The sequence below is a fragment of the Drosophila subpulchrella genome, chromosome X (assembly GCF_014743375.2).
Source record: "Drosophila subpulchrella strain 33 F10 #4 breed RU33 chromosome X, RU_Dsub_v1.1 Primary Assembly, whole genome shotgun sequence".
In the NCBI taxonomy this organism is placed as follows: domain Eukaryota; kingdom Metazoa; phylum Arthropoda; class Insecta; order Diptera; family Drosophilidae; genus Drosophila; species Drosophila subpulchrella.
Window position 1 is genome coordinate 15,223,695 of NC_050613.1, and position 237,218 is coordinate 15,460,912.

Below are 237,218 nucleotides of genomic sequence, written 5' to 3' on the forward strand. Positions count from 1 at the left end.
GGAAGCATCGATCAAGTTTGGCCCAGTACCTTTGTGATGGTCCAATGGTACATACATTTATGTATGCCAAATACGACCTCTTCCCATTCACCCAGCAGTTTTCCCCCTAAATACATCTAACGCCTTTTCGTTTTGAGCAATACATTTTTTCATTCTTTGCCTGCATTTTCCATATTTTTCAATTGTTTGACGTGAGTTTGTGCGGGGGGAGTTCTGTGTGAGTGTGTGTGTGTGTTGTGTGGGTGAGTGTGTTCCTTTTTTCTATTTGTTTAAGTTTTTTTTTTATTTGTTGATATTGTGTGCCAAAGACTTTTTTGTGCTGTCGCTTGTGCATACAGCCCAAAGTAATGTGGAAACTCTAGACCTATTCTTTGTTACCTTTTGTATTCGGTTATTTTAACGTGCCTTCCCCGGTTCGCATAAAAACCTTACTTGGTTTTAACCACCTCGATTAAATTCGGTTACCAACAAAAATAAACAACTAAAATGTACTTATACTTTCTTACAGCGAAAATGAATTTGCATAATAATATTACAAAAAACACTTCTTAGAACTTATTAATTAAACAAAAATCGTACAAAAAATTATAATTACACTACTCATTTCAAAATGATTAAATTTGTATATGAATTCATATAGCTATAATATATTCTTAAGAAAAACCCGCTATGTGCTCAATCCTGGCCTTTTTCTTGATAATACCTCTGCTAGAGAACCTTTTTTATATGTTGCCAGTGTGATTTGTATAAGTTAATGATATGTTGGTGGCTTCTGGGAAATTTCCTCGAGCCGAGCACCCTTCTGCAATCATATTTTCATGGCCTGTTCCATTTCGAAACAGTATTGCAGGCTTTGGTTAAGCACATTAAGGGTTTTGCTCGGCTACTTTGGATCCCATCGACCGGTTGAATTGAAAAGGGGGCGGGGGAACTTAGAGGGCCTGGATGTTTTTTTTCCTTAAACTATTTTAACAGTGATTTAATTTGATAAATATAGTTAATCTTTTTCTCCGATATCGCGTTACATTGATAAGTTGATAATATTGATTAATATGTGTGTAATATGCAACCAACCGCAGGCCAGTCCCTGATCGGGCGCCATCTGTGGCAATACAATTTTTTTAAGTTTCTGGATTCCCTTACAAATTTTTTAATCTTAACCACTTCCCAATGCGTCAAGTTCTGACCATTTTATTTTTAATAAATATTTTTAGCAGGGACCGTAATCATTCTGAGTTTTATTTTAAAACTCAAAACATAATGATTATTTTTGATCAAAAAAAATTAAGCTCATTAATAATATTTATTCATTTTTATTTAATTTTTTATTAACTAATTTGTATATTCGTGTAAAATATAAAAAAACTACAGTATCTTTTGGTTTGTAAAGAATTTTGCAAGTCAAAAAGTGGCATTTTATGGGAATAATTTGGATGTTATTGACTTGAAAAAATAAAACTCTGAAGTAATCATTGTCATTGAGTTTTATAATGAAAATCAAAAACAATAATTATTCCTGAGCAAAAAATTAAAAATCTCATTTTTATATTTTTGATCAAAATAAAACTCATTTTGAAACCATGGACTTCCTGTGCCGATTTTTTGGAATTTGTTTAATTAAACCACAAAAGAGACGCAAAGGAGTGCCCTGGAAAACAAAATGGTTATATTGGCCTTATGCATCCTTGCAGATGATATTTTGCTTTGCGCATTTTTGATTTTAATTTTTTTTTACTCAGGAATAATGATAATTTCTTATTTTTATTATAAACCCAAAAGTAATGATTATTTTTGAGGAATATTATAAAAATCGCAATTTTTAAAACCATGATGAAAATGGATCACTATGGCATTTTCCTTTTCCGCGTGTGTCAATCCTAATCAATAATCATTATTTACGGTCCCTGATTTTTGGGGAAAACATTATAGTTTTCAGCGCTTTCGTATTTTTATTTTCAGGATATAAGTTTTATATTATTTGGGAATCCAGACAATAACCTTCTCGGGCTGACCTGACACATTTTTTTATTATCATTCCTTCTCGGCTTGTTTTAGTGTTCGTGCTGGTGTATTTTCGATATCCTTTTTCACACGACATTTAGAACTGCTAAGTACTTACAAGACAATTTTTTTTTAAATTTTGCACAAAAAAAAAACAATTTTTGTTTTGTCTTCTATATATCGTAGTTCGGCAATAGCCAGTCGAGCAGCGGGTCTCACAAATAGCTTCCAAATTACGTGTAAAGTAAACATATCGAAATATATTTCGACCTGCATTCGTAATGGAAGGTCATGTAAAGAACCAACTGTAAGACGATCACCAAGAAATGTAAATATAAGAAAAAATGTAAAATATTTATGTATAGTAAAAGGTTTTTTTATGTTTGAGCAATAAAGCTGGACTGTTGGCACAATGAAATCGAATTTCATCAAAAAGCGTGCCCACCATTGAATAGGTTTCAAAGTTTTCAATGGTGTGGACAATTTTGCACTGCTCATTTTATTTGAATTGTTTTTATTTTTTTTTTTATATTTTCTTTGTCGGTTACTTGTGACGTTTCCATATTTGCACGTTTATTCTTTTGCTAGCTTTTCATGTTGAGCCATCGCTTATGCAGTATGCTTTAAAGTCCATTCCTTTTATGTCTGAAACTCACCGGAAACCGCACGCTTAATTACAACATCAAACCTCAAAACAAAACACCGAAATAACAAAGTGAATAAAATATTTTTTGTCATTGTATCTCAGAGTATGTGCCACACTTAAATACCAGAGATTTTTTCCATTAGATTTTTTAGGTGATAAAATTCGGTTTTCATTTGGATAAAACGTTTGCCTCTCTTCTTTTTTAGATTTTTAATTTTGTAAAATTTGCTGATCAATATATCAAGAAAATTATTGTCCGCATTTTTTGCGTTTTTTGTTTCGTTTTTTTTTTTTTTTTTGTATAAGTTGGCTCCACAGAAATTCCTAGAGGTTCGAAACCACCTTTATATGCTACCAAAAGTATACTATAAATTTGTAAAATGATTTATTATAATTTATCCGGCAGTCGCAAGTACAACCACCGAAAGACAAAGTTTTATTCTTTTACGGCATACTTTTAGACAACTTTTAGAGTGATTTTAAATTTCCAGAGATTTCATCGGCCTTAGTTTTAGTTGTTCAATTAAATTCGGTATGCTTTTGCGTGACTAATTGCAGATGCACTCTAAACAATGAAGAATATGGGGGTCTAAATCTGCAATTGTACGCGGACAATCGGAAACGAATGATGTGATGTCCCTGTATTTGTTTTTTTTTCTTGTGAAATTCGAAAATGGAAAACTTCCTCATAAGCTGGACTGCTGCACTGCACTCTACCCGCACTTCCGTGTTCGACTCCACCTCGTTTTTACACTGCCTGCTCTTTGGGTCTCGAAAATCTCAACATTTTTAAATCTCTGTGTCTGTGTATCTGCTACTCCTGTTTTTTCCCGGTGCTACTCCCTCTTAATTCCTTCTATATACATTCAGTCTATACTTCCTATACTTCCTATACTAACTCCTGGAACTGCTTAGATCACGAAGAGATCACTGCAGCTGGAGGAGTTGCGTCGCTTGAGGCTGATGGACTTCTTGAAGCGCAACACCGACGAGATGAATACCTTGGTGCGGGCGGTCAGTTTCTTGACCACCTTGCGGTTGCAGGTATTCCGTCGTCCACCATCGACACCTCCTAATCCTCCTGCTCCTGCTTCTGCTCCTCCTGCTTCACCTGCTGCTCCGTCGCCATCCTCGGCACCCTCCACCTCTAGCTCCTCATCCTCCTCATCATCATCGCTGTCGGCCAGACCGATCCGCCTGCTCCCAAACCTATCCTCCGCCGCCAATCGTTCCTCCAGCTGCAAATCATCCATCGCCCGGAGCTGGTGGCGTCGCTGCATCTCGGCGGCGGCGTCCGCTGCCGCGGATGTGGAGGCGCCGCCGTCGAACGAGCGACGCTTGCGAAACGGACGCCGATGACGAATGGTGGCCGCGAGCATGTTGAGCCTGCTCATTTGGGACGACCTGCCCAGATCCACCTCCATCTCCTCGTCCACCTCGCTCTCCCCCATTTTCAATATGCTCTCCAGGTTCAGGGGCTTGCGGTTGGGGTTCTCGATTCGCGATCGGCCCCCCTTCGAGGAGCAGCTAGGCACCCTGTGCGATCCGTCGTCGTCGCCGTCGACGTTCTGCGATGACTCCGGCAATCCGCCACTGAAGATCTCGTCGTCGCCATGGCTCATGCTCATCTGCCGCACCATTCGGCGGGTCTGCAGGTGCATTCCGCGGTGCTTCTGGATGGTGCTCTGCAGGTTCAGCCGCTGCAGCTCCTGCTCCGTCAGCAATCGCAGCCGCTGCGGGTTGAGTTTCACCTGCGCCACTATCCCGACTAGCAACTCGTCCACATTGTGATCCAAGCCAGATGAGGTTTCGATAAATTTGCATGCTATATCCTTCGCCACCTTGCGGCCCACTGAAATAAAATGGGGGTAAGAAAATTTTGGGGGTTTATGAGTCCATCAAGAAAAATAAAAAATACTTTAACTCTGCTGACCAAGTGCATTAATTGAAGATTTCTATAAATTTTAATCAATCATACCTTTTTCCATAAAATTTATTTATAAATTATATGTGATATTTTAAAATCAATTCAATAAAATCAATTCCCTTTTATCCTTTCACGGCCAGTTTGTAATCAGTTATTTGTACAAAAATCAAATCGAAATAAATATTTGCTAGTGCGATTTAATCCTCCGGATACAGACATTAGAGAGGTCCAAAAAATAAAATCCTATTTATATTTATTTCTTTGTATATACAAATATTCAACAAAAATTCTAAAAAAAAAAAACACTGTTAGTTAGGGTTTTTAATAAAAAATCTATTTTCCCTTCCCAACTTTGTCAACTTTCTGATTTCGATTAATACCAGTCAGAAAATATTTAAAATGTTGGTTAGAAAAATGAAAAATATGCCTCAACGCGCACCATTTGCGAGGGGCAAAGTAGGATATTTAAAAAAATGTGGAATAGGGAACAGGATAGAATACTTACTTTGACGGGTAACCACGCGGTGCCTCTGCAAATCTGTTTTGTTGGCCACCAAAATAGCCCCACGGGACAAGAGCATCTCGTTCTCCTTGAGGTACTGCAAAACCCGCTCGGCCGCTGCGAAAGTATTGCGGTCTATAACTGAATAGACCACTACGAAGAGGTCTATGTTGTATGTGGCACAGAAGGCCTCCGTCTAAAGGGCGAAAGAAAATTTGTTTGGGGAAACACACACAAAAAAAAAAAGAAAATCCAAAACAGATATTAACCATATGGTGCGGAAAAGTGGGATGCGAAAACAAAAATCGTTCTAATGAAATTTCAAAGCGGGGAGTTGGGGAGTAGGAATGTGGGAAGTGGGTGCCGAGGGGTGGGAAAATTGCCACCACCCACTCGAGGATGAGCCGTGCCCCCCAGTTTATGTGAGACGCTTTTCACAGCTGAGACAGTTGACCTTGGCCAGATTAGGGCCGTTAAGCTCCTCAAGACGACATTGAACCCAGAACACTTTTGAACCATTAAACAATTCGAAAAATTTACCCATGTTGATTTTATGTTATTTTCTTTTTATAATATTTGGAATATTTTCAACATTTTCCAATAATAACCTTTTTAAAGAATTTATTTATTAGTCAAGAAGATGTATGTTCAAACCCAATAATACCATTTAAAATAAAAATTCATCAAAGTCGTTGAGAGAACATTTGCTTCCCTTTCAGTTAGAACTTTGTTTTATCAAAACACTAGAACCCAAAACCATTATGAACCTAGAATAGTTAAAAAATGTATCCAAATTGACTCTTTGGTGTTTTCTTTGTAAAATGTTCCAATATAACCCTTTTAAAGATTTAAGTTTTTAGTCAAGAAGTTGTGTATTCAAGCAAATCAACACCATTTAAAATAAAAATTCAAAGAAGTCGTCGAGAGAACATTTGCTTCCCGTTCAACTAGAACTCTGTTTTATCAAAACTTTAAGATACATTTAAAATTCCTATCCCATCACTTTGTTTCTCCTTTAAAATGACAGCAAAAGCACACAAGTGTTAATGAAATTTGGCAAATGTGTCAGAGGCAGATGGCTCTTAACCCACAGCTTGCCCCACTAGGGTAATCGGAAAGTTCCCTATCTAAATGCGGACGGTCTGAACTCAAAACAAGGGTATTTTTTTGGCAACTATTTTCTGGGAGGTGCTACCACTAATTTCCGTGCTTACTCACCGACATCTCGCATGCGGGATGATCAATAATTTCCAAATCCGTTTCAATGTTATCGACTAGCACCGATACCGTCTTCTGTCCATAATCATCATCTAAAAAAATAACCAAACCAGGCATTCGAAATCTCTTGACTCGGAATCTAGTAATCTAGTACTAGTAAGGATTCTATAAAATATTTTTGAGTATATATATATATATACAAACTACCCAAGCAGGGGTGCATTATTCAGGCGTGCTTTCCAAGATGTGCGTTTACAACTACAAAAAAAAAGAGAAAACTCTAGATTTCAAGAAAGCCACCCTAAGTAAGTCGTGAGGACTCTCGAGAAAATCAAAATAACAAGTTCTTAAATGCAGTTCGTAGGATCGGAAATCGATGAAATTGCACTAGAGGCGGCGACAACCTTTGGGGGGCGTGTCGCCAATAAAACCGTAATCAGAGTGATTTTATTTGCCCAGCAAGTTAATGCCGCAATTGACGCCCCCACCCCACCCTTTTCTCTGTCTACATTGACTCGTTTTTTAACCGAGTCATAAAACGTGGAAAAGGAGGCAGACAGAGGGGTGCGGGGAACCGGGTCTACGGACTGGGTTTCCGAACTAAGGACTTCGGACTCGTAAAGCCCTCTTCTCCAGCGGTGCTTATGGAATATGCTATGTCACCACAACACTGCCTCAAAAGAACTGCGAATCTATATCTGAAACTGAAATAAAAATATATACAAATAACTCTAGCCCACATGTGTGTCCGTATTTAAAAGGCTTTAAGTCAATAAAAATTGTTTGGGTAAATTTTTGGGAGAATAAAAAATATTATTTTGATAAATATTCGTTTTTCCATTTGAAATATATTTTTAAGGTTGATTATTTTACATATTGTAGCTAATATGTTTATATGACAACGCAGCAATAAAATGGTAAATGTTATTGTAATATTAATAATATTATATATTTTGGTTAGGCTTAATGAAAAATGGGTAAGCATTCAGCTAAGCATAATATATATTAAATGGATGGCTTTATTTAAGTGCAATAATTAGATATAGGGTTGGTTATATGTTATTCTGTACTTTATGGCTGAGAAATGAAGGGTGTTTTTATTTTGAGGCCAACATTTTTATTCATTTTATTTCTCCCAACTAAGTTCTGACTGTACGATTTCTGTCAGTGCATAAGCACCGCCTTATATACGCTTTGTCAGCAATTTGACGCGAGCCATCAGAATGGCAGGAGTGGCAGCACGAAAAATTGACGAAAGGTCCTGAAATGGAGTCGCTGAGGCGGACATGACTGCAGTTTGCATCTGACTCTGTTTGCATTCAGCTGCGACAAATATTTAGACGCCAGTCGACCCGCATCCACAACGCCCCATTCCCATGACCATCCCAAAGGCGAAATGACAAAACAATGAAAAGGAAAACCCCCAACTCCGGCGCTTAATTTGCATGTTGCAAGCAGTGGCGGATCCGGAAATTGGATTGGGGGGGTTCAAAAAAAAAATTTTGTTTAGTAGAAATAAAAAAAATTTGGAATAAAATACATTTTGCATATACTTTTTTAGTGAGAGAATCTATCCTCCCATATAAACCCCCCCCCCTTAGCTTGTTGAATAGCAAAAGCTTTGGATAAGTAGCTGGTTGAAAGTGAAATTAAAATATTGTTACTTGCATAGGTTGTATAAAAAAGATTCAATTTTCTCAATTGGTTTTTAAAAAGTAAAGTGGTATTCTCTTTGTGAAATAATATTGAGGTTGCTATAAAAGTACAGTTGTGCTCAAAGATGGCTGCAGTTGTGCCAAGCAGTATTTTTAGTTAATATATTTCCATATCTCTTAGTCTAGTTAAATTTTCTCAATTAGTTTTTTAAAAGTAAAGTTGTATTCTTTTTGCGAAATAATATTGAGGTTGCTATAAAAGTACAGTTGTGCTCAAAGATGGCTGCAGTTGTGCCAAGCAGTATTTTTAGTTAACCTATTTCCATATCTCTTAGTCTAGTTAAAGCTTTAAAAACAAAAGTCAGCTAAAGTCATAGTAAAAATAGGTCTATTTATGCACTGATTTCTAAAAACAGAACCACTTAGAGTTACTATAAACGGAAATGGCATGTAATAAATCTGATTTGGGGGGGCGTGACCAAAGCAGTTCCGCCGCCCTTAGGTTTTTGTGGTCATGCAACGCTAAAGGGCATTAGCTAAAAATGGACAAGACGAAGCCCACACGCAAGTCCGCTCAGAAATTTGCGTGTCCCGCAGGAAAGCATTGCTGCAAAAATATATAAATCACACACGCAGGCTTCAAGCAGTGCAAGCAGTGGTCATCCTGCACCGCGGAAACTATGAAACAATTGCAGGAAAAAAAATCTAAGGCAATGCCAGAAATAGTTAACAAACAACAGATAACAATCCCACAAAAGCAAATGTCATAAAGTTCGCCTTGCGTTGCAGCTAATTAAAACTAGTACTTTTTTTTATCTCAACCACACAGAGCAACAAATTCCTGAGTGAAGAACAAAGGCATTTTTCCGGCACGCCATACCCATTACATAGTAAGAAAACTTACTACGACATGATGATCCATTTGAAGACTTTTTGCCAGCTCTTTAATCATGAAAAATTGATAATAAAGGCAGTTTTAGCCTATTGTTTATACTGTATTATAAGGAATTAAGTTAAAGCTTTTGTCCACTTTTTGTTTAAAATAAAAACTCACGTATTTTTTCTGGTAAATGTGTTATGGCACAATTGAAATTTAATTATTTAATTATGATGTCACTTCGTCTATGCCCCCCCGTTTCCAACTGTTGAAGTGGCAACACACGTGTTGCACAATTTGCAGCTGCAATTATCTGCTACAAATTCAATATTGGGCTTTGGCAACTTTAGCCAACATCAGATTACTCCACCAAGACTCAAGCTGTTGTGATAGAATATCCCACACATAATTTACTCAGGGCCAGCTGAGTGTGGTCCATTAAAGTTCGCTGCTCAAAAGGTAATTCAATAGTGTTGCAATTCAATTAATTCGGCTATGTCGAGGACTACGCAAGACGCTGGAAGGTGTGCATCTCTTGGTCTCCTTGCATACATACATTAGTATATTCTCGACAATCGACCATGGCAGGTATGGAAGGTGTCCGGCCCAAGAGAAGCTTATCCATTCACAAACATGCCCTTTATGCAACTTGAACCAGTGGAACCAAACATATATTAACAGGCAAATACGTAAGCTATTGCATTATACTCAGAGTTTCCAAGTGCTGGCTTTTCATCAGGAATAGATTCACTACAGTTTATTTGCGCCTAATGTGATTTTCTGACCGAGAAACGGAAAATCCACCATGAAAATTCATTTAAAAGCTCCAAAGTGGGTTTGGTGGCCACCAGCATGCCTATATTCCCTAGCCTTCGCCCACGCTCTAGATCCCAGATCCTGTGATATGGTCGCGAAAGTTAATGAAATTAGCGCTGGTGCTTTTCATATTTTATGACTTTGTCCTATAATTAAAATGCAAATGTGTTTGATTTTAAGCCCCATAGTGTGGGGCAGGGGAGGATTTCATTTTCAATTACTTGGCCTGACGTGTGCCTAAGCCAAAATAAATTTAGAGATTTCCCCAAAACTAAAAGATGGCTACTAGCATATATTGAGTCTTTTAAAGGGTTTACTTTAAATTTCGAGCCCTACACAAAGTTACAGAGTTCAGAATGCTTTTCGCGGCCTTAAATGTCTCAAAATGCTTTTTAAAATTAAATATCAAAGATTAATATGTTAATAAAATTTAAAAAAAAATGTATACTATTGCTTAAAACATGATTAAATATTTGTATTCATTAAATCTCGAAAAGTACTAAAACTTTGATTAAATCTGTATACTTTATAATAAAAAGCTACAAATTAACTTTATGCAATACTTTATGTGCAGTTGATATATATTTGAATATTTTAGGTATTTACAAAACCAAACAAACTTTCTACATTTGCTAAGGGGGACTTAAGAGTTCAAAACAAAAGGTCCAATAGTCTGTTATGTGGACTGTACATTAGTGCAGACTTAAATCCAACCGAAAGTGATATCTTGTGATATAGAAATTGGTCTTTCGATTGGCGGCGACTTCGGTGGCAGGCCTGATAAATATAGTTTTACATTTGCCAAATTAAAAATTGCCAATTAGAAAATGGTTATGATATGTAATGAAAACTGATGATGACTTACCGAGGCTCAGGTCATACGCGCATATGTAATCAGAAGTGGTAAATTGGTAAGTCAGGGTGGTTTTGCCCACCCCGGAGCCGCCGAGCATGGCAATTTTGTAGGCCGGAACATTCGGGTCCCCGTCGATGACTTCGCCCGATGCCCCCGATGCGTTGCTACGAAGATACAGCCAATAACAATCATAAGCAAAGAAACCGAGGCACAATGGGGCAATTTCGCACATAAAGCTCAAAAACAAGGGATTAGCTTACCTTAAAGTCTAAGAAAAATCTTTTATAAAAATATCTGTTTCCTTACATATTCTAAAAAGCCTCTAAAACTCATTAATATATTTTTTATAGTATTTAGTTTATGAAAATGTTTAGAATAGTTATCAAAAGATTAAATCCATTATTCATATATATTAAAAAAAAAAAATTACCTAAAACCCGCTAAGAATAAAGACAAGATTAAGAAAACGAAATATTTTGAATCACTAGTGCTTCAAGCAACCTACATCCGTTTGTTTTCACTTTCAGTGAAATTCGAACCAAAGAGTTTGCAATAAATTGCTAAAATGTTTCACTGTGCAAGGACGACGGCGTATCCTTTGACAATGAGATGGAAAACGCCTTGGCATTGTTACGACTCATCTTCATCTTCGGGTCTCCAAACTCCAAATGCCGTTGTTAATGGCAGCGGAAATTGTTTGGCGTGGAAATTGTATGAAATTAGCCCGACTATATAGACGTTAAAATGCCGTACGCATCGCATTGTTGTCGCCATGTGAACTGTCATTTCATAAACAATTTATTGCCAGCCAGCCACTTTTGTTCGCTGAACATTAAACCAATGAACGTTGAACAACTGAACTTACCTATTGTGTCGATCCACGCCGCTGTTTGAAGTGCCTGTGGAAGTCACGGAGTTGATCGAACGTGACCTGCGACTTCTGATTCCGAAAAAGGTTTATACAAAATAAGCACACAATGGCAGAGGCTGGGGATTGAAAATGTCAGGGCCTTAAGAACTTACCTTAGGGAGTCGCCCAAGTTGCAGATGCCATGGGAAGTGATGCTGAAGCTGCGCAAACGATAGTAGGTCATGTCCAGATCACCGGCATGGATGGCCGAGCGTCGCATCTCCGCCAGGCGGGGCTGCAGGGCAAAAATAAAAGATACGGAGAATTAATAAGTACAAAATATATATTACATATTAATACCACGTAAAAATAATTAAAAGATATTTTAATTGGTAAAATAAATCACTTCAGCAGTATTACCCCATGGCGTATACGTAGTATCGTATATTAAAAATAACTCATACGCACCATGGACTTCTTAATAAAAGCGTTTGGTCATTTTTTAAGTCAATAAATCCGGTCATCGTTTCATATATTACCAGTTTTAAATTGCTTACAGAATAAATAAAAAGTTATTTGGGAACTGAACAAATAAATGTCCTGGCACAAAAAAACGCAATCAGGCCGACAGCCAAGGCTTGATTTCATTTAAGCAGTCCAATAAGGTGTGACTAAAGCCTTTACGGATGAGCTTTAAGGCACCTCCCGCAGTGTTGGGCCCAAAACCAAGAGCCAAGCACCCAAGTACAAAGTATTTTCCCAGCTCCTGTTCCTGCCAATTGCAGGGCGATGCCCCCGATGGGCTTACAGCACACACAGCCACATATTTCACATATTTGCGGTTGCCCTTTTGGGGCATGGTGGCACAAAAGTTTCTGCACTTTTTCGGCTGCCTTGGGGGCAGCCCCCAGCTTCTCCTGTCCCTCTTACATTTTTTTTTTTTTTTGTTTGCTGAAGATGAGGTGAAGTGTGAATGGATCTGGGACTGCAGTCGACAAGTTTGCTCCTTTTCGGTGTCGAGTGCACCGCACACTTGACACTATTCCGCATTTAAGGCCCGACCCCGAGCTCAGACATGGCCAAATCCAAATCCTATCGCAATCCCTTTGGCGGGGAGCCATCCGCATCTACGTGCCTGCCATTGATTCCCTTTTGAAGGTTCTCGCTCAGTTTAATTGCAACTAGCGCATACTTGCAGTGGAATCCATTTCGAGACGGCAGACGGAAGACGAAAGACGGGGGTATCTATAAAAAGTTTTGTGCCGGTTGGTATGATGAAAACTTGGGGTCAATGCCCCACAACTGCTCCAGTTTCTTCTTTGCCATTCTGAGTCCCCAGAGACTGTGGCAGGTGCAGGAATTCCACGTGCCACGTCCACGTAGTTCGCGCAGCACGCGTTGCACAATTTTCACTCGAGCAATTTCACAAACTAATTACATTAGCTGCAGCGACTAGACAACTGCAAGTCAGCCGAAGAAGCGTGGGGATTATGGCCTCCACGGTCCCAATCGCAGCCATAAATCCACATTAATGACACACAGCCGTAAGCCGTAAATGGATGACACGACCTCAAAATACTTATTGAATATTTCTTAAAGTCGGTGCTAAAAATTGCTTTAGATATAAACCTATTTAAATGAGAATTATTATTTATTTTTTTTTGAATTGAGATAAAGATTTAAAGGTAAATACTTTCACAGACTCGATGCAAAATGTGAGAATTATTTAGTTTTATTGAAGTCGTTGCAGAAATCAGCTCAAAAACCATATTTTTTAATACCCTAAAACGCGAATTCTTCAGACTCAAGTTGCGCAATTTTAATTCATTTTTAGTTGAGGCCCAAAGTTTGGAATAAATTCTAGCAGATTTAAAGCAGAAAGTAAGAATTGATAGTTTTGAATTAAAACTTTTAATAGGTTAGTTATAGAACTGTATTTTTAAATTACTTCCTTCTAGAAGACAAAATACCTTCAAATTCTGCGAGTGCCTTCACAAAAAAAAATGTAGGATAGTCAAGTGGGAGTGCTTTTGACTTGCCCGTTGATTATGGCGATTTTTCAAATGTGCCAAAAACGATACAGGAAAACGCCAGGCACAAGTGGGTCTGGTCGCTGGGGGATGGGTGGAAGTCGGGTTCATGATAAGCTTGGCAGCCAGCCCCACTGCTGCCACACCTCCCGGGAAAAAGGAGGCGCAGGCAGCCAATGACCCGGGAGTAGAGGGCCAAAAGAAAAACCGTGTATCAAAAGCTTACTCATGCTGAATGCTGCAAACTTGGCCCAAGAACACAGCCACACCCCCAAAAGTACATCCCCCAGATTACATGTGTAATCTTCGGTTTCTCTCCCTCGTATACACATCCAGCTTTTCCTTTTTGTTTTTTTTGTCTTTCCTAGGGGCTAGTGCCACTACTAAGAATATTTCACTGCTGAGTGGAGTGCTAATGGCTGTCCTTAAATGGCATTTGTTCCCCGGACCGAGTTTCAATTACTTGTTGTCCCATGTCGGTGCGATAATCCCCATGAGCCTGCTCCCTGAACTGGCTTAACTGGTTCCCGCATCGCATGACCATGCTGTTGCCAAATTTAGGCAAGAATAAATAGTTTCAATGACAGCACCGTTTTGTTAAAGGTTGGGGTAAATGTGACTCGAATATTTAATATCTTTTGACAGTTATTTTCTCCTCGATTAGGTTTAAATACATCTTGCTTATAAATCATTTGTCAAGGTTATATTTCAAGTGGTACGAAAGCGAGCTGCTTATGCTTCTTTGTTTTATAAATGTAAAATAATAATAGCATTATATTTATTTTGATATTAAGAGGGCATATCATAAATTTAAGACAATTTGTGCATTAAGGTCCACGGGCCTTATGACACTTTTGAAAGTGTCATAACGCCCGCATTAAAGTAATAATTGATCTACTCACCCTGCGACTTTCGGCCGGCATGCTGGAGGTCCTCAAGCGCTGTCGCTCTGTCATTGGTTTACCGGGTTGGGAGGCCAGGACCACGGAGGCGGCCAGTTCGGTGATAGCGGTGCCCGATGTACTGGCTCCCGAGGATTCGCCCACGCCCCGTTCCCGCAGCATGGGCAAGTGGGTGGGCAACTGCAGCTGCTCCTGCTGCATCTGAAGGAGTTGCTGTTGCTGCTGCTTCTGCTGCTCCTTGCTCTGGTCCGTGGCGACCGGAGAGGGGGAGTCCGTGGAGTCGCCATTGCCATCCGGTCCACTAGTTACCTCGGCGACAGCAGCTAAGGTGGTGTTTGATCCACCGAGAAACCCCAAGCCCACGTTCAAATTGATATTGTTAGCCGATCCGCCAGGTAGACCACCCACTCCCATGTCATTGGCTCCAACCATTCCCGGTTTCTTCTCACCGGTACCTTGCGGATTTAGGGAACCCACAGTGCCATATTGTGGTGACACCGCTCCGGACATGGCCTGCTGAAAGGTCAGGACTCCAGCCATAGACATGCGTTCCCTAAACACGTTTGAAAAAGTAAAAAGAATTCTTAATAAATATTAATTTTTTTATATTTGAGGTAACACTGATAGGAAAAACGATGAAACGAGATGAAAGTCCAAAGATTCCACACTTAATACAAAAAATTTTCGCTATCAATTGTTGCTTTAACTATTTAAAAATGTTAATCTTTGATTTGAAGTAAGTATGACTCCATTCGTATATTGATTTAAATATTTCTAAATTAGTTAATGGATCTTAATATGATTTGTATTGAATATTATTTTTTCTAATATTTATTGCAAAATTTTAAATTCAATTTGCAGATATTTTTACTACTATCATTAATATATCAGTGTACTTTTATTTCCCTACACTTAGCTAACTATATTTTCAAGATTTTTTCTGCTCTAGGTTTTAGTATTATTTTTTGCGATATTAATTTGACAATGGTCCTTTAAATCATATTGAAAGTTAACTCATAGTTTGGACATTTAACGGAGCATTATGAAAACGGATTTAAAATTGCCCCATAATCGTTGGCTTTTAGTACAATTAACCCTAATGTTAGAGGGTTTGCTTGGATAAATGTTTTGCATAATTATCTTTAGGATTTTTTATGATTTGTTTGCACTTTAATTGTATGCCCTTATATAATCCTTTAAGCTTATTGTTGGGTTGGAGCAAAAAAGGACCTCTCTTGTAATTTTTTTTTGAAACTCCTGTCTTTCTAGACGGGAATTAATAAATGTGGCAAACTTTTACCTAATTAAAAAATGCCTTCCCTTCGAAATGAACTGTAGAAAAAGTGCACAGTTCTTTTTTTTGTGCTAAGTGCAACTGGGTCTGAAGCTCTCACAAGCTATTTGCAAGTGAATTATGAATGGAATAAAGCGCAAAACATTTGAAAAGCCATTTGCATTAAATCTGCAGCTTCCATCTGAAAAAACCAACCCATTGGGCCAAGGTCGCAGTGGGGCGCCGAAAACAATGCCAAGTTTTTGGCCCACAAGGAGGCGGCAAGAGGTCACATGTTGGGGGCACTAGACGGTCGGGGTCACCTAATTAGAGTGGCCCATCGTCTTCTGCCCTCTCCTCGTCTCCTCTGCCCACCTGCCGCCCATTGTTGCAAAGTTTTTAATTATCATTTTTTCTTGTTTATGACTGGACGCCTTCTGCGAGGACTTCTGCCCCAAGCAGCAGCCACTGCTGCCACTTTATCATCATCTTAATCTTCTTAAGAAATGGAAAAAAATGTTGAATATATATTTAAAGAAGAGGAAACGTGGCGTAAGCTATTTAAAATGGTTTTGTCTTCTTCTTTATTAATTATACTATACGGCAACAGAGAGTTTTAAATTGTCATAAGGCATTACAACAGGTTTTTTAAACTTGGGTAATGGAGTTTTCTCTTTAAGCGATATTTGGTCTTAAAAGATATTTTTACCTGGTGCTGCTGCTGTGCGAAATCTGCTGAAAATCGTTGGGGTCAATCGGAGCCCCGCCAATACTATTCCTGGCATACGTATAATCCGAGTGCAATAAGTTTCCAGCTATCGATGAAGCGCGACGCCTATTCAAAATCGGGGACCTCTGGGCCCAAAGACTCTGCTATGAATTATTATCAAAATTAAAGAGACAAATTGAAAAGGGGTTAGCGGTGTGGCTGAAAACGAACTTTGCGTCACAGGAGTGCAATTATTTAATGCAATATAATTAATAAATGGTTTAACTAATTGGTGTGAAGGTGTTTGTTTGAGATTTGCTGTAAATATGAAACCGCAAACCAATTACAATTGCCAATTAAAATGACTAACAGCAACCACATTTCTATTTAAAATACTTAATTTGAGGAAAGAAAATTAAATAATGTCATGTTTTTCCATTGGTGTTCATTGATTTTATCACAATAAAACAAATGCAATCCCTTAATCCCTTTGTGTGAGTGTTTAATAGGGCATACATATGTGTAAAAGTAAATAAATGAAATACTTACACGACTGCCAGTTGGATTCTGGGCCGCGTTGACAAAATCACTAAATGTGGTGAGTGGTGGATCCATCTGAGAGGATTCCTCGTCGAACTCCCACTCTGTATCGTAATCCAACTCGGTATCATCGGCGTACTGCTGATGTTGCTCGAACTGCAACTGCTGCTGCATCGGCTGATGTTGCTGCATCGGCTGAAGCTGCTGCATCGGCTGAAGCTGCTGCATCGGCTGAAGCTGTTGCATCTGCTGATGCTGCTGCATCGTCTGATGCTGAAGCGGATGCTGTTGCTCCATGGATAGGTTATAGCCGTAGGCCGATGCCGAAGTGCTGGGCCCTTGATTATAGTAGCCGCTCTGCTGCTGGACCCTCTGAAGGGCCGCCTCTCGGGTGTGGAACGCCCCCATGCCACTGTGTGTGGGCGGTGTTGGCAGCAGGCGGTGCACCACATGGCCGCCAGATGGCGGTGGCGGACCAAGTTGAGCCTGCATCATTGGTTGCTGGTGACCCACCTGTGGGTGTGGGTGTGGGTGTGGTTGTGGGTTGTGCTGATAGGTTACCATTTGGTGTTGCTGCTGATGGATTATCTGCTGATGCGGATGTTGCTGCTGCTGGTGGGTCAGCTGTGCATGCTGCTGGTGGGTAACCACTTGATGTTGCAGCTGAGGAACCCCTACGCCTCCTTGATGCTGCAGCTGAGCAACCCCTACGCCTCCTTGATGCTGCAGCTGAGCAACCCCTACGCCACCTTGATGCTGCAGCTGAGGAACCCCTACGCCACCTTGCAGCTGCTGGTGCGCAATCCCCGGATGTTGCTGATGAATTACCTGTTGATATTCCAATGGATTTACCTGTTGCAACATCACCATCTGCTGCTGCTGCTGTTGGGGCTGCTGTGGCTGCTTGAGGATCGGCTTGAGGACATTATAAGCCAACTGATGGGGAGCCGGCGAGGGCACCGGATTCTGGGTGCTGCTGCTCAGGCTGTCACTCTCGTCGCAGCTGGCGTCTGGGCACCCGGACCGGAGCCACGGGCAACAATCAGGATAACATAAAAGTAGAGGGGAAATCACTTTACAATAAAAGCGGAATCCTTTCTTAATTGCAGAGAGATATAATAAGGCTACCTGTAAGAACATAACCCAATGATATATTCAACTTATTCGGATAAAGGGAATATCCCTTTACAATACAATTATTACAGAGACATATAGTAAAGCTACCTGTGAAAACTTATTATAGGACTTTTCTGATAAAGGCGGCATAACTTTGCAATCAAAACGGAAACGTTAAATCACTTTACAAGAAAAACGAATTCCTTTTTCAAATTACAAAACCATTTTCTAATTTTACCTGTAAGGACGTAACCCAAAATAGAACACGACCTTTTCTGATTGCAGCAAAATCAACTACACAGAAAAAAATAAGAATCAATTCGATATTTACATTGTAAATATATTAAGTATTATATTTCTCTCTTTGACAGTTCTTTCAAAGCGAAAAGAGAGGAAGAAGCGGGATAGAGCCTAAATTGCTCTGGTTAAGAGCGAGACAGCAATATTCGAAACTCTCCAAAATCGAAAAAGAGAGAAAATGACAAGTTGGCAAATCTAAATGTGATATGCCCCGTATATACATAGATAAAATTGAAATTGTATTTCCTCAGAATGATCATCATTTCCTATCAGGTTTACTCTCTGTGTACAAATGAAGTACTTTTGCCAAGTAAATGTCAGAATGCCACTGTTTGATTAAAAAGGTGGTCAGAATGTTGGATAATTGGGTTTTGCCCTGGCCAGTTGACAGAAAGAAACCGCAACCATGTGGGCCGAACTATGAAGTACTGATTGTTCGATATTCTCGACTCCCCACAGAAAATGGGGGTACACCTGTGTCCGGATGTCTATATATAGCTCATGCCTCTATCTTCCTCTAAGTATGTGTCTTGCCCAAGAATTATGTTTCCAAAGTTGAAGTCAAATATGAAAATGTTTTGCCAGAGCCCGAAAAGCAAACTTTTTCCAAGACATTTTCCACCGACTTTGTATATATACATATATATTTATGTGTGCGTTTGCGTTTGCTTTTCTGTTCACATGTTTACAGCCAAGCTTAAGTTTTCTTTGCTGATTCCTTTTGTTGCCGAGCAAAAAAAAAAAAAGAAAAAATTAATAAACTTTGGCTCTTTGTGCGTCGGTGGGCGCCATAAAAACTGTTGGTTAGACCCGAAGCATCGCTTAAAATATGGCCACACATGACAGGTGAACAGACTCGACCACACGGTTACCCAGTTAAATATTCATTTGCTTTGGGCCGAGATCCTGTCACTCAATAGTTACGATTTCAAGTGGGCTAAAACTTGACTTTTTGCGAAAACGACTTGACAACATGGCAAATCCCTGGGGATTAATGCAAAAAAGCGCCTAAGCAATACAGAGAAAGTAATTAAGTTTGAATGAAATCATAGAAAATCAGCAATAAAACTACAAAAGTCTACATTTTAAACTGCAAAACGTTTGTATTATTCATTCGAAACTTTATAAAATGCACAATTTCCTTAACCATCTACAATCTCATTAATTTAAAATTTTCTCTAAGGAATATACCCCCAAAATTTCAGCCCATGTCCAATGGGTGGCCACAAAAATTGTTTTCAACATATTTATGATTAAATTTCATGGCACCGTGTTTGTCTAGGAAACTTTCTGGGTGCTTTCTCTTAATTAGCATGTGGCACATTCTTTGTCGACTGAGCCTAAGAATTTTATTATGCTGGCGCCATTTAAATTTGTCCCACCGAAGCGGGGAGAAGTCTATTAAAAGGGGATTTTTATAATAGTATCTATATATATTGTCTGCACTTGTGCAGTTCAATCATTCGATTAATGAGCATGACGTTCGGGGACATTTGTCACTTGTTTTTGTTCATTCGAGGGTATGATTTTAACCAGTAATTTAGTTGATCCCGCCGATTAATCATAAGGTTCGTGGCTCTTTTCGTTTCAAACATTTTTCAGCCGCATTCAGTCGAATTAATCACCATGAAGGACCCATCCATTATAGCAATGAGTCGCCCGGCTCCCTTTATCGATCGGCTCGATTCAACAGTTTGCCAAATGCAATTAGTGAACAAAGGCAGAAAGAATCTTTAAGTTAAACATCCTTTCACCTGACGGTTGGTCGTGTAAGTGACCGATGTCGCATCCGTAAAAAAGGACGATTATCCATGTAAATCGCCAATGTCACCAGTCTTCTCTTTCCCATCAACTCAACCAAAAAATGAGGAAAATGGAAAAGGATTCAGGACGAGCAACGGGTAAATGTCAGACCTTTTTTTCGCTTTATACACTTCATTTGCCACTTTTTAAGTTGATGTTTAATTTTCGTTTTGGGCTTGCTTCCGGCTCGTGTTTGTCGGCTCTGTGTTGTGGTCTTGACTTATCCTTTTTTATTATTAAAAGCGTGTTTTTTGCCCAATAGCGGTAGTTCTTTAATTCTCGTGTCATTGTGGCAGTTTTTTAAATAACATTTTCGGCCTAAATTAAATCTCCTTTTAACGTGATTTACCGAAAGCTAATGCTCTAAGCTGATTCCCAATCGAATTAGGTGAAAAAGCTATCTTAAAGGAAGACCAACATTTGTTTAACATTATACCCTGTCATCACCTGGGGCTAACAACATTGAAATGGTTTAGTTTAATAACACATGCGTACTCAAAATATTCTTTGGATATCAAATTCTTATAAACAATTGTATGTAATTCCAAGGAACTGGAGTTCTCCTTCCTCTTATGAAATTCAAGGCAATTTTAAAAATGACTAACTATTAATTAAAGGGCAACGTTTGACAACTAGTGAAATGGTTGTCCGGTGCTAAGGGCTTCGCATGGACTTTAAGGACTTGGCTCCACAGGACTTGTCCCTCAACTTGTTGTCAGGTGCCACAAAACAGCCGCAATTGCATCAATGTGGCAGCCACAATGGGGGCAGAGCTAAGGGATCTGTTATACGGCCTCGTTAGCCAAAGTCCAGAGTCCGAAGTCCGGAGTCTGGAGTCTGGAGTCTGGATCCCTGGGGTACGGGTACGGAGTATACTCCATTTCATTGTCGCCGTAAAGTGTCACTTTGTGCCCAGAAACAAGTCCAGGCGATGGTCTTAATTAAGCTGCCAGGCGATGGCCGTGCAGCATGCAAACGGGCATCAGCTCGTTCCGCAATTGGGGCCACCGCCCATGGCACGCACTTCCGGTTTCCGCACTTCGTGGCAGGTCGGGTGCGGGTCCTCCTCCATGAAGAAATGGCATGGAGAAAGCCCTACTTGGTAATCCCCATTCGCTGGCCCCTTAACTGGTGACTAATTTCCTAATCAAGCGCCAGCCCCTGCAGCGACTGCATTTCCGTTGCAGCAAGCCAGATGGCCGAGATTTCCTTTTTTCCCGCTGTGAAAATAAGTCCCCATTGCGTGCGCTTTTTATTGCGCTTTACAACACTGTCAAGAGATAAGGTGCACCGCAGTGCGAAGTACTTAATCAGGAAAAAAAACAACGGCAATCTCAAGCACTTTTGTTGGGGGTTTTTTTTTATCCTGACTGGCCTTAATCAAGCTTACTAATTCTTAAACGTTTTTCAGCTTTCGCTTAAAATTAGCTTCCTAAACCATTTTGTAACACTAAGTAACACTTAAAAAATATGAAATTTGTAGCAAAGAGTTTGGGTTACTTGGCGAAAAATCAGTTCTTAGCACAAACCTACACGACAGTAAGAATAAGCGGTAAAAACTTAAATGCTTTAGCTTTTATAAGTTGGGATCTGCTTTGATTCTTCAAATTTTTTTAAAGCTGAAAATAATCAACTCAAACTGTACCTCCTATTAGGTGCCTAAAACTGTGGATTAAGACATTTTTCCGTAATGTTTAAACTAAATAATATTACGCTTACTAAAAAACATAGTTCCCAGCCAATCTGTTCATTAAGTTACGTGTCAATATGCCTTGTAGAAGCTCACCGAAATCGAAGGCCCTTTCGAGGATGACCGATCCGCGTTTTTCCTGGCGCTCCTGACGCTCCTGCAGATCCTTGTTCTTCGAGGCCGCCAACTCGGCGGAAGTCAAGGTGCTCGACCTATCGAGGTTCTTTGCCTTGGGTTTGGCCGGTAGTGCGTAGCCTGCTACATATCCCTTTAGATAGTTTGCCCCACCGGTGTCCTCACCATCGGGCCCGGGACGGGAAGCTTTGTCTTTGCCGCAGACGCACTCGCAACAGGACATAGCTGCTGGATTCGGTCTAGAAGACAATTTCTGACCCTTCAGCTGCTGCGGAAGATGCTGGAGGCCATCTGCAGAGGGATCATGGTGGAAGAAACCAAGCTTCATATTACAGCAGAGGGATTTACCATCGACTCCGAGAAAGAGGGCGCATCCGCGCTGCCCAGTCGAACTGGATGGCTTGAAAGAGGACTTGTGATTCGACTTGGAGGGCGAGGCGTAGATATTTGAGCTACTCCCCCCTGATCCTCTTCCACCACCATCACCAATAGCCAGGCCTGGTGGCAAGGTCAAGTCGACGACACTGCCGCTGCTGCTGGAACTGACATTTGGTGCCAGGGTCACGGGTCCCAGGCCCAAAGCATTTAGCCCATTGCTGCTCAGGTTCAACGATCCTCGAGAGCGATTTCGTCGCAAAGAGCTGGCCCGGTTGGTGCTGCTGTTGGTAAAACTTACATTTCGGTTGGCAAAGAGCTCAACGCTGCTGCCACTGCCACTGCGACCCCGTGGCTGAAAGGCTCGCTGCTGCAAAAGTAAATACAAAACAAGGATATACAAAATATTTATAGTTTATTTCAAGTCTAAATGGTAAAATAAACACTTTCAAAATCCTGTAAGATCCTTTTAAAATTTAAAAACAAGTTCAAATTCCGTAAGTCGGTCAGGTTATCTTTGGAAAATCTATAACATAGTGTGTTTTATATATTACACTGTATATAAAGATACATTTATTATAGCCTTTATACATATTTATACCCGTTACTCGTAGAGTAAAAGGGTATACTAGATTCGTCGGAAAGTATGTAACAGGCAGAAGGAAGCGTTTCCGACCCCATAAAGTATATATATTCTTGATCAGGATCACTAGCCGAGTCGATCTAGCCATGTCCGTCTGTCCGTCTGTCCGTCTGTCCGGATGAACGCTGAGATCTTGGAAACTATGAGAGCTAGGCTATTGAGATTTGGCGAGCAGATTCCTGAGCTTCTTACGCAGCGCAAGTTTGTTTCAGTAGAGTGCCACGCCCACTCTAACGCCCACAAACCGCCCAAAACTGTGGCTTCTACAGTTTTGATGCTAGAGTAAAAATTTAAACTGAAATGAATTGTTCTCATCAATACCTATCGATTGACCCAAAAAAAAGTTTGCCACGCCCACTTTAACGCCCACAAACCGCCTACAAACTTCAAAAAATCGTAAATATGAACGCGGATATCTCGGAAACTATCAAAGATAGAGTATTGGGATTTCAGATTTAGATTCCGTAGCCTTGTACGCAGCGCAAGTTTGTTATGCGAATATGCCACGCCCACTCTAACGCCCACAAACCGCCCAAGCCTGTGGCGCCCACAATTTTTATGCTAGATTAAAAATTTTAGCTGAAATGTATTGGTCTCGTCAATGCCTATCGATTGATCCAAAAAAAAATTTGCCACGCCTACCCTAACGCCCACAATGCTTAAATCTGTCTTCCGCCGGTAGGTGGCGCATTTAAATCTCGCTTTGCTGCTTGCATATCTCCATTTCCCTTTGGTCCCTTTAGCTGAGTAACGGGTATCTGATAGTCGAGGTACTCGACTATAGCGTTCTTCCTTGTTTTATATTTTATAGTATAGATAGTAGTATCAAAAACAAGTTCCTATGTTTAATATTTTGCCCTGCAAATGTTTCAGATACTGTTCACTGTTCCAAAAGATATATGATGATATGATATAACAATACCCCCACCTGTTGAGCATTCTGCTGCTGTTGTTGCTGCTGGTTCTGGATTTGCTGCTGGTGCTGCTGATGCTGCTGGTGCTGCTGATACTGCCATTCGGCGCGACCCCTTCGGTCGCCGCCACTGTGACTCCGCATGCTGCCGCCGAACCGCTGTCGCTGGGGTTGTGTGGGTCTGTTTTGACGCGGAATTACCTGGAAAAATACACGAAAAAATTACCAAAAAAAAAATGGGGGTATCAAACGTTTAGCGTTTGTAGGATTGGTCACGTTGTGTTTTTAGGAACATGCGCGCAGGACGAAGGTCATCCAAGCGGGGAGGGGCGGGGGGGCGGTCTCAGGGGCTACCTTATCCTCCAGCAGATTGGCAAACAGCCCCACATGATCCTCGTCTTCGTTCATCATTGCGAAGAAGTTCTTAAACGTGTCTGGAAACGAGGCCGGAAACTGGCCACGAGCCTCCAACTTGGTATCCATGGCTCCTCTACCAATCTTCTCCTTCTCAATTCTTAAATATTCTTTTCACTCTCACTTTCTTTCACTTTCTTTTTTTTTTTTTTTTAATGAAAAAACATTTATTTTTTTTGTCCGTCGTCGTCGCAATTACCAAGTAACATGCAAGAAGAGAACAGGCATCAAGGTTAGAGTGGGACAGCGAAAGCGATAGAAAAATAAGCGGGGGCGAAAATAATAAAACTATACAGCATAAATTGAATTGAAATCAAATATCATAGTTAGTCATCTCATCCTGTGCGCATCCTCTGCAGATCTGTGAAATAGGCATTACCAATAATCATTTCTGAATTGAATTTGCATCGCCTGGTATTTCAGCACATTGTGAAAATACCTCAAGAGTAAAATTTGAATCCATATAAAACCCTCTTGACAATCAACAGTATTACAAATTTTTCTTATTTAAATGAAAATATATATTGCGAAAAATTGTAATCTTCAAAGCCAGCCGACCCACCATATAACCCAGAAATAAATAAAAGAAGTTTCAGTTGACAGAAATCCGTTGCCTTTTGTAAAAACATTCATTCAGCAATCGCATCCATACCTTTTGCGAGTATGGGGTCGCTGTGATTAAGAGTAAGGCCAATACCCAAGTTTTCTCAGTTGTTGAACTTTAATTGAAAGCGAACTTCTTTCAAGCGCAACTCAAGGGTAAGTGAGTGGGTCGAAAATGCGGTGGGCTGGGGGGTTCCGTCAAAATACTTAGCATACTTTTCGGCACCCCTTCGCTCCGTCCCCGTTTTCCAACTCTCATTCAAGTTCCCCCTTAATCTTGGGCTTTTCTTCCTCGAACCTCTTCACACACTTTTCCAGGCGGCTAAATCTGAAAAGTTATCAGACCGCCGCGCCTCGCAAAACGGATGTTGAAGTTGTTGACGTTTGAGGTGTCACTCCAATATATGTATTATATGTAGTATACTCCATGGCAGAAATATATATACCCCCATCTCGGGATGTAAACGAAAAAATACATGGGGCAAAAAGTTATTTTAATGGCGGTTTTTTTTTTTTCAAACTGGACACCAAACAACTTATTCAACTTTTATGCACTGCAAATGGACTAAACCCACCGCTACTTTTGTATAGCAAAAAAAAAAATCCCCCCTTGGGCATGTAAATGAGGTGCAGATGTGCGTCCCAATAAAAAAAAAAGCAAACCAAAAAACATTTTCTCTTCACAACTTTAGCGAAATTCGTTCGGCATACTTCAATGCGTGTCCGATTTAAGGATTTCGTAACTGAAATTTAATATGGTTGCTAGTTTTGGGTAAGCTACCATTAAACTGAAAACAAATATTTATTAAAACTAATAAATAGAAAATAAATTCCAAATAATAAAGATACAAATGGAAGCTGAAATCACAGCCAAAAGTTGAATAGTATGGAAAACAAAGCTTAAATTACAAAATGTCAAAAATGTTATAAGCCAAAAATAATATTATTAAATGTCAAAGGCAGCAATTTAAGCCCCAATAGTGTTGATAATATGGCAAACGGATATACAAAACAACAGGCTTAAATTAAGCACATAAAGTGCACTGCCACAGCGGTTGAATCAACAAGTTGCCTCAGTTTTCTGGGCGTGACCATTATCCTTTGTTGGAATTGTGGGCGTGCCAAGTGCAGTCTAGACTCTTGACTATAATGCCAAGCCTAAGATTCCTTTCCGCGAAGAGGTCATCGGTCGCAAACCGCAATTAATTGCATCGCAATAAATTGTAAGTCACTCAAAAGGAATTACACTTAACGAAATTGCATTGTCGAAAAGAGGAATATTCACAAAATATTCGTATTCGTAAGATTTTTTTTAAAACAAAAATTATCATTTCATTTAAAGTAATATTTTTTGTTAAATATTTATTGAACAGAGGGATTCTCTTTTGAATTTAATTTAGTTATATATAAACAAGCATTTTTTTTGTTTAAGTGTATTTTATGCTAATCTTATTAAAGTATTTCGAGTGTTCGAGGAAAAAGCATCAGCTTTCGTAATGAGGGGATTTCCTAACCTAATCCGCTTTAGAAAATCATTTGATCTAACCGCTGCAGGGGCATTATAACGAATAACCATAATGCCCTCTAATTTGCCACTGCAGCCCGAATTCGCTGCCAATTTGCAGTGGTAAAAGTTGAAGCCCGAGGTGGGTGAGATAGCCCTTTCGGCAATTTACGGGGCGTTGATGGCAGCCAAGAAACACCCACTTTTTTCTTTTTTTTTTTAATATTTTTTGTTCGCCCCCTTGAACATTGTGGGCTGTGCAACAACGGGAAACAAGTTAGCCTCTTTCGTCGAGTTCCCAGCTCAACCATGTCAAGTGGGAACCCGCCCCGGACACTCGCGTCGGGCTTATTAAAAAGTTGCGGACACAGTGAATCGCTCTTGGGGGAGTCTAGATGGGTGCAGAGAAAACAAATCTAATCTTTTGTGATATAAAACATTGCATATTGATGTGTCATGTAAAATGTCTCTTTGTCTTAAAGACTTGTATGCATATATGTTAAATAGTCCCTCAAGAACTAGGAATCAACGGTCTAGACCACATAGTAAAACTGTATAAAAGGGCTTAGAACTATTAAAAATAGTGACTTGTATTCTATCGTTGTTTTAGTTACTATTTAATACCATAACTACCATAAAATGGTAAATAGTGTGTAATTTTTTTGTTGGGAGAGTAACTATTTCGTTGGTCAAATTGACAACTCTTTTGGCTGGGACCATTTATTGTTCGATTTTACCTAAAAGTTTTTTGTGTGTGTACACAGAGAAAACTAGCTTAAGTTTTAGGTGCAAAGACAGTACTGAAACGTTTTCAAGACATAATGTTTCATAGACATTTTTGAACTCACCCTTTTTTTCTTTTAAATTATTTTTCTTTTTTAAAAGTAACACTCAGAGAAAAAATCAAGTATTTCGTGCTTGAATCAAGTGTCAAAATCAATCAGTGTCAAAACTTCGCCAAGCATTGAAAATCCAAATCTTAAAAACAAAGTACAGCTTTAAAGTGCGAATTTTTAAGGCAGAAAATACACGATTTCAGTTCGTTTTTAGAACATTTTGGTCTGCAATCAAGAATGAATAATTCTTAATAATAAGCTGCTGAGAGTTTTTGGAGTTGACAGATATTGAAATCCCCAATGTGCCTTTCAGAACGAACGTTCTTAAAATGGTAAGCATGAAATCGTTCTTAAATCAAGACTGTTTGTACTTGATTTTAGCATGGTTTTTTCACGGTTTTGCACAGAAAACGTCGAATTTTAAAGCATCATATCCATTACTCCTTTTTTTGTCTCTGTATTAAGTACAGCGATAAGGTGACAGTCGGGGCGGTTTTGCAAATGCGTTAGTGTCCTTTAATAATCGTATGGAAACGAGGACAGCGTTTCAAAAAGTACATATGAGCCTACCTTAAATGCATGCCGTACCGCCTCCATGTCCTCGAATTCTAGGGCCCCACATATCCCTGCAGCCTTTTTAATTAGCAAGCCAAATGTAAATTCGCCACAAACGACGGAGATGATTTAAGAGCAGGCTTGGCAGCAACATATTATGCTCTGTCTTATGGTTTATTCAGTCATTCATATGTTAAATGAACATGAAGTTGAACGCACATGAAGACCCCATATATGGCCACAAGAGTTTATTGAGCCAAAATGGCAACTTGGCCCCAATTTCAGTCGCAAATTGCAGTGTTCTCTTTAACCCACCTAACTTTCTGTTTGTGCATACAGTAGCGGTTAAAATATTAGTGGCACATGGCACAAAAATAAAGTTTGTGAAATATGGCAGAAAGCTTTAGATTTAATTAGCAAAGCCAAAGCCAGAACCGCAACAAAAGCTAATAGGGATTGTAATGAAATACATGTGCTTCCAATTTGCAAAGTTATTAATTGAATAGGTACGGAATATATATTTATCATCTTGACATATATACATATGTTTATTTAAACAATTATTTAAACAATTTACCATTGAAAAGAAATAATAACAAATACAGATACTATGAGGTATTAATAAGAGCTACTGCTTTACAAATAAACAGATTATTTCGCGAAGGAGAACTGAGTTAATAGAGTTTTATATTAAATATGAAATTTGGCATTGTATTAAATTGTTTAGAGGTACCACTAAATCTTGTGTGGTAATGTATTAACCTCAGTTGTATCCATATGTGTATGATTTTATTGTTTGCCCAAATAGGTATGCTACAAAACACCAAATGAGCCACAGCCTGCGGCCAGAGAAAGGGGGGGATATGGGGCTTAAAAGACGCCAAAAAGGGGCTCAAAAGGAGGTCGAAAGGGGGCTGAAGAAAAGGGGACGAAATCAGGGTGAGATGTGAACGAATTGAGGGCTCCTAGAGCAAGGGCAGTCATAGGAATCGTTAAAGGTACGGATAGATATTGCATATGCCAGTTTTTGGAGGTTAAGGAGCAGTCGCATTCAGGGGCAAAACGAGATGATTGTGGAATTTTCTGGTTATTGAATACCTTCGTAGTATAAAAATCCAAATGCAGCGTTTTATCAATTCAAGAATTAATTATGTAAAAATAAACTCAAAGCCTTAATCAAAATATAATTGAAAGGCTTAATTGCCCACCAGCAGGAATTTTGCCCTGATTTTAAACCTCGTAAACAATTCAATGAATTTTTAAAGGAAAAAATCGTTGGACAGTGTCCATCATGCAAGTTTATAAAAAATTCCACCCTTTTACAATACAATTTTTTCACTGATTCCAATGAATGCCAATAGTAAAAGTGGAAGGGCAAAAGCCAACAGTTCATTGACATACTCAACTGCAGTTCCTTAAACATACATTTCCCTAAATAATTTCACGGTTTGTCAATCAATTTCAGTGGCAAATAAACAACCTGTCCCCATTTTTCCTTCTGATTTTCAACCATTTCGCAGCACTTTAATATGGCAAGTGTGTGTACACAACGCGAGAGGTCTGTCAATTTTTTTTTTTAAAAACTTACACTGTTAAAAACGAACATAAAAAAACCGGCGGAGTTTAGATGCACTTATAAAGTGGTATAATATTAATATGAGCTAGTTCCTCAGACATAGTAGGTTTATCATTCGTATGTAGACTTGAAGTTTCTGCCTAACATTTTTATAAGAATTGTTGCAGTGTTGTAAAACTAACAATTTTTCTGAATCTGTTCCGCATGGACCACTTGACTTTCGGCCGTTCCCCAACCATTATTTATTTCTCAATTTCGGAATCGAAACTTTTTAGCTGATTGTTTGTATAGGTCGCGCCGGTATGCGAATTCCTTGAAGGAACGATATTATCTTGGCCAGATAATTTATACCAAATACTGACCCAAAATCGAGAGGTCGCCAAGGAATGTCTTCAAGTGGATGAAGCAAAAAAAAAAAAAAAATGGGAATAAAAAAAAACCATGAAAAAGGGCAGCTGAATGTGGAGTGGCACTTGGACTTTGGACGTTGCGCTGGGCAACAAACTTACACAAAGCATAAAACTGGCCAAAAGGAACCAGAAATAAATAAAAAGGCGCATGAAATTGGATTTGCACAACTACAACACATGACGAGAAAGTGGACAAAGTGGGTGAAAGTGCGGGGAAAGTGTGGGGCGAAAGTGTGAGGAAAATGAATGGGCTCCTTCGAAATGAATGAATGGGACACAAGGAGCGGACAGCAGGGGGCCGAACCTTATAAATGTTTAAGCAAAGCCCCATCCCTTGCCTTTTCGCATCCCCCGTCTAAGAAGAAAAACGGGGGAAAAAAAAATTATGGAAAAGAAAAGAATAACAGAGAAAAGAACAACCAGCTATATGCGCACTTTTTCCCAGTAAAATGTAATACACAAGGAAAAACTAATAAAAATAATATGAATTTCTCTAGTTTACAAAAGACATTTATTTTTCCAGTTCAGAACAAGCTGGTGTCATTGAAAACATGGTTTGTTTATGCTCTTGTATTATAGAGCTTATATCTCAATACACAATAGTTATTGTAAAAATAAGTCTAGCTTTAAGCTTTGGTATTACACCAATGTTATAAATTAATTGAGAGTTGCAACAGGTATGTTTAGGCTAAAGTATTTAATTACAAATCATTACATTGAATTTTTGGCCGGAAAATAAAATGCTATTTTGCTGCCGGCAACATTTTTTTGAACATGTTACATTGTTAAAATGTGCATGTTTTGACATGCCTGCGGGCAATTAATTTTCCAATTTTGATGAAAAACCAAAATAATACTTCAGCCTTTTGACTGCATCCTATTGTTATCTGGTTTTGTATGTAAAATCAAAATACCCACAGAACAAAGGATAAATCTAAAATGCGAATATCATTATTTCAATAGTGGCCTCATAAAAGTTAACTCCACACACTTCAGCCTTACATTGGGGCCACTCTTGCATTATTTTTCGAGGTTTTAAGTTTTGTATTATGAAACACTTGAAATGTATAGACAATAGGCAATTTCTTAGAGTGCTGCCCCCGCATGCTTGAGCTTTTCTATGAATTTGTTTCTTTTTTTTAACATTTGCTCGTCATACGGCTGGGAAAAAAAAGAGCTCGGGAACTAAGCAGTGGGATGTGGATATTTATCCAGGGAGAAGGCCACTTGCGGCATGTTGATCTAGCTGTTAAGGCGTTTGTAATGACAGGGATAAAGTTTTATGACAACAGCCACCGGGCTGGGAAACTTTGACTTTCACCTTCTACCGATTTCTCGGTGCTCGGTTCTCATGTTCAGGACTCAGGACTCCCAGTATCCTTAACCCACCCACATAATCGAGATCCAGATGTTTAGTGCGTAGAAGCTGGCCTGCAGCCAACTGGGCAATCAACGAATCTTTTATACAAAGAACATTCGAGATGCGAGTCAAAGCCAATGCAGAAGTTAACTTTTGGTATCCAGAAATCGAGATGAGTGAATAAATAGTCTGTGAATGCTTTCAATGCCAAGTGGGCGACCATAAAAAGTCATTTAAAGAAAATACACAGAAAACCAGGATATATAAGGTTGACCCTGTCCAATGGTATCAATATTGTGAACATCAAAAAAAAATGTGTACCTACATCAAAGGAGTTTATGTACCCGTTACTCATGGGGTCAAGGGGTATATTGTATTTGGGGAAAAGTATGTAACAGGTAGATGGACATGCTTGTACATCTTTATTCACCTTTTGCCGAGTGACAAGTATCTGACAGTCGAGTCACTCGACTAAGCCGTTGTTCCTAGTTACTAACTACGAATGTTTAGTCTTTTTTTTCGAAAATAAATGTATTTTCCATAGGCAAAGTATAAACATATTTCGTTTTATTTCTTTGCATTTTAGAATTACAAATATGAATATTAAGCGAATGCAGTCAACAGTCTTTAATGATTCATCTGATTTCCAAGGTATTTAATAATATTTCGAACTTTAGACATCAATTTACAGGGCTTTTGTCAAGGAAAAATTGTATTCAAATTCGAATTATTTATTGGTACCCACAAAATTTGTTGCACTCGTTTGGGCCAAGCACCAATTATATTTTCCATTGTGAAAAATGGCCAACAATGCTTTTGCTGTTTAACAAAGAATCAGAAACAAGGGACCGCATCGAATTTGCCAGTATAGAATGCAATAAATCAAGTAAAGACCATTATAATGAGAGTTGCTAGTGTATCAGAAGGGTACTGCCGAAAGCCCGAGACGAAATAAGTACATTGTTGAGGGGCTAAAACATGCAAACGATGCCAATTGGGCTGCAAATAAATTGGCAAATAAAATCATAATGCAATCGATGGCCCAGGAAGTAGCCACTTGCAAGTGTATTCATTTATTTATGCCTCCGTTCGATGGCTGCATAATTGACTTGCCTGGCGACAGCGCTGCATTGTGCCGACGGCATCCAAATCTGGGTTTAAAATAAATATTTCCAACAAAACTTTCCAATATCATGGACCAAATATGCATTCTAACAACGGCTCAGTTAAATTCGGAATAATTATTTGTGTTCCAAGGGCCCTGTTGTGAGAAATTTAGTTTTGGATTTCCTATGTAAAATCGGAGGAGTGAGATCTAGAGGACGATATTGATATATCGCAAATATTAGTTACAATTCAGGATGCCTCCCGATAGCATAGATTTACTTATGCACTTTAACAACGTCTCAGTTCAATTTGGTTAGTCTTTTTGTCTTTAAAGGGAGGAATATTTGGTACAATTTTGGATTGCAAACAGAGCCTAATTCGCTTAGACAAAGTGAATTTAAAACAAGGAAGAACGCTATTGTATTGTCTCAGCTAAAAAGAGCAAAAGGTGGATAGAGATGTACAGGCAGCAAAGCCAGATTGTAATGCGCCACCTATCCGCGATCTCAATATATGGTTATGTGGGCGGCAGACAGATTATGGCGTTTGTGGGCATTAGAGTAGGCATGGCATACTTTTTTTAGGTCAATCGATAGGTATTGACGAGACAAATTCATTTCATTTAAACATTTTTTTCTAGCTTGTAAATTGTGGGCGTCAGAGTTTTTAGCGGTTTGTGAGTGTAAGAGTGGGCGTGGCATGTTCGCATAACCAACTAGCGCTGCGTACAAAGCTAAGGAATCTAAATCTGAAATCCCTATTCTCTATCTTTAATAGTTTTAGAGATATCAGCGATAAAATTTTTGATTTTTTGAAGTTTGTGGGCGGTTTGTGGGCGTTACAGTAGGCGTGGCAACATTTCAATCGATAGGAATTGGGGAAGAATTTGAGAACTATACGTTTCAGTTAAAATTTTTTTTCTGAAGCTGACTAGATCGACTCGACTAGTGATGCTGATCAAGAATATATATACTTTATGGGATCGAAGACGCTTCCTTCTACCTCTTATCTACTTTTCCCCGATTACAATATATTTACCCTTTTACTCTACGAGTTTTTATTTGTTCTATCAACTACACTCAACCATCAACGTTGAATTACTTCTATAACTTTGTTTTAAGTTTGGAATGTTCGACTGCCGAGGCGTGCATTCTCTCACGAGTGAACCATCTTTGAATCACTTTCCACTCAGCCATAGAATTCCAATTAATCAGCCATTAATTGGTGCCCATTGCCACTATTAATTGATTCCACTACAGACACTTCGCTTTGGATGGGACGCATTAAGATGCCTCTGGATGTAATTGAACACATGGACGGCGTACAAAGAGTCAGTGGGGGATGGTAGTTTGCAATGCAGCTTCAATGGCTTCGCAGGGGATAATTGGTTGACAGAAGAACCCTTTAATTCGCGGGCACAGTTCCTTACATTCACACTCCTTATATGTATATCCCATCGAATATAATTTTTGAAAAGTAAAGAAGTTGGAAATCTTGAATTGCCTCCAACAAAGTGTTGAGTAGCGAAAAAAAGGAACAATAAAGTGTTGAGTAACTAGAAATAGTGCAATGCTTAAAATCACTTAAAATCCCCATTACTTTGATTAAATCGTTCCTTACATTCACACTCCTTATATGTATATTCCATCGAATATAATTTTTGAAAAGTAAAGAAGTTGGAAAACTTGAATTGCCTTCAACAAAGTGTTGAGTAGCGAAAAAAAGGAACAATAAAGTGTTGAGTAACTAGAAATAATGCAATGCTTAAAAACACTTTAAGTCCCCATTACCTTGATTAAATCGACATTCAATGTACAAAGGTACAAATTAATTTTCCGAAAATAGCATCTTTCAATTACTTTTGATTTCTTTGACGTTTCAGCCACCTGTTGCGCGATTGTTTGTGCAAAAATCGCATCGCTTGGTGCAATTGCATTCAAGACAATACAATCGATATGAATGTCGAGGGTGAAGTGAAGTTAAACGGATAAAAAGAACAATAGAAAAACTGGAGTGAGAACGGAGCAAAAGTGGGGATGGGAAACCACAGAGCAAAAAATCACTGCGAACTGTCCGATTGGATCAGACTGCAATGAATACCATTTCCCCGCGGGGATTCCACTCTTGTTTTTGCCTTACCATCTTAATGCATTCGAGACACGGTTGATTGACTACCCAGCACATTGAATAATCCAAAAGAGCGACGGCGAACACAAAAGACAACCAAAGTGTTGATTGCAAAATTTATTTCGTGTTCCATTCACTCGGGGGAGGGGTTATCGGGCACAGGGCCGGGTATTTGGGGTACACCCCCTACGGGGAAGTAAGGTGACAAGTGGGGTGTGTAATCAGTTGTCAGGCATCTGTCAGCCCATTGGCGCCCCAGCCAAAAGCCAAATGTTGTCAGCAGAGGGCTTCATCACTGTCAACCTGCTGGGCGAATCATTATCGCGACGTTCCCGTCGGCAAATTCTATGCAAATTCTATTCTATTCAAAACCTTCAAAGTAATACTAAACAGTATCCCAAAATTTTCGACGAGCCAGTAAAGACAAAGGAATAAAATGCATACCTCCTAAATATCGGTTTATATGCGAAAACAAATCCTAAAATTTTGAATCTTAGATAAAGATATATTTTCTTCTTTACATTCTAAATTAGTTTTATGCATAAGCATTTACTTTTTAAGTTATATAACCAGATTATGCTTAGATTAAAATTTTATGATTACTGTTTTGCCTACAAGAGTGTAAATTGCGTGTCCCTTGAACAATTATCTTAAGAATTTAGCTAGACAGCGGATTATATGCGCAAACTAAACCTAAAAGTTTGAATATAAGGATCATAAATATTTTAAATTATTAAGACAAAAAATGGAAATTGTTGCCTTGTAAAATTTATTGGTAGGTTATCAGTGATCAGTGATTTTTCGAAAAAAGTTCTGGCTGGAAGACATGTCGTATGAGTAATTTTAAAGCAAACTTTGAGGACGATTCGCAAGGTCTAAGTCTCAACAAAAATTTATTTTTATTTTTGATTACATTTTTTACAGACCTTAATCTACCATGTAAAATGGTGAGAACAAGTTTTCATTTCTCAAAAATCTCTATTCAGTCCATTATAAGTGGTTTTTAGTTTTCTTAAAGACGGAAAGCTCTGTACATACAATGCACCCACGGAAACAACCTGCAAGGGTATACAAACTTCAACATGCAGAAGTAAGCTTCCTTTCTCGTTTTAATTAAAATTAATTTCAAATAATAAAGTGCACCGGCGGTATTTTCATCTGTGGGGGATTTTTGGGTAGCGGAGTTCTGCGGATGGAAGGTGAAACATTTCAAGCGACTGTCATGCTGGCGTGCCACTTCATTTGTGCTATTTGCCGCCCACATTCCCCGCCAACTTCCTATGCCTACCGCACAGCACCACCCTAAACCACCCCAACGGCATTTAAATACCAGCGACATCGGCCACGTTGCATTTTAGCTCCGACTCTCAGGTTACTTTTACTGCACGCAACAATTCCACAACTGCACACTTTCCCCAGAGAGCACTAAAAAATGCATTTTTTTCCTTGAAAAAAAAATGTACTTATATTATTGGAAAGAAAAAAAATGGTAAATAAAAAATCTCACTTATTTTGTTTTACATTAAATATCCCGGAACACAGACTACAAAAAAATAAATAGGGAATTATAAAGTTATGTTTTACTGTCTATAAAGATTTTTTTGATATTGATTTTTGAAGATATGCTAAAAGGTTTAAATTATTATTTCAATGACACTTTATTAAAGCCGATTACTTTCCACTGAGAACTCATTTCGCCCTGGTGTAACCGATGAATGAGGAATGATGCCAACAGCATGCCTGGACACTTTTTTTCGAGCGGGGAAAACTGAGGGTTGGGAAACGAGAGCGGGGAAAGTCTAGCTCCTTGGAATCAACTTAGCCGCAATGCGCCTCCAGGTGCTCAGCATTGTGTCCTGGCATTGCGAGGATGCGGCAGATGGCTGCCTTCCTGGTGCCGCTTTGATCCGCCAAGTGCGTTGAGCCCGGGACACTGACACTGGGAGAAGCCAGCAGGACCAACGACATCAGCCGGAAATGGTTCATGCAAATGATCCACCCCGCCGGCCAACTGCGGCGCACCCAGGAATAAATAACTGCAGGAGACTGCAGTAGAAGTAGCAAAATAGTAGCGTCTATGTGCAATGCATTTTCAAATCAATGTCACAGCTTTCACAGCGATGTGTTTAACGGAATCTTAAATACAAAGTCATTAGGAATGCTTTATAAATAATCACTGATATGATTGATGCAAAAATATACATCATCAATCATGAAAAATGCTTTACAAATGTAATTTTTCTCTAATTAAAAAAAATTGTATAATATCATAAAATATATAACAATTTATTATCTATTCCAACATTTTCAGTTTAACTGGAAAATCTCTTTACATGTACATGAATACTAGGAAGTGTCATTCTTGAAATTCACAAAATATACATTTTTAGTCAACTTTATCCTTGTTAAACACCAAAAATAATTAGATAATTAAACCATCCATTAGTCCCCGTTTTAATTAGTTACTTTCGTGGCACAAACTGATTTTGTGTTATTGCTTTGCCTGACAGACATTAACATTATTACACTTTCATTTTAGCTTGTTTTTCACTCGCTGTCGCTGTCCATGTCCAAAATTTGTATCATTTGTCACCAGTAAACTAGATCAATGCGACTCCTATCACGGTTTTTCCTTTTTTATTGTTTGTTTATCGAGTACTAGTACAGTGGCTTTAAATCGCAGCCCAGAGATAGTTCTATCGCCCATCATTCTGAAGTCACATCTTAGTTTATTTTTATTTTGACTGAGCAAAAAACCATTTTTGTTTCTGGTTATTTTAGAAATGGCTATTAGTAAATAACTCATTTCAAATTCAAAATTGTTTAGCAGCATTTCCTACATGACGAAGGCGAAAAAAGTCTTTGTATGAAAAATAAATGCAAAATATAGCAAAATAAGTTTAAAAAAATATTTTTTATTACAGATTTTCCAATGGGATAATGCTCTTCTTGGCATCTTCTACAAGCGTCTGTAAAGTCAAATTTTTTCTGGATATCATCTTCTAAAATTCACTAAATAGTGCCTTTCGCTATAGAAAATGCTTGCAGGGAGAAGCCAAATATTGAAGGACTAAGTGGGTGCTACAAATGATGATTTAATGCGCATTGGTCATCGTTTCGGTCAACTGACAATCACCCACACTCCTTTAGTTAGCTTATATTGCAAAAACACATTTCAGCACTTTACCGAAATGCAATGACATTTGGAATGTAATAGGCTGATTATTAGCATGAACTTTAAGTCAAAACCTTTGACCAAAAAATGGTTAGTTTACAATATCATATTGCAGAGCTGGAAATGTAACTGACAATTCTGGCCTAGAATATGTGGGCTTGTAATTAGTCAATTTCAACATGAAAGCATGAAATAGTGAAAGCCAGCAAGGAGAAACTTAACTTCCTGTGAAGAATCCCGAATTCGAGACAATAATTGAAAAGCCAATTAGCTTAAATTAATGCAAGCCTCTCAGTTAAAGGAAAATATTTGATTTTCATACAGCACAACTGTACTTAATCAATGCAAACACCTGCATGTTTCTTAGCACAACTGTACGTTCTCAAAATCACTAAGTGTAGGACCACTGAAAAATACAATTTCTCAGCGCTATTGTACATTTGGAAATTTATAAAATAAATTAGCTTTGGTTATACAAAAATATTAAAAGAAAGTTGTCTAAAAATGTAAAACCATATATGTACATTCCTAGCAGTACTGTACTTTTTCTTCCAAAGAACTTATCAATGCGATATCGCTATTGGTTCGAGTACAGGCTTAATAGAATTCCTCAGCTCAACTGTACGTTGTAGAAATTTTTAAAATACAGATAACTGTGGTTTTGCAAAAGTATTAAAAAAATGTTGCCTCGAAATGTTAAATCACATACATTTCTAGAAGTACAGCACTTTTTTGTCCGAAAACTAAAATATTGTTGACTGAAAATGTCAAAATCTTATACATTCCTGGCAGCTTTGCTCTTTTCCTTCCTAAAATTGTCATCACGAAACTGTACAAACCTGAGGTATTTTATTATTCTTGGGGACTTGCGAAATCGAGACAATTATTGACAATTTTTTTTCATACAGCACAACTGTACTTAGTTAATGCAAACACCTGCATGTTTCTCAGCACAACTGTACATTCTCAAAATCACTAAGTGTAGGACCACTTAAAAATACAATTTCCCAGCGCTATTGTACATTTGGAAATTTATAAAATAAATTAGCTTTGGTTATACAAAAATATTAAAAAGAAAGTTGTCTAAAAATGTAAAAACATATATGTACATTCCTAGCAGTACTGTACTTTTTCTTCCAGAGAGCTTATCAATGCGATATCGCTATCGGTTCGAGTACAGGGTTAATAGAATTCCCCAGCACAACTGTACGTTGTAGAAATTTGTAAAATACAGATAACTGTGGTTTTCCAAACTATTCAAAAAAATGTTGGCTGGATATGTCAAATCACATACATTTCTAGAAGTACAGCACTTTTTCGTCCGAAAACTAAAATATTGTTGACTGAAAATGTCAAAGTCTTATACATTCCTAGCAGCTTTGTTTTTTTCCTTCCTAAAATTGTCATCACGAAACTGTACAAGCCTGAGGTATTTTATTATTCTTGGGGACTTGCGAAATCGAGACAATTATTGACAATTTTTTTTCATACAGCACAACTGTACCTCATTAATGCAAACACCTGCATGTTTCTCAGCACAACTGTACATTCTCAAAATCACTAAGTGTAGGACCACTTAAAAATACAATTTCTCAGCGCTATTGTTCATTTGGAAATTTATAAAATAAATTAGCTTTGGTTATACAAAAATATTAAAAAGAAAGTTGTCTAAAAATTTAAAAACATATATGTACATTCCTAGCAGTACTTTACTTTTCTTCCAAAGAGCTTATCAATGCGATATCGCTATCGGTTCGAGTACAGGGTTAATAGAATTCACCAGCACAACTGTACGTTGTAGAAATTTTTAAAATACAGATAACTGTGGTTTTTCAAAAGTATTAAAAAAATGTTGGCACTTTTTCGTCCGAAAACTAAAATATTGTTGACTGAAAATGTCAAAATCTTATACATTCCTGGCAGCTTTGCTCTTTTCCTTCCTAAAATTGTCATCGCGAAACTGTACAAGCCTGAGGTATTTTATTATTCTTGGGGACTTGCGAATTATAGACAATTATTGAATTTACAATTTTATTCATACAGCACAACTGTACTTAATCAATGCAAACACCTGCATGTTTCTCAGCACAACTGAACCTTCTTAAAATAAGTAAAAAAAAAAGGGACCACTTATAATTCAATGTTTCAGCACTGTTGTACGTTTTGCATTTGATTTATAAAAGCGGGATAACTGTACGATTTCAGATATGGACTAAAAATGTCAAAAACATTTTTCTTCCGAGCTGTCATCACGAAATACAAACTTATCGAACCTATCGATATCGCTAGCGGTTCAAGAATGGGTCACTCACTCTACAAACCTCCGATTTTTTCATTTATTTTTGGTTCGGCTTTAAGCAATACCAGACGGCTGAGAGAAAGTAACTTTAATTATTGATTTTTATTCGGGTGCCAGGGCCGCAGGACGCGGGCGTCGAAAGACGTGGACAAGACGGTTAAGTATGTTGGCTGATGTATCTGGGTGCGTGCTGCCAGGCGACACATTTTTATTATAGTGCTGCTTTACCTTAATTACATTAAATCGATATTGCCCGTGTGTGTGAAGATGACAGCGGGTTGGTGGAGTGAAGCTGCAAATGGAGTCCCCAGTGAAGAGCTAAGCCGCCAGAGAAGACAATTTAAAAGTAGGATAAATACAAGGTAAGACCTGTCCTGTTCCTTTTTTTTGTATTTTTATTTTTTAGTGCGCAATTCGTGCTCCCACTCATAAATAATTCAGATGGCAGGCGACCAACCAAAATGCTCTTGTTGATTAGTTTAAACGCTTTTGCAAAACCCACAACCAAAATCCACACATCAAAAACATCCACTTCGGTTGGCAAAAGTGTAAATACCGAATACTTGGTCAGCAAAGTTTGAATGGGCCTCAATTATAATTTGGTGAGTCCTGCCAATTTAAAATGTGATGCCTGCCAATTGAAACTGAGAGGCGGATATCGCGTAATCAGAACAAAACAAAAGTCCGCTAATAAACATATGTACGTTTTTACAATGAATATAATCGATACGGTTTACAAACGAATGGGTTTTCCACTGCTATTATATTTCATAATGCTGTGAAATGTGCGCAACTGACACAATGACATTTCATAATTACTTTTTCTTCCAAGAACTGGCGAACTATGTAGGCAAACTACATGTTTTTCCAACCACCTACGATTTAGCGCTTCATTATAATATGTGATTTATTTTTTTGTACAAACTTATTTTCCGCATCACTGCAGCCTACTGTCAGAGAAAATGCATTCTCTTACTGGCACTATTACCCACTCATTTCATTTCATTTCTGTCACATTCACATATCAATTTGCAGCGAGGACCCGCCAAAATGTCGCACTAATCTGAGTAACAGGTGTAAATTGTGGAAAAAATGGTGAAAGTGATGCGGAAAGATTTAATTACTGGTAAACCAATCGCACTGACGGATGATTCTGTGGGTGGATTTAAGGTCCTAATACGCAGTTTAATAGCTGTGAGCTGCAATCTTATTTTAACTATAAGATAATTGACCAAATATTGGTAGAATATATTCAAAATGACTAGACTATCTTTAAACACGATTTTCACTTGCATTTGATTGGTTAAAAAATGGTTCATTAAAATCGAAATTCGATTGAACAAAATTTGTCATCGTTTAGGGATTGCGGATTATCGGAATTAGGAAAATCAATGTGATTAAAAATCAACCAAAATCATACAGGCGTTAATATGACCCAAACCTCTCTTGATTCCATGAGTCATTCAGATATTTACGGAACTTTTCTCTGTATGATTTTTGGTTACCTTTTTTTATACAGGAGTCACGAGCGCGTAATTAGTCGAACTCTGTATTCATATTTGCCTGGAGCAAATATTGGCCTTACAACCACTTTATCCCCCAGCTGGAAGCCACTTTACTCGAGGGTTAACCGAACACCCCTTCCGCATTCTCAGTACTACATTTTCCTCTCGAGTGGCGCGAGTTTTGTTTTGTTTCCGGCAACTAAAACCGGGAGTTCCAGTCGGAGAAGAGGTTACATGTGTCACCCACATCCCCATGGCCCCAAAACCCTTCCATAACCCTTCCCCCTCCATTGAGCACTCGGTTTCTGGTTTAGATAAAATGCCAGCCTGGTTGCCAAAAGATAAGATATACACACTATACACAAACACTCGCTGTTCGAAACGCCACACTGCCTAAAATTCGTTATAATGTTAATAAATTAAATTCACGTAACTTAGGTGAAGAGCTTTTTAGACTAATCTCTAATCTTTTTTCTAATACCTAGTTATACCCGATACTCGTGAAGTAAAAGGGTATACTAGATGTATCGGAAAGTATGTAACAGATAGAAGAAAGCGTTTCCGACCCCATAAAGTATTTATATCTGAGATCTCAGAAACTATAAGAGCTAGGGGCGCTTTAGACTAGGTGAGGCTATAGGCTAGGTGGCGCTATAGGGTAGGTGTATTGGTAAAAAAAGCAGCGTTGCTTTTAGCATATCTCAATCCCTATCGCACTTCCGTTAGCTGAGTAACGAGTATCTAATAGTCGAGGCCATCGACTATAGCGATTTCTCTTGTTTTCTTTTAAGTTAGAGTACTTAACAATTTATTTTAAATATTTTGAGCAATTGATTCCGAAGATATGTTTAAGACCCTTCCACTTATAAGAGCAAATTTGTGAAACTGTAATGCAAGATGTTCACAGCTAAGAAATGTTTAAGAAAGCTTACTAAAAATCTATGTATTTCTGAAGATATTTTATCTCTGATCATAAATTTATGATTTTCAATTACCAAAGATGTTTGAAGATATTGTAATCCCTTTATCTTATAGTGGTGATTTTTGGATAGAAGACATTTTGTAGTGCATTTCTAATAATAACCATTTCTAGCAATTTAAAGATAACACAGATTTTCGAAAAGATTTTTATATCCCTTTATCTTGTAGTGATAATTATGGGATGATGGAAAATACTGTATGCTCTTTGTATAATATTTCAAGTCATTAAAAATCACTGCGGATTCTAAAGATATTTTAAATCTGACCGACTTAAAATTCCAATAGATTTTGTGAAGAGATTTCCATATCGCTTTGTCTTACAGTGGAAATATTTGAAAAGCAGACATTTTGTTGTGCATTGCAATGATATTTAAAGTTATTGATAAATACTCAGAGCCTTTCTAGCGATTTAAAGATACCAAACATTTTCTTGAGGACTCCGGAAACGGACTAACACCAAAATGACACAGTTCCACAATTAAGACGGAGTTTGTCCCGCAGTGAAGAGGTGTCTGTGGAAGCCATGCTCTCAAGGGCTTTCTCATCGCGGGGGTTCAAAGATTAGGATCCAAAGCAACTTGGAGGCTGTGGACCGGAACTTTCATAATTAGTTTGACAATACGGGGGTGTTGTATTTAAGTGGGCTCAATTTAAGCATCGGCATTTTCAATTGTATCAGCGGGCGGTTAAATCGAAATGCGTGTTGATTGAGCCTTTTGAACAAACGCTCCGGACCGTTGGCTCCCGATTAATTATGGACAACATGGGCAGTGAAATGGCCAACTGGCACAGCGGGATAAGCGGAATAAGCGGGAAAGTAACTTCAACAGTCCGGGGTCTTAATTTGATGATTGATTAATCCATAAATATTAGATCAATAACAAGGAGCAGCGGGTAAAAAGCAATAATAGCTGGAAATCTTTCAATTTAATAGCGTTGTTTTGTGCCCGTACCGTGTTGTAAGTCCATTTAAATGTCAATAAATATCCTGGTACTTCGCTTTTCCTGTCCCGGGAAAACCATCCTGGCCACTTGGCCTCTGAAGAAAAAGCTGGCACCATCATTCGAGTGCATTGACTTTGACGCCTTAATGGCTTTTTGAGTCGACTGGAGTCGGGTTGAGTTGCATTTTTTTCCGCTTCTCTTTTTTTCTGCTTTGCTGCAGAAGGCGCTAGGTGGAAAATAGCCGTGGAAAATGGGGGAAAGCGGTGGAAAGCGGTGGAAAACGGTGGCAAACGCTCAGCAACAGCACACATGAACGCGCTTGTTCGACAGACAGGTGAATAACAACAAACCAAATACACACATCAAAAAATTCTGTGCCAAAAAAAACGGGGCGCCAAAACGCCACAAAAAAATAGGAAACGCAAAGCCAGAGTGTGGAAAAAACAAGAGAAAACGCTCGACGGCTTCGACTATCAGATACCCGTTACTCAGCTAATAAAGCGCCACCTATCGTTCATTCCTATCGGTTTTTTACAAGATTTCACTAACAAGCCACATAACGTTATATTTTATATTATATATCTATGCTAATACTAATTACTTATTAATGTTTGGTTATAACTTTGTAATGAATAGTCCGATTTGAATAATTTGGCATGTATATGAGTATTGATAATAAGAACAAAATCACAAATGTTTAAAAAATGTTTACCTGTTACATACTTTCCGACGAATCTAGTATACCCTTTTACTCTAGGAGTAACGGCTAATATTACTTGACTTTTATGATTATCTTAATAATAGATTATGGAAGACAAAGAGATTTTAAAACTAAGAATTTTGAGATTTAAAATCTTAGTAATAATAATATATATTGAAATCTTTACTAATTTTGCCTTTATTTTTTGATTTTTAGGCTATCTTGTAAATACATTTTTAAAAAAATACACAGATCCCCGTGAGATTGAATAAAAATTCCATAAAATGAGTGAAATTAAAGTCGAGATGTAACTTCTAAGGACTTAAAATCGGTAGGTATATCATGAATTAATTTCAGCCCCAACCACTAACATTTTTTTCCCCTGCAAACATAGAAACATATAACCCATGGAAGGGGAAAATCCCCTTCGATCATTTCACAAAAATCAATTATTACACGAAAATACCAATTCGAAGATTCCAAGGCGAAAACAAAATAAATAAATCTCGCTCAAAAATTCGCTTTACACGCTGTGATTGACAAACCGAAGCCGCCCATTTCGACGCTTGACTTGACTGCATATGGATTGGCCTATTAAGCGGCCAAAATGGGAGAAACAGACGGCAGGTGTGGCACAGGTGTGGGTTTGCTGGGTTTTCTGGGTTCCCTGGGCTTTTGTGGGTGGTTCTGGCATTTGGTATTTGGTTATTTGTTATTGTGGCCAGGACACGCACGCCAAGTCAAATTGGCTCATTTATCTTATTTCACTTTGCTCAGTTATTCGAGGGCAATGTTTTTAAGCAGGCGGTTTGGGGTGCTGTATGTGCTGGTCGTTGGTTCTAATGACCTTGGTTCAGACAGGGGATAACACTTAAATATTTCTTAAGGAACAAAATTAGAAGAAAAAGAAACCATATTATGACAATTTTTTTTAATATTCTTTAAAAAACAATATTAAACTTACAGAATCGCGCAAAGAAAATAATTTGCAAATGTGATTTTAATCGACATAAATATATTACTATACTAATTCAGAAAGTGTACTAACATTTTCAGAGTGGGGATCTGATTAAAATATATGTCTAGACGAATTATAAGAATATCTTTAACCCCACTGAAAAGCTTGATGAAAATAATTTGTAAATGTGATTTTAATCGATATACAAATATTGAAACAAAAATATTTTATTTGCCCAAGGGTGTCCGTATACCAAGTACAAATTTAACTTGGCAACCGTAAAATTGGATTTAAATGTTATTAAAATTTTTATTTGTTTTATCTACATTCATGGATTGAAATTCACACGCCAAGATTTATTTGATGTTTTTTGTTTTATTTGTTTGCCCGTTTGAGTTGAAAGTTTGTATTTGACTTGAGAATCGCACACTTGCTTATAAAGAAATACAGTGCGAGACATAAATATTTATGTGCACAGACGCACAGATTCAACTGTCATTCGCACATTTTGCCAAGGGAGAGCGACTGTTTGGAAAAAGTTCGCAAATTACATACGTGTGTGGTGTAAATGATATAGACACGATTTGAATGATTTTAAACGCATTAGCATATAAAATACATATGTTCCTCCGCATGGCACCCGTTTTTATTCACAGGCCCAACAACTTTTCGTCTTTTCACAGGGCCAAGAAGGAGCGCCAGGCGGAATGAATTTTCCGACGGCCATTCTCAACACAAACATTCTGGCAGACAGATAAAGTCTGAGATGTGGGCACACGTACCTACATATGTAGGCTGAAACAATATATATTATAATTTATAAGCACACGGCGAAAAAAGGGAATTTATTATTTATTTGAAACCCCTTAACAAAGAAGGCTTTGAGATTAATATTATATTATTATGATATACATATTAGTTAGTTTATATCGCCTTTGCGCACAGCAGTGTTATTTTTAATTAATTATTTATTTTATGAAAACCGTATGTATCCTGAATCAATATATATTTTTATGTAATCACACAGGGAAAATAGAATTTTATAATTTAATTGAAACCCCTTAACTTTGTATATCTCAATATATTTATATATTATTAATATTAACCATTTTAAATCGCCTCAGTGCAACAATTGAGTACGTTTTTGATTAAATATTTATTTTTTATTAACTTTATGAATAATCGAGAACGGAAGCTAACTTCGATAAGCCGAAGTTTAAATACCCCTGCGAACTTTGCCGAAATTACGGAAATTAAGCGAGAGAAAATGCCTTAAGTGGAAATATCTTCACATACAGCTTAATTTCGAAATATTTTCTCAATAATTAATGGGAGCCAAAGGATATAGACGTCCGATCTGGACGCGTTTTGCGTTTTAAGATTTGAAAAGATTCGTGTCAATAGCTTTTACACTGCGTGAAATATCTTCAATTTTTTGCAAGTTATATGCGATTGTTCCTATGGGAGCTATATGATATAGACTTCCGATCGGGGCGGTTTTCAAACTTGATCTGCGTACACATATTTTAGGATAACTGTAAGAGTTTCAGACGGATAACCGGACAGACGGACATGGCTATATCGACTCCCCTAGTGATCCTGATCAAGAATGTACATTATAGGTTCGGAAAAGTCTTCTTCACAGCGTTACAAACTTCTAACCAAGAAAATAAAAAGAAGGCAAACCAATTTCATATTCCCCGTGTGGGAATTGTGCATGTCTTTTGTACTTTTCATATGCGAATGTGAGTAACTTTTCATTTTGCCAGTGGGCAAAGCTTTTAATGGAATAGCAAAAAAAGGTATATCTTAGCTTTCTTTGATACTACTTCTTGAAAATTGCAGATGCCTTAGGGTTATCGATTCATTTGCCGCCTATTTCAGAGGAAAAGTAAAAACTCTTCTCTATCCGTTTGCTATTTTAACATGTGATGAAACCACAGTTGAACCCTCAATAACCAAAGATAAACGTATTATCGAATGATTTCCGATCCCAGCCAATATTCGAGTGAGTCACTCCTTAATATAAAAATATTTCCATAACCAGTTCAACCATTCAATTAGAATCCTTATCGCTGTCGGTAGACTCTTAATAAACTTCAATCAACTTGATCGTTTTATCTGCACAACGCACTCCCCAAAAAAGCAGACAAACAAAGAGGCCTTCATGCGTTATAACCATGTATGCATGTATGAACACCAGGAATCCCCATTTTCCACCCATTTCTTTCACAATTTTGGCCAATGCCTTTTTGTTTTTATTTTTTGGGGTCATAAAGTTAAGCCCCCTTTTATGGGTCACTCTGCGGAAGAAGATTCCATGGAAAATGGGTGGGAATTTATTCACGAAAGAATGGAAATTCCGGTGGAGATTATTGAACAACTTAATTTCGCGGATTGGTATATGGGTCAAACGTCTTTTTACCTGGATTTCATTTATAAAACATGGAGAAAATAATCAGCCCATAATAATTTATGCATATTCATGTCAGGCTGGTTTTGATTGCTGAAAACTGCAAAGGGTTATAAAGCTATAACAAAGGAGAATAAAATCCTCTCAACATAAGGGAATTAAAAAATTTCAATTAAATCACATAGCCATAGGTTCTAAACAAAAAAGAAAGGAGGGGGACAAGGCATTCTATGGGGCTACCGGGGCGGAAAGTGAAAGCGTTAACGTATCTGGACACCAAAAAAGCCAAACAAAAGATGACTCAAACTGGCCAACAACAATGGAAACTCCAGAGGAAAATAAATCAAAAATGTGGGGATACATTATAGGTACACACATATTGATAGATTTATAAAAACAATAGAACAGGGCGACGACGAGGACAACAACAAAAAGGTCGCGCCGTCGGCATCAACAACAGCTTTTAAATTTCAGTTATAAATAATGAAAAACCAACAAACAAACATCAAACAAGCAAAATGGTTGCCGAATTTTAACCGCCAAACAGGTCAAAAAACAGGAAACATATAAAATGAACTACGTGCACTCAAGTGAATGTCAAAATTGAATTGAAAAATGATAAACGGAAAAAAATATTGAAATAACTCCAACAAGAGTAACAATAACCAGATTAAACGTTATCCCATTGGGCAAACGCCTCAATGTCAAATAAAAAATACCAAAGAAATAAACAATGAAAGTTGAAAACATTTTCTGTGTTAGCAAAGGTGAACCAACGTTTTTTTATGGGAATTGCGATTCATATATACATATGAAGTGAGGGAATGAAATTGAGAATTTTTTTATAGCTCTCTTAATTTTTTTTTATATTCTGCGAGATATATTTGTTAGATATTTTGAATGTAGAACAATCTCAGAGATATAGGATATTCTTAAAAACATCTTTGAAAACTCTAGGAACCTTAAATTGGAACAGCATAAATTAGTTAGCTCAGACATGTCAACGTTGCATTTTATTAACAGGACCACAATTAACTCCCTTTTTTTATTTTTAGTCTTATATTCGCCATGTCCATTTTACAATGTCCAGGACAACAAACAACGAAATCGTTCGTGAAAGCGGACTGGAAAAAATGAAATTAACAGGACCACTTTCGTGTCTTCCATCCAGGATTTCGTTTTTGCACCCTCCTCCCATCTGACATCAAAATATTTGTATATATTAGGGGAAGCAACAAAGAAAATATGTGGAGCAAAACGCCAAAGGACATGGCCGGCATTTTTGATTTGTTTACATTTGGCATTTTTCATATTTTTTCCTTTCCTTTTCGCCTCCAAATTTTCCTGGGGCAAGAGGCAAAGAACGAGCAAAGCAAAGTGTAGCATACATTAGGGAGTCCGAAGTGCCGGGATCTCCAACGAAAAAAACCCAACAGTAGGTGGATGTTTTATACCAAAAATCTAAACACCTCAAAGGCAGTGTACGTATCTAATGTATTTGGAAATTTGCGAATTTAAATTGTATTTACATGTACAATTGGAAGTTAAGTGCACGACTCAAAGATATAACACACACCTATCTTTAAATTCTATTCATTTTCCAGACTAACTTTTCACTTAGGCGCATCTTTGTCAATAAAGATCAAATAAAAAAAAAGAAACTTCAAGCTGAGAAAACCCGAACATAAGACCGAATTTCGGGTAAACTTGAATGTTACAAACCAATTCCCAGGCGAAAAGCAACAATCAAATTCATATGATTCCACCAAGAAGAAACCAAGACGAAAACAACGATTTCGAGACCATGAAAAATACACTCGTGACAAACGAGAAGAAAGCGAAAAGGGCGCCAAGGAAAATGGGCAAGAGGATGGGCATAAAGGGGGCCACCAGGCAGATGTTACCCTCTTAGCAAATGCAAGGACACCGATGTCCTCGGGCCCCACCAAACTGTGTGTGTGTCTCGGCACCGAAAGAAACTACAGAACCGCAGTTTGGAGTCTAATTATTGTCTGGGGAATGCTTTCAAATCGAATTATCGACTATCGTATCGATATTAAAGGCTATATCGATATTTAAATAGATCATTTACATTTTCACATTTTTGACAATAATTTGTTGATATTATTATCACATAAGTACTGAAATAATTTTCTATATGCCATAAAATAACATAATGAAGTTGATCTGATATATAAAGGATTATAACGATCTTGCATCGTCGAGATCGATTTATGGGGATTTTATGCTTATTTTGTATGTGTCTCAGCACCGAAAGAAACTACAGAACCGCAGTTTGGAGTCTAATTATTGTCTGGGGAATGCTTTGAAATCGAATTATCGACTATCGTATCGATATTAAAGGCTATATCGATATTAAAATCGATCATTTACATTTTCACATTTTTGACAATAACTTGTTGATATGTATTATCACATAAGTAGTGAAATAATTTTCTTTAAGCCATAAAATAAAATAGTGCAATTGGTCTGATATAGAAAGGATTATAACGATCTTGCATCGTCGAGATCGATATCGATATCGGGACCGAAAGAAACTTCAGAACCGTAGTTCGGAATTAAATTATTGTCTCGAGAATGAATTAAAATCGAATTTTCGATAATCGTATCAATACTATAGGATCTTTTTGATATTAAAATCGATCATTTACATTTTCTTATTTTAGATAATAACTTGTTGATATGTATTATAACACAAGTACTGAAAAAATAATATTTTTGCTATAAAGCGTAAATAAAATATTACAATTGATCCGATAAATAATCGGTTATATCGAATTTTCATCGAAAATTACGATATTTGGCGATTTTATGCCAATTAAATATGCTAATATGACCAAATCAAGGCTACTGACCCTTTTCTCCAACTTCAAGATCCCGAGAATCCACTGAAATGAATTCAGATGGTTTATTTGGCCAGTGTAAGCAAGCAGGATGGATGGGGCGAGTGAATGTGGGGATAAGGGCCAAATTGTAGGCAAAGACGTGAGATGTCTAAGCGTCTGTCTAGCACAATCAAAACAAGAAGCCGTCAACCGGCCCAACGCAATTCTAATTAACTGCCAGATACACAAGGACACTCGCACATATAAAACAACCAAGTGGGTATGGTGCGAGGTCTGCATTTTTAATCCACAAATTAAATCGAAACCTCGAAAACCGAGAAAACATAAAGCCCAACTACCACCGACGCTAAGTATTTGCGAAGGGTTCCGAATCTCATTTGGCCAACTTTTCAAGTAAAAGGCATTAAGTGACATGTCTACTCTAAGTCTCCTGCTTTTTGCTTCTGTTTCACGCTCAAATGGCTGTCTATACCTTCGTATCTTTATATACCTCGCTCATGCACACTCATGTACTCAACATTAATTGTAATCGCAATAGCATTTGTAATTGCAAATGACATAAGTAGGAGCTACAGAGCGATGATAATGATAATGATAACAACGATAACAACGGAAACAACGAAAGCAACAACACAGCAATGGCAGTGCCAACAACTTAATGACAACGAAATTGAATTTAAGCCACACACTAGACCCAAAGCGTCTCACCTGTTAGTTGCGATGTCCTTAGATCACACGTCCTGCACCCTTCTGGGCACTCATGAGAATTGTATTTGGCCTCAAAGTTCAAAGTTCAATTTCAACACACGATCGCGATTTTAAAACTCGATTTATGGATGATTTTCAAATGTGGTAACGCGGTTTAGTGTTTTGGTGGAGAGTTCTTAACTCGATTTAATTTTCAGTTCTGTATTATATAGATCTGAGATCTATTTTGAAGATCCTCTTAGCAGGTATTTTAATAATGTCAATTGGGGTTTGTTATGTTAGTGCAATTCTTCAATTTGATATTTTTAGGTTCAATATTTCTGTAGACCTTTGAGATCTCGATTTGCGTGTGTTTATGATAGAATAAATTTGTATGCCTTAATCCGATTCTTCAGAATTTTGCTTGCTTATCTTTCTCAATCGAATAAGCTCCATCAAATATCGGGTTATGAACTTGATTCGAAATTTTTCGTTATAGTAGCGATCAAGTATGGGATGCATTTTAAGCTCTTCTTTGATTTTTTATGTAACTTAATAATTACATTTAAATAGTTTTCTGCTTCTTAAATATTATGTTTTTTTTTACATAATAATCAGCTTACTTCAATAGCTTTTTCAATAGGTTTTGTTAAGAATAATTGGTTATATTTGTGTGTTTAGAAACAGATTGAGTTGAATATATATTGTCTTGATCAATAAGACTTGTCCAAAATTTTGATTTGAATAGACAGCGATCGGGATAGGTACAATTAATCTTTTAATGAAGTTGATTTTATTCTACAAAGTTTAAATATATATTTCTTGGTTTTTTTTGGTTAGATTATTTTAAACAATTATATATTGAATGTTTTTTTTTTGTTTTTAATATGTTTGCATAAAGTTTGAATAATGTTTGTATATAACGATCCCGATCATAAAGAGCGGCTAAACTTACACTATATAGTTTTGCGATTAAATATGAATGTCACACCAAGAATTTGATAAGTTATAGTGATTAACTGTAATACTTGAATACTTGCTAGTTGATTTAAAGTTCAATGCTGATGATGGTAAGCTCAAATTTAGGTTTTTGATTTGATTTCCATTGACTTTGATTTGCCAATTCTTCGATCCTCTGATTTCCTTTTCCGAAGTTTAGCAATTTCGACGTCGATGTCCAAATATTTTTTAGAATTTTGATGATTTTCACTTGATATTTTCGTAAGTACATATGTCTCAACAGATATGTTACCTATGTCACAGGAAAAAAAAGACAAAAATGGCAAACACACTTGAAAAAAAACTCGGATTTGGCGCTGAAAACGCTTCCTTGGCACTTCAAAAACGTTAAAAAACAAAGAATATAGAATATACCCATCAGAAACCACAGCAGTCACAATTTGCGCGCCATTTTGCATTTTGAATTTCAATTTTGGGGCAACTGCCGAAGGAGTTCTGATGTTTTGGCGCCCAACCGATTGGGTGGTAGACTGCTGTGGCTCTTTGTGGTCCTGTGGATCCTGTGGGTCCTGTGCCAACGAACCGTTTCCAAACACTTTCGTCCGATGACTGAGTGCCGACGCCGATGGGCGCCTGAATTTAAACCTTTTGCCCTCGGCTCGAAAGGCTCCCACTCGGAAAAACCGACTGTTCGGAAAAGCTTTGGCACACGGAGAAAAATCGAAACAATACGCTTTTCATATTGTCTCCTTAGTTTTCACAAATCACTTTTTCCATACCAAAATACTCATAATGCAAATGAGTTAAATTTTAATATCAATAGATAACGAAATCGTATAAACTAAAAATGTTGATATCAATCCGTAACAAATTGATATAAATACTTGACAAATTGGTTTGATTTTCATATCAAATACAATTTCAAGAAGTCTCCAAAAGAATAGTTGGCTGTAAGCATCTTAGTTTTTTGGGTGAACTTCAGACAATACATCCGAATTTATATGGATTTAAAGATTTATTTTTATACAATAAGCGAAAAATTAAGAGATTACTGTATGTGAAGTTATAATTGACTATCCTAAAACAACAACTTGCAGTTCAAACATCAGAAATTGGAATATTTTTCGATGTAATTTTAATCATTTTGCCTTATTATTACCCCTACGGTTGACCAAAATCCTTCATAACTTTGAAAAAGTGAGTGAGATATACGAGATATATATAATTTTCTTTCTCTGTACAACTCCCACTTTAAAAAGCGGGAGCTTCTGAAAATCCGAATGTTGGGGGCGGAAAAGCGATGCAAAAGCCACTTGTTGAAGCCAACCGAGAGCTTTTTAGTTGCCAACCGAAGGCCAAAGTTGATCGCAAAACTAGCTTTTACCAAACTAAGCGCTGTTTGAACTTAAAAGCGTCTCAAGCCCAGAAAATGTAAGGAGATGTGAAGTTTAAAAGCTAATTTTAAATATTTAAAATTTGGTTAAGTTATACATTTCGAAATTTATAAACTAAACCATTTTTGCGTATATCAGAAATCTTTTTTCATGGAAATATGTATACAATAACTTTTCAAAAATTAAATTTAAAAAAAAATTAACTCAATCTTCTAAAAATATTTTGGTTTACAAACAATTTACATTAATATACGTATAAAGTTACTATGATATAAACATATTTTAGAAACATTATAGTATATCCATGACACCATTTTTTAGACATTAATGGAAAAGTGTGTCGTGCTGCGGTTCGCTTGCCACAAGACTTAAAACCAAAAACATTTTCCAATTAAAAGAGACAAATTTCTGTTTGTGAAGCGAATTAAGTTCTTCATTAACATAGAATGTGTCTACTTATGCATGCAAATACGTACCTTTGTAGACATTTGAATCGCAGCTGCCCCGCATCCTTATCCATATCCACATCCTTATCCACATCCCCAACACAACTCTTTTTACTTGCGCGAGTTGAATGAATGCTTTCCGTATATAAAAAGTATGCACTGCCACCTGCGTTTTACACTGAAGAAAATAATAAAAGTAAGTACAAATGAAATGAATGAAAATAAAAAAATATCATGAGTTCCAAAGTTTCCCCATTTATAGTTTTATAATAATTATAAATGAGTTTAATTTGCAAAAATGAACACTGAAGAAAGTAACAAAAGTAAGTAACAATGAAATGAATAAAAATAAAAAAACATCATGAGTTCCAAAGTTCATTTAAACACTTTCCCCATTTTAAATGGGTTTAATTTGCAAAAATTAACTTTGTATCTTTAGTAAGAAAACCATTAAGCAATATAATATTACAACTTGTTTGCAGTTTTCGAATACAGTAGGTATTCATATATTTTAAATATTAAACATAATTGGATTTATTCTTTCTTTAAGTAAATACTATAATCGGAATCTAAGCGGACTTTGGGTAAATACAATTACAACACAATAAAGAAAAACATAATTTGCTTAAATTGAATAAGAATATTTAAAATTCGTTTTTGCATATAATCCGATGACGAGTAACTAGGCAACTCATGAAAAACTATTCTCTTTGGATTTATTAAGATCAAATTATTGACTATTTTATGGAAAAGCCAGGCTTTTTCCCAGTGCAGCTTAGACTTAGTTTGCAGCGTGTCAATTAGCGCAATCCCTGCCTCGTGCGACTCCGACATTTCAGCATTCCAACATTCCGACATCCTTGTGCCCGCGTTAAAGGATGCCCAGTTCAGTGGCCGCCAGCCGGTCCACAATGGGTTTTTTTTGCAAAAAATGTGATATATTTTCCGGTCGATGGCTTCCGTCCGCTGGCTTACAATGTGTCAAATAAGTGTATATCCATTGCTTTATTCACTTGCTTTATACATACATTTGGTTTGCCGCTGCTTGTGTTTTTTTAGTGAGTGAGTGTGTGTATGGCCGGGTGAGTTTTTAAGTAATTTGTGCAAATTAATTAAAACTATGTTAACCCTAGGTTGTATACACATAAGTAAAATATGTATATATACATATATATCTTGTGTTTCTACATTTTTAGTTTAGTGTGTGCCCACAGTGCGTTTCAGAACCATAAGAACATTACATAGTTAAGTTAAAGCCATTATTTCTGATATTTGTCTCAAGCTTCTGTGGGATAGAAACAAATATCGATTTAAGGCAGTATTTGCATGATCCCGTTGACAAGGTTTGTTCTTAAACAAAAGTACAGAATATTTGGGAGCTTTAAACCTACAAATTAAATTGAATTAAGGTACTTAAGTTTCGAGTTGGGTCAACAATAATGTGAAACGTTAATTACAATTAATTTGCTTTCCAAATAAATATTAGAATAAAAAAAATATTGCATACAATTAAATCGTGTAAATCAATTTATCTAATGGAATTTAATCTATTAACAGAAAACGCAAATTGCGGATATATTTAAGTAAAGTTTAAGTTTCCGTTTCGAGACTTGGCTACAATATTCTTCTTATAGCTATGACACGCACTATATAAACTAGGGTGGTTCGATTTTGTTAAGATATATATGAATAAATAGGATTGGAGTGAAAAATAATCTGAATTCGACTGTAATCGAATATAGTGTATTTTAGAACTTGAACTAACCATTAACAAATTTAATTATTGTCTTGTCTGAATTTTAACAAAAATGCATGAAATACAGGACCTATGGTCCTCAGAATTAATGTGTATCTTTTAGAAAGAATTAAGATATGGCAAAGGGATTTTAGCATTTAAAGCTTGCATATTAAACCGATCCACCCTGGAGTTAAACACTTGTGTTTGCTCTTATTGCTTATTGACGAAGGGGCTGCTCTATCTATCGAATACTTTGGGGTCACTAACTGGGCGGCAATTGGATTGCGGATCGCTCAGGATCAGAACATGCCGTCCGACCGGGCGACGGGTATGAGCACGATGAGAAAGATGACGAAGTTGCGCATGACCAGACGCCAGTCGTTGGGCACCGCATACGGCAGCAGGATTTGGGTGAGCCGGTGCACCTCATGCGAGGCGCACACAAAAATGAACGACGTGATGATCATGTTGAGCGTGGGGAAGCCAGGCAGCAGGACCAGAACGCCATGTCGATCGGCGGCCAGCCAGATGTGATACTGGCAGACGAACAGCTCCAGTGAGATGCGTCCAAACCAGGCGAAGAACGCCGAGTAACGAGTCCGCAGAATGCCCGAGATATTCCTTAGCACCACATAGCCAACAATCGGGATGAATAGAATGTACGAATGGATCTCCTCGCAGTTCTGAACGTTGCGGCAGAGGAACGAGAACGAGGTGTACACCCCGACGCCCAGCAGGGCCAGCAATGTGACCGATATGGAGGTCCGTCGCGAGAACAGATTCCCATGGTTGTTGTCATCGAACACATTGTACTTCTGGGCAATATGAAAGCAGGCCGCGTAGATCATGCCAAAGGCCACCGTATACCGGTCCAGCTTCCACTGGTGCCACCACTCGTGCAGGTCATCGTCTGTGGTCACAAACAGCGCCTTCCACGGTCGCGTCACGAAGATCCGCTCGAAGAACACCTCCGACATGAAGAGCACCGTGATGCCGCCCAGACAACCAATGCACTTGCACACCAAATACAGATAGTGCAGCGGATTGGCGTCCACCGAGGCGGATGAAATCCGTGGCGGCAAGGCGAGCACAAAGTAGACAACGCACAGCCAGAAGGAGAGCAGCGGCACAAAGTAGTAGAACTGATACGGCCGGTTCATGCAGAAGCACAACAGCACGCTCAGAAAATTGGCACGGAACATGGCCTGAAAGAAGCGCACGAACAGGGAGCCGCTGCCGCCGGTCTGCCACATGTGCGTGAAGTGTGTGTAGCCGGTGAGGAAAAAGTAGCCGGAGATCAGCAGCTTAATATGCATGTGAATGGGCAGCACTCGCTGTGCTCCGGTCATATAGTATATCAGCACCACCAGCAGTATCCAACCACGCAGCTCGTCCGTTTGATCGCGATTCAGCACCTTGGTGAATCGTGAATCCTCCGTGAAGAACAGCCCCAGGGCGAAGACATAGCCCACGGGTATCCAGAAGCTGAACTCCGAGTAGTATTTGTTCTCCTTCATAAAGAAGTTGGTGCGATCGCAGAGGTAGAAATAGGCCAAAATGAGGCCCAGCAGTGATAGCGCCACCATGGGTGTGCCATAGTCGGTTATCAGAGCGGATAAGGCATTACTAGGTGCTCGTCCGCCGTCATGAGACTGCTGCTGCTGCTGCAATGGCACGTACAAAGTCTGGCCCCGCAGGTGGAGCAGCCATCTGCGCAGGCACATCCCACACACGAGGGTCATGCAGACGCCAAACAGGGCATAGGCCACAATTTGAAGCGTGGTGTGCGGTTCGGAGCTGCTGCAGCAGGTGCCATCGTTGTAGTTCATATAGTCATTACAGTACATGTTCCACAGCAGCTGAACCTCCAATCGCTGGCCATGGGCGCATAGTTGATGACCATCGATGGCGTTGTCCAGCAGACCATTGGCTATGTGCCAGGCGGACTCCCAGACGCTGGCTTCCGTGTACCGGAAAACACCTCTGGCCACATAATTCAAGCGATCGATGTGCTCGTTCTGCAGCAGCTTCCAACTCTGAGGCAGCTTCTCCTCGTCCACCCGATCGGCTAGCTTCCAGAGCACCCGTGATGTTTGCGCCACCAGGCGATGAAATGGGGCCACCAGCAGGGTGAGATTGGCGGCATATTGCCGCAGCACATCGTCTGTAGTGTTGCCGGCCAGCAGGCCGGAATAGGTGAAGCCCACCACGTAGACGGAGGACAGCTGCTTCTCGGCCTCCAGGCGGTACAGCTGCTCCACCAGCGCCGGACTTACCTCCTCCGCCCGAATGTACTGGGCCAGCATGTGCAGCTTCTTGTCCTCGAAACGCGCCGAGCCATCCGTCACCGAGCCGTTGTTGTCCTCCTCGTCGGCCACCTCATCGGCGGCCAGTGGGAGACGCAGTTGCTCCACAAATCGCTCGTACAGCAGACGCACACTCTCATCGCCAATGAACACAAAGTTGTTCTTGTTGTCGAAGAAGGCGAGGTAACGCAAACAGCGCCTTGTGTCACTGTAAATACACCAAGCACCAAACACATAATGACAATTTCGGCTGGAGTGAGTCATTAATGGGACGGGACGGGTGGATGGGTTATCTCGGCGGGAATGTGGATTGATAACTCACGTGAGGGAGTACTTGTGCACCATGCACCCGTACGGCTGCCACTCGTTGTCGCCCTTAAATCGGCCCTTGGACAGCAGCCACTGGCAGGAGTCGCTCCCTGCGGAAAAACAGGACAAATCAATATCAATGGGAGAGTGACAGTGGCTAAACACGACCCTTTAATACACCTACACGGGCTATTAGCTCCCATAAGAAAGCTTTGTAAAATGGTATGGTAATGGTAAATGGTAAATGGTAAATGGTATGGTGTGGTAAATCAATGCTATTTGATATGACTATGTGTACAGACAACCAAGATCAATATAAGATTCAGAAACTATATTTTTATGGATTTAAGATCTAGATATTGCATTTTATGACTGTCTTTTGGTGATTTTCTATTGTAGAGACAGACATAAGATATAATAAGTGAAACCTCATATTAGTCATACCTTTAAGTTAGTTATATTATGTACAAAAAAATCAGAAACAGTATATAACTGACTCATTCTTTTATGATAACAATAAAACATACAATCTTAGATGAACAAGCCATCAAAGGAAAGTTATTATTTAGCAACATAACTTGGCAAAAATTGAAAATCCTATAAATTAGATGGTCTGATTTCTGAAATGTTTTAGTTTTAATGATGAGTTTTAAACTTTAAAGGATATAAATAGGAGTCATAGAGGATGACTCTGATAAACCCTTATATAGAGTGGGTGTTTTTTAACCTTGAACCCACCGTAGTTCCAGTTGAGCAGGCCGTGGTAGACGATGAACCCGAGGACCAGGAGCAGAGCCACCTTCTTGGCATTGGTGGCGTTCAGTTGCTCCATGAATATGTCCGCTTTGGTGGGCATTCGCTGTCCTCCGGCGGCGCCTCCAATGCAAATGCCACCCAGTTCGGGACTCGGGGCTCCATTGCCGCTTCCATTTCCCGCTGCTCCAGATGTTCCAGGTGCACCTGCTCCTCCTCCTCCGCCTCCTCCACCACCGCTTCCTCCATTTCCACCGCGCAATTCGCGTAGCTCCATAATTTATAAGCCCGTCTGGCGACGCTCCTCCTTCCCCTCTCCACCCTCGACGGTGACAATGGTTCGCCTACAGATTATAGATTATCGGGGCTACAGAATGTGGGCATGGTTTTAACCCAGTTTCGCTTGCTCCGACTCCACTTTATGCCCGCTGTTTCGCTTTTATTTTACTTTACTTTTGGCTTTTGCTTCGCCGGCCGATAGGCAACCGCGTCTATCGCCCGCCGCCCCCGCCGCACGTCTATCGTTATCGAACAGCTGGTGTCGGCGCTTGCAAGCGAATGTCTTAAGCAGCTATTTTACAAAACTAAGTTACTTTTTAAAGTTGAATTATAGTTTTGCATAATGTAAAATATATAATGTACATATTTTCTACTGGCCTTCCGAAGATATATTTATATCAGCGACAACATTGAAATTTTTACTATTTGTATTTCAACATAAAACCGCGTTTTTTTAATCCTTCATTAATTTTGGAAAGAGGACTTTCAGCGAAACTAACGGAAAATGCCTAAAAACCATCAAATTCTGGATCGGTAATACAAAATTCTAGAAATACGTATGTATGTATATTTAAGAACCTTCAAAAGAATGAAGCTATTGTGTATGGCTTAAGACTAATGTTAATCAAATAAAATGTAGAATAAATAACACTACATGATTTTCGATATTCATGTTAATTTAGCTTGATAAATTTGAATTTCAATTGTCGTTACTGCCAAAACAAAATCCAATTGGCAATTAGAGAAGGGCAAAACATAGGTGTGTGTCCGCGCTAAGATAGCGATGTCACACACCTGCAACTTTGGAAAGAACAATTTTTTAGTATATTTAAGCAAATATGGTATTTTGCCAGGGCGAGTGGTATATTTATCGGTAACTCCGCGGCCGCCCTGGTTATATTGCTCTAAATATTTTAAGCACTGTATTGAGTGTAATGTTTCTAATCTAAAAACGGTTAAATATCCAGCTAAAAGTGAGCTGTACGATTGAGAACATTGCATTTCCAGCAAATACGAGATGGTTTCTCTTCCCACGAAATCGTTTTTCAGTATTTTTGTGTTTGAACGAGAGCAAACTTAAGCAACCGTAACTGTCAGTAAAAAAGCCAAATAGAAGATTTCTGGAATAGAGATGGAAAACATCGATGTTACCAAGGCTTTAAAAACATCGATGGCATCGATGTTACAATCGATGTTTCTCCACCGCCTGGTCACATTGCTCTAGTGACGCATGCGTTTCAAGCGGTTTTTTTCTGGCAGAATATCTGGCTTTTTTGCATGTTGCATTTGCAACTGAAGTTTTTGCATAAATTGAAGTGTGAAAAACCACGTACACCTAACGAATCGAGAGCAAAATCAACTAAAAGTCGGTGAAGAAAGTGTACGTTGATCGTAGTTACTTTTTCCACAAATTTTTCTGCAAAAAAGCCTGTGCGTGTGAGTGTGACTGTGTCTCTCTCTCTCGCTCTTCCTTATTTTTTTTGTCCATGCGTGTGTGTGTGGTCGCATAAATTTACCGATATTTCGCCTGTGAGAGCGAAACGGGTGAAAAAAAAGAAAAAGAAAACGAGGCGAACAAAACGAAGAAGAAGCGAAAAACAGCAGCACTTTCGTTGAAATATTGGGCAAAAAACGCAAACGTAAGCGAAAAAAAGTCAAAATCCCTGTTTTTATATAGTACATGTGTGCGTTGTGTAGGTGGGTGTGTGTCTGTGTGTGTCCCATCTCCGTGTGTTTGTGTGCATTTTAATACAATTTCGTGTGCATTTCCTTGACAGCAAACGGGAACAACAAAATAACTGGGCGAAAACAGGACGCACAAAAAAAAAATCTAAAATCAAAAGAAGAGCGGCGCAAAGCAGAGAGCGAAATCCCCAACAGCAGCTATAGCAACAAAAACAACAACAACAGCAGCCGCCACAATGAGCAAACCACTCTTTGATCTTCCGTTGACCATTGACCCAGAGCATGAGTTGCGTTTCGTGGGTAAGTTTATTCGTTTCACTTAACTCAATTTACTTAATGTATTTTATAAGTGTGTGGTGGGGGCGGGGAGGGGAAGGTCGCCGCATATCGACCAAAAAAGCCAATTCACCTCCAATTTGTTGCAAAGAACAAACTGCAAAATTCGCCCTATCCCTCTTGCTCTTACACACACACATCGGCATGCTCCCGCTCTCGGCGAAATATGCCCATCTCGCTCTCTTTCTCTCTCGCTTATCAATAATTTCCGATGTTTTTGTTGTTATTTCACGTACGATTTTTGGACACATTTTAATTGTTGTTGTGTTTTTTTTTTTTGGGTGTACGTATGTCGTCTGCTCTTCCTCTTTCCTCTTATTTTTGCTCTTATTAATTTCTTTTTATTTTATTTTCGATGCCGGCAGCTGGCGTCGCTCTCTTTCTCACTTGCACTCGCCATTTCTCCTCCTCTCTCTCTCTCTCGCTCGCTCGTCCTGCGTTTTTGGCTAGCATTTTATTTTTACACGCAAAAACTTGTCATGGGCCATTTTCATTTTTTCTTGTCTTTTACCCTGAATTTTGGCCAAAAAGCAACAGCAGCAGCGGCAACAACAATGCAATATGACATCAAAGAGCTCGCACAGTGGGTGCGATAGGCTAAAACGATGGCCAAGGGCTTCAATGGCAAAATTAAAACCTAAACTTGTATTTATTTTTAATAGATATTTATTGTTATTACAACATGGTTAAAATGTATTTTGCTGAAAACCGGAAGTAATTAATTACACCTACATTTTCTGTAAAATTCTTATAAGACTTTAAAAACCGAATACAGTTAATTTTATTTAATCTAAATTGTTATATAAAAAGTTTGTTCTTATGGGCTCAGATCCGTTCTTTAAATATAATAAGCAAAGATGTTCGAAATCTAGCATTATTCCTTTGCCGTTTATGTTAATTAAATAAGAAGAATGAAATAAACAAATAACATGTGTTCCATCCCACTGTGCGCAAATATTTTAATATTTGTGTGTGTGCGCGTGTGTGTGTGAGCCTTAGCCCCATTCTTTAGCTCCACCCTCTCCCCGCGTTTCCCGTTAGATCGCCAAGGGTTTGGTCGGTGGAGGGTGGGGGGTGGAAAACACATGCATGACGCGACTTTGTCTAATGAAATTTCCTTGAAGCAACACACACTCACACGCGCACTGAAAAAGCACACGCACACGCCATGTTAAAATAACAAAAAAAAAAATCCGTGTTACTATTCCATTTGTTGTTTTTGCCTTTCTATTTTTTTTGGTTTTACTTTTTACCGCTGTCCGAATTGATAAGGAAAAAAATTTTACCGGCCCTACGATTGATTTTTAATTGTTACCCTGTAGATTAAAAAATGTTTTGCTTATTTCATACAAATGTTTGGGTTTATTTGCATTCTTTTTTATTTTATGATAGTTAATTTATTATTCAGCATTCCAGCATTAAATCCATTAATGAGTTCATAGTTCAGAATTATTATAAGTACGAAAATTACTTAATTTTATAGGGTACTCAAAATACGACTCCGGTACTTTAGTTTTTGTTTTGGCTTTTGTGCCACTTTTCGATTTTGTTTTGCTTTTAATTCAATTAATTTGAACTTGCTTTGGGCACTGCACACTGTGCCATTCAATGCGAATTTTGGTCAAGAATTTTACTTTTATTTTGCCAACCATTCAAAGATTTTTAAACATTAAAGCTTAAAAAAATAGTTTTTATAAATAATTTGTAAAAAAGTAATTAATTTAGGCAGTAAATAATCTAAAAAAGCTTGTTTGGCTCTTTTTTTTTACTAATAATCTACACACAATTTACCTTTTCCGGTATTTTTTGAGGAAAATAAAGTAAGGACAATTCCTACTTTTATTATTTCTGATTGGATCTATCTTTTAAGAAAAAGATTTTAAAATATTCTGCACAACTTAAAGTAAATATGCGCAGTGTAAAAATTAGTTTCATTTAAATAAAATTAAAATTCATATGTTACGTCCAGCAAATAATTAGTTACTGGACCAGTGTGCAATGACGCAATGAGCGTGACGTGGCACAAAAATCAGGGAGAGTGGGTAAAAGCGGGAATGTATGAAAATCAGGGAAAGTGGGAAAGTGGGGTGGCCGGTTGGGTGGGGCTATCATCAATAGAGTGTGACTAATCGGGGCATCCAATAAAAAGCGCGATAACGCCTGCATTTCTTTCTAAAAGTGCAATAAATGCCAGTTTTATTTGTATCCACAAGATCATGACAAGAAAAAAAAAAGGAAGAAATTTAATTAATGTAATAATGTAATACATATCCCCACAAAAATAATATGTAAAATCATTCAATTCTATTGATATCTTAGTCCACATAATCATAAATATTTCAATTTATTGTATTTGTTTGCTTCAACTATTTTTCCATCCACTATTGCAGGTCCTTTCAACCGACCCGTCGTCACAATCATGACTCTGCGCAACAATTCTTCTCTGCCCCTGGTCTTCAAGATCAAGACAACCGCCCCGAAGCGCTACTGCGTACGTCCAAACATCGGCAAGATCTTGCCCTTTCGAACGACTCAGGTGGAGAGTGAGTATTACTGGACTCGCAGGCCCCATTTTCAGGGTTATTAATCACGTTCCCCGCATTCTTATAGTCTGCCTGCAGCCATTCATCTATGATCAGCAGGAGAAGAACAAGCACAAGTTCATGGTGCAGAGCGTCCTGGCACCCGTGGATGCTGATCTGAACGATTTGAATAAGTTGGTAGGCAGAAAGAATATTGAAATACCTAAACCCAAATGACAGAATACAATTCTGTTAGAAAACTTGCAACATAACTATTTTATTCCGATTATAATGATATATTGGACTTTCTTTTGGACTGCATATTAATCTAAAAGTTGGTTCCAAATATGTAAAACCTATTGAAACTTAAGTTTATCATGCAAATGTTTGATCGTAGGTAAACTAAAGTTCCACTGTTCCCAAGAAATGAGTAGTTTTTTCTACTCTACCTGTGATTATATCATCCAATTACCAAATATAATTGTCATGGTCGTCAAATATATAACTTTTTTTTGTCATTTAATAAGTACATAGGCATTTTCTAAATTTCGAATCTTATTCTTCTTCCGCAGTGGCAAATTGTTAAGCATTTTATTCGTTTTGAATATCATCACAATTACCGAATCGAATTATAACAGCATTCAAAAGTATATAATGTTCTTTTGTGACCTAAATCTTAAGTTGATTACATTACATTGGCATTTTCTAAAGCGCAAATCTTCCCCTTCTCCCGCAGTGGAAGGAACTGGAGCCGGAGCAGCTGATGGACGCCAAACTGAAGTGCGTGTTTGAGATGCCCAGCTCCGAGGCGAATGCGGAGAATACCAGCGGTGGCGGGGCCATCGGCGCCGGAAGCGGAAGTGCCGGCGGCGGAAGCGCGGGCGCCAACACTAGTTCAGCCAGTGCTGAGGCGCTCGAGAGCAAGCCGAAGCTCTCCAGCGAGGATAAGGTGAGTTGAACTACAAGGAACTGGGAAACCCACTAATATATATCATTATTATTTAATGTATAATCGTTAAATGTAGCCCTCGAGTTTGCCCGATGCGTCAGATAATGTGGAGTCGCTGGTCGGAGAGATCGAGGCGCTGCGTGAGACAATCAGCGAACTGCGAAAAGAAAATCTACACTTGAAGGTATGCTATAGGTTATTGATTGTTGTATTGAGTCGATAGAAATGTCTTAATGATTTCAAGTAAAAACCTTAATCTGCATAATATTAAACAGCATTTACATATGTGAATCATAAATAACCAGAACACCGTTGACATTTAAAGGGATAATTGTATTTAACTCATTCGAAATTATCACTTTTACATAAGATCAGCATAATCAAATCACAATAAGGATGTATTACCAATGCAGGGCAGTTGTTAGACGCCCATCATTGAGTAGCTTTTACAAAAGACCCATATTAACCCATTTCTATTTATCTGTTTGCAGGATCAAATCACACGTTACCGCAGCTCGCCGGCCATCAAGCAGATGAATGAGCCCTATGCCCCAGTTCTGGCTGAGAAGCAGATTCCGGTCTTTTACATTGCAATTGCCATTGCTGCGGCCATCTTAAGCCTCCTGCTGGGCAAATTCTTTCTCTGAATGCCATAAACGAAAGCCAGCAAACATGCTATATGCAACGTGCAGCAGCAGCAGCAACAACAACAGCGGCAACAACACCATCAAACAGCAACAGCAAAAGCAGCAACTAACAACAGCAACCACAACGAAAGAACAACTACAACAACAACAAGAACAACAGAAGCAGCAGCAGAAGCATTAAAATCCATCATCGGCAAATGAAGCAACCCATAGGAAAGAAAGTATAAAGCTGACAAAATCCATAAAAAAAATAGAAAAGAAAAAAAACCGCAGAGAAAGGGAAAAAGAGTATAGGAAAGACATAAAAATCGTATGTTCGCAAAAAGGGAAAATCTCTCAAGATAAATATTTAAAGTTCACTTCTACTTAGATCCCATACGTATATTGCTCAGATTTTCGATTGCATTTCGTTTCGCTATTATTAATTTTTAAGAATTTTAGTTTTAAAAGTTTCGGAACCCTTTATTTTATTCGTTTTTTATGCATTTTAAGTGGCAACAGTGAAGATTAAACCAAAATTATCATTAAATAGAACTTATTATACCTTTTCGACGAGAATACAAAATATATAGAAAAACACAAACTTGTTACTTAAGTGTGAGAATAAAATTCAGTTGTAATATTTTTTTGTTTGAGTTATTTTTTTTTTTTTTTGCTTTCAACCATGAAGACCTAGATGTAAAATTTAAATTTAAAAAAGAAAAACATGAGCAAAATGCAAAACCAACAAAAATGAAAAAAGATGAACAACTTGTATGGAAAACCAATTAATGAAAAAGCTTCAAAAAAAAACAAAATAAAATGCTCTGCAGGCCGACGCTCTCTAAAAGAAAAGTTGCTTCACCCCTCGTCCTATCTCTCTTTCTCACTGTCTGTCTGTCTCTCTCTAACTCCTGAAACGAGATCGAACGCGCGGGAACTATATATGTATATTTATATAGAATCATTATTGTTTTTGGTTGGCATTTGCATTTACTAAGTTTCGTTTTAGTCATTTCAGTGGTAGCATTACTACAACCACACACACACACACACACCCACACACACCACTCAATGAACGCTATATATAAATATTATACGAATATAATGAATTTCTATAAGCAAACCTTTATGTAATTTGTGTTGTTTGCCAAGGCCGAATTGAGAAAATTTTCCAAACCTAATTAGCAGTGAAGTTGAGAAAAAACCATAAATTATATCTGATACGATATATATATGATCTAATAAGTGCAGAAAAATCAATCAATTTAAAAAAATCACACACACACACTTGACACAAACAAAACACAGACGTATTGTTGAGGTTTTACACTACCCATGGATCCGTAGATATAGATCCACCATAGCCACTTGGTTCCTTTCGTAACGCCCCCAATTTACTCGCGCTAGACTTGTAAAAACCGGGTAACTAACTGGCGATGCAACTTGTTTTGCACCATTTTCATTTCCCCCCCCCCCCCCCCCCCCCACATATTAAACTGAAATTGTTTGTGGTTACTTTTTTTTAATATAGTTTGCAAAGCATTGAAAAAGGGTATATAGATTTATACAAGAATATATATTCGCCGACATGCATGATCGCTGTATCTGTATTTTCATAGGCATGTGGAAACTCGTATTTAAATGTTTAACTAGAAATACAGAAAACAAAAAAAAACCTAAAAGTAAATAAAAAGAGATGTGAAAATAAAAACAAATGATAAAGACAAGCAAATCATAAGCAAAATGTACTTGATGTCAGCTGTAGCAAAAAGAAAAAAAAACACAATATATACGAACATAATAATAACAATAATAATAAAATGTGGAAACGGAACTTAACATTCAACAATTGTTTCGATACGTTTAACATTCAATTGCATTATTTAATTGAAATCAACCAATTATACACTCTAAACACACACACAACGCCCATAAGTCTCCTCGCAAATTAGCCGCAAAATCAAAGAAATGCATAGACGTCGCCGGTAAAGACGATGGGGAGATGGCAGGGATGATGATCACAACACAAACACGTGAAAAACAATTATTATAATAATTACAGCATGAATCTTAAAAACTAAGTGTTTTTTTCTCAAAGGAAAAATAAAATGAGACATTGTTAATTAAACATCAAATATCATTTGAAATAAATTTAAATAAAACGAAAAAGAAACGCGATGGTTGGTTGGCTGTTGGTTTGATGATGATGATGATGGTTCTATATCCATGCTAGGAATCCACTTTAAGCACAGCAGGATATACATATATGTAAATTTACCCACTAAAACATTAGTATTTGCGAATAAAACATTTAAAGCATATTTGTTATATATATTTTGGTTTAATTCCTAAATTCTCTTCAGTTAGATTTTCTGGTTTTTTATCTTCTGCTTCTGCTTCGTTTCATTTCGTTTTTTTTTTATACAATTTTTTTTACATATCTACAACATAAAACGGCTTAGGGGGTGGCAGGAGGGCTTTTCAGCCAGCCAAGGTACATAATATCGTATAAAGAACTCTAACGCTATCGCCACATCGACATTGTCCGCGCAAGGAAGGCCAGAATTAAAGTTAAGTAATGATTCGTAATTAAAGTGCTAGTCGTAGGGGGGATACAGGCATCTGGGGTTCGTAGTTGTCCTCGCCGGGAATTGGGAGGGGGTTAGCCGGAGGCCTGGTGACCCGTCGTCGCCGCCGCCGCCGCCTCCTCCTCCTTGTTGTTGTTGCTGCCCATTATCCAGTCCATGAGCATCATCGATGGCGAACGCAATCCGGACTGAGCTGCAGATAGGAATTTTGGGTTAGGGCTTGATTGAATATTGATATATTGCTGGTTTCAACGCACAGAGATCCACGCCAATTGGTGTTGGTGCCGGTGCAGTTGTAGTTGCTGTTGTTCCTACTGATCCTGAAACCGATTGTGAACCGGATCCCTGCTTGGCCATGTCCTTCTGCAGCTGGATCATCTGCTGGAGGCGCTGCTCACGCTCGTCCACGATGGCCTTGTCCTTGGAATGCTTCACCGTCTGTAACTCTGCAAGCCTAAAAAGTGGGTTAGCAATTTCGAGTACTTAATCCTTGTCAGGATGGGTCACCACTCACTTCTGCTTGAGGTCACTGCCCGCTGCACTGGTCGTGGAGCCCAGGAGTTCGCTGCTGCTGCCGGCACTGCTCGTTTTGCTGGGACTGCTGCCCGAAGCGGCCGATGAGGAGGCCGTGGCACAGGCTGCTATATAATCACAAATCAGAATAAGTTAGGATCAGGCTTATACATATATATATATATATATATACTACTCACGTTCATCGCTTACGCGACTCCGCTCTGTCTCCAATTGGCGCAGCGTGTCCGATAGCTTCAGCTGCAGGTGGTCACGTTCCTCGAGCAGCTGCACTAGTTCCAGGATCATCTCCTCGACGCGCATGTCCCGCTGGTGGAGCATCATCAGGGCGTAGTCCAGATCCGCTTTGAGCACATACTCGGGCAGTGGTTCGTTGGCATTTAAGGGCGGTGGTCCGCCAGCTGAGACGGCCGCCGGATTGCCACCGGATCCTCCACGATTCTGCAGCCGGAAGGGATCGTATTGGGCAGCTAGGCGAGCATACTCCGCCGATCGAATGGCCAGCTGCTCCTTGAGCGTCACAATCTCCATTTCCTGCGTTTCCAGTGCCTTTTGCATTTTCAGCATCATGTCGCTGGTGGATTCACCCTGCGTGTATTGATCCTGAACCTGGTTTTGGGGCTGTTCCTTCTGCTGCTGCTGCTCCTGCTGCTGTTGGGTAATCTCCTCCAGCTGAGCCTTAAAGGCGGCCTCCCTCTGAGCCAGATGATCCTGCCAAATGCTGGCCACCTCGCCGCACTTTTGCTCCACCAGCTGTTCCCACTGTTGATTGATTGCCGCCAGATCGAGAATTTGCTGTGAATCGGGGTTCTGGACAAGATTTTGAGTTTGCAGCACCTCCAGGGAGCGTCGCAGTTCGGTGATCTCAATGTTTTTAGTGTCCAGCTGGAGCAGCGTCTGCTTCATCCTGTCCTCCAGCTCCAGGCTGCTGAGAACATGATTGTTCAGCACGCGCAGCTCCTCCTCCATGTCGGATTTTTCCTGTTGAAGCTGTTGGCACTGGACTCGCAGCTGTTCCACAGATTCCCCATCGCCCGATAAAGGAGCCGCGGCCACCTGGTGATCCTCCCTCTCCTCCTCCAGTTGCTTAACCTGCATGCGTAGCATTTGCAGTTCCTGGTTTTTGGTCAGGATCTCAAAGACCAGTTTCTCTGTTTGGTCTTCGCGCATTAGCTCTTCGATGCGTTGCTTCAGATGCACAATCTCGGCTTCCTTTTCCTGCAGCTGGGCCATCTGCTCATCGCTCCTGGAGTCGACGTCCAGCGGTGCCTCCTGACTTTGGCTACTCTGACGCAGTGCCTCCAATTCGGCTTGGTCGCGTGCGCGCAGTGCTTCCAGTTGGGCAAGTTGGTGGCGTAGTTGCTGAAGCTCCTGTTGTTGGTTGTCCTGCTGCAGTTTGAGGGCTCTAAGGTGCTCCACTTCTGGCTGAAGGTTCCTTAACTGATCCACCTCCGTTTGCAGGTTCCTCAGCTGCTCCACCTCGCCCTGGAGGTTCCTCAGGTGTTCCTGTTCTATTTTTTGGAACTCCAAATGATCCTCCTGAATTTTCTGACTGCCCAATTGGTCCTGCTGCAATTTGAAGGCCCGAAGGTGGTCCAGTTCGGGTTGAAGGCCACGCAAGTGCTCAAGTTCGGGTTGAAGGCCACGCAAGTGCTCAAGTTCGGGTTGAAGGCCACGCAAGTGCTCAAGTTCGGGTTGAAGGCCACGCAAGTGCTCAAGTTCGGCTTGGAGGCTCCGCAAGTGCTCGACTTCGGACTGGAGGCTTCTCAACTGAGTCACCTCCCCCTGAAGCTGTCGGAGGGAATCTACCTCCACTTTTAGAGCCTGTAACTCCTCCACATTGCTCTGAGCCTGCCTAAGCTCCTCCACCTCCTGCAAACGTTCCGTTAATTGCTCCTGTAGGGTCTCCTTTTGGGACTGAACCTGTGCCGCGATTTCCTGGGCCATTTGGGCTAAACGTCTCTCCTCCTTCAGTTTCTCTTGCAGTTCCTGGCACTCGGCATTCAGATCCTGGTTTTCAGCTTGCAGGTTCTCAATCCTTGCCGCTTCATCGCCGCTTAAGGATGAAGTGGCGGCAGGAGCAACGGGAGCAGCTGCAGCAGTGGGCACATCCCACTGGTCCAGATGGTTGAGCTTCTCCTGGAGCTCCCGGATGCGCGCCTGATACATCTGCACATCCATGTCTTGGCGCTCCTTCAGCTCCGCCATACGATCATTGCCTGCGGTCAGTACATCAATCCGCTTGGTTAGCTTCTCCTTTTCCAGGGCGTGCTGCTGCATTAGCTCCTCCGCTTTGGCTTGACGGGATTCGTGCAACTGGAGCTGGTGCTTAAGCTCCTCAATAATGGCCGAATCCAGATCATTATCCACTGTGACTGTGGGCGTGGCTGTCACTGTCGTCGTTGCCTTCGTTTTGTATTCCTTTAGTCGTTTCATTAGCTTGGCGGCCTTGGTCTGGAGCTCGGTTTTCTGTTGCTCGGAACTGGCCAACTGCAGCTCCAATTGGGCGATTCTTGCGTGCAGGGGTTCCACATCGGTTTGCGGCGCCTCGGTGGCGGCACTCGCCCAGGGATCCTCGTCCACACCCCAATCAATGGATTGAGTAGTCGGCTCTTGATGCTCCTGCTTCGGCTGGCAAAGATACGCCTTTTTGGGCTGAATGAGAGGTTCCTCCACTGGCTCTGTTTGCGGCAGGCCCAAGTCTAAATGGTGACTCACTGCATCGGGCACCGTTTCCCCGGCCTGTCCGCCAAAGAACATGTCCAATGTGGGCGCTGCCGCCGGCTGGATGAGCTTCTCCAGCGCCGCCAAGCGCTCACGTTCCTCGTTGGCCGCCTTAATCTCGGCCAGCTGCTGATCCCGTTCCCTAAGCAGGAGCTCCAATTCCCTTAGATGCTGCTCCAACTGCAGACGTCGCTCTTCCTGTTCCGCTAAACTCTGATTTCGCGCTAGCAGCTTCGTTTCCAGATCCTGGGCATGCTTCTCCAGATCGGAGACATTCCGCTGCAGATCCTCAATAGTGGGTGGCGGAGGAATAGGCGGCGGAGCACTTGCCACCAGCGAGGAAACCCTTATCGGCTGGGCTATTTCATCGAAGGGTGAGGGAGCGGCCAAAGCATCGCCGCCGAAGAAGAGGGAAGCCGGTGGAGGATGCTGCTGAGATTGGGCAACAGGATGATGAATCTGCTGCTGGTGCTGCTGCTGCCTGGCCAGCTGAGCCTGCAATTCGCTTAGCTGCTCCGCCAACCGCTTGTTCTCCGTTTCGATGTAGACCTGATCGTCCGTTTGATTCTGACCCAGAGTGTCCAGCTCGGCGATCTGCTGCTGCAAGGCCTGCAGCTCCTGGCTGTGATTGGCGCAGAGGGCATCTATCTGCGTGCGCAGATTGTCCATTTCGGTCTTGTCCTGCATGACCTGCATGCGGAGTTCCTGGAGCTCCAGCACGTCCTGCTCGGCGCTGTCCTGCTGCAAACGCAGCAGGGTCACTTCTCGACTTAAAGTGGACCTCTCGCGCTCCACCTCCTGGAACTCCTCGTTGAGTCGCTGCAGTTCCTCCGTGCGTTGATTTACCAGCTCTTGTGAGCGCTCCACTTGCTGGAGAAGATCTCGTGTCTCGGCAGCGGCTCGTTCTACATGGTCATTGAGGTCACACTCCAGTTCATCGAGTTCCGTGGCCTTGGCGGCCAGCTTGGCATCATAAACTTGTCGCTGACGATGCAGATCCGCCTCCTTGGCAGCCAATTTCTGGTGCAGATCGGCCAGCTCCTCCTGATTGTGGCTGCTCAGCTGTTCCCGTTCGGCCTGGGCGTTGGCCGTTAGCTGAGCATGTTTGGCCAGCAGGGATTCGTAGTCCGTTCGCAGTTTAGACAGTTGTTGCCTGGTCTCTTCCGCTTCGCTGGTGATCAACTCGAGCTGGCGTTGTTGAGCCTGCTCCCGTTGGCCAAGCTCCTGTAGTCGCTCCTGTAGCTGCTGATCCTGCAGTCGCTGTTGCTCCTCCTGCTCGCGTTGTGCCTGCATCTGTTGCTCCAGTATTTGCCTGTGATCCTCGGCCGCCGCCTGTTCATTGGCCTGGCTGGCGGCCTGCTCCTCAAGTGCAGCGTTTCTGGCCTGCAGATCCGAGATCTGCGCCTCCAGCGACTCAATGTACGAGGCATCCTCCTGCAGCTTGGCCTTAATGCCGTCGTGAATCGTCCCCAGCCGGTCGATGGTCAATTCAAAGGTGGCCTTATCTTTGGCATACTGCTGCGCCAGCAGAGAGTGCTGCTGCTGGGCCGCCGTCAATTGGATACGGAGGTCCTGCTGCTCCCTATCGGAGTCCCGAAGCGAATCCGCTTGCTGATATTCAAAGTATTTGGGAAATAGAAACATTAGTTTACAGGCAGGCGGCTGACAGCCAACGGATTTTATCATACTAACCGATTGGGATTCCAATTGTTGCTGTGTGATCTTGGTAATTGTGCCATCGCCTTGGTGTTCGGCAGCACTGATCCTTTGGCTCTCCAGCTGGGTAATTTTCTGGCGAAGGGCAGCAATCTATTTCGGAGTATCACGGACTTTAAATATGAAAAGGAATAGATGGAAAAAATGAATGCCCACCTCCTCGTCCTTCTCCAGATGCAGTTGCTCCTGCGTTGCCCGCTTGGCTCGCACATGTTCCACCTGGTTGTCCTGCTGCTGCTGCAGCTGCTGCAGTTCTCGCTGCAACGCTTGAATGGTGGCATTGCGATGCTTTATCAGCTCCTTGGACTTTTCGAACTTCTTAGATTTTGCCTCTAATTGAAGCCGCAAATCTACAATAGCCGTTGGCTGTTCCCTCAGCTTCTGTTCGAGATTATGGATCTCCTGCTGTCGCTGGGAGAGTTCTTGCTTGAGTCTGGAGTTCTCCTGGCCCTGCTGGAAGACTTCTTGCTCAGCTTCTTGGCGCTCGCGCCGCAATTCCTTGTTAACCAGATTGGCATCTTGAAGCTCAGCATCGCGCTGTTGGATCAGTTCCTCCTGCTCTTGAATTTGCTGCTTCAGCTGACGCAGGGCATCGCGGTTCTCCAGATTGGCATGGATCTTGGCCTTAAGATCCTCGTTGAGCTTGTTGATCTGTTGCTGCAGCTGCTCCACTTGTTGGGTATCCACAATGGGCTCACGCTCCTCCTGTTCCAGCAGCTCCTTTTGCTTGACCTCCTCCTGCAGTTCTTGAACTTGACTGGTCAGCTCTTGGACCTTCTGCTCGAGCTCGGCATTGTCCTGCGTTCGCTTCTTGAGGTTAAGGGCATATTTCTTGAGCTTCTCGCGCAGTTCGCGGGTCTTGAGCTGCTCTTCCTGGCGGGCTGTCTCCACTCCCTGGTACAACTCCTGGATTTGCTGGTTTAGGGCATCGATGGTCTCCTGGCTGGAAGCCAGCTCACTGATCTGCTGAGCAGCCAGGCTCTTGCTAATTCGCAGAGCCTCCCTCAGCTGATCCGGATCCTCTTTGGCCCTCAGTTCCACCAGCTCCTCTTGAGCGGATTGCAGTTCCAGCATCTTAAGGTTAAGATTATGCTCATTTTCGCTCAGGTTCTCGATCAGTTGCTGCTTCTGCTCGGCAACTAGAGCCTGCAGGATGCTCAATTCGCCCTCCAGGGACTCACCGCGCGCCTCCAACTCTCGCCGAATTCTCGTCTGCTGCTCCAGTTGCTTCTCATGGCTCATTTCCTTGGCGTTTAGCAGCTGATCGAATTGCTCCGCTTGCAGCTGGAGCTGTGTGATCTCGGCACTCTGCCTGGCCACCAATTGCAACTGATCGGCTTCGATTTGACGCAGTTCCCTGATTTGCTCCAGTTGCTCCTCGATCTGCTGACGTAGCTCCGCCTCGGAAGAGCGTGTGTCCTCCAGCAGCGATTGCAGTTGCAGGAACTCCTCTTCTCTTTGAGACTCGGAACCAATTATGGCCAATGGGGGTTCTGCTTCGGGATAGCTATCCCTCAGTTCATCCAATTCCTGGCGCAAGCGGGAGATCACCGCCTTGAGTTCCGCATTCTGGGCGTTAAGCTGCTCGTACTCCGCCAGAGCTTTGCCATTGGGAGCGGTGACGGCCACCACTGTCTCCACGACGGTCACAGTTTCCACCGCCGTGCTAGCTTCTTTTACCTTGTGAAGAAGCTCGCTCAACTGGGTGTGACAGTTCTTCGCCTCCTTGGCCAGTTTCTTGGACACATTAAACTTGGCCTGCCTATCGTTGGCCTTGCGATACGCCTCCAATTCCGAGTTGAGCTTGCTTAGAGATTTTTCACATTTCTCAAAGAGCACGGGCCCTCCTTCGCCCGCATCCAAAGTGGCCACCACCTCCGACGATCGCTGCATAGAACTCAGTTCTTGCGACAGATTGGACGAGGTGGATGTGGAGGAGATCAGATCTTTTTCACGTTCACGCTGCAGCATCTGCAGTGAGCTGGAACTCTCCTCCAGTCTGGCCTGGAGTTGCAAATTCTCCGCCGACAGTTGCTCCAGCTTGTCTAGTACCTCTCCGCGTTCCTGGGTAAAAAGTTCGAGGCGTTCCCTCAGCTGAGAAATACTCTCGCTTGGGGAATCCTCCTCCTCCGTTTGGGTGAGCTCACTAACGTGACTGGGCACTGGTGGATCCACTTGCTTCTGCTCCTGGGCATCACCCTCGCTGGCCGGACGTCTTTGGCCAAAACACTCCAACTGCTGGCGCTCCACTATTTCGATGGATTCCGCTGAACTGGATGAGCTGAGCTTCTCCAATTTGTCCAGCAGCTCCATGTTCTCGTTAATGTAGTGCGTCAGCTTCTTGTCCAGCGTTTCCTTCTCCGTCTGCAGGGTGTCCAGCTGTTGGCGCTGCTCGTGGGCCTCTTGCTCCAGTTGTTGAACGCGTTGGGTGAGCTGCTCCTCCATTTGCACTTCGCTCAGCTCAGATTCAACGCGGGCAGACTCGTGTCCTTGCTGCAGTGCCTCCAAAGCCTGCTGCAATTCCTGTTTCTGCTCTTCCAGCAGGCGAATAGCCTCCAACTGCAGAGGATTGGACTCCGGCGATTGGGGTGGCTGGCGAACCTCCACCTCCTCCTCCTGCATGTTGGCCAACTGCCATTGACCTTTCTCGTCCTCCAGGACCGTGATCCTCTGCTGCAGCTCCTCGTTATCCGCTGCCAGCGATGCCAATTGCTGCTGGCCATCCTGGGATTGGAGCTTCTGCAGCTGCTTCTCCGCCTGCTTGCACTTGAGTTTCAGTTTGATGTTGGCCTTGTTGGATTCGTCCAGTTTCTGCTTCAACTGCTGCACCTCCTCCTGCAGCTGGTTGCTAGCCGCACTGTCTTCCATATGGTCGTCCAGGAACAAAGGTTTACTGCGACTGCTTTGGGCCAGTTTCTCCTCCAGCAGACGCAGATTCACATTAAGGACATTGAGTTCCGTGGTCTTTTCCGCGATCTCTTCACTTTGGGCAGCCATTGCCGACTTCTGCTCCTCCAACTGAGAGGATTGTGCTGCTATGGTGGCTTCCAGTTCCTCGAGGCGCTGGGAAACAACCTCATCGCTCACCTGGATTTTCGTTTGGGCGGCTAGTTGCTGACGTAGCTCCTCGTTGGTGGCCTGCAGGTCGGAGAGCTGATTGGTGAGCTCTTGGAGCTGTTTGGCCAGCTCCACGCTCACTTGGGCGTCTGTGGACGCCGCATCCGAGTGCGGACTGCTGGAAGACTTCTCGTGCTCGTGCTCTTGCTCCAGCTCCTGATCCCGCTGCCTCTCCCGTTCGCGTGCCGTGGTCAATTCCTCCTGAAGTTCACAGCGGGTCGTCTCTAGCAGATCGTTTACGTTCTCCAGCTCTGCCAGTCGTTCTCTTAGGACTAAAACCTCTCCCTGGAGACGAGAATGCTCCTGCTGCTGCAGGCTATCTCCCTCCGTCACCTTGTTTTCCACTTCTTGGCCCAGACGCAATTGCTCCAACTCCTCATTTCGCTGTGTTAGCGTGCGCTGCAGTTCCGCACCGGATAGCTCCAATTGCTCGATGAGATTGGCGCGCTTGGCCAGTTCCGTGCGCAATTCCTGCAGCTCCTGCTCCTGACGGCTCTGCTTAAGCTCCGTGATTTTCATTCGATTCTTGAGCAACTTCACCCGGCTCTCGTCCAGCGGCTCCTGACCCTGGGCCTCCAAATCTAAGGCCGAACGATGGCGGGAAACTGGCGGATTGGAGGTAGACCCCGCCTGCCGCAGATCCGTCATGGACGAGCCCAGCTCGGCGGTAGTTTGGCGGCCAATGCCAATATTCGACTTGACAGAGAGCAGAGATTTCGCCAGATCCTTTTTTCGCTGCTCCAAAAGGGCGCGATTCTGTTCCGTGCGTTGGGTGAGCATCAGCAGCTTCTCGTTGCCGCTGGTCTGGAGCAGCGACACATCCCCGGGGGCGCTGTCCTTTGTGGGCGTGACCAGTGGAGTGGAGGAGTCGCCAGAGCGTGTCTTCAACACGGTGAGCTTCTGTCCCAGCGTCTTCAGCGACTCCATGGAGTCACTCATGCTGGGCTTGCGTCGCCCATCCTGGGACTTTCTCAAGGCGCGTTCTTTTAAGGCAGTTAGGCGTTCCTGAAAGTAGGAATTTCATGATAGAGGTTTGGATGGTGGTGTTTTCGCCTCTTCAGCTCACCTGCTGTTTGTACAGATTCTCTTTAAGGCTGTCCAAACGGCCCTTGCCTTCGGTGCCCCTCGTTGTGCTGGCGGATACATTCTGAAAGATGGATAATGTAAATTATACAGATTATTCCTAACAGCTCAAGGTTCTTACACATGAAACCCTAGCCCTTAACATCCGGAAATATGAATATTCATTCCGAGTATCTAGATTACAATACTTTGACATAACAAGAACTAATAAATCTTATAATAAGAGCAGTGACAGGTGTTGATATGTGTTTCTCCACAAGATCCTGTAAATAACGCCTTGTCTTTTGGGTTCTATTGGTGATAGTCTTTAAAGTGCAGATTATAAACCGATCCTAACTATGAAACCCTAGTGGATTCTCTAGTAATCTTTTGGGTTCTATTGGTGATAGTCTTTAAAGTGCAGACTATAAACCGGTCCTAACTATGAAACCCTAGTGGATTCTCTAGTAATCGAAGATACTTTTCAAGTTTAAACACTGATATGACTTGCTACACCTCTCAAGTTGAAAACCAGTAATCCCTCACCGATCCTATCCATACTATTTAGATATTTTTACCGACTATGCTGGGTCTTAACCGGATTTACTCACCTGTAACAAGGACAGATCGTTGGAGCTGCCCGTCAAGCGTGTATCCACCTCGCCATATTCGTGATCGTCTGGCTGCAAAAGGGTTAAAGGGATCATGATCAGCACATATATTCCGTCTATAAGAAAACCAAGTGAAACCCACCTGAACGATGGAGAAATCATAGGAACTCTCCAAAGCAGCCGAATCCTCCGCCATCGTCGATTCAATTACAAAATATTACTAACTATTCTAGTTACCGGGGGGGAGGGGGAAAAAACAAACCGAAAAACAAAACAAAAATAGGGAGAAACAAAAACAAATCGGGGAATCGGGAATATATATAGTTGTGGACTGGCTATCTGAAGGACCGATTATATATCCACGGTGGCTGCGCAGCGCTAGCTATCGACATTGACTGCAACGAGAGAGGGTTCACCATATAGTTGGCATATATCTTCCGGTTCCAATCGGATCGGATTGACTTTATCTTAAACTTTGGGTTTCTTGTTTTTTTTTTATGGAATTCGTGGCACTGACGTGTGCACCTCTTTCAATGTGTGTGTGCGTGTGGTTGCGTGTATCCCCGTGTGTGTGTGTGCGTGTGTGTTTTGTTTTCTGTTTTTCCCAGCGTTTTTGGCCGATTTTCCAGTTGGTTTTGAGTTTTAGTTCACTGACAACTTAATTGCAACCGAAGAACTTTTATATGGTTACGGTGGCAATCGTATATTTACCAATTCTAATTAATGCCAGCGTAAAAACAATGTAAAACCAGGGCTGCGCAACAACTGAATTGGGTCATTCGGCCCTGGTAAGTTATCGAGTGCCAGATGGCTCGATAACGTTTGCACCCGAATGGATATCGATTTAAATTAAATGGTTTTTTAAATTTAAAGATCAAACTTTAAAAATGGTATTATAGCGAATTTTAATTAGACGTATATATGTAATATATGTTTGTAATGAAATAACAAACTAATACATATTTGAAGATACCACTTAATTCGGTATAAAAATAAAACAATTTACATGTATGACCTATCAATTAAAAAAAAACATTCTTGAACTTAAAAATATTTCTATAAAAAATTTAAATTAAGTTTAGCAGCACCCTAAGCAAGTATATACCTAGATTTAAATTAAAGAATGATATACTTATATACTAATGAACTCGCCGCCCATATATGTCAAAAAACCAAGATATAAATGTAAAATGCTCAACGTTTTAAATATATTTATATATTATATACAATTTATCGATGTTCAATTATGGACTTTTTAAATTATTCTTCAACAATGTGGCGTTATAGGGTATTAAAAAAAAGGGTTTACAATTAATAACATTGGATTTAATGAATTCATACATAAACTAAGACTACTAAAAACGAGGTCAAGTGAGGGATGCCACTTTGACAAAGACAAAAGAACTTTTAACTACGTTATGTTAAACATACAATAAAATATCTGAGCTATACGAAATAGATAATAAGCAATCATTAGACTAGATGCAACACTTAAGTACTGAATATCGAGACTTGGGGTGTCACAAAAGTCTCTAGAGATTTTAGTTTGAAAATCTGGGAGAAAAAAATCCATTAGTTTAAGATGTTTTTTTTTGTATGCGCTAAGGAACAATTTGAGTTATGATTCGGAAGAGATTTGTACGAGAAATTCCTGAGTTATTCTCTACTTTTTTAGAGCCTCTATAACCGCTGCATGTCCACCGCGCTCCGCGTAGTCCAAGGCTGTCAGCCCCAGCATGTCCTTCTCGTTGGTATTCTCGAAATAGGGCAGAACATATTGCACCACCTCCGGGAAACCATGCAGCGCTGCCACATGCAGGGCCGTCCTGCCCGAAGGATCCGCCTGGGCGAGATCGGCACCGGCATATTGATAGGACTTCAGCCTGACCAACGATCCTCGAGCAGCTGCCGCGCACAGCTGCTCGCCAACCGCTCGCGAAGATCCGGTCAGGTGGGCGCCACAATTGATGAGCAGCTGGATAATCTCGTGGCTATCGGTTGACACGGCCTCCAGCAGCGGAGTGCGATCATAGCGGTCCCTCACATGCACGGACACTCCATTCTGTAGAAGGTACTTCACGATCTCCACGTTGCCCAGCTGACAGGCCAAGTGCAAGGCAGTCCGCTGGTCATGATTCGTGCCCGATAAATCGGCACCATAGGCCTTCAGATTATTAATCTTTTTGGGATCACCCTCTGCCACAGCGGCATTTATCATCGCCGGAAAGAGGGTTTCGCCCAGCTGATCCAGTTCCTGCGGCGAAGATAAGTGCAATGATCTGGCCACCGCATCCACCAGGTCGTAGTCCTCCATCTTTGGAGCCTTCAAGGAGGTCAGTTCGCCCCTTATGTTTGACTGCATCATCTGAGAAAAGAAATCATATTAAAATATATGTATATACTTTAAAAATATATAAATAACCCCAAATTACCTCCTTCTTGACCTCCAGTGACCACTCCTCCTTGCCGATCACATAGGCCAGCTTGGACAGCGCCGCCTCGGGCGTCATATCGAAGCCGGGAATCACGCCCACATCGCAGAGCACCTTGCCCGTATCATAGATCTCCGCCACTGTTCCATTGGGACACTGCGTACAATTGATGATGATCACGCCCCGCTCGGCGGCCGCCCGCAGTTCATCGATCAGATCCTTTCGGTTCGATGGGATATTACCAGATCCGAACGATTGCAGGACAACACCTCGAATTGGCGGCGCCAGGAATGCCCGAAATGTGGAGTGCGAAATGCTGGGAAAGATTCGCAACAAACCCACATTCTCATCTAGATTTAAGTGAACGCTGAACCTTTCTATGCTGCACGGCCGAAAGATCAGACGATAGTCCACATTCACATCGATGCCGATCCTCGCCAGCGGTGGCACATTCGGTGAATCGAAGGCATCCAGGGCATTCGAGCTGACCTTCACCGTTCGATTGCCGCGCATCAACTTGTGCCCAAAGAAGATGCAAACCTCCGGAATCACATAGTTGCCGGCTATAATCAATGCTGAGGTAAAATTGTCCTTGCCATCGGTTCGCGTCTCGAAGATTGGAATTTGGGAGCCCGTGATGATCACCGTCTTGCCCAGGTTCTCCAGCATGAAGGACAATGCAGAGGCTGTGTAGGAAAGTGTGTCGGTGCCATGGAGCACCACAAAACCATCGAAGAACTCGTAGGATTGCTGGAAAATATAAAAAATATTATTATTTTTAGGAAAAGGATTTATTAGAAAACTATAAAGTACCTGAATATCGCTGGCTATTCTGGCCCAATCGTTCATCGTCATATTGCTGCTGTCCAGCAGAGGTGTGTATTCCGTGATCTGGTAAATAATCCTACGATCCACGCCCTGAACGAAGGGCAGAACTAGCGGAGCCATCGATGCAGATGCTCCAAAGCGACGCAAAGCGTAGTCCTCGTCGTGAATGTTGGGATATTTGCGAATACTTCGCACCAGGGCATTGGGAATGGGAGCCAGCACTGAAATGGTTAACAAAATATTGTTAAAGATACATAAATATACAATTTAAGGCCTTAAATTACCTATCCAATTCGCAATGCTATTTTTTAAATATATTCCCTCTAATATCGGCACTTTTATACATTTTTATCATGTCCTTAAAACATAGTTCGTGGCATTCTTAAGGACTTTGTAAGGAAAGTGCGTCCTTCAGCAAATTTAATACGTGAGTTTTATGACTTCTTGACTTTCTGTCATCATTATCAAAGAATTTATATTAAAGTGCAACACTAAAAACAACTTTTGTCATTAAGAGATAAGTTGATTTCCTAGAAAATATAATTAAAGCTTTATAAATATTTATATATTTTCTACGTATTAGTGCATTTTTGTTAACATTTGCTTCTTTTGCTTCTTTGATATAAAAACAAGAAACCTGATTCAATTTCATCAGCTTTTGCGTCATTTAAAGATTAACTTTTAAAACATATTATAAGGATCTACGCTTTATATGTCAATCAATATTATTTAAACTAGACCTTATCGCAAATTAAACTATTAATCAGTCAGTGTTAAAATAATTGATTGTCACGCTTCGTGTATTCAATGTTTGTTTTATTGAAATCCTAATTAGAATACGTAATACCAACAAATAAATAATATTACTCAATATTTGTAGACATCAACAAGCGGCAAACTGTTGATCACATATAACTTGCATTCAATGAGTGCCTACTTGTAAATACAACCTGTAAATGTTATGGGAAATACCTAGGTGTGATACTTAAGTGCAAATAAACTTAGTTGCGTACAATAAATTATCTTAATTTTTTACCTTATCTCCTAGCAAATAAAGCCTGTCATCCTCAATTCAATCAAACTATTATTTAGGTGTATGGCAAAAATGTAACACTATCTTATCTAGGTTTTTTTTTTGGAGGCTCCGGTCTCTTGGTTATAAAAATACAATATATCATAAGATATGATATCTAGTTAGATTGTGGTTTCCGGATTTCTTTTTCCTTTTTGTTTCCTTTGGTTTCAACTTATGATATTAAAATATACAAAATTAAATACCACAAATTACAAATTTATGTATAAGCATTAAAAATAAAATGTTCTTTTAATCTTCAAAATAAATCAAATCAAGTTAATGAATTATAATGACTCCGAATATTGTTAAAATAAGTACTTATGATTTATAACCTATCAAAATATCATTAAGTACTATTATATTATATTAAATCCCAATAGTTATTGGTGGGGTGTTTACCATTCCGTTCGTTGCGCACCATTCCGATGGTTCCGCCCGTATAGATGACCTTTACTCGGGCTTCCTTCACATCCTGGGCCATCAGCTTCCCGTCACTTTTGTTTCGCCGGATGGTGGGACTCGGCAGAGTGGGTGATGCCGGGGGCATACTCTTGTCCAGCGAGGTTAGCCTCTCATGACCATTGGTCTTCAGGGTGGGAATCGCCGTTCCGTTCGCGGCCATGGCTCACTTGATAGTAACAAATAAGTACGGAATTCGGTATACGGACTAGGGAGCACCGGTTGCGATTTCGCCTTATCACTAGATTATTAGTTGGCTTCGTTACGGGGCGTAAATAGAAAATCCATTAACAAACCGTGCCTTTGATTTTTTATTTGGCCAGCTCGTTATCGGTTAAATCCGGATCGAATATAATAATAATTCGCGGGGGTTCGACGATATAGCACGTGGTTTCCGAGTTCTTTCGTAAAGGAAATTGAAACTAAAAGTCCAAAACACTACGGCGCAATCGTTTATATAGATAACCACACAAGACGTTGGCCCATGACGTATATGACTAATCTAATGAAATTCAAATGAAATTCCGCTGATAACTATATTTTGACCATAAATAAATACGCATCAGCTGGGCGACTATCGATAGACGTGTTCGTTCGCGTTTTATTTCAAATTTTCATGGTAATTTTTATTAAAATTTGAAAAGTAAATCCTGTACTGTTTCACAGTTTATTTTAACACCATAAGTATCATCTATTTGTTCGCCTTCACTACTTTTCTATATATAGAACTAATCTCTCTGCTTTCTGTATTGATTTGTTTACACTTTCTAAGGGTTTTCTAACGATTTGGTAATGCTGTATTGGGCGTTGCCAGATCAACGGATATCGATACATGGTAAAAGCTAGAAAAAAGCTAACAGCTGTTTAAAAAAAATTAAACTTATGGAACTAAATTGTTGTATTTCTTACGAATTATAGAATTATAGAATTATAAAAGTCTTTGATCCATTTTAAATTACAAGTTTATCAGGATTGCTGCAGAAATTACTTTAGCGCTAAGTCGTGTAAAATGTACATTGCATGTTTTATAAACTAGAAAAATTATCTACTCATAAAATAATATATAATATAAGATAAATTTACCCAATACAATATATTTTTTGTAAAATTGAAAAGTATTCACCATTGGCTAAAAATTTCCGAAACACAGTGGGAATACTTTTTGAGTGTTTTTAATAAATAATACTATTTGAACCTTTCCTACTTTCTATTGTCTATGTCTATAATAATTTGTATGTATAACATTTAAAATATTCCATGACATTGTGGTTTCATAATGCATTTGTATTAATCTTAAGATATCAATAATCTCTACCAAAAGTTATTCCTCAAAAAAAGCTAGAATACTAATATCCATCACTCTGGCAGCCCAAGTTTTTTTTTAGAAGTCTGGCAGCTTTCTAGCCCCGTTATGCTTGGCGGTAAAATTCCAAAGCAAGAAAAGAAAAATGAAAACAACTTGTGGTTTGTGGAAATATTGGTGTGAACGATCTAAGCGTCGGTTTAATGAAATTGATTATGGAATATATTTGGATAAAGACTCGGTAAGGACTATAGCTCGTTGTGGGCGTGGGTGGCGGGCAAATGGGGCTGCAAATCCCGCCAAAAATCGGCACGCTGTTGCAATAACTCATTTTCCAGCTGGAAAATGGATGTGGAATCCTCGATCTTGGTGCCCAAGCGGGCATATTCCACTGGATAACTGGAAGCAGGGCTCCAGTTGGGCAAATGGAAGCTGGCATTCCTGGGATTCGGATTGCTATGAGGAGGAACACCATTAGTTGCGGTCTTAAAATCAGGTATATTATATTGGAACCTACCCGGTTTCCGCAAAGCTAACCCACAAATTGAGCATCAATTTGCGGAGTTCCAGATCTTTCTGGGTCGGAACAGCACTGACAAAAAGCTCCCGACCAATGGGGAATAAATACTGGAGCTCCTCCGCATGACACGTGCCGTAGAACTCATTCCGGCCGCCCTTGAAAATCTCCGTAAAGCTGGCGGCGCCCTTGTGATCGAACAGATAGACATATGTGGGGGCCACGCCCTCTTGGGACACCCGGAGGCGTAAGTATTCATCAATTCCCGCCACAAACCATCCATCCGAAATTAGCTAAAATTAAAATTTACATAATCATATGATAATATTAATACATTGTTTCCAATTCCCACTTACATCGGTCAAATTCTGGTGATTCACTTTATCGTAATCATGGCCCGCCTTGAAGTAAAAGCTCTCGATGCGCTGCGTTATCCTCTGCCGAACGGAATCCTCGTGGTGATCGTAGTTTAGAACGACGGGCAGAACCTGGTCAAACTGGGACTTGAACTCGTCCAAAAGCTGGGGAAGATTGATCAGGGCGGCCGTCTTCAACAGACCCTCTTCGGCGGTGGCGCCCACAAGGAGTGGCAGTGCCAATCCATGAGGCCTTAGCGCCTGGCGAGGTGGCACAGTAAGAAAGGCATCCTCGTGCTCCGGTTCGATCACTGGTGGGAAAGGTATCATTGGGTCAAAATCCCAGACCTGCAAAAAAACAGAAGTTCGATGTCATGCTTCGGTTTTCCCTTCACCTAATTTGTTTAATAACAACTTAAAAGGTTTCATTGTACTATCCCTTAGTCAATATCGCATCAAATTTTAGCACAAAGCTCACAAAAGTTCAGCTATTGGCACATACATACTTATACATGTATACAATACTTTGTTAGATATAACAAAAGTATTGTAACAATAGTTGATCTATGGTAACTTTTGTTATTTATAAAACTCATATTCAAATGGGTAAAACTTAAAACTTGATGTATCATTTACATTCACATTTAAAAGGAAGAAATATGAATTCAAGAAATATAAAAATCTTCTAAGCATTATCTTCTTGACCTTGAAGAACTTGTTACCTTAATTCTATAAATTTTTACCGTTTAAAAACTTTTTAAATTCACTAAATTAATTAAATTCCAATCATTTTAAAGGGGGACAACTTACAAACATGTCGTATAAGGAGGCCACGATGTCCTCGGCTGGCCTCTGGCGCAGGCACTCCAGTTTTTCCGGCCATTCTCCGGCGGATTCGCAGCCCACCAACTCTGCCAACTTGGTGGCCCTTCCAGCGGCCACTCCCTTATGAGCAGGCTGCGCCCAGGGATTGAAATAAGTTCCGGATTGGGCGATGCCACGATGCAGTAAGCCGCGTGACTTCTCCGACAGCATGTGATAGGTGACACTGGCGCCTCCAGCGCTCTCGCCAAAGACTGTAACACTATTTGGATCACCGCCAAAGGATGCGATATTCTCACGAACCCAGCGCAGGACCTCCAGTTGATCCTTTAAGCCATTGTTACCGGGACAATCCAGCGTCTCCGTGCTAAGGAAACCCAAGGGTCCCAATCGGAAGTTGGCCGAAATCAAGACGATGTCGTGATCCAGAAGAAAGTCCGGACCGTAAAAGCTGCTAATACCGGAGCCACACTGCCATCCGCCGCCATGGAACCACACCATCACGGGCAAGGAACCATTATTCCTTGGCCTCTCCGGCGTGTAAACATTTAGATATAGACAATCCTCGGAACCCTCGATAATCATGTCGCGACGGAAGGGATCCCGCTGCAGGCAGATGGGTGCATCTTTGATGGCCAAACGTTCGCCCTCCCAGGAGGCCTTTGCGACGGGCGCACGGAAACGTAAATCCCCGAGTGGTGGCTCTGCATAAGGGACACCCATGAATGCCCGCATGTGCCGACCATTGTGGGTGGTCAAATGGCGTCCAATCAACCAGCCGCCGTGGGACAAACGTACATGCAGACTCTGCGAGTTGCGTCCATCGCTCCACTGGACCAAAATGCACAGCAGAATCACCAGACCAATCGACCATGGGCCAGCGTTTCTTGTCATCGTATCCCCGCGCTTGAAGTTCGACTTCAGACTGATTTCGCTGCTGCAGTAGTTTTAAGATTACACCATCATCATATAGCCAGCAATCTCAGTAGGCCAGCTTCCGAAGCGAACTTGTTTAGCGAACTTGTTTACTTAGCTCATTAATTTTGCCTATTTTTGATAGCCTTAACGGAGTGTTTTAAATATGGTAAGCATTTCGAAAACTCTATGTTTTTTAATTCAATGATTATGATCTATTTTCTATCTTGGAAAAACTAATCAAATCGCTTCCTTTCAGACATACATTTTGAAAAGAAAACTCATTTTAATTTATTTGTTTAAGTTCTTAAAATTATCTGGTATAAGTTTACTGATAACATATTTTCTTAATTATAGGAAATAATATTACTTGTGGCAGGGTATGCAAATGCCGAAGTGCGCGGATCGAAATATTTTTTGCCACTTAGCAGCGTAATCAGCATCAACATCGGCAACAGCACCACATCAAGCATCGACATCAATTTCTGATGTTTAAGTTTCGTTTTGGAACACTGCGCAAATTTGGTCAAATCAAGCCGAAAACCGTGGTTTCAGATGTGTAAATCAGGCAATTTCGCACTGTTTTTTAATTTATTATCATGATATTATTACCCGCGAGTGAATTTCTGCAAAATAAATACAATTTTGAAAGAGATCACTTAGTGGGTAGAGCTATAATCTCATCTAATTATATTACTCAATCTGTTTATTGACAGGTTTGTTAAACCTTATCTATCTGATGGATGTATCAATCTATTATTATAATACAGCGGTCGGCACGGAAAACAACGACATTTTATCTTTAATTTGTGAGTGGCGACGTTATACGTGTGCTGGCAGAGGAAGAGCAGAGCTATTTCCTATGCCCGCTTAATGGGACGCTGCCGACCGCTGGTATAAAGCTTCGAAATTTGATGAAATGGAGACGTCCTTATATGAAAATATTTACCCATGTTTTAAAATGATGGAACATGTAAGTACCTATTTTTATAAATATTTATGCAATCATTTGCTTTTGTCATTTTAAATTTTATTAACCTTATACTCTTAAGTATATTTGTGGGAACTTTTTTATTTTTTATTTATTATCCAAGGGGATCTTCTCTATTGCCTTGTCATATTTTGGTGATTAATGTTTATATATTTTTTATATCTATCTTTGTTCATCTGATCCCAGTGTCTGCGTCTTAATGACTTAATGTGGTTATCGTTGGTCTGTGAATGACTTTGCATAATCAGTGGGGAACACGCGAACGATACTACAACTTTCCTAGTTTGAAATGGTGTTATAACGATCCTAGCTTTGGCCTTGGATCGGTCTAAGAATTCTAAGCAATCGAAAGAATTTGTAAGCACTCAGAAAAATATAATTTTGATTAAATCTTAGAAAATTATATATCCCAATTTTTTGGAATGTTAGTTAGTTCTTATCACAAAACTAGACTGTGCCTGCAATTAACATGAATGAAATTATATACCCCTGCAGTTTAAACTATATCATGGAGTTATCATGCAATTCCAAAATCTTTAAATAATTTTGTACCTCAAATATAAGTTAATCAAAAACAACGAAGCTTTAATTTTCCGATCGTTCCTATGTCAGCTATATAATTCACTGGGTCGGAAACGTCTCCTTCATTACGTTGCAAACTTCTTATTGAAAGAGTATACAAATTGCCTAAAACACTTGGGTCTATTTCTAAGCTAAAGCAAATACGTTATGTGATATTTTTTGAGTGTGGCAAAACCCTATAATGCGAGAGCACCAACGATGAAGAAATCTGCTAATTTACATTTTTACGAATTCATCTGAGCGTTTTTATGAACATGAAAAACATGTGCCGGTGAGTCGAGCCCACCAAATAAATGTACATACATATATATCAAAAAAAAAAAAAAAAACAAAATAAAACCCGAAACTTGAAAGTTGTTAAAGCAGAATAAAAATGCGGCGGGGAGATGAACTGACCCGAGATGAAATGCGATGTGAGATGAAGAAGCGCACTTAAAAAATGCCTTTGCATGCCGAAAAATGCCGTCGAGCTAATAGGACCCTTTGAAGTTACCACGGAGAGAGAGCCGCTGATGAGGTAAAAAATTACATAACTGGGGAATTTCTAATAGAGCTCGTCATGGCACACAACTTTCCTTTCGAACGGAGGCCCTTTTTTAATTCATAACCTGACTTGAACTTACCTTCTTTTTTTTTTTTTGAAACTAATATGCGACGCAGACATGATATGCTGCACCACCCCGAAATCACCTTTCTATTGCCATCCTGACAAATGTCCAGACCGGGCACACAGATTCATTTAGCTGCAAACAATTTTAATCCACTTGAGTGCCAATTTATCAGCCGGCAAGCAAGCAAACAAACAAGCCAAACCAAATTGATATGTGTTACCAAGTAACTATATATCTGGTTGCATATGGAGATGGGCAGTGGTGACTGGGGATGACTCAAGGACTTAATTCATATCCCTTGTCCAGCCGAAAAATAAATCATAAATGCTTACTTTGTGACCCACAACCGGTTATTCGACTAGGTTTTCTTCAAAGAGTACCTTAAACCGGTCCACAAATCACTTTACTCAAAACCTCATATGTGTAAAATGGTAATATTACGACTTGCTGTCAAATCTAGTTATTTGTTTATATTAAATGCGTACCTGGTCTTGGAAGTTCAATGATTTTATAAAGCTATAATTCCATATGCATTTCGGAAAATATGATCTTAAGGGACCCTCTTTATTTATTTGCTCCAACAACCAGTGTTTAAAATTTTACCTAAAAACCTTTATGATTTTAAGACACTTTCATTTTATTTAAACATATTTTCGATTTAAATTTGTTCAATTTTGGGGTTAAAAAAGGGGAAAACTCTTGGGGTTGACAAGAAACCCTTTTTTTTCGTTTGGGGCAAAGGTGTAAAGGGGATTTGCTGCCCAACAGCGAAATTGAAAATGATTTATTGAAGGTGAAATATTTATTGTTGTTTTTTCTTTCGTACATGATTGTTGTGCGCTGCGTTTTGGTTTTGTTTCCACAGTAAACAATGGCTATGCGGCATCTTTTGAATTCTTTCCACCTCCTTCGACCGAAAAAGTGAAATAATTATTAACAAAAACAAGCGGCAAACATGGAACAACAGATGCTCAGAAGGAGGATGAGGAGAAAAAATCCTCATCCCTTCCGTAAATATTTATTTATTCTGCGTTTTGGGTCAATTCCTCTGGTTTCATTTAATTAAAAAGAAAAGCCAACTCGCGAGGCATAATATCCAAAAAAAAAAAAAAAAAAAAAATAAAAGCAGGAAAAGGGAATATAAATATCCAGTCACATGCATGGATATCTGGGTGTCCTTTTTGGCTGCCGCCCGGCTTGTCCTGGTATTTACTTAGGATCAGGTGGTGAGCACCCATCCCAACGCCGATTTTTCACAACAATGCCAAGAAGCCGCCGCGGCAGGCGAAGCCAAAATTTCAATTTCGCGGTTGCTGCATATTTTCCCAGCCTTTACTTCTCTCCACTTTGCTTTTGACTTTGCCAACAAGGGACAAGCCACTTTCGGCAATGGAATTTAAACGAATTTTTAAACAGGCCAAGTCGCCCAGCATCACCCCCTCCGATTTTCCATGCCCATCTCAACTTTAAAGCCACCCGAAAAAAAAACAGAAGCAGGACAGAGAGCTTAAGCGATAATTGGCCACTAGGAAATGTCGATGATGTTGAATCGGGAAATGCAAATTGCCAATGTCCGGAACGGACTTATCCGCCTAAGTCCAATAACCCAAAATAAAAAAAAAAACTTTTCCTATGGGCTTAGGTCGTGGTGACCTGACATGGATCAGTTTAAGCGTTCCAAGTCGGAGCCAACAAATTGATATGCAGCAGATGTTGCCAGGTTTACATCCATAATAGTAATAATAATCAGAGCCCAGGGAGAGTTTATGGCGAGTTACCAAGAAGTTTGAATACGCTATCCTAAGGAAAAAATAAGTACTTAATATTATGATACTTTTTCTCAAAAATCTCTTTTGAATGTCATTTTAGGTGCCTAAAAGTATGCAGTGAAAAAAGTTCAGTCGTGTTTTTGAACGATTCGATGGTACTTTTGAGTTTAAAATATAGTGTTGCATACTTTTAGGCGCCGACAAAGAGGCATTCTAAAGTGAACCACAGCGATTTGTGTGACATCCCCGATTATTTGTATATTTCACTGTCGAAACCGAAGACTTAAATATATAAATAGTCTTAAACTGTCTTAGACTGTCTTAATTTCAGGAAATATTGATATGAAGTTCGATTCAGAAAGTATTACATACAACCTACTTTCCCCTTTTGATGGGTAGTGTATGTATGTTTAGGAAAATATCAAAATAAAGAGCAGCTTAGGATTCGGAGTCAGATTCTCAGAGTCAGAGAATGTGGATGTGGATGTCGAAGCCTGTCAGAGGGATTAGCTCGCCTGATTGGACACGATGTGATTAACTTGTCGTCAACGCGGTGACTTTGCCGCTGAATGAGAATCTGAATCCGACTTTTGGTTTTCCCGCTGACTGTGACGTCGACACGTTCCACGTTTCACTGGAGAAGGCACCACCCACCACCCACCACCCACTACCCACCGCCCACAACTAAACCACCACCCAAACCTCCTGTCCTTGCTAAACAAAAGTGCAAACATTGACAGACGGCTAACGAGTGAAAGAGTGTGGGTGTTTCGCAAAAAGAGTGGGTGTTGCGGAATTGCCAGGCCAAAATTAACCCATTACGCACTCCATTAACGTAGTTTGCCTATGCATGTGGGTCCCGGTTAATTAGTTGTGGCAGCTGATGCTCCACACTCCCGATATTCCAGCACATGTGTAGTTAATACAATTACCAACGGCAGACATGCGAAATGTCAGTGGCAAATTTAGTTATTCAGCTTGGTTTAATACAAATCGAATGCATCACAAAACACAGCCTCTTAAGGACAATATTTCAAAACAAGTGGGGGTAAAACAAAAGAACTTTTATGAGAAATGTGAAAAGTATAGAAAAATAGCTAAGGTGTCTAAAAGTATGCTTTGCATTATTGTTTTTCGACTTTCTTTTTACGAAACATATCACAGCCTATTTGTAGGCTCAATCAAAAAAATAGGTTAATCAAATTTTCAGAATATTGGCATGGGTTTTTAAATATTTTAAATTAAAATATCATTGGATGGTTAATGTATATAAGTGACTCATTTGATATTTATAGTTTCTTATTGCTTTATTTTAGAATCAATTTATTTGTATAAATATTTTAACACTTTGAAGGCTCAAAATGTCAAGAAAGTGGGTCAAAAAGTCTAGAAACAAGTGCATTTTTACGAAAAAGAAATAGTTCTAAAATTCATCCCAAATAAAAATTTTAAACTTTAAAAAGAAATAATTAAACCAAAATTTAAATGAGCTCATCTCTGGGATATACAATAAAAGCCAACATATATTGTTGCTTTTGTGTTGTAAGCGATTGTTTTTTTCCCTACCGTTCCCGTTTTTTTTTTTTGCCATGGAGGCCCACCTTTATATTATTTCCATTGGTTCGCTGTGCTCTTTTCAGATTCTTTCATTTCGAGTCAAGTGAATTCTCAAGTCGTTCTCTCGATTGCCGGCTGCGGATTACGCGCCAGTGCATCCGAATGCCTGGCATTTTGCATTGCCAACAATCACAACAATTGGCCAACAACCAGCGGCGAACAACCGACAACAGCCAACAACCATATTGTTGGCCATATGGCAGGCGGTATGGGTATTGCGGTCTGGGATGATCCGCCCTGTTGGCTGCCCAACAAGCCGCTAACAATCAAGTGCACAATTGCCATAAGGCCAAAAAAAGGGGGCTACGCAGTCCAGGAGACTGGGTATCCCATTAAATTGTGGTTTATGAGCGGCAATTTGGTTTGATTTACCATCAAATATTCGTTGGCATGTCAAGGAATCAACAGTTACGAGGGCCACATATTTGATTAGGCTTTAATTGATGTTAATGAGAATAAGGGAAGCCATTAATGGGCATAATATGGCGATTATGTAATGAGCCGAAACACCTTAAACAGTATTTATATTATATTAAAAGAATAAATTGTAAAAATTATCTTTAGCATTTTATCTATGCAGTGAAATGATGTCTTACCTAATCTTTAAAATCCTTTCAAATATATTTCTTATTTTCGTTTGACAAGTACTTGTACAATTTATTGGCCATTTGGCGAGGCTAATACCTAAGCTGGTTCACTTTAAAAGCTCTTGAATTTCAATCTCGGCTTGCGTTTTATGGATGGGACAGCACACGTCCGCTTCTTTATCCAATTATGAATTTTTGTCATTACGCGATGCCATGGTCATGGCAATGGCAATGGCAATTGCTGCTTCCGTCGGTTGGCACTACCCTCAAACCAGACCAAACCAAAGCAAACCATCCCATTACCATTCCCAATCCCCAATCCCATTCCCATTCCCATTGCCGTTTTCATTCCCAGGCATCTTTTCTCCCTCTGCGGCGACAAAAAACGAACGCAAAAATCTCATTATGATTTCATTTCGTTCAAATGAAGCTCTCGTGCTGGGACTCCGCTCTGGCATCCGCATCCGCAGTCCGCAGTCCACATCCGTGTCGGTGTCCTCGTCCTCGTCCTTGTCCAGCTGCCAGCGGGTGGCAGTTGCCATCCCACTTCCCCGCCCACTTTCGCATCCCACCTCCCGGTCTCATGTGTTCCTTGGCTGTCCGGCAATAGCCGCTATGGGGCACTGCAGCCAAGCCAAAGGAAGCAAAACGAGAAATATTCTAAAAATCAGGAAACGTTTTATCGTATGCTCTACCTTTCACGTTTTAAGTGTAGCCGATCCAAAAAATATCATCAAAATCAAAAAACACTAAGTCGCTTTACGTTTTTAAAATAGATGATCCAAAAAATATCATTAAAATCAAGAAACGTTTAATAGTATGCTCTAGTTTTACGTTTTTAATATAGGTTATCCAAAAAATATTATGAAAGTTAAGAAACGTTTTATTTTATGCCTTCTCTTTACGTTTTAATATAACTGATCCCAAAAATATCATCAAAATCAAGAAACGTTATTTCGTATACTCCACTTTCAACGTTTTGAATATAACTGATACCAAAAATATCATCAAAATAAGTATACTATTCTTTTTACGTTTTTATTATAGCTGATACAAAAATATCCTTAAAACCAAGATACTTTTTATCGAGTGCTCTACTTTTTCCTTTATTCTAATATAGCTAATCCAAAGATATCATTGGTTAAGAAAGGTTTATATATCTTTAGCCTTTTCTTACGAACCACTAAAACTTAACTTAACACAAAAGAAATATTCTAAAAAAAAAAAAAAGGTTAAATGGATTCATGTACTATAATAAGTGTATTAAATGCATTAAATGTTCCAAAAATATTTAATAATATCATTCCTTTTTTTAAATTCTTACCTTTAATCCTCTTTTCTTATTGTTAATCCAAAACGTATTTTTAAAAATACTATAATTTTTATTGGTATTATCATTTTTCCTCAAGTATTTTTTTATAAAGTTGTAAGATTATTATGAAAACTCGTTATGCTAAAGTTTTAAGAAGTCCAATATTATTAAAAAATATTTTTTACACCTTAATAAAAACGAATGCATTAAGATTGCAATGCAGTGAACACGTCGTAATACCCTCTGTAAGGATATGGCAGAACTTGACTCTGGCGCTGTTCCTGTTTCAGTTTTCTGTTCCTGATATTCCTGCCGCGGCTGCCGTGGACAACGGATAAGGCGATAAATTTATTTTAAAATAAAATTTACTTCCCCACTGTTGACTGCGCTTTCCCCACCCTCCAACCGCCCCATCTGCTTATTGTGCTGTTTAATTTTGTTTGCTTCTCGGGCGAGATCCTGTTTAAATATGTATTTTTTTTTTTTGCCCGCTGTCCTTGTTGTCCCCATCGTTGTTATTGTTGTACCTTCTGCTTACCTTAACGGCAAAAAAATATTGTCGTGTCCTGCCGTATTTAAATTAAAATGTTATTTATGTCGGCTGTTTGATTTCTTAACTTGGTCGCCCCTGCAACCACCACCACCTTCTATTTTTTTATACCTTGTGCTTCCAGGGACACAGGGCATTATTTTTCTTTTCTTTTTTTTCGGACCGCTTTCCTTTTGTTGTATTAGAAAGTCGCTGGGAAAGTAAGCGGCTTAGTTAGTGTTAAACGGCTGGTAGAAATTCTTGGGGGCAGGGGTATGAAAAAGGTGCGGGGAAGGTCTACTTATTGTTGCAGTGCCACTTGATATATTCACACAATTGCAATATGTTTGGGAATTTTAGGTGGAAAAAAAAATGTTTAAACTCTAAAATATGCGGAAAACCCCATTTTATGTTTATAATATTAAAGGTAATTTAAAAAAATTGATTTTTTTAATAGCTAGTCTTAGCCTACTATTAAAAAATATGTGGGAAGTGCCATATTAAGATTTTTAAACGGGCTTTGGGATTTTTAAAATTATAATATTTTTTTGTTTTATATTTGTTTAGCTAATAACTAATTTGTTGCAGTGCCACTTGGTATATTCATACAATCGCAATATGTTTGGGAGTTTTAAGTGGAAAAAAATTGTTTAAATTCTAAATTATGCGGAAAACCTCTTTTTATGTTAATAATAATATGGGTAATTTTTAAAAAATGATTTCTTTAATAGCTAGTTTTAGCCTACTATTAAAAAATATGTGGGAAGTGCCATATTAAGATTTTAAAACGGGCTTTGGGATTTTTAAAATTATAATAAGTTTTTTGTTTTATATTTGTTTAGCTAATAAATGAACTAATTTGTTGCAGTGCCACTTGATATATTCACACAATTGCAATATGTTTGAGATTTTTAGGTGCAAAAAAATTGTTTAAATTCTAAAATATGCGGAAAACCTCTTTTTATGTTTATAATAATATAGGTAATTTTTAAAAAATGATTTCTTTAATAGCTAGTTTTAGCCTACTATTAAAAAATATGTGGGAAGTGCCATATTAAGATTTTAAAACGGGCTTTGGGATTTTTAAAATTATAATATTTTTTTGTTTTATATTTGTTTAGCTTATGAATGAACTAATTTTAGCATGGGAACATCGGTTACCCAAAGTATTGATACTCTGCGGGCTTCAATTCCGAAACAAAGGTTTTCCACACACACACACACATGTCCTTCGAGAGGTTGTGTGAGTATGTGTTTGGGGGCGGCAAGTGTGCGGCTCATTTGTCAGTTCGTTCGCTTGGATAATTGTCCTGCGATAAACAAAATTAGCAGCAATTTACGCGAAAATAGCTGAATGCCTATTTGACGGGGCGAAAAGGACGAAGGACGAAGGACGACGGAGTGGAATTGGAATGGAAATGGCCAAAGAACGGCGACAAATGCCATCAGCAGCGTCATCAGCACAAAAACACACATTTTCCCGCCGTCTGTGTCTGTGTCGCTTTTTGTGGGGTAAACCTAACCCAAATTTATAGTGCCAGCCAGGATATATTCATGTGTCTCTCACGCATTTCGAAAAGGGGCTGATGTGGGGCCATAGACCGATTTGGGATGGCCGGGGCTTTGGGAAGGGATGGACCCTTCAACATTCGTTATAGTTTTGATGAGTGGCATTAATGAGTCGTCTCTGTGTCTCCGTGTCTCTGCGTTTCATTCTCGGGGGTTGGCATTAATGACACCCACACATGGCATCCAATTTGACAGTCAACACGACGACAAATTAGTGAAATCACAACTGCCACTGGAGCACCCCGTCCAAACCATTCCATTCCACTCACTAACCAAGTTAATTCCGAACGCCCATCCGGCATTAAAGTCACGCAGAAGCTAAAAAACCACTTAAAATGCCTTAGCCCAGTTCTTCGACTGCGAGATATTTGTAGAACCAAGAAAAAATAAGAGAAAAAATTGGAGAACCTTATATACATGCAAAAGTGCAACTAAAATCAATTGGTTTTTTAAATCAGTTTAAATAGTGTCTAAAAGTATGCAACAAATTTTTTGAAACTAGGAAGTCCGATAAAGATTTTTCAAAAGACGAATTTTTTACTGCATATTTTTAGACACCGTTTTAAGTGATTATTTTGGCAATGTAACCCAAAATTTGCGTTTTTCTGTTACAATTTCTAAATCCAATATAAATATTAAGTAATGTTGAATTAGTCAACAAGTTTTCAATGCTTAACAGAGGTTTTAAATTTAAAAAAAATGTCAAGAGATAGAAATTATTGTAAATCATTATGAATAATTTTTATGTAAACACCTTTAAGCATGACCTTTAAAATGGTTCAAGAAATTGTAGCACTTCCCAAGAACACCCAAAACTTGGTGTGCTTATGGGGTGTCCGCAAAAATCTTGTTATGCGACAATCTCGACGTTAAATCTGAGCCAAATTTGTTGACTGCCGGAGGCCTAACGCACCCACTTCACTCCACTTGGCCACTTTAACCCACTGTAGTTGAACCACCCCACCGTCTTGTTCGAGTCCCGGCTATCTGGAACTTGGACTCTATTAAAAATGCTTACAAATGCGCTTAGCAGCTGAAATAAATCTCCATATGTAAGATGACAGCTCGGGATGGGAATGGGAATGGGTATTGGTATTGGTATTGGGATTCTTCTTGCCGATTCCGATTTGGAGCAGATCTGGCTGTCACTTAAAAGCCATAAATAACTCATGCCCTTTACTCATTTCGATTGCTGTCGATAGCTATCGCGAGAGATTTGCGAGGCCTTCGGGTCCCTGATTTTATTTGGTCAATGGCAGCTGACGCCACTCACATGGCCAAAAGAAAAGGAATGGGTTCGAAGTAGAAGAACCCATTGGAAATGTGGATTTTGTAGATAGTACTAAGGACATTACCAACTGAATTGTTATTTAAGATGTTCAACAATATTCTTTTTAAGGAAGAAATCCATAACACATTATTATTATTATTATCTTAAGATGTAAATGGAACAGCTTTAAAGTAAATGTGTGAATTTAAAACAATAAAGAACCATAGGCAAATATCAAAAAGAAATTAGTATCAAAGCCTGGAGTTGAATTCTGTCACATTCTACTGTAAACTCATTACTTTGACTATATATTAGTCTTATAAAATATTTATACTCTATAAGTTTGGCTGCATGAGTTACCAGATTTATCCCCCATTGCATCGTCTTCACTGCTGCAATTTGGAAGTCTCGCCAAAATGATTGGTTAATAAAGCCATTTGCCAGGTTCATCGAAGGGAACTCCACTATATTTCCCAAGTTCAATATTTGACTTTAAACAGAAGGACAGGTGCAACCATATGCCATAAAGACTTTTTGTTTTTTCTGGGGGTAATGCGACTCTCAAGGACCGCCACAAAGGAAATTCCCTCAGCTGGCTCGTGTGTTTGAGAATTTTACTTAATTTTATTATAAAGCCAAAGCTGGTGTGGGGATTTTCTCTCGAAATTTTCCCCTGCAGCTGATAAGGCAGCAGCGTCTTGTGACTTTGACTTTAATGACTGGATTTATAGGTCCTTGGAGATAATCTCGGGCAGCTCGGTGGCCCACACACACACACATACATATAAATAGAACCATTTTTGGGGAGTGGAGTGCAGAATGGCTGCTGTTTTGTTTACCAAAACTGAAGAACAGAGTGTGAGGGTGTATTTTTTCTGGTCGGGGTGGGTGGACAGAGGAAGACGTCGCGTTGTTACAGGGTAATTAACATCAAAGCCCGACAAAGCTCATAAAAAGAAGCCAGCAGCTAGAGAGCTGGCGAGATAAACAAGCTCACATGAGAGACACTTCGTTGGCGGAGGACGAAGGACAAAAGCGATTCTGGAGCTGGTGGGGGATAAGTTGGGTAGTGGAGGTCATCAACTTGTCTGGAGTGACGACGTGAGCGTTTGGCGACTATTTCCCAGCTCCTGTTCTCCGATTTTCCCAACGTGAAATAATGTTGACAGCGCCAAAAAGGATGCTCTAGACACACACAGACACACTTATATCTATATGTATAGAATATATACGATGGAGAGACAGATGTGCGAGTGGGTGTGTGGGTGTGGGGAAAAGCACAATGATGTGGCACGCACATGTTTGAAGCAATTAAAATCAGATAAGTTATAGAAAATGGCCTGTCGTCGACATTTAGACATGGAGCCGCTCCAAAAAGAAGCGGCATTGTCGTGATGTATGCCTGTATGTCACGGATGAGATATAGCTTTTTTAGAAATTAAATTTTAAATATTTCTGATAGAAAACTATGGTAAAAGAAGTTCTGGCAAACTTTAAGATCACTTAACCTGTATTTAATTTTAATTTTTAACAAGCAGTGATCACAAAAATAATCAGTGCTGATTGTTTTGGGCAAACTTAAGGCAGTGTCAAGCCAGCAAAGTGGAATTTTTTGGTTTTAATTGAAATTCTTAATTCTAAATACGTCGTTTTCCTAAGAACTCGCCAAAGCTGCACTGCTTCTGGCGAAAGTAAGCAGTGTACAAGCAGTGCCATTGGTTAATTTTTGGGACCGTGTCATATGGGTATAATGAGTGTAAAGGAGCAGTGATGGGTAACAGCGGTCCGTTTCCTTTCCGTTCCTTTTTATCCGCATGTCTGCTTCAGTCACACGGGTCCGTCTGTTGTCTTCCGTTACGTTACGTTTGTCACGCCGCCTTTTGTCCGCCCACTCCGCCCCCTCAGCCCAGCGAAGACCTCTTCCGCTCGATGACAACCGCTTCTCTTTGCCTTGCCATAATGAATTTCAACGAGCGCTGCGAACTGCAAAGTGCCAGCGCAAAGTGACAGCCAAACGAGCAATCCACTGAAGCACACATACACAGCAGGGCTCAATATAATAGTACTATAAAAATATATACCAAAAAATAACTCAACATTTTTAGGACATCCAATTTTTAATTACACTTTTGTTGATTACCATTTAAAGAAAAAAAGACAGAACGCTATAGTCGATGCTCAGCTAAGTGTACTGAGATATACGAGGAGCAAAGCATCTGTTCCCAAGATTGCACACTTTATGTGCTTATAACTTTTTAATGAATGGGTCGATTAGAAAAATGTTGGGTATGTAGTTGGATATTAATAATCAAATCATAATCTCATTTAAATTTTTTGAAAATATTAAAAAATGTGGGTGCTTTACGGGTTTTAGCGTAATGGGCGTTTTTGGGCGTTAGGGTGGGCGTGGCACCCTGCCGAAAAAAAACTTGAAACAAGAATCTACCTGCCAAGTCCCGACTTTCTAGCTTTCATACGGACGGACATGGCATTGATCCTGATAAAAAATATATATATACTTTATAGGGTCGGAAACGGTTTCTTCTTTCTACTTTCCGACGAATCTAGTATACACTTTCACTCTATTTTCCTAAAACAATGTAAGTAAATTATATTACAATTAAAATAATATATGTTAAAGGAACACATATTAAATGTTGTGTACCAATCTATTACATTACATTAAAACCCTTAGTGCTACTATCTTAGTCGCTACTGTAAGTTTCGCAGGTATGTTTGTACATATATGTACATCCTTTCCTCTACGTGTGTGCATAGGTGTGAAATATTTTTCGGGTTCAAATGATGGTAAACATGGAGACATGGCATTTGTGCAATCCGCACAAAACCCCTAAAAAAATCCCACACCCCTGACAAAACCAACTCCCAATTGCAGACTCCAACGAGAACGAAAGGCTCCAATTGGAATCGCAGTGCCAGTGGGTGGGGGGCATTGGGTGGGTGGTGAATGGAGCTCTGATGTATTCATGGCCTTGACGTTAACGGAGTGACAAAGTTCGCACCCTTCAATGCAGATGGAAGTGCGAAAGTAGCGGGGAAAATAATGGCACATTGCCAGTTACAGCGAATTGTGAATGCTCTTAAATCAAATTTTTTTTTTCATTTTTTAATGCTTTATGCTAAAAAATACATTTTATCTTAAAATATAATATATAAAAAAGGATATAGTAAAAATAAAAGATACATATTATGGTATATTTCAAAAAATTTACGGGGTATACTTTAGAAATCTGCATTACATTTTTTTTTCTTACACTTTACAGGAAGGTGAGCTTAAACTTGACTTATAGACTCATCACTTTGTCAATCTAATTTCAATTTTAAAGTGGCTTATCTCAAAAACGTTTCTATAATTTTCTAAAACTGTATACTGTTTGTTAGTAAGTTTGTTGACGGATGATACTAAACCCTAGAGTGGAATTCTAGAGTTCATAACTTGATCATTTGGAAATCGATTTTAAGGAAGGAAACCTCCAAAATTGTGCTACTTTAATATTTAACACTAAACTGGAATTTTGGTGTGTTTTAATTTTGAATGCCAAATTACATTTGCTAGTCAATATACCCAATGTTAGCACATTCTGTGGAAAGCTATAAAAACGCAGCCACGCTCTTGTTATCGCATGGTGAGTGTGATTTCCCCTCCCGAAAAGATTTTTGAGGAGGTCATAACCAAAGCTTGAATCCTTGGAAATTCTTGATGCGCCATTTGGACTGCTCGAAGGTGAGACACTTTTTAATGTGGGCGGTCGCTAAACGATGTCCTGCGCCAAATGATGTCCTTAGATGAAGAATTTAGAAATTTAGGCACAAGATTATGAAGCTTTTAAGGGGAAGGGTATTTCCATAACTTTTAGAAAACAAAAGAAATTCTAAAATGTAATTTTAGGAAATCTGTGTGTTTGTACTTACCTTTAAAACTAATTGGAAATATAATATAAACATAAATATACCTATTCATTTCGGTTAATCATTTTTCATAACTTCTAATTGAAAAGTATGTATGTACAATGTACATTAAGAATGGAATCTTCAATCGCAGGACTTTTACATATTGTTTAGATTGGGGCGATGCATATGCAAATACTCAGTTGAGTGAATCCCATGAAGAGGCCAATCATATCAGGTTTTATTTTCTTATATTTTTCCCCCGCACTTCAAGTTGCCAGACAAGTAGGATCCATTCCACCTCCAGCTGTGTGCATATATGTATATTATCCTTGTAGCAGTGGGTTCCATCTGCCGACTGCATTTCTCATTTCCATCTCCATTTCCATTTCTGCCACTTGAGCTGCATTGCCATCAGTGTTATCCACATTCGCTTGTTGGTTTTTCCAGCTGCTTAACAATTTTTCGTTTCTTTTCCAGCTTTTCTCCCGCCGAACCCCCCCCCCCCCCCCCTGTTATACCCATTATCCTGACAGGCTTTTGTTGATTTCTAGCTGACTGGGTCCCCAGTTCGTTTCTCTTTTCGTTCCTCCTATTTTTGGACCCCTCGGCAACCTTCTTCTTGCCATCCTCTATTTTTTATTTTTTTGTGTGTGTGTGAGTGTGTTTTTTTTTGTCATTCACACAAACATATCCTGCGGCATATGGAGAGAGAGAGAGAGAGAGAGTGAGAGAGAGAAGGACGAACTGAGAGAAAGAGGGATCTCCAAAGTCCCGACATTGGGTGTGTGTGTCTCGATTCTGATTGGACACATCAGTGCGACACCCACACACATGCGACACCCACCCACACACATTTATCCTGGCCATTCGGAGGCTCCACCCACATCTGTATAGGTCTCGCTCTTATGTACAATCCACGCGTATGGTACATAGGATCTACACCCCCCCCCCTGGGAAGTCAGGGGTTAAGGGGTGTCCTTCCGCTCTGACGTGTGTGTGAAATCATAGTAGGTTCTCCTCCCCCATCACACCATCATCATCCTCCACCGAATCCCCGAACCCAATAGAACAGATAAATCGATGCCGTTTTCGGGCTTAGCCTGCCATCATCATACTGTGTATATATACCACCCACTCCTGTTTTCATATCCATTTAGTTGATTTGTAGCCAACAAAAATAATATAAGGCGTATAATGAAATTAAACATATAACATTCCGCAATCGCATGCAATTTTATTTTAATCAAAGTTGCAAAGTTATCCTGTTTGTCACAAAAGGCATTATGTGTGTGGGGGCTAACATCAAAACTTGTAGAGTTGATCTCATTAAAAAAGGTTTTTATTTTGCCAACTGTTATATTTAAAATAACTATAAAAAATTCTACATTCTACCATATACATTATTTTACTATCCATTACAAATTGAAGTAAACTTAAAACTGTAATTATGCGGTCTTGAAAATCTCTACTTATTTAAATGTCGCCTAAAAATATGCAACAAAATATTTAATAGAAAGATATATGTAACATATGATACGTAGCAAAGGAATATTCTTTTCAGGAATTAAATTAAAGAAGTGAAATTACTGGTATTGCTAGTACCAATAGTTGGCCTTATTGCCTTATGGATTACATTTCCTCCTTTGTCTTAGAGGGATGTTATACTTTATATATGCAGTAGTTGGGGGGAGCACAAAGACTAATTTGGCATTCCGCTGGCAATCGTTGCCAAGTGGAGCACGAACACACAAAAACACACGGAGCATTCGGCACGAACCGAACTTAATGCGATCATGCACCAGAAGCCCAAGGTGCGATTCTGGACTCCAGGAACTACTGACTGGTGACTGGTATCTGGGATTGCGATTCGGATTGCCTTGGTCCCTCGTTCGCTGCTGATAATCCTGGTGAAAACTTGAAAAGAGCAAAAGGAAATGATTTCATTATCAGACACGTCCAGTTGCACTGTAAGAAATCGTGGAAACTTTAAGTAATGCAGCACACATTGATATAGAACCATGTTTTGAAGGGTTCTTAAAAATAATCTTTGATATTGAACTTATAGTTGCATACTTTTGGACACTTATAAAAGACTTCTAGTAATATTTTGAAAGATAATGTTTACAGACGAGAAATATATGTTTAAAAATTATATTTTTGTCACTTTGTCATAGAATTTCTTTTTAAAACCAAATTTCAAAGTGTTTCTGGATATTTTGTATACACAGAGAAAACTATCCAAGAACATTGTTCTTGAATTGAGAACATTGTTCTTGAATTGAGAACATTCGTTCTTAAATTGAGAGCATTCGTTCTTAAAAATGTCGTTCTATTTTTAAGAACATTTTCAACTCAGATGATAACGCCAGAATTTTCTCTGTGTACTCTTAATGTTAGTATAGATTTTTTTCCCAGTGCACGCGCTGCGAGGGCAAAGTGTGTGCGAAAAGTCTTAGTTCCAGGCGTCACGTACGCTTTTATTAAGCCCGTCGAGCGTAGCGGCATTGATTACCAATTCAGCGGTCATCTAATCACGGACGGAACGGCGGTCGCCACCGGAACGTGCCGCCTCTCCAGATCCCAGCTCCCAGCTCCCAGCTCCCAGTTCCCAGTTCTACATCCTTGGCGTTACCTTGGATGATGGCAGCTAATTAAAACGCACTAAAGCGGCTGCAAAATGTCTTGTTGAGAGAGAATGAGGACATCGAAATCGACGTGTTGTGGCATACAAAGGGCAAAACTGTTTCAAATTTCGAACGGGGTGGTGGTTATGGTGGTGGTGTATTTTCGGGTGGCTTGTCACACTACCCTGTCGCGAATTATGAGCCATAATTTGTGCTAGCGCCAAGTGTCGCCCATCCTCGCCAGCCGGAGGAAGAAACCCAATCCAAATCCCCGATCCGAGCTCCCATTTTGGATGCGCGAGTAGCGAGGAGCGACAAATGCGGCGGCAATTTAGTTAATTGCCTGCAATTATCCTAATGAGCGCCTTGCCTTTAGCCGATGTCGCTGCCAGCCGCCCCGCCCCCCCTCTAGAATCTCCTCCTGCTTCTACGCCCCCCATAAGTCGTATATCTTCCCCAAACTGACTTATTGTATTTATGACCTTATGGCGTTTTGCCATGCATAAAACAATTAGTGCAACAACAACGGCTCTACCAAATATAACTACACGGACAAAATGTTAATATGAATGTTTAATAAGATCGAAACATATTCGTGAAATTAATCTATCTGTATCAGAACTTAAGAATATATATAATTCTGGCTTAATCCTAAAAGGAGCTTAGGTTTTATTTGATTTTATTCTTTAATAAAAGCGAATAATAGGTTAATTGGTAAAAAAAAACCTTTTAACAGAACTTTAAATAACTTATAACTTATATTATTAAATAGGAGGTAATCAATGTAATACCCGCAGCCATTCAATTTTTTCCTGTGCAGTTTCCTTATTTATATGCCTATTGCTCATAATTAGATAAGTTTTTGTTGAATGTCCTTCTGATTGAACTGGCATCAATCAATAGATGGGCAAAATCCGAGGGTTAAACTAGGCAACGACTTATATTAAAATAAACTGTGTGGTTTTAATGTTGAAGTTCCATGTTTGGAACGCATTATATCTATATAGCTAACTTTGACTATTAAAGAGTTAATTTTATTGCACTCTCTTTTAATTATTTGATGTATATACCATTTTCTTGTTGTGCATTTTCTCTATGCAAAGATCCCCCTCAAGGATCCGAGAATACATATATGTTCCCACCTGTCAATGGCACCCATAAAGCCAATTTCTCAGACCCGCGCTGAAGTTTGTAGTTGCCAATCGTAGTTCGAACAGCCAGCTGGAAATGCAATTTAGTCGAATTTGATGATGTGAAGGAAAACCATTTAAAAGACACACACACACAGAGACACAAGAGGGGAAGGACATAACCGCATGGATTCGCATGTGGTCCTGACATGCCGTTAGTCATGTGTGCTGGCGGAGTTTCGTCCTGCTTCGCCGTGTTTCGTCCCAAATGACATGCCATTTAATGTTAAACTTTAATGTTTTCTTGTAAGTAAAGTCATAATTTTGTCAAGCGGTTGTGCCAAACGAGAGCTCCTTCGTCACTCCACCCAATTTCACCTTCCCATCGCGATCCCACTCCAACCAGCCTCACATTCGGATCCACATCGAAGGCACAGCACAGGTGGCATTATTTACGCAGTTCGCTTCCTTCGACTCTACACTGAAAAAGATCAGGGGAATAGGTATTATAAGGAAAATATACAAGGAAAATGTATTACTTTCGGGCCAACTTAGCTATATCTTTCTGCATTTACCCATTGGAAATGCGAGCTGTTATATCATACTATATTATATGTTTATGTTGTGTATATTATAATATTATAAGATATAATTGAAATCATTTTAAAATAGAAGAAACCCTCTATTGGCATTTACCCATTGATCATTTAATTTTGTTGTAGAAAACTTTTAGACACTTTTAAAGGGGTTTCGATCCTCTAGATTTCACTGTATTAAAACTCTTGTTTTTATAAGAAATCTCTAGGCAAGGTGCATAAAAGTATGCTATAAAATAAATCCATATTTTCCGTTTCTTAATAAACTATCCTTTTTTAGGTCTTCAACTTATTTTCAAAAATATTATGATTTCAATTTTTTTTAGACACTTTTAAAGGGGTTACGATACTCCAGATTTCACTGTATTAAAACTCTGGTTTTTATAAGTAATCTCTGGGCAAGGTGCATAAAAGTATGCTATAAAATCAATCCCTATTTTCTGTGTCTTAATAAACTATCCTTTTTTAGGTATTTTATGTTATATTATGATTTCAATTTTTTTCAAGTGGCATCGCTACCTTTATCGTCTGGAGTCGGTCGTCTGTTGTTATTTATATGTTTGGAGTAAGTCCATTTTGTGGAGGTGTACGGTGTTTTCTAAGGGGGGGGCGAGGGCGAAACCGGAACGCGTTGACTGTAACGACCTCATGAAATAATGCGCCAAGTGGCGTCCTCGTTTTTGTTTTCCTTCGCCGCCAAAGTGTTTTATGCCATAATATTTATCTGCGTGCGCGTGTGCCCCTCATTATGGAAATCGTGGATTTGCCAAATGCTTGCACGATCATTTGTCATTCTTTTTTACAGTCTCAGTCAGCTACTGCTGACATGGGCCCCGGATTTTTATCCAGAGCAGCTCCCCTTGGAACCTTGTAAATTATTGAAAATTGTCGCTGGGGTTTGGCGATTCGGCGGTGGCATCATGAATGAAATATAAGCCAAGCCACAGGCTGTCATAGCGGCTTTAGTCGCTAAGTGGCGAGTCCTTGCCGTTTTCCTGGGATTTACAATCCATGTATGTATGTGACAATGGTTTTTGGGGTAAGTTTTTTGATTCTTCTTGTTCTTCAAGGGTGCACAGGGAGCACATGTAGGATTTTTCTCAAGTGTGTATGGGAAAATTGCAATCAAGTGATTGATCAGCCGGGAAATGGAAACGGAATCTGTAGTTTGGGAATACACGAAATATCATTTCACCGAGAAGTTTCCGGGAATTCACTTAACCGACTTGTTCAATAATGCATGGTGGCTAGCAAGTTCAAATCTTACCTGGAAAAGTGGTCGAAAGAAGTTCGGACAACCGTTTCAAATGCGAAAAATGTTTTCTATCATTGTATATGTCTATATAGAGTTCCGTAGATCCCCTGGGACTTGCCATTTATTCTTCTTCTTTCAAAGTTGTGAGTATTATGGGGTTCTTTACTTTTTCTTCAATATTCTTACATATTTATGGCACTGGCTTAAAAAGGTAATGTAATTTAAAATGTAACTCATGCATATTTTTAAAAAATCATGAGCCTTTATCTTTAAAATATGTTGAATGATAAAATAAATAATAATATATAGTTGAATAATACATCAAATTTGTAGTAATACCATACCTGTTCACAAATACATAGTGAACTAGGTTCTGTATATTTCGTTATAAACACATAAGCAGTTAAAATTTAATTTTCGAGAAACCTACTTAGTTTATAACCAAATTATAACTGGTTTTAACCAAGTGAAATTGTATGATATTTTTGAAAGTCACCGTCAAATTAAAATAACGCTTTAATTTTAGGCTACACTTTGCGAGCCCAACGTTTACGCACTTGCCGAAAAGTCGACGACTTTTATTGATTTTTTTGGGTTTTCTTCCCGGGAAACCCCTTTTCCAAGCCCACGCCCCCTTATCTTTGGCCGCCCACTTTCAGGAGTTTTTGGCCCGAGTTGAGTTTGAGGCACATTGAACAACTTTTCAAAAACACAAACACAAAACTTCTGAGGTCTATAAAACCATTGCCGCCGTCGTCGTCGCCGCCGTTGAAGAAGTTTTAAAACAAAATATATATAAAAAAAAGAAAACATGAAAAAAAAAGTGTGGCGAAACTTTTGCGACGCACTAAATGTTATCATTTTTGTTGCTGTTCTTGTTTTGTTCGCGGCGGCGTCTAAGCCCAAGCATAGAATCAAAATAACGACAAAAACAAAAAAATGGGCCACGCAACTCTTTAAAGCGCCCCAGCCCCTCAGAACACACCCCCAACTCAACCCCTGCGATATCAAAAAGTTTGCAATTAGGTATTGTCAAAAGTTTGTTCTTGTTGTTGTTGGGAACTTTGGCGACGGTTCGGCCTAATAATAATATGGGGAAACCAAGGGAGTGTGCTTAAGTTTTTAAAGCGTACAAAATGGAAATCAGCTGATCAGCGGTTTTTTCGCTATCGCCAAACAGCTGTTCGCTTGGTGTAGGTTCGGTTTTGAACTCGAATTCGGTGAAAAGCGAATGGGGGAACACTGGGAAATGGAACGATGGGAAACGGATTGGAATGAAATGGCGGGGGAAAAGTTTATAGTAAGAACGGGGAATCCCAGACGAAACTTTTGTCTCAAAACAAAGTTTGCAGTCGATGGGGAAGCGAAACTGGGATAAGAAAAAGATGGGCGGGAAACGGGAAAGAAGAGGAAGCTGAACAATTTAAGCCTTTCACTTTTACCATTATGGCAGCTGTTTTGGGGTTAATGAAATGCCCTAATCAAAGTCAGTCGGTATTAGTTCTCTTTTAAAGGAATTTTGTTAAATCAATTTAGCTAAATATTTATTAATTGGCTTATATAATTTTAAAATGTCTGCCTTTGGCAACCAATTTCTTAGGTGTCTAAAAGTATGCAAAGTCGAAAGGCTGACGAATTCATTCCGAAAAAGTATGCAACAAAATTTTATCCAAAGTCGAAAGAAAGATCCCATGGAGAAATAATATTTTTTTAAGCTCTCTTTTCAATACCAAACTTTTAAAGGTTTTTTTAAATCATTCCATAATCTTAAAAGACTTTCAAAGCTAGAACTCCAGCCTAACCTAATCTTTCGTTTATTCCCATTCCAATACGAAAATTCACATGGTATGGGTAAGTTATATCGAGAACGTCCTGTTTGAGGAAGTTTTTCTTGTGGCTAGCAAAAGTTCCGGGTCAAAGTTCAATGCTCGACGCGACTTCGTCGGCACTTTTAGTGATATTGTATAAAATTTTGCTTAAAACTGGCGTAAGTTTAATTTTTACTTGCCCAACTTTAGAACAAAGTTTCCGCTCAACGCACCATCCCGCTCGCACGTTTCGCAGCCTCTCTCTTTCCCACCAATAGAGAAGTTACGGCAAAGGGGGCGTGGCGGTGGGCGGTATGGAAGGGGTTTTTGGCACGCCTTAAAGTTTAGTTGCTGGCCGCCATACGCAAAGTTCTTTGGGATTTTTCTTTTACAGTTACTTTTCCCAGTGTCAAGGTCATTTCGAAGTTTTGTTGTTGTTCTTCTTCGACTTGTTGTTATCGCTCTTGTTGTTGTTGTTGTTGCAGCAGCTCATTAAATGCGTAGCAAAAACAAATCCAGAGGAAAGCGGAAACTTTGCTTTGGTACACGGATCAAGGTCACCAGAGGCATTATAACCGCCAAACCCATCCAACTTTCACCATCGGCAACTTTCATCCGAAACGGCGCGAATATTCCAAAGTATTAAAGTTTTCTGCTGGGTTATGGGATATGAAAGAATGGTGCTTAAATTATGGTAATGCTAGTTTTATGTGCATATAGTTCAAGGGAAAATTTAGATGAAAATAACTAAATAGCTAGGGAAATGCAATAAATTAAAAAAAAGGGTTGTGTTAGAGATGTATAACTGGGTTTCCGCATAATTTGTCCATTAGTTAACTTTTTAATATACTTGTAAGAAATGAAAAATGAGGAAATCTTTTAAAATCTGTTATAAAGGTGTCTAAAAGTATGCAACCATATTTCGAGTCACTAACTTAGGCTTCTCATCGAGATCAATAAATGAATGTTGTGTTATAGATTTATATCTGGGTTTCCGAATGATTTGTCCATTAGTTAACTTTTTAATATTCTTTTAAAAAATGAAAAATTGTGAAATCTTTTGAAATCTGTTTTAAAGGTGTCTAAAAGTATGCAACCATATTTCGAGTCACTAACTTATGATTATCTTATGATCTCGATAAGAAGCCTATCGTAATTTAAAAAAAAAATGATTTAAATTACAATTGTTAAATGTCAAATTGGGTCACAAAGGACAAGCCTTAAGGACCAACCTTAAATCCCTTTCCAAAAAGCAGACCTGATTTTATTTGCACCCCATTTTCAATCGCTTTCCACATGCTAAGAGCACCAAAGATTAGCTGGAAAAGCAAAGGTTTTGCGTTTCAGCTTTTGTGGCTGCCACTGATGTCCTGCGACGTTTTGCGCCATGCTTCACTCAACAAGTTCCATTTGCCCCACCAAAAAACAACAACAACAACAACGGCAGCATCCACATAATCAAGAGGAGATTATGTAATTAGTCTGCAGCTGATTGATGAGTCCTGGCAGCTGTGAGCTAAAAAGTGTCCTCGGCCAGCAAATCCGAAGGCAATCAGGGGTCCTTGTGATAAAATTTAAATATAGAAACCACCTACCCCCCCGCCCCGGCCCGCCCTTCCCACTTCTGACGTTCATTTTGCGGACGGTAAACAAACAAATAAAAACAAGATTTTCCCTTAGAGTCCTGGGAGTCCTTCGGCTCATCAGCAGGGCATCAACCACCAAAGGCGCTGATGATGATGGCGCAGGCAGGTGGGGAAAAAGGCACTGGGCTCATCCACTTGTCTGAGCAAAATGTCACAAAGGACCCGGCACTCGTCCCCGCAGCAATCGGCTTTTGTGTCCGGTAAAACTTTATTAAGGATATGCAAATATCCTTAATTCGAAAATGATTTTTAATAGGATCGAATGGAATTAGTTTATTACTTTTAATGAATTTTTTATGTTCGTCCTTCGTCCTTCGTCGCAGGAACTCAGCTTTTGTTGCGCATGAATATAATGGTTTTCATTTGGCCATGCCGGGTGGGGGTTGGGGGGGGGGTTTTGGATTGGATATATTTTCTAAAAGCCAATCACGTGGTTTTAGCCTGCGAATCGGCCGGAAGAAGAATAAAAATCTTGAGGGTTAGAGAGCTGGCAAGGACAACTTGGGTCGAGCCGTGTCCAAGCAAGACTAATGGTCGGTCTTTTGACCCACCACCCCTTTTCTCCTCTCCTCTCTTCACTTTTTTTTATTTATCCACCCACAACCGTCACCCAACTAATTTGCTTGCAGATGATTTATTGATTTAAGAGCCCGAGACACATTGAAAAGCCCATCCCATCATCTGAAAATCCAGGGCCCTTTGTTTATCTTGCTATTTTTATTTCTATGTGCATTTTTTCGTAGGCAGCTAATTGATTTTCTCTGCCAGCTAATTTCCATCCAAAAAGAGTTTTCCCCTACTTTGGCTTATCGCTTTTTCAGTCCCTTCTGTGGTAATTAAATTTTTTTTGCCGCAATTCGATGGGCCGTGTCTTTAAGCCAAGTGAGGCAATGACTTTAATGAAAAACAGAGTAATCAAAAATAAATACAAAAATATGATAATATTCACAAACGGTATGAAAGATTATAATTATTATTATGATAATCATCATTGAGTTAATAAACGTATTGATCATTACCGAAAAACCCCATAAAAATCCTCAAAAAATCTGAAATATGTCCATAATCTGACGTATATTTTAAAAATTCTAGTCTCCTTTAAGAATAAACATAATTTCAACTGTACTATTCAATAAACTATGTATTGTTCTGACTATAATTTGCCTTAACAATACCGTTTGTTTACCGTTTGATTCATGAGGGAAAACCCATTAATATCCATCTACAGCTCAATTTTCCATCGATTGTTTTGGAGTTTCCATCAAAAGTTTCAATTTCCAAAGAAAATGTGGGACTCAAACCGAAAGGGGGCTTCCCCTTTTTTAGTCTGGCAGTCACAAATTGTTGGCTCATTTTGATAATGGGGATACTAACCCACCATCATCAACCGCCACTTTTGCCGTCCGCAAAAGCCTTATGCTATTTTGTTGATTTTCAAAATTCATTTGAAGAAATTACAAAATTTATTATGCCTGGGCCGAGGCTGAAGTGAAATTTGTCAAACAGAAATGTGGCCAAGTCGCCGCTTTTGGCCCAAAGCGGATGGTGGAAATCGGTTTGGGAGCGGTCCTTTTTAGCCAGGTCGGTCGGTCGGTCCACTCCTTGTTGTTTTTGTTGGCAAGCAAATGCCGCTGTCCGCAAAAACCCAAACACGTATTTTCAATTATTTCCGTGCCAACGTCAACGTTGAGGTAGACACGTAAAAGTCCGGGCCACGGACTCTACTCACCCCTCAAAAAATTACCGGAGTTGCAGTTCGGTTCTCCTGGAGCCACTGACTAATATCGATGAAATGGCCGAGGCGAAAGTGTACAAGCCATATCGCCTGGCTTATGGAAATTTCGTATGCAAGACATATTTGGCCAAGAAACAGAAGCCAACAGGACAATATATTCAGCCCCTTACACGCTAAAAAAGAGAGTGAAAAAGTTAGATAAAAACTAACTAGCTTTTACAATTACCTTGTAATTATCATAAATGACTTGTAAATAATTCAAAAACAAATTTGCGTATTGACCATTTAGTTATAAGCCCATCAAATTCTTTATCCTATTTAAACTATGTTCGTTAGTTATGCTTATTTTTGTTTCTCTTAAATGCAATATCTTATAAAGGTGTCTTAAAGTATGCTATGAACATTTCTTCATTTAGAATAAATCCATTCGATTTTCAGACTTACAAAAAATTGCTGCATTATTTTAGATATATTTTTAAGTCATTTATATGCCCTAGTTCCCTCGTAATCGAAACCCTCTTTTCAGTTTAAAATGTAACCTTAATTATTGTCTTGTGATATTTTCAATATTTTTTTTTACCACAGATTCCAAATACATTGCAGATTTCTCTGTGTATTTTCCATTGTATCGCCTTGAACGTCTTCGCTGTCCTGTTGCCGTGTCATCAGCCTGTCGTCTTCTTGGCCAGAATTTAGTCATTGCAATCTACTTAATCATTTTTGAGGAGCCCCAGATGTGGGCTAGAATGGGGGTAACACGGGGGGTTGGACAAATGGGGCAGACAGTTCCATGTGGCATTCGTAATTTGGTAACTGCAGCTCCGTGAGGACAGTTTGGATTTGGGTATGGGTTTGGGGTCCTGGGTCCGGGGAAAATTCCTTAATTGTTCCGGTTAGCCGCACAATCCATTCTGTGCATTTTACATTTTAACCTCAGCATCTACGACAGCAGCCGCGTCCAGGTGCCACTGACACTACTGACACCACTATGCCCGGCCAGAAATCCCATTCCCGGGCTGTTCCCAATCCACTCGAAAAATGGAAATGGAAAATGGTAAATGGTAAATGCGGCGAGACGAGGCGGGGGCAAAGGTAAACCACAGAAATACAAATCAAATTTTGTTGTGCGGCCAAAAAGCGTTTGCATCGCTGCCTGTCCTTCTGCAACTCCTGCTACCTCCTTTCGATGTCCTGGTCGTTGTCCTGGCGCTCCTGCTAGTTGCTGTGGCTTTTTAAAATCCATCCAGGGAACTCCCTGGGGTATCGTGGATCGACTTTTGGTTGGCAGAAAACTATAATTTCATTAATTTTATGTTTTATTTACGTTTTTTTAGCTTTTAAAACTAATGAAAGCACATATTTCGAAATTAGGGAAATAGCTTTCCTGAATTTAGTTAAAAACTGCATGTACTAAATATGAAATGCATTCCCTAATCGAGGATTTTTTTTGGCATAATCTTATTTATCCTATATTTCGTTCCAAATTGTTGCTTATTACGTTAATTACGTTAATTAACACTGCCACAAAAATGTGCAGTGAATAAAGAAGGATAAACTTTCTCAATGAATTCCTTGTGCTTCTGTGTAATTAAAATATATGGCTGCATACTTTTAGACACCTAAGCTTTTTAATGTTGTAAAATAAACAATTAGATACTTTTGATTAATTTCTCCATGAGTTTATTCTTATATTATACCATTAGGATAGCATAGCATTCCTAGGTATTCAGTACTTCGAGATTATATTCCACCAATTAAATGGCATTCGTTTTCGTGTGCAGTTTGCATACGTGTGCTTCAGCTAACTAACTAACCTTTGCCCTTTCCCCCAATGCGGTTTTGTGTAATATTTTGGGGCAGAATATGTTTTATGCCCCTGCATTTGGAATCTTATTTGGCTGCTCACCGATCGGGCTAGCATGCACACAAGGTGTATATGTTTATATATATATGTTTTTTGGCATTTGAGAGATAAAATGGGATGGGATGTTGTGTTGTCCCCGCCAGCAAGCCCAACCAAACCAAAGCAAACCGAAACGGAGCCGGGGAACCGAGAACTGACAGCGACTGACTAACGCACTGACAGCTGCCACCCGCAGATCCCCGAAAGGCAGGGCGTTCGGGGATATTTCGGAGACTTTACCGGGGAAACGGGAATGGGTTTTTCGCCCATCGACAGCAGCGCGGCTATAAAACCTCAACCTTAATTGTGCGGCGCGCATTCGGCGGTTAGTTTTACGCAATTCAATTTGGCTGCAAGTGCTACGAGCCCCGAAATTTATGCGGGAAGACAGGCAAAAGAGGCGTTGTAGTCCGCTTTAAGCACTCTTAAGTGTATAGTTGTTGGTCCTTTAAAAAGCTTACTTGGCTCCCAATTAAACAAGATACACACAGAAAAACAGAGAGTTCATTATGAGAATTACACTTAAATTATTAAAGAGAACCTTAAAAAGTATATAGTAGTTTGTAACCCAGTGTTTTAAAAGCATTTTAAAGTCTGCCTAAAAGTAGGCTATTAAATGCACTAATTTGCATTTTCGCCAAATATATTACTGCATACTTTCAGACACCTTTGTAAAGGAATTTTATATTAGTTTTGTAATAGATTTATTAAAAATCCAGCACTATTGTAAAACATTCTTAATTAAATTAACAATGTTTTCGCCATTTCTGCTCAGTTTGGAAGAAATATTTAATCATTTCATCAGACTCTTTCCCCAAGTGCCTGCATGGAGTCTTTACTTTGCCATCTCTCCTTTACTTAGCCCTTTCTTTTTACCATTTGGCCGCTGGCAATTGAAAATGTAGCCAGTTTACAGAGCTGGCCAACAGTTAGCGAGAAGAAAAAGGTCAGATAACTGGAAAATATTATTAAAAACGAGTGAAAAGACGCCGAGACTGAAGCTGAGGCGCCAATTTAGATTGGGTTCGAGTTTGGCTGGCCTCGTCGGGTTTATCCCTCAGGAGTTTTACGTCGCTCCCCACTCCCTTCCAACCCACTCAACTCTCTAAAATGGACCGGACTTGGCTTGGCCTATCCGCAAATGAATTAAATTTCAGTTTTATTATTAAATTAACTTGGCATGAACACCTAAAGATCCAACAACAGAAATTTTAACCCCATCAGCGGCAGGAAGTGGGCGGACCTGCAGGCCGAAGGACATTCGGGACTGGGGGGATGGTCTTTCTGGATTTTAGATGCTGCCTGGTGTGGAATTGAATTTTCCCGAGAACTGAACTCATCTCCTGGCTCGCTCAGCTGTAAAGTGGAATGAAATGTAAATTTTTAATAAGCGTTTTCGCTAATGGCTATTTAAAACTTCGAATTCCCTCCTGCACCAACCCTACAATCTACTCCCCCCCCACACACACACAGTGTTCGCCGCCCGAGGGGGTGGTTGGATGGATTCGACTGATTCGACAGTTAGTTCCCGAGTTGGCTGAACATTTTTGGTACACCGAAAAAAAAGGATTAAAACATGACAAAATATTTTTTATGAATCAAACATAAGTCGTATATTTCGAAAAATTATCAACACAACAGAATTCGTATAGTTTGGAATTTTTAGGTTAATAGAGAAGAATCAACTTTTATAATATGGTTACAAAACAATTGGAAATATGTGGAGCTCTTTGTGGTCACCTGAGCCAATAACTTTTCCCAGCACAAATCAACACCACTAAAATAATATTTTCTAAGAACGTATTAACTGTAGCCTTACTGGTTTAAACTCTGTATTGATTCTTAAAATGGTTACAAGAGCTCTATATATATAAATAGAATCCATAAAAAATATATAGTCCATCTAATCTAATAAAACTAAAATGGAAAACCCAAACACTATATTAAGTCGGAATCCTTGAATGATATTATATAAAATTTCTTTCAGTGTTGCTTGCCAGCCATCCAGCAACCTAAAACTATAAGAAAGCAATTTTCTCATTTGCGTTCAGTTTGCTCAATTGAAAAACTGTTGAAATCATATTGGGGGCTTGAATGGGGTTTGGTTAGGGGATGTTGTACAGCACAGGCAAGGGTTGCTGGCCATCAGGGCCAACGGGGATCAGGATCCTCTGTCCACTCCACTCCACTCTGCTTTCACTTCAGTCCGGCAAATGCGTGCAAACAATGAGCGACGCCAAAATCCATTCAGCGAGGGCAGTTCAGAGAGATGGGGGTGTTGGAAATATGAAATATAAATGGGAAGCTTGCGCCAAATAGTTTTACGAACATTTTTGAACATTTTAATAGAATTCGAAGGAAAAAAATCCATTAAGAGCATTAATGTGCTTATACAAAATTATAACAAGGCTTATTTATAAGTGGAATGAATATCTATAGTTTATTAACTGAGATGATACTATACTTTATCATATACTATACTATATATTAAATAAACAATTATATTTAAAAATAAGGCAGTATATTTTATTTAACCTATAAACGAAAATGACTAAGGTTGTAATTTCAATGCACTTAGTTGTTTAAATACCTTTATTCAACTTTTATAAAATGTTAAGTAAACATTATTCACCCTATTCTTATCTCCAACTTAACACCTTTTTAGCCAGCTTTAGTTTTTTTTCAATCTTAGCCATTGTCTTTGGTAACTTGGCAATTCCGTCTCAGCTGCTTGCAATTCACAGTACCAGCAAATGTGAAATGAGATTTCTAGGGGATGGCATTATCTCATTTCTGTATTTGCAAGCTCATTTTCAAGGACCAAGAAAAGGAAGCTGGTAACCCGAACCCCCTGATTTGCTGTTGACTCTGCTCTCTGGGATAATTTTAAATCTTTGGCAACATTTTTCATCATTTATCATTTCATCGAAAGCCAAACTCAAAATGACTGACAACGAGCTGGTGCCACCGGAAGTGGCTGTGTGGTGCGATGTGGTTGGGGAAGTGCTTTTGTGGTTGGGGGAGGGGGGGCCATGTGGCGACCCGCGGTGTGCGATGACTGACGACTGAAGGAATGGGATCCCTGAACGCTTAAACGTTGAAAAAATAGAAGAAAAAAAATGTCGCTTATGGTAGGCTACACAGAAAGAAAACAGGAAGTTGGGGGGTAGATAAATTACCAAACACTTAAGTTGGATTTTCGAGATTTTTATCGCCCCTGGTATGGATTAAGTGACTACGCCGCATTGTCTGCTCCTTCAGGTTGAGGTTATATTTCTGTTTCTGTTTCGGATTCGGATTTTGGGTTCAGATTTTTGGCTGTAGATTCCCGCTGCTCATTTGGGTTCTTCGTGTTGTTTAGGGGGGTGGTGGCAAAAGTGAAAAATGTGCCAATTCATTTGGTTTAAATTAGCGACCTCCGTCAGGGGCGAGCAACAGTCTGTTCCGGATATATTCACCCAACCATTTCCATGCCGCTTGTTTTGCCATTGTTGGGTATTTTTGGAGGTCGCGGCTCTGATAATGCCCATTCCAATGGTTTTGATTAATGCGCCCAGATAAGCGCGATAAATTTCATTAAAAATTGCACGGCAATTCATAAAAACCATCTACGAAATGAGTTGCAAATTATTTATCCTGCCACAGGAGGAGGTCGAGAGGCAGGGTCTAATTGAGCACTGGCATAGATACAAGGGTCACTGAAAGGAAAAGTGTTTACCAAAAATATTCAAGATATTTAGGTGTTGTTCAAAAGTGTTAAATAACTTTATTGGGTTTGACACATAAATTAAAAAAACACTTAAAACATGTTTTAATATCTTCCTCTATTATATTGCCTAAATAAAGAAACAAATATAGTAAAGTAAAGAAATTTATTTTAAGTTATTGTTTCAAGTTTTAAAAATTTTATAAGATAAGAGATTTAATATTTTCTTTCGTTTTATTGATATTTTGAAATAATTTATTATATAAATCAGAACGAATATAATTTTGTAAACTCTATCTATAAATATTGCGTATACGTAATTTAAACGTTGAAAATCCATACACAGAAAATTCTGACGTTCTCATCTGAGTTGAAAATGTTTTTAATAATAGATCGACATTTTTAAGTTGATGTTTTTATTTTGCTAGAATCAAGTTGAATTGACGGTATTTAAGTACATTGTATGTACAAATAAACTATTAGTTCAGTCCTTAGTGTATACTTATCAAAAAGTTGTTAAATAGCTCAATTTAACTTTTCTCTTCTCACCATTTCGTTCTTATATTGATACCAAAATGTACTTACACGGTTTTTAAGAACGAATGTTCTTAGTTCAAGAACAATGTTCTTAATTCAAGAACAATGTTCTTAATTCAAGAACAATTTTCTCAGTTCAAGAACAATGATCTTGGATAGTTTTCTCTGTGTATGATAATATAAACTATGTATATTTAATATCCAATGCAATTCAAATACAAAATACAATTCGAACGCTTGATTTTCATCAAATATTAAAGTATTACGTATACGCAATGTGATTCATACATATTTATTTAGAATGATATTACAACAATCTCTTTAAAAGATTAACACAACATAACATAATATGTTGTAAGTAATGTAAACTCTTTTTTCGCTGTGCACTTTTACACACACATGCAGCACACATAGGTGGGTTTTTCCATCTGCACGTGTGTGTGTGTGTGTGGGAGGGCAAAGGGGACACTAAATGCTGCAGAGGAAATCAAATTTAAAGCCAGGCGAAGCGCAACAAAAGCATCAAATAAACTAACAACAAAAAATGCTATAACCACACATACACACACAAGAGCCAAATAAAATGCAGAAGAGAAAGCGGACGAAAGTGTGAGGTGGAGAAATGGAGTAGTGCAGCAAAGCGGAGAGGGAGACAGCGAGTGAAAGAGAGCGAGAGCTGCCCCTAAAGCGAGCGAGAGACAGAGAGCTGCAGGCGCAGCGAGTGAAAGAGAGTGCCAAGTGTAGACGCAGTTGCCGCCTCTTTCTGCTGGCATGCACCCCTCTCTTTCTGGACTGCATGCTGCAGGCGAATGGCCCAAAAGCTCCAGCATTACGATAGGCGAGGCCAGAAAAAGAAGGCGGGTCCATTGCCACGGCAACGGGAAAATGCGAGAGCCGGAAAATGCACAAAAAGCTGTAGTTAAAAAAAAAAGGAAAAATCGAGGAAAGAGGAAAGAGGAAAAGCCAACGTTGTAGCAGCGACGTCGGCAGCAAAGTAGCAGCATATAAAAGAAAGCTAAAAAAAAAGAGGGAAATGGAATTCGAAAAAATGATGCTAGGCATCTCGCTCTAGCGGCCCCTCTTTCTTCCCTTTCCCACTCTCTCTTCTTCTCGGGCGTGTTGGACGCCATTTTGTACGATTAGCGGTACTTTTTCAGTTCGTCCACCGTCCTGTGTTTCTTCTTTTTTTTTTTGCCTTCCATTTTTTTTTTTGTGCATTGGTTGAGTGCAAATTGCACTGTGGAGAGGGTAAAAGGAATGAGAAAAAAAGTAGAAGGAGAGGTAGAAAGAAAAGGAGAGAGAGCGAGACAGGGAGATGCAGTTGGGGGTGTTGGAATTAAAGCTTAACAAGAAAGAACGCTATAGTCGAGTGCCTCGACTATCAGATACCCGTTACTCAGCTTAAGGGACCAAAGGGAAATGGAAATAAGCAAGCAGCAAAGCAAGACTGAAATGCGCCACCTACCGGCGGTAGACAGATTTAAGCGTTATGGGCGTTAGGGTGGGCGTGGCAAATTTTTTTTTGGTCAATCGATAGGTATTGACGAGACCGATACAGTTCAGTTAAAATTTTGTATCTAGCATGAAAATTGTGGGCGCCACAGGCTTGGGCGGTTTGTGGGCGTTAGAGTGGGCGTGGCATATTCGCGTATCAAAATTGCGCTGCGTACAAAGCTACGGAATCTAAATCTGAAATCCTGATTCTATATCTTTGATAGTTTCCGAGATATCCACGTTCATATTTAGGATTTTTTGAAGTTTGTGGGCGGTTTGTGGGCGATAAAGTGGGCGTGGCAAACTTTTTTTTTAATCAATCGATAGGTATTGATGAGAACAATACATTTCAGTTAAAATTTTTATTCTAGCATCAAAACTGTAGGAGCCACAGTTTTGGGCGGTTTGTGGGCGTAAAAGTGGGCGTGGCACTCTACTGAAACAAACTTGCGCTGCGTAAGAAGCTCAGGAATCTGCACGCCAAATCTCAATAGCCTAGCTCTCATAGTTTCCAAGATCTCAGCGTTCATCCGGACAGACAGACGGACAGACGGACAGACGGACAGACGGACAGACGGACAGACGGACATGGCTAGATCGACTCGGCTAGTGATCCTGATCAAGAATATATATACTTTATGGGGTCGGAAACGCTTCCTTCTGCCTGTTACATACTTTCCGACGAATCTAGTATACCCTTTTACTCTACGAGTAACGGGTATAAAAATTTGACAATTGAAAAACAATCACTGTGATCGCACGTTGAGTGGGAGGGATTGTTCGTTTACCAACCAAAATTTATCACCACACCAAACAAAATCCAACGATTTATATATTTTATAACAAGATAGGATAGGAAAAAATAAAGTTCATGTACTTGTGGCCAGATTAACGTACATAGTTTAAAGCTTCGACTTTTCTGTGTTTTGTTTATACTAACAAGTAGTAAACTAATATTAGCTGTGGTCTTTATTTTATCCTATCTTAATCCATTAATACTATTAACCCATTTATTTTTGGGGCAGAACATTCTTTCTTTTATTATGATATTATATGTAGATTATAACAACCCTCTTAAGCATTGACATAAACATTATGAAAACTGCTTTACTGAATTCGATATGAACCAATTATTTAAAATTTAGAATGAATTATGGTTAATGGTTAACTAGTTCCTAACAAAAGGATCTAGAAGCACTGAAGCTAATTCCATTTAAGCTTGTGAATTCAAGGATATATTATTTAAATACGTAAAACGTTAAAACAGTACTTGTTATGTAACTTAAACAAGAGTGGTTTTTATTAATGTACAAAAGAAATTCGATTTTCAAGTTTTTTTTTTTGTAATTCCTTGAGTTCTTAGGTTGCGAATTTGGCCAACTACCATTAAGAACGCCCCGAAATAAAGGCTATAGCAAATGGTGAAAATTCCTGTGATTTTATTGATTGACTCGGCAGCTGCCAAAGAGCTAATTGTTATGGTGGAAAAGTGGAAAAGCCCAGTGGCCCGCCCCCTGAACAGCCAACTGTGACGGAAGAAAGGGGGCGGGGAGAAAGTAAGGTGGGGGTTGCAGAGGCGCGTAAATCGCGCCAACAATTGCGCTGAAAAGTATGTCATAAATTCTGACGCTTTCGCCAAAAACAAGGGTGGGGTTAAAATACGAATAAGAAGACGGGGGCCTTTCAAGAGGCTGGATATTTTTTGGGACGGGGTCCTGGCAGCAACAATAAGGATAATAACTAAGGCCAGCAAAAGGACCAGGCCAAGAAAAGCAGCTGCGCCAACGACAATTGCTGGCAATTAAAATGTGGCGCGCTTTTGGGAAAACAACAAAAAGTACACAAAAGAAAAAAAGTTAAATGAAAATTAAAAATAACATTTATTTTAAGTGTGAATGTTGTAGTTTTTAGCAAATATTTAAAAACATATATATGCCTTATGAAGTTCTATAAAGCTTTATTGTTAACTAGTTTTTTTTCAGTGTACCAAAAAATAAAAACAATAAACGCAGCAGCGATAAGCAGGACAATGGACAAGAAGAAGCGAGGCAATCTTTGTGAATTTTGCCGTCCCCCATCGGCGGTTACACCACCCCACCCCCCCCAACCATCCCAACCACCCCCTCGACACCCAACCGCCCAGCACCCCCTCAAGGCCACACCCCCACAGTCCCACAGTCCATTTTCTGTTCGCTGTCATTGCCATTGTTAATGAGAATTTCTTGTTTTAATGAAAACAAATCATTGAGTGTAAAAGACTTGGATTTTATTTTTCATTTCCGTGATTTTGTTTGTGCATTTAATTAAGAAAATGGAATTAACGCATTTGCCACTACTCCGCCACCCAATTTCCCTCATTTCCACATCTACCCAATTTTCCCTCTGTTGCGTCATTCATTGAAATTGAAGTTCAATTTGGGAACAACGGAAATTCTATTTTTTTTCCTTTGCGCCACGTCTTTTGTTTTGGTTTTTATTCTTTTTCGCGGCATTTCCTTTTCTTTGGCCATTGTTTTTCTCACTTTCGTTGTTGACGCGGGGCGTGTTGGCTCCTTGGAACAATAGTGGGCCAATAAGGGCGGGAAAACCCCAAAGAGGGCGGGTTTTGCGGTTGCAATAGATCCAAGAAAAATCACTTAAAATCCAAATAAAATAAATTGGTTTAATGGGACCTCAAAGAAAAGTATATAACACTTATTGGGTTTTTTAGAAACCAAACCATTTTGCTTCATATCGAGATTTCACTTCATATTTCCTATAGTTTAACTGATTAAAATTTTTTGGGTTTTTTGCATGAACCATGTTGGAAGTCTTAAATAGTATATGGCATTTCAATCCGGGGCAGCCAATCCCCCGACCAACCTTTATATAAAAAGCTAACCCCCAAACCGACACTTCTTGACTTGACTCCACCTTGGCCACCAAATGGTATTGGTGTAAAACGAAATTCGCGCATAAAATTTGAGCCGAAACATCTGCGACGCAAGTGAATTAATTTGAATTAATTTAGCAGCAGGATAAGCGGTGGCGGTCCTTGAAAAAAAAGTGGAAGGGGTCCTTAAGTAACTGCCATGGCACTTGTGCACCCACACATTGAGACACTAGAACACATCCTTGAGAAGGAATTTTAAAACTCTCCTTATTCGGGCTCCACTTTTACTTACACTGCAGGATGGCACAATGGCGTATGTTTTTAGTAGATACAATTAAAAAAGAAAGGTGTTCTTTTAAGTAAAAATGTTTCTAATAGCGTAAGCGTTTTTCAAAAATGCGTTCCCTTGTATTTATTAAGGGGTTAATTTTGCCCCTGAAAAACCAACATTTTCTTATGGAATTACACAATTTTAATAAATTGTTTAAAGTACCTATAAAATTAAAGTATTCTTTTAAGGTAAAATATTTATAATACTGTAAGCATTTTTTAAAATGTTTTTTTATTGAGGGGCTTATTTTGTTTTTGAAAAACCAACATTTTTTTAAAGAAATTTTACAACATAAATGAATTGTTTAAAGTACATAAACATTTTAGGACAATGTTTCCATATTTATACCACTGTACTTAATCCGCGTTTTTCTTAAGTATTTATTTTTCAAATGCGGTAATTTGGTTTTTCTTTCTCTTGGCTTTTCCCTTAAAGAGCCGGGAAAACAAAGCAGATGCAAATGAATAAAAATCCAGAACAACAACTATGTAGAATGTGGCACCACCTGTCTGAAGATTGTTTTGGCTGCTGTGGCTTTTGGTAATAATTTCAAATTGGCAACCGAATGTATGTGCATATGTACGAGATTTATGTCATTAAAAGACGGGAAAAAAACAAAAAACGCGTGAAAATCGTAAATGGAAAAAATGTTAATGAATCCCAGAAAACGAGACGGAAATTCGGTGGGAAAAAAGGGGGGAGTTGCCAAGTGTGTGTGCTTGGAAAAACAAATGCCAGACACATGAGGCAGCAAGGCAGATTTACACTTTGGCTTTTATAAATGAGTTCGGCTTACGGAGCACAAAAATTTGCGGGGGAGAAATGGGGGTAGAGACCTCAATCGGGGTTTTCACGCCTGAACATTTCACAACTGCAGGCGGTTTTTCAATTTTCGGTCACTGAAAAAAGGCCCCCCCCCCCTGTTTCTACACTTTTCTTACCACACGCTGCGTGCGTCCCAAACTGGAATGAAATGCGAATTTGAATAAGGCTCTCCTTTTTCCGTTTGCATTGTAAGTGTTACTTAATTTGTGTCTATGTGCCTCCAACGCCCAGAAAACTGACCAACATGGATTTCGACCGCAAAACAGTGGCGTTCTCCCAAAAAACCCCAAACCCTGCCAGCCCTTGGGGTTTTTTGGGGGTTGGGGGCATCTGGCCAAAACCAAAGTTAAATGCAGCATAAATAATGTGCGTGTGCCCGCCCGGCCAAAAGGTCAGGCCCCAAAAAGTGGCCAAAAACTTGTCTTTAAAGTTGCTTATTCACAGACTATTTTTTTGTCGCTACAATCTAAGCTGACATAAATTTTAAACATATTTTTATAGGTGCCAGAAAGTTGCAACAACATTGTATATAAAATGCGTTTTTTTTAATGTTTTGGGTTCCATGATTCAACCGGTTAAAATCCCACAAATTATATATAAAACTATTATTACGAAATTCCCCCACAAAACTATAACCTTTCCCCTTTTTTTTTTTACCCTTTAAATTCGAAAATAATATTATAAATTTTTAGAAGTAGATTTTGTTGAAAACAAACAATTAAGTCTCATCCGAAAAAATATTAAAATATTAATTAGTCAATTCAATTCAATAAAATATATTTATAAAAGAGAGTTATTCATAAAAATATTTAACTTTGCGTTTTCTGCTTAAACATGTGGATTCCCTGAAAGAAGAAATGATTTGTGAAACTCCAGAGTCTTGCCGGAAAACTTTCATTTGGAGTCTCGCCGAGGTCCAGACACTTTAATTATTATTATCTGGGGTATAATCGATTTTAATCATAATCGCTTTGGCGCACTTTAATGTCATGCAAATGTCTGGCTTAAAGAAGAAGAAGCGGTGGGAAACTTGAGAGCCAAAAGGAAAGCAAACCGAAAACTGAACCGAAACTTGACGGCGGGGGGGTGTGGGGTAAAGCGGGGGCCTTGTCCCTGACCTTGCCCGATTTTTGGGCTATGGTAAAGTCTAAGAATAAGAACCGGGAACAAGTACAAGAAGAACAAGTTAAAGTGGCAAGAAGAAGAAGCAGAAGAAGCGGCTTTCATATGGCAAAAAACCCCAAAAACCTAAAACAAAGTTATACTTTACGGGCGTTTAAAGCGGCCAAAAGTGAGGCGGGGAAATTCGGGGAAGCGCCGAAAAACTTTGCTTTAAAACTTTGACGCTCCCCCTTGTCACCCCTTTTAACCCCGTCTGTCCGCTGTCTATCTAACCGTCTCTTTCTCACGGCCCTCTCTCTGTCTCATTCTGTCTGTCGCCTTTTTTAAGTTTTGCGCCTTTTCGACAAAAGTTTCGTAGTTAATAATAAAAATTAAAACTTTCGCGCCGGCAAATAATAACAATGAAAAGAGATAGCAATACAGAGAGAGAGAGAGAGAGAAAGAGAAAGCGGCAAAGTTTAGATGTGTTCTCGCGCCATCTCTGTCACACCAACTTGTTGGCCCAATTTTCGGGGTCAAAAATTTGAGTTTCCTTAAAGAGTTTTTGGCCGGGATTTCCTTGATGTGTGTGTGACTTGACTTCTTCGGAATAATATGCGGAACTCTACTTGTGCCATAATTAAAGTTTGCATACATATGAATATGGGTTCGGGGGGGGGTTCTGTAAACCCCCTTTTATGCACACATAAATTAGCAAGAAGCCAAAGCGAAAGTCAGCCAAGCGTAGCGCCAAGTTCTCTGGTAAATCCCCCTTTTTGGAATGGGCTTCCTGCACCAAAACGACAACTTCCGCTTTTGTGTGCCCCCCTGTTCGAAACTGCATGCACTTCCGTTTCCGCTGACATTGTGACTGCACAAGAAGGATCCTGTACAATTGCCCCATCCCCAACCCTATATGCTCGATTCCACCCGTTCCTCCCATCCCTAATTTCAGCGATTCCACCTGCGAACCGTTAGCGGATTCATCTTACCGTTAGTTATGGCGTCTGCCAACAACTATCTTGCTCGCACCCGCCATGCTGCCGTCTCGCTCCCACTCTCCGGTCGTCTGGTTTAGTTGCATTTGCATGCGAAGCAAACAAACTGTTAAAATTTTGTATCTGCTTTAGCTACTTACTACTTACCACCTCTGCCACTAGCGATGGCACCGTGAGTGGGTCGAGCGATTAATAGGAAAGTGATAACTATATACATACATACCAAGAGTTGGTACATATCCCAAACAAAAACGGACAACAAACTTATGAAACAGATTTTAAAAAAATGGAAATTGTGTTCCTTTTTTGCACTACAATCATAAAGTTATCGGACATGATCCCATCACTAATGCTAGAGATGGTAAAACATATGCAAAAAGTTATTTTAATTTTAAAATAGTTGTTTTGACCACATTTGTATAATGCAACTAATTTTTTTTTACAGTAGAAGTAGTAGAGTAAATGGGTATATAAGTAAATAGTCAAAGTGCATACAAAAAAGACTCAAAAATAGTCTTGTGATTAGCATTGTATATTATAGAACTTCGTTAGTTAGGTAGTTAACACCTCAGGTTTAGTACATATTTAATGTTCACTAAACTACAAAATCGACTTAAACAGCGAGTCACGATTTCGTATCCTCCCGAAAAGCCCACAAACACACCTAAGAAAGCGTCGCTCTGTATGCGCATAATTACCCAATTAAACTAAAATTACGTTGCGTGCTCAGACATGTTAAAAACCCTTTGAATCAGTGCAGACAGAGCTCGTATACCTCCTGCAAAAAATATATCCCTACCCCCCCGACTCAAAATCAACTTTAACCCAAGCCACCCACTTTCATTCGCTTGACAGCAGCGAAATGCAAAACACGAAATTCGTTTTTACCCAGTTTTGCGCCAAAAAATGTCCTGAGATTAGAACAAAGTCGGGGCGAATATCAAGGGTTTGGGGTCCGTTGCCATTAGCTGCAACTAATAGGAAACATAACTATAAATAATTGGCAATGGGAATGCTGCCGAAAATTGGTGGGGTTCCCTTACCAAAACTGATGTAATTGTTTATTTATGAGTGCTTGAGTGCGTAATAAAATTACAAATATTTGCACACGCAATCCGCACACATGAACATTTTCCTTGGCAGGGCCAGAGAATACGAACTAATAAAAAAATCACTGGACATGATTTCGTTTCCGGGCAACAAAAAAAAGAAACGACAAAAAAACCACAAGAGTGGATAAGAAAGTTGAGTGCGTAACGTTACATAAAGCACGATTACACATGAAGAAAAAAGGGGACGGTGGCCAAGTGGGTGGACATCGTGTTACAAGAACATCAAAGCGCATTTTGCTTCAATTTACTAAAACACCAAACAACAGCAACAATGGGGCTGAAAAAAGAGGAGGGAAATCAGGAGATACGACAGCAATATCAACAACAATAAAAACATGAGCCTCGAAGATACAACAACAACTGAACCAGAAAGAAAAGGGAAAACGGGAAAGTATGTTTATGAAAAATACAAGTACAGTAAGACCTCGATAAACGTTAAGTCTTTCAATGATTTAATTAAGTCTACAAAGGTTGACCTGAAAGCAGACACATTATAAAAAGTAAGATATAATGAAAATAGTGTTAATTTCTTGGTCTATATATGATATATGATTTCATAGAAACCACTAAGTTTAGAAATCAGTCTACAAAGGTTGTCCTGAAAGCAGACATAATGGAAATAATGTTAATTTCTTGTTCTTTATATGATATATGATTTCATAGAAACCACTAAGTTTTGAAATCAGTTGTAAAGGCATCTTAAAGTGAGATTTTTAACATTTAAAAAACGTACTTCCAGATTGTAAAAATATCATTTCCTTGGACAGCTTTTCAAGTAATATCAAGGCTTTAGGAATTTTTTTCAGGACTTCTGATATATTTGTAAGAAATCTTATAGAATATTATAAATACTATTATATCTTAACTGTTTGCGGCACATTCCAATACAATTTCTTCTGTCAAAATTATATAGTAATAATACTATTTTTTCTAATAGTTTCTATGCGAATTGCAAGTGCCTAGTCTTCACTGTAGCATAAAAAAGGCATCCATTCGGCGGGGCCTTGATAGAGCTACAACAATAAAGATGGACAGATGCTGGTGGTCGGGGGTTCGGCGATATGGAGTACTACACAGGGATGAGGCTTATAAATAAATTTGCCTCACTTAAAGTGACCAAATTGTTATCATGATGATATGTGTTAAGATTAAAAGGACTTTCTTGTCCCTGTCCGCCTGCTGCTGGCGGGCATGAGGGATTCAATGGACTTACCAGAAGGGCGACCAGCATATCTTTTTTTTCACATGCTGATTCCATCTTTGAACCGAACCCCCCCCCCCAAAAAATATCCCTCGTTTTGGACAGACTTTTACGCTGATTTTTATTTCGTGGCAATAAATTTTTATGCGCACTGGGTCACTTCATAATTCGCTTAAGCGTAAGACACATGACCAAGTCGCCCTCTCGTTTTGGGTTTTGCCATTCGGCTGCCTTGTCATGGATGCACTGAGAAAAATGTCTGGCTCTTATTTGACCACGTTAAAAATATTTTTTGGGTGACAAATATCAGCTGAGAGTTAAAATAATTGTTATAATAATTACATTACGTTATTCAACAACAATTATATAGATAAAGAATTCTTTCAAAAAACAACTGATGGATCATTTCTTTAATAATGTTAATGGAGAGAACATCTATTTACATTAATTTTAATATATTTTCGAACAAATATGGATTTAAAATTGTTCAAACAATGCCTTATTTCAAAACTTTTTTTATTTCTACTCTATTTTTTTGAAAAACTAAAAATTCTTGAAGGCAACAAAAATTGATGATAATTTTTTTCAGTGCATAAACTGCCTTGAGCTAACTTGTGCTTACTTGTGCCTTGCTCTTTCCACTTAAATCGCTGCCCGGCGGTCAAATGTAGAGTGGATTGGAGTGGGGTCACTGGAGTGGGGGTCCCCCATTCCCATCGACGGCTCTTTATCATGGGAATTTGCCTGCTTGAGTGTTACTTAAGGCAAGAAGGAAGTTCTGGTGGGTGGGTCCTCAGGACTGAGCTGGGTTGGGTTTCCTTTTCTTTTCTCCTCTCCTTTTTTTTTTTGTTTTCGAGAGGCATATGCAAATGGCAAAGCGTTTAAAACTATAAACAGCTTGACGACCTTATCGTGGTCTCAGTGGACAGAGGTTGTTGTTAAATGGCATAATGGTATGGGGTCTACGGTTACCGGAATGCTTTCGAAAGTGTCATTCCACGCAGCTCGGTGCAAAGCCTTAGCACATTTTCAACTTTTGATTCCTGTAAAAGCTTTTATATTGCCAGGAAATTGGTAGGGGGTTTGCATATGGGGCAGCTGCAAATGTGTGCAAATTTAATTAATTTTCGAAAGGCAGAGCTCGTGTGTGTGTGTGTGTGTGTGTGCGTTGAAAATCCTTTTTTACTCAGCATAATTAAAAAATATGAGTAGCACACACACAAAATTAAAAATCCTAAATCAAATTTCTCTAAAGCACAAGGGTTAAGGGGGCGTCCGTGTGTGCATGTGTGTGTGTGTGTGTCTGTGTGAGTTGATCTCAAGGGCATAATGTCGTCGGGGTTAAAAATAATTCAAATGCTTTTGCAGCTCATTACGAAAGGAAGTGATGAGGGATTGGAGGCGGTATAAAAAAAAAAACAAAAACCCGAAATTTCCGCCCAGACCCGTAGGTTCGTTTAGCCTTAACCCATTCATGCCCCCCAGCCCCCACATGAATCAATCCCCATCCCTCACAACCCCGCCGCTTCACATTTTAACATTTTCCAATTTTCTGAAAACCCTTATCATAAATTAAGAAGTGCTCGTCAAAAACTGTCTGCCCAGGATTCCCCAGAGGACATTTTCTAAAAAAAAAGGGGGCGATGGGCGGTGCGCTGTGGTCTGGGGGCGTGGTCCGCCCCACGCATGAGGCGTGCGTGTTTGTTTGCTTTGGATGGAAAATTAAGATGCGGGCTTGGGGCACTGATGATGAATGTTTGAGCGTTGGCCAAAGAGACACTGGAGGCACAAAGAAAATCACACACAAATCACAGATCACAGGAGCTCAAGATGAAGATGAACCCGGTTCTCTAGACAAAGATGAAGATGGGTGGCAAATCGCGGTATCTTCGGGGAAAAGGGTTGCGGCCACGCGTACCATTAAAAGGGGGGTTTGGGATGGTTTACACATAGAAAAAAGAACAATGGAAAAAAAAACCAAATCAGTTTTATAATGCCAGCTCAATTTTTAATTATAATGCACAAAATTACTAAAGTACCTATAAAATATTGTTTATAACACTGATTAACAAAATAAAGTATTTATGAAAATGTGACATTTAAAGAAAAAATGGAAATATAAGAAATGGTATACATCCTAAAAATATATACTCTCGATACTATTATATGAACTAAGAAAATAACTAATATACATACATTTTAAATGTTTACATCAGATTCTATTACCAAAATGAAAATATGCGAAAATTTGAAAACTAAATTAATAGTATAGAATAGACATATATTCGATAAGAAATGGATGGGTTGATTATGGAAGGAATTTTTTCCGTGTGGAGTGGGGGAATGTAGTATATGAATACGGGGCCTCCTGTTTTCCTTATGCTCTCTTGTCTCTTATCAAACGCTGAGATGCCGCTAATGTTGCTGCGGGTATTCGTGCGGGTGCAAAAAGGGGGTCACGGGGGTGAGGGGATCACGGGGGCAGAGAAAGGAGTGAAAGTTAGTGGAGTGGTGTTGTGTTTGGTGGTGGGGGCAGTGGCCTCGTCTGGCGGTCTAATCAGGAGGCAAGCAAACAGCCGCAGCCCGAGATAAAGATACTCGGATACTGAGCCATGGCGCTGTCACAGGCAATACACTGCAAGAAAGTCTTTATCAGAATTCTTAGGACCAAGAAATTGAAATCAAAACAGCTTAAAGCTAGTTTAAAGGGATTTATCTTTAAAATGGATAGCTAATTTACTTAACAAACTTTTTGTTTATCCTACAAATCTTTAGAAATCGTATGTGTCTTATATGTATTAGATGGTTTATATTTTTCAAATCTATTTTAAATTTCCTCATATGTTCATAACTTAACTACAAAGTCTTCTTTATACTTTTATCTATTTTATTATATTTTTTATTTATTTATCTATCTTAGGAATCTATTTAAAACATATTTCTTTCGTATGGTTTTTATAGTAAATTAGGATTATTTATATTTCCCATGTATAATTCTTTAGTTTTTTAACTTTAATTTTCGGTCAGTGTAGGAGGTCCTCACGCACAATGAACTGAGCGCCGCAAAGAGCCAATCCTTTTGTCTTTAAACAGCAAACAGAAGCTGGAAATGTTGGCAATTCTGGAGAGGCACACGCATAACCCTTATCGGAGCACCAGGCACTCCATACCCACTCCCATAGATGTAAATATATATATATATATTTAAAATCGGGGACAGGGGGATGATGGCTTAAGGGGATGGGGGAATCGCAGAGAACGGGTTGTATTATTTATGAAAATCGTCGACGTTATCGGGCATTCTCAAATATTTACAACCAAAAGCTTACGGTTGCCATAATTAAAATTGTATCCGAAATTTCCAACCCCTCAGCCCTGAGATTCGGAGAGCACCCCCTTTTTCAGACTTTCGAATGGAATGAGAAGAACGGCGAATGTTAAAATAAGATTTTATGGCTTACTTTTCATAATTTCGAATGGGCTGCGAGTGCCAAACGTTTTTAAGAACCCCCTTACTTGATTTTAGTATATGTTAATAGCCCCCCGACACAGATCTTAAAGCCTGTTTGGCCACGTTTTTGGCACAAATCCATCAATTCAATTAACCCGAAGGGTTAAAGCTTCAGACAGAGAGATTTTAAGACAAAACACTTAAAGTGGAATGCAAATTTTCCAAAAGGGGGTGGAGCTGATGGGCTGGCTGAGCAGCTAATTTAAATGCCGACCGAAAGTGGACTACGAAAATCGTTTCTTGCAGGTGTCCGACTCCGTCTGTTGTGGTCAGGAGAGGATAGGATAGGCCAGGGGATATATCCAAAGGATGTCCTGCCAGCACTTGACAAGGGTTTTTAATGACTGAATGAAAACGACAAACTAAACCGGTGCAACAGGACTAGAATGTCCTTGTTGTTGTCGTCCGTCGTCGTCGTCGTCGTCATCGTCTGTGACTTTGAAGTTTTCCTGGCTTTCCAGGCATCCTCCAGGATGCCATTGGTGTCAACAAAGGTCCAGTCCGTCCAGCCTGTCCCGCCGGCCTAAAACATCTTGTTCACACTTGTCCAAATGGACGCACCACCGACTTGAGTTTTTACACTCTAGCTTTTCTAGGGGTAAATTATTTCGGCAGGATGTGTTGTGACACTACAAGGAAAACAAGCTGCTCGGCCACGCTCCTTGCATCCGGCCATTTCCATTTCCCATTTACCATTTCCCATTTTCACCATTTTCACTATTTCGCCCCCGACCGTAAAGTGTCAAACATTCAAAGTAGTCAAATCAAGTAACCTTTTGTTGTTCACCGGTTTGGGGTCCTCCTCTAAAATATCTATGTGGGTATATCGCCCCACCCACAGTAGACCCCTTGTTTGGACACTTAAGGTAAACTTTCCTGGCTAATTGGTTGTTTTGTGGATATTAATTGCCTTAACTTGATTTTTCCACTGGCCAGAAGAGAGTGGAAAAACCGAAACGAGAGTTCCTGCACTTTATGATGCATGTCCTGGCCGCAGATACGCCCCCCCTCTAAAACCATTTGGGTAAAGAAAAAAGCTACCCCATTGAAAATATTGATATTTACTTGGTGCTCCAAGCCGCAGACGCCCCAAAATTCAAAGAAGGAGCAGGGGCTCTAGCCAAAAAATAAAAAAAAGATGTTCGAGTCTCGTTATACTACACGGTATTTTAAGAGTTTAGGGGTGTATGCAACCTTTTGTATAATGTTATCAACCGATTGACCATTTGATTATCTCTATTAGTTCTTGTTACACAAAATAGTAGTTTTTTTGTAAAGAAAGCCTTATATGATCTGTATGCATACCAAATATCTTAGGGATCCAATAAGTTTTTAAGCCCCCTGAAATAGGCAATAGTCTCTGGATTAATGGATATACCACATCATATCATACGTTGTTTCGTGTTTTCTGAATCCCTGGGTATTTCACAGTCCGAGCCCTTCACTAAATCATTAGTTCTTGTTGTTTCTTTTTTTTTGGCGATGGTCAGGGCCTTGCAAGTTATTAATATTTGCTTTGTACTTCTCCGTGGCCCGTTTGGCGAGGCTTATTAAAAAATTGAATGTGTGGGCTGGCCGAAAAACAATTTTTATTTATATTTTTTGTGGCAACAAAAACTGAGGGGCGGAGGGCCATAAAACAACGGCCGCCGAAATTGAACAGCCACAAGTGCGCAGAGTTTCAAAAACCGCCCCGTCCCCAGCCCAGTAAATTTACCCAGTTTTTGGCCAGACTTTTGACTTCAATGAAGGGACAGCCGTCGCCGGCTGTCAATATGGAAATTCATATCAGTTGCACTGCAGGATTGCTTTTATTGTGGGGGGGAAGCACTTGAAGCACTGGACTCAAGGTGGTCCAATCTCTGGGACTGTGGCTTTAAGATGCCGGGGCTAATTGAATTCCGTTTGCCTGGCAAGTCGGAGCCCGAAACAAGATTACAGCTCAAAACTAGCCGGCAAAGACAAAGTCCTGCCAAGAGCCAGCGAGCACGTTCCATATGACCCCATCTCCATTGCTTCACTGGCAAATTTACTTTGTCTTTGTAGATTGATTGCATGCGATCTAAGGGTCCTGGGAACTATTCTGAGACAATGTGGGGTTAAAACCACGAGGGGTTTTATTAATGCAATTTTGAATAAATTGAAAATGACAGACCACATGTACTGACATTGCGGTGAGTAACTTATTAGATTAAATTAAAACTAAAATCAAACCATTGATAGTCTATACTCGAAATTAAATAGTAAACAAAAAAGCCATTTTGTATTTGAATGGGGTTAAAATGCTATGAATTTTTAAAAGAATTATTTGGGTAATAACCAAATTTTGTACAATTTAAACCACTCATAAAAAATATTTAGCTTAAATTTATGTATTTAAAATAAGAGATTATTGAAATTTATAAAGAAAATTGATCAAGGATAAATTAGTAAGGCATGGAATAACTATAATAATGAATTTTTTCTTAAAATATATAAGTAAACCGTTTTTCTCTAGATACATATGCAACTATGAAGTATAGAAATATCTCTTTTTAAATTAAAAAATTTTATATTTTTTTAAAATGTAAAGAGAAACAGTTTTTTTCTGAATATAATACAAGCATGAAGTATGGAAATATTTGTTCTTAAACTTATGTAAACCTTAAAGGACACTTTCTTGCCTTCCCCCAAAAGATCACATACTCACATGCTGTGCCAAATTAAAGTGCATTAATTGAGTAATCTTAAGGTTGAATGTAGACATTTACCTTTTAGCACGGGTCGAATGTCTGGCTAATGTCTTTGGAGGGTGGCATTGAAGTGGTGGCTTCTACAGGTTCGAGTCTTTATGCCAAAGCCAAATCCAAAGACACTGTCATCTTGGCCACCGCAGTCATAACCATTAGCCCTTTAGCCTTGGCGTGTCTCTTCCTAATCAGACAGCGAAAGTTGTCTGCCGAACCGAAAATATACCCCGTCATCCCCTCTGTGCGATTCCTGATCCTTTTTGTATTGATTTTTGTTTTGGTTTTTAAACTGCCAGGCCAGCCACATGGAACACATTGCACAACAAATGACTTTTGCGGCTGGCAAAAAAGGGGGCGTGGTGTCTGCTTTTCTCCATGGGAGAGGGTTAATTTGCTTTAATGACTGCTATAAGGGGGAACAACCATTAGTCCGCATATAACTCCTTTGGCGAATGGTCCTCTCCTCTTGCGAAGTGAGCGCCAAAATTCAAGATGTTTACGCAAAGGAAATCCCACGTAATGACCGTAATAATCGCAGTTAATTAGTCGACGTTGTCGACGGTCTTTGCTGTCTATGCAAAACACACAGCAACAACAACTTAAAAGGGGGTTAAAGGGGAGGGGGGGGGTAGAAGGGGTAGTAGGGGGTGGTCCTGGGAAGATGGGTGACTGGCAGCTGGAACAGACAGCGGCGCCGGAGTCCGGAATGCTGCCCATTGCCCGGAAATGGCAACAAAACGCACTACAAAACGCCAGCCAGCCTCTGTCTATCGCTGTCTCTTTCTAGCCTCTTTCCAGTGTGCGTGTGTGTGTGTGGATGGGTGTATGTGTGTGTGAGGGTCCTGCTGGTGGCACTTCTGTAGCCTTGCGCCTGCTTATGACTAACTGCATTTGGCAACAGTGGCCTTAAAAGTATAAAAATCTTCATAAAAAAAACTACAAAAATAATTTTACAACATTAAAATATTTTTTAAATTATCCAGGATAATAGGTATATATTGCATTGCAATACTCGCAAATTTTTTTTATAGTATTTTGCTTATTACTCTGAGATATATACTATCATCAAAAAGCTTAGAAACTAGAGGTCTGCTTAAATACATTCGAAAGTTGGATATTTTTGAATGGATTCGAAGGATTTTGAATAAATTGATTGATAGCAGACAGTTAAATTAATAAAAGAAACTCAAAACCATAAATACATACATATACTATTATTTTTAATAATATTTTGAGGAATGACATTTAAAAAATCCCCTTAATAAATAAGAACAATTATAAATATTTACTATATTTTACTGATAAGTTCGAAAGATCCATGCTTCAAAGGTAATATTGTACACGCTATACATACGAATCACTTTAAAATGTAAAAGTTAGAATACAGATGTAGAAAAATCAAGTTGGTAGATAAAATGTACAAATAATTTTATAATCAAAATATTAAATAATGATATATATGAAAATATAAATAGTAAAGGTTTGTGTATAGAAATAAGAGTATGAATGGGTTCTTAGCCCACTGTACTGCTGGTGGTGCCCCTTTTTTTCCGGTCGAGCGCTTTCGCTGATGGCGCAGATAGTCCCTGCCCCTTCGGCCTCTCCTGCCCAACCCCTTACTCCTTTCTTCTTTCTGAGACCCAGTCTGGAAGACCAGGACACTATCGTACACCCCGTTCCGTTCCTGGGGCGAAATTCCACCATCGCCCCCTACCCCTCGGCCTATTTTCTTGCTGTTTCGTAGTTTCGCCGTGCGAGAGTTTGAAATTTTTCGGTTGCGTTTATTGCGTTCATTACCCGGGGGTTAAACTCTTGGGGCGGGGGGAACGGGGGTCTTAAGACTTTCAACCGATAGCTAACTGACTGTCTGTCCACCCAACCAAACCAAACCAATCCTATCCTCCAACCTCCCCCCGAAAAACTGCCTTTGATTATTTTCGAAAACTGAAAACTGAATGCCGAAAAAGCGAGAGAGAGCCAAAAATGTTGGCGTTATCTTGGGCGAGAATGAAAAGTCATTACCGCCATTCGTTCCGTAAGGAAGAGGGGGAGGGGCTTTTTTGGGTGGGGAGTGGTGTGAGGTGGTCCTGCCATTGAAGCGGAAACGGAAATGCGTTGGCCTAGAAGGAGAAGGAGGGAGATGGATAGAGTGCGACAGCTTCTCGAGGGCTTTTCTCTGGCCAAAGTTGATGTGCATTAATAGATTAATGGTTTACCAGCCTGTAATTAGGGTTGGGGTCGCTGTTTCTGCCCTCCGTACAGAGAACCTACTGAAGTACGCTCTACAGACCACAAAAACATCAGAAACCGGAGGGCCTGAACGATGAGCGGTTAATAATCAGATGCGGGCCCCATTTAATGATAGCATTCAGCGAGCGCCCATTAAAACAAAGTGGTCAACATGCCACGCCCCCTCTTCTTCATAAATGTATGTACCTACACAGGCAAAAAAATATCAAATAATTAATTTTCTTTAAAATAATATTTATCATATTATTATACAAATTATTATGATTTAATATATTTCATTTTATAAAAGAATAAAGAGTTTTATTAAAGAGTAAAAACCTTCGACACCTCTCATGTGTGTATACAAATATTTTTGTTGTACAAAAGTCTACATCCAAAAATATATATTATAAAGTATATTTCAACTATTTACTTTTAATGAATGAGTTTATTATATTTACGGTTTGTGGTAAGAGAGCAGACATAAAGTGCAAAAAGCCACATAAAGATACAAATTAAAAGAAATATTTTAAGCTACAATTATATTATTAAAGTTGATATCTTTTATTTAGTGTGTAGGTGAACTTGTGTTGAGTTCATTAAATTTGCTGCCGGCCAGTTAACGTTTGGTTATGGGCCAGTCCCAGGCCGAAACACTCGCACATGCACTTCCCTTTACATTTACATACGAGTACATGCACATCCTTGCATGATGTCCTCGTCCACGGGTAATTACGACTTCCGCCAGGAGCAGCGAAGTGGCCAGCGTAATGATACACGGACAAGGATATCGAACAGCGACGGGGGAGGCGGGGGTTACGCCACTTCCTGTCCGGTTTCGGCCCGGTTAGGGACTGTGGTTATAAGGCGGTAAACATTAAAAAATAATTTTGTATATTTGATAAATTACATATTAAATATTAAAAGATTTCAGAGTGTTACAATCAGAGGATACCTTAATATCAGGGGTGAACAATTAAGTGATATGATATGATGTTAAAGTTAACTTCAGGAAAGATATACAGGACTTTCCTAGATTCCACATTCGAATGTTTTCTATTTACATTTTCGCAAAGGAATTAAATAGGCGATTTTCAAGTGTTTTTTTTAGAGAAAAATATTTAAGATCATATAACAATGTTGACTAAAAGTTTTTCAAGTTGCATAAAGAACGGATTCAAATCATATCAAACTTAAAAACATTTATCGAAAATAAAAATCAGATCGGGCCTCTAATACTTTCTAAACTTTTCTAAAACAGATGCAAAAATATTTTTTACTTCTTTTATTTAATAATCAAGGTTTTATGGCTTGTCTCCAATTTCGAATGATATTTCTTGTTAATTTCTTCTAATAAAATTCTATGAATCTTAGACCACTGTTCGGCGGAACTGTTATGCCCAAAAGCAGGTCCTGCAAACAAGCCCCCAACTGCTCAAGGACCGGTGTCCTTAGTCCTGCGTCCGTTTTGTTGGGGGGCGCACTCTATTAACAGCTGCACGCGCCGACTGACCAAAGGGCCCATCCATCGTATTGTTGCATTTATGCATATCCTGTGGCCACCTCGTATCCCTGTGTGCGTGGGCTCTTTGTGTTGTATTACACATTGAAATGTTAATTGTTTTAAGCAATAATTAGGATTGCAATCAAATGGTGCTGCAGCCCCCTTTACACAGTGAAAAATTGGTATGCTTGTGGTCATTTCTCCAAGAGTATTAAAATGCTATTAAATTAAAAGTGCACTTTTATTACCTGTGGTCTTAATCACTGGTTACTGATAAACCAAATGTAGATCTATATAAATGTTCGGAAAATCCTTAACTAGAGTTATTAGTTTCTCGGTAGAAATATTTGTGGAAATGTAAAAGTACTTATCAATGCAAAACAAATTTTTTTAATAATTAGTATTTCATTAATACTTTTATTTTGCTTAGTCCTTTGACAACTTAAAGTTTAACCCTTTAAGAATTTAGTGTTTTGTAATATAATATTTTTTTGAGTTTAACGTCACGGTTGCTGGCCTTGCTGTTGTTGTTATGTTTGCTTAGTTACCGTTACCGTTAAGTAGCCACACACACACATACGCATACAAACACATGGACATTAATTGTATTTGTATCAATTAACAAAAGGGTTAATTTATGGCGCTCAAGGGCTACTGGCACGACCTGTAACCCCCCTGGAATCCCCAGGACGCCCCCCTTTTTCGAAATTGTGCCTGCTGCATTGTTTTTGGGGCTTCCTCGTATGCTGCCATTAACCCTTTGGCCCCGTGTGGGGGTCTATTTGTACGAGCATGTTACCCATGAGTGCGTGTGTGATGATGCCCGGAGGCCATTGCATGGGGTTAAATGGAAAGGGGACTGGGTTTAGTTTCGAACTCCAAGGGCTAAACGGGTGCACGAGTTTTGACCTGCAGTTACACTTTACTTTGCCCCGACAATAAAGATGATGATTACGATTACGTTGATAATGTGCTTTTGTTATTGATACCAACACTTGTCACCGAAATGCACACAAGCACACATACAGGACATTGGATTATTAATGTTATTTGCTTGTTTACATGCACGCGAAATATATCAATAAAGGAGCTGTATCTGGCCTCAAGGAAATAACCCTTTCGCGAAGGGACTGGGGGGGGGGGGGGGGGGTGGGGGGAACCAAGAAAAACAGATCATAAAAAATCTATTAAGCAACCACATGGGTAGCAAATGGGTGATTGAGATGGTTAAAAAGGGGGTTGGAAAAGGCCATAAAAACGATAAAATATCAATCGTTGGAAAACAAGAAATCAAACAACCATCAAAGCACCGTTATGCCAGGAACCCTGACAAAACGTTAACCGTAAATGCACATACATAGCTCCCCCGATTTCGCTTAACCCACTACTTTACCATGCTGAAAGTGATTGAGTGTCCTCGTCGTCATCGTCGTCGACGTCTACCCCTTTTTGAGGTCCTGGATATTCGGTTTTATTTTATTCCTGTTTTGTTTACCTCCAGCACTCATCTATCAATGTCAAATTATGAAGTGATCATATTTGGATTTATGCGGCCACAGTACAGCCCAAGGCGGGAAGGAGTCTGGCTTTAAGGATATAAGCCAACCTGTCGCACGGATGTCCCACATATGAGCCGGCAATGGGATTAGCTTTTTAAAGAGAGCTCGCCAAGTGGCCACAGTGGGTTAATATCGAAAAAGTGGGATTTAAAACGTATGTTTCTCGATGAAGAAGAAGTTCTTAAAGGATTTTTAACTAAGGTATATATTTAGTATTATTATTGTTTTAAGAAGTTCATTAAAAATTTAAAGGTATGAGTTGAAGTACTTAGGAAGATAAGCTACAAATTCTAAACGAATTCAAAAGGAATGTTTCTCGATGAAGATGAAGTTCTGAAAGGATTTTAAATTAGGGTATATATTTGGTATTTGTAGTATTTTAAGAAGTTCATTAAAACTTTAATAATAAGAGTTGAACTACTTAGGACTATAACTACAAATTCTAAACAAATTTAAAAGGAATGTTTCTCGATGAAGAAGAAGTTCTTAAATGGTTTTTAACTAAGGTATTTATCTAGTATTTTCAGTATTTTAAGAAGTTCATTATAAATTAAAGGTTAGAATTGAACTACTTAGGAAGATAAATCACAAATTCAAAATGATCTTAAAAATAATATTGCATATTATATAAACATCTTTATTGTATACTATATTTATTTCCATAACAAGTTTATAATATCCTGACTGATTTATCTTTGTAAATAGTTATTTTTCCCACTGTAAGAGCGAAAAGCACACGAGGCTGACATGTCAAAGGGGCAAACAAAACCCGAAAAAAACAAAAAAAGAGAAATAAAAATAAAAGGGAAGGAAGCGTGCAAAATGTTAAAGGGCAGGAGTATGGAAAAGAAAGCCATGGCTAAGCCCATAAGCGAACGTGTTCATAATATTTACAGTTATTGATATTTGAAAAGGCGGAAAATTTATAACGAGCGACATGTGTGTGACAACATGCCGATCCAACCTTTCCTCTGGATAGGGTATATGGGGTATGGGATATGGGATATGGGATATGGAATATGGGATATGGTATGGATATATTTATGGATGGACGCAGGGGGCGGCGAAGGACATTGCACAGAAGGGTGCCGGGCGCAATATTCAATCAAAAATCGATTACAAGCGCTTACGTGGGATACGTATGGTTAGTGAGCGGGCGAAAGTGGTAGAAGGTCGATGGAGTGTATTAGGGCGACTTCCTTGTGTTGTGTAATGCGAGGCCAAGAGCCAGTTCAGCTGGTTAATCTTTGCCACGGGCATTCCTTTCACCCAATCCCCCCCTTTTTGGTTCTTTTTTTTTCTTTCTTTTTCAGCTACGGCTGCCACATGGCTATGACAATGACTTACGACTGGTGGGATGGGGACGGGGATGCCAGTGAGTGGGTCCTCGGACTGGCTCCTTTTTGTCAGGCTATTTTAAAACCTTAATTCACATGTGTAAATTGAAAGGTGCACCTGTGCCGGGACCTAGAAATGAGGAAAGAGAAAATAGTTGCACTGAAAACATAACTGATTTAAATGGAATTTACTTTCTTATGGTCTTTATGGTTTTATATTTAATATGTTTTAATTATGCATTTCTTTTTAAAAGCCAACTAATTTATATAATTCATAATATAAAAGAAATATTTTTTAAACAATATTACAAATTTCCTGTTTGGGCGCCATGTAGTATTGTAGATTAATGTTTTTTTTTTTTCTTTTTTAAAACAGTTTTTTCTAGTGTAACCACATCCTCTATTTCTCTACCAATTTTTGCCTCCCTTGCCTGAATTTTTGGTAAGCAGCCTGCTGCTTCGCCTGTCTATGCTTGATTTATGGCCCATGGGTGGCCAAAGGGAGTGGGTGTTTGGTCCTGGAGATTTGGGTAGCATAGATTTTTAGCTGACTTTAAGGTTTTTTTCTACCGATTTTCGCAGAGGCATCGTCCCCCGTCGCGCATAATTCTTCATATTCGAGTGCTTAACTTCTCAACTGGCTGCATTTCCTATTCCCATAACCCCATACCCATGCCGATACCCATTCCCATTCCCGAACCTGACCCTCATCCTGGTGCCACCTTGGGTGCCCAGCTGGCGTGGATAATTTGTAATTTAACCACTTTTCAGGTTCAGTAGCCACCTTCCATCGCTGTTCCGCTTCCGCTGGGCAACTTCCGGGTTCGCAGGCGTACCTTTTCGCTGGCAAAATCGGAATTTCGCGTTTTTTCCAGCGACCGCGATGTGTCCTTGTTTGGCGGTGGGCCTTTTAGCATTGGGGAATGGGTGTTTTTATATTTTTTGGTTGGGACTTTGGAGGCAGGTGGTCCCTGCCTTGGGGCCAAGTCGACTGCCGTGTGTTGTCGTTGTCCTCATCGTGCTCGTCATCGCTGAGCAAATTAAATGAACATTTCTGCAGTGACACAAACTTGTTTATTTTGACATGCACACAGGCACAGGGACACATCCATCCCCTGGGGAAAGCGGTCTGCAGGTTGCGGCTTTTTAGCCATACTCTTTCGCGAACAGTTGACTTTGAAGGGTCCATGGCGAAATGTATCAAAATGGTATTAATGATTTAAGGAAAATAACCCATTTTAATTCTTTATTTTTTTGAATATGATAATGACTTGTTGGATAAATATTAATTAATTTCTGATAATTTGCTGTAATGCTGAGCCATTCAATTAAAATATATTAAAATATTTTATTTCATAAAATCAAAGCCTTCTATATTGTTTTATAATAAGTTTGAAATATGAAAATGGTATTACAGATTTCAGAAAAGTAACCCAGTTAAAGTCTGCATTTTTCTGAATATGATAATGATTTGTTGGATTCTTATTTCGTTCTTTCTGATATTTTGTCTTAATGATGAGTCAAAAAATGACCACTATTTTATTTTATAAAATCAAAGCTTAATAATTTGTTTTAAAATAAGTTTGATTTATTTATTGCGCGAAAAAGAAAAACACATGTCTTGCGCAGGATTTGAACCCGGGTTAAAAAAAACCCTTCTTATATTTTCGAGTGGCTAAATGCCTTTGTAAGTTTAAAAGAAAATTTGTATGTTAAATATTTGTTATACTATGGACTATATTTTAGACTATCCATGGCCTTGATCATGATGGACTTAAAATAAGTCTATAATGTCTTAGGTCAAAATGTAGCCCATATTACTTAAATTTAAGTCAATGTTTTGGGTTTTAACTCCATATTTTTTTCTGGATGTATGAAGTCTGTTGGAATATAGAGTATATACCCTTCGGTATTTATCATTTCCAAAGTTGTTCGACTGATTCGCCTTTATCCTCCCGCAATCGTTAGCCGCGATTTTGTTTTCGTTTTGTAATTCAGTTTTTTTTTCGCGTTTTCCTTTCGGTGTGTTTGAATTTTAATTCGCTTAGCGAAAAAAGCAAATTGGCAAATTTAATAACGACAAACAATGCCGATGAACGAGTCCCCTTGCAGGTCTTGAGAGGCGGAGAGTTATGAGAGTGCAAATCAAATCTGGCCACATATGCGTGAAATCGACCCACCCATTTCCCTGTCATATATTTTTTAATTTGCGAATTTCACGATAATCAGTTTTATTGAGTTGTGTGGCTTGGGTCCTTGAAGGAATGCAAATGCGGAGTCCTGCTACTGACAGCTGTGCGTCAGTGGGGTGGTGAAATGAAATTATGGTTTTGATTCGGTTAGGGGATTTCCAAGGATTTCAATTCAATAAGCCAAATGAGCACAAAGAAAAAATGCGCAAATCAATAGATTGCTTCATTGAAGTCAGCGCTTAATGGATGCTAAAAAAATCAGAAAACTGCAATATGTATTAACAGAACTAATGAATTGCACTTTAGGTCTTATGACACTTGATTATTTTATTTAATATATAAATTCATAAAATGCTGTATCCAGTAAGTTAGTCAAAAATCAGGCATGTTTCATAAGACCTTTACAAGTCGAACTTAATTCAATTAGTCTACAGACTTATTGACAGCATGACTAATGTCATATCTCGATAAGTCCATCAAACCTCGACCATGTGTGTCTAAAGATATCTAACCCAGTCCATCTCCAAAAATGGAAAACTCTCAACTGGACTGCTGGCAACAATTTGTTAAATTGAAATGAAATTTAATCCTTGCAATTTGCACGGCAAATCTCAGACCGCACCGGATTGCCCTTAAAAATGTCTTTAGAACCCAAAAAGGAAACTGCCCACCCTGGCATCCTGTGTGTGTGTGGTCGGTGTCGTAATAGATGATGAAAGGCCCCTTGGCCGCAGATGGGTGGGAAACTTCAACAAGGGTGTGGGTTATAAAGGGTCCAAGGGCCTGATGAAAAAACAAAAGGCGACTGCATGCTAAATAGAGGGCAGTGGAGTTGGGGGGAACTGGAGAAACGAGAGATGAGTGGCGAAACCCAAGAAAAGCCAAAGCCATAGCCAAAATACATATTCCTCGGGTCCTTTGCATCTTTCGAGTCTTTCGTGTGGTTTTGGATTTCTTGGCTCAAAACTTGCCAGCCAGTTGAGGCTTTTGCCATGAGGAGGTTGGGCCAAAAGATGGCAGATTGGCATTGGTGAGGCCGCAAGTTGCAGTTTTTGAAGTGCTTTGTGAATGGTTTCTGTCCACCACCTAACCCCCCCCCCCCATTTCCTTTTACCCATCCTAAGGCTTCCTAGAAAATTCTTTAAGATCTTCGACTGCGGTCGCTTTGACGACGAGACACGGGCTGAAAAGTGGAAAGTGGGTTGCTGTGGGTCACCAACTGGGCAGCAAATGCAAATATAGAGAAAGTCCGGTTTCCCTGCTCCCTGGCACTTCATGCAATATTAAAAACGTGAATGGTACTAAAAAGGAACCCCACACAACCACCTGCCCAAAAACAAACAAACCAAGACACATACTCATCAAAAGAACTTCATTCGCCGGTTGTCAATTAGAAGTACGGCCTGCCAATATATCGCTTTCCTATTCCGATCACGTGACTTGATTCAATTAACCGATGCCGAAAAGAGTTGTCGTCCCTCATTCCTGGCACCCAGAATAATATCATATCCCCTAGACCTTTCGGGAGTCCAAGTGGCTGGGCAACTTAATTGGAAGCGAACGGCCCCCGTCCGAAGAACCCTTCCCTAATTCACATGCTAAAGGGCGTTCGAGCCACTTAAGCTCGTGGCCTGGTTCTCCGCCCCTGGTTTTTGACCATGGCCAAAGGACTCGCTGCCAAAGGACACGCGACTACCGCCGTTGACCATTGGTAACCGGAGCAGGGAACTCTGGTTAAAAGCTTGCAAAAAATTTAAATTTAAATTCAGTATCAATTCTATCTAGATACGGGGGAAATCTTCTTTGATAAGTCCGCCATCTTGCTTTTTGATTTCTTTTTCTATTTTGAAAAGCTTAGAATATTGCTGTTTCGTTCTTTCACAGAGCAATTTCAGACGCTATCTCGTTCTTTTCTCTCTTTTCCGATATTCCATGCGAATAACTATTGATCCTTATGAATTATAGCTATTTTACCAATCTACCAATATACTGTATTTATTTCCATCCATATAAAATCTCTTTATCTTAATTTTTTAAGTCTTTCAATATATTTTCTCTTTTCCCAATATTTGCCCCACTGTACCGGAACAGTGGGTGGCGGAGGTCCACTGGTCGCTGGTCAGGAGTTCCTTTCTCACAGGGGCGCTAAAAAGGGTTATTAACTCGTCAGCTCGCCTAAATGTCAGTCAGGTGGTTGCGCTCGCCGGGAATCCCTGACAAAATCGTTTCTGATGCGTGGTCACGCACCATTATCGCTGAACCCTCACCTCTTTCAATACATATACACATATATACATATATTTAGCTTGGGGGTTGGGGAGTTGGGACAACCCAAGTCCTGAGTGACCGGAACACTTGATTTGGCAGCCCTTTGGCTGCCGCCTATCAATGAAGTTGTTAATTTTGTACTTTCAACGTGGCCCCCACATGGGAGTGAAAAAAAGGGTTAAGGCTTAATTATTTCGTTGTTTTTCTTTCGGGTTAATGTGCCTGGCCCCCGTGGGCAGGAATAGGACTTTAATTGATGGAGTGAGAGCCTCTAAGGACTTAAAGGTATTAAATATGGATGGTAAAACTAGATAGCTCTCATTATCTAACCGCACAGCAGTTTTAAAACTTTTCCCATCATCTGGAATCGTTTGATTGGAATGCAAATTGCCTGGCCAGGTCATAAACCAAACTCTAGCCGGGTAAACCCCGGGAACGATAATAAATTTAAGTAACCAAATCTTAACAATTACAAAAGCGCATCCAAAGACGGGTTAAAGTCAAACACATTCAACCGTTCTCACACACCCACATATATGGCAAAAAGGTGAACTGGCCGGATTTCCTAGAGCCCAAATCCCAGAAAGGACGACGATGAGAACGAGGACAAGAGCAGGGCATTTAGAGCGCTTCACAGGACCCAATAAGTCTACGGTAATAATCGAGCATAAAGCACAATTTATTTTCATAAAACCTCAGCAGCAGCGACCGTAAGCCGGGTGCTGATCAGACCATCTACATAGCATCCCCAACTTCTAAACCGAATCCCTAAACTGCACCCATTCCTGTATGGCCAGAATCGAGTGAGATTGGCAAGTGGACGACTGGGTGGATTACCTAGATCTAAGGATATTGCATTACTTACCATAATATTTCTTATATTAATTACTAAAGTTACGAACTATCAAAACATTTTTGTATTAAAAGACAAAACAATTGAATACAGTAAGAAACATTATTCCAATATTTTTTGTTGGCATATAATATCATAGTTCTATTATAACCTTACAACCGCGAATACTCCTTTTCTAATACAACTTATAGGGTGCATTCAGCGAACTAAGGACACTCAGTTCGTCCTGCAAACCAGTTCCATTCCGCCAACCCGTTCCGTTCCGTTCCGCCCCGTGCCGTTGCCGTCCGTTCCGACTTTTGATTTTAAAACAGTGACGGCCATAAGTAGTTGTAATGGCAGTTTCGGCCAAGAGGTCTGAGGTCCGGGTCTATAAGACTGCCCCATTGGCCGGGGGGACTGAGTGTGTAGGGGGGGTAGTCAAGTCTGGTCGGGTGCTAAATCAGGCTAACGCTCTTGCCGAGATGCTTGTGCTGCTTTTATAAATGTCTGGGTCCCACTTCTGGGTCGCAGCTTGGCTACTTTCTCTGCTTTCTTTAGTGCCCGGGCACTCTGGAAAATTTAGCATGAAATCGTGTGAATTTTGATTTAAATAATAAACATTAAGAACCATGAAGAATCGGAGCACCAATATTAATAATGTAAAAATAATAAAAAGTACTAAATCTACAGAATTTATATTACTTAACTGATCTTTTTTTTTATAATAGCTATAATATATTACTGCACTGATTCGCTTGACCTTTTTTGTAATAGCTAAGGGAATAGATTTATTATAATTTAAAATATTGAGTTTTGTAATATCTTTTTCTGAACTATATTAAAATCATCTGGGTTTTTTTTCAGTGCTCTGCTCCTGTTTTCTCCTCCTTGCTTATCCCGAGCTCCTTCTGCTGGTTTTCATGGTTCTGCTGGTCTGGGCACAACTGTACAGAAACCGCATGAGCGCGACGACCGTCGCCATGTCCTCATCGTCGTAGTAATTTTATGGCCACCCACTATCCTGCCTGGCAAGACCCCCGGCTCCTGGTGAAAACCCAAGTCGTGGCAGAGCTTAACGAACATTTTACAATGCCCATGATGCATTAATATCCGAGACCGAGACCGGCCGAACCTGTCGTCCTCCCGCTTTCCCATTGCCCCCTCACCCCCACCCCCTTTTTTAGCAGGCCAGACTCACAGCCAGATAACAACAATAGTGGCGACGTACCACCCACCCAACCCCAAATTTCAGTTCCCATTCCCCATTTTCCCCCGTACTATGTTCTACTATTTCGGATGTGTGCAAATGTGTAGCATACATTTTGGGGCAAACTAAAAACTGTAGCGCTTCCGTGGGTTTAGTTTTCGGGGCCCCAGAACTCCGGGGTTAGTGTCGTGCCACGAAGGCTTATCGTTGGAAATTAGCTACCCTTTTCCAAACACGCACACATGCACACAGATATGTATATATGAAAACAACATCGCCGTCGCACATGGCCCGTATTTTTTCGGCTTCCAGACTCTAATTTTCGTTGTCTGATCCCACTATTTATTAAATTTCAATAAATATTTTCGTTGCCGGGGTGCCTCCCAAAAAGAAGGTTAGGTACACATGGAAAACAAGCCTCTAAGAGGGTGTTTTAATTTTATAATTTGTATTTAATAAAACAGGAATATTCAAATTATTTTCAATAAATTTTTTTAAAACTTATAAGTTTAAACTTGTAAGATATGTGTATTGTGCATAGTTTTGAAGAAGAAAGCTTTACATATCTTAACTTAGACTTTTCTGACTTATTGTATAATTTAAGCAAATGAATTTCATAAAGTATTATCTTAAAATTCGGTAATCTCCTTCAAATTAGTTTTTAATCATTGATTTTTCTTAGTGACATATCAGTCGATCGATCATAATTTAACATTTTGTTTCTCCTTTTGTTCTGTGTTTGTATTACCCTAATTGTAGTTGGCCGTCAGATTTTCGATTTCGGCAACGAAATGTGGCCCGATGTCTGGCTGAAAAGGTTTCCCATGGTTGGGCTCTTCGGTTGGGCCATCAATGTGTGCATTGATTGCCATTTGGGCCTGCTAACTAAGCGTCTAACACTCGGTCACGCCCCCAAAAACCAATCCTCAAACCCAACCCCCCAACCACCACAAAAATATATACGGGTTTTCCCGCGTTTTGCTGTAACCGCAAACAAATCAACAAAGCAATCAACTTCTATTTGTATTTTCACACTCGCACATGTGAGTTTCCAAAAAGTGCAAATCAAATTCTCTGGTCCTGGCAACAATTTCCACCGATATAAATGGGGGTACATAAGCCATCTGTGTGGATGGTTGGACTTTTAATTTTTTTTTTTTTTTTTTGAGGGGGCTATGGGTGTTTGTAGATGCCTTGTGCGCCGGTCCCTCGATATAGGGAACCACTCCCCAAAAACCGAATACGAATCCAAATTTGAGTCCGCCTGTGCATTCTGATAAGCGTTTAATTAGTGCGAAACAAATGAATTGGTAAACTTTTTTAGCACCGACCAGAAGTTGCTTAGTTTCTTGTTTTGCGTTCGAGCTGGGGAATATGGATAGATATTTTGGTGTATTTGGCCTTATCTTTAAAGTTACCAAACCGACATTGAAGAACTACTTTGTGGTGGAGAAGAATTAGAACACTTTTCGAAATTGTACATTAATTACATTACATTTATTTAAGCATATGGGAAAATGAGTCTTATAAAAGTCATCCTAAATTCGAAAAGGTTTTCGGAAATATGAACGTTAAGCCGCAAGTCTAGTGGATAAATTTATATACTTCGTTTGTTTCTATCTAAAAACCAAAAGAAATGCTACTAAGGATTTGTATTATTCTTCTTGGTTTCGTTTAAAAATGCCCAGAAAAATATATCATATATCCTCGGGCAACGCAATGCAACTTATTGGGTGTGAAAATATGCGGGGAATTCCCTTTTGCATTCCCCTTTTCCTCCGTCCGATTTTTCCGGGGATTATGCCCTCTATTTGTGCGAATTGCCAGAAACCAACACCCACACCAAAACCGGAGGGACAACAAAAGGACTACCCAGATGCTGAAGAAGCTGAAGGAGAACAATACAAATTATTTCCGTCTTATTACGCAGCGATTGCATAAGCCACCCATAAGCAAGCTCATGAGGGTTTTTCCCCCCCATCAACTTTCATATTCATCTCTTTTACGTATATGTGTCACCCGGATAAAGTGGAGGGTTTTTGGAGAAATCTGTAAAAATAACAAAAACACAATAATAATTCCCCTTCGATAACGGGCGTCGAACGAGTTATCTGGGCTTGGTTTTCGGGGAGGCAAATAGCCGCGAGTGTCTATTGAATCTGAACCAATTGAATGGATATGGATCCACACACAGCCAAATGGTCAATGTCGTCCGTATCATCCCCTCCCGTTTTCGTTTTCGATTCAGGAATTGATGTCCCGCTGATGTTTTTCTGAATCCTTGCGGATAAATATAGAGGGAGGGAGAGTGGTGTGCGGGGTCCTGAGATTACGTAAGCGGCGCGTCATAAACTGTTGTTCAGTCCATTCGATGCTATTCCCTGGCATTCCCCCACCTCCCATATATCGATGAATTCGTATTGTTCGCTTGCCATTGGCATTTCCACTCGCATATTTATCTGCGGAGAGAAATACCGAGGTTTTTGGTACCCTTACTTGGGGGTATTTAGATTCTTTCTTTGTAGTTGTTCTAATAAACATCTGTTTCAATTCTGATAGAGAGTTTAATGAATATAACCAACATTTTGTTTTATTTTTCACTGTCACCAAAAATCCTTTGGGTATAGATATTGTATGAAAATATTTAGAAACCACTGTTGTATAAAACAAGAAAGCTTTAAAATTGTATTACAAAAAGTGGTATGTTAACTAACTAACTGTATTACTTTAACTATTTTATATGTATGTTTAGATATTATATATTTTAGAGTCACCAAAAATCGATTGGGAAGAAATATATTTTATTAAAAGTAAAGAAAGCAAGTAAAATGAAATCTCTAAAATCGTAAAACCAAAGGTGTTAGGGTAATATTCCATACACCCTTTTTAAGACATTAATCCCAAGATCTATATCTTAATTTCGAAGGGTATTTGAAGCTGCTATTCTTGTAAATATCTCTGCTTTTTATAAATATTTTTTTATTATGCTGCCTTTTTGCGATTTCTCCGTCTTGTTCGACTTGTTCCCTGGCTGCTGGACACACTCGACATTTGACAAAAGCGGCGGGCAAACAACGAAATCGGGCAAATAAAATCAGGGGGGCTGAGTGGGTGGGTCTAGAATTGAGTCGTTGTCGTCATTGCCGGAAACACAATGAAGTGAAAAATATGATGGGGCGTCCATGTAAACCATTCCGTGTATCGATGAACGGACTGGAATGCTTCCTATTCCTCCCTTTTGCTTTTGCTTTTTATTATTTATTGTGATTTACAGTTGAACGCTTGATTTGATTTTCAAGTGGTTCCCACGCCGCCGATCTTGGGGGGTCAGCTCAATGTCAGCAATTTGTTGGGCAACCGGCAACTGGAAAATAGCAACCCGGAGCGAGATCCGGGCTTAGTTAATTAGTGGCCATCAGTCAGTCGGAGTCCACGGGGGTTTTCCCCTGACTTCGGTGGGTATATCAGACCGGTTTTATTCGGTAGGACTTTCCTAACTGCTGGGCAAGTGAGCCGAAATATAAGATGTCCCAGAAGGAGGAGTTCTAAAGGGCTTTCGAAAGGTACAAGGAAGTAAGGTACTGCTTAGAGAAGGTTTTGGTATTTTGTTGTATTGCTTGCATTTATGCTTAATTCCTTTAACAAGATTTAAATTCTGGAACATGCACAATAAATATCCAATCTACATATTTTTGATAAAAAAGAGTTCTCTAGATGTTAAATGGAAAACCACAATTAATTTATTTTTAAACATTTAAAATGCTTCTAAAATTACCAGGGCATTATAAGTAGTAGGTTAACGATTTTAGATTACAAACACAATATAACACTTCTGATTTTACCTTAATGCTTACAAGGTGAAAAACCCTAAAAACCTAAATCTAATTGTAAAGAACTTGTTCCGTTTTGATTTAATGAAATAAAGTGGAGAATATGTTTTCGAAACTTTCGAATTGCAGTTAAAACCCCTCAATTGTAAATTTAAAAAATATTAAAAAATGAAGAAAACAGGGTATAATCAGAGCCTATAATCTCTCGCCTGGTTGTGACTTATGATAGGGCCATTTTTCAGCCAGTTCTCCAACTCCATTGAGTTTCTCATCTCCGTCTGGCGTTGCCAGTTTTGCAGCTAAGGGCAAATGTCGATACAATAAAGTTGCAAATATAATGTGAACTCTGGATTTTTCTGAGAATGAGAAGGTAGATGCTAAAAATGTGTCTGCAACATATTCGCAGTGAATTTGCATTTGTTTCGGTGGCTGGTGTACATATGTGTGTGTGTGTGTTTCGCTGATTCTTCTGCATAAATGGAATTTTCGAATTTTTGTCATTCACCCCAGGATGCCACCCGAACCACTTGGATTTTGGATTTTATCGATGGGACCCTGGGGACGCATACGTTAGGACCAAAAATGCCTGGCCAACAAATCATCGATGGCAATGTGGAAAAACGGCGTGTGTGTGTGTGGGCTTTCAATAATATACCAATGCACCATTCTGGGCTCTTTATTAGCCAAGTCTGGTTTATGCCACTTTGATTGTCTCACGTGTGGACAATTTGTTGGCAACAACTTTTCGTCGCTCCATAAATTGCAGCGCATTAACCTATAATTTTTTAATAGATTTCCTGCCCCTTACTCTTTTTCTTTATTTTTTTTTATCTCCGTAAGAGCTTCACAAAAATGCTACTCACGTAGCGGCGTTCAAAGTGAATTCCGCTCAGTGTACAAGGACGAATGTGAATGTGATTGTGTGTGTGTGTGTGTGATAAGGACCAGACTTATTGGCTACGCGGCACGCACACTATCGCACACTTAATGGCTGGAAAGAGGGTTCTTGAAAATATTTATTGAACATTTTAATTCGTTTGTTGTTGCGAATAAATTCTGATTTATTGGCAATAAAGCCACCAAATAGACAGGCAGCCAGTGCAAATAACCGGCCAAATGGAAGCAAACAATATGTTTGAACAGGCAGCAGGTCTCCCTCTACTTTCTTTCCTTTTTTTTCGCCCCCCCTTTCTCCAAATGGTCAATGGGCAAAGAGAAAAAAAATACTGGACAAATGAAAACATGTGCGGAATTTTGAGTGTTGCTATCTGTCCACCCAGCAGCCTCCCACTCCTTTGGCACACACACTCTTTAAAGTAAACTTTTCGGTTTCTCGAGGGTGGTAACGTACATTAACTAACATTGCTACTCTTTTTTGTTTACTTTATAGAGGAGTTCCAAACTTAAAAGAAGGCTTGGAATTCATCTTAATTTAAAGGACAAAAGGCGGGGCCAAGTTTGGGGTTATAATTACAATTTTTTTTAATATTAATAATAGTTTTTTTAAATTTTCAATTTATCCAAAGCATTTGTGTTTTTAATTATTAACGAAGTCCTCTTTAAAGTAAACTTTTCGGTTTCTCGAGGGTGGTAACGTAAATTAACTAACATTGTTACTCTTTTTTGTTTACTTTATAGAGGAGTTTCAAACTTAAAAGAAGGCTGGAAGTTCATCTTAATTTAAAGGACAAAAGGCAGGGCCAAGTTTGTGGCTATAATTACAATTTTTTAAATATTAATAATAATTTTTTTGTTTAATTTTCATTTTTTATAAGGCATTTGTGTTTTAAATTTAAATTAACGAAGGTCTCTTAAGAATAAGAAGAATGAACACTTATAAGCCTGTCAAAATGAATCTATATGTTAAAGGTAGTATCGATTTAACTTTAATGCATTTTTCTCAGTGTAAGCACTCACACACACATGTCGCCCATCAGTCAACGCGCACTCACACAGACACAGACACACTGATGCAAAGCGTCTGGCATTGTCAATGCGGCACGTCGGTTGTTGTTTCTGCCTTTTTTGCATAAGTGCCTCACGTGTGTTGTTTATGTGTGAGTGTGCCACGTTCGTCAGGTGTATGAGTGTGTGCTGCTGCTTCTTCCTTCTTTTTGTTTTTTCTTATACCCGGTACTCGTTGATTAAAAGGGTATGTTCTTTTTTTAAGATTATAAAAATTTAAATTTAAAAAAAAATATATTTTATGATATAGCGTTGCTGACCTTAATAATAACATAACCCTGCTGGCCAACTAAAAGGGAAATGGATGATTTCTCAATGTTTTATTTTTAAGAACTTAATATTATTCGAAATCATATGTTTTAACCTCTTTGCTCGAAATCTGTTTATGGGACAATATTACTCTCTACAGTTCGAAATTATTTTAAAATTGTAATGCTGTAGCGTTACGGGTTGATTGATTCTTAAAACTTAAACATATAGAGCTTTATAAACATATAGTTTTTTTTTTAATTTCAATAAGCAAACCTTGTTTTTCAATTGTACCCAAATTAACAATAATTTAAATAGGAAATTAAAACCTGAATAGCTAAGCCAGTAAAAAATATTGTGGTCGGACATTAGATTAAAAGTGTTTATCCAGCGAAAAAGACACTTGAGAAAAAGAATTTGTAAGAGTCGTTCAAACCGGTCCATAAACCTAGCTTTAAAAGGGTTCTTCTCATAAGAGGTATCTTGGGGTCCTTAGTTTTTTTTCCTATTTTTATATATTTTACATATTGTTGGCAACGTCTGCGACAAAAGCGGTAGCAGCAACACAGACAACAACGAGTTTTCGAGGTTGTTGACGTCAAGAGCCGACGATGATGATGACTACTATATGATGACGATGATGATAATGATGATGACAACTGCTGCCGCTGCTTACCTTAATGATAAGGCGCTTGTCACTCAGGCGGCTGCCGAAAGAGACAGGTATAGGGGGCGGTGAAAGAGACGGGGAGTCATCGTCAAATGTTGCTGCGGTGCTGCGGTTGTTTTATGCCATTTGAGGGGGATTTGAAGACCATGGAACGATATGGTCTTGGTTCGGGGGTGTCAACATGTGTGCCGTGCTGTGTTTTGTCAAAAAACATATTTGCCTTGTCTCTGCAGGTTTCGTCCTTTTTTGTCCTGTGGCTGCCGCATCCACATCCGCATCCGCACAACAAAAGCACATTCACGAAATATAATTATTAAACATGTTGCCAATTTTGCGAGCGCTTTTTAATCCTGTTGTCTGCGCTCCCCTTCCATTTAAAAAAATATATATATATGGATGGAAGGACGGAAGGACCTCCTCAGCGGTGGCATATAAATAAAACTCTATTATGTGGTTGTGGCTTATGTTGTGATCGTTTCCAAAATGTTCCACTCATCCAGCGGAATAGGAAGGATTTCTGCCGAATTGCGGTTTGGTTTTGCATGTCTGTGGAATATTTGCCAAGTGGCTGAATTTTGGGTTCCAGGTGAATACCTTGTTGAAGGAAATTATGATCATTCATTTGGCATTTTTAAAGGAGAAAGAACAAATTTTGTTTAATATTTCCTTATATTGCAGATAAATACAATTATTTCCAAGCTATTTTTATTACTTATTCTTCGATTGTCTTGTAATCACTTGCTATTTTAAAATTAAAGTTCTCTCTCAACATCAGTTATTTTTATCAATTCATTTTCAACCCCTTAAATCCGACTAATCTCAGGAACCCCTTTGGTATTTCATATAGGACTTCCCTTTTTTGACCAAGTATTCTTTGATTTTGTACCAATTTACATTTGTTTTCATTGCAGTACATTTGCCTTTGCCATTTTTCCCATTTCCACAGACATTCCGGGCAAGAATTCCTCGAATTCCGTTGACCTCTTTGTGGTCCGGACAAAAGCATAATCAGTGGAGAATAAATAAAACTGGGAGCAGGAGTCGAAGGAGGGTGTTTATAAGGCAGCAGGAAGCATTAATTTTAATTTCTATCCCAATTCTCTTTGTAACGATGTGAAAATCTCTTAAGTACTCTTGTCATTGACACTCAAACCTCGCTTTTCCTCTCGGTGTCTGTGTGTGTGTGTGGGTGTGGGTGTGGGTGTGGGTGTATAGGTGAGGGGGTGGTGGAAGCCTGGGTAACCCAGGGCTTAACCTTAGTTAAGCTGTCGCTCGTCGGCTCGAAACTCTGACACAATCTCATCAACAGTTCACAGATTTCAGCGCTTCAGTACACAGCGAAAAAAGTTTCCATTCGTAAGAAATCATTCCATTTTTAACAATCTACATTTTTGTTAAAGTTTGTATACAAATTATTAAACATAAATTTATAGAGACACTTTCATTAAATATATACAAAACTTAATAAAAATTTAAAACTATAAATGTAAGGTCCAAAGTCCTCTTACAAATATTTATATCACGTATGTCTTTATAAAGTTAAATATATTATTATTTCCACTAATTTTGATATATTTTAAAAATGAACTCTTGGAAAGTGTTATAACTAATATTTATGAAGACACTTTCATTTAATAAATATAAAACTTAATAAAAATTTAAAATTATAAATGTAAGGTCCAAAGACCTCTTACAAATATTTAAAGCAAGTATGTCTTTATAAAGTAAAATATATTATTATTTTGACTAACATTAAAATATTTTTTAAATAAACTCTTGGAAAGTGTTGTATGTAATATTTCTTCTTATTAATATTTCTATAAAGATATCCATTTTGTTCATCCTTTTTTTTGCGCAGTGGAGCAACATCTTGTTGCGCCACCGTTGACATCTGTGGCATTTGGAACGTGCGACGTGACCGGCATAGCAGTACTTTCAGTTTCGATTTTTTTCTCATCTCCCTCTTCTTTTTTTTGTGTGTTTTTTTTTGCCTGTGACTTTTTTGGCTGACATTTGACACGCGCCGTGTGGTCCGGCCTTCTTAGTATGGCGGTCAGCTTTTGTCGTTGGTCAACAGCCCCCCCAAAAACCCTGAGTTCAGCTTCTGTTACAATATTAATTTTCGACTTTGGCACGTCTATAACATATGTGTATGAGTGTTGGTATATCTATGTACAAGTTGAGGGCGGTGGGTGGTCATCGAGCAGAGGTCAGAGGTCAGAGGTGCAGTTGCCCCTTTTCAGCGCTACAGGATTCGCTGGAAATTGCCCCAATTAACGCAAAACACAACAACTCAATTTATCACGCACAACTAAAGTGATTTGTTGCCAATGCCAACGATGCTCCTGCCCCGCCCCCAAAAGCCCCCAGCCGGCTCACTACCCCTTAATTTCGTTGCAGAAAAAAAATGTCCTTAATTTTCGACTGCAAAATACCCAGGTTTGTTATTATATCTTTATATTTGAGTAGTTGGAAAATTATAATGGAGTTTCTTGAATTTATATTACATTTTTAGTTTACCAATAATAATTATAGCTGATATCATATTTTAAAGAGCCTCAAACTAGAATTAACATTTTATTTGTCTTTCAAACCAAAATCTTAATGATAGAAATAAATCTAGTAAAAATAACTATTGTAAAAAACTAGCTTACCTATAATGAGTTTATCACAATATGTTTTTTATGGTTACTTTCGGATTCCACCAACTTAAAAAATTATCTATTCCAATACACCCCGAAGCCCTTTGCATACCGCGCTCAGAAAAAACCAACAACGAGGGTAGGAAATTGTTTAATCAATTCATCAGACACAACCTGCATGCATATGTGTGTGAAATGGCGTTGGTCGCGGCAATAACAAACAGGATATTAACTTGCACAACATTACCGAAACCGAAACCCAAAACCAAAAACCCGAGGCCTTGACTTCGCCGCCAAAAATTGAGCTCTTTGAGTAATTACCCCGATTGCGGCAGATATCAACCATCCAAATGCCCAACCCCAATCGGATATTTCAGATATAGTATTTATATATATATGTACGTTATGGCCGAGTTTACAAGCAATCAATTTGTCAAATGCAAATAGCCAAATAAACCCAAACCACAGGATCTGCCAATTGAAAAACGATTCGAAATCAATCACAGCTGGCTCCCCCCAGAGTCGACCGCAAAAACCATCGAGATGGAGTCCAGTTGGGATAGCGACAGAGATCCATTAATAATTCCTGTGGCGTGTTTTGTTGTTGTGGGGACGGATGGTTGGTGGTGGATGGGAAGGGGAAGGAATCCTTTCGAAGGACTCTCCATGCATGCAAACGTGACTTTCAACTGTTGACCGCGTGCCAGGCCAACAAAAAAATGGGGAACGGGCTGGATCCCAGGAGTAGGAGCAGGAGCAGCTGGATAAGGACCAAGGATGACCATTTATTGGCATGTTTGTAGCCGACTGACGATGGGGGGCGCAAGGTCATGTGGGCGGGGCTATCGCGCAGGCAAATTGATGGCCAGTCATCAATTTCACTTGTTGTTCGCCGACCTCCAACTCCGTTGCCTTCATTTTGCAGGGCGTGCCCACCATTTGTCAACGCTGGAGTGCCTTCCCCAGTGGCTCCAAGTGGGTTCAGTGGCTCGGTGGCTCGGTGGCTCGGTGGGTGTGTGCACTCAATTAGAGCCAGCCAGCAGGTGGAGATGCTCCTCAATGAATGCTAAGTCCCAGCTCATTCCCATGAATTGCTCATGAATTGATTTGTTGACACACAACCACTGACCAGTTGACTTGCGTTGCCAGGCATCATTTAAAAATGTATATTTTGAGAGCGAAATTAAGATCTGGAATTTTAAATTATTATTCAAATGTTAGTAGGATCTAGAATATAGAATTTAGAATATAGAATAGTTATTAAGATAGAGGGTCAACTATGCTCTAGAATCTAAAAATGTATGCCAATTATTTAAGTATTAGGTTAACTATGATCTAGAATCTAGAATTTATATTATTAATTTTAATAATAGTTCAGCTATGATCTAGAACTTATAACATATAATAGCTATATAATATTAGTTTAACTATGATTCAGAATCTAGCATTTATACTAACTATTTTAATATTAGTTCAACTATGATCTACAAAATAATATATATTTAAATATTAGCTCAACTATGATCAAGAATCTAGAAATTATAATAAATACTTAAGTATTAGTTCAACAATAATCTAGAATCTAGAATTTATAATAATTCTTTAAATATTTGTTTAATTTTATACATTTTAATTAACACTTACTGTTGAACTTAATGGCTGGAAAATTTTAAAAAATGATTCATATTAATATATATTTGAAGTACTGTTAGTGATATATTTCCTATTTAACTACCGAGCATAAGACTTCCAAGTATGTAATCGATTCGTCTATTTTATGAAGCTTCTGAAATGCTGTAGCCCAGGACTTGTTTTTCCATAAACTACTTGTGCTATAGACATTATTCCCAGAAAAGGTCTTCCCTTAAAGTGGGATCAAGTGGGGCTTCCTGTTCCCCAGTGAATGTCCTTAAACTATTCGTGGATGTGCTATCGATTGGGCTTCCCATCCGCATCCTTACACATTTCACCCGGAGTACTGACTTCACCCCGTAGCCAGATTCGCATTAACTTGTCAAACCGCGGAATGCAAACATATTTCGGGCATTTGCAGTTTACACATTTACACACAGCGGGGTTTGAGCGGTGCATGTACATCATTTTGGGATATTTTTTTTTTTTGTTTTTTGCTCCTTGCGCGATTTGCGCACGATTATAAAAGCTTTTCGCGGTACGACCCCCATAATTCATATGATGTCGACTGGAAAATGTTTACAACACCAAATATATGATTGCCACCGTTTGCGGGGGAGGCGGTATCCTTGATATCCTTGCCATCCTTTTACCGTCAGCCTAATGCAGCGGCGCCCATTTATTCTTCGCCCGCCCCATATTGGAAACGCAAAAGGAGCAAGGACTCCGTTGGCAAAAAGGGGATTTTCGCCAAGAAGAAGGAGACAGCGAAATATTCAAATGAAAATTTATGTTTGCATTATGAATTTTTATATAGTGTTGCTTGCGCTCTCCTCGTAGGCATTTTATGGCCATGTCTATATCTGTGTCTGTCGGCGTCTTCACAGTGTGTGCACTTAAAAAAACACAAGCACATTATAAAAGAAATGTGATTTCTTATAAATAAGGGATAAACAAAATTATCAACATAAAATTAAAGTAAAAGTAAAATCAAGCTTTAAACTTATAAAGTCAAAACATTTTAAGCCGGACTTTAATTGGAAAGGTTATAGGCTCTAGAAGTAAAACTTCGGATCACCTTTTTAAGAAATTATCAAAGGTTCAAAGGAGTGTACTAACAATAAACACCGAATTTTTGAAGATTTTATTTACAAACTTTTTTAGATACGAAATTTCAAATCGGACTTTAAATGGAAAGGATCCCTGTTCTATGAGTACAATTTTGGGTCACCTTTTTGTTAAATATAACATTTTCAACATCACAGTAATTCACAGTAATTTTTTCCCAGTGTATATGTGAGGTTTTTCCCTTGCCCAATCACAGCTTTCAAAAGTTCGGCGAGACGGCGGCGTGTGGAAAATTATTAAAATGTCGTATATAATGACGATGGTTGCGCCTCGTCAGAAAATTTATGCGTTTATAGCTTTCATAATTTTCGAATTATTATTGTTATTTTCTCCGGCCGCGCCATCATCAGAGCTAAGTGCGTACACCCCATCTACACCGGCTCGGCTCCATTACCCACTCCAAGTTTCCCGGGGAAATGAGCCCAAGTAGGCAACGTCGGTGACCAAAAAAAAAAGAAGGAAAAACGGAGCCAAATCAATGAAAGCCTCACCCCAAGTCCCTCTTCACTTCACTCCGTTTTATTTATTTTAGCCCAATCTCAGGCACATGTTGCATAGTCGTAAAAATAAAAGGAAATCCACCGGCCATTTTCTGTTCTTCTTTCTGAATTTGGAAAGGGCCGCGAAAGTTCATTAAGCAGAGCCTGCATTGTCTGCGGATTTTATGACGTCCGATGCGCCATAAAGCAGGCAGGTGGATCTCTCGTCATTATCCCCGGGTTTAGGAGAGGTACTTAGCCAAGGACCCATCAAATTGCCCTGCTAATGAAGGTACAATGTTAGCACGGAATTTAAGAAAAACTCTGCTTAAAGATGGGATTTATTCAAGGATGCTTGCGTTAATAGTCCACAAATTAAGAAATTCTAATTAATCACTGACACATGTACATAACTGTGGATCAACCTTTATATAGTAGAAAATACTCAAATTTAACTTATTAATTCAATTTCTATTCTTACTATTTTTTTAAGTGAAGTTGATTTCAAGTTGTTATAAATTCGATAAACAAATGTAAATTGAATTATTCTAGATTATAAAACTTATAAGCACAGCTTTAAGAACCCACCAACTAGCAATTCAAACTTGTAATGCTAAGAGTTCCTAAGTTCTTTACCACCTCATTTGCCAAATTAAACTAAACTTAAAGTTCTTATAAACTCGATAAACAAATTAAAATTTAATCATTCTAGATTATAAGACTATTAAGCACAGTCTTCAAGAAACCACCAACTAGCAATGTACGGTTGAAATACAAAGAGTTCCTAAGTTCTTTACCACCCCTATACCATCCATCGCCTGTCGACGCACTGCACTTGGCAATAGATAAATCTTCCAGCCGAAGCAATTTATTTGTAAATGGAATCGATTAAAAAGCAATCGGTGCATGGTGCTGCCCCTGTCACGGGATGCCGTCTGATATCCGGTTCGAAGGACCAAATCCTAAACCGAAACCTATACCTATTCGTATACGGAATCCCCGAATCCGCCAGACGACACCTTTGTGGCGCCCGTTAGTCACGTTGGAGGTCTCCGAAGCAATTCACCGAGTGACAACAGCACGGAACAGCAGGTGGCCCATTGGATATTGGATGGATGGCAACTGCGGGCTGAGGAGTGGCAATCAGTGCCTCGAGATGGGACACTACCAACTCCCAACTCCCAAAACCCTAATACCCAGCCTCCATCGATGATTACATCATCTTGTGTGTGTGTGTGTGTGCTGTGCTATGTCTTTGGTAATACAAATTTCTTATCGAATATATTTTGTCGATTACCCCCTTGGGTAAAATTTATATGCTTCGACTGGCAAAAAAAAAAGAAGAAAACATGAGGAGCGGGGCGACAGTTAAAGGATTTATAAGTAGACCAAACTGGGTTACAGCCTCGCCACTCCATCCTGTTTTTGTAAATTTATTAAAAATAAACGCCCGGCTCGGCGGAGGCCGGAAGTCGAGTCGAGTTTGGAGTTTCCGCTACCCAGCCGGAACATCTTGTAAACATACTTAGCTGCAGCTCAGGTGTAATAAGTACGCCTTCAAGTGGTTTTCGGGGCGGGTCGCTCTGTGTGCCGGGATTCTGGGATTCTGGGCCTGGCTCTTTGGGTTTTTTGGGTCAGAGAGTGGAGTTTCGGTCACGCTGCTAATTTCTTTCATGTTCGCAGTTTGCCAGCTTACTCGATTTACCGTTTCCTGGGCACCCTGTTGACGCAATGCACTGAAAGAAAACTATAGGATGTTCGCACTAGTAAAATCAACTGGCTAAAGGTCTTATGATAGTTGCTTGACATTGATTAACTGACTGGGTTTTATTTAACTGATAAATATGATTTAATGTATAAATTAAAAAAGAAAATTTCTAAATTGCTTTGAATTTTAAAATAATTCCAGTCAACAAATCCAGCACGTGTTATAGGGACTTAAGTGTTAGTATGACTTTCAATGTTATGTTCTATTGGTAAACAGTTTTCTTATATTTACTTAAATTACATTGAGTTTAAGAAATTTTACAAAAATCATATTGCTTTCTACTCTTTGAGAAGTTTAATAATTAGAAAAATCTATACTAAGTATACTTCAAAATAAAAATGTTTATCTATTATATATTTTTAATCAAATAAAAGCACCTCTTAACGAGGTAAGGGATCGTGATGATCACACCATCAACATACAAAAGTTCTGATATTCTTTTGTAACGAAAAATGCTTGTAAATGCGACTAAGTAAATACACGTAAAACAAATGTTTTCTATCTCGAACTTTTCATGGGTGCACCCTTAAATCAAAAAGGGATTTATACAAACCCACAAGCCAAGGGACAAACATTTTCTATTTAAAAAGTCACCCAAAATCTTATTTTTGGAAAAACTTTTGAAAAAAATAATTGGCATTTATCCCTACCAATTCCAAATTTTTAAATTTTAACTTTTACACTTTTACCGCTTTTTCTCTCTAACCAATTGATGAATTATAGTCTTGGTAGGCAATCTTTTTAGTTTTTGCAATACCTTTCGATTGGTGTAGCCAATACGTGATTACAGTGATTTTTTATTGGGGCTTATGTTATTCTTCACGAACATGCATGCTAAAATTTACTAAAGGAAATTGAATAAAATTTGTTAGGCTTATTGTAAGTTTTAAAACAATTAAAAACTGAATATTAAGTCATTGTACAATATGTCTACTAATTATCTCTAGCTTTTGCCAGTGCAGCGCACTTTGTCGTGTATCTCTCACATTAATTGTGAATTGGGAGCGGCGGTGGAAAAGCGGGAAAAGCGGGAAAGGCGAACTCAAGCAGGCACTCCATTACCAGCTGAGGCTGCTGCTTTTTGAGCTGCCTCCTTATTTTTACGATTTTTTCTTCCTATTTTCTTTTTTTTTTAATTAACTATGTACATGGCAAAGTTGTGTTTGCCAAAGAGAGAGAGAGAGAGAGAGATAGAAAAAACGGGAAAAGGACGCATTTTCCTGGCTGCAGCAGCTCAGGTGGTCCGCCCAATGGACCACCCACCACCCACCGCCCAGTCGAGGTTGTTTGACTCGGTTTTCGGTTTGCATTGCTCAACAGCGCGTTAGCCAAGTGGCGCTAAATGAACAGAGTAGGTAATTAAACCCTTTGCCAGCTAATGAACTCGCTGTTCACTTGAGGCCACCCACCACCCCCGCGACAGGTGGAAATCTAAAGGAAGGTGGCCTTTTTCTGGGCAGCACGCGCACTTTTATCTTGTGAACTGCAGATATAAATGTAAATATTTAAGTGCGCCGAACGAACGTTTCGGGGCATCCTGGAATTACTTAATTACCTGGTCATCCTTTGAACAGAAATGGGCACAAAGTTGATTCCACCATTAGCGGAGATTTTTTCACCAGTAGTTAACTATTTTTATAAAATACCTAAGGTAGGTGATTCTTCTTGTTGGAGTTGTGCTAAACAAGAGTCTGTGTTTTAGCTACTCACAATATATTTGCTAAACTATAGAAACAGCAATAATATTAATGAAGTTAATTCATTTGGTTGGCAATCGCAATATAATAGGCCAAATTAAACAAAAGAAAAAAACATTTTACATCGAGATAATTCAAAAATCTCTCAAAAAACTTTCTTTGTATTCATTGAAATCTAATCGAATTCATTTCTAATTACTTACTAATAGGGAAAGTTAAATAATCGTTGAGTGCAAATCCATTCTCCTTATCGTTTTAAACTCAACTCGTTTTTGTGTCGTTGTCATAATAATAATTCGTTACTGCCAATCACTTATCCCAGAGATTATCAAAAGATTAAATTAAGTTACAAATTTGAAAGTCAATTTCCATGAGAAAAGCACTTTAAGGCAACTTTAATGTGCTGAAGGAAAAGTGTAGAACATTTTGGGGTTCGTTTGGATGGGTGGTGGGGTGGGGGGGGTATTTTCGGCTTCTGGGAGGACGAGAGTCATTTGTTTCCAAAAATTAGTTGTGAGCCCGTTTTCCATATCACAAGCAATTGTTGCTTTGTTGTTGCCTTTTTCTGTTGCTCTTGTTGTTGCTTTTGCTGGCAAACGTGTCTGGCCCATCGTCCCTGGGCTTCCTGTGACCCTCACACACACGCACACACATGCATGGCAACAGTTGAGGTCAAAATAATAGTGCTGATTTATGTAGTATGTTTAAACATTTGGAAAATATCGGTTTTTATGAAATTAACGTTATTTTTTTGACTGATTGGTAATGGGAAAAATTGTAATATTCCTTTTCTGGCATCCAATTGTATATAAGTCCACCTTTAAAAAAAATTTTCCAGAGAATATCAATAGGATAGTGGTATTTTGGTGATCTAGGGGCTTAAAACAACTTATAAATCTGTCTAAAAGTATGCTACAGTATAATTAGAAGGACTTTCTTTTTGCTCTGCATACTTTTAGACACTTGAAATTTTCGTGGCACCTATGTTAAATTTGTTCAGGAGTATATCAATAGGATATTGGTATTTTGGTGATCTACGGGCTTAAAACAACTTATAAATCTGTCTAAAAGTATGCCACAGTATAATTAGAATGACTTTCTTTTTGCTCTGCATACTTTTAGACACTTGAAATTTTTGTAACACCTAATTACATTTTTGTTTTACAATTTCTTTTGATTATATTAGGCTCTAGTTATTTGACGGTTATTGTTTATTCAGGGAGCTATCCCATTTTGGGACGCAGGCGACGTAATGAATGTGTGCTTGTGCTCGTGTGTATCTGTGTGTGTGTGTGTGGTTAGCTACCAGTTAGATACAATGCGGCCCCGGACACAGTACCACCACCCACCACCCACCGCCCACTTTACCACCCCCCCCGTTGGCTCGCATATGAATATGAATTTTATCGAGATTCATGGCAGATGATAATTTTCCCTTGATAACTGTAAACTCGTCTATAGCTCGAAGCGAGGTTGCTCGGTTATACCAAGATTTTGCCTTCGTCTGCGTTTGGGCCAACACACACACACTCACTCACTCAGTCATTTGGTGTTGAATTTTTTGGCTACCCACACACACACACCCATTTCGTTCATTTCCTTGTGCATTCATTTGCCTTCATAAAATATAAACAGCGTATTAAAATGTATGAATATCTCAAGCGTTGCCCCTGACCCCCAAAAAACCCCATTCCCCTTTTCGGAAAGGAGCCCACGAACCCCCTTCCCCACGCCCCTGGCAACAGCTAATGTTGATAAGTGAAGTTATGACTTTGCCCGCCAGACAAAACACACCAGAAAAGTGAACTATGCGTAGAAGGGGTAAAGGAGTTACAAGTTTCGGGAGAGGGTTAGGGCTATAACATCTATCCCGCAATAGTCGTCCATAGATATGAGTGGGAAATAAGCCAGCTAAATTGTGAGCTAATAAAAGCGTTCTAATACTTGGCTGAAGGCCTAGGGTATGACAAATCTTTAGTTTTTTAATCAGCCCATTAACCAAAACTGGAATATTTTCAAAAATGGTTTTAAAGTCTTGTACATAAAAAAAAAAGGTTTTGTCATTTAATCCTTGCTTGGTTTTTTTAAGTGAGCATTTTTTAATGAAAGCATTTAAATATTTTGATGAAGGCTTAAGGTCTTTAATTGATTTAAAGTTTTTTATTCGGCCCATGAAACCAAATATTCTGCTAGTTGTTTTTTGCATTTTCATTTCTAAATGAATGGTTCAATTTGTGTGCTTTTCCTGCTCCAACATTGTGAATACCGAGACAACTATCCAACCCTTCAGCTGTCTGCTATTTCCATTAGCATAACAAGCTCAAGTTTTTGATAAATTAAGTGTTTATCCATGGCCTGAACTCTCGCTGAGCTAAGCTAATCCTAACTGAAGCGAACCGAACTGGATTGGATTGGATTGGATGGGAATGCCGGCGCACTAATTTGACTCACTTGGCACACACTCAATCCCCTACCACCGAACTTGGGTTACTTTTTTGCCTTATCCGGGGGAGGTGTTGACAGCTCAAATATGCCCAGGATTCCCCAGGACCCCAAAAAACGAGGTCTCTGGCGAACAGCGTGTTGACCTTTCGTGTGTCGGGGGGGGCAAAAAAAAAGAAAATCCAGCTACAAAAGGTGGGACCGCATATGCAAATCAGCTCCGGTTAGGGCCCAATTCCATTTCCATACCCATTTCCATTTCCCGACGAGTGCATGCGGTTAGCGGACTTTGAAGTTGAAACTCAATTACGCAAAATTCTCACACGTTTGCGCCTCGAAATTAAGCACGACGGTTGGGTGGTTCGACCCACTTGATGTGGGTGCAGCTGGTTTTCCGGGAAATTGCAGGCGGTCGACTTCACGACTATCAGGAATCATCTGCCCTCATCCTAAAGCTCATTGCCATTCACCACTCTCCATCCTCATCCCTCACTTCCCATCCGCAGCTTCGGTTTCAGTTACGTTTTTTGGTTCTTGGCCATGAAAACAATTTGGCTAATTGGCCAAGCTTTTTTGGGCCGTGACTCAGGTGACGCGAGTCAAGTCGCGTTATTTCATGGCTGCGAGTCGGCACAATCTGGCATTTTTTCTCTGCGTAAATCGGTGGTATTAAGCCGAAATGGGATTCCAGATGAGTGGCAGTTGTTTTATGTCCAGCGGCATAATTTTAATATCATTAGTATTTCAAAAATGCTTAAATAAAAGGGATTTAAAAAAATAAATATAAAGGATTTATAATTGTTTAAAATTGAATGTTAACTTTGGTCCGCAAATTAACGTTTCTCACCATCACGCTTAACATATCTGACTGAAAACTCTTAACTTAAGGGCAATGTTTCTATTAATCCTATCAGTCAATAAAACGAAGCTGGCTGCAACAAATTCGCCTGTTCTTTTCTTTCTTTGATAAAACGAATCTGTCTTTCTAATTTGATTATTAACTAACTAGAACCTTATTATGACATTGAGAAATCGTTCCTTGCACATAAATATTACTGGATTTACCAAGGGATAAGTGTTAGATATTTTTGTGCTTATGAATTAGATTTGTGGCTCTTTATTACTCAAAACCTTATCGTGTTATACTTGTTGAGCTGTTATTCATTCCCACCCACTCAGTGGGTCCGTAACCATTTTTATATCCATCTGTTCCCGACTCCCAATCTCGGTACTTTACATATCCAGCTAATTCCTGCGATGAGCACACACAATGGTCCTCGGCTTCGAACAAAAAAAAAAAAAGAAGTGGAACGTGCCCGGTGGAAAAATGGAAGGGAAAAAATCGCATATCTAAAAAGGCGTGAAAATAATTTGCATAAATTTATGCCCTTTGATCGCTTCGAATGCTCCAGAGCCCGCGAGTTTTTAACTTGTGAGGGGTTTGCGTTTCGGGGGCGTTCCATGGGCGTACTAAAGGGGGGCTTTGGAATGAAACGGAACCCCACCTAATCGACGGCCGTCATGGGAACAAAATTAACACTGGACGAAGGGCGTTGGCATCGTTTAGGGATGCGCTCGCTCTCAAGTGTTTACTTTACAGCTGCCACGCCCCCCTGGGCGATTGCAGTTAAAAAAAAGGGGGGACAATGGTGGCAGGATATTCTTTTAGCACAAACAAAATTTGTCAACGTTACACATGCATAAAAATGTAAAGCAATTAGAACCTAAAGTAGCCTAGCGAATTGAAGAGCTACATTTTGTATAAATCTTAAAATAGATAATGAAATTGTTTTAAGATATCTTGGGTGAAATAACATATATTTTTATTTTATATGTGCAAATATCTAAGGGCACTTTTTATTGTGTTATGCTAAGTTTTGTCTTTGAGGTTATTTTACAAGCATTCAGTGTCTCAATAAAATGTTAGTGCCTTTTCATGACTAAAAACTCTTAACTAATAGAAATGTTCTAGATAAATGTTTTAGTTGACAAAACTTAATGACAACAAAATGTTTGTCAGACTGAATATAACACAGAATCGTCTAGTAACAGAATCTATAAACATTTTTCTTTCGTAAAACTGACATCGAACAAATATTGCTAACTTTTAATGTTAGATAACAAACTAGAACCTTAACATGACATTGAGAAATCGGCCCTTAGCCAAATAGCAAAACAAAATACGTATGTATTTAATATTCTTAAAAACCCCTGATTTTGCCATAAAATATTTCTCTAAGTGTACATTCTACATTCTAATTTGTCGCCGACTGCAACTTTGAAGTGCTTTGAGCGCTGACTGCTGGATTCTGGATGGGTCGCCACTTGAGCTGCCTAAAATGGCACTTTAGTGCCTTTTGGGGCGTGTGAAAACAAAGGCGCCAAGTGTCGTGTAGCGTCATTGAGTTTGCCGACACTTGCCGCGCCCTCCCCCAACACAGAAATGCCAAAAATACCCCAACTTCTAAAAAATATATATATATTATATATATATGTATATATATATATGTATTTATATTCGGCCCCTGGTCCCGGAGTTCCTGGCAATTTTCACGTTTAAGCATCTTGAAAATTGTGTCAATTTGTTGAAAATGTCGCTGGAGAATTTGCTTTGGTATGATTTTCATTTCGCCGCCAGCATTGCCCCCTCTTCTTTTTTACACTAAAGTAGGCTCAGGGGAGGAGAAGGGGGCATGGATGGGGATGGGTTACCCCCACCACCCACACAGACACACATTGTCCGGTTTTTGGGGCTGGCCCAAAAAAGTATGCTACAACAAAGTAAATATCAATCTAGCCCAAAGTCTGTGGCCAACTAAGGGTCGGGGTTTGTTGGTCAAAAAAATGGTGGAGGGGTGAATAATGCACAGAGAAAAAATACAATCATAATTCCCAAGTAATTATACCCGTTACTCGTAGAGTAAAAGGGTATACTAGATTCGTCGGAAAGTATGTAACAGGCAGAAGGAAGCGTTTCCGACCCCATAAAGTATATATATTCTTGATCAGGATCACTAGCCGAGTCGATCTAGCCATGTCCGTCTGTCCGTCTGTCCGTCTGTCCGTCTGTCCGGATGAACGCTGAGATCTCGGAAACTATGAGAGCTAGGCTATTGAGATTTGGCGAGCAGATTCCTGAGCTTCTTACGCAGCGCAAGTTTGTTTCAGTAGAGTGCCACGCCCACTCTAACGCCCACAAACCGCCCAAAACTGTGGCTCCTACAGTTTTGATGTTAGATAGAAAATTTTAACTGAAATGTATTAGTCTTGTCCATACCTATCGATTGACACAAAAAAAATTTTTCTACGCCCACTCTAACGCCCACAAACCTCCCAAGAAAAAAAGCTATGACGTCAGAGCCAGACAGTGCGAAATGTTTTTACGCGTGTATGTGTGTGTATGTAAATAGTTGCCGGCCGAACTTAGCGGCAAAGAGAAAAGCACTGCCGGCGCTCAGAGAGAGCAAAGTGCGCGGCTAACTTATTCTATTGAACAATGAATTTGTCACGCCTACCCTAACGCACACAACGCTTAAATCTGTCTTCCGCCGGTAGGTGGCGCATTTAAATCTCGCTTTGCTGCTTGCATATCTCCATTTCCCTTTGGTCGCTTAAGCTGAGTAACGGGTATCTGATAGTTGAGGTACTCGACTATAGCGTTCTCCCTTGTTTTATATATTTTCATCAGAAGCAAGCCTAAGTTTTATCACATTTTTCTTTCAGAGACTAGTTTTTTAGCACTTCGTTCTACCGATAAACCAATTTTGATTTCAGCAGAAAAATTATAAAAAATGTATTTTAGGGAGTCATTTGATTAAAGTACTTTTTTGATAACGCTAGAACCTTAACTTATGCTTTAAAGTGGAAGTCGTGTCGATGAGTAAAGGGATAGAGTTAAGAGTAAGGGATTCTGGGAGGTATTTTTTGCTACTTTTTTTGGGCAGCTGGACTGGTAGATGGAGGGGGAATATTCTCTAGTGAAAAAGGGGTAAACTAGACAACGAGCGAATCCATGAATGGAACAGCTGTGGCCATTTCCTTTCGACGGCTTTCGGCTTTTGGTCTCAACAACATCATCCATCCCAAACGAAGGACAATGAACGATGGATGAGGTTGACGCACATTAACACACATTGTGCTTAAAAAGAAAGGATTCCAAAGTGCGATTGTTCGGTCGACGTAGGGATACCCCTTAGTTATCAATAAACTAAGCTTGTTTTTGAAGACCATTTTTTAAACGTTCAAACAGGAAAACCATTGCACTTACCATTTATAGCCGTAGAAAAAAAAACAACCATTGAAAATTGAATACTTGTATTTATATTTTGTGTAGTAAAAGTCAATGACCAACCTTATAGTTTTAGAACTAAGCAGTTACATTACCAAATTTCAGAAAGGTAACGAAATTAAAATGTCCCCGAACACACAGAAGCAAAAGCTGCTTTTTAAAATGCATATATGTATGGGGAGTGAGAATTGGGGGGCGAACGGGTGTGTTTGTCCTTTTTGCGAAAATCTGATTAAAATATTTGAGTTTGCCTTTTAATGTGATTTCTGGGCATAATAAAAAGCCAAGCCCAAGGTCCGTTTCTATTTTTTGGACCCCGAAAAAGAACTGTTGCCGTGTCCGGCATTTGGTCAGCACCGGAAAACGGTTGCAAGGGGTTGCTCTCCGGGTCTTTCGACTACGGACTGATTTAGTTGCCATTCGGTTTGCCGGGTCGTCCACCCCCGCCCCCAAAAACAAACCTTTTCCCCCTTTTTTTTTTTTATTGCTAGTTCTATTTTGATGACTCCAAATTGCCATTCGGGTGGTTAAAGGAAAAGTGAAATAAAACAAAGTAATTTACGTGTAATGAGGGACAAATGAAGGCCTTCTTTGATCGGCTGCACTTCGATCACGGGTGAAAAAAAAAGAAGAAAATCACCCATCTCTGCGAAAAACATCATACCATCCGCCAAAACCCACCCACCCAAACCCACCTGCCTCTGGTCATGTGAACTTAATTAATTAAGGCCCTCGGTCGACAGCTGCTGGACCGGAGACCCAAAAAAGCGGTGGAATCACTCAAGCGTTCATTAATGCAAATCAGTGCCCATGTCTTGTGTCAGTCCCTCTATCTCCGCCCCCGTGGCATTTCTCTACTTTCTGTAAGCACTGAACAAAACGATTTTAAATTGATAACAACACCGACGGTTTAATTAAGTTGAAACCCTAATATTAGGTTTTTTTTTTATAAAAAGTCTGGAATCATATTCTTATTCATAAAAAATATAATTTCCAATATTATGTTAAAACCCATTAAAACCCTTAATTAAAAATTTCTTAACGTATAATATACCCAAAAATCTAAAGAATATTGTTTGGTTTTAAAAACTAATTTCTTAAACTTTTTTGTTATTTTAATATCCTTAGAAGTTTAAAATAAGATAAGTGGTTTTACAAATATTTTTTAGGCTCATCTTAATCATTTCTAATCAACCATATATTTTGAATTTAAATTGCTGAATTTTTTTTGTATTCTTGAAAGATGATCTTTCTTTTCATATGTAAATGTTTTCTAAATATTATTAATCAATGAAATTAGATTTTCATATATTTTAGGCTAATCTTAATAATTTCTTATAAGCCATATGTTTTGTTTTAAATTTCAAAATTTGTATGTATTTTTGAAAGTTAATTTTTCTTCTGTATTAAGTGCTTTAAGGTTTTTAAATATTATAAATTAACGTTAGTAAATTTTTTTTCGTATTTTATTTTGATCTTATCGGTTTGTAATAAATTTGCTTTAAATCTCGTATTTTTAATGTCTTCTTAAAAGCTGATATTTGTTTTGTTTTCTGAGTGTTTTAATTTGGTTTTAATTTTTCCCATGTAATTATGCGCAGTGTTTATTTATTTTTCAATGTAAAATCCGCATATTTTCTTTGCTGAGGCCTTTTCCTTTGGCCAGCTTTTCCTTTTCACTTGATGGTTGTTTGTTAATTTGCGAAAGTCTCACCCCCCAACAAAAATAAAAAGGGGGGAGGGCTTTTTGGGCTGTCCGCCCATGTGGCTATAATTTGTTGACGTTTGACTTTGTGCGTCTAATTGTGAGATGGTCGAGTTCTTTGGGGAATGCACCGCAGTCGGATGGGGGGAGGGGGTATTCGGGGATGGGTGCTTTAGGAGATTGGTCACTTTGATGTGGCGCCGCTGTGGGAAACGCGTAATTTACTTGCCTTCCTTGCGCGCTCATTTTTTTTATTTTTTGGCCCTCCACATCTCTGGTTTTGGCCCTCGCTAATGAAGTGATTATGCAGTTTTCAGAGGAGGGGTGAAGCTTTGGATATATATATATTTAGATATATATCTTTATATATAATTTGCATGGGACCACCGCTTTTGGGTGCTCAAGTACTTACGGAGCGTAAGTAAGTGCCAGAAGTGGAATATTAATTTCCTCGAACGATCTTAGCACAAAGCTAAGGAAGGCTAAGGATGGAAAATCCTAGTCTCAGCCCCTTACACCCCCACCACCCACTTTATCCCGTGGGCAGTCATGCGTGTCCTTTCGTGTCCTGGACAGTTACCAAAGGGGGCGTGGCAGGGATGTAGTGGTGGGCGGAATGTACATAGTTGAAAATTCGTTAATGGTCACTGCGCAATGTGAAGTTTCAAGTCAGGGGCAGTGCAAATGAATCTTGGGTCCACCCAAAAGCACACACACACACACACAACCAAAAACACACTCGTCCAAGGACTCTCTCGCCAACATGCGTGTGTGCACATTTTGGCAAGTTAAAGTTCTTAGAAATCCTTGAGTGCACACAAAAACAAATAAACAACGAAATAGACAAACAGAATGGATGCCCCCCCCCCAAAAATGTATGGGTTGGGTGGGTCAAAATCGAGTGGTGGGGGGGGGGGGGGGGATAGGGTGGTTTAAGGTGGTCCATTGGGTGGTGCTTTGCCATGTTCTGTGGTTAATTTGTGTGCTTAAAAGCGCTTTACGACTTTGCTGCATTTCTGCCCCAAAGAATAAGTGGAAAAATATGTGGGTGGCAAAGGGGGTTGCCGAAAAAAGGGGTGGCTTTTCAGGGGGGGGTTTGGGGGTCAAGAGGTCGGTCAGCAGCAGTGACAGTGTCCAAAATTTATGTGCATTGCAAGTGTCAAACTATTTCTACACACACAAATAACAGTACATGCAAACGAGAACGCCGAACTACATGTGTGTGCGTGCTCAGCTAGAGATGGAATGTTAGCGATAAACAATTATCATCTAATAATGAAAGGAAATCTATTTAGAAAATTAATGTTTATATACACGCATGGTTTAAACAAAATAAAAATAAAATTATATCGCAATTAAAATAGATTGTTGGAAAGTTGGGGACAAACTCGAAATAAGCAAATCAGAAATGTTTCATTTCCAATTATTCGAAAAGTTCTACTGATAAATATTTTATACTCAAAAATAAAGTTACATGAAATGGAAATTAAATCAGGCTGATTTAAAAAATATATATTTTTTAATCTTTGTTTAAAAAGTAACACCTTTAAAAGCGTTCCGTTCTGTTTAGCCTTGCTTTAAATGCGTTATATATAGATCTTACTCTTGCTTAGTTTCACCTCCATAAATACTTTGAAAACTTTGCAAGAACTTGACTTAGTCCCGATAGTTACCGACTGACTTTGCGACTTTGGCCATCTTCAGGGCGCCCAGGAATTTTCAATTTTCTTAGCCAAGACATGTGTGTTTGTGTGTGAGTGCTTCTTGGCCGTCTTGGCCAACGCCTGTTGTTTGGCTAGCATCTGAATGAATGACTTTAAATTGAAATGCGATTACATGACCAGGACACGCACTTAGAGCCGGCTTAGGACAACAGAAACAGAAACAGCCGGGACAGGACATTCAGGATAGTCGGGTGTCGTCGGGTGTGCAGGAGGTCAAACGTTTTCGGGCCACCCAGAAATTGCAAGACGGAGCGAAGACTTAAGAAAGGACTGCATGACTCCAGGACTCCAGGACTCCGGGACTCTGGGATCGTACTGGCCGTAAGGATTCCTGCCAAGCTGGTTCGGCTGGCTGCCTTGCTGGTATTTGTTGCCAAACTTTTAGCCAAGACGTGTGTGCGCCTCGAATGGTTTTAAATTTCATTAGGTTTAGTTTTATTGCACACAAGCCAAAAGCAAATTGTGTCCCATCCTGTGTCCCTTCGTTTGCATACCAACAACACCCTTAAAGCCTCCTTAACCATCAATTCATTTTGAAGATAGCTTTAAGAAAAGTAAAGAAAAAGTAAAAGAAAACAGGGATAAATATATATATATTTAGAGAAAGTATAAAAAAAGGGGAGGGAAAATGTCTCGGCATAAATCGAGGGCGCTAGGGCGTCATGATTAAGGGGTTTGCTGCTTGTCGCTTTTAATTTTTTATTTTCGTTCTCATTATTTGCGTTTTTTTTTTTGTTGGTCCCAGATTTGGATTGAGATCCAGATATCCTTGGCTCCTTGGCCGGCTGGTATCCCGCGGATACTTCCGCTTAACGGTTACATTTATAATTACATTTTAATTAGATTCATTCGGCTGTAAAGTGTCCCTTTGTGTGATTCTCTCTGGCTGCTTAATGAATGAGTCCTGCGCATCCCGCGGATCCGCAGATGGGGATGCGAACGCCTTTCAGCTCCCAAGAAATCTGGCCACAGCTTAAGGCGGCCGTCGTCCTTTCATTCGATTTCCAATTTGTATTTTACCTTCACTCTGGCCATTTATAATTTCACATAAGCCGTATTTTTATATACTCAAAATTGCATTGCTTTTTATTGGAAAACTATATGGCGTATTATTAATATATTGTATAGTTTAGTATAGTTTTTATAATTGTCCAATATTTAATTTATTTTCCAATAGCTAATATATTTAAATTATTTTTTATTTTACAAATTTAATAGCTTTATCTAAAATATTTATTGTTGCTAAATTATTTTTTGGAGGTAGAAACCATAAAATATTTTTAATGGGAAAATAAATGGGAATAATAAGAACCTATAAATCTTAAAAAAATTAAACTGAGTCTTCTGAAAATTTAGAAACAATGCTATACTACAATAATCGTTTTATTTTTGTCTTTATAGAGTATAAGCAATTCTGGGATATTCTTCAAACGCCTCGACCTTTTTTCTATTACATTTTTCGCTGGCCTTTTTTCCATTCACTGGCAGCTGCATTTTTAATGACTCTGATTTATTAATGGCGGCCGGCTGATTAAGGCCTACAAGCCCAGTGGTCCCCCAGTCCCCTGAGTTTTTTTGGGAATCCAGACCCCCTAACCACTGAGCCATGCTCACACTTTTGGAATCGTTTGCTAAATATAAATTAGACAACGTTGGCTGCGTCTTCGACCTGGCAACAAACAAAGGCCCCGGACCAGGACTTAACTCTTCCGCCGTGGATACGTGGATCTCCTTAACCAGATATATATATATGTGTACTTTATATATGGGTTGTATATATATATATATGTGTGAGTTTGCTGGCAAATCTCAGACTTGGCCGACCAAAACGCGACGACGTGCGACGCCGCTTAACTGTTTAATAACTTTTTGGCTGGTTCACGGGCTCTTCTGGTCCTCGTTCTGATCCTGGGTCTTGGTCCTGCTCTTGGTCGTCCTGTATGCTTATGGTCCTGGCATTGGTCCTCCTGATACCTGGTACTTGGAGTGTTCAGGTGGTTACAGTGTTAATTTTCGAACCGCACATTACGCTCAATAAATATATTTTTTGTGGGAAACCCATAAACATTTCGAAACAATGGTTAAGATTAAGTATAACAATACTATTTTATATCACTTTTTTAACATTTTCTCTATTTTTTAAATTTTGCCTAGCACATTTTGTTTATTTGTACTTGTTAATACTTAAAGAAAATAATACTACGATACTTTAAACTTAACTACATATATTTTTATTTTACACTATTTACTCTACTCTACAGTTTTGAATTTTCCTAAACCAAATTAATTTATTTGTACTTCTTTGTACTTAAAATAATAATAAGTTCTATATTTATGTTTTGTTTATAAATAAATATTTATCAAAGTATAAAATAAACTATATTTTGTAAGTATGTACTTTTAAACATAACTTTATTTTGAACCATTACATTATGGAACTTATATAAGTACTTTGTATAGAACAGAGCAAATATTATTCTACATTTGAGTTGTTTTGTAAGTGATTTAAATCTGCGATTACTGGGTATATTTTGGTCGGGAAGTGGAGCATATCCTGGTGACTTGTTCCGGTTGTGGGTGCTGCATGTGAGACGTCGCCGGTGCCCGCCAACGACGACTCATTGTCTCTGGTTTTCCCCCAGTCCGCCCAGTTTTTCGGGGCTGGTCCATGGGAACGGCTTGAAGTTCCACGTCGTTGATTTTATTAGTCTCCAGCGAACAATTCGAAAAATTTGTACGCTCTGCCCGAGAAAAATTTTCGGGCTCTGGATTTCTTTTTTTTTGGGTTCTTTATTCGTCGTTCTGGTTGTGTTTCTGCTGCCTTTTGGCTTGATTTTTTTTTTATTTTATTTTATTTCTCTGTTCCGGTAAGCCTTTGAGCCTGGGAGCCTGGAATCCAATAGCAGTCGATTTTCTTTGGAATTCTTTAGCCCTCGTTGTTGTTGATGATGGTTTGGTTTTGGCGGCTCAGGCGAAAGGATTGCGAATGGTGGAGGGCCGAGGACCGAGGACCGAGGAGGAAGGACCAAGCACCAAGGACCAAGGACTAACGACTTGCGCCAGGCGACGTCGTCTAATGGCAACTTGTTAAATTGTAAAATTGGAAAACAAGTTGTTTTCGTTCCTTTTATTAGGTTGCCGCCTCAATGCCTCAGTCACTCCCCCATTTTTCCGCCGAACATCAATTGCATTAGAGGATGCGAAACCATCCGAACTGAGAACCCAGAACGCAAAGCCCATCGCAACCCATCCATCCATCGTCTGCCGTGTTCCACGGGCCATTTAGCTTTAACCCGAGCACACGCACTCGCATTCAACATCCGATATCCTGGCAAGGAGTTGGGGATATATATATCCTGGCATGAAGTGGTGGACCCAGCTGATATGCAGATGCGACTCGCTCAGATTTTGGGACAGTGTCTTCGATGTGTCTGAGGTAACTAAAGCGGGACACTAGGGACACTAAGTTAACTCAACCGTCTAACGCTATATGTGCTCATATTGTTAAAACTAGTTGCTGTTCCATTTAATCCTCCATTTTCTTATGTTGTGGGTAATTAATAAGGGTTTTGTTGACCATCTTCAAGAAACCAAAAGAAGATTAAAAAAAGGTATCATGGAATATTATGGCTTCCGAATCTCTGTACATTAAGTATTACCATCAGCTATTAAAACTGGCTATAGTATTCGTTATTCCAATTTTTTAGAAAACCAAATCGTTAGGTTAACCACGTTTACAACCATGAGATGACAAAACTGACCTTCGTTAAGCTTATAAATAGCTGGAGATGTTAATAAAATCGATAAAATAAATAAATCGAGAAATATATCGAGAAAATATCATATTTTAGGAGTCTCCTCTCTTTCCATTTTTCTATATTTATTTTTTATTATAACTATACGGTCTTATTATACAATCTACTAAATATAAATACATTTTCGTCACAAAAGTCAATATCAGAACTTTCGTATGCGATCGTCACTAGAGTTTTGGTGCGATCGTCACTAGTTTTGTACCTCGCTAAGAGGTATTTTTGTTTGATATCAGTAAAACTCGTAACAAGGCATCCTTTAAAGAGCGTTCGTGCTCTAGTTTGCTTAATCAAAAATGGTATCTAGTGAATGTACTCTGTCATTAAATTTTAAAAATAGGCTATCCATTAAAGTGCGTTTGCGTCCTAGTTTTCTCATTAAACCCGGGGATCTCCAACTACGTCAGTCGGTCTCCGGAACTGTCTCAGTTGTCCGTGGCAACGCAGCAATTACGGCGTGAAACTTCAAAAGCGACGTCCTCCGCGCTGGCTTTTTAATTTCCAGCCGTGTGTCAAATGGGTCCCCGTTGCTCATTTACTCCTCCGGCTTTTGGTTTTCGGTTTTTTGGTCTTATCCCGTCGCCTTATCGCCTTAAACATCGCCCAGCATCGTCGTATTTGATTTCAAAGTATCATTGGGTAGTCCTTTATCTGCTCAAGTGCCAAGTGCAAAGGACTGGGGATGTAAAGGGGTTACTGGGTTGGGACATCGTCTCTATAAAGCCTGAGCTCATTTTCGTCTTTGAGAGCCAAAAAATTGAGGAATGCCCGGGGGGAAGCTTGATGTCCTCAAGATATCAATGCCTTTTGTTGGCCATCCTTCAGCCCGGAGGATATTGTTGCTTTAGAAATGCTCTTGTTGTCGATGACACCTGAAGGTCCTTTGGTTAGTTAAATGCAACCAGGCGGTTTGTTTTGATCCCAATTACACCAGGCAGTGGCTGCACGTAATTAACTCAGGTAAATTGGGGAAAGTTGATGATTAAAGCGTATTCGGTCTCTTTGAGCTGTCAATATATTGATGTCGAACTTCTAAAAAATATAATTGTAGGTCTGTTATTAAAAGCAATAAATATAATTTATACTTACATTTTTAAAATAACTATTTGAATATTTAAACTAGAAACAAATATTATTTTATTGCATGTATTTTTATTTTGAGAAAATAATATTTTTAATACGTTAACATATTTGAAAAACCCTTGTTTATTTATTATTGTATTTTCATGAATATTATCTAGAAATAATTATAAAACATTTCCTACACAAAAAATACTTTTTTAATCAAATTTGTAATTAAAATCAAATTATGAATAAAAGTAAGTGCCAACTCATGTGACTTTAATGGAAATGATATTAAAACAATTGTATAAAATGTTAAAAATAAATATTTTTTTAATACTTAGTAATTTAATAATACAAAAATTTGTTATTATTATATTCTTAATGAATAATATTTCTTTTACTGTGTTAATTGGAATTCTTTTTATAAATTATCATTAAACATTTCCTGTTAAAAACCATTTATATTTGTAATGGCATATCAAAGTCACACATAATTTTGGAACTTGCAATAATGAAAATCCCAACTCATGTGTCTTAAATGGATATCAAGTTGGGCTGTAATGTGAGATTTTGCGCTTAGGTTAAAGCTCGATTTTATGAGTGACTATCTTTTTCGGGGGCTGTCAGGCATCAGATGAAAATTCGATTAAATGCTGCAATTTAATGCCGCACACACACACATAGAGAGAGAAAGGCTGCGGTGCAGACACTCGACATTTGAGATAAGAACTCCTGCCAGGTGGACGGTAAAAGGGGTGGGGGAGGGTACAGGGAGAGGGGTGGCGATTGTGGGCGGGGCAAGGACGATGAGGGGGACTCCCCGGCAAAGTGAACGCATAATTAAATTACGCAGCGAGAGGAGCAGCAGGCAAGGTGAAGGAGTTAGACAAATAAGCTCAGGTATTAACCTCTGGCACGCTAGCACACACACACACTCCAAAAGCGGCAGACGGAAGCCAAGGGAGCAGCCTCCACGCCCACCTCCCACCGCCCACCGCCCATGCACCCACCTCCCCCTTTTTGGAGGTCGCCTCCATTGTGCGCCACAGCGTTCATTAATTCGATTTCCATAACAATTTATTCATAAGACAATGTCTGGCACCGTTATTTTATCTGGCGATGTGCGGTAACGGTAACGCCACTTAGCCACCCCAACCCACCGCCCACCGCCCACTAAACCACCCAACCACCCACCGAACCACCCAAGGAAAACCCGACGCCATCGTCTGCAATCCTTTCTCGAGAGAAAAGCGCCATAAAATATTTTTATGTGCGAACACTCTATAAATGTGTTGGAGTCACCGGTGAGAAAAACGTGGGGGAAAAATGGTAGCTGGAAATGCGGGAAAAGCTGGGAAACTGGCAGCGGGATCCTTTTGGCTACCGTTGCTCTTTGCGGTTGCCATGCACACGGCAAAAAATGGGATGGAAATAGAGGATATCAAGCTGCACAATGCACTGTCAAAAATATTTGCTTGGCTCTGTGAAAATTTAACTTAATCAACTTGCAACAAAAGTGATAACCTAAAATAGTCATTATTTTTGAGATTTATTTTTGAAAGACTACCGAAAACTACTAAATAGAAATGAAAGGAAAACTTTACTTACTCTTGTTCACAAAGCATCTGAAAATTATTCAAATCGGAAAATAGTTTTTTTAAATCGTAGTAAAGATTCTAAAATAAAAAACAACAAATAATTTAAGGTCTCTAAATGGATGCAATCTTTCTGAATGAACTAATTGTTCAACTGAACTTAAAAAATGTTGTTGCATACTTTTAGACACCTATAATGAAATTTAAAAATCATTTCAAATGATTGCCAAAACCTAAAAACAAGGGATCTAAATCTTTATATCATTATAAAAATTATTAAAAATGATTCTTACAAAGCAACATATGTATATTTCTTCTATATGTATTTATATTTAAGTAAACTAATTATCTTAAATTTTTTTGTAGTGTAATGAACAGCATTTATGTGTGTGCGTCTGAGTTGGGGCGGTGTATTAGTGCGGTGGGTGGTGCAAAAATTATCTTCAACACCTTCGAACTTTAAAATTAAATGAGGATTAGCGCCGACAACGCAAAGCTCCAGCTTCAGCTCCATCTCCATCTCCAACTCGGGTTCTACCTATGGATCCAGGTCCTTCCTGGTCCTGCGTGTGTTTGCCCTTCTGCCGCTGTTGCTTTTCATTAAGGCACTTGGGATCCAGGATCTTTGCTGTCTGTGTCGCTTTCTTTCGCAGCTTGTGCTTCAGTTTTATGCCGCTCATTTGCATTTTTCGACTGCAACACACAGCCAGGGATTTTGGCCAGGTGAGTGCGTGTCAGATTTATGGGAAGAGCGCTCAGGCTTCACCGGCATTTTCTTAAAGCATTTTTCGTACTACTCCTGTTTTTCGCCTGGTTGTCCTGGGCAACCGGGCAGCGGCTAAATGGAAACAAAAAGGCGAAACCAATTACCTGCATATCATTGCCACGCCCACCGCAAATTAACAATATTGTTGGGGCGGTTGGCGGTTTTGGTTTTTGTTTTTCTCTTTGTTTTTTTTTTTTTGGCTGTAAAGCGCATTTTTGTGGCCGTCCAGCCGCAAGTGCCTGGCACCGACAGGCAGCGCCAAAACTGACTTTATTGCGCCTGTCGATTGCGAATAATTCTAGATTTTTGTTTTTTGGTTTTTGATTTTTCTGTTTTGTTTTGTTGCTTCTGCCGCTGTTGCATGTCGTCGATGGGGACAGGATGGTATGACGGCTGCACAGGAGGCGGGTTCGGGCCAAAACACTTTGCCAAATTGGCCAAGAAATGCCAGCACTCCGATGTGGGTGTCTCGAAACTAGTAATACCCCGGAATACTATATAGTAATACAATAATAATAATAAATATTAATTGCTTATCACACTATCTATTATATTTATATTTCATTTAATTCATTTTACTAAAGATCACATTTCTTTTTTCTATCCCCATAAGCAGACTATGAATAAATTATTAACCCTGCACAGACATATGTATAAACCTCATCCGAAAAGCAGGCAACAGTTTTTAGTTTCCGGCGCGGATCACTCAAGGTAAAAAACCATTGCCTACTTATGAGCTGGTTAAGCATGGAAATCGCTTTAACCTTTCGCGTTTCAGGTCATGCTCTTGCTACCCTTAAAAGCGAAAAAAAGAACTGAGACCCAGACATCGTCGTCGCGATTTACCCGTTTGCCGTTTGCCCTTTTCCGATTTTGGCATTGCGATTGCAGGCGGCGGAAAAACAACAGGACGACCTTAGCTCCATTAGCCCAATCATAGTTGTAGTTGTAACTCATGTGGGTGTCTGTCCTTATGTGTTTTCCTCTATCTTTGTGTGTGTGTGTTTGTGCAAGGATATGGCTGCAGGCGCTGGGCGATTGGCTTGCGATTTGATTTGTTTGCTCAGCTGTTGCCGCTTTCCGTTTGTTAAATAATTAAATTAAAATAAACGAAAACAAAACGGGCCAAAACCTGTCATCCTCATCATTGTCGTTGTCATTCTGGGTTTCTTTGGTTTTGATTGGCTTCCTGCCTTACATATGCAAAATGATTCCTTGAAGTCAAGCCAACAAACCTTCTCCAGTTTCCCCAGCAACAATTATGAATTGCAAGCTATTAAAGAACTCGCAAAACCCTAAGAAACTTAATATTTGTAATTAATATATAATATTTGTAATTAATATAAAATAATATATAAGTCAAGCCAACAAACCTTAATATTTGTAATTAATATATAATATTTGTAATTAATGTATAATAATATATAAGTCAAGCCAACAAACCTTCTCAAGTCCAATATTCTTGGATTTATATTTTTGTAATTTGAAAACATATTACATTTTTTTATTATTCCTTATTATTTATCATTCGATGTGTGGATATTTTCCGCTGATTTATCCGTATGTCATGCAAATGTTCCGCATTCAGGTGACCATATCCATGAATTCCGCCAGCCGCCCAGCAAATCCTTTGTTGCCCAGTCCGATGGACACACAATGAACATGTTCGCCCGACTCAGGGCCATGTTACCGGTCCACCCTGTCCAGTTTTCAGATTCCCTGATGGATTCCATTCAGCAGCCGAAAAACAGAAACAGAAACAGAAACATTGGCCAACGCGACATCCGCTTCCTTTTCCGCATAGCTGCGATCCTTGACGGTCTAGCCTGTCCCAGGGAATTCTTTGTATTTATATTGGGTTCTCTTCTTTTTTTTTTTTTTTGTAGACTCTGTGCCTTTTGAAGCCTTTTCACAGCATTGGACAAAGGGAATTGCTGACAATGTCTGCCAACACACAGGGGTTATTGGAATGGGTTATTTGGGGTTTCTGGTTCGGATTGGAGCTTAACAAATTTCAATTAGCGACCAACTGACGCATCTTGACCAAGTCATCTGCTTTACTTCTTGGCAGGAATTCCCTTGAATTTTTCTGTTATATTCCTTTTGCTCTATGTTTATTTGGCAAGTGCTTAATTTTATTTGGGACACCCAAAAAAAAAAAAAAAACAGGAAGAAGAAACAGAAAAAATAGCAGCCGTATTTTAATGCACTACTCAGCAGTGGCTTTTCCGCTCGCAGCGGGCGATTTTTCGCCACTGGCTAAAGAAAAACAAAAAACGTATTTACCTCAAATTAAACATTATTATGCCAGGGGAGGCTGGTCATTTGGGGGCAGCCGCAGGGGGTGGCAGGTGGGTGGTTGGGTGGTTGGGTGGTTGGGTGGCTGGGTGGCTGGAGGTCGCGCGCGCTCTGGCTGACCGCAGTAAATCACGCCGTTAAATGACGGCGACCGCTGGGCAGTGAAGCTCCCACTTCTGCCCCACCTTCAAATGTTCGTACTTGGGCATATGTGAACGCTTTGAAGCACGTCCTGCTGCTGGTCCTTATACCCTCTTTTTTACAGTGTTCAAGGGTATATTGGTATTTTTGTCAAAAGGTTGGAATACTAATGGGATGACTTTGTTGGGTGGTATAATGGAAAGTGCCAAAAAAATCCATAGTGTTTTGTAATTCACTATTAAGGTGTCTAAAAGTATGCATTAAAGAATTCACATCTGTCTTCCGTATTTAAAATATAGTGTTGCATACTTTTAGACAGCTATATAAGTAAGTTCCATGACCGTATGGCTTCTTGAATATAATATGGACACGATTATGCATAAGGTTACTATATATACGAAATGAAAGTTTCATATAGGAGGGCTTTTAAATGACTTATAAATGTAATTTTGATGTCCAATGGTATAGAACAATATATCTCAGACTCAGAACTAAAATAAATTCATTTAGAAAGACGACCATCATTTATTTACTACATTCCTCTAGACACCAAAAATTAAATACATTTTATTGGGGATCGATATTGCATTGACTATGGGGTATCGCAAAGTCGAGTTAAGTGATCCTAAGGGTACTGGTCTGCATTTTGTCCCGGCACTTCCTGCTGACCAGCGAGGCGACGCAAATGTGTGCTTTGGGCGGGTCATTCGCAGCCATAATGACATCCCCATCCCCCTTCCGACGCCAACCCCCACCCCCACCACCGACGCCCATGTCCGAGTCACATTCACACAGGAGTTTATTTTGTAATTAACGCCTGCCGCCGTCGCCTGTTGCGCATTGTACCCCTAGGAAGAAGGGGACCTTATGGGGTGGGGGGTCAAGGGGGTCGGGGCGTTGGGTCATCCTCAATGGGGGTCACACACACACACCACATGATGGGTGGGTGGTTAATGTGGGCGACTGACGACGCTTTGTTCTTGCCTTCGCTCTGCTTCTTTTCCTTGTTAATGACGTTGACAGGGACACCCACTTTGCCCCCTTTTTTGTGTTTTCTGCACTCGCCGCCGCTCTTAATCAACGCCCCTTTGCTGTTGCTGCCGTCCTTTCAACCGAAAACTGTCAACACCTTGGCACTACGACCACGCCCCCGCCCTCAAGTCATTAGCCAGGAAGGGCAGTTAAGTTAAAGGAATGGAATAGGAATGGAACTGGAAGCATGGAATGGTTACATGGGGCGGATTAAAACATTGGATCCCATACAGCATTACACTCGAAACCATATGTGGATAGCCTTAATGCAGTTTTTTAATATTTTTAAATCTTGAATTAAATATCTTTTAATGTAAGTACATATTTAAATAGCTTAAAAGCATAAAAATAAATTATAACTAAATTAGAAAGTCTAGAATTTTTTTCCAACTTTAGTTTACTGCTTCATCGGAATAAAAGCATTGCAATTACAAATCAATTAATACCGATTGCCGTCATAATAATTCAAGCAAACACACTTCAATTCTATCTCATTCTATTTATTGGTATCCTGTCTCTGTAGTTAAGAGCACTTTTAGACCTAACTTGGCATCCTGCAGTGCTGTTGTCCTTATTGTCTCATTCTCAGGGAAGTTAATTTGCAGCATATGAACTGAACACGAAACGAAAATAAACGAGTAGTGGCGGTGGGTGGGTGGTTGGAAAAAGAGGCTGTTTTCCAACGTCTGCAAGCCGCCAACAGGTGTAAATGTGAATTAATTAACCGCAAACACTATAAACAACACCTCAACTTGGTGTGAGACTGAGTGTGTGTGCCGCATGGCTTACAAATTGGTTTGGCGTTTTGCTAAATTGAAATGAAATTCATTAGGCGACGTAGCGGTTGTCGATACACAGTACAAAAAGGCAGCTATTTAATAAGTGTTGATAAGCAGTCCACGTAGTGACGAATCGCACTCCGAGTCTTTGCCACAGAATTTACAATGTAATTTTCTTATACATTTATTAAAAGGTAGTGTTGTACTTTTTAAATTCATTTAATTTTGAAATGCGTTTTTCATTGTTTTGGTTTATATTATACTAAGTACTATTTACTATATAAAAGTTGTACGGTAAACCCCAGATAAATGTATTTTTAGACAAATTTGATCAAAACTTACGAATATATTTTGGGGTTTGAATGCCAATTGTTTACATTCTTTATTCTAACCTTACTTTGCACTATGCCAGTGTCACAAAAGTTGATATCAGAACTTTTGAATGTTGAAGGTGCGATCGTCACTATTACTTTTCCTGGTTAAGAGCTGTTTTAGTTTAATACTTTACAGGGTCGGAATACAATACCCTTTTACTCTACGAGTAAAGAAAATACATTTTCTTCTCTATATACTCAAGAGTTAGTAATAATAATTCATCAGAGGACAAAACATACTTTATATTAGCTAATAGATAGATGGATTTATTTATTGAATCGAGAAAATATCATATATTAGGCGTAGAATAAGAAGGTTTCGTTCATAATCTACTCGTGCTGGATAATTCTTATACGAAAGCACCCTTTCGTTCATATTTTTTATAAATATCATATTCAAGGCTCGCATTGTAGCTTCTGCAGACTTTAAATTGATATATTTTTGTGTGTGTAAACAAAAGCGACACAATAGCCTACAATATGTCGCAAAAGTCAATCTTGAATGTATGAAAGAATAAAAAGAAATCAAGTGGATATTAAGAGGTGAAGCGAGGGGAAATGACTGCGGCTCGCCTTGATTTGGAGTCAATTGAAATCAAATCATTCGGAAGCAAATCATACGATATGTGGGTGGGTAGGAACACACATTTACAATTGCTCAATTCGATTTCCGTTTGAGTGCGTCGCCATCATCATCATCATCCTCATCGCAGTCATCGTCATCGTCAGCGGTTCAATGGCAACTTGATCTCTTGTTGATGACGGCGGCAAACTGTCGCAAAATTGCCGAAATTGCCAAACGACGTCGCGCTCGGAGTTTCCGAATTTTCCGGCACACAGGTGAGTGGCTTTAATGGGCTCGTTATTCTGGGACGTGGATTACGCGATTCCGCCGATTCCCTGCCCTCCCAAAATGCCCTTATTAAATGGTCTTGCACTTGATTTGCTACTCATTGAAATCAAAATAGGCCTGAATATGGCCCTACCAAATAGCTATCCTTTCGATTTGGCCATAGCGTTCTGAGGATTACTTTTGTAGCATTCCTTTGATGGAAATGTTAAGGGATGTTTAACAATTGGACTTTGTTTCTTTTATTAAAGAACTGGTTTATAAATTCCTCTTGGCAATCGACTGATGCAAAGAGATCATTATCTTGGATAGCAAATATTTGTAAACAAAAGTTTAAAAAGTTTACAACACCAATTTGTAAGCTATGTTAAATACTATTACTTTTAGCTGAAAAAAAATTAAATAAATGTTTGATCTTTAATAAATACCCCTAACAAAGCTCATTAAATTTTCCCCATTTATACGGGTTATTATAGAGCATCGATTGGTTGGCCAAACATTTTGGTTTCCGCTAATGTTACATAGCCTTTTCTTGGATCTGTTTTATTGTCATGCGATTGCTCTTACCAAAAAAAAAAAAAAGTAACCTGAAGTGGCACTGTTATTTTTATTATTGGATAACATTTTCCCGATTACGCGCACTTGAATCGATTTATTGTTATTGAGGAGCCCCTGCCAGAAGTCAGAATCCCAGCATTCAGTATTCAGAATCCAGCTTTGCTGGCAATGGAATTCGTTTTCTGGCCATAATTACAAGTGCCAAGGGAAGTGGAAGTGGCAATAACAAGGAGCACGTTTCAGGTAAAACCGCGAGGGGTTTTCTGTCGAAACACATTGAGTTTGGAGTCAGGTTGCCAATGCCAATGGGATGATTCGGCTTTCGCTTATTATTTAATTATTTGCTCAATGGCAAATCCTAGGTGAATTTCCCTTTCTCTTACTCTGCCTCCCCCCATCTAATTATATTCCTATTTCTAATTTAATTTCCTCTCGTTGCTGCCTGCCAACCTCAGGAAAATAAAAAGGAAAAAAGCGTGAAGGAGATTCAATCACATTTGCGGCCCATTTCCAGTTCATCATTAGCGCCGGACATTGACAGCCGAGGGGGGTTAAGATGCCATCGGCCTCATCATAGTTTCGCAATTATTAGCAGCACCACCCGAAAACCCCCGGAATCAATCAATCATAATTACAGTGAATTGCAATTATTGTTGCATAGTTCTCGTGCCCCTGACAGCAAATTGCAACTGACGAGTGTCCTGGCTAATGGATGGAGCTCCATTACGCCAGGCAACTTCCTCAGGTGATTAGTGCATTGACTTCGTTAAAAACTAATGCCGGTAAACTAATGGAGTTGGTAAATGAGTTATTTCTAAACGAATGACAAGCCAACAAAATTTGTGGGCTTTGAAATTACTTTTTAAAGTAAATTTAAGGTGTCTAAAAGTATGCAACAATATATTTTAAATACCAAAGTGCACTGAATTTTTTCAGAAAATCGAATATTTCTTTCTTTTCTGAATACTTTTAGACACCTAAAATTACATTTTTAAGTAATTTTAAAACCCTATTAGTGATTTTAATGATCAAATGTGTGGATGATCATTTTGTTATACTGAAACTATCTGTATTAAGTACACATTTAATTAGAGTTTGTGAACCATGCAACGAAGGTTGACTTCATTAAAATCATTTTAATGATTAAATGTGTGGTTACTAATTTCAATACAGTAAAACTATCTCCCTTTACTACAGATATAATATTAGTTTTTATGCCATCGAATATAGGTTGAACTACGCACTTTCAAATCAAGCGTATCGCGGCAGGTCAAAGGTCTGCCAGTCCCCTCCTTATAAAGGGATCCATAGGTCGGGGGCCGTATCGCCGCCAATCGACTTGGCAGACGGCTACTGATACCGATAATACTTGGTATGCAAATTTGATTTGTTGGCCGCCCAGTACGTGAGGGTCTCCCGAAGCAAAAGAGCCAGAAGTGATGGTCGCAGCCGGGTGGCTTCTGCACTTTGTAACTGGTTGTGTAAACACTCCCAAAAATAAAATACCAAAAAAAAAAATAAGGCGACCGTAAAAGGATGGACACAAAAAAAAAAGAAAAAAAATTGTAGAAAGAAAGGGTCAGGATCCGTCAGTCAGTGTGGAAGTATTCGGGTCGGAAAATCAGCATCCAGAGCGCGTCACATGGAGCGGCTTGTCGTGGTAATTGCGTAGCATTTCCATAGATTAAGGGATTTACCCAGACCACCTCCCTGCTCCCCTTTGTGAGCGATATTATACCAGACGGGGTCCAAGACAAAGAACCACCAGCCCGACAGCCAGACCCAAAGATGAGCAACTGAAACCAAAACCGAAGGCAAAGAAACCCTCCTTTTTTTTTTTGTTTTGCCTTGAAAAAGGACAGCTGAGAAGGAAAAAATAATGTTCAAGTGTAGTAAAACGCTTGTGTTAAATACTTTTATTGAGATGGTAAGCCTTTTTATTAGCTCAGACCTAAATAAACAAGGAAAGGAAACGGGTAAGGGGGGCGGCTGCTTTTTTCTTTTGGTCCAGGGGGGCGCGCGCTCGACTTTTATCTGTCCAAAGGGACCGGCGGTATGGGGTTAAGACCTGTGGGATGGTCTTAAATGGGGGTTTCTCCGAGGTCGCAGCCTCATTTAACATACTTTAAACATGTTATTGCAGCCCTGAGAGCTAGAAAACACGGAAAAAACGACACAAATCCCAAAAATTCGCTAAGAAAACAGTGAATAATACAATGGGGAAAAATGCAAACATAAAAAAGGCACAAAAAGTAGCGTAAAATTTCCATTGGAAATTAAGCAATTTCCATTTTTTGACAACAAATGAGATTTGCTTCTAAATTTAGGTAATTAACGGTAGGGTTTTTAATTGAATACTTAAAGGTATTTGGTTGGTAAGTAAGTGAAAAAAGTCCTTGATTAAAGTGTAGTATTAAAAGCAAATCTTGGGCCTTCATAACTTTTTTGCTAACCAGATTTTATGAGACTTAACCCAATCAATTCAGTTAAGGTCTTCTCGAAATGCAACATTAGGAAAAGTCTAGTAAAGTATTTTAAATTTGCTGTTTCTATGGAGGTCTTTAAATAATATCCTCGCCAGAGCTCCTAAAATTCAAATCCCTCATTCAAGACTTTATAGTCTTTATAATACCATCACCCCCTCGAGTCCTTTTTAAATTCAATGTTCAGTTGATTAGGCGTCGCACATGCTGGGCCTCCAAAGCTGAGATTTACACACACCCATTGGAAACACACACCCGTGCCACACACACCAACACTTAGGCAAATCGTATGTGCGCAAAGGCAGCGAAAGAAAGTCATAAAGTGTTGTTTAATGGTATTTTTCTTCCATTACTTACCGTTATTATGCTAATGAGGTCGTTACGCGTATTTGTGTGTATATTTTATTTATGTATTTTGAATTGTGTGTGCCCGCGTGTGAGCTGTGTTACTCCGGAACTCCTCTCTAACCTACACTATAAAAAAAAAACTAACTAACATCTGTCATAACTCGTTTGACCTTCGGCTATTAACTTTACATTTTTTTAATATTAAATATGCCAGCTTCTATAAAAAAACACAATATCTTTCTATTAGAATATATATATTAATATCTTATATTTCTAGAAAATATCCAATATCATATTATATTTCTACTATCTTTTTATTAAAAACTTACAATAAGAAAAGCCATTGTAGTATTTTAAATTGACAACTTCATCCCATTTCTCTCAGTGCCTGCTTTTGCTGTATTTTACATATCCTCGCATGTATTTCCTGCCATATAGACATCATCATGAGGAAAATCAGCATAACAACAACGGCAACAACACATCAACTCCATCCATTTCGAATTGTCTGGCTAATTGAGACGCTGGCTTGTCATTTGTTAAATTCCGCGTAGCATAATTTTGGCCCAGCTCGCCTTTAAATGGCCTACGTCAGTGGGTATTTCCATGGTCCGATTTTTTTGCTCTATGATAGGCGTTTTCTATACCCTGCATATAGCATGAAGCTTATTTTGATCTTACAGAAATACATGTTCATTTATTTTGAATTTGGAAATAAGTTTTGTTTTGTTAATAAATAATGTTATGGTATCTATATATTTAAGATCAATAGGGTTTATAATGCTTTTATACATTTCAAGTTCTTTTTTATACGGATTCCCAAATAATAAATCTGAACTGATCACAAATTACACTTTTATTTTGTGTTTTAAAGAAGTAGGGCTCTATATTTTTATTGAAAGGGTATCCCCTGGTCGAGTGCCTGGACTCAAGGGCTTACTTCTTTTCCGTATTTTTATGGTATTTATATATTTAAGATCAATAGGGCATGGAAGAGTTTATATTGTTTTTATACATTTCAAGTTCTTTTTTATACGGATCCCCAAATAATAAATCTGAACTGATCACAAATTACACTTTTTTTTTGTGTTTTAAAGAAGTAGGGCTCTATATTTTTATTGTAAGGGTATCCCCTGGTCGAGTGCCTTGACTCAAGGGCTCACTTCTTTCCCGTTTTTTTCCCCTGAGCTATGTTGTTGTTAAAGTTTCGCTATGAACTGGTGTGGTGGCAGTCCGCCAGCGGCAACTAAGACGACGACAACGCGTTATGAAGACAACAACTTGCCACTTGCCGCAGCAGCAAAGCCAAATGCGAAATGCAAACACAATGGGGCATTGGCATTAGCAGGGGCATGGGCATGGGTATGGGCATGGCTAGGAGGGTTAGGAGGGGGGTGGCTAATTCTCAGGGTTGGGGCTTCAGTTCTTAGGGCAGGGCTATGGGTTCTAGGGAGCTCTAGCCATTTCTAGCCAGTCGACAACAACCGCATTGGCGGTGGCAGCCAGCAACAACGCGAAGCAACCAAACTTTCCTTCTGAATACGTAAAATGTTTTTGCTAAATGTGTCCCAAATGTCGGGCGGGTACCGCAAACGATTTGCAAAATGGGGGGGGTAGAGTGGGTAATACTTCCTTTTTTTTGAGAGGGGGTTGCGCGACATTTCATTCGATTCGTGGCTAAATAACTTGGTTTTCCAAAACAACCTTGGTCGCTGGTCGATAGTCGTGCGGTTGTTGTCTCTCGCAGCTGTTTGGATTGTTGCGCTGCACCCCCGCCCCCTGGAAAACCACCCGAAGAGCACCCAGCCACCCACCGCACCACCACCCACCACCCCCCTAAAAAGGGCACTTCTTAAGCGCTTTCTTGTCCTGCGGTGGTCGTTTGTTTGTCGTGCACATAAATCCTGGCGCGAGCTGTCCCAAAGGCACTGCCACTGGCAGCGGTGACAGTTGTGTACGTCTCCTGGCCTTCGTCCTTCGTCCTTCTGCTCCTCCGGTCGCTTTTGCCCCACCCCTGCCCAACCCCCACCCCCATCCACATCCCCACCTCATCCTGCTGCACATCGGTGTGCGTGCTAACCGCATACTTAATTATGAAGCCCCAGTCGAAGTCGAGCCCGAAGGAATGGAAAGGAATAGACCAAAAGCCACCTGGACGGCATAAGGCTAAAGGACCAAGGACCAAGGAGCAGGGAGTCCGCGCCAAAAGGACGCAGCTGTGGCTGACTTTAAAGTCATTTTCAATATCTCGAACTCCAATTGTGCACGTTTAGCGAGGTCCCCAGGACACTGCGGGAAAATCGAAGTATCTTTGGGGTTTGAAAATATCATTTTTGGGGATACTCGTTCTTGTCCCAACATAAAAGTTAGAGAGCATCACCATTAGTTGATCAAATATATAAACAGATCCTACGTTGTTTTATTCTTTTTAGTTAAAAGTATTAAAGTAAGACATTTATTTTATGCCATAGAGGCTTAATCACTACTAAACAATAATCAATTATAATTTATATTCAAACCAATAGATGTATTGAAACTTATAGATGTATTCAAAATATATTATTATTTTAACTTAAGATATGTCTGCTTTCTTGAAATTATTTATATATGAACTTTTATAAGCTTAAATACAATTTTAAATTATATTTTGTATACTTAGTTAAATTCACTTTAATTTTTTTATTCTGAGCAATTAGATAAGAATTCGCTATTAAGGAAATGAAACGAAAAGCAAGAAACACAATTTAAGGTAAATATTAAACCAAGGCACAGATATTAAAGATGCAGGGTATGCTTTTTAGTAACCTGCCTGTATATTATATTTAAAAATAGATTAATACCCGTTGCATCTTTGTTTGTGCTATTTTTTGGCCTGTACCTTAAGGACTGCCCTTTTTGCAGCCTCTTGAGCTAAAGGGGGTTCTAAAATCTCCCCGAGTTTAAGGGGGATGGAGCAATAGCCCTGTTTTTCTTATTTTTCACGTTTGTTGTTTTTTTTTTTTTTACTTTATTTTGTACTTGCTGGCGTCAGCTGCTCGACTGGAGATTTCTTAATCTGACGTTCTAATGAATGTCATAAATTTATGGCCAAGTGCTCTCGACTTGAATCTCGATTTTGAACTGTTGGACTGCCTGCCGTGGGATTGGCTTCGTTTCGATTCGATTGGATTGCTGGCCAGTGATTTGCCCCATTGTCTGTGTCGCCATGTTCCTGCCAAAATTCCCCCGAGGGCAGGATGTGGGATTTTTTGGGGCAGCAACAGGGAACTGGGAACTGGGAACAGGGTCGACGTCTGAAGTGGTCAAGTGAAAAGTTAAGTTTTGGCACTTGTCCGGTCCTGGGACCCCCGACAAAACACACCATAGGAATAGACCATCAGCCATAGACAGCCCGAGTATTGTTTTGTTTTCCTTTCGCCTCTGACATCATCATTTTAATCATCGCCTGATGCTGGAATAACAGTTTACCCCTCGACCTCCTCCCTTGCCGCCTGTCAATTTGTTCGATAAGCCAGCGCAGAGATGTCCAGAATCCGGAGACCAAGTGTCCAAGAGTCCAAAATCCGAAATCCGGTGTATATATATATGGCTGGGGGAGGGGAGGGGGGTATTGGATGGGGGAACAGACATGCGACATGGACATGCACGCTACAAGATAATCACATTAAAAAGAGAGCTCCGCAAAACCCGCACCCGAGTGTCCAGTCTGGGAATCGTTGACAGATAAGGGCGCTTGTCCCTGTCGCCATGCATCATCCATGCGAGCCAGGGATGCCGAATTGGCATCTTTATCAACAACTTTTTGTACTCTCTTGAATCACGAAAAACACAAGCAATAAAAGCCTTGAAGTAGTTCCCTTAAAAAATACGTAACAATATTTTCTTTAAATATTATTATTTTTTTTAATCCGATATGAAATAAATTTTTAACTGATAGATTTACTTTCATCTCTGTATTTTTGTATTTTGCTAAAGTATCGCATGTTTAAAATTCATGTTTAAAATATTAATGCAATTAGTTCATATTATAAAAAAAAGTGACTTAAACAGAATAATTAAAAGATATATGGGCTTGACTTTTTAATAAATTATTTAAATTATTTTAAATCAAAACTATAACAATTTAACATATAAGATATAATATAACATAATATATATTTTTTTCTAAAATATTGTATGTTGAATTTTCATGTTGTAAATATTAATATTATTAGTTTTAATAAGAATGATATGTGATTATAAACAGAATAATTGAAACAAATTTATGGGCTTGACTTTTAAGTGAGACTTTATATATTTTCATAAAAAAACAACTAAAACTTAACATTTAACATATTTATTTGGTTAAGCTTTCCACTTGCCTTGTATTTCCATTTGAAGTACATTGCCATAGTCTCAAATAATATTTACTTTATTCATTTCCCGATTTGATCAGTATTTGACAGCACTAATGCTGGACGCAGGGTGAAGTTGCCTTTGTGTCCGTTATCTGGACAGCAAAATATTGGCAAATTGCTGGCTAACAATGCCCGATAGATAAGGGGGGCCCAGACCCACTCGATCAAAATCCCCCCCTCAAAGTGGCCAACTCCAACTGCAAGGAATCCAGCCGGCTTCTCCCCATCCATCCGCTCCACCTCAGTGGTCCTGGCCCATCAGGAGTCCCCTGGCTCATTATTTCATTTAGGGTTTTTATTGTTTTTCGCATGCCATTAGTCAGTTTTGATTTACATGAACGGTCGGGAGGCTTGGGCAATAAAAATAATAAAAACAACTGTCGCTCAACTTAATAAGAAACACAAGCAGAAAGCCAACCTAAAAAAAAAAAAAAAATCAAAATGAAAATAAGTAAAAAAAAAAAGAAACGGAAAATGAGGGAAAATTGGGGATAAGAAATTCGGGAAAAATGTTCATTTCATTTGACGTTTTTGCGAGAGTGAGGGGCAGGAATCATTCAAAATAACTGAAAAAACAATGAAATTAGGCCGAGCCAGGGGACTCTAGAACTGAGAAATCTAATTATTCATCCCCTTGTTTTGGCATTTTCTTCTATTTTTTGTTGTCTTTGTTTTTTGTATTTTACGATGTTTACTTTTGAGTTTCTTTTTGGGGAAACCCACGTAAAAAGAATAAGGAGTCCCAGACATCTGCTCAATGCCCGTCCGTCTGCCACTGAACTGGATTCTCCGAAAGCGGCGCATTAAGTAGAACAGTTGGGACGGCCAGGATTCGGAATACATCCAGATAGGGGGTGCTCCAAGGACCAAGAAACGAAAAGCGCCGAGGAGGAAAAACCGACGCATGCGCGAATTTCCCGACTTTGGCGACGCCTCCGCGCTTTTCCATTGGGAGGCGGCCCCGTTTTTTGTGGCTCTGGGAGCTCCAACGCTTGCGCCTATGAGGCGATTGCCACGCCTGCAATTCCACAACCGGGGGTTCACTGTACATAAGGCACACGCTCTTCGCTCGTTCTGTCTCTTTCTGCACTCATCTATTACATAAAATACCTTTCTGCAATCCATCAAAGCGGCCTTAACCTCGTACTCCCCACTCGCTAGAAATAAGAACAAAAAAAAAAAAAAGAAAAAAAATAGAAAAATAATCACCTGCAATAGCCTGCAGTCGCAGTCCGTCATCATTGATATTTGCCCGGGTGGTTGTGGTTCAGCTCCAATTAATTAATAACCTGCCATGCCAGCACAAACCTTTCAGATAAACCAATAGCTCTCCTTAAAGTTCTTCACTCTTTAAGGCCCCACGTTGGGCGCCATAATTTCAATTATGGCCTCAAAACTTGCCTGGCCAAGGCGAAAGTTATCCGGAACAAAAATTTTTGGTATGGCAAACTTTGGCGCGCGACTTTTCTTTAATTTCTCTTTCGCACTGTCTGAATGTGTTTGGGTGCCTAAACTTAAAGTTCTTTTACTTTCAGCGCTGGAAAGTTGGCTCAGTTCATTGCCGTTGGTGGACGACAGGTGCAATGGCCCAACAAGAAAACAAATGAGCGGGTCCAAAGGCCAAGACGGACTAGGCTGGGCTCATAAATTCAATCTAATATCGAACTAATCGATTATACTCGTATGTAGACCTGTCGGCATTGCGTTTCCGTTTCCGCAACAGGAAGCCCCGGCACGCACACAAAAAACCGAGGCTAAAAACAGAAGCAGTAGCATAACCAATAACAGAAACAGTGGCAGAAACATAAGGCAAAGGGTTAAGGATTTATTAATAACCTGCCATTGAGGGGTGGGGATTGCAACTACGTAACCCCGTAACCCCTCATTCGGGATCAACAGCACCGGAGAAAAAATAAGTCTTCAGTTTAATTTAATGAAACCACAAAATATAAATTCGAATTACAAATTTTGTATCAGGATAATGTTACGAACACTATTACATGCATTTTGTAAAAACATTTACATTTTTTCCTTCAATACTTTTGTCTAGCACTTTAACACTATACTATCAGAAAAAGTTGGAGAAAACTTTTTTAAATGCTAACCTTTACTCAACCATTAAGCATTCTTTTACCTTTCTCTTTCACTTTGAAATATTGTATTATTATTTGCGGGCCCAACTTTATAATATTAAATATGCGCTAACAAAAAAGTTTGAATAACTAGCACACAAAAATTCATTTTATTCTACTACCACAAAAAGTTTAACAAATCGTTTTCAAACTCCCACATTTACTTTAACGTTAAGACTTCTTACAAGTTCAGTTTGAAGTTTATGTGGATTTTGGATTCCTGTCAATAAACTATTTATCACTTGTAAGAAGTTACACGCAACTGGAATGTATTATAACTTTAATTGGTTACCAACAAAAAATGGAATAACAAATATTAAATGTATATTCGTAAAATAATTCTTAGGATGTATGGGAATTCTTGCATTCCAAATTTGCTTTCTGAATTGGTTTTTGGATAAAAAAAAATCTAATATATTTGTTTTCTTTCTGTGCAAACCCGTTGACGTTGTCCTCATCAGAAACGGAGTCACAGTCATTTCGTGCTGAGTTGGCGCTTCTGGTAACGAGCGGAACCAACAAATGTCCTGGAGACGGGGTTCTGGGGATCGTTTCGGTTTTTATAACGTGACAACACGCAAGGTTGGGACTCAGGTTCAGACTCTGGAGAAGGAGCAGGGGGTGAAGACACGGGCATTTTTGGAGAGGGGCCAACATGAACAGGACATGAACATGTCACCAAAAATTCCCCCTTTGCAGACGCGAATTTGATGGGACTGGAATTAAACCCTTGCACATTACCCTTAACTTCTTGCTGTTACCATAAATTCGACGGGGACACAGAAATCAATGTATTTCATTAATGGCCCGAATGTGTGCCGGCTCTAATAGGCTTTATTGCCTTTTGCTATTATTAATATTGGCATGCAACAAGGTCGATCAGGACACGCTAACTAAAAGCCATCAACGGAACACCAGGGCGAACATACGGGAATCCCCTGCCCTTTTCCGCCTTCGACGCATTTTGAAAATCCAATTAAATCTGGCTGCCAGCAAATCTTAATGAAATAATTACAAAAAGCCCGGTTAATTGAGGGGGAAAATAGACTGGAACGCGAAAAGAACTTAAACGAATCAGGGTTTCAGCGGGAAAAATATTTGGGGGCCGAAATTTAATGGGATTTAACCAATTCTTGCCGAAAGAGTTAACACCTTAAAGCATTCCTTCAGATTCTCAAATGATTTTTCAACAATATAACATTTTAGGATTTAATTATGGGCACCAGTTTCCTTCTACAAAACATTGCTTTCTCCAAAATATATTTTATGAGCATAAGGCTGTGATCTTTTTTCGCTTTTAACATAAACTAAATAATTGTATAAATTAAAATAAAATAAAAATGTTACATGTTGTACAATTTTATATATCTTTAAAGCAGATTTAGTGGTCTTAGAATAGTTTAAAATATGACAATTTCTGAAGATTTCTTCAGATTTATCATGCCATATCTGTCTGAGTCCTGGAGGTCCAACTACAAGGATGGCAACTACAAATTGCCGGCCATGTCCGGTCATGGGTTGCTGGTTCATTGGGTTCGCATAGGGTCAAGGAATGAAGAGCGGGTTGCGCACTTAACAAACTCGTAAATAACCAGAACAATGCGAGTGGCGATCGAGTGACGGAGGCCCAGGCGGATGTTGCTGAAATTGAATAAAATGCAAATTTTATTTTTCATTTTTATTTATTTTTTCGCTACATACACATATTTTTTTGTACGAAAACCAAACAAAAAAATTCAACGCGTGACAATTTGGCAATGTCACAAAAATGGCAAGTGTGTGTGGGCACTGGAAAATAAAAGGTTAAAGTGTACGTACATTAAAAAAAAACTTAAGAAAGAAGTACGAGCTTTAACATTTAAAATAAGGAAGAATAAAATCTGATCTTTAAAAAGAAAATTCAAATGTTTTGTAAAAAACAATTCCAATTTTATTGAAGGTTTTCTGGTTTTCTTTCTTTCTGTAATGTGCATGGTTTTAACAAGAGCTTGAATCAAACTTTTCAACCCATTTCCCTCAGTGTCGGTTTTTCATTTTTCCTTCCTATTATTTAGATATATTTTATTCAATTTTTTATGGCCAGCCGACATTACGCCCGGAAATATTAACGCATGTGCGACGTCGGCAAACATCGGCGACTGGATTGGGTGTGGGTGTATTTGAATGCGAATGTTTGAATACAAATTCAGTTTGCCATTTTGACACACATGAATGACCAGCAAGTGGACGGGGCTCTTTTTATTATATATATGCGTTTCTTTTTTGTGCGAAATTCCATTTCCAATGTCCTCCTCTCATATTTTTTATACACACAATTTTTTTTGTGTCGCTTCTTTATGCTCGCATGAATAAAAAATTCGACTGGCAACTGCAGCGAAAGGTCCTTGTGGTCCTTGCTAGACAAAGGACCAAAAAAAAAAAATAGAAAACATGAAGTGGTTGGCTGGTGGGTAGGTTAAAATCAATCGCTTCGTTTTAGCGAACGCATTTATTTTCATTTCGCCCAGATTCGGACCGCTAGATTTCCATCTATGACGTATTCCACAGCCTCAGCTTCATACAATCAGAATCAGATTCAGATCCAGATTCCCAGATTCCGTATTCAGATTGTCCGAACCATTGCCTGCGGGTAATCTCCCAGCCCTTGGACCCCTGCTACCTTTTCATATTTGGCAAATTTGAGCATATTTTATCACCATTACCGAATGCCGTGACCCGCAGGCAGAGGGTAAAACCCAAGCCAACCCACCCACCCACTCACGTGGAGTCCCAATATTGGCACCCGCATATGAGGCTTTGTTTAGTAAACCGGCAACCCTTTTGCCAGCCTCAACCCGCATCCCCATCCCCATTCCCAACCCCATCCCCATTCCCATCCTCAGCATCCACATCCAATCAGGATTTTCTGGGTCCTTGCTGCCACTTAGGAAAATAAATAATATTGGACAGCCTGCCAAGGAACACGAGAAAAATTTGTTTAAACAAACTGGGAAATTTATGAATACGCTGAAGTTTCTTGGGCTCAAAAACGAATTGCATACTCTGGGATACCTAGCCTTAAGAAAAAAGGTATAAATAAGATATCTTTTCTTGGAAAACAAATTTCTTTAGGAATTATTTACTATTTTTAGTGTTTTGCCTTGGCATCACAAAAACGTACTTTAAAATACGAAAGTATTTTAAATTAAAAAGTTATTAATGTCAAGTTATGTATGAAAAACGTTTTAGTTTATTACATGGTTTCCTAATATTTATTTAAGTTTTCTAGTCATATCTGTTTTAGTCTTTGGCATTTTTAGTTTAGATATATTTCATCTATTTTAATCTTCTACGACAGGACTATTTCCCATTTAAAAATTTTATCACGGCCTATTTCACAGTAAATTGATATTTATGGTCAAGTCTTTTGTTTTAAGGGAATACCCATAGTACTTATATTTTGTTAGTGTTAAGAAATTTCAAAAAATAAATGAAATATTTGTAGGTCTTTTATATATAATCCTTAGTAAAGTAATCAAATAACTAATCGGCAAAACAAGTTGTTTAACTAAAAAATATATTAAACTAATCAAGCTGTGTATAGAGTGTCTCGAAAACTTTAAGATCATATCGACTGAACCACCACCGATTGACCTTTGACCCTTTGCGTGCATGTGCATCAACCTTTGATTGATTGACACCTTCCTTTTCCAAGAAATGGTGCACCCTGCCACTTGGGAGTCACCTGCCACATCTCCCAGCCCAGATGTTTTCCCCAAAAAAAACAAGAGCATAAAGTAATAAACACAGATTGGCTCCGGAGGACTTTGGAGCAGATGCTTTTGGGCCAACAACAATCTAAGTAGTGCTTTGGGTCCACGGCAATGAAAGAAAAGAAATGTTATTTCATAATGCAAATTGTGTCTGCTTTCCTTTATTTTTTTTTTACATTTTTATTATTTCTGTGTAGAGAGATGGGACGATGGTATTAATGTCGAATGTCAAGCGAATGAAGTGACGTCCAATTGAAGCCACGAAGGATATGGAAATGGGGCAGAAATAAGAAAAATGCGGTATTTAATGTGAATTACACCACTGTGACCACAAGGCGATTGCAGTGCCCAAGAATCGAGGCCAAAAGACCGAGACGAAAGACCCTCGATCATCGTCATCGTTGGCACAAATGTAAATTTTCAATTTAAATGCAAATATCAATTTGTCAATGCGGCGCTGTGGGGCGGATTTGAAAAAAAAAAGAAGTCGAAGGAAAAGCGAAATCCTTGCATTTTAACTAGTCAGGCGTGGTCAAAGGAGAGAAATATTCGAAAGTCTGGAGCGTTCAATTCCCACGTGGCCGTGACAGTCAGTCCTGGCATTTAGCCATCATCATAACGCCAGCGAAAGGACGCCCAAGGACTGCTCCATCCACACCACACCATACCATACCATCCCAGTGGATACATCCATCCATCCATCCTTGCGACCAAGGATACGACGAACAAACGGCGCTGATTTCCTTGTGGGTTGCTGATGCTGGCTGGTCGCTGTTTTGTGCCTAATTAGGAATTCACATCATTTTTTATTTGGGTTAAAATTATTCAAAAGTGGCAAAGACCCTGAGCCGCACTCGCAGGCCATCTTCGAGGCGGCTTTTATGGCCAGCCGAGGAGCTAAATCTGCGTGCGGTCAGGACAACCACCCACCGCACCACCCTCCCAACCGCCGAACCGCCCAAACCACCCAAAAACCCATCACCCCATCGGTAGCAAGAGTCCTTTTGCCCCTGGCCATCAGAAGAGCTCCTCAAATGAACTTCACTCAACTGGACTCGGCGGTTATGGTAACAGGCACAACTAAGTGTTGCACTCTAGGAATGAAAACTTAAATGATTTTTTTTATAATTTTAAAAATAAAATAAATATTGCTTAGTATTATTTTGAATAAATTAAATAAAAGTATTTTTTAAAGAGGATAATGAAACATATTTTAAGTGAAATTAAAAAGAAAGGAATTAAAATATTGTGGGTTTATTCAGTTCTATCTTAAGAATTTTCTAACTCATTAAGTATCTGGACTTTGAGTTCTTAGCACTAACCTACATTTACAATATGTGGTAAAAACTTTAACGGTGTAGCTATACTATTTTGGACTCATTTGTATAGATATCGGAAAATGTATTTTCCAAATCTAAACCCTTGAAATAGTCTAATATAGCCGTGCTACCCTCTCCTGCGCCGATAAGAATAGGTGCAAAATTAAACATATTAAAAGTTTTTACACCTAGGTTGATGAATTTTTTTTTACCAATGCTACTGTGCAACCAACCCTTTTGAGATAATTTTTTTTTCCCACTTTACCGCTTAATATTTCCAACCATTTTTCCCCTCTGGCCGGGGCACTTAACAAACTGTCGCGGTGGCGGGCTCAACTGAGATGAGGAGTTCGTAACTGAAGGCTTGAGATGGAAGTTGCTGGCCAGGGCCAAGTAATAAAAATGCAATTACACAGCCCAAACCCACACTTAACCCCCTACTGCCGGCCTCAATTTGATTCACTTCATCAGCAGGAAAACCGACGCATTAAAAAAAAAAAATATATATATATATATGGGCCGACTGCTCTGGCTGCATGCAAAATGAGCCCGAAGTAATAAAAACCAAAATAACCCAAAATGAGAATAAAAAGAAAGGCAACCGGAGAAAGGCTGGAAAAGCTGGAAAAGGTGTAACCATTTGACAGGGGGAAGCGTTAATGAAATGCGCCGAAAGGGTTAAGCCAACTCGAGTCGCCCACTGGATGAACCCTGACCCCCTCTACGCCCCTTTTTCTGCCGGAACCCCCCTTTTTGTTGGACATGTGACACGCTCGCTTAACTTGGTCCAAACTGTCAACAGGTTGATGGCTTGGTCCTCCCAACCAGCTGGTGGTACCAAGGAGCCGGGGCTGAAGTCCTGTCCACTCCTGTACCATCGTCATCATTAACATTTCAAACGACGAGTCACGCAAACGTTAAAGGCAGAATATGAAGCAAAGTAAAAATATACAGCCAACAAAAAAAATACAAACGGAAAACAACAGAATTTGAATCTGTTTCTCGGATTTTTTTTGGGGTGGGGTCTTACGGAGCGTGGACAGTCGGCCATATCGCGTGTCAATTGCTGCCGAAAAGCAAAAGTCGTCAGTCAAAGTGAAAACGAAAAAATGAAAGCCGAAAAAAACGCCGAAAAAAAATGAACTCACAAAATGTACAGGACTTGGGAAACAAATGTGAATACTCTATAAATGAAGGAAAATTTTAAAGTACATTTTTAAATATTTGTAAAAAAAATATTTAAAACTAATAACATTGGGTTAAAAAGAATTAAAAAAGTTGGCTCCCATATTTTGTAATACTTGTTTTTAAGACTCACAAAATATTTTTTAAAAATATATGATGAAAAAGTGTTTTTTTTTGTGGGAAACAATGACTTAAAACACATCTATTACTATTTTCTATTTTAATAAGCATTATAAACTCTCTTTAATATATTCCAGATATACGTACTCTTTGAATTCTATTTTAAGAAGATGTCCTTTAAAATATTCTTACCCATTTATCAAAGAAATATACCCCATAGAAGTATTTTCGGAAAAATAAAAATAATTACTTGAATGTTATGCTACAGCTTTCACTTTTCACATTTTCCACGATTTCCATGCATTGCGTGGGCAATTGCGTGGGCGTACTTTTCCAAAGGGGGCATGGTCGCGTTTTGAAGAGACAGAGGTGGGTGGAGGGGGGTTTCTCTGCCATGGACAGGTTGAGTTTCTCATTTTCATTTTTCCTCAATTTTTTTTTTTTGTAATCGCTGAACTTTTTTTTGACTTCCGCTTGACATTGTTTGATTGTCGTTTAATTGAATTTAATTAGCGTGAGGCGCAGCAAGGACGCGGTCACCACCCCCCTCCATTTTCCTTTTCTCCTCTTCTCTTTTCAACTTATTAATGGCAGTTTAACTTTTATGAGTATGTTGTGGCTGACAACCGCGATTCTTTTCTTTGGCCGTAGTGAACTTTTTTTTTTGTATATTTATATATTCGTGGGAACTGTCTGCGGTTGTCCGAGCCACCCTGGTGTTATGTAAGTATATGCCCCACCCTCTTTGAGATCCGAGTCCCTTATCCTTGGATCCCCCCATCCAATTTGGCGTCCCTCACATTGAAAGTGCAGCTTATCGCTTTTCAATCACCCGAAATCGCTTAAGTGCGTATTGTATTTGCGCTTGCCACGCAATTTTCTTGTTATTTAAGGGTCCTACCTCCCGAACCTTAACCCCACAGTGCCCCCCTCTTCCACCGTGGCACTTAGCACCTTGGTGACTTAACCGCACTGGCGAACGCACTAAATGAAGCTTGGCACGCACCAACAAATACTTGTACTTGTGTACTGGAACAACAACAACAGCCACCCTCGACTGAGGTGTATTTAAGTTTTAATTGCCGGCAATTAAAAGTACATAGATACAGTTAGAACCGCCCACCCAGCCACTCACACACACAAACGCATGAAGGATGTGTGCTAGATGCAGATATGAATACGCGTGCATGCACTCGAAGAAAAAGCGGTCCTTAAATAATGTATCTAAGATGTATTGTGTGTATTATGAAATTAACCATTTTAAACATAAGTCAAATGGGAATAAATAAATAAAATGAGTTTTATTTAATTTGAGTTATAAATTATTCTGATATAATTATTAAAAAAAAACTTTTAATAGATGCAATCCCTAAATGTTGTATTAAACTGCACAGAGAAAACTATCCAAGAACATTGTTCTTGAATTGAGAACATCCGTTCTTAAAAAGTACATTTTTGTATCAATATAAGAACGAAATGGTAAGATGAGAAAAGGTAAATTGAGTTTTTAAAGGACTGAACTAATAGTTTATTTGTACATACAATGTACTTAAATACCGCCAATTCAACTTGATTCGAGCAAAATAAAAACATTTTTAACTTAAAAATGTCGTTCTATTTTTAAGAACATTTTCAACTCAGATGAGAACGTCAGAATTTTCTCTGTGTATTATTAAATAAACCATTTCAAGCATAAGCCAAATAGGAATAAAAACATAAACTAAATTTTATTAAATTTGAGTTGTAAATTATTCTGATATAATTATTATAAAAACTTTTGGTAGATGCATTCCCTAAATGTTGTATTAAGCTGCACAGAGAAAACTATCCAAGAACATTGTTCTTGAATTGAGAACATCCGTTCTTAAAAAGTACATTTTTGTATCAATATAATAACGAAATGGTAAGAAGAGAAAAGTTAAATTGAGTTTATTTAACAACTTTTTGATAAGTATACACTAAGGACTGAACTAATAGTTTATTTGTACATACAATGTACTTAAATTCTGTCAATTCAACTTTATTCGAGCAAAATAAAAAACATTTTCAACTTCAAAATGTCGTTTTAGTTTCAAGAACATTTTCAACTCATATGAGAACGTCAGAATTTTCTCTATGTGGTATTGTGTATTGTAGACATTTGAGTTTTATAAGTATTATGTTTAGAATAACCCTTCTGAACATAAGTAAAAATAAAATGTAAATAAGTTTTAACAAGGTGTTGAATCAATTATACAAAATGCATTAAAAAATTTTTTTGACTTAGGTATTAAAAATTTCATAGATATAAAACTAAACTAGTTGTTACTAACGTTTTATAGTTCCTACTGATAAATTTCTTAGTTTAATATATATATTAAGTACTAACTATTTTTTTGCAGTGCCTTTACAGCCATTGTATCGCATTGAAAAGCAATTGAGATCGAGGCAAATGTAAGCACTCGATAGAAGGACTCCGCCATATGTACATATATGTATATAAAGTTCCTGGCAATTAACGTTAGCGATTATGACACTGATGTTAGAATGGGTGCAAAACTGATGGGTAAAATCCCGCGTAGGTGTTGCCTTAGTCGTTTATAAATTCCAATTAACCGCCTTTTGGCTTTAAGAGGAACCCCAGCCCGCAGCCGAGGGACTAATTAAAGAGCCGGGGAGCTCCGGAGGATGAAGAACCTTGAACTGGAGAACTGGAGAACTGGAATCGAAGTGAGAGAACGCCAGAAATGCGCCAGAAAGTTGCGACGACTTCCCAGACACAGATGCAGACACAATCCCAAACTCCCGGCACTTTTCGGCCACGCTTGGCATATTAAAAATATGTATAAAGCACAAACTTTTGGCCGCCTCTGTCGTACTTTCACACTTTGCCTGATTAAAACGCCGCCAAGAAAAGTCGAGGAAAAGCCAAGCCGAAGGAAATGAAAGCGAGTGCGTTGAGTTAGAGGTTGCTGGGTTGCTGGGTTGGGCGGTGGAAAGTTGGAAAATGGGGGGTGTGGCAAAGTTTTTGGCACTGCCAGCGGTAGCGGCAAAAGGCTTTAACTACATTGCAAAAAGCAAAAGCAGAGGCAGAGGCAGAAGCCATAGCCAAACAGCCGGTGTCCTTGAAAAAGTCTCGCAGGACGCAGGACGCAGGACTCGGGACGCAGAACTGGCCTATGGAATCTCCGTGTTTATGTACCGACAACTTTCCGCTTTCATTTCCATAAAAATGCGTTTGCTAATTTCATAACTAAGTCAGAAAGTGCGGGGATAAAATGATTGCACTGAGGAAAAAATGGAAGCAATTGTACACTGATTTAACGAAGTTGTATAAAACAATTTAAATTGAGTTGATACTAATATTGCCCTAGATGAATATGATTATTTTCTACAATCTAGCTAAGTTATTAAATTTATATAACATTTATTTAATATTTATTTAATAATTAAAGTAAAGTTAAACCAAATGTTAAATGTTAATGCCAAAAATAAAAACTAAATTTAATTAAACTAATTTTAATTTTATGATCAAAATGAAATGAATGAAAAAACCTTAAATAATCTGTAATTTGGCAGTAAAGAAATAAATTATAGAATAATATTTAAGTCTGCTCTGGCAGATATATAAGCTCAAACTTTTATAAATGATTTTCCAATTTTACAATATTATTTGAATTTCAATTTTTTTTTAATTTTCTAAAGTAAATATATTTCTTTTCTATTAAATATCCTACATTTTTTAATGTGCTTGCCGGCGACGAGTAGAAACTAATTGCAAAGAAAATACACAAAAATCCTTTGGATGCGGACTCGGATTTGGATTCGGATGCGGATTCACATGCAGAGACTCATTAGCTTTGCTTCAGTTAATGCAAAATCAAGTTGCCACCAAGGTGGCCCGAATCCCAGACCATCTGTCTGCTGCGTGAGCGTTAATCATCATCCTATACGCGTAATTACAGAGTCAGCGAGGAAAAGAAAGCAGTGGGAGAAAGTGGTGGTCGGTAGTCGGCTAAGGCAGAAGAAGAACGCAAATGGATGGGGCAAAGTCAAGGCGCAGCACCAACAGAATATTAAAAAGACTTTTGCCAAAGGAGTTGAAAGGAGCCCCGGGGAGATGGGATGCTTCTTTACATTTACAGCCAAAAACCACTGCGGTTGCAGTCACTTTTGTGGCGATGGCCAAAAGCCGCAAATATTATTAACCACGAATCAGGCGTATTCAGAAATCCCATTCCCAGACCCTTTCTTCTCTTAAAAACCAAGAAAACCAAATTCACTTCATTAGGCGAGCATAGATTTTATTCAAGCGTGTGTGTGGATTTTTATAGCATACTTTTTGGGGCCAGCAAAAAAGGGTATTTGTACTATCAATGGGGTTTATTATGGAATCATATATATCTTTTGTAATTATAATTGTTTTAATTATATGTATTAATTGAGAAAGCTTTTTATTTTACTAATAAATTAAAAACAACACATCCATAATTGAAAATACCATTTTCTTATATTTTTTAGGTAAAACGCTACCCACATTTCTCGCCCAAGCTTACCAAAAATAACCCCATCGAGTGGCAAGGACTTAGGGCATTGGGATACAGATGGACTGCAAGATGAGGAGGCAGCAGGAATCCTCGACGGAATGTCAACGAAGAGTGTTGAGTGTCAAAGACGGATGCCAGGGCGAATTGCTGGCAATCAAAATCCGAAATCCGCTCAAAGCCTGTAGAAAAAAAAGGGGTGGGGATGGGGCTGCAGGGGCGTAGACTGGGAATGGGGGAACTGTGGCGATAACACCGAATGCTCAAAACAGAAAAGCACTTAACTCTTAAAGGCGAAATGCTTGTAAAATTTAAGCCCTACTTAATTTGCGATATTCTCGTAAACAATTGCCCGCGGCAATCTCATTGTGGCACTTGTCACCGGCCTTGCGCGTCGGGTGGTGGGTGGTGCTGGGTGGTGTTTGTACGGATTGAGTGGCTTGAGAGTGGTTCTGTTCCGTGACAAACACCACCCCCACCCCCACCACTCTTTCCCAAAATTTTTACTAATTTTAATAAAGCGCCGGAGACAAAGGCGTCGTCGCCCCAGAACTTCTTCGCAGGGGGGTTGTTGGATGAACAACGAAGACGCCGCAACTCGATATCACAAGACAAAGGCTCACATCAAGAGGAAACCACAGGCTATGGCTACACCTACGCCTTAACCCGCCCCACCTGCCCCCATCCCCACTTAACCCCCTAAAGTGTGTGCGACAAGGGGTTAAGGGGCTGGGGGTACTGGGTGCTGCCACATAGCATTCCGGCTTATTTCTTTCAATTTCGGCTTTTACTCATTTCGCGACGCGGTTTCTCATTATGCAGACACAGCCCGCAAAAAAGCCGCTAGAGATGGAAATTGAAAAAAGTTGCGAAAACGCATGTTATAAGCCCTTTGATTACAAATAATTGTTTAGTCAATTGGATCACCTAAAGAGGTAATGTAGTACTTTTATTTTAAACTCCCGCTGGCTCTTAAACAGGGGTGGTCAAAAGTATTTACACAAATCAAATGTTAAATATACACACAATTTGATCTAACTTCATGTACATTTTGCCATCAATGGAAAGGTCATTTAAATTCCGTTTAAATACTTTCTTAACCCATTCGGTACATATTGAAAAAGTGGAATTTTTGTGGAAATTCTTGAAAACTAAAATGTTTTGATGCTAAAAGTTTTTACAAACTAAACTAATAGTAGTTAGTTAGGTTAGGTAGTAATAGTAACTGCAAAAAGAATTTTTCAAAAATTGTTTTGCTTATATTTTTTATGATACATATTTTTACTGTAGATCTATTGGTTTTCCTATGCAATATTTTAAGATCTACCAACAATGGATAATCTTTATAAGATTATTTTTTGATTAGATGGTATTGCTTTGCCTTTTGTGTAAGTTCTCTTACTTATTTAAATGATTAAATAGCCCATTTTAATTCTGACTGATTGAGTTATTGGATTATTTTCTAGCCTGCTCCAGCTGACGGCTGTAATAATATAAAAGTTCGAATTGGACACGAATTTTCCATCAGCGATCTACGTTTTGGCCAAGGCCACCACTAGCCCCAAATGAAATTTTCGTGTTCGGCGGTGGAAAGCTGGAAAATTCGAGGATATAGAGGATGTGGGGAGGGGGCTAGGTTTTGTATGGGAAATGTCTTTCTCGTGGCAGAAACCGCGAGTCCTCGCATCAGCGGCACATTTGTGTGCAGTGCTGCCGCCGCAGCCGCTGGGAATTTAACCCTTTACTCCCCGAAAACCCCCCACCCACACCCTTTACCCCCTTTACCCCTTTTTCCAACCCCCCACCCCTGGTTTTTGTGTGTGCCAGGCAGTGGATTACTCAATTAATTTAATTATGCGCTGTCAATCATTTCGTTGCCTTGGCCAAGGAACTTACTTACATTCTCTGTGACTGTGTCTGCCTACCGGTGCCACGCCCACTCCTAGCCGCCTCCTTAACCCCCCGCGGCCGACGCCCAACGGTCTGGGCAAAAAGTGACTTATTTTCTTGTTGCCACTTAATTTTTGTTGTCCTTAGATTTGCGCCAACGTCTGTGGCCGCTCAGCCACGTCCTTCCGCCCCCCTCCCCTTGTTTAACCCCCCACCCACCAGTACATATTTTTCTTACCCTTTACATCTCAGCGGAAACTGCAGAGAAAGAACTTCAACCTATTATAGGAAATGAGATCCACTAAAATTAAACTGCTTTAAATTTTAAGTTTTTATTTTATGTAAGAGTTTTATTTAAATGCAAATATAATGTACATTATGCTTAGGTTTATTAAAGAAAAAGCGATCTGTTGGAATTTAGGCGAAACTTAAGAAATGTTTTAATAATCACAGTAAAAATAGGAAAAATCAAACTATATAACTAAATATTTAAAAGACGTTAGAAATTGTTCTATTAAATTTAACTTTCATTGTATATAAAATCAAATGGCTAAATAATTTTACTTAAATAAGATTTGTGACACCATAAGATAACAATAATATTAATATGTTCCTTAACTAAAAAGTAGTTTTCGAAAAATGTATAGCCAAAATCTTAAATCTTCATTGCCTAAAGTAATTTTCATCAAGGTTATTATTATCAAATTTTAATAACTTTTACTAATTTCCGCTCAGTGCAGCACTGAGGCACGCGAAAATCTTGATGGATGCCAAGGAGGTTAAGCAGCCCCCTCCACAGATGTTCCACCCCCGCCCCTGAAGTAACCGCGACCGCTTGGAAATAAGAGAAATCATTTGCGTTTTTGCGTTTACGTTAGACGCGGGCTAATCCCCCGGTTCTCCCAGCCCCAAAAGTAAACCCCTTTTTGGGCGCACGTAAGTATATATAGGTAGAATCCATCCTTCCTGATCCCGAGCTGCAGATTCCCATTAGCTTTGTGTTCTCTTCCCGGCAATGTTGACTTTTCCATTTGCCTTGGCAATTGCAGGCACTGTTTTTTCCTCTTTTCCGCTTCTACAGCGGGTTTTCTTTTTCTTACATATATTTTTTTTGGTGTTTTTTGCTTTCTTTGAACCCGTCTTCTGGCGTCTTCTGCGAATATCCTGCGGGCTTTGTTTGCGCCTGTGTTTGTTTGAGCTGCACATGTCTGTGTGCGTGGTGTTTGCTTACATGTGTAAATTACGTTTCAATCTTGTGATTACTTTTTTCCACATTTAATTATTTTAATTACGGCCCAGTGCACACAAGCAGCTTCCGCCGCTTCGTTTTCGCCACCGAAAACCCTCTTTCCAGTAACTAGTTCAAAGAACCCGTTTGGCGGTACCCCTCCTTTTTTACTTAGCTCAACTTGAGACTCAGGAAATTAGGTGTGCAGAACTTAAAACCCTAAACTAGTGATGAAAAATTACTGATTCTATTACAATGTTTTTTCTTTCAGTCCATCTATCCATATCTTCATGCTGCTTTTCGATGTATCCTGACAGTGCTTTTCGGCTTGAAAATATTAATACATTTAAAACAAAATATTTAACATATTCAAAATAAAAAGACTTGCGCTACAAAACAACTCAAAACTGTTAGTTAATTAAATCGATGTATCCTGACAAGCTTTTCGGCTTGAAAATATTAATACATTTTAAACAAAATATTAAACATATAACAAATAAAAAACTCAAAACTGTTGGTTAATTAAATCGAAGGGAAAGAATAATATGTGATATAACTTAAAGCTGTCAAAATTGACAATTTTTAAGTAGAAGTAGTCTAAAATCTTATCGTTTCAAAAGGAAAGGCAGTCTCTTGCATTTTTTTAAAGTCGATGGATTACATCCAAATTAATAAGAACAACTTTTGTTTTGAAATTTTGTTAACTTGTTAACTTAAAAATGTATCTAATTTTTTTCACTTTTTTCCATATTAAAATAAAACTATCATAAATTTTAGCTATTGTTAATCTAAAGTTAATTTACAAAATTAAAAAAAACGTATCAACAATTTTAGGTATTGTGAATATTAGCCAATTTACTATATAAAAATAAAAAATAAATTACAATATAAAAATGTAAAAAATATATAAGTAAAAAAAAATGCTTACAGAAAAAAAACGCCCAAACAATATAAGATAATATTTTGTAAATTTAAAAATGTATCTATTTTTTCACTTTTGTCCATATTAAAAATAAAACTATCATTTATTTTAGCTATTGTCAATCTAAAGTTAATTTACAACATTAAAAAAACGTATCAACCATTTTAAGTCTTGTGAATCCAAGCCAAAAATAACAAATAAATTACAATATAAAAATGTAAAAAAATATAAAAGTAAAAAAATAATGCTTACAGAAAAAAGAAAACCAAACAATATTAAAGATAAATAGTTATAAAATCCCTCCGAATTCCTGTGAGAAATCATCTATTAATTAGTCTTGTTTGTTGACTTTAAAGAATCTTAATCACTGAACTGCAAAAAAAAACACATTCGCGCACTCAAACAGCCAGCTGTGGATACCGACTTGCAGCGATGATTGATGAACGGTGATTGATGGTTCTCGATTCTGCATTCGATCGGCGAGCGGTTGCGACCTGAATCACCGGCTGGGGAAATGCGTCAGGTGTGCTAATTGGTTTCCCAGCTTTGGATCTGTATTTTCAACTTGGATCTCGAACTGCTGGTGAATTCCGGCATCTGGATCCGAATCTTTCTGGCGATCTTCGTTGGGCGACGGACTGCCTGAATGTTGCGGAGGAAATCCCTGCACTTGAGTCGTCGTCGACGGGATAAAGTCATTTGTGGGCTGCTGCCGACGTCGCTGCTCCGCGAAGGACATAGCCGCCCCGTGTTTTCCTGGACGATGTTTTTTTTTTTTCGGAGAAAGGGGGGTGGCGACGACCTTCAGTGCGCCGACTCACAGACTGTTATACTGTGATACGCATACCCCCGTTTGGGGGTTGGGAATACGAAAATTTCACTTCGGCTTTTACTCCGAAAAACGGCAAACGACTGCGGCGACTGCGACGTCGACTGCAATTTTCAGTGCGTTCGAAAGTTCGACAACTTTGGAAAACTGTCAGTTGGCAGCGAACTTAGAACAGGTAGAGACGCACGTTCCGCCTGGAAAATCGGTACAAAACGGAACAGGCTAGGAAAGGAACACACACACACACACAAATCCCCGAAAACTCCCCTTCAATATTGTATTTGTGTATATTGGGGGGTATAGGAAAAGCCGAAGGTTCTACTGTTTGTTGTTCTTGTTGGCGCTGTGTGGGGTTCGGAAAATGTGCGTCGACGTCGACAGCGACTGAAAAACGGCGACTGAAACGGCGACGATGTAAAATTTTATTACCCCAAACGCATCGAGCAGTCGGGTTTTGGACGTCCGGACTTCACCGCCGCCTCGCTGCGACGCCAGACTTTTATTGCAGCTGCCATATAGAGTGGGTACAATTCCATGGTCAGGCCCGGAGATCCCAAAAAAAAAACAAAAAAAAAAAAACTTTCTGAAGACGGACACAAACTTTTTCCAGAGTGCGGCATAAAAGTGCAAAAGTTTTTGTTCGCAGCGCCCACAAACTAAAAGCAAAACTTCGCCGCCGCGCAAAAAAAACCCCCTCTAAAAAAAAAAAAAAAGAAAACAAAAAGTAAACCCAGTGCAATGCAATGCAGGCAAAAACCCAGAAATATAATAAACAAATACTGAAAAGTGCGTGGTCTATTTAAAATCGAGCATACGCCCCGTTGGCCGGCTTAAGTTTAACGCAAACTCTAAACATTCGACGATATCACCGCCGTCGCGTTGACAAAAAGTGAGTTGAGTGTTTGTTTGTTTATTTTTTTTTTGTAACTGTTTACCCAGTTTTAGTTTGGCTTCTCTTTTTTTTTGTATTGGTGATATAAAATCCCATATTAATACGGAGTGTTTGTGTGGATTAATAAATCGCAACATCAGCATAATCAGCAAGCAGCCACATCATTATCGCCAAAAATAAACAAAAAAACAAACAGAGGCCTTGAAAGAATGGCTCGCAAAAAAGTGCAGAGTGCTTAAATAACAACAAATCGAAAACGAAATCCATATTCAAATCGCTAAGACAACCAAATCGAAAACAAAATCGAAACAGAAACAGAATTCAGCAAATAGGTAAAGTTCACATATAAGTATTTGAATCTTGTAATATACCCAATAGATCTTGCAATTTTTTGTATCGAACTGAAAAATGACAGTCTTTATATATGAATACATATATATTGTATGTGCTATATACCATGCTGATCCTCACCCAGACCCGCCCCCAGCCCCTGTGAAGGCAAAAAATTTTCAAATTAAAAACATATATATTTAGAAAACCAACAAGAACGAGAAAAACAAGCAAATGAGTTAAACAAAAAAAGGAAAACAAATAAAAATAGAATAAAAGTATAAGAAATTCAATGCAACAAGAATAATCACATTGAGAATTTGACAAACAAAATTGAAAATTGAGCTAACTGATATCGTTAATCATTTTATTCCACACATTTAGATGGTTCAGAGCTCGAATTTATCCATTAAATGAGGATAATCTTTTTTCAATATATTTAGGTGATTTAGAACAATGAAGAAGTGCAGCGGTGGGTTTCTGTGGCTTAGAATCTGTTTACAATCGTTTTATACTAAATTTAGGACCATGTTTTTATAAATATGCGTTGAAATGGCCGCAATTAAGGATAATCTTTACCTTAGGTATCGAACAAATATTTTTCACAGTCTTTTAATAACATAATTTATGGTTTATGGCACCATTAAAAAAGCACAAACAATCAAACCATACAAAAGTAGTTTATTTTTCTGAAACAATCTTTATAAAGATGAGATACATTAACATTAGGTTTTCAATAATCCCTCTTTAAAATCAAGCATTTTAAAACGTGTATATAAAATCATCGCATAGTTGTTTTGCATGTTGGTCTTATGTTTCTAAATTAACAAAAACACTTTTAATCAAGTTGAATACTTTTTTAAGCTAGTAAGACATTTGTAATTGACTATTATAAACTAGTTTTCAATTTAAACTTTGTATATCCTCTATCAGGATTCTTGATATCTTCAACTGATATCTGAGAACTAGGCAATCGTCTTACAAGTTGTATTACTATGTAGTTGTGTTAAATGGACACACGATATTGGTTTCCATTTGCTAAAGTCCCAAAGAATTTGTTTGCATAAAACTTGTTTGTTTAGGTACCTTAAGTTCGGTTCCAGGACAAACTTCCGATAACATTCTTTTGTATATATTATAAGGTAGCTGGGTTTCGATTTTGTTTAGTCTGGAGGGCAAACGCGATAGCAGAGGCTAATTAGCTTGGATTTTAGCTGTTGAAGCTACCAAACGATAATGATGATGTTGCAAAAGGTTGAATATCCACATAAACAACTCCGCTCCCAACAAACATTAGCTTACATTTCGTTTGAATTTTCATCTGATCAGCGGAGCTGAAGAGCCGGAAAAGCCGCAAGAGCTGGGAGAGTTGGAAAAGCTGCATAGCCCCCGGGAAAATGGCGCTTTCCAAGCGGCCCCTCACAAAGGACACGCCCCTGTCCGAAAGCAATGGCAACCACACCAATGGCAATGATCACGAGACCTCCATCAAGCGGCGCAAGCGTTGCAGTCGCGACGAGGACTCCAATCTGAACATCAATAACAACAATAATAATAATAATAATAATACGAATAACAATAATAATAATAATAGCAATAACAACAACTTGCCACAGAAGAAACGCAAACAGGGCGGTCCCATTGCCGATAGTCCGGACAGTCCCACCTGCCCATCCTTGCCCGCTCCCCTGGCCAAAAGCAACACGGATGCGGACCAGGACGATGAGACCCTCATCCGGGAGACCCAGGCCGCACTGAAAAGCCTCTCCGGCAGTTGGCCCGACTCCCGGGGCAATCTGTATCGGCTGCAGGAACAGGACGAGAATCCACCGCCCTTCCAGAATCTCTTCGAGGAGAAGCAAAAGTATGAGGCCATCAGCAATCCTTGCCATGCCATCCAGGCCAGCTCAACAAATCCAAATCCCACGCTCTTCTCACGTTTCCACAGACAAAAGGAGAACGACCAGGCGCGCCTGAATGCCAGTGTTTTGGAGGGACGTGGCAAGATCAAGGACCAGGATACGGATGTGGATGCCGATGGCGATGCAGAACTGGAGGATACCTCGTCATCGGCCCTGGGACAAGGGGTCTATGCCCAGGCGGCGTCGGCCTTCAAGCCACCGATTGATATTATCAAACGGAATTATGTGGCCGCCGCTCATGCCCATTATAGTGCCTATAATGCGGCCGCTGCAGCGGAATCAGCAGCGGGATTGGCCTATTATGGTTATGCCGCTGCCGCCGCCGCCAGTCAACAGCAACAGCAACACCAGCAGCAGCAGCAGCAACAACAGCAACATCTCAGTACCGCCTTCGATATTGCCAGCCAGCTGGGCGAGAAGCCGCGTCCAAAGGAACCCATGGCCGATGGCAAACAGTACACGATCCTCCAGCCGGCGGGAATCGGTAGTCGGGCGGCATCTGTGATGCAGGATATTGCATCGCGTGAGGGCGTTGTGGGCGTACCGCTCGTGGCCACGCCCCCTTCGACAGCGGCGGGCAGTCCAGTGGCAGCGCTACCAGCGGCCGGACCTTCGACTCCTTCGACACCGGCGCCCAGCTATTCGCCGGGTAGCCAGAATCGCGGTAAGTGGTCAAAAATAGTAAGCCATACAAAACAAAGAACAAATCCAAAGAGATATAGAGTGATTTCCCCCGGTTGTTGACTGTGACACAGCTTCGCTGTGACTCTGCTGTGAATCGCTGGAAAAAATCCGTAAACGAATCCTGTTAAACTGTACTGTGACGTGAGTTGGCCATACAAGTGCTGTGATCTAGCCGGAAAACGAAGAAACACTGATGTGAACAGAACTGTATTTTGGTGTTAGTAGTGCTTTGCAGCTAGTGTGAACAGGGCCTTAAAGCAGTGTTGTAAATAGCACAATGATTCATAAACAAATAGTTTTGTAAATGCTTCGATCAGTGTTATAAGCAGTACTGTGATTTGCTATTAAAAGTATAAAAAATATATAACAGTGTTGAAAACTTTACTGTGATTCAGCGAAAAACAGTGTGGTAAGCGGCATTGTCATTCTGCAAGCAAAAACTACCAAGATCTATTTAGAAAAGTTCTGTAAACATTACTATGTCATTAATATAAACAGTTCTGTAAACAGCAATGTAAACGGAATGTTCTTAAATCACTTGTGAGCCAATTAATGGATGCAGTACAGTCCAGAGCAGTGTTGGGCAGCTAGATAGCCTGCGGTTCGTTGCGGTTTGTTTGGGTTTCCGTTTTCGGTTCGACTGAACGATCGGCTGATGTGCGAGACTTCTTGTTGCATTGAGTTTACCACTTCAATTGGCAAAATCAGAACAAAGCCCCCTGTCCCCACCGCCCCCCAAAACCCACCGACTAACCACTTCCCCCCATTTAAGAGAGACAGAGACAGAAAGAGAGAGATTGAGATGTGAGTAAATGATTCTTCTGATGACTGATGTGTGTATGATCATTTTCCCAAAAAAAGAAAAATACTAAACACAGAGAGAGACACTCAATTTGCCTGCTTAATAGGCAACATTATGACGATTATTATACCGCTGGCTTTTGTTGCTATTATTATTATTATTTGCACAGAACCCCTGCTCCTTAACCCCACATATCTAAAAATAAAACCCTTTTTGCAGCTCATTCAGCAGCCAAAAAGACATTAAGCGATTTTGTCGTTATGAAAATGGGATCGCTGAGGATGGGAATGAGATGGTATGGGGTGGGGGGGCCCTGTATTTTTGGTTGGAATCGGAGGCTGGAGTTGGGGCTTCGAGCGCACAACAACTAATGGCTTGTAAACCCTTTATGCCACACACAACTCTGAGGCACATGGACAGACATCTTTTGGTTGAGTGCCTGAGCCTTGAGCTTTGCCATCTACTAATTTCGCAGTACAATTTCCACAATTTCCACAGACGTTATGACGATGACGATGAAAAGGGTTGGGCGGGGTAAGTGGGTGTGGCATGATTAGATATAAAGCATTATGAGCACGTTTTCCTTCAAGAACCACTTTTGCATATTTATTTTGTCATTATGTTTTGGCATTAATATGCTTAGCCCGCAGCAGCTTCATCCTGCGCGTGTATGTCCTTGGTATTCATATAATTTGAATGACTTTTTAAATAGTTGACGGAAGCCTTAGACTCTAAAACTCGCTGCGTATACGTAATAAGTCATTAGCGTGCGGCAGGCCTTATTGTTATTGTTTTAGCCTCTTTGCTAATGTGGCTTATTAGGCTTAACCCTTTAGAATTTGTGTGTTTTGTGTGTGTGTGTGTCTGGTTTCTAGACTGCTCTCAATCTTTAGTTTTCCCTCTGTACTTTATTTTCCTTTTTTTTTTTTTTGTTTCACCACACACACGCACTCGGGAAAATTTTCTAATGCACAAACACTTTTAGACCCCAGCCCCTTGGCTTTATTTTAATTAAATTCTAATTAGAGACGAGAGTCGGTCCTTTTACCTTTACATGCTTCCACGGCAGCTGCAGTTTGACATTTCGCCCGGCCACGTAATAGACAAAAACAGGAGTAAAATATTTCGAAAAATATTTCATTAACCAAGCCAGGCCCCCCCATATCACGCACAACATACATCAGAATATCAGAATAACAGGGGGCTTGGCATTTTATCTTCGAGGAGTTGCGCTTAGAAAGCGACCAAGTTTTTTGGGTCTGGTCTGGTTTGGTTGGGTTTGATTTTTGAAGCTGTCTCGAAACCCCTTCCCGAATTCCCCTTCGGCTGACTGTCATGTGTGCGTGAGCTTTTTAAAGTAAATAATGCAAAGCTGTTTTCCATCAAATTTTAATTAATTATTTAGGGTAAAAGAATTCGTGTTGCCTGCTGCTGTTGATGATGATGCTACTGCCGCTGCTTCCTCTATCGTATTGCTGTTTTTATAAGGTTCTTTTTTCCGGGGGGGGGGTTCCACGTCAACTTGTCTCTCGCTGTCGCCTGCCATATAATTAATTAGAAAATATTCACCCACGCACTCATTCCATCCCGTCTAATTCTGGCATATACCTTCGCTCTTCGTCGTTGAATTTAAGTTTTTACTGTTAATTGGTTAATTGTAGATGGCGCCAAATGCCCCACGCCGCATTGTATGGGCCAAGGACATGTTACCGGATTGTATTCGCACCATCGCAGGTACCCATCTATGAAGATTGCTTGAAGTGTGTCCTCCTCTCATGCGAATCAAAATACTGTCTTTCTCCCTCTCCACATGTATGTTTCGATCTGGCAAATATTGGGAACTTGACAGTTTGTCGGGTTGTCCGAAGCGCGATAAAGTCACCACAGAATGTAAGTTTCCCCAAGAATACAAAAAAAAAAAGAAACACTTCCGTTTCGCATGCCCATGTATGCCTAGTAGTCGCTCTATCTCTGTCTGTCACTCTTTCTCCGACTCTCTGTCTTTGTCTCTCTCTAACTGTCAATCTGTCTCCTGTTCTTTTCTCCTTGTCTCCGCCTTTGTATCTCTTAGCGAAGTCTTAAGTGTGAATGTTCGATGTGTCTGTGCGGCCTAACTTTCAGATTCTCTTTAACTTCTGTCTAAAAACTATACCTTAAAATATATTTTAGAATCTTCTTTAACTATAACTCTCTTCAGTTAACCAAAACTTGTGTTGTTTTACACACATATATTGTAGAATCGTACTTTGTTAAATTATTATTTGTTTTCTTTCTTTACATATAACCTCAAATTGCTTATAATGGGATTTTATAACGATCTTTATAAAAGTGTTTTACATATATTTCATATTTTCTGTTATTTCTTTATAATGTAAAACATCTTCTTCAGGCGGTAGCAATCTTCCCGAGAATTTATAAATTATATCACATTATGTTCTTCTTTAAATGTTTGTTTTATAAAAAATGGTATGGTTTGGTATAATATCTGTTGATATCGCCCTTCTCCCTTGCATGATCTTAGAAGGATCTAGAGTTTGACTACAGTGATAGAGAACTGAATTCTGTTGTAAAATTGCATGTAGTTTGGCATTAGCTACTGAGGTGGATTGGCTGTACCAGATCTTTCTCTCTGAATCGAGAGTGTTTATGATACGACCTGATAGAGGATCTCCTTCTGGCTCTCTCTCTCTCTTTCTCTGTCTTTCTCTCTATCTGTCTGTCTCCTTCTCTGTCCCTGTCTGTGGAATGCCTTGTTGTTGTAGTCGTGATCTCGCTGATCCTGTGAAATTGATAACTCCCCATGCACTTGCAGTGCTGGCTTTGCACGAGCAGATCCTGAAATGCCCCACGCCCGGTTGCAACGGTCGTGGCCACGTGCAGCCGCATCGCAGCGTGCACCGCAGCCTCTCCGGCTGTCCGCGGGCCGTAAGGCGTTCCGGCGGAACCAGTCGCCGTCCGGCAGCAGCACCACTAGCATCAACAGCAGGTGAACCACTCTAGCCACTCCGGCCATTCGAGCTCTTAAGATCCAATTGTTCTCAGATTGTGTGTGAAAGAGAATATACCACCCCCCCCCCCCCATTTGAATCTCACTTTTACTTTCTTCCGATATGATCTAATCGCATCTGTATAACGCCCTTTTCTCTGTTCTATCGCTCCATGTCTTGCTCGGCTCTTTCTCGCCCCCTTTAGCCGATTTGGATAAACATGAGAAGGAACTGCATCCGCTGGACAAACTGAAGCTGGCCTCCAATCACTATCTGAACAATAACAACAGCAACTGCATCAACAATAACAGCACGAAATCTCTGAGCGGCGCCCCAACGATGCCGATTATCAAATCGGAATACAGTCCTGTAGCCAGTATCAAATCGGAGTATAATAAGAGCCCCATGCACTCGTATCTCTCGGGGGATGCGGCCACGCCCGCCCCCTCTGCCCCCTCGTCGGCTAGTGCCGCCCAAGCGCCGCGTTCCGGTTCGGCGAGCGGTACAGCGGCCTCGAATGGTGAGAACAACCTGCATGCACCGCATCTGAGTCGCTTTGTGGGTCTCCAGAGTCCGCCGCATCAGCCACATCTCAATCCACATGGCCAGCATCACCAGCAGCAACAGCAACAACAGCAGCAGCAACAGCAGCAGCAGCAGCAGCAGCAACAGCAGCAACAGCAGCAGCAGCAACAGCAGCAGCAACAACAGCAGCAACACACGTTGCACCAGCAGAGGGGACCCTTTATTGAGGGCAATGATGTGCCCGATCCTTCAGCCACCTATCACTCGGAACACCAGCAACAGCAGCAGCAGCAACAGCAACAGCAGCAACAGGCCGATGAGCGACAGCAGCAATATGAGCAAATGCGATATGCCCAGTCACATGTGAGCGTCGGTCCTGGTGGTGAATTAATGGCGCCCAACGGTGGGGAACTATCGCCGGGTACGGCGAGAAGCGCCTATGAAGCGCATCCAGGACATCCGCATCCACACCCCGGACATCCGCATCCACATCCGCCCGTCTCGCTGAGCTCCCTCAGCTCGCCAGCCTTTACGGTGGATGCCGTGACGGCGGTCAGCGGTGCGGGCTTCGAGCGGTACGATCCCAGCGGCGTCTGTTGTCCCAGCAACGGTCAAAGGTCAACGGCGGCCACAGCGGCGACGGCAGCGGGCGCCTCGGCAGCAGCGGCTGCCTATCATTATCTGCCCCAAACCACCGACGAGATGCAGGCCCAACAGCAGAAGTATCTGCAGGAGCAGCAACTCATGCTGGCCAAGGCCGAGCACGAGGAGTTGGCCAACGGAGGTCAGCCCCTATATCCGCGGCCCATGTATCATTATGATCCCACAATGGGCCCACTGCCGCCGGGCTTTTCGGCCATTAATCTCTCGGTCAAAATGGCCGCCGCTCAGGCAGCAGCTGCAGCAGCCGCCTACCAAAATCAGCAGCAGCAGCAGCAACAACAGCAGCAGCAGCAACAGCAACAGCAGCAACACCACCAGCAACAGCAGCAACAACAGCAGCAACAGCAGCAGCACGGCAAGCAGAGCAGCTCGCCCGCCCCCAATGTGGGCGGTGTGCCGGCGGTGGATCTCAGTGGTTCCACCTCGGTGACGAGCAGCAGTCCGCACGGTTTCAATTCGCCAGCCTCGCACAACCAGTATACCGCCCAGCGGATGGGCAACGGCAGTCCGCAGCCAGGAGCCAGTCCGAACATAGCCAGTCCCCAGGTGCCCAGTCCCCAGGGACAGACGCTGGACCTCAGCGTCACCCGTTTGCCCCACAGGTGGGTCATTAGCATATCTTGAACCACTCATGCATGCATTTTAGGTGTCTAAAAGTATGCAACAATGTGTTTTAATCTCACAAGTACAATGGATTCATTAAGAAATAGTGCTGACTTTTAGACACCTATAGTTATGTTTAAATAACATGACTTGAAAACCCCAGTGAACCATGTGTTACTAATCCCCTGACCTGTCTATCCGCAGCATTATTACGAGTCCGCAGTACGGCGCCGATGGCCTGGTGGTGGGTCATGCCCAGGGTTTCGTGAGTGGGGCGACAGGACCCCTGGGTCCAGGCAATGGTGGACCACCACGATCGCCGCAAATGGAACCGGTAGACTTCAGCGGGCCTCCAAGACCCCTGGGCTTCGGCCTGGTGGGGCACATCAGCGGTCCGCGACCCTATAGCCGCGAATCCACGCCGGACAGCGGCGGCTCTCACTATATCGAAACGTATCGGGATCCCAGCGGTAAGTGAAGAAGTCTTTATTTAATTAACTTGATAAACATTTTACAAATGAAGCCTAAAAGTATGCTGTGAAAAATATAAAGAGCCCTTTGTGTATACATACTTTTGTTTTGCGAATATAGTTGCATACTTTTGGGTACTTTCTAAAATATTTCCAAATTTTAAGGGTTTGCTTCCATTTTTTGAAGGATAACACTTCAGAAGTAGCTAAATTGGAAACCTTCTATCTTTTCAGGATACTCACCGCACCCCGGCTATGGGATGGTGGTCCAATCGGACTATCCGCCAGCTGGCTACCACGGCTACGGTCCAGCTGCTTACCAATGCAGTAATCCATACGCCACTGCCGTCGGACCCGGTGGCTATCCCACGCCCGTTTCCGGAGGATACTCGCCCAGTCCGGCCACCTGCTACTCGATGCCACCGCCACAGCACATCCCGCAGCACGACAAGTCCAAGGACGGGTAAGTTTCCCCATAGTCGATTGATATATACTCCCATTCCCAGTGTGGTTAATGATTCATATAATAATTGGACGAAAATTGTCCATCCATCTGTGTTTTGGTTATCGTATCCATCTTGCCATCCATCTCTGTCATAAAAAGACAACACCTGGAGCTTATATAGTGTGCCCTTTATTGGAACTTCTACTACAGACGTTCTGAAAGTTCGCTCATAAAGACCATAAAATATTATATATTATATTATTATTATTATAATTTATCTACCTTTTTGAACTGACTCATTTTGCCGATGATCTTACCATATTCACTTTAAACCTTCAAAATCAAGCACCAAGCTTAAATTGTAACCTAAGTTTTTGAATTGTCAGCTTCTTTAAATTCCCGTGTCTTTATGAATTCAATGCGATAGTTGTCGAAACGAAATGCACTACTTGGCTTGAGCTTTGAGTCCTTCGTGGACTCCTTGGTGGACACTAAAGCCCAGGGTCGAGAGACTTTAATATTTATGATTACGACCGAAAGTGGCCGCAGAGCGGTCGTAAAACCAGCGCCCCAGCCATCTCATGATTAAATGAAACTTTAAAACCGAAAGTTTCAAGTCCAAAGTCTTAGCCGCACGAACAGACACAAAGACATATGGAGGTTTCCTTATCTGAGGACCAGCAGTTGGCCTGTTTTTTTGATCCAGGTTAAGGGTTTTGGGTCACTCACTAATCCGGCGACCCATCCCCTCTTCTTTTTGCCAGATTGACGGGGTGCTCGCGCTCGGACCGCAATCATCTGCAATCGCACTCGCAGGAGCTCAAGTGCCCAACGCCCGGATGCGATGGCTCCGGACACGTGACGGGCAACTACTCCTCACATCGCAGCCTCTCCGGCTGTCCAAGGGCCAACAAGCCCAAGAGCAAGCCACGCGATGGCCAGGACTCAGAACCCCTACGATGTCCAATACCGGGATGCGATGGCTCTGGCCACTCCACCGGCAAGTTCCTCTCCCACAGAAGGTAAGTACCTCTAGGTCTGGGTTGGTTCTAGTCCACAATGGCATATCCCTTTGTTTATTCTTCAGTGCTTCGGGCTGTCCGATTGCCAATCGGAACAAGATGCGCGTCCTGGAAGCCGGCGGCACTGTGGAGCAGCACAAGGCCGCTGTGGCAGCTGCCACGGCCATGAAGTTCGATGGTGAGTTAAGATCTGGGTACATCTATATGTATTTTAAGAGATCTTAAATTAAGATTGATAAGATATAATGATCATTTTGATTAAGTTTGGTATCAGTTCTATCTAGATACGCATAGTATCACTTTGATATGGTCGCCTTGCTTTTTCCTCTCTTCGGAGAGTTACAAACAGTGCTGTCTTGTTCTTACCTCTCTCTTTTTTGATTTGAGAGAATTTTCAAAGAGAGAAAAATGATGCTTAATGAGTGTACCATGCGAATATCAAATTGATCCTCATATGTTTTTCCTTTAAAACGTTCCTTTAAGTTAAAGTAACCTGTATTTCCACCTTTTTCCATCCTTATCTCAACAATCTTCCTTAGCCTGCACCACGGTGGGCAGCCAGGGCATCAAGAAGCCCAAGTTCGATGAGGTCACCATGGTCTATCCCAAGGGCTATACAGGTGAGTGCCCCGATCTCAGACGCTTCATCTCGCTCTCCTTTTCTCTCGCTGTCTCTCTCTTGCGTGTACTTTTCTGTTATGAACTGGGCCCAAGGCTAGTGTATACCATATCCCTCCTAGTTCGAAAAGGGTATTGGGTTATAATGGCCTTGTCATAAAGTTAGCAACACACAAAGAAGAACAATGATAATCGATTGCACAACAAATTGGCCAGAAAATTAAATTTTGATTTCCCTTTATTCAAACTAAAAAATTAAAAAATAAATCTTAAATTTTAAATACCGTATTCTTCTTCTCTGTTGTTGCTCGCTTTTTTGTCTTGAACATTTTCGGTTGGAATTTTGTGTGCGTGTGCTAAAGTCAAACGAAAAATAAAAAGAAAGCATCAAAAGAAATGAAAAACAAAATACAAATATTCAACAAGAAATAACTTTATTTTTGGTTTTGGTTTCGGAAAATGCAACTCAAAAAGAATTTCAAAAACAAGTCTAGCAAATCTTTTCGTTAAGTTTCGAAATCCTTCGAAATCCCCCGACCGCCGACAACACCAAACTCCCCCGAAAACCAACCACTCACTCGAAATATCCTCTGAAAATCCTCCCGATAAACCCGGTACATAACAAGAACCCGATGATATCCAAGAACACACACACCCACAAATGCCTCAGTATGGGCATGTGTGCGTGTGTGTGTGTGTGTGATACGAACAAGAGAAACAAAGCAAAAGCAAAAGCAACAAAGAAGCTGATCAAAAGAGAAAGAAACAATTAAATTCCTAGTTTTAATTCTAATTTAATTCTATGTTTCTTCTTTTCGTTTCGTTTCATGTCGTTTTTGTTGACGTTTTCTTTTAGATTACGCAACGTTTTGTATCGGTGCCGAGTATCTACTGTAAATAGAAAACGAAACCACTGAATCGCAGTCAAAACAGTCCGAATCGAAACTGAAAACTGAAACCACAACCAGCAACCAAAAATAAATGCAATGCAAAAAACCAAATGCTGCTGAATAGAAAACCAAAACAAATACAGTACAGAAACCAAAAAAAAAAAAAAAAAAAAAAAAAAAAAAGTAACCAATTCTATGTGTCTGTATTAAAAACCGAAAGACAGCAATGCGAACAGGCCACAAATTGTCATACCTACAACTCACACTGATCAGAGAATTCAAATATACAAAAAAAAATGTACATACAAAAATTGCCAGGGAGTCTGTCGATCAAGGTAAGCCCGAAGATAAGATGATTAAACCCCACTAAGCCACCAACTAATACCCACTCATTCACAAACACAGCCAAACCATGACACTCATGCACACACTCATACTTTCCTTTTTATAACTCAATTGATTCCAATCAATGCCTTAAAACTGTGATCCAATTAACTATTGTGATCAATCACTATAGTTAGTGGTAAACGATGCAGCATTAATGCCTGTAAGGGATTGTACCGCTGCATCGTATATGACTAGCTTTAGGGATTCATCACATAGGATATATATCCTCCACTGTGAGTGCATTCACACTATTCAAACACACTCACACACGCTACACCAACTCACACTAGTGCCAATTGAGTTGCTAGCACACGCGCACATTGACGAACCGTGGAATGCCAGATCAAAAAGAGAAAAGACATAACATAACATATGATCAATAGATCATAGATCGTAGGACCGTACCATCCGTACCACTAACGAGCCTCTGCATTGCCCTTCTCTTCACTTGGAACAGGCGGCAGCGGTTTGGACATTGTCATGGGCGGCGTGGGGAGCAGTGTCGGCGTGGGACTCGGTCTCACGGGGTCACTCGGCATCGGGGTCACCAGTAGCAGTGGCAGCAGTAACGCCAACAACAGCGGCAGCGGCAGCAGCAGCAACACCAGCGGTACCGAAAAGAATCCATCTGGCGGTGGTCCGCCCGCGGGCGCCAATGGCAGCGATGACCTCAACACCCTGGAGGCCGAGATATCGGAACTTCAGCGGGAGAATGCACGTGTGGAGTCGCAGATGATGAGGCTCAAGTCCGATATCAATGCCATGGAGTCGCAGCTGAGCACCAGCGATCGGGTATGTAGGCTCAGGTTCGTTGACGGCAACAAATTATGAGACCAAGTCCATTTCCCACTAGGCTAAGCGCACGAACTTTGCAGACGATGGTCACACTGAAAGTTTTGCACCTCCCCAAAAAACCCCTACTAGGTCCACCCACCGCCCTTAAAACTTTCGACTCAAACGAGACTTTGAGTGGAGTTCTTTTTACCCCATAGTAGCGCATTTGTTGTTTTTGAGTTTTGGTCTGTCGTCACCTGAGCGAGTTTTGTCTTGGCACTTTTCAAGGACGTCTCTAAAACTCGGCGAAAAAACAATGAACAACAAGTGAAACAAAGTAAAGTAAAGTAAAGTTAAGTAAAGTGAAATAAACTTAGGCTAAAGTTGAATCGAAAACGAGGGCGAGCGAGTGAAAAGTTTTATCAGCCACCGAGGCAGACGTTAAATTTCCTGGGATCTTTGGGGTTTTCCAGGCCTAACAACTAATATTTGCCTGGCACAGAAAAGGAAAGCATAGAGATTGAATATTACTAATTTGAGCAAGGATGCAATAGGGCAAGGTTACAGGGGACCAAGTTCAAGACCCACTGGTAATAGGAATTTTTTCTTTAATTTTCCAAAACAATTAGCTGCCTCTTTTGTATCAACATTTCTTTTGGTGTAATGAATCCACCCGAATTGCAGTGCATTTCACTCCACTCCCTGTTGACGTCAGCCAATCGGTGACGTTGCATCTCCACTGCATCGGGCGGCGAATCAGAATCGGCGGCGTCAGGGGCAGGAGGCACACACACCCCTAAGCCCAACACACTGGCACACTCGCACACTCGCACACCCCCCACCCACGCCCAGCACTCCCTAAAGAGCGAGTGTGCCGGCGTGTGTGTGCGCTGGACATGCGCAGGCCGTGTTGCAGCAACCAACAACGAGGCGCCAACAAATCGCAGGACGCCATTCGATTTGCTCCTAAAAGCTGGGAAATGGGGCGAAAAAGAAAAGAAAGTAAAGAAAATGAAACAGGTCCACAACGGGGCAGCAATAACTGTGCTACAAAGGCTGCGGCAGCCGGCAGCGACGTCGACGCAGCATTAACCTTTGTGTTTTTCGGTGGCGCCCTCAGGACCCCCAAACCCCCAAAAACTCCGAAAAATCCCACTCCCCGTCTCGCTCGCTCTCGCCTGTCTCTGTCTCTTTCTGCCTGCGGTGTTCGTGTTGACTTCGTCCGGGATTCGTCATTTTTTTCTTTTTCCAACTTTCACCCAACCCCATTTCTCTTCTTTTTTTTTCTTCTCCACTCCTGTGTGTGACGGTGCGTTCTTATTGGAATTCCTATACACATATGTGGCACATGAGCAGGGGTTTATGTATCCGGGGAAAACCCCACCCAATCGAGTAAATTGAATACCAATTCGTGACCATCGTCTGGATTTCAACACACTAACCACCGGAGCCACTAACCATATATGTATATTCCCTTTTCATATGGTCTCTTTAGGAGGCTTCTCCACTGAGCGGTCATCAGCAGCAACAGCAGCAGCAGCGTTCCTCGGTGGCTTTGGCCTCGCCCAGCGGTCAATCGCCATTCGCCAGTGTCAGTTCCACCAGTGGCACATCCAGTGGAGCCGTGTCCAGTGGACCCACCACGAATGGCAGCGGGAACGGGAACGGAAACGGGAATAACAACATCAACAGCTCTGCCACCACCGCCAACGATCTGAACCACTCGATCAGCAATCTGGCACCCAGTTCGGGTAGTAATCCCAATCAGCCCATCGATGGTGTGGGCGCACCACCCAATGCCAATCTGAATAACTACTATGAGAGCCTGAGGAACAATGTGATCACACTGCTGGAGCATGTGCGTCTGCCGCCACCGCCACCACCGCCGGGTGGGGCCACGCCCGGTTCTGCGGGTACCTCGGTGGTTCATGGACTGGACAATGTGTGCGGTGGTGCCGGTGGTCAGTTGGTGGGTGGAGAGCACTCGGCGGCGGCCTATTCCACGCTCCTGCCGCCGCCACCACTCCCGTCCTCGGGTGGTGCTCCATCCGCCGGTGGTGGTGCTGGTATGTATGGTGGTGGTGGTGGTGGTGGTGCTGCTGCTGGCGCTGGTCTTCATCAGGGAGCCAGCTCAGGCAACAGCGGTGGCTTGGGATCTGTCGGAGCTGTAGGACCGCCACCAGTGCCGCCACATCATCATCCCTACACGGTGCATCATCCCGTCAGCTATGCACATCCGCACGCCCATCCGCACTCACATCCGCATCCCCACGAGCACTTCGACTCGTATATCTCGAAACTCCAGTCGCTGTGCGTACCACCCGATGTATATGCCCTGCCCGAAGATACGGAACGACCCGTCTACAACTCGGTGAAGCCCACAATGCACCAGGACTATGGCAAACTGATGCCGACACCCATCTAAAAACGCTGAGAATCAAAAGCACAACACTGGTGACCCCAACATTAGAGCCACATCCCGTCCAGGGCTCAAATAACATGTGTAAATACTTAAATGAAAGAGGAGAGATGTAAGAGCTAAGAGGTTAAAACTGGCGTTATCCATAGGCCTGACTTCAAGGCAGACTATACAAGTTACAAGTGGGACAGAGTGTCGGGGTCACCCACCCGAGCATCCTCGATGCCCCATTAGGTTATACATAAAATTAGTTATTAGAAACCTAGCCAGTTGGTCGGGACAATGCTAGTCCATGGCTTATTATTTATAAACGTTCCACGTCCTAGATCCTAGACGCTTTCGTCGTGTGTTGATAGCAACTCTGTAAAAACAAACAAGAATGTAAAACCAAACATAAGTGTGTAATTGGATTATAAGTTACAATTTTTTTTGTCTGTATCAAATACTAAAACTAGAAGTTATAGAAATCATAATATATATTAAAATGGAAAAGCAAACCCCAAGTATATGTTTAAATGTAGGGCATTTGTTTGGTGTTAATGTCTGGTCAATTGTTTGCATACGGAACGCAAGATGTTCGCAACTTCTTAATAGCCCCTCCCCAGTTCCACGTAGTACCCCCTAGCCCATATCCCTCACAGGCTAAGTTTAGTTTAGTGGCAAAGTCAAACACCAAAAGTGGAAAAACGAAGTAAAATACAATATTACATGCAAATATAATCAGTACTATACTTAGTGGATGTAGTCGTACGATATTTTTTTTGTTTTTTTTTTGTGTAACTGTAATATTAAAATGTAATAGTAATATCAAGCGAATATCTAAAACTATAATGGGTAAGTGTGTGAAAGAGAAGTGAGAACTTTGGGTTACGGGGCGGCAATACATACATATAATCGGGAAAATAAAGCACGCGTACATACATATGTGTGTCTGCTTTTCTGTAGGATCGTAAGTTTTAATGTTACCCCTTACGAAAACGTTCAAGAGGCATTAACCAGAACCCAAAAGAAAAATGAAATCGTAAAGATAGATTGAAATTCAGTGCAATACATTCAACCAATTGAAGGCAAAGCGAAAAACAAAAATCGTAATAAACTAATTGTGTAAGCTTAAGTAAACAAAGTAGTTGAACAGAAAGTCACGTTTTTTTTTTGTATCGTCATACGTCTAAACTTAAACTTAACTATAACTAAATAATACAAAAATAAATCGTAGAACGGAGAAGGAAACCCCAAAAACCGCAAGGTAATTTAGACGAATTTTAAAAAATATAAAAACCAAATCGTAAAAGTTTAAAACAAGAAAAATGAGAGGCAAAAAACGGAAGGGCGAAAGAGTATGAAAGTAAATAGCAGGCTTAACAAAAATCATTGTACTAAATGAAGTAATACATTATGATGATTAAAATAATTACACTTAACTAAATATAAATCTAAAATATATATATATAATATAATATTGTATTGTATGACAAGAAAAAAATTCTGTAATTTACAACCGAAAAATATTTTATGTGATCATTGTCTTTTTTTTTAATATTACAAGAAATAAATAATTCGAATACCAAATAAAGGATATACACAATAATGGAATGGTTGTTTTGCTTATATAGTGGAATGGATTTATTATTATAAGTTTAAATAAAAGACCTATTATATATTCAACTTTAGATTTATTTTTAATCCAAGGTCATATATCTTTTATCATTTTTAATTGTTTTGCAAACACTTAGTTACCCAGATACTCATTTTCTGGCCCATGCATTAGCATAAATCAGTGGTAAATTCTTTTTTTTTGGGGGGGGGTATGTGCGGACAGTGGTAATCGAATGAAAAATGCGCAGCAATTTCTTGGCAACGTTTTTAATTTCAATTAGCCACTGGGCACTGACCAAAGGACCTCCTGCTGAAAGTCCGCTAAGCGATGAAGGATGCTGGTCGAGGAGCAGGAGCGGGATCGGGATGGGCTGGCCATGTTCTCCGGTTAGCAGCCACTTGATTTATGTGGCTTCATTAGACATTCCGCACATAGCTGGTGGGCCGAAGGGGGGGGGGGCCAAGTAACCGGGGGTTAAGTGATTGCCGAAAAACTAAAGGCCAAACACAATTAGAAGCAAACCGAACCGAAAAGAGAACTTCAATGAGCGATAAACGAAGGGTTGTGGGGCATTGGGATTTCCCCCCTTTTACCGAGGAATTTTGCTAGTTTTCCAATTGACCAGCATGAAATATTTTTGGTTGCCATTACCACCTCAAGCACTCAGAATACGGGCTGGGAAAAAAAAAAAAAAAAAAAAAAAAGAAACGAAAAATCCAAAAGGGTTCCCTGGGTCCGGTTTTGGTGTTTTGTGTTTGCTCGTGGGAGCCGCAAAAATATTTGCATAGTTACCTTTAATGTGGTTCGGCTCAGGTCGGCTCAGAGTTCACAGTTCACAGTTTGCAGTTCGCAGTCTCGATGCAAAGTTCTTCAAAAACAAACGAACAAAAGTTTTCTTTGCACAAGCACACACATGCACAGCAAACTCGAACATGCTGGCATGTAATTTAAAATGAAAAATTCTATTCTTTTGACGCAATCACAAACACAGACACACAGCATTGATTTCATTTGCATAAATAAGGAAAAACTCGTATGGTGGGGGAAAGTCTGCCCCCGAAGTGGGGAGGGGATTGAGGGCGGGATGTGTGGGCGGGGATGATGGTTAAAAAGGGGGTACGAAGGGCCCTCCCTGTGCCGCTGATAATGTGAACCAAAAGAAACTATTGCCTACTTTCGGGCGCCAAGCGAAAACAGTCATACACTTGCACTGTGGGACAAATCTGCTGGGAATATGTTAGAATATTTAAAATGAAATTTTAGTTTGTTGATAAAGTTATTACAAACAGACATATTAGGTTGCTAAAATATATTGTCACCCTTTTATTTGATATTTGCATTTTTTCCCGAATTGGTTTCATTAAAATCCCAATACATATATTTATTTATCTAAAAACTTGTATTTTACCTTCTTTTATTTTTTGTTTTTCAATTTCTTGGAGCTATAAGGAATTTCTTCTAGATAATAATAATAATAATAATAATAGCTTAGTTTCATTGTGCCACGTACTGTCACTCCCCCAGTCCGCAACAGAAAACCCCTTCCCCAAACCCCTTCCCCAACCCCTTCCCAACCCCTTACCAGACCCCTTCCCAGACCCCTTCCCCAACCCCTTCCCGACCCCTTCCCAACCCCTTCCACCTATGCGTACGCTGGAGGCGGCGGCAGTCAAAAATCGCATAAATTAAAAAACTGCACACACTCACGCACAGACATGCGTTGGATGGGAGGCGGGGTGGTGGGTGGAAGGCAATGGCAACCCTTTGTGCCAATCCCCCCTCCCCCCTTTCGCCCAGCTGTCGCTCACCACCAAGGAAGTAATAAAGTATCTCGAAAGTAACTTATTAACCATGCTGACAACGCTGCCGACGAAGCTCCTGGAGCTCCAGACACACAGCCAGTGCCAGGATACCAGGACATCAGGATGTGTCTGTGGAACACACGCACACACTCACATGCCTCCGGTGAGGGTGGGGGGGTAGTGGGGGGTGAACTTGGGAATGGGCCACGGGTAGTCATGTTTCATGTTTGCTAATTGCAAGTCGATTTTTCATTTCGCATTTCTCTCCAGAGTGTCGTAGTGGACCTGGGACCTCAACCTGAAGCCAAAACCTGAATCCCCAACCGCACCGGAGGTCCAAAAAATACACCGAGCAAAAGATTGAATGATCTTTCTTGTGAATATTATTGTAGTTTGTTTCTTGATATGATCTTAAATTTTATTTAATTACAATTATTGATGTAATTTTGCATAGTAAATGAAAAAAGTTGGATATTAAACATAAATATGTTTGTGCTCTTATTTATAATATTATATTAAATTGCATATAAGTACAATTACATGTATACCTCTGTATAGGAATTCGAAAAAATGAGAGATTCATAATCTGATCTTAAAAGTATATAGTTACAATCAAAAATGTTCCTTGTAAAGGAATTCTTAGAAAATAGGCAGTATTTCTTAAAGTAACTTAAGCTATTTTAGATTTGAATACGATTTGTTATTAGAACCTAATAATATAATCCTAAACTGTACAAGAAGAAAAAAACAGTATTTCTTGATGTTGCTTAATCTGTTTCTGTTAGCAAGGAGAATTTGAATATGACTTTTGATGTCAGTAATTATGGAAATACAATTTAAAAGGGATATTTATAATATTAAAACGAATCAAATAATACACCATTCCTGATACTAGAATAGAGTTATTTAAATCATCCAAATTATTTTCTTTTAGTGCCTTAAAGGAGCTGGACAAGGAACTGATTGAGTCTGTGGAAATTGTTGAGGTTTCCGCTGACCCACTCAACGCCGCATCCGCATCATCCCGGAAGGGACTCACGCAAAAGGGCAAAAATATTTAATTTAAAGCAGCATAAAAACAAAGACGACGACATTGGGGATGGGGGCGTGCCCAGCAAATGGTTAATTTAATTACAAATTCTTTGCTTTCTTTTGCATTCGTATTAAATTTTTATGGGGTCCTGACATCAGCTTCCTGTTGGTTAAGTATGTGTGTGTGTGCGTACACATGTGGTGGTGGGAGTGCGTGTGTGTGTGTGTTTGCAAGGCACCTGCTGTCATTGCCGTCTTTGCAACATTTTGGCCGCTTAAATACCCAAGAGACTTGAGAGAAAGCATCCACACACCCACATATATATACACTCAGCTAAATCACCCACCCCTCACACACATACACCCATACATGGACACGCTGATTGTCCTTTCAATGAAAAATAGCGCTCATTAATGTTGCTCATTAGCAGGACCACGGATCCTGCTCCTTGACTTCGCCCTGCCGATGACATTCCCTTACGCGTCCAAAGACCTTACCACCCCCCTTGGCCATTCAGCAAGTGTCAACTGGCAAATGATTTGCCATTATTTACTAATAAAACTCATCGAGTTTCGGGCCCTCTGCTAATCGAATGTGTGTGCTCAGCACCACCCAACCACTTTGGCAATCCCCCCAACCACTCGTAGACCAAGTGTGAGGAGGAGCAAGATGTCCTGGGCAGGCAAAGGACTCTTAATTCGAAGCGACTCACACGTTTACGCTAGCAAATGACCTCAATCAACGCGGTCATCAGAAAAGTAGGGGTGAATTGGTATACTTTAGCTATATAAGTACAAGACCCTCAAAATGCTTCTATCCTATAGAAAATTCACCCTGATCCCAAGACTGAGTCAAGATCATTTAAATATCAGGCTCTTGAAGTCGAGATGAAATATTTCATCTGAAACGAGAGAGAACGCTGTATCTTTATATCTATCAAATACCTGTTACTCAGCTAAGGGAACTGCGACAATATTGCACACCCCGAAACAGCTCTACCTAGCGTTTTTGGCATAAAAGTAGATATTAATAATCAAAGATATTGATAATCAATAATCTAGATAACAAATCCCAACTATGTAGCTTTTATAGTTTCCGAGATCTTAGTTTTCATACAGACGGGCAGGCGGACATGGCTAGATCGACTTGGCTAGTGATCGTGATCAAGAATACATATACCTTATAGGGTCGGAAACGCTTCAATCTACCTGTTACACACTTTCCGACGAATCTAATATACCCCTTTACTCTACGTGTAACGGGTATTCAAAAATTGAGACTACTTTCATAGCTATGATTGCATCGTAAAAAAAACTACTCAAGAGTACTTACGTCTTGATATCAAGAACCTTTCTTTTAAAATAAGTAAGACTATAAATGCTCTATTTAAGAACACTTGATCTTCAGCATTTTCCGTTTACATTTTTTCTGGGTTTATGTCAAGAGTACTTACGTCTTGATATCAAGAACCTTTCTTTTAAAATAAGTAAGACTATAAATGCTCTATTTAAGAACACTTGATCTTCAGCATTTCTCCTTTCGCATTTTTTCTGGGTTTATGTCGAAAAACGTCTTAGATATTTATAAATGTCTTAAATTTCAAATATATATATAAAAGTTAGTCTTTGAGTTAAGTACTATCCAATTGGATTTACATATACAAGGAGACTAGTTTAAAAAAAATATTATAGAAATAATGGTCAATGAAAAGGAAAAGTTTGTTTGCATATATTATGAGAATGTTTTATACTGAAAGTGGTAAATAAAAAGGAAATAAACACAGACACTGAATCCCAGCATATCACACATTTCTGCATTGCAGTAACCGAGCGGAATACTTCCCATAATAATTGTTTACACGGATTGAATCAATAGATGAAATGTTATATCTGAAAAATGTCTTCTGATATCCAATTAGGTTTCCCCATCCAAAAGAGTTGCTGACAAAAGAGCTGATAATCTAGTAAACAAATTGATTTCTTCTCCACCCCAATAAAAGCTCAAATGTGCACATAAACAAATGTATTTTTCCTTTATTTTTTTTAGAGAGGCAAAAATGAGTGTCAGGTTCGTATGAGAATAACATCATATTGCCGGTTCCATTTGTTTGATTATATTTCGTTCAAATAATGACAATGGTTGACCAAACGAAAGTGTGTGGTAATCTTTCATATCGATTCAATAGATGGCTTCCGGTTCGATTCCGGTGGCTGTCAATCAGCACAGGTCCCACATGGATTACTGGGGTCAGGGGTTGAACTCCCCACACTCCATTGTCAGGACTTGGACTTCCACTTGGACTTTTGCCTGCCAGTCAAACTCTTTTCGGTTGCCGTTGCCCAATTCTTTGCATTTAATTTCGTTTATTCATTCGAACGACCACAAAATGACATTTGCATTTGGGCAGCGGTCAGTCCCAGGCCCCAGAATCCCAAATACAGAATTCCGAATCCCGAATCCCGATGCTTTAGCAGGTCTCATGTGCTGTACTCGGGGGACTTCCATTTCCTTGAGATGGGGGCGGTCTCGGGGGCTTCGTAACAAATGAATGGCTCAGTTGCAAAAATTTGTTTTGACATCCGAAGATGCTCGCAGCAGGCAAAGTGCAGAATTTATAAAACGCAAATGTGCGAAACTATCAAATGTCCAGGCGGCTTGGATTGAAATGGAGTGGGGTGGCTCCGGGTGGAGAGTGTGTGTAATTAATTCTCTGCTGAGTCGGCAAGCGTAGGCCCAGCCAAAAAAGCACAATTAAATGCACAACAAAAACAGCAGATTTTCTGGACGTGGCATGACCAACTACACTGGTGCAGCATTGCCAAATTTGATCTTTTAAATTATACTATAAGAATTATTTACAAACATTTGATTATGCCTTATAGTTATTATTAAAAATCAATCTTCTAAAAAAATACCTTTGTAGCTCAATCAGTTCTTAACCATTTTGAGTTTGGAATATCTTTTATCATATATTATTATTATTAAAAGTGTTTTTGAAAATTTCATGTGTAATTGCAATATGGTTTTTTATAATATCTTAAACATTTTAGAATAAAATTAGACTTGGACATTTTTTCGTGAAGTTATATTCATACACCCAGAAAGATTTATGATCGATACCGCGAACGGTTCATTTCGAAATCGAGATCGATTCGATGTTGAAATCGAGAAGACATCGATCTCGGTTTTTGATAATTTGAGATCGAAAATACTGAAGTCGAGAACGTTGAGAACGGTCTTTTCTCTGAGTGTAGTCTTAATAATTAGAACTTATGTACGAATGTAACTCAATCAATCCTTAACCATTTTAAGAGCTGAATATCTTACAGATACACATTTAATCCCCAAAAATAAATTGTATAAAAAACGTTGTTATTTATGAAAGTAGTACTTTAAATAAGAATAAATTAAACATTTTTTATAAAAAAATATTCTTTCCTTGAATTCCGAGATCATAAGTTATTATAGGACTTTTATGTAAGGTATTGAAAAGCAGCCTACGTAAAAAAAATATACACGTTTCCAAAAACCAATGTTTGTATTTTGGAACAAGAAATACATATTACTCTGTTTAAATATAATATCATCGATAAAATAAATTATTTTATTTGGTTTTCCATAGCTTAAAAACCAACGTGCAGGGCAGCCCAACTGCAAATGGATAACTACTATTTTTCGGATGCTGTAACTGTGGCCCGTTGCCGGATTCGTCGTCAACAGCTATATATATACATATAGTCAGAGGCCATCGTCATCGTGGCCGTGGCCAAAAAGCAATTAGCAAAGTTTTCAGTCTCCAAAACACTCACTCCTCGCATGGGCCAAAGGGGGATGAGGTGGTGCCAGGAGCGGGCTTAAGGACAAAAAGGATGAATGGGAGGTAGCCGCACTTAGCCGGCCATCATCAATCTGGTGCAGTTGCGCAACGCAACCCAATCCCACTGCCAAATCCCAGTTCCAAATCCCGGCCTCCACGTTCAAGTCGATCGGATGCCGCTCCTCTAGCCAATACAGTTGCACCTAAGCCCAACTAACTATCAGCTGCCATGGACAGACTATTGCACTGATATCTGATGTTATAAGAAAAAGGGGGTTTAAGACCCATCTAAAAAATAACTAATATCGTCTAGTATTTCATAAAATATATATACATATATTGTATTCAAATAAGTATTACATATAATTATGTAAAATATATTATATCTAATTTGATATAATGGAATATAATGTTCTGAAACTTATACGAATAAAGATACTTATAAACTATATTGAAGGAAATTAATTAGATATTGGTTTTTCTCGCTGTGCAACAGGCGCGACCATCGGCATTCGCAATTATTCATGGGTAATCTAACCCAAAATGGGACGTTAATTACTGGCGCATGTCAGTGGCATGCCCCAAAACTCTGACCCCTGATCCCCGAACCTCGTACCCCGAACCCCTGACCACCTAGCTTCCTTTTCGGCAATGTGTAACCGTGTTGTGTGGCGTGAATTGCACAAGTACGGGCAACAATTTGCTTTTTTGTCCCACTGCAAACAGTGCGGAATCCGTACACCCAGTTCCCCAGAGGTCC

General features: G+C 39.6%; 7 protein-coding genes and 1 long non-coding RNA gene across 28 annotated transcripts; 3 read left to right on the forward strand and 5 right to left on the reverse strand.

Annotated features, from left to right (window-relative positions):
- Positions 1 to 285: 285 nt before the first annotated feature.
- On the reverse strand, positions 286 to 52,366 carry LOC119556668 (probable serine/threonine-protein kinase yakA). Of its 7 annotated transcripts, none has more exons than XM_037869023.1 (15): positions 52,343 to 52,366; positions 50,821 to 52,051; positions 24,132 to 24,328; positions 23,793 to 23,978; positions 22,195 to 22,591; positions 21,808 to 22,137; positions 16,812 to 17,812; positions 16,263 to 16,426; positions 14,281 to 14,833; positions 11,522 to 11,643; positions 11,364 to 11,438; positions 10,508 to 10,662; positions 6,295 to 6,386; positions 5,080 to 5,272; positions 286 to 4,499 (listed from the first exon to the last, which is right to left on the reverse strand). In XM_037869023.1, the coding sequence occupies exons 3-15, from the start codon at positions 24,258 to 24,260 to the stop codon at positions 3,559 to 3,561; spliced, it is 4,338 nt and encodes a 1,445-aa protein (XP_037724951.1). In that variant the 5' UTR covers positions 24,261 to 24,328; positions 50,821 to 52,051; positions 52,343 to 52,366; the 3' UTR covers positions 286 to 3,558. The 7 variants fall into 7 exon arrangements, with proteins under 7 accessions (XP_037724951.1, XP_037724950.1, XP_037724952.1 ...); XM_037869022.1 differs by having other exon boundaries at positions 16,812 to 17,845; XM_037869024.1 differs by lacking the exon at positions 24,132 to 24,328 and having other exon boundaries at positions 16,812 to 17,845.
- A 2,219-nt stretch (positions 52,367 to 54,585) lies between these two features.
- LOC119556879 (N-acetylneuraminate 9-O-acetyltransferase) lies at positions 54,586 to 59,204 on the reverse strand. Its single transcript, XM_037869354.1, has 3 exons — positions 58,691 to 59,204; positions 57,966 to 58,062; positions 54,586 to 57,851 (listed from the first exon to the last, which is right to left on the reverse strand). Exons 1-3 carry the CDS (start codon positions 58,980 to 58,982, stop codon positions 55,637 to 55,639), a joined length of 2,604 nt encoding a protein of 867 aa, XP_037725282.1. The 5' UTR covers positions 58,983 to 59,204; the 3' UTR covers positions 54,586 to 55,636.
- A 999-nt stretch (positions 59,205 to 60,203) lies between these two features.
- LOC119557061 (vesicle-associated membrane protein/synaptobrevin-binding protein) lies at positions 60,204 to 67,183 on the forward strand. 2 transcript variants are annotated; one of them, XM_037869613.1, is made up of 7 exons: positions 60,204 to 60,624; positions 60,763 to 60,970; positions 63,397 to 63,549; positions 63,617 to 63,726; positions 64,265 to 64,477; positions 64,554 to 64,661; positions 64,969 to 67,183. In XM_037869613.1, exons 2-7 carry the CDS (start codon positions 60,907 to 60,909, stop codon positions 65,122 to 65,124), a joined length of 804 nt encoding a protein of 267 aa, XP_037725541.1. In that variant the 5' UTR covers positions 60,204 to 60,624; positions 60,763 to 60,906; the 3' UTR covers positions 65,125 to 67,183. The 2 variants fall into 2 exon arrangements, with proteins under 2 accessions (XP_037725541.1, XP_037725542.1); XM_037869614.1 differs by having other exon boundaries at positions 60,207 to 60,365.
- A 244-nt stretch (positions 67,184 to 67,427) lies between these two features.
- LOC119557060 (protein lava lamp) lies at positions 67,428 to 78,224 on the reverse strand. Of its 3 annotated transcripts, none has more exons than XM_037869610.1 (10): positions 78,170 to 78,224; positions 77,601 to 77,853; positions 77,459 to 77,530; positions 76,852 to 76,932; positions 72,825 to 76,790; positions 72,645 to 72,761; positions 68,408 to 72,563; positions 68,209 to 68,335; positions 67,952 to 68,148; positions 67,428 to 67,887 (listed from the first exon to the last, which is right to left on the reverse strand). In XM_037869610.1, the coding sequence occupies exons 2-10, from the start codon at positions 77,652 to 77,654 to the stop codon at positions 67,769 to 67,771; spliced, it is 8,889 nt and encodes a 2,962-aa protein (XP_037725538.1). In that variant the 5' UTR covers positions 77,655 to 77,853; positions 78,170 to 78,224; the 3' UTR covers positions 67,428 to 67,768. The 3 variants fall into 3 exon arrangements, with proteins under 3 accessions (XP_037725538.1, XP_037725540.1, XP_037725539.1); XM_037869612.1 differs by having other exon boundaries at positions 67,750 to 67,887; positions 68,209 to 68,332; XM_037869611.1 differs by lacking the exon at positions 78,170 to 78,224 and having other exon boundaries at positions 67,750 to 67,887; positions 77,601 to 77,953.
- A 728-nt stretch (positions 78,225 to 78,952) lies between these two features.
- Positions 78,953 to 82,987, reverse strand: LOC119557502 (L-asparaginase). Of its 2 annotated transcripts, XM_037870276.1 has the most exons (5): positions 82,554 to 82,987; positions 82,193 to 82,493; positions 80,704 to 80,939; positions 79,891 to 80,640; positions 78,953 to 79,823 (listed from the first exon to the last, which is right to left on the reverse strand). In XM_037870276.1, the coding sequence occupies exons 2-5, from the start codon at positions 82,413 to 82,415 to the stop codon at positions 79,122 to 79,124; spliced, it is 1,911 nt and encodes a 636-aa protein (XP_037726204.1). In that variant the 5' UTR covers positions 82,416 to 82,493; positions 82,554 to 82,987; the 3' UTR covers positions 78,953 to 79,121. The 2 variants fall into 2 exon arrangements, with proteins under 2 accessions (XP_037726204.1, XP_037726203.1); XM_037870275.1 differs by having other exon boundaries at positions 82,193 to 82,987.
- Positions 82,988 to 83,726: 739 nt separating this feature from the next.
- LOC119557560 (venom carboxylesterase-6) lies at positions 83,727 to 86,234 on the reverse strand. The gene is made up of 4 exons (XM_037870346.1): positions 85,239 to 86,234; positions 84,429 to 84,776; positions 84,073 to 84,365; positions 83,727 to 84,011 (listed from the first exon to the last, which is right to left on the reverse strand). The coding sequence occupies exons 1-4, from the start codon at positions 86,142 to 86,144 to the stop codon at positions 83,804 to 83,806; spliced, it is 1,755 nt and encodes a 584-aa protein (XP_037726274.1). The 5' UTR covers positions 86,145 to 86,234; the 3' UTR covers positions 83,727 to 83,803.
- Positions 86,235 to 86,282: 48 nt separating this feature from the next.
- LOC119557561 lies at positions 86,283 to 206,988 on the forward strand. The gene is made up of 3 exons (XR_005220100.1): positions 86,283 to 86,724; positions 86,882 to 87,138; positions 206,885 to 206,988. It is a non-coding gene; the product is annotated as an uncharacterized LOC119557561 (long non-coding RNA).
- Positions 206,989 to 211,943: 4,955 nt separating this feature from the next.
- On the forward strand, positions 211,944 to 229,797 carry LOC119557293 (alpha-protein kinase 1). 11 transcript variants are annotated; one of them, XM_037869995.1, is made up of 13 exons: positions 211,944 to 212,665; positions 214,328 to 215,584; positions 218,068 to 218,140; positions 218,256 to 218,296; positions 219,219 to 219,392; positions 219,599 to 221,183; positions 221,389 to 221,654; positions 221,889 to 222,117; positions 222,864 to 223,121; positions 223,187 to 223,299; positions 223,661 to 223,741; positions 225,474 to 225,808; positions 227,286 to 229,797. In XM_037869995.1, exons 2-13 carry the CDS (start codon positions 214,396 to 214,398, stop codon positions 228,213 to 228,215), a joined length of 5,274 nt encoding a protein of 1,757 aa, XP_037725923.1. In that variant the 5' UTR covers positions 211,944 to 212,665; positions 214,328 to 214,395; the 3' UTR covers positions 228,216 to 229,797. The 11 variants fall into 11 exon arrangements, with proteins under 11 accessions (XP_037725923.1, XP_037725917.1, XP_037725916.1 ...); XM_037869985.1 differs by lacking the exon at positions 219,219 to 219,392 and having other exon boundaries at positions 211,946 to 212,665; positions 214,328 to 214,862; positions 214,947 to 215,584; XM_037869989.1 differs by lacking the exon at positions 219,219 to 219,392 and having other exon boundaries at positions 225,474 to 225,822; positions 227,286 to 227,441.
- The last annotated feature ends 7,421 nt before the right edge of the window (positions 229,798 to 237,218 follow it).

Excerpts from the sequence above, each read along its gene's own strand:
- LOC119556668 (XM_037869019.1), bottom strand. The coding sequence starts at position 24,260 with ATGGATACCAAGTTGGAGGCTCGTGGCCAGTTTCCGGCCTCGTTTCCA. Across the intron at positions 23,979-24,131 it reads CCAATCTGCTGGAGGATAAG|GTAATTCCGCGTCAAAACAG; the intron begins GTAGCCCCTGAG and ends GTATTTTTCCAG. Across the intron at positions 17,813-21,807 it reads CGAAAGGGCCTTCGATTTCG|ACGCCAGCTGCGACGAGAGT; the intron begins GTGAGCTTCTAC and ends CCGGGTGCCCAG.
- LOC119556879 (XM_037869354.1), bottom strand. The coding sequence starts at position 58,982 with ATGGAGCTACGCGAATTGCGCGGTGGAAATGGAGGAAGCGGTGGTGGA. Across the intron at positions 58,063-58,690 it reads CCTGCTCAACTGGAACTACG|GGAGCGACTCCTGCCAGTGG; the intron begins GTGGGTTCAAGG and ends GTTTTTCCGCAG. Across the intron at positions 57,852-57,965 it reads GTGCACAAGTACTCCCTCAC|TGACACAAGGCGCTGTTTGC; the intron begins GTGAGTTATCAA and ends GTGTATTTACAG.
- LOC119557061 (XM_037869613.1), top strand. The coding sequence starts at position 60,907 with ATGAGCAAACCACTCTTTGATCTTCCGTTGACCATTGACCCAGAGCAT. Across the intron at positions 60,971-63,396 it reads GCATGAGTTGCGTTTCGTGG|GTCCTTTCAACCGACCCGTC; the intron begins GTAAGTTTATTC and ends CCACTATTGCAG. Across the intron at positions 63,727-64,264 it reads TGAACGATTTGAATAAGTTG|TGGAAGGAACTGGAGCCGGA; the intron begins GTAGGCAGAAAG and ends CTTCTCCCGCAG.
- LOC119557060 (XM_037869610.1), bottom strand. The coding sequence starts at position 77,654 with ATGGCGGAGGATTCGGCTGCTTTGGAGAGTTCCTATGATTTCTCCATC. Across the intron at positions 76,933-77,458 it reads ACGATCTGTCCTTGTTACAG|AATGTATCCGCCAGCACAAC; the intron begins GTGAGTAAATCC and ends TCCATCTTTCAG. Across the intron at positions 76,791-76,851 it reads AGAATCTGTACAAACAGCAG|GAACGCCTAACTGCCTTAAA; the intron begins GTGAGCTGAAGA and ends TCCTACTTTCAG.
- LOC119557502 (XM_037870276.1), bottom strand. The coding sequence starts at position 82,415 with ATGGCCGCGAACGGAACGGCGATTCCCACCCTGAAGACCAATGGTCAT. Across the intron at positions 80,641-80,703 it reads GAATAGCCAGCGATATTCAG|CAATCCTACGAGTTCTTCGA; the intron begins GTACTTTATAGT and ends TATATTTTCCAG. Across the intron at positions 79,824-79,890 it reads CACTGGAGGTCAAGAAGGAG|ATGATGCAGTCAAACATAAG; the intron begins GTAATTTGGGGT and ends TTCTTTTCTCAG.
- LOC119557560 (XM_037870346.1), bottom strand. The coding sequence starts at position 86,144 with ATGACAAGAAACGCTGGCCCATGGTCGATTGGTCTGGTGATTCTGCTG. Across the intron at positions 84,777-85,238 it reads CCTCCTTATACGACATGTTT|GTCTGGGATTTTGACCCAAT; the intron begins GTAAGTTGTCCC and ends GTTTTTTTGCAG. Across the intron at positions 84,012-84,072 it reads GTTAGCTTTGCGGAAACCGG|CAATCCGAATCCCAGGAATG; the intron begins GTAGGTTCCAAT and ends TCCTCCTCATAG.
- LOC119557293 (XM_037869995.1), top strand. The coding sequence starts at position 214,396 with ATGGCGCTTTCCAAGCGGCCCCTCACAAAGGACACGCCCCTGTCCGAA. Across the intron at positions 219,393-219,598 it reads ACCACTAGCATCAACAGCAG|CCGATTTGGATAAACATGAG; the intron begins GTGAACCACTCT and ends CGCCCCCTTTAG. Across the intron at positions 225,809-227,285 it reads AGCTGAGCACCAGCGATCGG|GAGGCTTCTCCACTGAGCGG; the intron begins GTATGTAGGCTC and ends TGGTCTCTTTAG.